General features: G+C 45.2%; 2 protein-coding genes across 2 annotated transcripts; one reads left to right on the forward strand and one right to left on the reverse strand.

The window, feature by feature from the left end:
• Positions 1-89,081: 89,081 nt before the first annotated feature.
• Positions 89,082-225,385, forward strand: CAMK1D (calcium/calmodulin dependent protein kinase ID). Its single transcript, XM_026091118.1, has 11 exons — positions 89,082-89,242; positions 92,974-93,105; positions 131,427-131,501; positions 174,658-174,796; positions 179,557-179,683; positions 188,171-188,246; positions 200,309-200,421; positions 202,601-202,679; positions 213,960-214,047; positions 214,629-214,767; positions 218,481-225,385. Exons 1-11 carry the CDS (start codon positions 89,082-89,084, stop codon positions 218,600-218,602), a joined length of 1,251 nt encoding a protein of 416 aa, XP_025946903.1. The 3' UTR covers positions 218,603-225,385.
• A 19,476-nt stretch (positions 225,386-244,861) lies between these two features.
• CCDC3 (coiled-coil domain containing 3) lies at positions 244,862-283,777 on the reverse strand. Its single transcript, XM_026091275.1, has 2 exons — positions 283,604-283,777; positions 244,862-246,178 (listed from the first exon to the last, which is right to left on the reverse strand). Exons 1-2 carry the CDS (start codon positions 283,775-283,777, stop codon positions 245,903-245,905), a joined length of 450 nt encoding a protein of 149 aa, XP_025947060.1. The 3' UTR covers positions 244,862-245,902.
• Positions 283,778-283,873: the final 96 nt, after the last annotated feature.

A 283,873-nucleotide genomic window follows, 5' to 3' on the forward strand; every position in this document is an offset into this window, starting at 1 on the left:
GGGGGCACCCCCCCCCCCCCGGATAAAATGTCCTAAGATGCTGCTGTAGGACGAGGGGAAAGGCGCTTTTCTTGCCGCCTCGCCTCGCCTCGCGGGCGGGCGGAGAGGGGCAGAAACACCCGCGGGACGCGGTGCCGCCTCGCCCTCGCCGGGGCTCCGCGCTGCTGTTTGTAGGGGCGGCGCGTACCGAGTAGCAAAACGCTAGTTTCTCTCATTTATTTATTTATTTATTTATTTCGGGAGCATCCGAATAAACATGCGCAGATGGCGAGAGGGACCAGGGGTGCAGCCTCGTGCCTTTTATTTTTTTCCTTTTTTTGGCCAAGCTTTGTTTTTGTTAATTTTTTGCTGCCGGGATGCTGCTGGCGGCGAGCGCCCAGGCCGGCCGGCCGGCGTATGGGCCGTGCGTGGGGGCGCGCTCCGAGGCCATCCGCGTCCCCAGCGCTCCTCGGCATCCCGACGYCCGGGCACGTCTCTGGATGGAGCGGTGCTAATCCCCGGTCGCGCGGCTCGTCCGCCGCGTGCCGCTTCCAAAATACGGCCGAGCGGGCTCCAACGATAACACTTCAGTTGCTTGCTGCTTCCAAGGGAGGGCTCTCTATAAACAGAGTATTTCTGGTCCACGAGCTCACTGTTTTTCTTTTTTTTTTTCCCCCTATGAATAAAGCGTGAGTGAACGGGGCCGGTGGCTGAATATGGAGGTGGGTCACGCAGCGCTGCTGCGATGAGCCGAGAGCGTGGATTCGGGAAAACGCTGCGTTAGCCACTCACGTCGACGGCCGTCCAGACCCGCGGGGACGCAGAGCGCGGTGCGAGGGCTAAGCGTCGGAGCGCGTTCCCGTCACCTCGGGCGAGCTTCTGCCGTCAGAGCCTCGTGTCACGAGGGACGCGTCCCTGCTCGCCATCCCGGGCGTGCTGCCCTTCTCCTGGGCTGAAGGGTGTTGGGGGAGCAAAGTTTTAATGCTAAGGGTCGTTAGGCCAGTGGGTCGATTTGCCGTGGTTCCCGTGATGCAGTTATGTGTTATCTTCTTGGCTGTTGTGTGTGACACAGCCTGCGAGGGTTAATCTGTGCCGCTGAAGAGGGCCAGAAACGATTAACGTTGTGGATGTTATCTGTATCCCCCGAAGTTAATGGAGCGGGTGTAGGTCCCGAGGTAAAGTTGGTCAGAGTTTGGAGTTGTGCATATGAGGTCGGCTGTTGATGAAATTCATTAAATGTGGCCATTTAGTAGCTTTTGCTATTAATCATGAGCATAGTTAACATCACTGTTTGGAAGCTGTGCTCAGCAAGGCATTTATGAAGAGGGTGTAAGCTGTGAAGACTTCACAGTCAGTCTGCAAACTTTTGCAAAATTAAAATAATTGGATTACAGACCTGGGTCTATGTAGAGAAAACAGTTTTGTTTGTTTTTTTCCTTTTTTTCCTCCTCTAGGCATGGGCATAGTAATTGTAAACGTGTGTGCATTTAACACCATGTGTGTGCAAATCTAACAAACGTATGTGCATTTAACAGCAGTTTCCTGCTGGTAGTGCGTCCCTTAGTTTCAGAGAGCTGACTGATAATTCAGAGATTTGAATTTGGGTCTGTCCTTGGCCACCCACCTGAGAGGCACCTGCGGTTCCTGCCAGCTTTGGGGTGACTTACCAGGGTGCGGAACTTCTAAAAAAAAAAAAATTAAGCTGTTACTGTGCAAATCATTAAAGTACCTGTTCATTCCCACTGCAGCCTATGAAAGCCGCTGGCTGTTCACTGACTGTAGCAGCAGATACACAGGGTACTGGAGTCCAAATGACAGGACGCAGATCCTTACTTATAGATAGGAAAGTACTTAAATGGGAATTAAGCAAAAGTCTAAATACCTTTAGAGCATTTGGTCCAAATCCTTTCCTCTAGCATGATTTAGGAGCAGAGCTAAAATCTGCTTTGATCCCTCCTGCGCTCTAATGCTGAACCGCGTTGGACGTGTGTCAGTAGATCTCATCATGTAATAGATTTTTTTTTTTCTGTAGTGTGGATGGGGCTCACAACGAAGCCCTTTGAGTCTCAGACAAAATGCACTGGATGAATATAGTACCTATATTTTGCATTTCTCTGCCACCTTCCATTTTAGGATGTCAAAGTGCTAAAAGCACCTTTAACAGAAAAGCAGCCCTTTTTCCTGTATTCTCTGCGGCAGTCTTAACTTGCTGTGATTAAATTAGCTCCAGTAAAAAAATGCACTAAACCTCCAAATCGGGGAAGAAAGCGAAACTTCTAAAACACAATTTATTTAAAGTGCATTGACTTGTAAATGTTAAATCTGCGCGTACGCTCTGTTAATGATTTGTTCTCGGAAAGGAGTCTTTCACTTGAATAAAAGCTTTTCGGCACATCTCTGACATGTGGAGAGCTGAAATTGCTGGAATTATTAAAAAGAGCTTAAGTCGGTTAATCACAATATCATTTGGGTTTCAAGGAACCCTTGAGGATCGCCCAGCTCTCTTTCCCGCAGCAGCACTATAGCAGGGATTAATTATTTAGGAGCCTGTGTAAACTGTGCCCAGCCGTCTCGGTACTGCAGTTGGCACCCTGGACTGGGCATCGCCTCTGTGGGTGGTGAAATATCCTTTTATACCCCAGGGGCTGTTTGCCTCAGCGGCAGAGGTTGCTTTCCGAACGGCAGAGCTGGCATAGCTGGCACCCGAACCCCTGGGGCTGGCAGCAGCGTCGAGCACGACTGTAGCTTAATTTTCCCTCCGGAGCTGGAACAGCAGGGAAGAGGCTTTTTCTCAGTGTTTCTGTGTAAATCTCAACTTCCTCAGTGACTGTGTAAGGGGGAAGAAGAGGCAAAGGAGAAGGATTTAAGAGGGAAGGAGAAATGAGTGAGGGGAGGCCAAGAGAAGCATCGGTAGAGGAGAAAGGGGAAGGAGGCAGAAATGAAGATGTGGGTAGGAGAGCTGAGAAACCGAAGGTGTGAGACTATCTTGTTTTGTATTTAGGCAGTACTAGCGTGTGCGATCTCATTTTGTGGCCGCAAGCTCTGAGGCACCAGAGTATTACCAAAATATTTTGATCAAATTAATCGTGAAAGTACGACAGAAGAAACGCACGGAGAGTGTGCAGATCAAGTGGGGTTCAATTCGGTGGTCTTGGCATAAAATTCCTCTTAACATCAAAAAAATCGGGCCTTTTGCTTTGTGTTTGAAATTCCTGGCCGTGGAAGCCACACATAGGCCTGAGGAAAGACGAGGCTTTGGCTAGCTGCTTATCTTTTGGATTTTTAACAAATTTGCCAGTTGTAGCTCTGGTGAGTTTGCAAGCCTCTGGGAGAGGTGGAGTTTCGTCCCCTGGGCCTCGGGGGACAGAACACTTCACAGGAGCAGTGCGATCTGATACGGATACGAGTGCTCATTGAAATAGCAGTTGTTCTCTGTAGTTAACTAATATTATGTCTAAGGCATTTTAAAACTAAGATTGCGACATTGGCAAGAAATAAGATAAGCAGTGTCATCCTATATCTCCTGTCATTTGGTCTGTCTGATCGGATCAGTCATGTGTTTCTAAGATATCTGTCACTAGGCCTTATTGACATTAGAGTTATGATCAAGCAGTCTTATTTAGGAAAGCTCAAGCTTCGTAATTGTCTGGTGGAAATGCTGGCATTGTCCTTAAAAATGCTGTGGTAGATTCCTTAAAGCTTAGTAACGACAACACAGGGAGTTGCGTGGATATATCCATAACACAGTAAGAGCTGGGCAGGAACACGAATGTACTGCGATGAGGAGCTCAGTATTTTTTTTGAAAATACAGTTTTGAGAAACCTTGAAGGTGGCTCTGTTTTTTCTCAGGGCCTCTGTTGTCACTTCTGGTTCATATGCTCTTTCCCCTGTCTTCTCTGTGCTCCTGCACGGGTCTGATGGGACCCCATGCGCTTGAGTGGTGGTACCACTAGGCGCCTGGTGCCTCYCTCTCTGCTCAAGCATCTTCCCTTCGCATCAAACGAGAGAAGAAAGTTCAGAAGTGCCAAGAGCACTTGTGGCTTATTCAACACAATGAATCATGCCTGCTTAGCCATTTAACTGCAGGCACCATGTGAATTACTCAGTAGTTTTCCCCTTTGGATTTTTGAATGTTCTCAAGACTTAAAGAAAAATGTTGATACCTGGGCTTTCTCTGCCTTCATGCCCCCTGTGAAGACTAGAGAGTCTACTTTTTTCTTCATGTTTCTGCTGACATTACCAATAGTTTCTGTCTCTCTCTTATGAAACTCCAGCAATACAGTAGTGAATGTATTAGATTGCTTCATCTTTTTCTCAGTTCACTATTTTCTTGTTTTTAATTACRTTAAGGAAACATTTCATGGTAAAAAAAAATCTTTGGGGAGACAATACTGGGTCCTGAAGGGCTGAAGTTAAAGCACACACTTTCAGGAGGAAGGTTGATTAACCCCGGGGACAAACTATAAATGCAAGTGGTTCCCATCTGCTCCAGGATGAATTGCTAAAAGAAATCSTTTTATCATCTGAAAGCTCTCAGGCTTCATGCAAGAATCACTGGCAAAGAGTCTCTTGCCCACRTTTATACAGGAAATGTTTCATGGTCCCTTCTGCCTTAAAATCTGTAACTCTGGGAATCACGATACTGTGAAAACGCGTGGATCTAGGGGTAGTCTGTACTCTCAGGTGTGGGGTACATGCAGCACCTCTCTAGCATTTGTGAGAAGAGGAGTGAAAAATGAGGTCCAAACACTAATGTTTAATTAACTTTGTGAAACGAGTAAGATGTTTTGGGGTGTGCTGTCAACATACAGCAACCAGAACCRTGTTGTGAGGACTCCTTTAAGGCGAGGTGCCTGCTTAGGCTAAGGGGTCCTGATTGCTATCGTGGGGCATAACTTACTATCTAGTATTTTTGGAGGCTTAAAAATTATTAGTGGCTACCAATTGCAATGAGTATTCTGGTATCTTGTAACGTAAATTGGGGATCTTCCTCTAACAGTTACAGAACATCGAAGACTTGTGTGTTCAGCTGTGATTGAAATGAGAAATAAAGACAAGCGAGATGGTCAACTGAAGCAGTGTGACCAAGAGGACAGGAAAAAAGTCTGTACCCAGTGGTGAGAAGGAGTTCTTGACACCTCCCGAAGTGTGGTTCCTGGGTGCATTTTGGGCACTGCTCCTTTGGGGCAACGGCATAGTGAATGGAGCATCCGGGTCAATTTTTTCATTGTCTGAGAGTAAGACTGCAAACTACCCGGTAACCAAAGGCTTCCAGGGAGATAATGTCATTCTGGGGATTTCCAGTTGGCTGTGTTGTCAGCTCACAAGTGTGCACATGCTTCCTTCATGAGCTGTGTTTTCTACTGCTTTTGATGCCTAAGCTTTGTTTGTCCTGCTTCGTCTCCTTTCCCATGTTTGCCCTCTTTTAAGTACCTGTATGGGCTGCCTGTCTGTCCCTGTACTGTCTGAGCACCCGCGACTGTGGGATGGATACCCGCTTCCCTGACTTCCCACGCGATCCAGAGGTGTGCTTCATAGGCAAGGTGGCAGTAAGCCATTTGGGTAGGGTCGGGATAGGACGTTTGGGACTTTCTGTTATTTTTTTGCGCGGCGCTTAGCACAAGATGATCCTGGCTTATGCCAAAAGGCACTTGGTAGGACTTCAGGACAACTAATACTGAGGAGTAGTTGGTCCACACCGCAGAGCACCGTTGCCCTGCTGTTTGTGCAGATGTGACCTGAGGGCAAAGCATGTGTAAAAATACTGTTTTTCTTTGTCAGGCACAGAGAAAGCTGGCAGCAGAGGGGCACCCAGTGAGCAAAACCCCGGGAGACTGCAGGCTTGGTGGAGTGGTGGTGCATGCAGCTGAACCCAACTTTTAGGAGTCCTCCAGTAATCCTTTAACCAAAAGTCTATTCTCCTATCACAGTCACAACATGGTGGGTGTGAGAGCCTTCTTCTCTGCAGCTCCTGCCATCTGGAGCAGCCTGTCTGCTTCCTTCACCCTCCATCTGTTTTCACATAGGAGCTGAAATGTCTCTTTATATCTCTTTTCCTTCCTTTTTGCCTCTTTTTCTCTCTACCTCTGTGACTGACCTCAGATATTTTTGTTGCCCCTCACATGCAGTATGGAGATGGCTGCTTACTATATGCAGAATTCTGGCTGGAGTTATTTAATCCTTTTGAGCGTTCAAGGATACAATTAATACTGAATAAAGTTGCATTGTTTTGGTTTACTTGACAATAACAAGCATTTATAATAGGATTCTGAATTTATTGGCAGTAATGGTATTCACTTAACTGGTGAGTCACAGCTAATATTCATGATTACTTAATAGGACCTAATTTTCTAGTCATTTTAGACGGTATGAAAACACTGAACTAAAAAGGTGCTGTTCCTAAACAGGTAATGAGTGAAAGGAGGGATAAAAAAATTCCTTGGGGCAGCGAGGTCTGTCATTTTTGTTAGAATTTAAACCACCTTGTATTTCAGTGGTGTTCTCTAAATAATAATTAACAACAATAACAATAATTTGCAAACATATGTGTGTGATTGGGCTGTTCTTGAATGACAACTAGCTGGGCAATCATAATATTTCTCTTTTATAGAAATCCTACTGTTCCTTAAAATCTTTCCATCAAACCTTAATACTGATATATTTTTGTGTTATCATCTGACTTGGCGGTTCCTGTAATTTTCCTTTGAATGTCGTGTCAATCATTTTTTTAAAAAGAAAACTATAAATAACAGATTGTTAATAAACTTTTCAAGGCCCTTCTCTGGTGTTTTCATGTTGAAAGCTGTGTATTGAGTTTTATGCCAGAATTACTCACCAAACAGATTGTATGAGGTTAAATTAAAATAATACTCTCTAGCAGAATTTTTTTGGCTCAATGAAAAAGCTTGTTTTTTGTTATTGGTGAGTGGGGTTTTTTTGTTTTTACATCTGAGTGTAAAACAGCTGAGCATGGGGCTAGAGATTCTCTATAACAACAGATCACTGATTTTGCTTGCTCTTTTCCTGGGCAATATCGTATGTCACATTTAAAAACATCAACAGTGTTGGACAAGTGGACTACACAACCATGAAGATGGATCTTAAAATACCTTTTTCAARGGTTGAAAGAGGGAGAAGGGAGGGAGAGAATGCACTGGCCTAGTTGTATTGATTTTTTTGGGGGGGGATTTTTCTTTTTTTTTTCTTTTTTTTCATATATTCTAATGATGCAAATGAACACGAGCATTTAACACTAGCAACAGTACGGTCAGGCACCGTGGCACCTCTCGCCCCGGACGCCTTGAACAGCAGTTCGCACTCTTTCTGTGGCTTCTGCTCTTCACCCTACCCCTCTTTAGGGTGAGTCTTTGAAGGTACGTCTTTCACACCCAAGTGCCACAGACCTGGGAGTTCAGTCTGTGCTGCTCCGTGCTCCAGAGGACGCAGGAGTTTCCCCTGTGACTAAGCCGGAAAGTGCCCAGTGACTGCAGAAAGCCTCGGGCTTGTCGGCGCTTGGCCTCCAACCTCCGTGTTTCCCTCGGGAAGGTTTGATGTGGCCGTTCGGACATCACGTGCATGAAGAGTAATACAGACCCGTTCAGCAGCAGCGTGGTGTAGAGGTTTGCTGGTCTTCCTGGGAGTGCCAGGAGAAGGTGGCAGGTATCACCCTTGATACTTCCAGCATCACAGAATCATTCTGTGACGTTGTCATGTTTTAACTGAGTAGTGTGTTTTTTAAAAAGGGTGGTGGGGGTGGATGGCCTGCCTGACGGCATGTGCATTTGAGAAGTGCAGCTGCACTTCTCCCACTAGCTGTGTTACAGATCCAAGAAGTGACTGGGCTTCTGGGGGTAGCACAAGATGAAATAGTGTAGCCCCTCCTGCTTAATTTTAAAGATTTGCAAAGGCTGAAAAGCTCRTGGGTATTTGGGGTTTGGACCCTAGTAAGGAAAATATGAAGGTTCTGAGATACTTGTTATTTTTTTGACTGYGGCTTTTATTGGCCTCAAATGAGATCAGGCTCTGCTGTGCTTGGAGTATTATATGCAAACACCAGTGTAAGAAACTGTTCCTACCCAAAAGAACTTCCAGTCTAAATAAACAAGACAAAAATGCTAACACTGCTTTGTCAAAGATCACAAAGTGTCTCTTGTAAAACTCGGAGCTGAGCCTCAATCTCAGTTCCAGCCTTGTGCAATGGACTGTGCCRCTTCTTTTGATAGCGGGCAGTGTCATCTGCTGCTTCTTCGAAATGTATTTATCTATATGTGCTTCATCCAAGGACATCACAAATAATTAGTTTTTACTAGTTAAGGTTTGTAAAAGACTTTGAGGATGCAAAGCACTGTCTGTTGTTAATGCCACTGGTGCCTTATTGCCGGGTTGTTTCACAGACGCTCAGAGAAATAGAGATCTTCCCAGAGCCAGGAAGAGCTGGAAGAGACTAGGCTGTTCTCTCTGCTGGAACGATCCCCCATTGCCTAATTCCATTTTCCTGTCTCGTCYTAAATAATTCAAGGGACCGGGCTTCCACCTGCACCCTTATCTGACCACTTACCCCTCGGGGATGGTGCCCTGGTACCRGTTTAAAGGTTTTGTTCGTTTTGTTGGAATGAATTAAATTTCTGCTTAAATGCATATATCCGCTTCAGTTCCTTTCCTCTACCCAGTTTTTACTCGGTTCATGYGTAGCAGGTTAAAATCTAAATGTTTCCAGAGCCACCAGCTGTTGCTCTGGGCACACGCAAGGCTCCCGGCATCCCGCTGTGTGCGTGATGGAAGGGTTTCCCTTGTGCTAACCCTTCGAGGAGTGCGTATTTTCCCGTCGTCTGCAAGGGATTGCTTTTTGTTTGCCTCCCCTGCCCTTTGGGTATCAGCTAAGAGTTGAAGAGACTGCTGAAGACATTTTGGCCCATCCCGGGCCAGAAGAGGCAGCGCACTGTGCGGAAATGCTGGGGGTCTCCCCTGGCAGAGATTTCACTTTGCGGGCGAGGGGGACTGGTAACCCCCCTGCTGCCTGTGGGTMCTCTCTGGTGCCCGGTGTGAGCATCTCGCGGCAGCAAGACGGATGGAAAAAGTGCTGAAAAMCCCAAACAACGTGGAACGGAAAAGTGCTGAAAAACCCAAACAACATAGGGGGGACTTTTGGGAGGAAAGAAGAGAACTTGGGGAATTTGCTGCCATACTGGAATAAGCTCTGGGGAGGACACAGGTCTGTGATAATCAAATTCATCCTTAGTTGAGAAATACTTCCAGAACATCCTTGAATAACTTTCCATTATTATTTTGAGTTGGCTTGGAGATTTCCTTTYGCTTGTCCTGCCCTCTGCGACCTCTCAGTTTAAGTAAATCAATGCAGTATGCCTAATCCTGAAGCCTGCAACATTTTGGAGGTTTCAGAAACGGCAGAATGCTTGGGGTGTGCTGTCAGCACCAAGATACTGTGAATGTATTAAACTTGTTTTGGGCTCCCTACCCTACCTTCTTGCAGAATACCTGAGCAAATTCAAAGGCTTGGTCGTTCACTTCAGGACATTTTGTTCCTGGGGCCTGTGATATCTAAAAGACTATCTAAAGCTCTGGGATCATCAGCGCCCTCCCACCTCTGCCATAATGTGTTTTCCTGCTGTAGGGATATAATTAAGTTGTTCAAGAGACAGCATTTTCTGAGGGGAAGACCTGAGACTGTAGAGCTTCTTTCAAGGGCTAATGATCATCATAAAAACACCACCTCCTTCTCTCTGTCCAAGCCACAGTGTTTTGATACACCTTCTCTAGCATAATTACATAGCAACCTCAGTATTACAAAGCAAACAAGCTACCCTTCCCAACATAAAATGCTCACAAACTTAAAAAAACCCCCAAAACTCCAAACCCCTCCTCCTAGAAGTCTGCTGTACATGTGTGCCCTGCTTCAGGGAGAGATGAGGGAAGCGAAGAGTATGTGACACGTTAGCCAAGTTGCTTAATGCACCATGGGAAGATGTTTAGATAAAATTTCTTTTATGGAGGAGAGCAATAGCGTGACTCCTGTTAGCTTAATTCCCCAGGCACTGGAGCACAAAAGGAGTAACTTGGAAAGAAGAGAAATGTCTCATGTCACAGACCTGATGGTTTATGCTTTTTAGGAAACAGGAGGCCATGTATTTAGAAGGAGGGGAAAAAAAGCCACCAAGAAACGAGCTGAAAAAGGGATTCCTCTGACACTAGGATTCCTGAGCGACAGCTGAGGTGGTTTTTACCCAGAAAGCAAACGGACGCACCTCTGGCTCTACTAAAAAAGACTATCAGCAGCAATAAACCGGAGAGCCTGCTAGTTCTGCAGGTGAGAGGAGCCACGCTGGGGCAAAGTCAAAAGAGGGAGGTCTGGGGCAAAGCATAGCAATGGGAGATAGGTGCAGATAAACACCAAGAAGGAGATGTCTAAAATGAGGTGGTCCTCTAACCTAACTGACTGTCAGAGGCAGCCAGGCCCCGCTGGTCACGAGACTTGCAAAACCTCCTGCGACTGCAAAAACGAGATGCAGGTTCTGCRAACAGCCTGGCTCATGTATTGCACCACCTGACGCTCAAATCGTTTTCAGCCAAGGGCCACTGAAATTACCGGCGGCTTTGATGCTAGTGTTTGGAGGTGGTGTGATGTGGTAAATCTTCACTTTGCATCGCCGAGTGGTTACAGTGAGGGTGCTGGAGCCCGGCGCCTGGTTCTGCCCCAGTGCTGTCCTGTCATCTGCAGCCATCGTYGACGGTCTGTGCAGTCCTGTATTAAAAGGGTACGGTGATGATTTTGTGCCTTGCTGCATGTTGTTTGGCTTCACTAATAAATGTGTAGAGAATGATCTGTGCCATTTGGGTAAAAGAAACCGTTTAAGAGCGTGGTGAGATGTTGTTAGTGTATTGTACGGTTTTAGTTTCTCTTTTCATCTGCAGGTGAAGGCAGGAGACTCACGCCTGCTTATGTCACCTGGGTTTCGTTATCCTTAATAAAGGGTCCAACCCAAAATTCAGGATGAAAATATCCGCAGAGGGGAGGAGGTACTTGTCCCTGGATGCAAAMTGGCTTTAGCTGATTTCTGATTGCTTTCTACAACACAGTGACTTCTTGATGCAGTTTTTTGGGATGCCTTTTGCGTTCTTCCATCTACTGAGGGGGAAAAATTATTTTGATGAGATAGATTAAGGTCCAGCCAGTTGCTCTGAGTTTCTGCTCCGGTTTGCAAGCCCGTTGCGTTTGGTGATAAGGGGTATAGTGGCTTTTTCCTATGCTGTCGTCTTTAACACTTCGTCAATGATGAATTTTGTAGAGCTGCTGCAGCTGCTCAAATGCATGGTGTTGGAACGTGTTCAGTTTGTGACCGGAGAAGGTAGGAAGCCCTTGGTGGAGAGAGGTCTCGGCTCGGTGATCCCCCAGGTCCCTCCCAGCCCTCTGCCCTTCCTGAGTAAAAGTAAGGGTTAAGCGGCTGAAATTGGAAGCATGGTCTAAACCCTCCAGAGCCAGAGCGAAGGCAGCGAAAGGCAGATGGAGGAATACTTAAATAGGGCYGATTCCTTGCAGATTCCTCCCTTATTTCCTCTGACTCCATTTTTGAGACGCTTGAATCCTGACCGAGCCACTTATTTGGGTGTGGGTGCTGGARGCACGTCTGTCTTTGGGTGGGCACAGCTGGAAAGCAGCACAGCTGGGAGGCAGCACAGCTGGAGAGCAGCAGAGCTCTCTTTCCTTTGGGTCAGTTAAAGCCCTTATTACTGAGTTTAGACACACAGGGAAATCAAGGAACTGCTTAGTAGCTAGAGTCTGCTGGCGCTTTTGGGAGCCTCTGGGTGCACACCTGACCTCCCCACATGGAAGATAAATAAATCAACGTTGTGCTTGAGGTTAGCAGGCAGGTGGTTGGGCCTGCCTGGCTCAGACGGCCCGCCAGGGATTCCCCCTCTATAGATGGGGTGGCCGGAGCGTGCTCCGCCGGCCAGGTTTAACTCCTGCCTGCGCTGTCGCCTGCAGGGTGATGGCCGTTCCACGTGCCGTCTCATGCAGCGTGCTTGCGGCTTGCAAAGCTGTGTCCGTGAAAATCCCGCCATGCCGATGTCGTTGTGATGGCTGGCGCATCGGTTTCTCTCATCGGTTCCCTTTTTTGCAATTCCTCACAAACCTAAAAGCGGTACCGCTAAGGACATAATAGCAGCTTAGGTATACTAGTTCTTAAATATTAAGGGCAAAAGGTGGGAGAGAGAGACTGGTTGTAAAACCATTATCTAAAAAACATTTTCAGCAGTGGAAAGTGCCTATAAAAAGTCTTCCTAGAGGTCTCCTCCATGTGCGTTGGCTCAGCGCTCCGAAGAGGACTAGATTTTTCTGAAGTCAGAGGGTAGCACGCTAAAGCACACCAGGCCTGTTTCTCTTCTGATTTGCTCTTAAATCATTTGTAGCTGTGCAAAGTGACTGTGAAATTCTGCCTTTGATGTGCTCAGCTTGGAGATTTTCCTTTAGGGTCGGGAAAGGCCTACATTACTCAGCAGCAAGCTGGAACAGCAGCATTTTATGCTGCTTTTGCTCAGGTTTCAAATGGCAATATAAAGTTACAAGACCGTGGAGAAACAGGTTGCAGCTGCAGGATAGGCTGGTCTGCATGGTGTAAGAAAGTCCCGTTCTGTCCCACAGCACGGTTTGCATCTTCCACCAGCCCCACTGTTTGCAGGGATGTGCCGTGAGTGTATTTAATGAAGTGATATAGGTTAAAATTAGTCCTCCAGAAAAGGGGCGGAGGGGGAAGAGAAATACAGAGTACAAGGAAGTTTTGCTTCTTTTCACTCCACAGGACCTATAAATCAGCAGAGAAGTGAGATTTTTTTTTTTCGGTCTTGTGTCATTAAAAAGTCATCAGCCGCTACACAGAAATGGTTTGCAACAGTGACATTGCCAGGAACAGTATCTTACTAAGAACAATAAAAAATTGGTAGATGCCAGGTTGAATTCATGTGTCAGCAGTTACTGAATTCAACTTAAGAGCTGTAAATGGAACCAATCATCATTTCTTAATGAGATAGATGAGAACAAAGAATCACAATGCTTGAATAATCTGTCACAGCTCTATCAATGCTGCTTAAGCAATTATTCAGTTTGTTCAATGGTTTGACAAGGTAAAATGACAAAATCAATTTACAAAGCGGATTAAATATAAATATGCAGCGCTTTTTTCYGCGAATGTCGTTCTCAAAGCCACGTGGTTTTTTTGTCATTATGTTCCCTATCCAGTCATTTGTTTTGGTGGTGCCATTCAGATGAGGCCCTACGTGGCCCATAGTGACATTAATCACCAGATCATTTGTCATTTATCCATCTCTGGTCTAATGAGACTGTAGTCTGGGCCTCAGTACAAATGAGTGATGCATTGCCTCAATATACAGCGTAGGTATGTTTTATTACTTAGYGCTAAGGCTGTATTTTTCCAGGGTCCTTGAGGCAGTCTGGCCCTCAGCCCCTATTAACGCTTAATGTAAATCTTTCTGAATATTTTATTCGTTTGGCAGCAAACGTAGGAGCAACTTGGTATGAGTTCCCTAGGAACTAAATAACAAGCGTTGTACACGGAGGCGATACCGTCATCTATTTTAATATCTATTTTAATACGCTGCTGGCCTCAGCCAGGCCGTCCCATCCCCGTTTGGAGCAATGAGTATGCACAGGAAACCGGCAATATTAACAAGTTACTGTGGTTGATGCTAAATGGCATCTTTGGCAGCAAGATGGGGCGGCTGGTCGCGAAGGGGGGCAGCTCCGAGTGCCGGCTGTCTTCAGGTGTCCCGGCACCTAAAGGCTAGGAGCACRCACCCGTCTGGGCATTTGGGGGGAAAAAAAAGGATGGAGGTTTCTAGGGCCGTCGGCAGAGCGCTTTTATCGGCATTGAAAAGTTTGGGAAGGAGGGAGAAGCACCCTGAGTTCTGTGAAATCTGAATTTTCTGCTGTTAAATGGCAGTTTCATAGCAACCAGCTTCTTTCAGGTCATCTGAGCCTCCAGTATGTAGGTGTTAGCCAGTCTTRTTCTCTCCTTCCATAATTTTCTTCAAAAGCGCCGGGTTAGCATGACGTAACGAAGCTGCCACAGAAGAGACTTTTTTTTCCCCGTGTAAAATATTTGCACCTTTCATCTTCTGCACCAGGAACTCTGGAGATACAAGAGTTTTGTTCTCCGTACAAATCACTGTGGGATTCCCCCTTCTGTCCTTTTGCATTTTATGTTGTCAAAAGATACCATCGACAAAGCTGACTGCRTGTTTCGTTATGCTTTTAACTTTGCACATCATGGGTTCTCGACAGAGATGTCGTAAGCAGCTTTTAGGGGTCTGTAAGCACTTTCCTTTTTATTTCAGGCAAGGTGACAGGGTTCCCAGCAGTCTTTTAAGTATAACATAGGATTGCGTTATGGAGGAAAATAGTGTTTCTTAACTCATCGTTGCCATATGACTCCCATTACTACAATTTCTGAGCAAATTGCAAGCCTTACAAAATCTGTGATACCACAGACTTGTATGTTCTTATTTTTGCATGGCATATGGACTTCCAGTATCTGGTTACTCAGTTTCTGCTTAACATCTTGTATTTTCTGATGACTGTTGGAGAATGTGAACGCGTACAGTATTTCCTTATCTCTTATTGGTGTTCCTGAAGCTTCTTGGTCTTTATCTTGTGGTTTGGTGCCTAACCGTCAGATCTTCATGGCTTCATTAGGAAACAGATGTACAGGTCTACTCGTTGTTTTTGTAGCTGCACTTTTGACATATTGCAAATGTCCTTAATTGATCTCGTTCGGGATAATACCATCTGCTGGCATCTGCTTCTGCTGTGGCTCTCGCTGAATACTTGTGTGTGTCTTGGTCTGCGAGGACAAATTACAGAGTTTCAGCAAGGTATTCYGTCAATTGTTTTCTGAAATAAATGAATGCAGAATTTGAACATATCTACATAATTTATATTATCTACATAATTATAGCTACATAATTTAATATCTAGATTAATACTGTTTATTTCAAAAGGCGTRTTTCAGGTAAGAATTGGGCCCGGGGTCCGTGTCGGTCTCTCTTAATTTATTGTTGGTGTGTCTACAAACATGTCAGAGCTCCCAGAGTGGGGAAAAAAGCAGCCTTTGGGTTTGTATTTGGCTCCTCTTAACCTTAGAGGGATATAGAATAAACTTTTAGATCTGCCTGACGTTTTGACACCAAACTCTTGTTTAATGAGCAGTCAAGATAAGTCATCTTTAAACATGCCCTACTGTATCTGGAAGGTAGATGGACTTTTTGTCAGCTTTTAACACAGACAAGTGTGTTCTGATATGAGGCTTTTGGAGGCAAAAATAATACTGGACAGGAACTGGATGAAAAATCTGCTGAGGAATCAACTGGGAAAATCAGTGCAGTCTCCTGAGAGCCCAAAGCAAAGTCCTCCTTCCCGTGCAGGGCGCTGAGGTGGACTTGCTAGAGTACTGTCATGCTGAGTTTAACTCAGCTCAGTCCTTTTTATTAGGTGGCATCAGTATTTATGATGGATTTTATTACAGCTGCCGTGTCCATATCTGACCTGTGAAACGGAATAGAAATTTCATTTCCCAGCACGCTCTGTCTCTGGTCGTGACAAGTGCAGGTGAGCATCAAAAAGCTTCTAGGGTGGGATTTATCCAGAGTGGCTTAACTTGGCTCCCACGAAAAGCAGTGAGAGTTGGCCCTTAATGTCAGCAGGACAGCGTTAAACCGATTTTAAGAACCTTAGGAAGCCGTTCCCTCTGTCTCTACCGCTTGCGTGAGGCTGATTACAAAAGCACAGGTTCTCCTTTTACTTTGACAGCAAGTCTCTTTGGCCCGGTGTCCTTGCTGCTGCTGTTCTCTCAATATTGGTGCCCCTAGCTGATCAGATCTCGGGAGTCGGGGGTCCCAAAGTCATGAGTTTTGGTGATGGTGTGCACTAAAGCTAGAGGCAGTTTTATGGAACGGAAGAGCACCAGGTAACGATTCAGGGAACCTGGGCTTCATTTTGGAGTGTGCCACTGGCCTGCTTTGCAACCTTGGAAAAGTCGATGCACTCGGTGGCCTGGTTTCCCCATCTATCAACAGCCCCCGACCTACTTTGTAACTCATTTTGAGATCTCCTGATTAAAGCATGCTATGTGAGATATTTAAAGTGTGCCGTATGAGGTGTTTTTGTTATGGTAATATGATAGAAATCTCCCACATATTGTCTTTAAAGTATATCTGCGTGTGTCAGGAGCTCGGCTGCAATGCTGGCGTCCTGCAGAGGATGCTTGCATGGGACTCCCGTCTGCTGCAGCCCAATCCCTTTCCAAAAGGTACCGCTGACTCCAAAGAGAGGTGGACACCCCTCGTCCCCACCCTGAAAACATGAGAAGTAAGGCGAGGAAGCAAAGCCAAGTGAAGTGCATTTCACTTTCTGAAACGKTTGTGATCTTGTTCAGCGTGCTGGGACTCCTGGCAGGCAGAAAGCTCTTCTGGAAGTGTCTCTTAGCTCTCAAATCCCACCGGCCAACGGGTTTTGCTGCAGAGATTTGCTGCTGGTTGGACGTCGGGAGATGCCTGGAACCAGCTGCAGAGCTGCGAGGCGGCTTTCCCCTCCTGGGCGATCTAGGTTAGAAGTGGGAGGGAGCTGACAGAAAAAGAAAATAGCGGTGGTTTTAGCACGGTGCTGCCGACGGAGCGGGAGCTGCAAAGTGGTGTGCGAGGATTCGCGCTGCGTGGAAGAGTCCTTCCATGAGAGGACGGTGTGGTCTTGCCTCGTGCGTGTAGACACTCATATCATGATCGATCTGTTAGCTATCAGTTAGTTAACTGCATTTTTTGAAGTCTTACAATTTTTTGTGCYTCTTGAAAGTCACGTCAGGAATTACAGTCAGTGTGGTGAGCATCGTGGGGACCCTAAAGCTGTCAGCTTTGGGAAACACCTTCACTGAGCAATTAAACCAGCTGGAAGAACGTGTTCATGGTACGGAAGGGAAAGGGACCMGTGAGAGACAGGATGAATATGGTTGTTTCCAGTTGCCTGAAGGGCCACGGTGTTACGGTTTCAAAAAGCCTTTTTGTAGGCAGAATGCATTCGTTTTTTTCTCTGATTCCGGAGAAAGGTGAAGTTAGTGCATAAATTAGAAAGCGCATTTGTGTCTGAGCGGCATGTGTTAGACCTGCTGGCGCAGCCTGCCGCCGCAGAGCGTTCGGCGTTTGCCGGGGAGATCTCCAAGTCTGAACAGTTTGATTATGCGCAGCTATAAACTTGGAAGGCAAAACACGGTGTCTTTTTGCACTTTGAAGTACGATGCCGGCTGATGGATGTCCTGTCAAATCCCTCCGAAGCCCGCAGGGAAGGCGAGTAGCTTCAGGGCTCCCCCCGCCGACTCCTCAGCCGCCGCCGGCTGCAGTAAGGCAGCAGCCCTGGGGAAAAGGCAGCGCAGCCAGGACAGAAAACCGAGGGAAACCGTAGGGAAAAAGAAAAGAGGTAGGAACCCACCGAGGTCTGCGGAAATTAAGGTCCCGATATTTGAATCTTTGCATTGTGCTTTTAGTAGTACAGCTTTGGACTTCTTTCTTACAAAACACCGTCGCTCCTCCGCTAGCGAAGTATACGGTGACTATACTTTTAAATGAGCACTGACATTTTTTGAAGGGGATTTTCATCAGTGATTTAAGGTTACAGTTCACTGAAGCACTTATTAGAGCTTCACTCGGTTTGGTGCATCATTAATTTACTCATGCATACTGCCAGGCATGATTATCCCCAGGCACCGGCTGAAGTCCTGTTAGAGGTGTGAAGTGAAGGGGCTTGAGCAGGAGACAAAATCTAAGCGCTTAACTGCTTTCCCGACGGATGAATGAGGACCGAGAACAGGCTTCCTGAGCGTTCGCGCTCTGTATTTCAGTACGTTTCTCAACAGTCTCCGGGGTCGGGTTTGTGATCCCTCCCCAGAGCTAGTCGCGGCAGCTGCACGAGTTGGCGGTTTTGGGAGGTGACCGCTGCAGCTGGACAGATGATGGGAGCTGTGAATCAGACCTCGGCCGCTGCGCTGGGGCAGCGATGTAAGTGGAAACCGCTCCTGGTTCGCCCTGAGCCACGGGGCCGGCAGATCCTCCGCTCGCCCCGTCTGTCTGCTGGCCGAAGCAGCAACATCTGGCCGGGGTGGGGAGGGGACGTCTGGTCCCGAGCGCCTCGCACCCGCCTGGCAGGAATCAGCAAAGACCGTGAATCTGAGCCCTTTTAGGTCGTTTTGTGAAACATCGCCGCGGAAGTATCTTGGCAGGGTGAAAGGGAAAAAGCGTTTAGCTTAGCGCACTGTAGATGCACCATAAATATCTCAAGTAGCAAATATTTTTCTTAATTCCATAAAACCTGTAATAAGGGAACACCAGCCTTTATGAAATGCCCTTTAAAATGCAGTAAGAAAACTCAATGTGTTAAGAGTTTCCTATTTAACTAAACAGTCCCTTAAGAATAAAATAAACTCTGAGAGCTCAGAAAAATAACTCCCCTGCATCACAGCCAAAGGAAATGTATTGTTTCTTATCTTTGGATGGCTTTAGCTTTTCTGGGAAGAGGACTGGAGGAGAAAGAATAACCCAAGGCAATAAATTTAGCCTTGAACAAAAACAATTTCTTGCATGTAATTTGGGTTTGTTCTCATCTGGGCCTGTGTTTTAGGTGGACTGTAAAATTATTTTCTGTGATCTGCTGATATAGTTGTAAGGCTACCCAAGAAATGATTCCTAAGAGTTGTGCAAGGGACTTGGTGGTCTTTCAAAATCTTCAGGAAATCCAAGAAAAGACAAGTTATTTCTTTGCATTGTGCATTGCAGGATCATTGCAAAAAGTACTGCTCTTTTTTGGACAAATCTACTGGTACTGAGGAATTATTATTATTATTATTATTATTTAAAGACCATAAAGAAGCCGGGGTGGGATTCACCGCTGGAATAGGCGAGAGCGTTTTAAACGGCACTAACGGTACAGCTTCATGCAACTGAACTGCATCCTTGGGCGCTGACGTGCAGGTCCCGAATAGCCCTGGCGCTCAGTTGTGGGTGATTAATTCAWCTGAAATTAGGCCAAAGGTACCTCAAAATGGGCCACCAGAATCAACAGCCAGCCTGAAAATGTAGGTTATGTGATTTGGTTTTGTTCCCTTGTGAGAAAGCTGGTTTTGGTTCGCTTYTCTGAACTTGCACCGCCGTGCTGGAACGGGCGGTGAATTCGTGGCAGCCGCGCTTGGGCAGGACGGGGGCCCTTCCGTGAGCTGGACCCGGCTCTCCTGGGGATCTGGGGGTTAGAGCGGCTTCTCCTTTCTCAGCTGGATCCAGCCCTCTTACTTTGCTTGCTCAGTTCTGTTGCTAGCCTGAAAACTTACTTGAAAGACCACCATAATTTGGCAGGCAGTGAAAATTCCCAGCAGCATAGTCAGGTAGAACAGAAACCACCCAAAGTATCATAAYTAAAAACTCAGCATGTAAAATCTTCCGTTAAATAATGCTGGTAGGAGTCAACATTATTTTATTTGGGCCTAATTTTATTCTTTTCACTTTTTTTCACGTCATTTGCCAGATTTCCAAACATCCCTGGAAACTTGGGCGATCTTTTGCGGTCCTCCAGGGGTGGCGGTAGCACCGTTTTCTCTCCGTGGATTCAGCTGGCGTAAATAAGACATTCCTTTGATGTTGATCATTTCGAAATGAGCTCTTGCAAAGAAAAAGTAAAACCACACACATCCTCACTCGTACCGCTTGGGCTGCTTTCCTGAAAAACCTCCGTTGTGAGAATTTCAGGCTGGGTTTGTTCCCCAGTGGGGAACCGCTGTGGTCAACGTCTTTTCACTGCACGAAAGCAGCATCCGCAGCAATTAAACATTAACTCTGCCTTTGCTTGGAAATAGCTGTCGGCATCACCCCAGGCAGTTGTGAGACTTTTAATGTGCATCCTGCTTATAAGCTTTTAACGCGACCTGCCCGCTCTTTAGCCAGAGTTGGTGTTTACACTGCGAGGCGATCTGGATCCCGTGTTTTCACATCAGTGCGGACAACCTGCTTAAAATTACTTCTGGATCATTATGCAGAAGACCAGGAATTTTTGGTGAAGGTTTAGCAGCTCCTCGAAGGGCCTGTTTTCTGCCTTCCCGTGGTAAAATCGGCATGGGAGGAAACTCGGCCAGATGCTGATTGCTGCTTGGGCTGCAAGTTTCCTTTAGGGATATGGGGCTGTCGGCAGAGGTGGGGCTCGGGCAGGTAGAAAAGGCAATTCCAGCTCCATCGCTGGGGTTTTTCTCCTTGGATGACAGAAAATTGAGAAACGCTGATTGACGCCCCCCCCCCCCCCCCCCGCCAAGCCGCCCCCCCCCCCCCCCCCAAGGGATATGCGAGCCCTGACCATACAGTAACGCGGTTTCCAGTTCGGAGCTGGCCGATCCCCAGCTGGCTTGGAGCGCTGGCCGAAAGGTCTCACATCTGCCTGCAAAACGCTGCCCAAAACGCAGCTCGCGAGCCTGGCGGCTGCGAAGGTCCCCGCTCCCTGCTCGCCTCCTCCTGGGTTCGCTCCCTGGACGTGGGGCTCGGCCGCAGGGACGGTTCGGAAGCACGCGTCTTCTAGGCGGCTGCGGAAACAAAGAAATCAAGGGTTTTTTTTCAAGTTCAGCAGTAATTGCTGAACGTTTTCCGTACCTTCTGCTCCAAGTGGGAAAACCGTCTCAGGTCTAGGAAACTTGCATACYGTGTAAAGCAAATGTCAGTCGTCGTGTCCTGGGAAATTTGTAATGATTAAGTCCGAGGAGCAGGAGCGAAACGGCTGAAGCCTTCTCTAGCCGTAACATTTAGAGAGGCAAAGCTGCGGCGAGGGGCCGTTTCGGCAGRCCTTACGGGGTCCGAGGCGGCCGTGTATTCGGGTTCTGCTGAACCTCGTGAGCCAGGCGGGAGCAGGAGTGGATCGACGGGTATCTTCTGCTCTACTGAATAAACACCCACCCTTGGCAGCCTTTAAGAAATAGCAATCAAGTGACTTTTGACACCCGCCAGGCTTTGCCGCTTCTCCCCCCGGGGCGTTTTGGGGTTGCCAGCTCCGGGGGCCGCGGGCCAGCCGCTCTGCGGGAATTTCGCTGTGCCGACTCAGCAGCGCGGCGTCCCCCCCATCGCGTCCCCTCTCCCGGGGGGACGGCAGCTCTCCGCAGGGCGCTCGTCTTGCTTGGCTGCATGAGAGCCAGAAACATGCTGTTTTCTGAGGTTTTGATTTTTTTAACCTGACCGGCAGCAGTGGGGATCGAATTATGTTCCTAGGGAGCAGCAGGCTCCCCGCGGCAGCCCTAGCGCCGTGAGCAGCTGTGCCTGCGTGACCCTCGGACGGTGCGGCTCTGGTGCCTGTGCTGAGAAGTCAGAGCTGCTTCGTCTGAATCTGTAGGCTCTGTTTGATTAATCTTTTCTTTAAAGCAGATTAAACTGATTGCTTTGCAAAAAAAAWTAAAATAAAATTTCCCCCTTGGAGCTGTTTTTCCATCACCCGCTGGAAAAAGAGAAATTATATGGATTCAGGCGGTTTTCACTTTTTAATCTTTATTCACAAACTCCAGGATATCATCAGATACGAAGTAAGAGGCTGCATCGTGCAGGTTTGGCCCCTCGTCTTTAATGACTCTAACGTGACATGTCCTGCGAAATAGGAAGCAATGGTGGACACAAAAATTAACCTTGCGGTCCAGCAAGTGGAGAGAGGGAGCTACCACTAAGGACACGTCGGTCCTTCCCTGGAAGGTCCTGAACAAATGATGTAGGAGTAGGTGAAGCACTGCTGTTTCCAGCCGGGACGCGTGTGCGTGCGCTGTGCCGCGTGTGCCTCGAGTATCTGCGGCACCTGGGATACGAAGGATTTACTGCGCTTGTCTGCAGCCAGGGTTTTTACGTGCTGGGTGAGATCGTGCAAGTTTATTACACGTGCGTGTGGTCCGTGCGGAGTTYGTATTGCCCACAGCTTCTGAGATTTTGGATGTCCTCAAAGTTTTGCGCAAATTGCCAGTTTTCTAGTTTTTTTCACTTGCACAGAATTTCCAGGCAGAAACGAGGACTCTGKGGGGAAACTCAGAGAGGCAATAACCTAAAATTAGAACCGTGAGGAGAGTGGATTTGGGCAGGGCAGATACCCCAGACTCTCTAAAATGGGATTTTTTTTTTTAGTTTTGGTCCRGGTAAAAAATTGTTTATGAAGTGAAATAGTCCACTTGGCTTGTTCAGCCTTTTTTTTAAAAAAAACCCTTTTTGAATGTTGTTTTGAGAAGTGAGAAAAAAACGAGTTTGAAAAAATGAAGGATTTTTCTTTTTTTCCCCCCCAAACTGAAACTAGTTGGTAGCTAGTTCTGATGGCCTCCAAACTGTTCAGCCTCGTGAATGTAATATTTGTGTTTTTTAACCCTGCAACTGGTTTTCATTTCAGTTTTTCTGTTAACTGAGGATAAAAACCAGATAGTCGCCTTTTCTAAAGGGCTTTGRAATCAGAAAAACTTTGAAACTTGAAAAAAAAAACCCCAGGCAAGCTCTGTGCGTTATTATTCCCTGAAATAAGGGATTGAGCAGGGGGGAGCTGCCTCTGCCTTGCCGCGAGAATTTGACCGTAATTCGCGTTACGTTTCCCTTTACAGGTACCTTGCAAAGGGTTAAGAGGGAGCTCCCAGCCGCATCGCTCCGGCGGCCGGTGCCAGCTGCGCGCAAGCCTCCAGCCGCGTTGCGTGGAGCGATTCCCCGCAGCTCTCCGGGAGCGCGATCGCGCCGGGGCGAGCTTTCCTGGCGGGAGTCAGCGGACGCCTCGCTCCCTGCGCGGTACCTCCCGCCAGCACCTTCCTGCCGCGAGGAGAGCGATCCTGGGAATYGGCCCGGGGCTCGCGGCAGCTAAAGATAAAAGCGTCAAAGTTCGCAGTGGGGAAAAAGGACTTCTTGAATGACGGAGGGGTGTCCGCTGGCAATAGTTTCCTACAAACCGGGTAGATTAATTGGGGCAGAGCTGGAGGAAGAGACTAGAGGGAATGCAGGAACCGGAGCCCCAACTGTGACAGCGTGATATTTTCGTTCCTTGTGTTGCTTAAAGTATGTGGCTGTGTTTATCGAAAAATGTCATTATACTCTATGTAATTCGAGCTCAGCTTCAGGAGTTTAACATAGCTTGGAAGCTAAATATGACGAGCACAATTTATCTGCGTACCGTCAAAAACGTCGGCAGAGGAGCTTTAGGTCAAGGGAATCGTTTGAGTTAATGCAGCTTTCTGGCCGCAAATTTTGGCGGAAAGTCCTTTTCGTCGGCCAGGCAAATATGAGCTAACAGGCTGCACCCTGGCACTTTTAAGTGGTGCATTTGCGTGGCTTCCAAGGAATTTTAATCTCCCGTTTGATTCAGCAAGGATTTTGCGAGCCTAAAAGCCTGTGCAAATTACTCGGTGCAAGGCAGGGGTCCCATATGCTCCCCGTGCTGTAGCACTGCTGCGTTTCAAGTGAAAAAAGGGCCAAAAGCGGGCAAGAATGGCGTATTGTGTTTGCCGTTCTCTTGGAAACACTTCTGAGGAGCCCTGGGAACCGTACGCCACCGGGCTTTTTGCTGCATGCGGTCCAAATCCTGCTCTCTGCTACACAGGCCTAAGTTTGGCTGATTTCCAAAACAAGACTATCTAATCTCACTGTAGCTGATTGACATTAATGGACTTTATTATTATTATTTTTTCGATGGTGTAAGTGAGAGCAGAATTTGGCCATGAGCCACTGTAAGTGCTGCATTGGCAGGGGGAACTAGTGAAATGAAAGCGAGAACATAGATGCAAACCCACGGCAGGGTGGTTTCGAGTTTCGCAGTACCCAAAGCGATAGCCGTCGTTACGGGTGCAGGAGTTTTGTTTTTCGGGACTGGTATACGTGGGGCACCCCCGTTTGGTACGAGCCTCGCCTGCAAGGTCTGGGGCCCTGTGCTCAGGGCCCCTCGTTTTCATGCTACGCCGTTTCGCCATCCCGAGCTGCGCACGTCGCGTTGATAAGATGCACTGTACTGTCAGGTGCTTCTTGACGAGACGCATGCTTATTCCATCCACAACGATAAAGATAAAATGAAAAGTAATAGGTAAAGCTGTCATTTCTGTGCAAGAAAGCAACCTGTGGCCATCGTCTGCATTTTGACTCGGTAGAGGCAGCAGTTTGGGCACTCAGAACAGCAGTTTTCAGCAAGAAAGATTTTCTCTTTAGTGCCAGCCTCCTAAATTTACCCTTGCAACACAGATTAAAGGGATTTAAAGATGGGAAGAAGTAAGAAGCGTTGTATATGTATGCATGAGCAAGTGAGAGAGGAGGGGAAGGTGAGGATCCGGCCATGCACATAATTTCCTAATGGTTTCTGACACTACTTATGCATTACTTTCATTGACGGTGGAGTCTGATTAGCATTCGCCCTCCTCTGCGTGTTCCTGACAGTGGTCTCCACCAAATGCTGTGAAGGGAGGTGGAGGAAGCCTCTAAYAGGCAGATGTGTGGGATATGATTCTTCCCCCTTCCACCTTATTACATATCTTTTTGATTTCTCGTGCTTCAAAGACTGGTTTAAGCGCTGGCTGTGACCTTTAATATGCCTTCAAAAAAATGTTTCATCATCAGCTGTAACTCCGCTTAGTCTTGTTATCTGTATAAATGCCCAGTWGTGTCATACAGTGCTATCAAGTTGGACATATATTTAATTAGCTTATGCTTTATGTTTGATCTGATGGGTTTTAATCCAGCAGAGGCTTTTAGCTGCTCAGTGGTTTTGACTTGTATGCGGTAATTTACTCGTGTTGCAGATACAAATCTGCTCATACTCATTGAACGTGTAACCCGTGCAGATGCAACGCGTACCAAACGGACGTGCTTTTTGGGTGCACGGCGCACGGAGAGCAAGGGAAGGCACCTCTAAGAGTGGGCCGTGCGCGGCTCCTCCCTGGGCGCTCTTTAGCTGGTGGCCATGCGCTTGGAAGCGATTTCCTTTATTTGGCGGTGTCTGCTCTTTCGTACCGCTCCAATTTGTTTTCAACACAGCCTGAACGTAATTGAATGGCCTCTTTTATTTCTACGTTAAAAAAAAGTCTGGTTTACATGCCTCCTGAGGATTAGTCAGTGAATTAAAAGCAAGTGGTTTTAGAGAATCACAAATAATGCTTTAACATCCCTCCCCACTGCAACCGGTGAATGAGTCGCTCTATAAACATATTTGCTCTTGTAGACATTGGGTTGGAACAACCTTGTCTTTTCCCTGCTCCAGGCGGTCGCTGGACCCCAAGGGTGTATGGAAGCGATGTGTGCTTGCAAGCGGCACGGTTCATCCCTCCCGGTGACGGGAGCTGCCGAGCTGCTGGGCGCATGGCTCGCCTGGTCATCTGGGTCGCTTTTATCTCACGGTGCGTAAAGAGTTCAGAGCGAGGCTGTTCCTCCATGGCTCTTTGACTATTTTTAGTTAATCTCTGTGACTTCCCTGCAGCTCTGTTCACCCTAACGCAGCTTATGCTAATGGGCAGAGACAGTCACTGGGGACGTTAATGACTTGTCTGTTGAGGTCTGCCACTTGCTGGCTGCTTATGTAGTCAGGGTGTTGTTTTTTCCCCTAGAGCCCTTCCAGGTCCTTTATCTGAGCCTGGTCTCGATGCGATTGCAGTAGAAATTTTAGTTGTTAGGCACTTTGTAAAACACRAAGTACTCTGCGTGGTATGCTGGAGTGTTTCGTTACCTCCTCACCCATGCTTTCTATAGCCACTTGTTGAGCAGAATTAAAGAAACTTCCTTGCTCCTCTGATATCAAAGGACTCTCTTAGGACAGAACCAGGTGTGCCTTGTATTGGGAAGGTTTAAGTTTGTATGGATTATATGATAGATGACGAAAATATTGTGAAGAGGAGAGGTGCTGACAGTTTGGATGATGCATGTCTTGTAACTCCTGTGTTGCTGCATTTCTCTTAAAAGGTCTGTCAGCAATGCCCGGGATTTTGGATGATTTCCATTCAGTATGGTTTTCCTTCCAGACAGGAATACAACAACCTGCCATTCTGCTGAGCATCTTGGGAGGAGCTGGGCGATGCTCTGCTTCACTCACCCTTAAATATTCTGGATTTTCTGAATAGCTAATCCTGCTTTTTCTTTTTCCTTTTTCTTTTAAGTGAAGAAGTCACAGGGCCCTGTCAGACAGGTATCCTTCATGCTAGGAGGAGCTTGGCAGATGTCACAGAAAATTGTCATGGGTGAGTGCGCCRCTATCCTGTGCCTCTGTTTTGTAAAAGCCGTTTTCCGTTGCTGCGATAACGTCCGGTCCAGCTGCCCACCTTATACTGCTTCATTTGATCGCAAAGTCCGGTCCTCCAAGGAGAGACTTTCAGCTGTACTTATGAATTGAAACTGGGAGAGTGTTGATGAGATCTTTACTTAACTTCCTACCCAGCAAGCAGATACTCAGTCTGCGTTCTATATTTATATTGTATTTTATAACTTTATAAACATATAGCAAAGCCAGGTCTCTGCTCCTTGGCACGATACTCAGATTAGATGGCTCCATTTATGGTTCAACTATTTTGTGTATTCTATTTAGTCTATTCATATTGTAGCTGAATGCCTTCTAGGAGTACAAATCGCGTAGCTCATTTCTGCCACATGAGGCTTATTTTCTCCTCACCTCTTGGAAAGGCGGTAGAAAAAAAAAGAAATGTAGAGTAGGTAAAAAAGGGGTTTATGCCATGTGTGACAGCTGTAGACACCCAGAAAATGTAGAATAATATATCCATTCTGAATTTTCTTCCCCTTTGGATGAATATATTAAGCAACAGTAATGGTTTCAAACCTGCCTGAGCTCTCAGGAAATTTGAATTTGATTCCAGAACTGGCTTTGAATTTGACAGTGTAGCCCTTCTTTTGGCTCTAGAGATGAATCCGCATCTCAGCTTTGGGACTTTAGTCCTCTATCTAACTGTAGTGGTTGCTCAATAGATGAAAGGTTATAATAATAGAATTTAAAAAAGCATGAAAGACCCAGTGTTTTGACTAGTGTTCAGAAGGTCCTGCTGGGGCTCCGCACACACGGGTGCCAGGGAAACTGCCACACCTGAGGAGCGTGTGATGCAGCCACCGACAGCCTCGTTTTGTTCTCTTGGCAGTAGCCGTATCAGATGAGCTTATGGTAGCGGTAGCGAGATAACGGGGGACAGGGTAACCTGTCTTGTTTGTAACTACAGGGCAAGAGAAGTGAAAAGAGGACGTCAGTACCGCTGCTTTGCATTGATGCAGGAGTCCTCTTGTGGGAGAGGGCATCTTCCAGGGTGGGAAGAAGCAGGCAGTGGCAGTGGCAGTGGCAGATTTAGTTTTCAGACATATAGGGAGCTGGGTTGATGACACCTGAGAAGACTGTTGTGGGAACATGCCTGCTGGGCACAGAGGTGGGTATCAGAAGGTGTCTAAATAAGTTGCTTGCAGATGCAGGGGAAGAGCCAGCAGTCTGTGCTGGTTGTAGAGACACAGGGAGGCGCAGGAGTGATGTTCTGCAGAACAAATGCAGGTAGATGTGCCAGAAACTGAGATCCCCAATCTCCATTCTCTGAAATACTGCCAATACCAGAGGTGAGGCTGGAGAGGAAAAGATCTGCAGCCTCAGCACTTGGAAGAGATGGTGCAGAGAGTCAGAGAGRGGTAGGATTTGGGTGTGTAGAGACCGGAGAACGTTTTGGGACTGGAAGCACCTGTAGAGGAATGATGAGCTATGTCTTTGTCATTCCAGATTAGGATTCAGAGCCAGGAACCAGGAGCGAGGGGAGAGCTGGCAGGTGCAGAGAGCTGGCTTGAACTGATGCAGCCGCTGAGCTGCATGTGATTGATGTGCAGTGCGCATTTGGAAAGGCCGGGAGGGGCATAYGCAGCACAACTGCAGTAAATAGGAAAGGCAGATCGGACTCCCTACGACACCACTTGACTGGCATGCACATTATTAGGTGCTGGAGTGAAGGCACAACATACAAGGGCTTCTATTCCCAGGCTAGGAGTCTTAAAAATAGGCTTGGTGAACAAGAATGCTTGGCGTCAGGTGACAACCGTGAAATAGCAGGTACCTCGGGGACCCAGCGGAGGGAAGATAATTAGTGGGATACAGTGTTGCCAAGCTACCAGCTTCATAGGAACGCTGGAGTAGGACGTATAGGAGGAGGAGTGACAATGCGTGTGAAGGATAATGCAAAGTGCAACAGCACAGACGTGTTACGGGGAAAGAGAAGCACTATAGAATCCTTGTGGGTGGAAATCCCAGGCTCTAATAATAAGTGTCATACCAGGATTGTACTACTGCCTGCCCCAGTCAGGAAATCCTGAGGGAGATTAAAGAAGCTGCAAATTTAGGATTGGTATTAATAGCAGGAGATTTCAATTAGCCATACATAGATTGGGTCAGTGCCTCGTCGGGATGAGATGTAGCGAGAAAGTTTTGGATGGAGTAAATGGTTGCTTCCTAGAAGAATTAATCTTAGATCCTGTAAGAAAAGATGCTATTCTGGATTTAGCCTGGAGTGATGCACAGGACTTTGTCCAAGAGGTATTAGTGGGAGAGCTCGCTAGTAGCAAGTGCAATACGATTAGATTGAATATCATAGCAGGAAGAAGCAGGCCAAATAAATCCAGTATGTGGATATTTGATTTCGAAAGAGGGACAACGTGAGTACAAGGCAGACTTTAAAAGGAGCAATTCAAAAAGCAAGAAGCCTACAAGCAGCCCGGAGGCTGTTAATAATACTATATTAGAAGCTAAGATAAAATGTGTGCCACAAGTCAAAAAGACAACAAAGTTTTCCCCCAAATCCTCTGCAGGCTCAGTGGGAAAGTTGGGCAGCTTATCACAGGCAGAAGGTTGGCATCTGAGGAATGGAAAGCTTGCCCAAACGAGGAGAACAGGAAAGTCTATAATATATGGCAGGTCAARTGTAAACAGGAAATTAGGTTTGCAGGTGTTGCTGAGGTCCTCTGGGTAGTCAAATGCCATGTTGGGGTGAAGAACTCCAGAAAGACCTTGTAGAAATGACTGAATGTCAACAAGGTGGCAGATGAGCTTCGGTATAGATAAATGTAAGGTAATCGATCAAGGGAAAATTAACCTGTGCCTTCAAGATGCTGAACTCAGAACTGAGAGTTATAGCTTGGGAGAGGTATCTTGGAGTCACCACTGACAGTTGTGTGCAATCATCCATTCAGGCTGCAGTGACACGCAAAAAAGCAAACAGCACCCAGGGCATGGTCTGGGAGGGTGCTAAGGGAGGGTGTCATCCTGCTAGTGTATGAAACATTGGTGCACCTGCTGCAGGGCAGAGCTGTGTGCAGTTCTGGTCTCTGCATCTGGAGAAGGGCAAGAGTTCAAGCAGGTCCAGAGAAGAGCAGTTAAAAAGACCCGGGGGATGGAGCAGCTGCCTTGCGAGGAGAGACTAAACAAACCGGGACTCTCTGGCTGGGAGAGGGGAGGGCAGGCACGGAATATGCTCAGTACTATGAGTCGTGACGGTGGTGGATTAGGTAAGGGCAGAACCCCACAATACTAGAACTAAGGGGTTCTCATTGAAACTATCGGGGATTGGATTAAAATAGCCGAAATAAAGTATTTTTTGCACTCAGCAGGTAGTGATTGTGATGTGTTGCTCCAGGAGGCCATGAAGCAGCAGGCTCAAAAGGGAATTAGACCTATTCATTGACAACAGGTCTACAGAGATAGCAGGAATACAGGGATATTCTCTGTAGCTGATCCAACAAATGTGGGTCCTGGGAGAGTATGAGAGGAAAGGACTGAAGGCAGATACCAGTCTCTCGTGCTCTCCATGAATAGCATCTCAGCTGGGGCAGTGCAGGGCTCAATGAACCACTGATTTGACCCAGTGTGGCATTTTTTTACATTCATAACTCTAAACCCTCACCTTGATGGCCTTTCAGGGTCTATGTGCCAACTGTTGAAGTGGTATCTGCTTCATTCCAGACCAAGGGCATCTTCTAAGGGTGCAGAAATCTACTGACTGTGAAGGAAAACAATCCAAAGGGGTAAATGGGTAGATCATGGAGCCTCTGTAATCTCTGAACTCGCCAGCGGATGGTCATTATCTGAAAATCAAAGAACTAGATAATGGCAACYGTTGATGCTTTGCAGCATATGCTGTTGTGTAATAAAAGGGCATTAGCTGGTTAGTTAGTAAATTAGGATTTAGGTACCGTGCTGGCTTGGTGCTCTGGAAGCACCTAAACCAAACTCTTCTGCTCTTCTGTCATGAACCCTGCCTGGTGCTGTGGCCATTGTAAATCCACCCACGCCCAAACAAATTTTAATACACATAGGAAAGCAATTTCCTGACAAGAAAGCTCTTAATAGAAAGTGCTAATAGCGAACAGCAAAGAAAGGACTGTGGACTGTGGTGTAGCCTAGCAACTCTGGCTGGATCTGCTTGTACCTGGTGGTGCTCAACTGTGGGGCAAGTGAGCAGTGCAGCCTCAGGCCCTGGGGTAGACCCGACCGCTTGTACGTCAAGTTGGGTGTCAGGAAAAGGAGAAGGCACAGGTGATGAAGGACTCTTGCATAGTGATTGGGGCAGGGACTGGGCTGCAGGACAACCATGACCAAGGTGTGGAGGAAACCCCTTTGCTTTGACTCTGGAGATGGGATAGCCTTGGTGATTGCTTGGCCCTTAGACCGTGAGTGTAGCAGCACCCCGGCCATCCGTGGGGAGATGCTAGGGTCAGCTCTGAGCATTCAGAGGTCCTCGGCCAAAGAYAACAAGAAAGAAAGAAAGAATAGAAGTGGGTATGAGTGTGTTATAACCAGCATTACAATGTTCTGAAATGTCCTGGGCGAGAAGCATCTCATTTCTCACTTGTCTGTCTCTGGGTTCAATCAAAGGGCTTGGAGTCCACGGGGCCAAGCCGCCTGGGATGGAAAGCCTCCAGGAAAGTCAGCGTGTTCCCTTGGCTTCCCCCGTTGTTTTTGTTACTTTCCTCCCCTCAGTTTAACGATYTGTGTTGGCAGCCCTCCCTCCCTGCCAGGGCTGAGCTGCTGAGCGTGGGGGATATCCTCGGAGGCCGCAGGAGTCAGAATTCGGTGCTCCCGGCCCCGCCAGCGAGGGGGCAGGAGGCCGCGTGAGTCCCTCCAGGCTGCGTGGTTTGGCTGGCCCCGAGCGCTGGCTTTGCGGTATCTGGCTGCCTGCAGACCTTCGTCAGCGGTCTGGTTTTCGGTGGAACCCCTCCTGTAAGAATCCGCTCGCTTCTAATAAACCAGTGAGTCATGCGAATGCAGCATTTGCTGCTGTTTTACCTTAGGATCGAGCTGTTGCATAAGCAGGCTCCGCTCCGCAACTTTGACTCGATGAGGCTACATTTTGCTCGGGAATCTCCTCTTCTCCCGTGGGAGCCCCCCTTTTTTTGTGTGCATTTCAGCTCAGGAAACGTGCACACGGAAACGGTGGCTCCCATGGGAGAAGAGGGGGTTCCCCGTCCACCTGCTGGTGGCTCCAGCGTGGCCATTCCTGGCCCCGTCCTCTCTCTGCTGACCATAGGTAGCAGTGCCGCGTTGTGGCTTGCCCACGAGCAGCGAGTGTGGGTCAGCCTTGGCATCGCAGGGAGATGAGCCCCGTGGCAGGCGCTCCTTGTGCTGCGATGGAAGTAACGCCAGGGCTGTCACTGGCTGCTCTGTTTTGGCGAAGAGCAGCACGAAGCAGAGTTTGAGGAGCTCAGCATGAGTTGAATCCAGGGTGCGTGTTYGGCCCCGGTGAGGAAGGGGAGGCCGTTTTGCTTTACAAAGTGGCGATGGGAATCTCTGCTCAGCCCGAGAGCTGTTTCCGTTCAGCCCCCTTGTGAGTCCGAAAGAGGCAGCCCCACCACCCTCCTCCTTTTGGGAGGGTCCGCCAGGAATGCGGGAGATGCTGGTGCCCCACAAGCCCCCAGCCTTTAACCATGGAGAAGGCTTGTCACCCTCCAGAAACAAATGTGGGACAGTATCTATCTATTATATAGAGTCTTTCTATCTATTTATATAGAGTCTTTCACCTTGGATGTTCCTTACTCATCTAACTTAACTTTTGGAGAGGAGGGTTCTTCTGTCGTTACACTTCAGGCCAAGGTTTTGGATGACTTGGAAGTTGGTAATGGCTCGGCCGTAAATTCATTTGGACACTAAGAAAAGGCACCATGGGACTGAAGATTTTACCTGAGCTGGAAGTGCCAACATGAATCCGTAGGATTTATGCTTTGAAATCCTGTGGGAGATGCGGTGGATCTCAGTGTCTTTATTCCTTGGCCCCAAGTCTGTAAAAATAAAATACTACCTTTTTCCTAGGTGCCGTGGGCAGGGATAGAGCAAGGAGGTGGTTTAATCTGCAGTCGTGAAGTCCCTTAAGACTGCAGAGGAACAACCTGGAGTGACACAGGGTTGGAAATACGATCCCGGTGATGCCGTGAGGATCCCAGGTTGAATCGGAGGGCTGCAGCCCTTCCCAGGCGGCCCACGGGAGCCACTTTTTCGGCACTGAAATGCAGCCCATGGTGCTAGGGCTCGGCAGGTGTTTCCTCCTGCCCTGCTTATCCCTAGGTTGTGGCAAGAGGTGAAAAACTTCACCTTCCAGTGGAAGAACGGGGAGAGTTTAAATAGGCAAATTGTTGTTACCCAAATGAGATTTTCCCTGAGGCAGAAGGGCTAAACTCTCAGCTGGTGTCGGCCAGCGCAGCCGCCCAGATTCCCCTGGAGCCCTGCAGATTTGCACTGAGCGAGAAGCTTCAAATATGCCTTCGACAGAGGGGTGTTACGTCGGGTTTCAGGGGAAAAATATCTTCTGTCCTTTTTGGGAAAAGAAATGCAACCCTGCCATTTTCTGCAACGCGAACTGTCCTGTACTGAATTGTGCTTTGACCCACGGGGCTGGGAAGTGGTGGTGCTTCCCAAGCCCTGGGATTTGTGGAGGGAGACAGGCCGGGCGTGGAGAAAGCTCCTGGAGCCGCCTTCGCACGCTGACTCCAAGCCGCAGATCTGGCGGCCCTTCATCTGCACGGTGGTGGATGAGCTCAGCTCTCCAAGGATAGATTTACTTCCTAAATGAAGAGAGCGCGGTCCCTGCGTGGCGGGAGGATCTCCAGGGACACCTTGGCCCATCTGGCCGGGTTTAAATCCCGCCCGGAGCTCGGCCTCAGCCGGCGCGCAGGTTACGCGCTGCTGCGGTTCCTCTGCGGAGCCTACTAAAGGACAGATTGAGATCTCCTGCCAAGGTAATTTAGGAAACAGGGAGGTGAACCGGTGCGTTTTCTCTGGGGAATACTTGTGTTCCTCTCCCAGCGGTCTGGGCAGGGTGTCTGAGGGCAGCCTGTCCCTGCTGACGCTCCTGTCCCCAGGCGGCGCGTGATGGAAGAGTGACTAAGCCCGGCCGGGGCGCAGCTACATTTGCATCGGCCTCGGAGTGGTATGTAAAGCGCAGCGATGAGTCAAAGACGGGATTTTCGGCCCGTGGGTGAGCGCCAGCCCGCGCGGCGAACCGGCCAGAGCTGCGGCGTGCCGGGCGTCCCCTCGCCGCCGCGGGTGCTGCCCCGCCGGGTCTGGCGTCGCGCTCTCGCCGGCTGGGCCGAGAGGCTGGAGCAGGGCGCTTTGGAGGGCGGAGAAGGGCTCTGCTGGGAGGACTCCTCTGTAACGTGAAAAGAAAAGAAAAAAAATAAAGAAAAGCTTTATCCGGGAATTGGTGCATTCTTCATGGCAGTCCTCAATACTCAGAATCACGCCTTCAAAATTACAAAGCTTCGAGTGAGTACCTTTCGGTACTCGGATTAACTTCCAGGATTAGGAACCTTTCATTTCCACACTTGAACGTTTTGCCGATGAAGTTCCTCTGTGGCCACTTTGAACTCTTGCGTGATCCCGGACGCCGGGAGCCAGCGCTGCACCGCGAATTGCTGTCTCAAATCCCCTCGTAATAAACACACCAACTGAAGCCGGATGGGAAGGAGCATTTTTATCGTGTTTACGTGCATTAATGATTTCAGTAAACATTTTTCTCATTTGTATATGTTAGCAGCAGCATTTGCGTGACATTGAAGAAAACCCTCTGAGCTTTTCCCTGGCTTTATTGGTGGCTGCGTTTGGAGGCGAAGTTTGCTTGATCTGCCTCGGTCCTCTCTAATGTTTGTCATGTGTATTAGCTGCAAGACTGCAGCGAGGCAGCGGTTGCTGATCCCTGAGGGGTCTGGTTTTCCCTTGATGTGTCTGCAACTCCTTTTATGCTAATAAGAGTTATTTGTACGTACTGAGGGGATTAGTTAATGACCTGTGGCGCACAGTGCAACGGGGCATGGTGCTCCGGTGCCTGCCGTTATATGATGTGCTGCGGCGATTGCGGAGTGCTTTACAGAGCTTCCTTAGTTAAGTTGCAGTGCATGGTAAAGACCAATATTACTGCCCTTGCTTCGAGATGGGAAAACTGAGATGCTCTCTGGTTTTGGGGTAAATAATGTGGGGTGCTAAAAAAAAAAACAATTTGGCTGCAGCTTTGTGGTAAGCCTGGCCTCGCGCATATGGTCAAGTTACTGTGGTTTAACAAGTCCCCTTTCCTCATCTCTGCTCATAACTGGCCATGAGTATGCTCTTAACCAGTGGCACTTGCTGGAAAATAAGCTTAGCCTGAGAGGAGAGATGAATAAGCTAAATATAAGAAGTTAAGTTTGATAGGTGTATGAAGTATGCACGCATTTACCATGACTTTGCTTATGAGGTTATTTGCAACTTGAGTCTTTCTAAGCCTCCAGTGTCCGATGTGGGAACGGGACTCGCTGCACACTCGCGTCCATGAGATCAGGGATATAATACATGCAAATTTCTATACTTTCCCGTGAACTTTGTCAGAAATGGTGGTAAGTTATCGTAACAAATAGCATGAGTGCTTTGCTAAGCCCTCATTTTATTGAGAGGCGTTGCTGCTTGTAGTACAGTAACTATGCTGATACTTATATATATATATATATACTTACTGTATTCTACGTCCTGGGCTCCCCGCAGCCTAATGGAAAGCCCTCATCCCAGGGGCTTACTCTGAGAGCAGCATATAGCGTGCAGGAATGACTCACACAACCGCTGTATAGCACATCTACTCCTGGCCAGATGTAAAACTAAACACAGAATTTCAGTGTTATCTTGACCTAGACTAATGTTGCTATTTTGGGGGTTTATGTCAGAGGCACAAAAATCCTGGAAATCACTGGTGGAAAAGACCTATGAGATCATCTCTTCTACCCGCAGGTTTGTTCCCTGCAAAATTTTCTCCATTGCTTTGTCCAAAGTAGACAGAATTCACTCAAGTGAGGGGGATCCTAGTGCTTCCCTGGAGGGACCGTTACCTCGTGCAGTCTGACAAAGAGAATCCAATTATCCCCAATCTGTAGTCCAGTGTTAATTTTGTTCCATTTAAACCTCTCTGTCCGAGTTCAAATCCCTGAAATTGTTCCTGCTCTTATTGCTGTTCGTGCCCTGCAAGGGACAGGAACAGTGACCGAAGCAGCATGACGGCACCCTGCAAATTGAGTACCGATGGCTCAGCTCTCTGTACCTGGATGAGATTGGCATCAGACCTGCAAGGGTGGCCAGGGGCTCCCTCCGCTACACTGCTGTCACAAGAACTGCAGTCCTCTGCCCCCACGGGCTGCATCTCCTCCTTCCCTCAGAGGCACCAACCACCCTACAGGCATTTCTTATTTTGTTTCCTGGGTTGAGATGTCTCACTTGGTGCAGCAATGGGTCCTTTGTGGGACATGAACATCCAGATTGGGAGCCCAGTTTGGTTTCCTATCAAAGTAAACAGCAAACTCCCTCCGAACGAGAGCAGGCGGCAGGCAGTAAGCGAGTAATAGCTGCCTGACGGGCCAGAGCTGGATTAGGGCATTTCAGTGTGCCCAGGTGTTCCCTCTCATATCTGTTAGAGGGACTTCAGGAGAAATTTAAAGAATTTAATCCTATGAAAGGCCCATCAGCTTCCACTCCCGTGGCCCGTTGGGATGTTGTAGGAAGAGCCCTTGGTCTCACACAGCCTCCCAAAGCATTTCACAGGCAGGAGCTGGCGAAGGTGAGCAATGTGCCACCTGGTCTCTGAAACCTCCAAAGACCTGCGGCGACAGGGCTTTTCTTTTCAGAGTTATCTGCTGGCTTTAGTGGGGTCTGATGTTAGATACCTACTGGCTTTCGGCTGCTGTGACTGGTGGAGATCTTGTTCTGTGAACAAAATGAGGACCCAGGAGTCCCTGCTGCTTTGAAGGCCACTGTGGCCACCAGGTTGCCTGGACCTCCTTGCTGTTTAGGAGGTAGGCAGTGACTGGGGGCCTTTGCCAGGGAGAAGTACCTCTGAGCAGAAGTGAAGCAACTTGTGAGCAGAAGCAGCCAAGGCTGAATGTGGCACTGGAGCTCTCGTGTGGGGGTTGAGCAGGTGCTGGAGCCCTGAGCTTCCTTTAGGTTTGGGCAAAATTCCTCCAAGAAGTGGTAAGTGCAGCCACCTGACAGGCTCCTGTGCAAGGGTGTGGGGGACACCTAGTCTTCAGGCAAACCTTGTCGTGCCTGCGATGCTGCAAGCTGTTAACAACCTCTGCTAATGAGTACTGTAACATAATTGAGAAGTCTATTTATAATGCAAAATGTAATTGCAAAAAAAAAAAAAAAGTCTCCGTATACCAGATTTTATAGAAATGCTGGAAAAGAAAATCGTCTCTGTCTGCAGGGTGGGGACTTGGTATGCCAGCGTCGTGCTGCAGCCAAACGCTACATCTGTTCGAGCTGCTGCTCCCCCGGGAGGGGGAATGGAAACCTCTGCGCTGAGTCCTGGCAGTACAGCTGGATACCGCTGAAAGTTTCTTGCCAGTACTCAGCAGGAGCCAGTTCTTACTTCACTGTAGCAGGGAAGCAGATCAGTGCAAGAAGCCCGTACAGCCCTCAGCACTTGCTGCGAAGGTATTTTGGGGGCTTTTTATCCAAGGGCTCATTTTCCTCTTGAGGGTCTGAGCGCTCGCGTATGAAACGTGAAATTGCCTGACCCCAAAACGCATCCCTGGGCACGTGAGATCCATAAAGCTTGCAGTGAACAACATTTTTCCTCCTTTGGACGTGGAGAAGAGATGCATCATTTCAGGCTGTGGTTACTCAGCAGCTGGCAGTTTTCAGCTGTCTTTCCTGTGCATTTTCAGTGGGATTTGAACATCCCTGGAGAGAGTAAAGGCAAGATCGCAAAATGAGGCCTCACTCTGTGATATTCCTTGGGCAAACTTTCAGTGGAGGCCACGGCTGCCACCTCTGACGGACGAAAAATGGCCGGAGGGATGCTCTGGGGGCTCCAGGCCGTACACAGCAGACGTGCCAGGTTACCTTTTGTCGTTGCCAGCCTCTGCAGTGCCTGCATCCATTTCTTATCACCCACAAAATCTGCTTTCGGAGTAACCAGGCTGAGTCATTAGTGTCCTTAGCTGCAAATTTTGCTCGTTGAGCTTCGGCTGCTTCTTTGCTTAGCACATTTGTGCCAATTCAGTGAAGCGTGGCTCATTTGTGTTATCGATGCGCCAGCGGGCCAAAGGGCAGAGTGGAAATGCGGCTGGCATTGGAATATCGAACCTCTCGTCTCTTGAATCATTTTGCTGTGACCCGGGTCAATGGGGACAGCGTCTGTTGCAGTCCGATGGCCTTCGTGCACCAGTTTGGAGGTCACAACTGCGCTTGTAGCAGCCAGGTTTCCGTGCGGCAAAAAACTCGCCACTGGAGTTGGTGATGCCGCTAGCGGAGAGCTGCGTGGGTAAGCTTGTACTGCTGCCGGTCGTGCTGTGTCTTTGCAGCAGATAAGCGCAGGACTTTGCTTTTCAAGACTGCTGTCTTTCACCAGGAATAGCATGTATTTGTGGAAAAAGATGGGACTGGTTCTCCCTCCTGTGCCCTGCGGACGGGTTCACTGACAGTCTAATACAGTGCAGATAGTCCTTTGCTATGGCGTTATAAATTCTGGACCAATTACGCTTGCCTTGCTCATGCTAAATTCAGAGAAACTGACTCAGAGTAAAGCCCTTCCTTACTTCCTGCCTTGCATTGCAGTCAAACTAACAGCGGAACCACAAAATCTCTTGAGTTTTATTATAAAATTACTAAACAACCAAGTGGCTGAATCCCTACGTAGAGTGGAAGTCTCAGCGCAACCTCAGCTGCGAAGCTGCTCTGCCACTTTTGTCATTATCCATGTGCCGTAAAAAAGAGAATTTGATGTAAGGGGCTCACAGATACGTTATCGTTAGTTATTGGCAGTGCTGTAGCATCAGCTGATACGTGCTCTGTTGTTGAAGGTGCTCTACAGGAGTGCAAACTGGAGTACTTACAACTTGAACAAAGTCAGCCAGGTGTGTGGGACAACCCTGATGGTCTCCCAAGGTCATTGGTTATTTGTGTATAACAGAGGAAGGAAACAACCGCAAATCTACCGATGTCTGATGACGGGAGCCTGTTCATTATGCCACATCTCTTCACTGGTGTGCATGTAAATGTGGCCTGCTTCTGTTAGGTTTGTATATGTATTTATCCTGGAACTTAACCTATTCCATATATGTTGATCACCTGTGTCTTAATAAGATGCACTGCATGTACTTGAATGCAGGGTGACAGTGTAACTGATATGAATCTACAAATTCTCATGACTATATCAGAAAAAAACCTTAAAAATAGATTTGTTGGCAGTTTCATCAGGTTCCTCTTGGATTTCTTGGGAGCGGAGCGAGGACTGTAGCTCCCTTCTCCCCCTTAGCCCTCGTGGTGCAGTGCGCACTTCTGCTGCGAGGCAGAGGAGATGTGATCTTTCATGCACGGTAAGGTATGGATGGCCCAGGCCCAGGGCTCCCCTGGGTCTGCCTGCGATGGCTGGGGAGACTGTATCCAGTAGCTCTGTCACTCGAGCAAAACAGGTCAGAATTTGGCCTTTAGCCTGAAAGCTGTTAGCCGTTTTTTTGCAGAAGCACTGTTGCTACGGCATTGGGGTAAAGACTAGTTGACACCAGGGATTTGTACTACAAAGATAAAACCGTGCGATTCCATAACGCTTGAGCTAAATGGCCAGTTTCTCCATACAATATTCACATATTCTGTTGTCTGAGCGCAGATGAGGGTCATAAAACATCATCTCAGCAGCGGGTTACTTTACAGTATAATCCTTCCTTGCTGTTTCACAAAACCTTGATCTTTTTTGTACAGATGTTCCAATAGGAACATTTGTTTGCAGAAGCAAGGAAACTACTGTTTCTCTGCCACATACTTTTAGTGGATAGGGGAATAAGAGCTAAAATCTGGTTGTTTAATGGAAAAACAGACTACAGGTATAGTCAGAGCACCGGCAGGAGATAGTCAGCCACAGAGAAAAGGGTGCATTTGCAGCATTATGCTTTATATAAATAAAAAGCACTCCATCTAGTTCCCATGAACCGGCGGCATATATACATGATTAATAATAACATGCCGGTTCTAGTTGGCAAGAAACTCTCTTCAGCATTGGCACATAAGCGCAGAGAGCTGAGCCATCATGAGTTTTGCATAGTGCGCGGGTACAAAACCAAGATGTGGTTCTGCAGCTCCTGCGTGTGAAAGAGGCAGGAGGGTTATCGGAATGAAACCAATCTTCTTCTTCTGGCTGCTTCATTTACGCGGGATAGAGTGACTTAATAAGGTTGAAGGGCTAGATTGAGTGTCAGAAGACATTAGCTTTATTGCTGTTTCTCTCAATGATTCCTAGCATTGCTGTGTCCAAAAAGTATGACTGTTCGTTGCCTCTATTTCTGTGCCAATAAAAGGGGGATCACAACATCACTAATCTCACAGGAGCATTTTAAGCTTGAATGAATTAATATCTCTGAAGTGCTCCGAGAATCTCAGACAGAAGGTGCAAAATCTTTTCATAAAAGCTCACAGTTCCAGCTAAAAAACAATTTTGTGCGATGGCTGCTGAGGCTAGAAAGGTGTGAAGCCAGTTTAGCTTCCAAGCGCTGTGGGCTTGATGCAGCTCCAGATAATCTGCGAGGTCAGGTCCTTGCTACCGAGTGGCTAATCAGGGCCAGATTCTGCCATGATCGTGCAGAAAGCAACAGGACTATGTGCGTAATAATACAAGGCTGAGCAAAATCATGGCAGAAGCAGGTTCTTCCTAAACATCCTGAAAGACAAAAATAGTTCTTTAGGCTTTACGAATAGGATTTTTTTTTTTTTTTGCAGGAGAACCCCTTCTTTGCAGATTGGAAATTTTTTACTCTACAAAAAATAGCAGTCTCCCCAGGAGTTGTGGATATGAAGTTCATCACAGTGTTAGCACTGCAGTGAAAGTTATTTTGCTGTGGAAGAGCTGGAGTTCTTCACAGGGCCCACGTGTTTATGATGACTAATTTCCCACTCTTAGATAAGAGTTACTTAATCTAAGAGTTCCCAGGGGGATAAATGGAGTAGGAATGAGGGCGGTACTTTGCAGCTGTCAAGGTGAAAAGAGAGAAAATACCCACATACAGCACGAGGCGGGCTCTGAAAAAAGTGCACTAGCTTTGCCAGGAAAGATAAAGGTCTCTCCATAGCTCCAAAGTTTCCATGAAACATACTGTAAATGCTGCAGGAGAGGAGGATTGGTCTCYCCGTTAAGATACGAAGCAGAGACCCGGACTCAGGTACCTGCTGTATTTTGGGTTTCTGTGTGACCCTAGCTCACACGGCTACATGTGTTGCAGTACTGAAAACAGCCCAGGGACAGCTCCGTGATGTGGCATGGGATGGCTCATGTCCCTGGGTTAATTCTCTTCCCCTCTGGACCAAGGCGACTGCATCTGGGCTGCTTCTGGGGAATGGTCCCAGCCTGGGGAGTGTGCCCTGGGCTTGTCTGGGTGTTGTTCATTAGCAGTTAATTAGGCAAAGCCGTGCCGGAGACCCTGCTAAGGGGTGAAGACAAAGTGGGGTCCGTGTTCTTCAGCACCAAGGTTATGCGACTGTGGATATTTAGTGGTCTAAGGCAACAAGTGTGTTTCTAGGTATTGCTCTATTTCCCCAAATCTGTTGTAGCCCACTTGGGAAGAGTAGGAAACCACAGYGTAAATGCAGCCTACTCGTATAAATAACTCTGAGTCCTGCTCCATGAGGTGCAAGTCTGCGAAAGAGGATATTACAGCTCCCCAATCGAAGAATTTTAAATCACCTCTGACCCAACTTGGATGGCCTAGGAGCATGCAGAGATTTATGATGAGATTCATCTGACTAAGTGTAGGTAGATGCCTACGTGAGAGCTAGTCCCCTTGGGCCCTCCTTCGAGGAGGTGAGAAGCAGCAGGTGCTTTGTGGGTGTGATTGTCCATCCTACARAGATGCTTAAGGTAGGTGAGATGGAGTGCTTTGCCCTCTTCTGAACAGTGTCAGCTCAGGGGCCAGGTAGGACATAGTTGTGTGCCCTGTAAGAGGGTTGCGCTGAGCTGGGTGTTGTGGCCAGGTCCCAACTGTGCCCAGTGTCTCGCCAGTATCGGGTCCGCATGTTGCAGGTGCTGGGGCACCTTGGTTCCCCATATGAGGTGCGTGATGGTTGTCCTTAAAGCCACTGCTCGACTACTGCCTAATGCCATCGATACTCAAGCTTTTCTGGTGGATATAAATGAATTACCCTAAGTTCTCCTGCCAGCTAATGAGTTGCTGAAAGCCCTTGCTCCAGCTGAAACCTCAGGAGTTCCTTAATTAACTTTTAAATTAAGCAGAGGAATATAGTCTTACACTGTGCTTATCATTGATCAGGTTAGATGCTGTCTTTGTTTCACTCCTGGCTCTTCAAAATGGGTTGGGATTGTCAAACTTGCATGTGTAGAGCTAGGCACTTCAAAACCGGGCTTTTGTGGGGGTATGTAAGTCTGAATGTAGCCTTCTCATTATACAAAGTGGAAAATTTTAGCTCAAGAATCACAGACAGACTGTGGCAGCCTCAAGAATAGAATTTAAATCTGCAAAGAGCCAGCCTTAGCTACAAGACTGCTCTGTGTTCCACTATGTCTCTAGATGTACTTTTATAGAATACCTCACGCTGCAAATTTAATTAATCAGAGAAGGGTTATCACATTACCAGCCTGACTGAATTATTTTTTGGTGAAAAAATGTGTGTTTAAAAGTCTAAATGCTACTGTTACAATGACTAATTATCTCCAGAAAATTGAAAGCACACAAGAAATTACCAAGCAAGAACATTTAGACATCATCTGTCTTTCTAAAAACACTCGTCTGAATGTATTAGGAAGAATATTATTGCAACATTGATGCTGGCCATTTGGAATATATATTTTTCTGTCTTCTCTTTAAATGTATTCTTGCCGCTTTTTTTTTTTTAATACGCTGTCTGGATGGATTAAAGTTTTATCAAATCTTTTAACTGAAACGATTTTCTGGAGGAGACAGATTTCCCTGCTACCTCAGATTCAGTTTAATTTTTGTGTTGCTTATGAAATAATGAGAAGTATACATCAAAGTAATGGGTAAAAGCAGTGGCACGGAGCGCTAGCCGCATTTCAGCATGCGTGGGTCGACAGGGAGTTGTGCATCTCGTATTTATGAACTGTAACGGTATCGCAGAGGCTGCAGAAGCAAGCTGATTGCCAAAACCGTAGCTAGTGGAGTGTAAACACAGCCACCTATAAATCTGTGTACTCTTATTCTCCATTAGCTGAGGGTCAGGGCTTATTAATTATAAAGGACTTGAAGATGCCATATCTTGTAAAAAAAAAAATTATATGTATATACATATATATCAAAACTCTGTAGCTTTACTTTTGGAAAAATGGATAGGGGACTTCTACAACCCAGCGTGGTTTTGGAAAAGTAAAATTTACTCCTGCTCAGAGGGTTGTACAAACTTGGGACTTCCTTAGGTTTTAACTGGGAATTTAGCAGTGGATTAGCCCTGTGCCAGTAATTTACTACAGACTGCAAGTTATAGCAGGGAAATAAACAGCATCTAGTTATTCTTTCTGAGGAAGTGAGCTCAGTATCGTAGTCTGAATTAAATCCATTTATAGTAGCTTTGGAGGAGCTCTGGGCTGGATGGAATGCCTTTAGCAAGGATGTCAGTAACCAGCCCAGTGAAGCCTGTGCAAACAGCCAAAGAAAATAATAGCAAAATGAACACATGAAGGAGCTACTCCTACAGCCTTTGCACATGCAAGCAGCCCCACGCTCAGCCACGCACTGATCCTTGTAGATGGCCTCAAAGTTGAGGAGTGGGGTCATGGGTCTGAGCCTGGCACGATCAAGTGAATTTGGTCTCAGAATGAATATGATCTTTTGCTTTCTAAACACTTCCAGATCTGTAAGGAAAGGACTTTTATTGCCATAGTACACCGTGCTAGCCAGGCGCTCCTCCAGCAGTCCCCGTGCCTGCCACTCAGCGTGGTTACCCATACGTATTTACCAAAACGAGGAGAAGAAAGAGGGAATCGGTGCTTAGAAGTGCTAATGGTAATACACCCAAGAGTAGCTGGCTGTTGTGAATTATTCTAACGTTTTCTTATAATTGTTAAGAAAGACTGCACTAGTGCAAGTAACAAATGAAAAGTGACTGAGCACGTTTTGGAATTACTGTTGAGCTTTTCATCAACGGCAAGGGCCTATCTCTGCTGCTGTAATTACATGTTGCACAGCTCAGTTGTTTCACCCTTCTTTCTCCTTATACAAACAACAACTGCTATGTTTAAAGACTATCACACTTGCTGTAATAAAATAGCTGATATCTCCAAATAATTACTTGGTGCTAATCATGTTCTAAAAAAAAAAACCTCATTCCAAGTATGGCATCCCTTTGTCATTTGTGCTACAAATGAAGATACATGAGTTTCTGTAGAACAACAACATCAGCTTTCATCATGTCCTTCCAATATAGCCGTCCTGACATCGCCTAATACGCTGCGCGAGTTTTCGTTGAAAGCCTAATCAGACTTTAAAGAGATGCTGCAGCTTTTCCAAATTTCACTGGGTAAATAGGCTTCCTATCCGCAGGTTGCTCTCCTCAGACTCTTCCTTTCTGAAGAGTGGTGGTCTTTTATCTGATTGTATTTTTACGGTTGTATTGCACACAGTCACAATTTCTTTTAGCCTTCCCCCTTCTCCACCCTACGCACCACAGCCTATAACCCCAGCGGCTGAGAAGAGGCAGAAAAACAGTTTGCTTCGATAGCTGATGGATTGAAAGTTGCAATAAAGAAAAAGGCTTTTGGGGACATTTTGCCTAGATTTGTCCTGTTTTTAGTGGTCTGGTGCCATATTTGGTTTAGGGCAAAAGAAATGGTCAAGATACTGGTTTGTGGTCAGAAGTGACTGTGTTATGGTAGTTTAGTCACTTACCGTTGTCAGCTGCCTGGTGGTTTTAGGCTTAATCGGACTCGTTTTGGTTCCCACCATGGGAAGCGAAGCGAGTACATGAGGTGGGTTACTGCAGCTCAGCTGTGACCCTCGTGGCCGTAGCTCCCCGCACCGCAGGAACTCCCTCGATTCAGGCTGGACGCCTGGGCCCTGAGGTGGTCATAAGGGAAACGGCAGTTTTGGGCTCCCCGTTAAGAGAAAGACGCTGAACTGAGTCTAGCTGAGGGTCTCCGAGGTGGTGTGGGCTGGAGATGTGGTGTTCAAGGAGGGGCTGGGAGCTGGGTTTGTTCGGCCTGGATGGGACACGGCTTGGGGAGACCTTACTGCTGTCTGCAGCTTCCTAGTGGGATGGAGCCAGACTCTTCTCCAAGGTGTGCGGGACGAGAAGCAAYGGGCGCAACTTGGGCCATGGGAAATTGCAGTTAGGCATAGGAAAAAGCTTTTCACTGTGAGACTGCTCAAACGCTGGAAGAGGTTGCCCTTACGGTTTTAAAACCTCTTTTATTTAAAAATCTCAAAACACAGTGTAGGCACTGAACAGGTAAACCTCAAAAGATTTATTTGGGATCGGAAAGAGATGTAGACTCTGATGTTGTTTACTTGTGATTGATATTGGTAGGAAAAATGGTGGGAAAAAAATTGTTTGGAAATTTCTTGTCCCTTTCTAATGTGCCTGTATTTTTATGCCTCCCACTTTTGGCTCCCAACCTCCCAAACCCAGTCTTACCTTGCTCTCCAGAAGTTACCTATCCTGTTCCTCGCACCTTGCCCTTCATTTGTCATGGCTGGCCGGACTGGCATTGTCATGGCGACRCTCCTGCATGGAAGCTGAGACCACCAAGAGGCCAAGACTGTCCTGACCTTAGAGAGATGTCTTTCTGTTCCCAGGGGGAATGTTTTTGTATTTCCCAAGTTAATCTCTGAGGCCCTCAGGAGGAGCACCTGTCGCTCCTATTGAGAGAAAAAAATCAATATTTAGATTGCTTACTATTAAGCTAATTATTATTTCTGAAAATGATAATCAGCAGAACAGTCCTGCTCGTTGTCTGCGCAAATGCAACCACCTCTGGAGCAGATTGTAGCAGCCATTTAAAATTAGGCGGCAAGACTTTGCAGGCCCTGCGTAGTTAAAAAACACATGTGGTGGTGTCTTTGCAAGTGTCCTATGCTTTCYGGGCTTAACAGCACTCTTGAATTTCATAAATACAGCTCAGAAGATCGGTGGGCTTAGATATGTTTGGGCTAGATGGGGCTGGTTAGCCAAAGGTGGAGGGAGGAGGTCTTTTTTTGATCTAAAATCCCCAGGCGATGCCACTTCATGGTTGGGTGAAGTTTGCCAGTCACTAGGCTCTTGGTTTTCAGCTAACCCTCATTTCTTCAAGATGCTTTGCTGAACTTACTGACCTGCCTCTTTGTCAGACAGCTCAACTGAAAATGCACTAGGTCTCACCAAAATGCAGAAGCCTTTTCTGGGCTTGCGTGTTGGCAGTCAAATATACTTACAAAAATGAAAAGTAAGAGAGGTTATTTGAGCTGTGTAGCACCAAGGGGAGTGGAGGCTGTGAAGGTTATACTCCCCTCGGGGGTAAACCGGGGCTTGTAAAAGCAATCCAATGGGGAGAAGGGGCTGGCTAGCAAAGGTCTGTTAGAAAACCACTCAGTCTTTCTGCTAGGCATTAAAGATGCCCAATTTTACGAACTTTGCTGGAGCCGTGCTAGCAATAAGAAATGAACTTCCTGGCACAATGCAGTAGATTTCAGTGTAACTCCTCCAGCAGGCCTTCGCCCATGGAGGGCAACATCGGAGCCTTAGGCTGGAGCTGGAGACAGCAATTCTTGATGTTGTAAAGGCTCTTTTCCCTATTAAAGGCTGTCGGGAAAAGAAGACAAATGTCAGCTGTACTTCTCTATTGCTATAATAGGAGGATACAGGGAGAAGAGTGAGCCGAAAGCAGAAGGGAGTAGGCAGAAGGTAGATTTGGGTACCATGGTCTGCAGTGTGACTCTGGGTCTGCTTCACTGGCCCAGATCATCCTCCCTTTGGGTACCATGGTCTGCAGTGTGACTCTGGGTCTGCTTCACTGGCCAAGATCGTCCTCCCTTTGGGTACCATGGTCTGCAGTGTGACTCTAGGTCTTCTTCTCTGGCCAGGATTGTTCTCCCACATCTGTCATCTGTGGGACGTATCCTGTATAAGGCTGGCTAGTCCAGCTGGCTCTTGTGCCTGGGCAGGTGCAAAGCTGCTGAAACAGGTTCAGATTTTCACCCTGTGGCATCCGTCAACCTCAGACAGACTCATGGCAAACAGGAAAGTTGAGACACGCAGGGCATAGCTGTGAAGATGGCCAAAGATGCCACTAGCTGTCCATAAATATGCTTTCACTGCACCAGGCTAGGTGCTGGCTGATCACTGTCTTCCCCCCATACCCCATTGGTTTGAACCCATTTCGGGGTGCCAGGGGCTAATTCCTGTGCAGCACGAAGGCAAGTTGGATGTTGCTGTTAAGGAGATTCTGGTGTTTATGGGCTTATTGTTAATATTCCTGGCACTGCAGAAGGCACAGGAAGGTGTGGAGTCTGCCAGTAGTATTTCACATCATTGTGTTTTGAGTAAGGAGGAAAACTACCAGGCACATAATTCATTCCTAATATTACTCTACGAAGCTTTTTGCTGCTTGCTTGGTGGATGTAATTAGTCATGGGATCTCTTTTTTAGATGTAATTACACCATTAACCATACTTTCACTTCAACTGCAAAAATGCATGGTTGGAATGGTAATTACACCACGTAATGACATTACATAATTCTATGGAAGCATATATGAAGCAACCAATGCATGGTTCGTAATCCCTCTGCGTTACCACTGCTTTTATCTGCCAAATCGTAGCTGGGCGTGCAAATTCCACATGCTGCAATGGGGTGGATCTTCACTGAGGAAACAGTTTCACGCCCAGGAGCCCTTCTGCTGAGCGTGATAAAGTCACTGCTGTTCACAGCTGATTGAAGGATCTGGGCCTACATCTAGCTAAGATCTGGTCGAGTTAGTGGAGGTTGTTAATGGTTTGGTGACTCACCGGAGCCCCATTGCTATTGTGGCTGGTGTCCCCAAGGGAGGGAGGACTTCAGGGTCAGTCTGGTCAGGCACCAGAAATACAAACGGACAGTGCAGAGAGGTGGACCAGGACCACAGCCACTCTGCAAGAACCAACCCTTGCTTCGCTGCAGGATCTTTTCCCAAGGACTGGGCTGGCTGCGGTGTCCCTGGTGGTCTCAGCAAGGAAGGAGGGATACGCCTGCTCCCACTCTGCCCTGGGGGCGAGCGGCAGCATCCTTCAAGGTGACGTGGTGGCATAAGGGTGGGAATAGCCCATTCCATGTGGCCTTCACCCAACAAACTGTAAACCTTCAGCTACCTCCCCTGGGATTAAAATCCCATTGCTTACATTTCCAATTTTTAATAATATTGCCACTTGTTTTTCCTATTTGCTTGAAAAAAGAAGGTGAAATTGCATTTACTCTAAAGGTATTTCTTTAGTTGAAAGATTCAAGTGAGGAATCCAACCTTAAAAAATCGGAAGCAAACGACACAAGCTTGGGAGCTGCACAAGTGGTGCACTTCCTCTGTGTTTCTAAATAAGTAAGCGTCCATGAGACATGTCTTTGTTCCTGGTTTTTCTGTATTCAAAAACTCAGAAGCTGTAAGTAAAATCTGTCTCTAAATAGGCATCCCTGGGACATGCAGCTGCCAAAACAAAAATCAGGCAATAAAACTGGGCTTGTGTCTTGCAAACAATTTATCTCGATGGTTTTTCTCTTTCTTTTTAATCTCTTCCATTTCGTTTTCTTGATGCTTTTTTTTAAGCAATGCTGTGCCAGGCAAAGGTTGCACTCTCACTGTTAGGGAGACTGAAGCCTTTTTTGTGCAAGATCAGGGCTTTTTGGCAGTGGCTTTGTGAGCTGCCCCATGCCCTGGCTAGGTAAATAGCCCAGCTCTATGGATAGCTGGAGAACTGAATCTTCATGGCACTGTCAGGCTGGACTGTCAGCTGAGGTGTAAATTAGGATTGTATTTGATGGTGGCTTTCCCAGCTTCTYTCTCACAATGTCCCTGACACCTTTTTTTGGAAACAGTGCAGTTACAAACTGTAATAAAGGGAATATTTGGACTTGTATCACTAAATTGCATATAGTTCAGTGGAACAGCAAAGCAGGAAATAAGACTTTGCAGTGACAGCATCAGCTTATTGCATTTTCATCCTCTCTCTGCATGATTACTAGAAGGACATTTGAGGAACTTCTAAATTTGCACAGCTTCCATCTCCATGAAAAACCACCTGATTCCCTTTTTGAAGTTGCCTTACTCTGCCTAGTGTAGTGATTCCTCAGAAAGATCTGCCTTTCTCAGACATGAACAAAATGAACGTCCACGTTGCATAGGATCACCTTATTTATTCAAAAGAAAACTTTATCCACTGCTAATATTTAAAGGCCTGTTTAATTTGTCTGTAATAGAGTATAGTGGTCTGACAGGCATACGAATGCTCTTTTACAACTTTCAAGAAAATATACTTTGTAAAAATGCTTGGTGTTGAAGTAGGTGTTTTCTGAAGCTTATTATTTTGCCACGGAAAGGGTTATACATCACACGTCTTGGAAACAAGCACAAAGTATTGGGCTTTTTATAGGCTAAGGAGATCCCAGTTCTGAATTTAGGCTCAGTCTAATATTATTCATTATAATGTTTTCTCCGTGTGCKTTTTTATTGCTGCTTTTGTAGCCACTTAGTTCTCTATCTGATTCTCTGCAATTGCGTGCCAAAGAGTAGTTTATTAAAGACCAGAGCTGCAAGTCTGGCAGCAAACAAGGAGTTTGGAGACAGGAACTGATCTCTGACATCAAAGAAGGCACGGAAAAGAAATTACTTGTGTTCAGAGGCGATGCGCAGGGCACGGAGGAGGCCGTTTCCCCAGGYGGGGACCTGCCCCACGTCTGCTGTGGCTCCCTGAGGGCCGCAGAGGGATGAGGCTGGTGGTTCTCCTCCGCTCCCCAGTGGCAGTGCCAAGCTGGAGGGGAGCAGGTCGCAGTGCCATGGCTGTGCACGCGCTTTGGCATGCACCAAACTGGGTGGCAGAGGTACCTTGGTACCGTCTGGTCTAAACTCCAGCTGCAGGTTGGGAGCCGCTGCCAAAATTCACGGCGAGYGGTCATTTAGCAGCTTTAGCACAACCTCGCCACCTGATGCTTGCTGAAAAACGGCTTGTGTGTGCATTGGCAACGCTGACCAGCAGGTTGCCTCCTCAGCCGTGTGAGCCTGTGAATGTTTTGCTTTGTGTCCTCCCTTTGCGCTGGCTCCCTGTTGAATGCACCGTCCAGTGCACTGGTCTGATGCAGAAGATCTGCCCTGCAGAGTGAGGAACATTGGATGTAGGCTGTTCCCAAGACGTGAATCAAAAGCGTGGAATTAGTTGCTGCAAGTTACCAGAATGGCCAAGAATCTCATCCCTTTCCAAATGGAATGAAAATCCTAATGCTTTGGCTTAGCTTCTTTCCAGTAATGTTGTCATGCTCCCATTGACATCTGTACGAAGCTGGACAAAGAAGCGGGGTGGGGGCAATAAACTGAATACGTACCTATGCGTCTGCAAGGGGAGAAGGGTGACTTGCTCGCCAGGGTCTGCAAGGGGAAAAGGGTGACTTGCTCGCCAGGGTGATTGGGAACGAGCAATCAGGGCGTCCAAGCGTGTAAGCAGATAAACGCTGTTGTGTATCTTTGTATGTACCAAAAGTGCATGGATGAGCGTTGTGTTTGAGGGATCTCCAGGCACGCTCTGCTGGCTACATGGCCATAAACGCAGAAGAATAGCACTATACTACAGCACTGGTTATGTTCTGAACGTGTGGCACARTTTTAGGCTTTTTGAACTCTCAACATAGAGAAAATTTTGCAAAAGTAAAAACAGTGATAATACATGTTTCTACAAAACCCAGATTTTCTTCCGTAGTAACATGTATACAGATTCCTATCTAAAACAGCAAAGTCCCTCAGCTGGAACCACCAATTATGTAAAAGAAAACAAAAGGAAACTATGAGCAGGCCTCGGAGCAAAACAGCTTTCTCTTGCAGTTTGTTGCATCCCTTTTGGTTTTTTTTGAGAAATTAGTTCCCTTTTCCAGTGTCCTAAATACCCTCTCTAGATGAGTATGCTGATGTGAACCAAGGGCGTAGAATGTAGCCTGGAAAAATATATATCGTGGTTATTAAATTGACTGTTGATGTTCCAGTAGATGAAAGAGTCTGAAATGAGATCTCTTCTACATGAGCTACCTTTACCTTTTTTCACTCTTTCTTTTTCCCCTCTCTGCTTATAGATGTGTAATTTCCTGAAAGATTTTTTTCCCCCACATTTATTTTTAGGCTTATATTTGTTTACCAGAAGCCGTCTGAAGACCGGCTAGATAGCAGTTCAATATACGCTCATTGATTTCCTAGCTCTCATTAGCTTAAATACTTACTTGAAGCAGAAGGTAAGGAGGTCTTCAGCTTTTATTTTAAGAGCATTTGGTTTTAAGATGGTCTTTGGTGATCTATTGTGTCTGAATCAGTTTAAAAGGGCACCATTTATATTATCATTCCCTTTAATGTTTACATTTTGGCATGAGCATCTGGTTGTTTTTCCTTTATAGTACTTTGAAGCGGAAACTAAGTTAGATACAGAAATTAATGAGCTCACTGATCGTTTGCCAAAGAAAACATGACAGAGAAGATCTATGTAGCAAATTAACCCAAAGATTTCCCTGAGAAATGCCCTTTCCTTTATCAGAAATAAGGAACGTGGAGGAACTTAGTGATTAAGCTTATTATTTTGTTTTCCAGTGGGTCACTGTGCTTCTTGGAAGGCAGGATGATCTAAGGAACAGGGCACCGGCTGAGCTTTAGTAAACCCTGAATGCTGTTCCCAGAATTGATCTTGAATGTCCTGAATTAAGTCACTTCAATTTTCTGTGCCTCTGGTTGCCATCTATTACATGCAAATAACAAAACCTGGCTTTATAAAGTGCTTTGTGACCCATAGGAAAATGCCCTAGAAGAGCCAAGATGAGAACAGTGTTTGCGTCCGTAACGTGATTTGAGCCGTGCTTCAACCTTTTGTTTTTGTCGGTCTATGAACGCGTTCCCTGTACGGACTGTGCAGTGTGTTTTATTCTGGCCGGTTGCCATATCAGGGTCTGGCTTTGCCTACCGTCAAAGCAAGGTTTTAGGGACCAAAAGAGTCAATTAACAATATATTTCTCTACAGCCACAGATGGGTCCCATGTAGGAAGGCCCAAGGGGGATTGGACACTGAAAGTGGAGAAAATGAGTAGCGTTAGAACTGCTTTTTTGTAGTTTGCTGTTATTTAAGGTTGAGATAAAAAGGAGGGAAGCTTTGAAGGAAGGAAATTAGAAAGAGGATATGAAAATGTTGCAGTCACCACTCTATTTAGTTTTTAGCATAAACCTTTCTAATTTTCTTATACTTTGCAATGAGAAAAAGCATTTTTCATGGAGGCACTCCCAGAGAGCAAATGGTTCATGATCTGCTCTGTAACTTCGCTGGGTCTGCTTGAAAGCCCAGTGGCCTGTAGTCATGTTTCATTTCTCAGCTCCTGCCAGCTCTCTAAAAGAAAATGCATTTGGGGGGCATGCAAATAAATTATTACGTATACAATTTTGAAAACTTACTATGAGAGGATGGTTTTAAAACTGCCTTCTCCTCTAGTTTGCTGAAAGACTCAGCGGCATTAGCGAGGACCAGGCAAACAAGCCCGCGTGGTTACCTTCCACGTGCCCACCTAACTGGCTTCTGGTGGTGTAAATGGACTATTTACCTAAGCACTTTATATGAATGCTTTCCAAATTGGACACTTGAGTGCAAATTTGGGGGCGTATACGTATACAATCAGTGTATTTGATCTTCAAACCCCAGCCTGCAAATATCCTTTTTGCTAGAGCCCCTGTGCTCTCCCCAGTCGTATCTGGAGATGACAGGACCTGAGCTGTTCTGCTTCTCACAGCCTGGACAGCGAGTGGCCGGGGTGATACTGAGCCACGTGCAGCCTCCGTGATTGATGGGCCGTAAAGACTATCTTAAACATCCTGCAGGTTGCACCTTTGATGGGTAGCATGAGCACTCCCGAGCTGTTTCTGTGCTAAGCCAGATAGGTGAGCTTACGCGACGCCTTCAAGGGTTTTAGAAACTTGCTCCTCGATATCTTTCCGCTGTCAGTTACTGTCTCCCTGCTGGCGGCAGCGACTGCATCCTGGCACTGCTGCTCCAAAATCCCTGCTCTGAGGCAGGATGTTGTTGCAGGGATCGCAGCATYGACTGGGCTGCAGCTGTGTGGTCATGCGAGTATTAGCCCTAAGGGTTCGTGTGGACGGTCAGGAGACGTGTTTGCACCTGGGTCTGCACTGTAGATAAGTTGTCATTGTTCAGTCCAAACAACCTGTGTTTTTATGAAGAACCGTGAAGGATTGTCCTCGGACGTAACGCTTGGATGGCAACGTCCAAACTGCTAAGTCAGGATACTGGGCAGCTTGTCTAGCAGCTGTCTTTGCTGACATCTGAATGCAGTAAGGTGAGAAGTGAGTGGATTGTGAAGGTACTTATGCAAAAGGAGTATGCATTTTTTATGTATTATGAAAATGACAAAGTTCAGGCTGCAAGTAAGAATAATTTATTACAAAAATTCTGCAGTAAACAGCTAGCTGGAATACATAATATTTCACTGGAGGAAGATTTATTGAAGCAGCATGTTTTTTACTAGGAGAATATAATTGTGAATAAATGCAGTACCCTATAAAATATTAGAAGGGCAGCATGGCATGCGTCCAGTGTTCTGCGCTGAAGTCTGATGAACAAATATTTGAACAGAGAAGGGGGAGGGAAGGGGGAAGTGAAGATCCATAGCATTTGCATGGGCAAATCATTTTCTGCCTGCAGTTATTATGTTTCAGTAGGGAATCAGAAGTGTCAGTTGTTCAGAAAATATTGTCGACCCCGAAATGTGGGACTTCAGGGAGTAAACCCGCATGCTGAGCAGACTCTTATCTTGCCAGCTCGTCTCGTGACGCTGTCAGTCATCAGCAACTGAGCGGAGTCTGGTTCAGGTGACTGCGTGCTTTGTCTTTTTGTTTTTGTATCCTGGAATCCTACTAATTTATCGAGTTTTTTTTCCTTCTTACGCTTCATGGTAAGAGACGGTCCCCATCCCAAAGAGCTTGCAGTCTAAACAGGCGGAAGATGGGAGGAAAGGTGAATGCTAAGTCACACGGTAATTGAATGCTTAAAGCAAACAGGGAAGCCAGGTTCCCCGGTCTCCTGTCCACCATCCTGTATCCCAGGAGTTGCCACGTATGATAATTATTCATTTCTTACTGTAGCACTTGCAGGGTACTTCACAAAGCACATAAGCAGAGACGGCCCCTGGGGTGACAGACCGGTTATTTAGACTCCCAGGCCCACAAGGCTGATTCTCATGTAAATCCTTCTTTCAGAGGAGCTGCTCRTGTGAATGAGAGGTGTTGACGTGAGGAAGGGCCGAGTGGGCCCATAAATAATGAGCCAGGTACAATGCAACAATAGCAGATCTGGCCCCCTGCTCTGTTTATGCATTTTACATTAGATAGTCACTAGGTTAAAACCAAAGCAAACAAAAGGAGATAATCCGCAGATCAGTGCCTGCAACCAGCATTGCTTCCTCCTGACCGAGTCGCCAGTTGGGCTCCCTCTCGGTTGCTCAGCATCCGAGTTTCAGGGAGGAGGAAGAGTGCTGCTGCCATAGCACGACCTTCATGGTGCTCAGGGAGCTCCCTGGAGAGGTCTGGCTGTAAATCCCTCAAGCTGGATATTGCTTTTCCACTGGCGAGTGCTCCGGCAGCATTTGCTCGCCTGCTGTAGACATCTCAGCTAGTTGTCGGATCCTAAGCAGATATTTATGTGGTCAGTGGGGAAAGAGAAGCACTTCCCAGGGTTGATTCCTCTTCCTCGAAATAGGATGGATTGCATCTTGGAGTATCTCTTCACAGCCTTAGACTAGGTACCTGACTTTAGACATCTGCACTTGAGCAAACTGAACCCCAACCTCCACATTAGTATCATGGGAGATCTCAGGTGGGAAGGGACCTCAGGAGGTCTCTTGTCCAACCTCCTGCTCAAAGCAGGGTCAGCCGTCAGGTCAGCCCAGGTTACCCAGGGCTTTATCTGGTCGGGTCTTGAACACCTCCAGCCCCAGAGACTGCCCAGGCTCTCTGGGCAGCCTGCTCCATCTGAACCTGTGCTTCGTCTGAGTGTTTCCCATGGACTGCAGCCTCTCCTAAGACTTACCTAAAGGCTGCCTCTTATATGATTAGGTACAGGACAGGGGACTCAGTTTTGGACAGCCAGGGTGGTGGCTTATCTAGCATGCCCAGTGGCACAACTTAGGTGACAAAGTAGGTTCTGATGGGATTTCAGGTGGTAAAAGAAGTTAAACAGTGTTTCTTGGATCGCTCCACTAGAGTTAGTCACCCCCTGTTCTGTTTGTGTCGTACTTGAAGCACCAAGTGCTATTTTGGATCTCATCCTCTATCTGTAATTTGGGAAGTGCTTTGGGGTGAATGGTGATTTTTAAGTTGACAGCTTCACAGCGTCAACCCTACCTACGTACGTGGCATCCCTGCAAAGCCTTGCAGCCCAAACTGCCTTGAGAGAGTTTGCATTTTTTTCATGCTGATGCTGGAAAAAGAATTGGCTCTTGTCCAGGGGAAAATATGGTCCAGAAGAGAAACTTTTGGGTTGTTTAAAAAAGGGATTTCAATGTGTGGTAAGAATCACCTCTAAATGTCACTTCTGTTGCATATTCTGTGTGTCCCGCCTCATAGTGAAGTGTCAGTGAGAGCAAACTTTGGAGTTCTCCCTTCCTCCTTTAGGGCTCCTTTTTATGGGTGAAAAAAGGGAAAGAAATCATGAATTTTAGGTCAGGAAGAACTCATCAGGAAACTTAAAATCGTGAGTCTGGGCAAGGAAATACTCTTTGGATTCTTTTTGCTCACTGCTTGGTTTCAGAGCTTTTAAGGTTCAGGATTTCAAAGCTTCTACCATATTCAGATGGACTAATAATTGAGATTTTGTGCTTTCTTTCCTTCCTTCCTGAAGCAACAGGACAGAAGGATTGTGTGGAGCAAATCCATCTCCCCTGAGCCTTAATCTAAGGCCCAGTTCTGCTGTTTCCTAATGATGAGACGTTCCTCACAGTCTCATTTCCAGCTGCTGCAGAGGGCAGAGCCTACCCCTGAGTATTAGCAGTTGTAAACTGTCCACTTGGATCTATCTATTCCTTCTGTCTCTCCCAGCAAGATACTGTCATTTAGGAATTATGTGGGAGCCTACGGGCATTTTTCTTGAGACTGACTCCTGCTCCCATGGTGGCATTTTGATCTTGTCGCCCAGGGAAAGCTCCATGGCTGCAGAGATTTATTGCTGTGCCATATCTCTGCTGGATGTAGGGTAATCAGCAACACTCTCATCTTCACCTTTTTTAGGGAGAAGGAGATACAGTTTTTTAATATAGGTATCTACATATCTGCATACGTATATAATGTGTATGTACATATAAATATGTATCTCTATATAAAATCTGATATTAGAAAACATAGGACTACATTAGCTGTTGGTGTGTCTGTCACACCTGATTATATTTCTTTTCTTGCTAATTATGTTTGTATTTCACTTGCCTTGAAATGGGGGAATGCCTGGTCTCTGGGAGCTGGACTGTTCCTGGGTGAGACTGCAGAGACCTGAGCAGAAGCTAGTGATGCTCTCTGCTTTGGTTGCAGAATGGGACTATATTGAAAACGCCCCATATTTCCAGGTGGGTTTGGAGGATGAGGAGGTGTTGGACCAGCTCATAGTAGAGGTGGGACCTGGAAAGAAGTTTGGCTTCAGACCTGAACTGTTAGAAAGCTCAGTTTGCCCGGGTCTACCTACGGAGTCTGCACTTGGCTGACAGTTTTCAGTGGAGTTCATTTTGGTTCAGCTACTGATACACTCTGTGCCAGGTGGAAGACTTTCTGGAGGCCTGATTGCTTTTGGTCTCTTTGGGGGCAGGCTTGCATTGCCTGGGAGGAGGCGGTCAGGTGTGGGGACAGATCTGCGGGACCTGACGACCCGTGCACCGTTCAGTGCAAGCTTGTCTTGCAGGAGCCTTATTCCTGTAGGTGTTTGCGGGCTAACTCTTGAGGCTGGCTACTCGTCAGTCYGTGGGGGGATCACGGCTGGCTCAGGAGTTCCTGAATTGCCTTGGTAGCGGCTTGCTTGGCGTCCCGGTCGTGTAGGTGATGCAGACCAGGTCTTGGCACTGGGTTTGCAAGCCCTCCTGTAACCCTGCTCCTTGCACAGCCCGTAGGTACCCAGCCACTGTGCTGCAGACGTGCCTCTGATTGCAATGAGAGACTCAGCCTAAGACTCAGTTCCACTTTGCCTTGTCTGAGTACCTGTCTGTCTCTGAACAGCTGTCCGTGTGGAGTCCATGGAAAAGTTTCCCATTTTGCCAGCACATCCTTTGCTGGATGAAGCTCTCAAATGTCTCTACATTTTCATTGCATGGCTGAGTGTTACATGAGAGTTTGTTTGGGATTGTATTTTTGGCTCTGGCTGAACTTCCTTCCTCAGGGGAAGGATTGAAGAAACCAGCCCACGCATGGGCCTTTATGTTAGGGTTCTTGTAATTTTGTTTTGGGACTGAAATATTGCAGTGATGGGAAATGATGCCTTTGAAGGCAGCTGACTGGTCGGCGCTAAGTACGCTGCTAAAACCACATGGAGCTCTTCGGCACGGCAAGCAGATGTGTGAGCCCTGTGTGTGAGCATCCTCAACCCTGAGATGTGGCTTTCGAGAAGGAAGCCAAGCACCGTTCTGCCTCAGCCACAGCTTTTTCTTATAAATGGCAGCTAGCAATCTCTGGGACGTTTAAAGAAAACCTCATCTCCCTTACATGGATGTGCCGAGCCTGAAGGTTGCTGAGATTGCTGCAGTTTGAGTGCGTGATGGTAAAGAGCTGCTCTCTGCTCAAGAGCCCTACGCCCTGGCGTTTCTCTGCTTTGGGCCCCTGAGTTTTCTATCCCCCTTGAGCTAACACCTCTGCAGAGGTGGATGTACCAAAGCGGCGTTTTCTGTGAGCAGCAGGAAGCTGCAAACTGGTGTCTAATAACCATAGCTCTGGTGTCAAACCTGCGTGGCCACGTGTGATAAAACASGCTGTCGTGTCGCTCTGCGTGCCGTGAGGTGAGCACGCAGCTTGCGCKTGGGGTCCCATACCCAAGTCCCAGCGTGGCTCCTGGCGGGAAATCTGCTCRTTTGGTCTTGYGCAGGGATAAGAATTGAGCACTGTRCATTTCTGCAGAAGTGGGTTTCTCTTCAGGCACAGGCTGGAGCCTTGTCGTGGCATCGCGGGCATGAGACGGCGGAGGGTGGCTGCTGGGGAGCACGGGACTTGCCGCAGACCGGCGATGCCAGCCGGCACTTCAAGCCATGCGAGGGGAAGAAATGTGGTGGAGAGAGAGAGAAATGGAGCTTGGTGACTGTGTCGGATGAAAGTAGGGCAGGCCCAGAGGTGAGACTGTTCAGCAACCTTCAGGGAAACCAAATCAGATTAAGACTTCTTTGGCAGGCAAGAAGTATTGTAGGAGGATCAAGACAAATTTATTCATGAATCAAGTGATTTTGTTGGGGTTTCACTAAGGGTAATTTTGTCCCAGTGGTGCAAACCCTTTAGGATGGAAAACTCTTTGAACTGCTTGGTAGTGAGAACAATGAATGTTCTCCAAATCTCATTTTTTTGGTGTTTTTTTTGGGGAAATGAAAACTAACATGCATTTTTCCTGGAACAGTTTGTTAAAAGTCCAGTGTGTTTTTCTTATCTTGGTATATTTGAAATGTTTAGAAATTAAAAAAAAGATCAAGAAGTGTCCATTTTTTCACTAAAGAATTTGTGGAACGTATTCCTAAGTTTGGTTTGGTGCTGTTCTGCAATAACCTATCTACTTACTTCAGGAGCTTCAGTGATTAGTGTCATAGTTGCACTCATTTCCCTTCTTGGCTAGCCCTATATTTAATTATTTTTAATAACAGGAATATAAATCATATTATTTAATATCTCACTATTATTCTTCATCTTTCCAGGGACAGCGGAAATAGAGAAATTTGTGCAGGGCATTTTGATGCACACGGTGGAAACCTAGCGGAGAGGAGATATTTAAGAATATCAGCGCTCACATAGGTCTGCGTGTATTGCTTGGTAATTTAACCCAAATTAAAGTAGTGCCTGGAAGGCTGCATGAAATCAAGGGCCTTTGATGTAAATAATTGTGAAAGGAGAATCTGTGTCCCAAAGAGCTTAAGTGCAAGACAAAAGATAAGCTGCTGAGGCCTCCCCAGGAAGCCACCATGGGATTTGGAGTCAGGTTTCTTTATTCAAGTCTTCTAACCACAAGACCATCCTTCACTTCCCAGCCTGGTGATATAAAACTTAGGGCCAGTTTTTCATCATTTCTCAGCATCCACCAGTTCCCAGTGAGAACAATAGGAACTGCATGGAGATTCATTGTTCTAAAGTGGAAAAAAAATTGGTCCTTGCTGAATATAACCTTCTTGGTTATACTGTGATAGTTTCCTGCCTGCTTTCTCAGCTGAAAGTCAGGGAGTATATTGCTGTGTTTCTTGTTGACAAAATGCATCTCTCTATTGTACTTATATCCCCTTAGATGCCACTTTTTCTTCTACAAGCTGGTATCTGATATTGTTCCTTTGGGCTATATCCTGCAGACAGGCTCAGACAGCACTCYCCTTGAAGTCATATCAGATAATGACTTGTGAATGAAAGATATTTCAGCTCAAGGAAAACAGGAGAGTTCAGTGCAGAACATAATAACACAGCTCTTATCCAGTTCTTTTCATTCTCTGATCTCCAAATGGTTTGTAAAGGAAACTGTTCATTTATGCATATTTTGCGGATGGGGAAACACACAGAAGGTCCAAGTTCACTCAGCAAAACGTGAGTGGAATCGGAATTTGGTTGTGAGTCTCCAATCTCCAGGTCAGTCTCTCACCTGTTAGACCATGCAGTTTTCCAAGATTGCTGTTATCTAACAGAAGTTTACATGGTTATTTTTGGTAGGAATTTTTCATGAGTGAACACCGTAGATCTTGATCATTTAATTTTTCCAGCAAAAATTACCAAAGAGATGCACTGGAAGATGGACCTTTTTTTAGCAGGGGCAACTGGACAAATATCTGTCATCGAGAGGCTGGCACTGGTGGAGTGTCAGAGGTGTGGGGAATACTTCACGCTTTGAGACTGAAGTATCAGCATCCCATGCATATTGCGGTTGGAACAGATGTCCCAAGTAAACGAAAGGGGTCAGCCAAACTGATAAGGCCTGACAGTTGGCCAAGAAAGCTATTTCATATTATGGATATTGCATAAGAACACATTGGCTTCTGATTTATTTACAAGAAGAYGTATATAAATCTGGGTCTGAATTCTTTTGTCTGGTTCATGGCTGTTCAAAGGAACTAAACTAAGGATGGGAGAAAGAGGGCTTAAAGTATTCTTTTTTTTTTTCTGTTGCACTCATTTATCTGCAAAAGAGAAGGCATTGCCCCATATGTCCCTTGTATCTTGTTTGCTTGGTATTTCTGGCGACTTGGCTGCATTCACCCGGAATGCTTTGCTAATTCTGACGGCATGCAATCTGGTGAAGATCACGAGGGAAGGAAGCTGGGTGTTCGTGCTTGCACTTGCTTGCTGTGTAGGATTGTAGAAAATAAAAAGGGTCATCAGCTGCCAGTTTAACACTGGATTCTTTTGCCTCTCGATGGCCAAGATGTGCTTGGTGATACCCAGAACCCTTAACCATAGATGCTGTCTTTAAACCAGCTGGTCTTAACTGTTTTCAGGCTCTGGGCCACTCTGAACCTTGCAAACCCTGTCTGGTCCCACAAAAGCTACTGGCTGGTAGGAAAAGAAGGAAAAGGAGACATATTTCTTCTGATTTGTGCTTTTCTTTGTCTGCGTGTGTGAAAGAAAGACCAGGATTAAATCAAGCCCCCGAATTTTCTGAAGAAATTAGCAACACTGGGTGCTTCCTCTTTTGGGCGCCCAAGTCTTTAATGTGGCCTTACTTGGGAGGACGGATGGTCGGGCCTGTGGTAGGACAAGGCTATGTGCGGATCTCGTGTACCAYGTGAGCGTTCAGAGTTCTGCTGTTATCTTTTTCGCTGCTTTTATCTCCCCTCCACCAACGGTCAGAATTGCATGCTTTGAAATAGTTGTTTGATGTAGTCCTGGCATGCCTGATGGCAATGCAGAGAGGAAGGAAGTGAAATTAGTAACAGAATGGGTAAAAGRTTCCTGGTTTTCCTGTTCAACAGGTGAATACATAGGAGTCTTCTSCTTGAAGAGTCTAACACACCTGCTCTGCTAGTCAGAAAGCCATGGTAAAGAGGAAGAAATGCTGTTAGCAACCTTGTGAACATGGGCTAAGGCTTGCAATGGGACTTCAGATTCTCCTTCCAGATTTTTCAGCATATGCAGTGTTTTACCTGTTAACTCAAATTCATTTCAAAAGCAGACTGATGCAAAATCCTATGTGGGAATCGGTGTTATAACAGGATTAGATRGAACTTTATCAGTTTGGTTTGCTTTGTTATTAGTATGCTTACTAATGTTGAGTAAAAAATCAAARTTGGATTTATGCAGACTTGACAGCATCCACCCAGAAACTATAATTGGTTAAATAGCTAAAACAATTTGAGATAGGCCTTTTTGTGAGACCAGGGCATCTTTCCAGTGTAATCAAGCCATGTGTTATGAGAAGTTTGACCCAAGAGAGCTTATTTCACTTCTGTCTTTGGTAGGCTTCCGGGGTGGCGTTATCTGAGCCGGGAGTTCTGCGGAAGTGTCAGAGGGAATGGTAGCTTGTTTCGAAATTAATTACGGTGAGATAAGGGTTGTGAGATAGAGCTGTCCCACTTGCAACTGTCAGCATCTCCCTCATGGCTGCTTGACGGCTCCCCATGGAGACTGCAGAATGACTCCTCCAGTCATCAGACCTGGTTTGTGATCTGTAACGTCTACACGGGGTGTAGCGAAATCTGGATCTACCTGATGGCATTGAGATCTGGTATTTCTGTGCCATACTTCAGACATTTTCTCTATTTGTGCGCTTGCTGGAAATGATTGAGGGCTGATACATCTCAGTATTATTTCTCTGGGACAGGAATGTGAGAAGACCTCATGGTTTGGCAGCTTCCGGAGGATAAATCCAGCTAGGATCTCATAAAACAGCAAAGCAGTCCAGTTTATACTTGTAATTTCATTATCAAAAAACAGTCAACTGATAGGTCTTGCTGAATTAATCTTTCTGAAGAARTGTATTGGAAGAGTTGTTTAACTCAACCAACTCTTAGATTGTGCCCACATAGGCAGTTGGTTTGGAAGTAGTTGCTAAAAGTGATAGGAGGGTGGGAAGAACAATACTTAAATCTGACAGATTTGAAAGTTACATAATTTTAAAGGTTTGAAGAGCCTGTCACCTATTAACAGTTACTGAACAGCTTAAAGAAATAATGTGCTGAGAAAGAGGCTAAAAGGGTGAAAYTGATGTCTATTGCTATTTTTATTGTGCTGCCTCATAGCCTCAGGCATGAACTAGTCTTCCCTTCTGTGTCCTCACGGTGCTCGGCACTATACAAAAAAAATTGAGTTTTCAAGTGTACACTTCTAAAACTTGAGGTCTGTTTTTATGCATGGGAAAAGGAGGGCGAGGGCAACAGAGGGCTGTTACGGGTGTCTAATTTAGGCAGGGTTGGAGCATTTCTCTGTGGAGTGTAAAGCGGGCCTTGGAGAGTCTTGAAGCTTTGGACCATGAGTTTTCAGTCACTTTGCTACTCTCTTAATGCTGTTGTAGCTACAGTAGTTCAGACAGCAGCACTAGGCAGGCTGTCTCCTTTGCCTCTGTGTAGGAAATGTGACTTACTAGGAGTACCCAAGATATTGGGGATATGGGGTAGGTTCCGGCGCTAAGATGGGATGTTTGGTTTGTCTCTCTGTGCCTCTGTTTTCCCATCAGTTAAATGGAATAATATTTGCCTTCTGTGAAGTACGTTGAGATCTAAGGAGGGAAAACATGAGAGAAAATCAAAGTACTATCAATTATGCTTGGTTTATTTAATGTTTTATTGATTTAATGGCATCTTACTGTTAGCTTCAAAGATTCCCAGGGAGAGTTCCTAGAAATTCAGTATCTCCAAGTGGAAGAAAATTAACAGCTAATAAAAAGAAGTCTGTGAGATTGAATCTTAATAAGGGGGGCTATAGAAAAGAGTTGTATACGTCTTTCAAAATGTACATCATACTTAGGGGACACATCTGAAGCTAATGTAATTAGGCATAATATGAGATTAATGTACTTGCTTCAAATGATCTTGTAATCAAACCTATAATGAAAGTAACTAGGACCAAAACCAGATAAATGAGATGAGCAGTGAGAAGGAAAAAGGGTTTGAAGTCAGTGAAAAGTAATAGTAGTCTCCATTTCTAGTTGACTCCAATTAAGACAGTCTTCACTGGGTGTTAGGATCCCATTTTACAGATGGAGGAACTGAGGCAAGGGTGAAAGAAGTTGCTTTCTCCATGTGGATCCATGCTGGTGCTGATATGGGATGAGCATGACTTAGGCTCTTTTCTGGAGTTCAGAAGAGAGGATGTCCTGAAATATGAACCATGCTACCTTCACTCACCCAACTGCTGGTATCAAATACATTGTCAAATGGCTGAAGAGCAGTTTTATTTAATGACACCTTTTAGGTTTATGCTTTTGTGTTTCAGATGTGATTGAGTCTCATTCATTAAAGCAAACATAATTTTGACAAATCTAGAGACAGTCACAATTCATCTGTGAAATAGGAGGCATTACATTTTTCATTGTAACCAAGAAATGAGATGCGAATATGACTGAATTTTGCAAGCTCTAACCTTGCTTTTCCATATGTGCATATGTCTGCATATATGTACACACACATATTAAAAAAAAAAAACTTTGCAAAGTGAAAAACAAAGACTGACTTTTGAAGTTAGACTTCCATGAATTTTAACACAAGACTTTTTTTTTGCTAGGAATATATGTCTCATTGCCCTTTAAAAAAACATTTTTCTCAAAGTGAATGTCCTGTACAAATATTGAGCACATTTCTCTATTCTGCTGATTTGATGAGCCATTATTGCAGTGATCTTCTGAAACCATCTTATTATAATGATGGCTTTAGAGTTTTTCTGGACTTTGAGTAGATAGTTTGATTGTACTGATTCTGCACTCCAGGATAGAAGAGGAGCAGAATCAATTATACTCCAAATCTGGCTGCTTCTGGCTGCTTTTTTTGATTATCAGCTTGTGTAAGACCGTAGATAAAGTTAGAGTGCATAAATTGGTCTTGCACTTGGCTGGGTACTTTGGTACACTGTTTKCCCTTTGCCTTCAACATGTGGCTTTGAAATCTTTTAAATTACTAGTCTCTTTGGTTGTCTTACTGTAGAACATCAATTTGCATTTAGTAGCATTGACTGGAAGAGTCCTCACCATGTCACGTTTGTCTCGTGGCTGATGTTGACTGAATTTATTTCAGAGGATGGGAGTGTCCACGGGGCAAAACTACCATCTCCATGAGGACAAGCCGCCATCTCTGTAGAAGGTCTCAGTAAAGGGATTGACGATTAAGCAGCCAGAGAAACTGATTTTTACAGCTACCAAAAGAGGTTTGGGACTCACTGCTGAGGCAGCAGGAAGCTGTCCCTGCCTCTCACCAGTGCTGTGCYGGGCTTGCAGATCTTGTCGGAGTGCTCAGTCTGGTCCTGAGACCCCATCAGTCTGAGGCAGGGAGGAGTAAAAGTGGGGAGGATGATGTTACCTGTGGCTTTGGTCACTACTGGAATACTGCACCCTGTTCGCAGGGTCTGGGATTCAAGGTGTATGTGCATAAATTGGAAAGGATTCCAATAAAGATTTCCAAAATATGCCGAAAAAGATAACTGAGCTCTTTGTGTGACTAATCAAAGACTATTTTGCGGGGGCCTGATTAGAGTTTTTCAGTGTTTATTCAGGGAATAGGAGGAGCAGATACAGCTCCAAGGCAACTTCTTGTGTTGCTAAAGCTAGACAAATCCACACCAGTAGCAAAATGCAAATTTTAACATGGTCATTCATCAATGGACACAAAATAAATAAATAATGCCCCAGATCAGGCATGCCTTGAAAGCATACATTACTTCAATGTGGCATTAWTTCAAGGAAGAAGTCTGATGTCTGGATGTACAGATCAATCACCCGTTCTTCAGGGCTTTTRTATTCACTGATGAATGTGTGACTTTCCTTTTAGCCCTGCTGAGATGATCCTCCATGTTGGAAGGTGAAATATTTTGTGACTTKTCTCTCTGACTTTCTGGTTTCTAGTCTGTTCATTCACCTAGGTGGTGCTCCCAAGAGTTTCTTCCTTCCTGGCAGCCTGTATACAGGTGAATCCTGGACCTTATGGTGTCTTTCATGTGAGGGATGGGCTTTCAGTTTTCTGGAGAAAGCAACCCACCATCTATGCATTTTGTGGTTTTTTTTTTTAATATATTGGTAAAAGCCAAGTATAGTCATCTCTTCCTGCTGAAATAACTGTGGAATGGGATGCACACAGAACACCAGGGTTGATAATTTTGATTCCTTGTCCWTTCATTTTGGATTTTGCATACATATTGCTTGTTAATTTGGTGGTTACTTTCTACAGTTGGTCTAGTCAGCCTGAGGATTTGACAAGATCATTTTTGAAATCCTGCTCCTATGGCATGTATGCAGGACCATATTGTGGGAGCCTTGTAAATGTGGAGTGTTGCCTCTCCCTCTCCTTCAGCCTGGCACCCACAGTCCCTCTCTTTCTTTCTCATCTGCTCTGTTCTCATATGACGGTGCACTGAATGCCTTCTTGTGTGTGGATATGGCTTCTGGATGGCRTGTGGATCCTGAAATCAGAGCAGATGTGGCCTGCAAAGAACACCTGTAGTTCCTTATTCTGCTCAGATTTCATGTTATTTCTAATTCTGGTTAATTATTTAATCTGTCTATTTGAATCAAGGGAAATGGGTTTAGGAAGCCGTGCTAGCTGCTATAATTTCTCAGAGATGTAAAAGGAAACAGTGGTTTCCATTTGCCAACTGAACAAACTGATGTGATTCTCCTAATCTTTTCACATTTACTGAGAAGTAACTAATTATATCACTCAGTACAAATTAATATTACATCAGCATGTTTATCCATCTGTATTTTAGAGTAATGCATCTTTACAAAAAGAAGGGAATAATTAAGGATAAGCAAGCACGTTGACATGAATTTGCCTTTGGTTGAACACTCCTGGCTGGAGGTTTAATGAAATTTATTTAGCCTGGAAATGGCTTATAAAATTAATTGGGGCCAAATTCAGCTCTCAGCTGTATGGCTRTATGGCTGACAGATCCACCATGCTGGACTTCTGGGCATAGCTGCTGGCACATCGGTTTGTATTTACCAGTRAGCTTTGGATAGAGTCCTGTATAGTAAATGAGATCTCTACGATGTCTCATTAGTTTATGATTTTTTTTGAAACAACTTTTGCAACTCTCCTGATTCATCCAGAGTGGAGCAAATAGGTCTAAACACCCACGAACAAACCCAGTCACAACTCACTTGGAGGAACGTGGAAGAGTGGGGCTGTTGGACGGTTTGGCTCGGAGCTGGTTGTGCTCGTTAGATGAATGATTCCCAGGAGGTTTCCCTCAGCGTGTTCATCTTTCAGATCTGCACCATTAAAGGAAAAGCYGAAGTTTCTCCAGCTGCAAATGGCTGGTAGCCTAGTTAGGGAACCCAAAACTGTTGCTGGATGAGGCATTGTGGCTTCTTATTCAGCATCTTAGGGCTTGCTCTCCTGAGCAGGAGGCCCTTGAGGAGGGGCTGAGCACTCAGATGTGTGGTGAGGAAGAAAGTGGTAGGAGCTAAACAAAGATAATTCTCATTAGCCTAATGACCACGACATGTTTGGGACCTGGTTCTAGTGTACCGCCGGTGTGGCCTTGGTGTACACGTTCACAGAAGGGATTGTTCGTAAGAACTGCTAATGTGAGAAGTGAAACTTCATTTCTGCATTTCAAGMAGGTTCTCTAAGGGGAGAAACCCAAACACCCGAAAAGAAGGAAATGAGGGTCACGCATAAATAAAGCGAAGGGAACCAGCCTCATCTAAATCCTGTGCAGAAGTCCTCCGTGCTGCCAGTGGTTCAGGCAGTGCCTGTTTCGTATTTGTTGCTTTATTGTTATTGCTTTATATATTATATGTACCCCCTATAATTTCTGCTGCCATAGTGCCTAAAAACCATGGTCCTGTTACAACCCTGTATGGACCCGGAGACTTAGCCAAAGGGGTTAGCACAGTTCAACGAGGTCCTGCCTGTCTGCCGAGCYGTGCTCCCTTATTGCTGTTTGCTCATTGCCTGCCACAGCTGCGAAATAAATGCATTAAAGCGGATTTACTCCACAACTGCAGCGAAGTGGGAGCGTGCGCTCAGCCAGCCCCTGTAGCCCAGCTGGCGAGAGAGAGGCAGCCCCACTTCCATCCCGTTGCGACGTGCGCAGACATCAAGGGACAGCCTTTGCTCTGAAAGGGTCACCGTTTGAGATGGATCAGAAAGCATGTAAAAAGTCAGATATATTATCATCTCAGCTTCTAGCCTTTGTGCCCTCTTCCTTTAAAAGAGTTTTCTTGGAATTACAGGCTTTTTTTTTCCTCCTAGTTGTTAACATCAATTATCCCACCAGCTTCAGTTAGCAGCTTTGATTTAGACCTATGAGCCTGTTCTCATAACTAATCAAATCTTTTAATAACACTGACTATAGTGACGCTTTTGTAACTTTGCTAAAAATTATCTAACACCTGCCAAGAGATTTGTTTTATTAACTTGAACAATGACAGGATTTATCCAGTCAGTAGCCAGTCATTCTCCAAAGAATCATTTTATATTGGATGCTTACCCATTTTGCAAATGCTTAATGTTTGTGTGTTTTCCCCTGTCATTGGTGGAGTAACTTTAGTGCCCATTCTGCTCTACAGAAAAATCAAACAGAAAGTCCTTATCATACTGTGCTTGCAATTGAAAAGAGAGAACCAGACATAATGAGAGATGGCAACAGGCTGTGGAGGGGTATGCAGAATGACAGGACGAGGAGAGATGGAAACTCATTCTTGGGAGAGCTTTTTTTTTTTTTTTTTTTTTTTTTTTACAAACCATACAACTGCTGTGCTATGCCCAAGTTTGGATTAGGAGCATGTAATTGTGACCAGTGATGGGTTCAAATGGGCTAGCTACATATTAATATGAATTAAGTACAGTGCATATGAGCTGGTCCTTCAGAATCAATAGATGTTTGTGCCCTGACTTYAGTGCAGTCAATATTTACTCTGTCAGTTTTAAGGAGAAGATGATTTAGTCCATGTTGRTCTAGCCTATGCAGCCCAGGAGGATAGATCCGTATTCTGGGGCTCTTCTGGAAGGCTGCTATGTGCCCTTTTAGAGGGACAAAAAGCTACAAGCCCTGTCACTTTTCAATTGAATTTGAAATTCAAATTTTCAAGAAAATAAGTTCTTCTTTCCTCTAGAGCCCATATTATTCATAGGTAGAACAAGATCTTGAAAGGCTTCTTCCTCTTCTGAATGTCCCATGAAACGTGTGGTGCGTACTGCTGCCAGCAGGGAGCATACCCTCGACCAGTAAGTGCTCCAAAACAGTAGGGTTTTTATTTATTTTCTGTCTGCTGTCACCTTCATAGATGCCACGTACTCCCAATTCACACAGGGACTTGAGGAGACAGTCTGACCCAAGGTTTCTCAAATGGTGGTAGACTGAACCTGGCTGTAGGATTTTTGTTACTGGATGTCTTCATGGGCTCTGCCCGGGACGCACCTTGGAGCTGTTCTRGAACAGTCTTCACTGCGATGTATATTTAATACCATTACCTTTCAGTTTAGTATTGAAAACAATATGTCAAGTTGAACAGCAAATAAAAACCTTTGTGCAAAGATGCCCTGGAGGTAGTTTGAAGTATATATATTTTTTTATTCCCGGTGTCTTGCAAGAAAATTCTTTGTTGGAGAGGTGATACGCTGCTGGATTTTATAACAAGGTTTCAACAGAGACTCTAACACAAAAATCATTGTGCATTATTTTTGGGGGGTTGTTTTAATTCAGCTCAGGTACCATCTTTTAACTGTAGACTTTCTTACCAAGCAAATGCCTGCATAGGGAGTTCTGTATAAAAATCTTGACCAGTTTAAGTTAGTTTTAAGAAATCTCTGTCTGTCGTAAGGCCCAGAGCCTTCCCCTCCCTGGCTTTAGAGCAGCTCGTCTGCACCCACCTTGTGGTGGGCTATGGAAATATATCTTGAGGCGTGGACTATGTTTTGCATTGATGTTTGGATGATAAGGAGCTGCAGTGTAAATGAAAATCAGATGCTAAGTGCAACACTGCTGACAAATCAAGTCTGAGAGTTAAGAAAACCATTAGTCAATTCTCCAAGAATTACAAGAAACAGTGAAATTATGTAAAAAATTACAATTGGGTTTTCTCTTTTGAGCCTTTAGGGTGCAGTTGAGCCATGTGGTCAAACAGTTCCCAGGAGCCATAAAGACTAGCAGATACCAAATTAAAATAAAAAAAAAGAAAGCTGAGCCACAGCATTACTCATGTTTTTACAAGCTCAGACTTTACAAAAAAGCCCACAAATATCCAAAGACTGCGGATAAACTCATGCGACTTGGCAGTATCACTACTGCAAGTGCATGAAAAGCAGAGAGTGAAGTTGTCTAGAAATTGATGATGAACTTAGGTTGTCTGCACTAAAATGTTCAAAAGAAAACCAAAAGCATTATTAATGATAAGAAAATGAGTCTCTTACAAATTCCTTCATTTTTTAACTATACAGTTTAAGGTTCGAACTTAGGGAAAAAAATTATTTTATTTTTGAAGATATATTCCAACTTGACAGTACCCTTTTAAATAATTCAACGAGACCGGTGAACAGAAAAAACCTCCAGTGAGTCAACTTTGCAGCTGAGAGCCCTGTGATGAGTGAGTGGCACTGCAGTCTAAGCACATATAATAAAGGGGAGAAAAAGGAGCAGGGAGGGGAGCCTGGAAATGAAAAAGCTCGGTAGAAAAGTCTGTAGTGACAGACCTATGAAGCAGAGATACGTATTATCTCTCTTTCTCATTTTGCATGAGGAAATTATGCCTTGAAAGTAGTCATAAAACATTTTCACCAAAGATAAAATCTTTATATCTGCCTTTTGGATTTACTTTTGTGTTTTCTTGGGAAAATTTTCCTGTGGGAAACGTAGGCACCAAACTTCATTTGACCCTTGTTTTGCTTGGGTTTCTGTTCTAAAACTATCCTTTTTGCTTTCTTGTTCAGAAAATAAGGAAAGGGGAACGTGACCTTGGTTATTGGTATGAACTGTGATGGGGCAAGCTCTGATACTAAAGCATAAAATTCCTCATTTTCTCCTTTCAGGCACTGGAAAAGCTCACATCTTCCTTCGATTCTTGTATTTTAGGATTATCTCTGATTGGGATGTGCTGGACCGCGAGGCTGTAACTACAGACTCTCCCAGTGTGCTAACGTGATCAAAGGGGAAGGTTTCATCAGCAAATCCGCATCTCCTGGGCCCACCTCTGTTCACCACGTGGAAGGGGGATGAAAAAGTATCAACCTGATACTTTTCTTGCCCAGCCAGATTCAGTGTGGGAACTGGAGCTGGGTTCCACCAGCAGCTGACCAAAGTAGGAACTTTGCCTTGAATCCGTGATACACGGATTATCCTTTGATTTCCTTTTGCATCCCCCTCTGGGGTAGGTTTGGAGCTCTGCTGCCAGGCAGTGGCTCATCTCCCAAGTCCTGCCTCCGCAGAAATACGTTTGATTAATGTTGGATCTCCCAGTTCGAAGTCCTTAATAACTCTCCTGCTGATATTACAGATCAGAGCGCAGGGCTGAAACTGGCTTCGCTGGTTGTAAGGTGGCATAAATGAGAAAGCTACTTCTGTGTGGCCGAGAGCATGTGTTTGCTCTGGTGTAGTTTGTGGTGGAGGCCACGCTTTCCAGGGAGCGTGTTAGCATTGCTTGCGCACAGACAAAACCTGGAAGAACTTGAAACGGTAAATTCAGCCAAGACAATCGTTTGCTGTGCAAATGACGGCAGTGCTGAAATCTGTCTGCTAGTTAGGGATGCCATCAGCATTGCATTTTGAGGAAGTCCCGAGCACACTTCTCATCCGATGCTAATTCCAGGACACAACAGCATGGGCGGGAGGCACAGTAGCTAAAGACGTCTAAAGTAATAAAGTGATGGAACCAGAAATTCCGAGTAATGCCTCCAAATGAGTTCGAGTTTTTCCCTTCACCTCTCACTAGCTTCAGTGTTTTGTTAGAAAGGTTGGCTGGAACAGAGCGTGTTGACACTAACAGAGATGTAAAATGAAGGTAAGTTTTCCTGTGAGTAATCCCAGGTGCTTTCTTTAAAGCAAGATGAAGAAGCACAGTGTCAAGAATGTGTTTGCAGTGTTCTCATGGGGATGAAGGGATACAGCGTGTCCCACCCTATTTCCCCCAGCATAATCCCTGACTTTAGTTAGTGATGAGAGGGAGATGTTAGGGGCTAGCGTGTTTCCATCAAACATATTTGGGAGCAAAAGCCAAGCCAATGAGCAATCCTTTAGCAGGGATTAAAACAACACAAGGGCTTTCAAGGGCTAGAAAGTTTCATCTTGAAGGCAGAAGCCTGTATCTAAGTAATGAGTGTTAGGAAGACCTTTTCTCAGGGTCAAGGTGCCCCATCACAGCCCTGTGGCAATTGTCTTACACATTCCTCTAAGAGAGTGGAAATAAGCCAGTGTCACAGGCATGGTACTGCACTACCTGGACTTGATCCACTTTCTCTGTAGAAGTCTTGTATATTGGGGATGAGAATATTTGTGAAAAGGAAGAGAGAGAGAGAAGAGGGAGATCACCAGCTGGCATAAAGCAGAACAAGCCATTAACATCAATGGCACACAGCTGGCACCAGCTGAGCCACTCTGCCTTATGGCTTTTCTCTGTGGAGCCCCAGCGGATTACTTGGCTGAGAGCTGGCAGCAGATGGAGATAGTCRTTGTCTCACATGGATGAGAAAGTGGCTCACCTGTGTGAGATGGATAGCTCCATCGGTGGGTGTGCGATGGTCCAATGCCAGCCTCTCACTTAGGAAGTCCTTGAATCACTGGTCAGAGAAAGCTGGGAGAGTCAATTAGGTGAAGGATCTCTCCATATTTGCTCTCTTAGGCTTTACACGAGCATTCGCTATTAGCCATGGGATATTTTGCTGCACTGACCTTTGGTCTGCCCAGTATAGTGGCTCTTACATTCTTACACACAGGGGAAGTGTTGAGTGTGTCTGCAGTTTCTGTAATAGGTGGACAAAAGGGAAGAGGCTACAGCTTGCTTAGTTTCTCATGCTCTGCTTGATTTAATTTCTCGGCAGAATGGGTGCAAGCAGTACTGTGTTCCCATCCCAGGGCAAATATGTGTTTGGGGCTGGTCTTCCAGTATGGGAAAGCGAACAAGCCCCTTGCCAAATTACTCATTGTGTATAGCATTTAAAGATAAACTTAAAAGAAAAGAAAGGCTTGAAATTTGTGGAGTGCTTCTTGATGTTTGTGTTTGTCCTGTAAAATTATTAGAAATGCAGGTTCAGATTTTCATAGCTAACAAGTGATGATAGCTCATGGGGCTGGTTCCTTTATTGCTGAGGGATTGTGAGTGCCTGGTCCACCGCATGGAGTCAAGAGCCCTGCGCTGGGCATGGCAGAGCTGGACCTACCAGCATGTTTAGCGTGATGCTATTGAGAAGTAGACAATAGAAAATTTTAAACGTGGGGCTGTATCGTAATGTCCGCTTGGAGTGGAAGCTCTTCTGTTCCTTCCTGATCAGCTTCGAAGCCCGTGTTGAAGATAGGTGCCTTCCAGCTTGCTTGAGTGGTCTTCATGGGCAGGTGTCAGGTGCACTGGCATGACTGGTTGGAAGAGAGAGGATGTCCATGCTGTAATCATATCCATAGTGCCAGTGTCCCAGAGAAGATTTTGGTACCTAAAGCAATCTGCCTTGTGCCTGGCTCTTCTCCTTAGTGTACTTTCTCTTTTTTCCCCATGTTGCTTCTGTGTTGACACAGAAGGAACATTTTCAGTCCAGGAAAAGGCATCTCCTCAGTCTTGCTCCAGCTGCAGCCACTGCTGCGTTTTGTCTCCAGCAGACTGGGAAGGCTAATGGGCAAATCTCACTGATTTGTCTCCATCAGCTGAACTAGGGATGCTCCCTACGGCTTCTCCTTCCCCTTCCCCATATTGATGCTCTGGGCATCTGCCCACTTCTCATGTCTTCTGTCACTGAGGGTCGGCTGTATAAAGCACAAGGTACGCAGTTTGAAACTAGTGGCTTGGGCAATGCAGAGCTCTGTATGAGCTAGTTTTTCCTTTGGATAACAAATACCTGATTTTTCTAGCTCAGAGCTAGCTCCGGTATCTCTTCAGTTGCTTGTGTAGATGATAATTCTGCTGATGGTACACAAGAGGGACAGAATTCAACTCACTCTTGCTTAGTTGGACTGACTATGCAAAGAGAACGGGAGTAAAAATCAACAAATCCTCATTTTTGCCTGGAGATAATATTCAGAATGCAAAAAAATGAGCAGGTCCATGGAATATGAAGGTGCTTTTACAGATGCTTTTTAGAGTAGAGGTACACTTGAAGTATTTTGTTTAGGTTTTTAAATGTCAAGTCAGTTCTACTGGTTAATAGAGATTTAAATATTAAATAGTATCCCAAATAGGCAGAAACTGCAATGTCATGTTTGATATTAAACCTGCCAGTCACCTGCCTGTCCACTTCCATTTCAATGGATCAAATTCAAGCACACATAAAATTTGGAATGCTTGGATTAAAGGGTTGCCTGCATTCCCTCATCCCTTCTCTTTGTTAAGTATTTAATTATTTTTGTTGCCTTCTTACCTGTTCATAAGTGGGAACTGTCCTGAGTCTGATGTGGGTAATTTTTCATTGTATTGTGCTTCTAAATTGACATTTATAAATTAAACAGCAGCGTAAAGTCCCAGAGAGCGCACCGTTGTGTTACAATTAGAAGTGTAATTGCACAGAGTCAGCTGGGAGGCAGCTGGGGTGGGGAAGGCACCGCAGATACTAGAGATGAGGATGACATAAATAACACTAATGTGCACTGCATCGGGGCGGCAGAAAACTTGCCCGGCGGACCCCGGAGGCGTTGCATTTGCCGGTTTGCTCTGGGGAGGAAGGATGGAAAAGGCATTGAAGAACGCCGGTCGCAGGCCCGCTTTGAAATCAGCTGAGATTTTCTCTTTGACTTCGCCCGGAGCAACGTATCGATTCTTAATGTAGAAAGCCGCGATGCCTGCGCTAAGTCCCAATGAAAACAGGAGGCGAGCAATTCATTTTCCCCTTCCTGCACGCTGGGAGCTCTTGCCCGGGCAGTCGCTGCGGGGACAGGTCTGCGGGTCCCTGGAGACCTGCGTGACCACCTCACCGCCGCCCTGGCTGGATCCGCTCCCCGATAACGGCGCCAAGGGCTGAGCTTTCGGGTTCGAACTGAGTCAGATCCGAGCCTGGTGAACTTGGCAGGGGAAACCATGTGCTTTGCAAGCTCACAGGAGTTGTGTTTCCTTGGGCTTTTATCGCACAGATTGGCTCGTAGCCTCCCTTCAGATGTGATTATCGCTCTAATTGGCCCTAATGAGAACTGCACATGCATAGGAAAGGGGATAGATAATGTGTGTTCCTCCCCAGTCTTGTTCTGCCTCCAGATTACAAGTAATAGGAGAAAAAAAAAGATGTTTCTTTATATATATTCTCTGCATCCCAGTCGCTCGCATCATGACCTTTCCCCCTTGAATGTTTTTAACATGGGATTGTTTAGTTTCTTGAGGCCTGTGAGGGTGAAAAAAACGTATTTTTGTGGGGGATTTGGGGGGGGGGTAACTCTGTTTTCCTTTCTGAAGTGCAGTTAAGAGTAAACAGGCAACTCTGGAGGCAAGAAACTTCCTGCTGGCGGCTGCTGCAGATCTTTCCGTCGCGTTGCCGCTGCTCGTCCCCCTGACCTGGGAACGGCAAACCTCCTGGGAYGCGGAGCCGGTCGGGGCGCGCGGTGCCCTGGCAGCGCTGCTGAGGCTGTCAGCGCCGGTGCCAGGCAGGGCTCCTGGTTTCTGCAGCGTGAGCACGTGACGGAGTTGAGTCCATCCAGCTCGTTTCTTGCCGAGTAAACACTGGCACGTGGTAACACGCCAGGGACCGTTGACCCTGGCTGGATTTGAACCGCTGACCTCGTGGAGAAGGGGGCCTTGACGGTTTTATGATTAATATTTTAATAGCAAGCTACCAGTCCACTTTTTTCCCAGGAACAAGTACCCAAAACAACACACATCGTTTTGACTGCTCCTCAGGTCGGAGTTGCAGTTGCACATTCGTTGGGTGCATTGGAGGCCGCCYGGGTTCGGGCGAGGAAGAAGAGGTTACCCGGGAGCCACTGAAGTCCTCCCTTACAGCTGGGAAAGCAAAAACTCGGTTGCACAATTATATATCCCGCATTTTCTGCTTAGCTAGAGAGACGACACRCTGGATCCTTCATTACTTTAGGCTGTTAAGGTTTCCTGGGTGGTACTCAGAGGCATGCCTCCATTTCATTGGGATCGGATCCCATTTTGGGATTGGGATTGACAGTGCCCAGTACGAGCTTTRCTTGAGCTGTCAGGCTCAAGGGTCCCTGGCCCTCCTCACCGCCGCAAGGCTCCGTATGGCTCGTAGTGCTGAGAAGCTTTGAATTGACTCTGTCCTTAGCAGATGTGACTCAGCATGCCRTAAATCAGCACAGCTCCATCAGCACGGTAACTCAGTGAGTACCAGGAAAGGACCTGGCCCAGCGATAATATAGAAATAATATAGAAAGCTGAGGTTGAATAACTTCAGAATATAGATGTAGTCATAGTAGTAATAATAATAATATTTTCCCTAGTGGGAGAAAAATAGACCTTTCATGGCTGTTGTGCCTAGTGTTGTTAAATATGGATGAGGCGGATGAAATGCTGCTTCTCCTATTACACAAAAATGAATAAACAGTAATTCTCAATCACTATATGCATTTCAGGCTTAAAAAAACATAAAAACAAGTTAAATGTGAACACCTGCTAATGTTCCTGTATAAGAAAATGCTACTCTGAAGCTTTTGTCAACAAACTGAAAAGATTTTTCTCCATATGAAATCTCTGATAGCAGTTCAACCAATATGTATTTAGACTGCTAAAGTTAGAAAAATGCATCCACCGTCAAACACAGGGCCCCAGTAAGCAAGTTTGCTTTACACTGTAGCGCTCAGTGGGTTGACATGATGTTGCTGGTTTACTGCAGATTTAGTAGCGTGCAATTTAGAAAGCAAGAAAAATTTTTTTATTTTTTTTTATTAAAATCAAATTAATAAAAGCAAATGAACCTCTAAGAAGAAGGGATAATGATGGCAGTGTTTAGCCTTCATCGCCAGCTACCTTGGAGACCGGTCTCCGACTGTGTCTGTAGTACAATCTGGCAGYGCGTAGAGATGCTCTTCTAGGCCAGTAGTGGCCTAGGACTGGGGAGAGCTGGGTTCATGTCTGCTTTATGCCCTCTCTGCCCTGCTTCTCACTTACTTCATACAYGTGACAGCACTGCCTAATCCCATAAGGATGTGGTAAGGATAAATACATAAGAGGTGTGAGGTTCTTTGCTATTCTAGCTGAAGGGGTGCAGGTCCCTTCTCCAGAAAACATAAAACCTCTCTTTTTTGGGCCTCTCTTCGCAGAACTGCACACCTTGTGCTGAGAAGGTGAGATGCACCTTCATCCGGAGTTGGCGAGCTTGACACAAGAAGTTTCCCTACTTTTTCATAACAGTATGGGAAAGGTGCCAGCTTCATGGAATTGTTTCAAAGAAAACTCAGAGGAATGAAGACCTTTCTGAGGAAAGATCCCAAGTAGTAGCTAGCTGATGTATACTGATGATGCCACTATTTGATTAGTCAAGGAGGGAAAGGAAAATTGTTCCATGCAATTTAAGATGTTATAACAAAGTCTTAGGATGTGAGCTTTAGTTTAATTAGTGGTATCTACCCTAATCCTGCAAGGAAGAGGCCACTATTATCTGCACTGACAGTAGAAGTCCTACAATATGATTCACTTAAAGCCAGATTAAAGGAAGACAGTGGTTATATTTATTCCACAGAGATCATTCCAATAAGATCACAGAGGTTGCTTCCTCCACCAGGTAAGTGATCACCTTTCAAAGTGCCTGGGTATTGGTGTTTTCCCTGGACATCTCATGATAATTCTTGGCTGGTTTAATTCCTCTGAAATCAGAGATTGCGTTTCCTACTAGATATCCTGATTGTGCTGCTTAGGTGAAAATGGTCTCATTGTGTTTGGACAGTATTTTACACGCACTTTTCCTTGCTTCCTGCCATGCATTAACCGTAAGGATGCTCCCATTTGTCTCCGTGATGGGCTTGACTCTGCAGGACTTTGCATGCCCATTTGTTGCGTAGGCTGCTGCCAGCTGCTGCTGGTTGTGTCATGTTAATAGACCATCAGAACAGCTGTCCTGGGTCAGACCAAAGGTCCGGCTCAGCCAGCGCCCCGTCTCCAACAGGAGCCAATACCAGATGTGTGGGGAGGGAAGTATAGGTCAGTATATAACAATAATGTAATTATTATAATACTGTGAGTACTCCCCTAGCATTCAGTGAGATGTGCGCAGGCATTTTCTGAGACACAAATGGTGCCTTTGATAGTCTGTGATGGATTTTAGCCCCAGTATTTTTCCAGTCCTTTTTTGAATCCCTTTTAATATCMACTGTGTCATACGGAAAGAAGTTGGATGAAGTTTGTTTTGAACTGGGTCCTTGCTACTTTCCTTCGCTGGCACCTAATCCTTGTATTGGAAGAGACAGTGATCACCTGCTGCATCGCCTGTCCCCCTCAGTTGTCCTTTTCCAGGCTGAAGGCTGAGTCCCAGTTTATGTGGTTGTTCCTCATACGAAGCTGTTTCATGTCTTTGGTCATCCCTGTTGCCCTCCCTGGTTCTGCCATACCCCCCAGGCAATGAGGAGGCTCACAGCAGCACGCAGTATCCTACATGTGACAAATTGCTTTCTTAGTAATCCCTAGCGCTGGATGCTTCTTTGTGTAAGGAAAGTTTGTTTTTTTCTTATGTATTTTACTTTACCTATATTACCTTCATTTACCTTTTCCTTACCCTTTTAGTCATCATCACAAGGTCCTTCTGCAATTTTTTTACGGTCAGTCCTCATTTTTAGCTCAATGAATAGCTTGGTATTATCAGCAGACTTTGCCATCTGCCTCTTCCAGACCTTTTGGAAATACATTGGACAGCACAGACCGCAGATCCTTGTGAGACTCCACTGGTGACCTCCCTTCAAATATGACCATTTACCATTTATTTCTTCTTGCTGTTTTCTGTCTTTTAACCAGTTTATCTATGCAAGAAGCTTCTCATGTCCTGTAACAGCTYAGCTTCTCAGAGAGCCTGTGTTGACGGACCTGCCTGAAACCTAAGTTAACTACATCAGCTGGATCCCCTTRTCTGCATACAATGACCGCTTTGGAGTACTCCGGTACATTTATGAGTCCTGACTCCCTTTTTCAAAAGCCATATCACCTTTTCCCCAATATAGCACGTCCTTCCAGGTGTTCAATAATTCCATCCTTTATTAGAGGAATGCTTTTCACAGTGGTTTTTGCTGACATGCTCAGTACAAACAGCTTTATTCATCTGTAGTTCCCTGTAATCCCCGATTTGTTCCTTTGAACCCGTTTGGAAAAACTGTGTCACATAAGCTGCCTCCCCATTTTTGGGTACCCATACAGCTTTAAGGGACAGACTTCAGACCGTGGTTAGCGCTTCTGTATTTTCACCTGTTAAGTTCCTTTAGAATGGTTGGGTCAATCCAGCTAGTCCTGATTTTTTTTCATTTTACCTGTTTAGTTCTACCATCATCTTGATTAGAGATAGAACTGCTGGTGCATTACCTGAAAAGAAGGTTTCCAGTATGGGAACCTCCCCAAACCTCTCTGTAGTGAGCACAGACACAAAAAAAATCATTTTTTGCTATGGCCACGTGGGTTTTTTTTTAGTGCTTTTTCTATACCTGATTGCTTCCTGGTCCACTGGCACATTTCCTGCCTCTGATATGTTCAAAAAAAATCTTTATTAATTTTTTGACCTGTTGCAACTTGTTCTTCAAATGCTTTTTCCTACCTTTCAGTGTTTTTATATTTTAGCCACTAGACCTTAAATCCATTCTTGTTACCTCATTGGACACATAACTTCTGCTTCCTGAGAATGCTGTCTTCTCATAGTTTCTCTTGCCCTGCTGCTTAGTCTGAAGACTTCTGTGTTTCTCAAGTTGTTTTTAAATGGGTATGTCTTTGTTCTGAGCTTCAAGCATTGATGATTTTAAACAGTCTTTATGCCTTCTGCACAGTTTTAACTCTCCTGGTTATTGAGAGATAACCTTCTCACTTTGGCCCTCGCATAGACCCTTCTCACTTCTCTTTAACAGGTGCCCTCGTTTTTATAGATTTCCTTCCAGAATTAAACATGACTTTGAGGACTCTGTGTAGTGTAGGATGTTACACATCCTTTCCCAAGAGTTTTSATTTTGTCTCACATATATGCTGCTATAGGTCCTGAGTTTCTTGCCTTGGAGACTGGAGGGGAATCCACTTCTTCAGAACCCCTTTCACTGGTTGTTTCTAGCTGAGCAAAAGCACTACTCTCTAGGCCTGGTTTAAAACTGTTTGGTATATTTGTGATAAAAACCCATTACGTAGCATGGGAGAGCAGTTGGTTATTTAACATCTTTAAGATGTGTTTTAATAATGGGCAATGGAAAGCAATTATTGGGCAGCAAATATAAAATGAACGAAGAGAGAGAACTGCTTTCTCATGTAATTTGTTCTCAAACAGTGGAGCTCAATTCTACAGGAGGTTGTGAAACTCTAAATTCTAAATGTGTTGAAAAAGTTAATTATACAAATTAGTAGAGAAGAGCTAGCTAGTCCATGGTGGGTCGATGCAACTGCCACTTCAATAGAAGTCACTTTTCTAGCCCATTGACTGCTGGAAGCCTGGAGGGTAAACCAGGGGAAGTCTCATGCTGTATGAGCTCTATTTCTTACACTCTTTAAGTGTCTGTTACTAAAGTAAGGACCCCGGTTAGAACAGACACTGCAGCTTTACCCCATTGAGCAGTTTTTTTCTTCTTCATGTCTTCCTTTAATGAGGTAGAAAGGGTGTTTTCCATGACCAAGCCACGTGAAATTGCATTTCAGGATCCTCAAGTTCCCTTTTGCTTGGAATGAGTTCCCATTCACTTAGAAACAGAAATATTTTAACGGGARAAGGGCTTTGTTTCAAAGAGAGAATAAAGTTTATAAACAAATTAGGCTCTTTTTCTTATCCATAGCAGAAAGCAAAGCTGTTTTCCCCAAGGAAGTATCATGCTTTGTCTGGCCGTCTGACAGTTTCACACCCATCCTTTGACCTGCCATGTTTTAAAGGACTCAAAACTTRCTACTTCATAGTGAATCTCCTCGTCTGATCATGGTGGGGGCAGACACTGTCCCATTTTGATCCATTCCTAAAATGACCCCGGGGATCAACTAGTGCACTTGTCAAGATTAATCCGCAATGCTGTGCTGGGAGAGGAATTCCTGCAGTCCTGCCTGCTTCTCGTCACTCTGCCAGTGCTCTCATATGACCTTCTGGGGGATTTAGGTCTTCTGGGGTGTGTGTCACCCTGGGAGAATAATATGCCACTTCCTTTTTATTCATATTTTAAATTATAAGACCGCTTCTGAAGAAACATGGAAATTGTCAGTGCCAGGTTTCCAGAGCCATGTTCCCCTCTGCTCCCACATCCAGCTCGTAGTGTGTGTTACTGCTCAAACACGCCGTCAAGATCYGTGCCAGATTATCTGGAACTGTGTAACTGCTGAGAAGCATGGTGATGGCAACTGCCAACGCATGTGTAGCTTGTCAGCCCAAGATGGGCATGAGCTCTTAGAGTTTCATTTTTAAAAATAGGTTGGGTGCATGGGAGTTATCTCCTAGGAAACTCGCTGTTGTATTATGAAACTATAATGTACTCTGATTACATATCAGATAAAGGGAATAGGAGCTGCTGTCAGATTGTTTCTGCTGAAGTGCTCCAACAAGGAGGGTCACTYGTGCGTAGCAGTTAACTTTGGTTGGCGTTCGTGAACTCCTTGGTGCACTGAGGTGATTCCTCTTGTGCTGGTGCTCTCTGAAGAATGGGAGGCGATAACAAGAAGCCCTACATGCATTTGTTCTGCATGCTGAAGCCGTGGACAGTTGGAGTCTATTACAGCTCCAGCAAGTCACGTGTAGCTTGTAGCTCAGTAGTAGCAGCTTGCATAGGCAGATCCGGAGGTCTTCAGTCTTCATCCCCTTACCAGCAGTGTTGGCAAAGAGATCAGTGATTCTGATTTCTGTGAGGACTAAACTGGATGCTATTAAACTGAGAATCGAAAGCCCTTTGTAGAAGATATGACAGTGATCTCAGTGACCATCCCATTACCGATGGCTTCCATGGTACAGACTGACTCTGAAGTCTTTGGGTGCGGAGGTCTGTTCTTCTTTCAGATGAAATGCTGGAAACACCAGCACCTCTTTTCTGCTGTGATTCTCTAATGGGCTCGGCTGCTTCAGTGGCAGGCCTGCCATGCTGGTGGTTCTCCTTCCCACGTGACTTAGTCATGCTCAAAGCACTAGTCTTCTACCTTCATGTGAGAAAGGCAGCATAAGGCAGGGACAGCTCAGGCAAATTGCTGCATGTGTCACTGGCCTTCCCTGCTGTTAAGAGCATAGGACAAACCCAGAGCAGCTCTATAGCTGGGCCCCACGTGTGCTCTGTTTCTGAGTCCTTGAACTCAGCTGGACCAGKACATGGTTTAGATGGAAGTTGGTACAACTTCCGATTCCTGAGATCTCCTGGGAAATTTCCTTTTGACCAATCCTGGTATAACTCGCTGACATCAAAAATGTTCCTTCGGAACATCATGGAGGCTCCTGACAATAGGTTTATGGGAGGAAAGTTGTGCTGGTGCTGCATCTATTTTGTGAGTAACTCCAGTAGTCTCAACATAGCAACTTAAACTTGGAGCCAGGGAGAAATTCTTCATCAGCTGAAGTTGAAAACTTTTCTGCACTAAGGTTCAACTGAGAACAGAACTGAGCCTTGCATGCACAGAAAGTGTGTGGCAATTTTTTTAGCAGAAGTGCCTGTGAGTTTCAGAAGTGCTCGCTAACCTCTATATACAATTACACTGAAATAATCTTTGCCAAAATGCTTATTTTCAAGCTCGCCGGTTACCAGGCAAACCAGTTTGTTAAGGTTTCTTCATGTACCTCAATTCAGACTTGAAACCACCTGTGGATACATGAGTCAAGAGGCTGGGAGGTAGGAAAGCACACACTCTTGGGTGTTTTATAGAGGTGCCTATTGAAAGTAAAGGTGCAGGTGGAGCTCTAGATGGCTTGTGGTGGCTTTTCCTACCAGAACTCAATCCTGAGCTACAAAACAATTTATATTCTGTAATACCAAATTCTTTCTCTCTCTCTCCTTCTCTTCTCTTTTTTTGTTTTTTGTAACTCTAAGCTGCAATATAGAGTGGGCGAGGATACAAAATACACATCATTTTTAGTCCAAATATTTAAAAGAGATACGCAAGGCTGGATGTATGGGTGCAATGATGAAAACAAGCCAATTAAAGTTTCATAGTGACACAGGAGGGCGGTTACACAATGGGAATTGTTCAGCTGTGCTTGTGACAGCCCTGAACTCCGTGGCCTCCTCTTTCAGTGCCTGCTTGTTATGCTCATAGGAAGCGCTTCTGACTGTGGGCTGTAGATTGGGTCTAAAGGATGAATCTGAAAAAGGCAGATCGTAGGAGCTGTGCCTTGGTTTCATGATCTGATTAACTAATCTAAATCTGTCCTTGAAACAGGCAGGAAATATGCAGAAATCATGGGTCTGCAACACTTGCAAGTCCTAATCCTAGTTTCGACTTGAATATATTGTTATTCTGCACTTCTCAGGCCATGAGCCAGCACCACGTAAGTTGAGGAGGGGGTTCACCTGCCTTAGCTTTCAAGTTAGTTACTCAAGGACAAGCTGACTGCACTGCTATTTTAACTTGTTCTATGTTGTCTATAAAGTGAGCCCAGGGTAAATAGCTCAGGGTCAACACTATCCATATAGATGTGGTCAGAGGAGTTTCATTCCGGGAGGTCAAGCTCTGCTTTCACTTGAAGCGAGAGAGATCCTGAGGATGGAAGTCATCTCACCTAATTGTAGCTGCCTGACAGGCATCTCCTCAAAGCTATTGTCCAGGGGCCCCACATGGTCTCTTCTACCAGCACTGGGGTGCAAATGGAGCAGGTGATTCCTCGATGAAGAAGCTTAAGAATTCCTAAAGGGTCATAGTGTGTTTCCTTCAATATATCTTAGGATGGGATGTAATCATCTGTTGGAGATGCTTCTCTGTTGAGTACAAAAGGAGCATGCACTTCTAGATTATGCTAAGTTTATGGCTTTTAAACAGTTAAAAATATGTAAGAGGAATTTGGCAATATGGTGTCTGATCCTCAGGTCCCTCATCTGTAAAATGGGCAACACAATCCACTGGGGAGCCTGGGTCTGAGAGGCAGAGTCAGCATTTGAAGATCATCGGCCATGTAATGCAATCATTTGCTTGTGATCTCTGCAGAAGATCACCAGAGCTGATRTTTAGGCTTTGTTTTGTAAAGAGAGAGCTGCTGCCTGAAGGCACGAAGTACTGTGCAGGCATATGCATCTTGGCTTTGTGAAGGTCCAGACACCTTTGGGCAAAACTCCTATCTAAATAGAAGTTTCTGATGGTCTAGACCAAACTGCAAAGTTACTTGGTCTTTAGTTAAGATGAAACTAGCAACTGCCTAAAGACCTTCACTTTAGAAGGGATGTAGGAATTATTGCAAGCAAAACTGTAGTGTCTGCACTATCTTTCTTTTGCTTTAAAAGATGCAGTGTCATCTGATTATACCTTAATTGATCCGGTTTCTTTGGAGAGTGCCTTGGCATGCCAGATCATCATCTTAAGTTTCCGTGTGGAGGAAGAGGAAGAAATGTGCTTTTTCAAATGGGTGTAATCTACTTTATGTGACCAGATAAGATCTGCAGAAATCAGCTGTGTTGTAATACGCAGTGCATATATCAGTGCTGTAACTGGGAAATGCTTTGAACAAGTTATGGAGATCACTTACACCTCAAGAAAGGTATGAGGTCATTATTAGAAAAAGAAAGGTTATTTCCCTGTGAGAATACTGCCATCAGATAAGCTGTAAGAGACAGTGAGCTCCTTTTGTCTTATAAGATGAAAGTGGAAAAAAAGGTACTTAAATATTCACTTTGGAAAGAAAGTGATCATCAGTGGAGAAAATAAACTGCTTAACAGCTCATTTGTGAGGAGTGTAATGGGAGGAAGAGCTCAATACAGAAAGCTGTACATTTTGCTTTTATTCTGGATAGCTTTACTGTGATTGCTACAGAGGATGTAATGTAGATGTAATAGGCCCTTGAAGACAACACTTGCCTTTCTAATAGGGGTCATGATTAATCAGAAAGGACCAAACAGTTCAGGAAAGAAGAGGGCTGTAATACAAACATTACTGGGGATCTGTGCGGGGCCAGCTTCCTTTTTTAGCATCCATGCATCACTGTGTCAGAGCAGACTGCATAGCATCCTATTAAATTAGCATACAACAGGCAGCTAAAACAAATTAGCTGATTTCAGAAAGGGAAGAGGTTGTGGGGAAACTTCTTTTTGCCTTAATCTCGGGGTGCTTCATGTGGTTAATTCACCTTTGAGCCTAAGTCTTGGGGCACTGAATCCTGTATGCCTGCTGGCTGCAGAGCCTTGCTCTGATCTGCATGGAATGGCTTTTCTGGCCCAGGAGTCACCTTGGCCGTGTGCTTCAGTGCCTTCACCATGCTGACGTGGGCAGTCCCCTAGGAGCAGGATTGCCCCACGCACTGGAGAATTGCTCATCCACGTGGTTGTGTTCGTGCTGGGGTTGTGGCTGTGAGCCAGGTCCTGCCTGTCGCAGCACACCRGGGTGGCAAGCACACTCGGAGAGGTTCAGCTGGCCTCACGGAGCCACCGGGACTTTCTCCTGGAGGTGGTGGGACTTCATCTGAACAGCTCTACCACTACTCTGGCAACACGTCTTCCCCTCCTGAGCTGTCCTGTTACTCTCCTCTTCCTGGTCATCCTGGAGTCTCTCCAGGAGCTTTTCTTGAGGTCTGCACACTGTAATTCCTTCTCTCCTTCYCCTGAATCATCACCAATTAACAACTTGGATTCTAGGGCTCATCATTTTGGCAATTTCCTGCATTAAAAGGAGGGTGCCTCTGCTTGCTCTGGTAGCAGTTTGCTGAGCATCGGGCCGTGAGGCATGTATCTGAATTGTCAAGTCATTTATTTAATTTCTGTCCAATTGGGTTACATAAACTGGGGATTTCTTTATCTGTGAGCAGCATTGCTGGACCTGCTGCTCAGCGTGATGGCTGGTGGAAACCCTATCTTCCCGCACTGTTTCGAACAATTTTCCCTTGTGTGAAAATGATTGTTGACCACTGATGAGGTGGTTGTGCTCTGTGGGAAGTGGTTCAGGAGTAGAGGTAARGGCATGAAGGAAGCCTTGAGTGTATTACCATCATTTCATGCTTTTTCTTTTATTGCATGCAATCTTGAATTGGTGTTTGCTGGCTTCACAGAAGTCTCTCTCCTCTAAGCAGCTGACATGGCTTTTCAATCTTAATTCTAGTTTAATATTTTGTCTGAGAACATCAAGTATCACGGAGCTAAAAGAAGAAGAAATGATAATCCCCAAACTGGCATTAAAATTCTTCCAGCTGACTCTGGTGACAAAAACTGTCAAAACACTAACTGTTGTCGTAATCGTAGACATAACACAACAAAAATGGAAGTTAAATCCAAACAAATCCCAACGCTTTTGGTGACTGTGCGAGACGAAAGTTTTGCTCTGCTCCTTCTGCTGCAGTGAGTTCTCCATAACCATTAAGTGCCCTGTGATGGTGGGAGAAAACTAGCTTGGTTTTATGAGGAGGAGGAAGAAGCTTTACCTGGAACGTGATACCGATATTGTGTCTCTGTTACGGCGGCAGCTGTGAGTCCCTGCAGAGATCTCCGTAGACAGTGTGATTTTTCCCCCCAAAATCTTTATGATGGTGGGAAGAGCAAGGCGGTACGAGAGGCAACGCCTGCAGCTTGCGGACGCGCTGCCCGTTCCCGTGCTGTCGAGTTGTGTGCGATGTGAATGAGCAACCCGGTCATCGCAAGAGAAATGCATAATCCCAAGACCTTAAAGTACCTTTTCGCTCAGACAAAATGCTGTGGGTGTTGGTGTGGGGCAGTGGCTCGGGGTGCGCAGAGAGAGGTGTTGGTGGTACAGAGAAGAGCTCCTCGCTGCGTGAATGTGCGGTGAAGGAGATTTTTGCCCCTTGCCTGTATTACTCGTGTGTCCATCAGGTGAATGGCAACAGCATTTGAAGCAAGCTTGAAAGTGTCTATCATTATCTGGAAGGTGTAACAAAAACTCGGTGAGGAAAAGTGGGTCTTAATTTGGGCTAGATCTAGGACAGGGCACTGTGGGGGCCAAGCGTTGGTATCGGGCCTGTGGCCTGGCTGTGTTTCATGAATGAGAACAGCTAGAAAAAACATTTATTCTCCAAAGAACTGTAAAATAGACCAAGAAGTGTGTTTCTTTTCCTTTATATTTATATTGCACTCTTGGGAACATGTAGGAATATTTGACTTCTGTGCCATATGTCACAGTCCCTTCTGACAGTCTCCTTCTGTGTTCTTGGGTAAAACACCCTCCCATGCTTCGGTTTTATACCTTTCCATTGGTTTATACCTTTGCATTACTGAGCTATTGAAAATTTTGGATCTGCATTTTTCATTGTAAGTGTGTTTTCACACAGACCTCAGGACGTTCTTGGGCATGACCTTGGAGCTAAAAACTTTATTTCCAGCCTTTAGTCTGGGTTGAAATTTATGTTGGGAAGGGTCTGGAATTTAAGAGAATGAGGACCTGCATAGAAAAATGACAGTAGAAAATGAAATAAAGAAAGTAGAAAATTAGTTTTGTAGAAAAATGACTTGGTAGAAAAATGTTCAGCAGCACCAGACTCTCCCTTGTGTGAGTTGGTTGCACAGAGTCTGAGCTTGTCTCACAGTATGTCCTGTTAAGTCCTTGAGGTCTCCGGGAAAAACTGTAGAAGTGGCAGGAAAGATTCTTCCTCTGCTTGTAGTGTTGTTTTGAACTTACCTTTCTTTGGGAAGTTTTGGAGTATAGTTTGTGTCTGTCAGCTGGTGCCAGGCTATGAAAATGGCCTACTTGGATTTGGTTGGTCTCACATCTCAGGGTGTTCCTCACAATAGATGTGGTATCCTTTTCAGAAAATGAGTGTTTGCTCATTTTTTCCATAATTTGGCCGGGGCAAAGGACATGCAGAATGCCAACTGTATTATAATTAAGATTGTTAGGTATACAGAGCCGAAAGATGTGAAATCTGTTTCCTGACTATGTCTGTTGATTTAGTATGACAGAACACCTGCTAATGCAGTGGAAAACTCTTCAACATGGAGGTCTCTGTAAATGGAAGAATTAAGTTTTACCCTCCCATCAACTCTTTGTCTTCAATTTGTCTCCATTTTTGTGACAGCAAATTTTTTTGATATATGAGAACAGATTTGCTCTGTCACAGTTTATATTGTTCATTGTATTTCAGAAATTAAGTGTTCATATTAAATTATAGTTCAAACAGATGAAGAAAAATATTGTTTATCTTTTATTTTACTTTGATCTGCAGCATAACCTAGCCTTGTAACTTTGTTTTTTAATAGAAAACCCAGTCTGTTTGGACACAAATACAATGTAATCCAATAAAAATCTTGAAATTCTGATTTGTAAATCTAGATTAAATAAAATAACTAGATGAGAAGTAATTCAAACAAATTAAAACTATGAAAGATTAACCTCTTGTTGGATGCTGCATGGACCAGGAGTGTGCAAAGGAGTGAGGAATTAGAACTTCCCAACCATCTTCTAGAGTTTGCCATTATCTCAATGTCAYCAGGCAAGTCATTTAATTCATCTTTTTTCTCTTACACCATTTTATAATTTATATACAAATGGATCTAGATCATAAAATTACTCTGTGACTTAATTAGAAGTTTGAAAAGAACTGATCCTCTAGGGTAAAAGATAACATGGTCACAGCTTTCAAAAATAGGTTCAACTCAATTCTATTTAGGTGTCTAACTAGGTGGTTTAATTTTGCAGAAGTTTCTTGCTTAGGAGTTTCAACTGCTGTCCTAATTTCTCAAAATCATGTTAGTTTTTTTATACATTAACTGTAGGTACCAGGTAGGACCAGCAAAGCTCCTCGAGGAGTTTGAAAGCCCCCTTTCAAAGAGGCAGAGGCTGTTGGGTCACCAGCAAAGGTTGCTGTTAGCTATTTCCTTGCTGAAGAGAATGGGAGATCCCAACCACACAGATTCTTTTAAAAACATGACTTTTAATGGATTCACTTCTCCCTATTTTTAAAAATCTTGGTCCGGAAGTGTTAAAATCATTTTTGGGCTATATTTTTGGGGGGAGGAGAATAAAACTCCCCCAGATATTTTCAGAGAGTGAATACCTTCCTCTTCCTCAGTATTTCACATTATATAAACCATCTCTGTTTGCTAGTATCCTTCATAGAAATTGTGTTCTTCTGTATGTGAAATTTCAGATAAAAATCTCTCCTCTAACTCATGCAGTTCCTTTTGAAGGGTTTGGGGTTTCTTTATCAATTTTGTAAAGCTGATATAATCTCACTGTGCAAACCTTTGGGATTCCCCAGCTCCTCATTGTATACACACTTCAGTATGCATTTGAATAGACATTTCAGTGCATTTTTTCAATGACTTCATTGGTTTCGCTCACATGCAAAAGTTGCACACCTGCATAAATATTAAAAAGACCAGGCTGCAAAAGAACTTTTAGTGTGCCAGGTCCTAACCCAGCAAACCCTTAAGCATGTGGTTGATTTAGGCATGCTGGAATCATATGAATTCCAATGGTATTTGAACACGTAATCAAAGTTGAGCAAATGCTGAAGTGCTTGGGTGAGCACAGATGGATTTAAACACGTCTGTCAGCGGTTTGCTAAAATGGAGCCTCAGTGCACTGAACCAGAACTGGGGAGGAGCTGACCACCACTCTCCCTTCCTTCTCCTGGTCTCTGACAAGTGGGTGGCAATGCGACATCTCACATGGGCTCTCATTTTTCACAGGAATTCATGAACGATGTGGGAAAATCCTCAGGGGAAATGTAGTGCCATAAGGAAAAGACTCACCAAGTGGCTTCTGAATCTCTTTCTGACTCAGGGTTATGGCTATGGAGCTACTGGCATACGGGATAAAACTGGCACGTCTTGGGAGCAATGTGTCATTATAAAGACCGTATGGTACCTGCTAGGAGAGGTGGGCTGTTAATCCAGAGTCCTTCCAGAGTCCAGGTGTATGATGCAGGATATGTCTGACAACCAGAATGGCTGTCAAACATAACCTGTACCATTTTTCTTTCTTTTATCATGTAAAATTGCTGGTTGATGCTTAATAGGAGCTATGACCTTTTGACAAAAAGTCCCGTCATTTTGATAGTGTAGAACACAACGTTTTCTAAAATCAAACAATTTCACAGAGCTTAATACACTGAATTACTGACTTTTAACTCTCAATAAAGAATTTTAGGAAATGCTGAAGACCTTAAAGATAAATTGCTCTGTTTACTAATAACTTGATTTTAAAGGGCATATTAATTCATTGGGGGGAAAAATCTTCTGTAGTAAGACTGCCAGTTCAGTAGTTCTGGGGAACTTTTTTGAGGAAGTGGAGAATTTGCTGTGGGATATATTACTGTTAGCAAGAAAACAAGCARTCTTGCCTTTCTGACTCTCTCTTGGTTATTTATCTGTTCATGAAGAAGTCAAGAGGGCTTTAATGGAGCTGGACTGGATCATTAAGGGCAGACGAATTTAGCTGTGTATGTTTGAAATTAGGATAATGACTTGTCCGTCTATAAACTATTATTTCTGGCCGTCTCCTCACTCCAGCAGCAGTGTCTTTGCTGTCTTTTGGCTCTTTGCTCTCTCTAGTAGCATTTCCTCCTCCTTGTCCCGTACCGTTCTCTCACTCTCTGTGTTTAACTTCTTGATCCCTGTGTGCATCCTTTGCATCTCTTCCCTTCCAGTGCTTCTCTTGTCTTTCTTTCGTCCCTTGCCTCGTTGCTTTTTCTCGTTGCTCGGCGAATACAGGAGCTGTGCAGTGCGATAGCCGCGCTGGCTTAGCATCTGCCTCCTCCCTTCCCAGCAGATGCACCCAGCCCTTCCCGTCACCGTTACCTGTTGCCTGCGGGCGCTTCCCAGCACCAGCGGTTTCGCCATGTGGCCTCCTATAAAACTCAGAGGGGAAACCAGCGCTGTATCAGGGCCCAGGGTTGACATGTGAGCCAGCGCGTTAACTGAGGTTCATCGCGTTTCCTGCTTTGATGAGAAAAGCTGTTAAGGAGATGCCGTATTAATTTTTATGACCAGATCTCCGAGTTCCCTAAAAGCAGGGAACTGTGAAACAAGTCCGTTTCAGGCACGTTAAATTCGCAGAGGCTGATCCCAACCGTTGAGCCCCACGGCTGCCCTAGCGAGTGGAGAACTCAGTGCAGTAAAGTTGTGAAGTCAGCTGAAATAGAGGCATTTCCCACAGCTGGGTTTATTACACAGAAGGATATAAAAGGATTTCTTTTATTTTGTTGTCTTAGAATGGCAATGAAACCCAGATCAGAATGGAAGCCTTCTGTGTTTTTATAGTATCGTAAACATTCAGAGAGCTGTGTGATCAGTAAACGACCAGTGCGATTATGCTGCTTTTCACTGCCTTTAACTAAAGGCAGAAAGATTGTTCAGGACACAGCTGGAGTAAAGTGCAGTGTTGAAAGCTGAAGCAGATGGGACTTAAGGGGTTCATGAAATATAGCTGGAAGCAGTCCTAGGAGTTTCTGAGCACCCTGGCCTGCGACTGAGGCTGGTAAGCCCTGAGGAGTCTTAGGACTTTCCAATAAAAGGATTTTATAGCAATTTCAGACTGGCTATCCCAAGCCTAAGGGTCAGGATGAAAACACCATTTGGAGAATCAAATAACTAGCACTGTGTGATAATAGGAAAGCAAAGAATAGGTCTTTAAAAACACATCGGACCGCTTGATTTTAGTTTTTTACTGCTCAAGCCGTTAGGATCAATTGTATGGACTCTGGGTTGGAGTCCGTGGTGCTCTGACAAGCCGTGGTGGATCGTACACAAAGGGCAGAGCCGAAGCCAGTGAAGCGTCCCTGGTGTAAATGCAGTCAGAGCCTGGATCACTGTCCTTTCTCTGCRAAACCAGGCAAAACATGGACTAACTTCTTGTTCTTTGTTTAAAGGGTAATTTTTGCGTGTAGGCAAACCCTCAAAACACACACAGCAACATTTTGCGACAGCCTCTTTTAATCTGTTCCTAACTTCCTGCCGTCATTTCCCTATCGCTGCTAACTACGAGAGTATTTCTGTGTAAACAGAGGCTATTTCTTTCCCAGGCAGCATCCTCTTCCTTTGCCTGTTTCATTTATCCTTTGGCTTAATGTTTCATTCGGTTGTTTCACAACTCAGGAACCAAGCGTGAGGTCAGAGGCGCCYGCTGCCATCCCAACGGCAGGAATTAGAAAGGAAGAGCCTGGCCGTGCAGGGAAAGAGCTGCTGTTTATCCCCGAGCATCTAGATAACCAGCGGGCACGAGGAATGAAAGGCAGAGAAAGTTCACGGTAGCTTAATGAGGTTGTGATCAAATATTAACATGGGAAGAGCTGGCTGGAGCGTGGTTGCGGTTCGCTCAGCCTGCTCCTGAGCTGTCTTTTCAGGGAGCTATGTAGAAGAGCAGAATAATTTACTAGTGGAAGAAAAAAAAAAGGGAAGGAAAGTGTTCTGGTTCTTTTTATGTTCCGTATAAATAAAATATGACCCTTCGGTTGGTGGACTTTGAGCTGTAAGCTTGTTGGACGAGCTCTGGGCTGGGATGTCTGTTGGACAAAGCCGGTGCTTTGGGAGGTGTTTTTGGTGAAAAGGAGCAGAGCGATTTGCTGCTCTTAATCAGGGCAACGCTCTGTCTTGTCCAGTTCCTCGTTATTAACTCCAGTAATGAGTGGAGGAACAGGAGAGCGGTCCCAGTGCATCAGAGCAAAGGTCCAGGCCAGGAGCTTGGCTGAATGACCAAAAGCAAATGCTGAGAAAAGTGTGTGGGAACAAAAAAGCCTACATGGTGCTGCCAGTAACGTTTTCCTGGCCTCTTCCCAGTCAGGTCCGGGTGCTTCTGAGGAAGATGCGAGTGTGCAAGAAATAATAGACTGTTACGGAATAAGCTAACGAAGGAGAGGCACTGGCCACTCCTGGCAAACAGTGCCTGGCTTCTCTGATGAGGTTTCTATAGCCTTTATTTGTGTTCTCCTCGCTGGGGTAACCGTGGGGAGGCTGCTACGAAGGCAGATGTTTGGACTTGCGTTTTAACCCTATTCTTGGGCTTTCGTGATTACCCGTGGTGGTTTGTTTTGTGGAGTAATTCAGTGTACATAGAAACATTCTGCAACGGCTTCCCTGTCTGAGTCACCAGCGAGCGAGCGGTGAGCGGATGCTCTGGGCTGCCTTTCGGAGAGGACTGCAGTGGAGGCCCTGACCTCTTGTGGTGGCTGAGGAGCTGAGAGTGCTCTTGGCACTAGTTGCGTAATTTAGTCCTGAGAACACCATGGACTTTGTGTGAATTAAGTCTGCAAAAACTCCAGAAAGGGGAAAAGTGCCGTTGATGGAATCATACATCAAATTAGCAGCAGAGCCAAGAACAGGACCTTCTGGTTTTCAACCTATGTTCGTGTCTCTGCTACACTATGGTTCTTTATTAAAATTGTTGTATTTGATAAGACTGTAATATTTTGCGTGAATGTGAATGTCTGCATGTGTTCGTAAGGCAATGAAAGATGCTAAAAGCGCCATTGCTGTCGTTAACAGTAACAGCTATCAAAACCCCCCAGAAGAACTAGACGCAGTGGTAACATTTCAGTTAACAGCTTCCCGCAGATATGACACGACTTAAAACCAGGGTTTTTCTTTTCTTCCTTCAGGGGTGCATTCTCTGAAGTTGTTTTGGCTGAAGAGAGAGCTAGCGGGAAGCTATTTGCAGTCAAGTGCATTCCCAAGAAGGCACTGAAAGGAAAGGAAAGCAGCATAGAGAATGAAATTGCAGTCCTCAGAAAGTAAGTATCAAACCTTCATTTCTTCTTCTTTGCTTTGATTAGATTCCTGCATTTAGGGAACAGGAACCCTGACTGGCAACTGGGACTGACAGGTTGTTCAGCCCATCACAGGCAGACAGATCACCTGAGTTTAACTGATGCTGAAAATGGTTTGAGAAATGCTCCATTTTTCTTTTTTATTAACACAGTCAGATGACCTTATCCATTAATAATACCTGCAGTTGTGTCACTGGCTTTGAGGGGAGCAAAGTCAGGGTTATTATTTCCAGCTGCTCTAAAACAGTCTATACACAACTTGACCTAAAACTAACTAGACATAATACAGACTATTTTACGTGATGGTAGCAGTCTATATCATGCACTCTGTTCCTAGGAGGACTTCTTGCCCCAGCTCTTGGTCATACAGGAGCTGATGGCTGATCATCTGAGCACCATGTGATAAAACTGGTCCTAAACCTTTAAAGCTGACCTGATCCTAAACCTTTAAAGCTGACTAGATATCTCTGCACTAAATGCTCAGACAACCTAAGCCAAAGGAGCAGGTTCGAGAGCAAGCTCAGCTGTCCCAGTAGGCAGAAGGGATTCTTTTCAACAGGGTAGCATGGGCTCCAAAATAGCTACAAGCATCTGTTCCAGGTGCCTTTTCAGGACCTATATCAGGTCAGAATAACCTGAACCCGATAATGAATCTCAAACAAACTTCATTTGGGCAGAAGAGCAGGGTAAAGTTGCATCAGGGAGGAGATCAGTAGAGAAAGAAATACATTTTAAGAAAGGATGTTGCACGCATTTAAGCAGTATATGACTTGCTGTGTAGTGTTACTGAAAACCCGTCGTAAAGCTCAACCATTGCCGAATCCATAACCAGGCAATAGCAGCCAGTAATTGACAGTCTGAAACAGTCTTTGTGTGGAACCATCCCCAGATACTCACATGCTGACATAGGAGTGGCAATTTTGCATGCAGTAAAGATTGCCATGCGTAAACCTTGACCCTAAGATAGGAGAGCAGAGAAATCCTTTAGGTCATTTGTTGCTTCTATATTGTGCAGAATTTCTGTTCTCTGCAAATGATTTACTGAGAAAACAGGAGGCAGCACCCTGGCTGTGCTATTCAAACAGTAAGGGCAAAAGAGTGAGTGGGTGGAAAATTCCTTATTTTTTGTACAATTAGATCTACTTGGTCTCTTGCCTGATGCATGTAAGGACCATAAGAGAGATTTTCCCATTTTTATCTCCTGATGTGTCCTACATAGCTATTGCTAACACAAAGTTCAGATGTCTTTGTATTTTATTCTCAAAAGTCTTTGCTAGCAGTCACAGTATTGAATTTGTATGTTCTGCTAAGGAAACACTTACAAAATAACAAAAAACCTGGATCTGCCCACAGTTGAGGAGAGGAGATATCAACCTGTCTCTCTGTTCAATGAATTTTCTGCTTTAAGAGTTAATAGTAGAAGTAGCTTTGAAAGAGGTGGAGCAGGTCCTGAGCAGCTGTTGCTAAGCTCCAAAGGTATCCAAGTGTGCTGCTTTTGTTTCTGGTAGCTTAATGCTGAGTGGGGACGGCTAGTGTGTGTCTAATGACTGGGCAGGATGCCACAGCCCTGGGCTGACCTGTGTGACTGTGAAGAGCGGTATCTGTAACAAGCCACGCACCGAACCAGCCAATTTTGAAGAGGATGTGTGCAAAGGATGCCTGGTGCTAAGACTTTGTTGCTGTTCCATGAGAGGAGTGCACAGAGCAATAGAGGATGGATGCAACCAGGYGTTGATCCTGGTCTCCTTATTCATTCTTGCATTATACCTTTGGAGGGTGTTTAAACCCATAGGGATAAAAGTCTCCAAAAACACCCTGTCCAGCTGAAATAGAAGCAAACTCCTTGTGTCCTCTTAAGAGAAGGTTCTCGTCTGCTACTGGCCTTTTCCCTCCTACTTTCAATCATGAGATTTTGGTCTTTTTCCTGGTGAGGTGTTTACTTTCTGGCAGATATCTGKTGAGTGCTGTGAAATGCAACAGTTCCTGAGTTCCCTTGGTTGTCTGTCAAACAGGTGTCAGGGAATCATGAATGTACTCACTGCTGCCTTTGCCAGCTCTCTGGTGAGCTGCTTGTCCCCCTGTGTGTGATGAGCAGGTTTTTAGTGGCAGTCAGAGATTGTGCTGACCATGTCCAGAACTGATGCACACAAGTATCACACATGCTTTGCACCCTCAGACTGCTCTAGAGGAGGTTTGTCCCCGTGTCAGTACTGCTAAATCCTCTAGATCTGGCAGAATCAATATAGAGAGGAGTTTGGATGATGCTATGTGTTGAAGTAGTATTTTAAATAACATTTTTAAAATTTATGATTAAGCATCTGTTCATAGAGTACTATAGGAAATAGAACCTGGTGGTGAAAGCATGAATCCAATGACCAGAACTCTTGGATCCCCTCTCACTTCTGCTGTTGACTTCCCTGTGTGACCTAAAATATCCTGTGTCTTAATTTACCCAGTTGTAGTTAGCGCAACTTAATATTTATTGTCTGTGAAACAATGGAGACCTTTAAATAAAAAGTTCTACCTGCAGTTCATTTTGCAGTCCTTTCTCATATCTGCAGACCCAGGAGTCTTCCTTCGCACGAAGGGAAGCTTCTGGGCTGGACTTCTGCTACAAAATCACTAGAGCATCCTGTCAGTCGTCTGTGTGTCTCAGATGTCAACAAAAAGTTACTGGAAGTATTAAACAAATATTCTGTATCGGGGAAGGTCAGCGGCCCCCACGTGAAATACATGGAAGGTAGAAGACTTTATCTTTTGGATTCTTTCTGTCTGTGGGCTGGGGCGCTGTTGCTGCCAAAACAAAATGACACATTTTAGAAGCGATGTTCTGCTAACAGAGGAGCTAGCTGCCAGCCAACTGATCTGCATGTTTGTGTGAGTGCCAGAGTGAATCATGCACACTCGATCATTTTATTTTTCCAGCCATGGCCAACAAATCTGTTCTTAAAAAAGAAAAAAGACGGAAGAGCCGTTAAGTCAATATTTACGCCTAGCAACCTTAACAGGGTTCTTCCAATATGGACTCTTTTGTTTCCAGTGGAAATCCATGGCAACATTCCCCGAAGACTTGGATGGGGTGGGGACAGAGCAGGGAAAGAGCTTACGGCTGAACACAGTACCAGGAGAGAGCAAGTCTGCAGTTAATCTGGGAGCCTCAGCCCAACAAATTCCTTCAGCCCCATCTCAGCAAAGTATTTAAGCATGTGCCTAATTTTAGACTGTAATTCATCCCAGTGAAATCAGTGAGTAGTTTGAACTCACCTTGCTTAACTCAGGCCTGTAAGGATACTGCAGAGAAGGGTGAAAGATGCCGTTAGGCGCCTGTGTTCAGTAGTACACCGGGAGGAGAATTCTCTTGGTCTTCAGTCAGTATCTAGATTATGCCCTGATGCACAAGGATTGTTATTTCTTGCAATTAATTGCATGCTGCTTGCATCTAGCTGGACACAGTGCAAAATGTTGCATTTCATCACAGCATCAGGTGAGAAACTGAGCTGCATCATTGGTAGGCTGCTCAGTGATTTCTCTCTTCTGCAACAGAAAGCATGTGCTGTGTTTTAGAATCAGGTAGAGGAAGAAAACTGGATCTCCTAGGTAGGACTGTCACACATCCCTTAACTGCCTGTGGGGAACTGTAGCACATGCTCACCCTTAGGTTGCACAAACTCTTTCTGACCTGAGATGGAAAGTAAAAGGTGTGGGGACTTTCAGATCCTGCTCAGGAAGCAACTGCTTTCTGTTTTTAAGCAGAAAGGTAAATTCAGTCCCTTCCATTGTTTGCTGTAGAATAGCGGAAATTTCTTCCACGTATGGTAATTGTGCAGGTGTGAACACGCTGAAAGATGAATCGGCTGTTAGACTGGTTCCTAAAGGCAGTAGGTGGTGTGAAAAGTTGGACTGCGGAGAAGCACCAGTTTGAGACTCTAGTTAAATAGAAAATAGCAACCTTGGAAGAGGCAGACAAAGCAAAATGTGCCTGATTTCTTCTGGGCCGCACTGCTAATCACAAGGAACTTTCTAGCTGGTGGTATGCTGCCGGTATAATACCTGCACCATCATACAGATCCGGTGCTGAGTCAAAACAAAGTCAGGGGAGGAAGAGTAAACTGCGTCCAGCTCTGCACCCAGGTGCACTGATAACTTAATAGCAGTGATGTGCACAAGTAGGTGTGCTTGAAACGAATACTCTTTAGCTAACAAATCGTACTCTGCATTAGCTAGTCTCCACTGAACAGGGGTTTTTCAAATCTCTTACAAACTGTTGAGTTATCTGCTCCTCTCACCTCCTCTTCTCCTCTGGGAGAGACACCATTAAATTCTTTATTACAAATCATAGCCATGCCTAATTGCAGACTGAAGCCATTTTTCCTGTGAAGCAACATGATCAAACTGTTTCTAAGCAGGTCAGCTGAAATTCTGCCAGCGCTTTCTGTTCCCTTTTCCTTAGAAGACCTGGGGACCGGTTATTTAGGCAGTGATTCATGCCCAGACGATTGCCATCTCCTCATATGCCCGCACCTATAGCCGGGAGCTGCTGCTGTAATAGGCAGAGGTGGGGAGGCAGCCTCCCGTGAAGTCTGGGAGGCTTCACCAGGACATGCTCATCGCAAAAACAAGTGAAAAACAGCAATGAAAAATCTTCCTAAAATGGATGGAAGTGTGGGCATTCTTGGTCTCCCATAAATCAGATGATGGTCAGAGGGGCTCAGCCCATCGCTCCAACCCAAGGGGTAGCACCATTCCTGATAGACACCATTTAAGGGGACACTCTTGATAGCAAATGTGGAAAAATCACCCCTTCCGTGTATTTTCAAAAGTTGTATTCTTTTGCTCCTTTTTGGTAGCCCATTGACAAGCTCTCCCTAAAACCTCTCTGTCCTGAGTTTCTCTCTGTAGGAGTTTATCTGCCTGATAACCTTCAGGAAGATGAATCCAAAGTTAGTTTTGAAACACGTTGCCTCCTATTAAACTCTTCTGTGTAATTGAACTTGGAATCAAAGGCTACATTAGTTCTGAGTAAAACTGGTCATGCAGAAGTTTAATGTGGCTTAACATAAATTCAGGCATTTAATTAATTCAGATTAACGTTCCTGCGTGACTTTGTGGGGCCAGGTCCTGCTATTCAAGCCACAGCTGACTCTCTGAGCTAAAAATTACCCCCCTTGAAGACCGGGGTAGTCACATATTCACCCAGTTTGGAGGCTCTGTAGGTGCCCACCAACACTCTCCTGCGGTAATTATTTAACCATTAAATGTCACGCTTTTGGAGTACAGGGCCTGTCTAATTGAGCAGAAGCGCTCAGATCCTGTCTTGATAAGCGTTAGCCTAAAAGCGGTGGTAAGTAGATTGTGTAGCTTGGTATACCAAGATGTATGGGATTGGGTTTAAGGGGTTAATAACTAATTTCCTCTTTGCTCCACAGCAGTAAGAGCTCTTTTCCTTTAAAGAAATGGATGGTTAGGCAAAAAAAAATTGGCATCTCTGCCTGTCAGGTAACATTATTTCTCTGAAGCTGTGCTTACCCTATAGACAAAACAAGCTTGCTGGCTTTTTTTTCCCTCCGTGAAGCGAGAAATGAAGAGACAGCTGGTTGTTGTATTAAGTAATCACTTTCAGAGGAAGCTTTTATGTAGATTTACTTGTTAAAACCTGGCTTGCTCATGCGGTTGCTGTTGCGCTGGGTTGACAGCAGGCTGACGCTCGCCCTCCCCGCACCGGCGTGGTTAAAGCACCGCTGAGTGCAAATGCAGGGCATCCCGCCGGCCGGCTCCTCGTCCGCGGACTCCCTCCGAAGGGCCCATGGACGGCGTGGGGGCACCGCGCGYGGGGGGACGGCTGCAGGCGAGCAGCGCGGCTCCGCCGGCACCCGCTGGCTCGGCCGGCAGAGACCTGGGCTGCCAAATGGAGGAAAGCAGGGGCGAGTGCTGGGGGTCGGCATTGGATGTATTCATGTCATTTATTCCTTATTGTATGCATTCCATTTAACTTACATGCTGTTCATTTAACTTATATTCTGTTCATTTATCTACCTGGTGCTAGCACACGCAAACATCAGGCATGCACCAAGAGCTTGTAGCACCTACACTAAATGCATTTTTGCTGTGGTTATAAGTCACTTGTGGTCCCCTTAATGATGTTGATGTTAGTGCTCGAAGAGTAGGGCCCTCCCAAGAACTTATCAGTGGACATCCCCCATGGATGGACTTCAGCGTTTCCCTTGTGCATCTTCTGGTCAGACCTGGGYGCCCCTCCAAGTACCCTGTTAGGAAATATTCCTGCTCACCAGGACTTTTGGGCTTCCCTTGGAGCCAGACTTACTGCTGGGCACCATCTCAGGGATTGCTGCTAGAGAGGCGGGTTAGGGATGGAAAGGAGCCAAATCTGAGAAACGCTGCAGGAGAGGGGGACATCTGGGCATGCCTCAAGGCTGGCATCTGCTTTAGACCACAGTATCATCTCCTGAATCAAGGAGATGCAGACTGGCTGAATTGCCCTTCTTCTGTTTCAGGCAAGAGTGAATCGGACCTTATATATATATATATGGCACAGGGCACAGGACACCTCTGCCTTGGCACTAGCATTTGGCTTCTTGTTAAGCAGCTCCATTTGCTGCAAATATTCATTACAAATATGTGAAACCTGAATCAGTGCTAACTCCATTTTTGATCGCTGACATGCTGGAAACTTTGCAGAGGAAAACATAGCCACCCAGGACTGCCTGGATCATATTTCATGCTAGATTAGATGTAAGCAGATGTAGGGAAGCAGATCAAAGCGTTTTAAAATTCCTAAAATACATTAAACGAGAAAGAAAAATCACGTCCGAAATAGTAAACACAAACAAAATTCCATATATCTGCTCTGGTTTTACAGTTTCATTTACATTCAGTGTGCTCGGTAATAGCTTTAGTGAGAGTGCGTGACATTTCTGGGTTTGAACCTGCCTTAATGCTATGTGTATGTAGACCATTGTGTTCCTTTAAATAGGTTATAGTGTGCTAAGTCATTTCAGCATGCTTGCTGGATGGCAATACAGCTGTCCTTCGTTCTGCGGAGTGATGGTTTATCAAATCTCCCTTACGTAACTGTTCTTCTTCAAGGCCAGCTCATACCCTGAACTCAACTAAGAAATGGCTTATCCTGGGAGGAGGAGGGGGGGTCAGAGGGGAGGAAAGCACATTGTAGCTCAGAGCTCCAGCTTGAAAAATAATCAATGTGTTATGGAAGAAACAGCTGCTTTCTGGAATAGTTGTTCCCAGATGCTTTTAAATCTGTGGAGTGGATTTTTCTGCCTCAGTTACAGTCTTCCTTCTGTGCCTAATGTGTGTTTTATGTGGGCCCAGTCCTGTGGATAGCTGAGGTCCTTTCGAAGGGTCTAGCTAAAGAATAAGAACGTTGCCTTATTTTCCTGTATTTATTACTCAGGAAGATGGTTATAATTGCATTTCAGTGATACTAGTATCCGACTGTATGTGCTGTTGTCTGTTAGCGAAGAGGAAAGAATTATTAAGATGCATAAAGACGTTTTAATAAGATCTGACAGCTTGATTAATGACTCAGCTTTTTATCTGGATGCATAAGGTCTGTCTCTGTTCCGCCCACAGGTTTAAAGCTAAAAGAGCTGTCTTATTTGCAACTGTGTGCCTTCAGCTTGAGATTACGTAGCTCACAGAAGTGAAGGTCAACCAGTCTTTATACGGGAGGACACACATCTGTGAGAAGAGCCCACCCACGGTGGACGTGGGGAGTTACAGGCTGCAACGCTGCTGTCTGAAGCAGCACTGCAACGTAGTGTTTGGAGGATGCAGCTTTTTGGGTAATAGCAGGGAAGGCATTTTTGCCAGTGCTTGAAGCCCAGATCTTCGAGGACGTTTCAGTGCCTAACAGCCACTGAAGGTCTAGGCCAAGGTGGCTTTGTTAGTCAAAATACTTTGTTTTTTTACCAAATTCATCATAGGTGATCTGGAATATTTTGTCCAAAAGGAAGTTTTCTTCCATGAAAGTCATTTCTTTATTTGGGAAAAGTATAAAAGGCTATTTAATGGTCTCATTTGCAAAGTGAAGGGGCCTTGTCAAAACACTTGTCAACATATTGCATTTTATCTGTCTCTTTTAACTTAATCCTGAGATATTGACTGAATGAATTCAATGTTTTATACTAAACGGTTTGGAGACAGTTGGCTTCTAACCACAAAATGACCATATTTTAATGGTGGGTAAATTATTTAGGCACACAGTCCAACCACCTGAATGCTTATTGCTTTATCTCACTTTTATACTATTAAAATCTGTGGCATTAATTCATATGACACTGCAGTGTCTGAGTGGTGAATTAGGCGTATAATTTGCAAAGCCCTGCATGAAGTAAAACAGGGAAACCGAAGGTAGGATTCAACTGGCCAGATGGAAATATCCTCAAGGGAAGCACCTGTGTCTGGTGCAAATCTTGCTTGCTGTGGAAATCATCAATATGCATTTCTCAGGGGATCACAAGGTATGGGAAGAAAATCAAAGTATTCCAGAAATGTCAGTTCAAGAGGGTAGAAACAGAAATCTTGTCAGAAATGACAGTTTCCACGAGCACTCTTTGTCCAAAGCAGTTCTTTGCTCTTAGCAGTGTGCTGAAGGGCTTTATGAATACACGTTGCCATATTTTAGCCCTACATTCTATCAAGTTAGGTCAGTAGCATTATCAGTGGATCAGTTTTTCTGATGTGTGACCCAAGTGTGGATTTAATTAATAAATTAATTATTATTTGGCCAACTATTTTTACAGCTACATATCAATCCAGTCTTATAGTGCTTTCTCATATAAAACTTTGTTTTCAGTAGGAGTATTGAAGAAAAAAACAGTTGGTAAAAAATCTGTGCGTACTGACTGTGTATTTCAACCAAGAAAGAAGTACAGGAGACTCATTTACTTTATGCCCTAGTGCTCAGTTTGACCAAGGAAATGGTGATGACATTTTTGTTATGAATTAAAAATTTAGTATTGATTTTTTTTGATCAAAAATTCAATTTTTTTTTATTGAGCCTTATATTCATTATGCATGGGCTTAACCGGAATAGATCGTTTTACTCTGGACTGAAAGTGGTCGTACGAGGGGGCTGTACATCTACAACTATAGGATTTTAAGCCTGTGAATTAAACCAGTTTTCAAAGTAAAGCCTAATATTTTCCTTAATGGCATCCATGCCTCTGTGTTTCTGGTTATCAGATATATTACCAGTTCTTAAACTTCTGTAAGTGCAGAAATTTATGGGTTTGTTTTAATACTATATTAGTATTAGTACTAATTAGTACTATTAGTACAATATTACTGTATTAGTAACTGGACTGTGAAATCATTTCCCAAAGGAAATGTGGCAGCTAGCTTTTACTTTGCCAGATATTTTATCAAATTAAAATTATGGAGGGACATTAAACAGGAACATTATTGCCTCCTTTACTTCCTCAGGAGCTGCTTTTTTCCAGGAGAGCAGACATGGGTGAATCAAACTTCTCAGAAACAGTCTGTTCCTTTTTGAAGGCATTTAAGAAAATACTCCAGCTGAATTCATTTCTTTTTCTTTAAAGTTCATTGGAAAACTTCAAAAAGGAACATTAGCAAGAAGTGTTAGCAAATAAATCAGGATTTGATAGCTGCCTAGCGAATGAGAAACGACTGATGTACGCCTCACGGCGAAGCGTGCAAGCTATGTGTATGCACACCAGCGCTGCCTCCTCCTGAGTTCAGTCCAAAACTTCTATATATAATCTGTTTGTTTCCCCCAAAACGGAATAACAGCCTGCTTCAGATATCTTCATACCTTTGTGATATCTGCTGTCTTGACTGACGCATCAGGGATTAAACCGCGACCGTTTTGGACTTAAAAATATGCGTCTTTACAGCTTCAGCTGAACAGCCAATCTCTCAGCTGGCAACTTGAGCAGACTCAGACCTTTGCGGACTGGGCACTGGGAGCAATGATTAACTCACGCTGACATAATTGTTTGAAAAATGCACATTAACATGGGATTGTTTTTCAGCCGTTTGAAAATTTTTTTTCCACCCACCAAAGCCAGAAGGGTCCATATGCAGCAGCCGTATTTGGCAGAAAACGTTTTGTCAATAAGTGACTCTCAAGAGCAAAGCAATCTCGTTACTCCCGTGTCTGCTGCAAGCTATGCAATTAGAATGGAAAACGGTGGCTGTTCACAGCTTTTCTCTTAAAAGGAATAATACGGGATGTCTATCTGAAAACACAGAGGAAAGGAGTTTATTTTTTAAATGCTTTATGTGAGTTGCAAATGAGTGACTGTGGCATGATCCGTAGAGGTATATAAATGGCCAATTCTTCCTTTACTAAAGATAAAACATTACTGTATAATAGTGATGTCTGTCTGCTTTCATATCTGCTACAAGTGGATGGTGGGAGGGAAGTTACAAACTGTTGTGAGGTTTTAATCTGTCCCTTCTCTGTTTTTGGGGCACGTGAGAAGATTTCCTTGGAGCAGAGCTGCTATGTCCTTAGCTGTGTTTATGTCTTGAAGGCATTGTCCTTGCCATATACGGTGCACAAAACACATCCAAACCATGTGGCGTTAGCATGGGTAAATGGGTGCTCCCAGTTAACAAACAGAAATGGGTAATATGATCTCATGCTATTCTGGTCAATAGGAAAATTCAGAGTCATTGAACTTGGTTACATGACTCTTCGAGGCTCCCTTGAGACTTTCAGCCCAAACCAAAAGTAGAAAGGAGCCCTAAGCTAGGCTTTCCCATCGGGGTTGCAGGGTTTTACCTTGTGCCGTCATGCAGTGTGCGTGCAGGACTTCACGCTTACCGTACGGCGTGCTTCCGTTTCCAGCGCCTCCAAACTTAAAATAGTAAAAGAGAGGGCCCGAGCCTGTAAAAGCAGATTTACTCTTCCAAAGTTAGTTATTCCACCTTCATGCGAACGTTACGTGGGCACAATGAAGCCAACGCAGACGTACAAAGAAGGCACGATTACGAGCTGGATCCTGCGCTTTCCTGCAGGGATAGTTCTCCCCTGTCTCTGGACGACAGCTGCTTTTCTTGGACTGGAACAGTAGATTTTTATGGTGTTACTGCTGACTTAGGCTGCCCTGGCTGAGCCCAGACTTCACCTGCAGAGGGAGAAGCTGACAGAGGCTGACCATACCCAATTCCTATCTCTGCATAGTCCCAGGGCTGTCAACAGAAATCCAAAAGACGGCTCCTGTGTGGGGATGGGGAATGTGGCCTGCAGCTTACGAAGCGGCATTTCTCCTTCTTGGTCTCACTATCAGCATTAAGTTGTCTGTCCTTCTAGCTCTTGAAAAGACCAGGGCAGAGTTCCCCACCACCCTTCGCAATGAAAAGCTGGGCCTGGCACACAGAGATTTTCTTGGTTCTGATTCACTATTGGGGCCCTGAATTGCTGACTTTGTTTAAAATTCCTTCTCTCATTAGGAGCATGTGTTTCTGATTTTCTTTCTTATGATGACATAGTTTGCACTCTTCCCCAAGAGCTGGGTTCATAATAGAACCAACTATATTTGGAATCACTCTGAATTACTCTTGAAATGGAAGGCTGATGTCAGTATTTCTGGCAGTTTTTCACTGTTTTTTTCCTGCAGTTGAGTATTAAATAACTATTCAAGCTGGGGACACCTATATCAATTTATTGTCATATAATTTGATTGATTGATTGGTTTTATTTTAGTGCTGTCCATGCTTGTAGTGTAGCTGGTATAGGTAAATGTATTAGCAGGCAAATTTGTCAAGGATTTAGTGAATAACAGAAAAGATATGTCCATGAGTGTAGAGTCTTTGCATCACTTTACATACAGGGAAATCTTATATAATTTAGAGACCTGATCGTGTACTGACTTTGTCATGTCCATGTCTCAGGTAGATTTAAGTGGCATTTTTTAAAAGCATTGACACAGGTAGATGGTATCTGAGTCACTGGCTCTCCCTTCATTAGCACTTAGGATCCCTCTCAGCACAGACCAAGACTTTCTATTCAGCTGAAGAAGGTGGGGTAGAAATTAGGCATATTCTAGAGCATCTCAAAATATATGGTTTATAGTCTCTTTAGTATAAGACTGTATTTTTAAACCTTCTGCATAAGGTAGGCTGTGGTATTTCAGCTGCTTATTATAAATAACTCCTGATAACTGGATTTGACTAGTTCCTAGTAGCTAGAAAGGTAGCGGGCTTGATTTGGACTGGTGGGGAGTCTGCTACTGGTCACGGGAACTGTGAAGGTGTTCCCCTATATGCCTTTAGAAAATCACCCTTGCTATTCATGTTTGCCTGGGTTTAACTTCCATTTATTGATTTTTTGTTATGCCTTTCGTAGATGAATTCAAAAATCTTGTGTTCCTTTTGTTTTCTCCCCATAAAGGTACTTGCTGTGTGTGATCAGGTCGTCCGTCTATTTTCAATGAACAGAATTGAATAGGGTTCTTCTTTATAGACACCCTCTGGCACTTGGAGAATATTTTGGTCATTTTTCATGCATACGCTGCTGTTGGAAGTGTTCTCGTGAAACATCATGAATTGTGGGAGATTGATGAGGAAAAAAAACGCATTTACCGAGCTGGCTAATCCAGGAAAGAACACTTGATTTGGCGATAATCCTTTGCTGGATTTTATCTTCGTTTATTAAGTAAGTCAGCTCTTCTGTGAGGTTAAGGTAACTGAGAGGAGATGTTGATTCACAAACTGGGAACTCTCGGTGGAGGGCTTTTGGTGCGGAGATCACATCCTTAACTGCCGTAGGCAATTATTATTATTAGTATTATAATTTTTTAGGAAAAAGAAAGACTGTAAGCCCAAGAGCTTATTCTTGAAATGGCTTTAAAATAGTGCTTTTCAACTGCTTGAATGTGTAGGTAGCTCATTTTTTCCCAGCGGCAGGGCCAGCTCCTGTGCAGGAGTTTGAAGCTCCCTGGCAGCAGAGATGCTTTTTTAGTTACTGTTCACAGGGGCTGCAAAGGAGCCCGCGAGTCCCTGCGGGTCTGCCCGTCACAGGCGGAAAACCTCCTTTCCGAAGCATGGATGAATGAAAAGGAACTTAAAAACGTGGCAGAGAAAGCAGAAGTTAACAGCTACAGGTTAAAATGAATAGAGCTGAGCCCTGTAGGGTCCCTCCAGTAGCAGCTGAAGAGTTAATAACTGGTACGGTTTTCAGGAAATCCCTGTATAGTACTCTCTTTTTCTAGTAAACGCCTGAGTCCACAGCTTTTTTAATCAATCACCCAGGAGCTCCCGTTACTCCTTGCTCTGTTCCTAAATTTTGACTGCTCTCAGAGGCAAAATCCAGGATGAATGGACGCGTGGTGTCACTGCGAGCATCTGGGTTGTCAGTCCTGGCTGTGATTTTCCTAAGAATCACGGTGAAGGACAGCTAGAAAGGGTGGATGAAGCGGTTTGTTCCTCACCAGCCTGGGGGATCGCAGGAGAAAACAGCACTTGTCTGAGCCTACTCCAGACTCAAGTTTTCATTCAAGGGTCCTGGGAGGTCCTTCTCTTCCCCTCCTGAGGCAAAACCATTAACCAATGCTGAGTTACGTAAAAATCAGCACTTGGTGCTGTTATCTAGAGCCAAAGGTATTTGTGGGAGAAAACAGTTAATTAAAAACTGCTTTGCAGTGCCGTGCTTCTCCTTGTATTAAAAATAAAATGGAGCATCTTGACTGGCTGGGTAGATGAGGGGAGAGCAGTGGATGTTGTCTACCTAGACTTCAGCAAGGCTTTTGACACTGTCTCCCATAGCATCCTCATAGACAAGCTCAGGAAGCGTGGGTTAGATGAGTGGACAGTGAGGTGGATTGAGACCTGGCTGAATGGCAGAGCTCAGAGAGTTGTGATCAGTGGCACAGAGTCTAGTTGGAGGCCTGTAGCTAGCGGTGTCCCCCAGGGGTCAGTACTGGGTCCAGTCTTGTTCAACTTCTTCATCAATGACCTGGATGAAGGAACAGAGTGCACCCTCAGCAAGTCTGCTGACGATACCAAACTGGGAGGAGTGGCTGATACGCCAGAGGGCTGTGCTGCCATTCAGAGAGACCTGGACAGGCTGGAGAGGTGGGCGGAGAGGAACCTCATGAAGTTCAACAAAGGCAAGTGCAGAGTCCTGCACCTGGGGAGGAATAACCCCAGGCACCAGTACAGGCTGGGGGTTGACCTGCTGGAAAGCAGCTCTGCGGAGAAGGACCTGGGAGTGCTGGTGGACACCAAGTTAAGCATGAGGCAGCAATGTGCCCTTGTGGCCAAGAAGGCCAATGGTATCCTGGGGTGCATCAGGAAGAGTGTTGCCAGCAGGTGGAGGGAGGTGATCCTCCCCCTCTACTCAGCCCTGGTGAGGCCCCATCTGGAGTACTGTGTCCAGTTCTGGGCTCCCCAGTACAAGAGGGATGTGGCACTACTGGAGCAAGTCCAGCGAAGGGCCACAAAGATGATTAGGGGACTGGAGCATCTCTCTTATGAGGAAAGGCTGAGAGAGCTGGGCCTGTTTAGCTTGGAGAAGAGAAGGCTGAGGGGGGGATCTTATCAACGTGTACAAGTATCTGAAGGGAGGGTGTCGAGAGGATGGGACCAGACTCTTTTCAGTGGTGCCGAGCGACAGGGCACGAGGCAATGGGCACAAACTGAAACACAGACACTTCCATCTGAACATGAGGAAAAACTTTTTCACTGTGAGGGTGACAGAGCACTGGAACAGGTTGCCCCGAGAGGTGGTGGAGTCTCCTTCTCTGGAGATATTCAAAACGCGCCTGGATGCAATCCTGTGCAACGTGCTCTAGGTGACCCTGCTTGAGCAGGGGGGTTGGACTAGATGATCTCCAGAGGTCCCTTCCAACCTCAGCGATTCTGTGATTCTGTGAACAGTTGGCCGTGCTGTTTTGTCAACAGTTTTCCTTGCACTTTCTTCTCTTTAATTTTGATAATGTTGAGGAGCTGTGCTGCTTATGAAGGACCTGCCCAGGGTCAGGTATGGTGGGACCAGAAGCTTTTCTGTAGCTCTGCCAGCAGGAACTGATTCCTTTATCCTGCAATGCAGCTAAAACGCTCCTCACTTGGGATCATTACACTTGTAGTATCCCGCCTTTCCCTAGCAGGCGTAACACACACATGTCTCTAAATAGCAAATATACTTAAGTATGACACATGGTCACTGGGATATTTTTATGATTGGTTAATCTAGGAGGAAAGGGGAGCAGAGGAGGTACGGGAACAAGAAGTCAGTCCAGATTCAAGAAAAACATTTCACCACTTGACACCTGGATATTGAAAGATGGCCCCAAACAGTTAATTCCTGCTGCATTTTTTTGTTCTCCTCACTTAGAATAGAAAAAAAAAACTCCTGCAAGAAGTGTTGTCAAATGCTAGGAACGTGAACTAGGACTGTGAACCCCCTTTCAGACTTGCAGTATGTTTGGATTTGCCTTTAGTGTTTTACAGGTGGTGGAATTTTACAGGTAGCCTCTAAAAGCTATAAGAAGCCAAGTGAAATTATGTACCAGATCATACTTGCACTTGAGGAAGCAGTTTCCAACTGTCATAGCAGGTACGTCACTGTGTTTGAGACACCAGGCTGGATTGTGGTCTTAGGCATGCCCGGAAAATCAATTGAAAATCCCCACGTTGACAAAAGCTTGAACCTCCAGCAGTGTTTGTTGCTCAAGTCGAACAAAATGAAACAGGAAAGTGCTGTTCACATGACAAAATCAAATCAGCAAGTGCTTAGGGTTGCAGAGGAATGGAGGAGTCAGGCACTCGTCCCGTAAATCAGCTGAGAGCACGGATGAAACCAGGTTAATTTTGCATGACGTGCCCCCTGTGGACAGGACGATCTGCTGCTCGAACCAGCCTTTCCCGTCGCACATTGCTTTGCCATGAGATGCCCACGAGGATCTGTGTCAACTTAAGGAAGCTTGATTTTTGTGTAAGTTGTCTCGTATGGAGCACACTGTGCACTGTGTATTACAAAATAGATTTGTCTGTAAACGGCGCTGACCTTTACTGGTGGTGCGGCCGGCTTGCAGAGAACACCCCGAGGAGACGTATTCCACGGGGCAGACAACACTGTGATTTCTGTAATTTGTACGTGGCATTTCTGACTTATGAAAGGCTAAGCCATTTCAGCACTGTTGCCTCCCACCGGATATCTTAACACCTTCATGCCCAGGCTTTGACAGGTAACGCTGCTAGAAACCAAGCTATTTCAGCAGGAACAGGTGTGTAGATGTAGTTCTCACATGAAGATCTCCAGTATTTTTGCTAGATCTTCCTTTCCTCTGGTTGATGTTAATGGACTTATTCTCACTAGTAACCTGTCTGCTACAAGCAGAAAGGCCATGGTGAAGACCAGTTGCTGCAATCTGTATTGTGGTATCGACCATATTATAAAACCATTTGTGTGTTAGGAGAGTGTTAGGAGTCATCTCTTTATGGTGGCCATTGGAGAACAGAGCATTTGCACAGAGCCACAGCCCCCAAGGGACACCCTTTTTCCATCATGGTTTATAGCTGCCTCTCGCCGTGGTCTTTTGGTGCCATAGTTGCACCAAAGTAGAAATAAGTCTGCATCGTCTCTGCCTTTGAGGCGGTGGCAGGGTTTTCTTTAGGGTCTGTGGGAAAAGCTTGTCTGAAGAAACAGGTCTTTCAGTTCGATGGTGGCAAGGACATGGGTATTTGCAGAAATTGTCGTTTGGATTGTGGTGGGGCATGAAGGCCCCTGTTCTGGACTAAAATTCTGCAGTAGCAATTGCTGTCGAAAAGTGAAACATAGCTTCACAAAGACACGTAATGTCTAATTAGTCCCTTCCTTTAGGGCGTTCCTTTAGGAAGCTCTTCCAGAGCGTTGGGTCAGCCGCTGACATGTTTTTTCTCCCTTATCCTTAGATCTATTAAATCTCTAGTGTCTGACAGCTTTTGCTGACATAGCTGAGTCCTGCAGAAAGGTGGATGCTCCCTGGGGTAGCATAAGCTTAACTTGACATAAGAGCTTTTTAGATCAGTACCAGAAGCTACGTTTGGATCTCTTCCAGCGGGGGGTACCAGCGCAGGCTGTAATATGCTGGTGTGGTACAGTACACGAATGTTTGATCGGCCCATGGTGAGAACGAAACCAAGCAGCGAGCTTTGTTTCTTCGTGAGCTCTTCAGTCAGAGATAGGCAAGGCCAGTTATGATCACCTGGACATAAGGAGGTCATCAGGTCTTTTTGTTTCCTTTCTGGGATTTGGAAAAGGTGTTTTTAATGACTGTTGCTGTTTGAATGCCCCAGCCCACCCAAGGTCCTGCTTTGCTCCAAGGCATTCGTGCAGTAGGATGCATCTCCTCAAAGAGTTAAGTGCTGCTGCCCGTCAGTTCTCTGAAACATTTCCCTCTCCTGGGGAATATGTTAAGCTCCCAATGATTCATGAACCCCATTGAAGGGAGGTGTTACATGCTGTGTTAAACTGTAAACAGTCTATTTATTTTTCCCTGGTGATTTTATTCAGGTACCCAGGTGTGGTTCCACACTAACTTGACGTGTACGGCGGGCCCTGAAGCAAAGCAGTCGTTTGCGTACATCTAAACAAACACATCCTCTAATTACTGTTTTAAAGGTGATCTCACATAGAAAGATGCAATAGCAAATAATTGTAAAGGGTGGGACACACGTCAAGCTGGCGTTGGAGTGAAAGGGAATGTCTTGAAGTTGTAACAACTTGTCTCTATACTTGGCATGCTGCTTCGCTTGCCCCAGTTTTATTAAGATCTTGGGTGTGATACTTCCTAGGAAAAAAGTGTTATCTTAGGAATCAGTGTCTGTCCAAACTGCAAGAAGGTCTTTTTCTTGTCTGTTCGTCTCTGCTTTATATTCCTGCTTTTATTATTTGCTTTCTTTCATGCATTTATTAATGGGTGAGCACTTGTAACGGCTGCTGGGGATTGAACAGAGCTCTCTTGTGGTAAAGACAGAAGATGCTGTAGCTTAAGTTAAAAGAATCGGTTTCTGCAGGAGTGGTTGTAATAGGCTCTTAACAACCGTAAGTAGCATACAGAGGGGGATCCAGAAAAGGCAGTCATCAGTGAGTTATGTCTCGAGGAATATGTAGGCATGAAAGGCAAAAGTCTCTTAGTAATTAAGACTGCAGTCGACTTTCATTATGAAGCCCAGCTTGTGATCCTCTCTTCTCCCCCTGGTCATGGCTTGCAAAATTTAATTGGCCTTGAAGATGACATATTTATTTTGAAATAGTCTGCTTTGATTTCTGTGGGCTGAAAAGGAGATTAATCCAATTCAGTTTTACTGATAGATCACTAGACAATTTATCCTTTGTTTAATGCTTCTGCATGATCTTCTAAAGTTGTCATTCCCTGCCTTTACTATCACTGACAATGATGCTGAGCAAGTTACAGGCCTTGGGCAACATCGTTTTCTGCTCTCCTGTATGCTGGATAACAATGGCAGCAGCTTTATTTTGTTTTATTTTATTTTATTTTATTGTTCCTTGTGTTGACTTGCAGCCATTAGAAGATCTCCCATACAATGTGTTGGAGGTGACGGCTATATAAATATTCAGTACTATTTATGAAACCTTGCTAAGAACTCCCCAAATGCTCTTTATGCTTTGACTTAAAAAAACCCTGAAATAATTTAAACAAAAATCAGCTACCTTATTAAATGAGATTGTCTTATCCCCTAGTTATTTGACTGGAGGTTTTTGCCCTATCATTTGTATTAAGTTTTCTGTCATTTCTGTTACACATATCAGGTAGAGCTCATGTAGACCCGCCTTTCTTCCACGATAGGAGGAAAGCAATGTGCCTGAAAAAAGCTACCCATTAGAAAATATCCCAACACACAGGATCTCTGCAGCCCATAGCTTGTTACATAGAGAGAATAAAGATTTGGTCAAGAGTCCCTGTCATCCATTCATTGCTCCATGTTTCAACAAGACATGTGTAACATTGCCATTGACTACAGCCCAAACATGTCATAACAATGTGTCTGCGAACGGGGCACATCTAGCCACCACTTGAGATAATACTCAGACAAGTACGCAGCAAAGAATACAGATAAATAAAGAGCAGAGAAAGGGGAAAAGGGCATTTGTAGCTGTGCTGCACTGTATGAATCAGTGCGGCTCACCACCAAAAACCTATTTAAATTTCAGAAAACAAACACTCGTTCAAACAATTTCCTCCCATTAGGATTCAGGCAGAGGCTTCTTCTTTCAGATTCTTCTGACATGGTTATTTATTCTTCATCTAAAAATATTTTGGTTTCATCAAAGTGAACTGTAGCATACTTCAGCTAGCAATAACTTGAAGTTACACAATGAAACATTGCAGCCTCTGTTTTGGCTATAAACAGTGACTTTAATGTATGCTCCCTTTTCTAAGTGGGATTGCTAGTGATATGTCAAGAATTGTATGCAGGCTGAGGGACATTGTTTATATGAATATCATGCACAGCTGAGTTTACATATTTGATACGATCCTGTCTGACTCCAAGGAGAAAAATGAATTTAAATTCTTAAAAGGAAAGTAATCAGGCCATGAAACAATGTCAGAGATAAGGTACTATTGGAGAATATGGTCTTGAATAAATGGGGGTGGAAGGAACTCATAGTGGAGAAATAGAGCCTTCCTTTGCTCTACATAGATTAGCAAAGTTTAGACTTCTCAAAACGAAACTGGGAACCAAAGGGGATCTACAGCTACAGATCTGAAGATCCTGGCTTTGGGAGGAGGAGAGACAGGCTGGATGAGTAGCAGAGCTTGTAAAGAAATCTCTATCAGAGACAGATGCTGGGAGCAAGGACTGCAGTGTAGCTTGGCTCCAGGAATGATGACCTTCTGGCTTGCTGCAGACCTTTCAGGAACTACATAATGAATTGGTTTAAAGAAGTTGTTTCCTATTATCAGTGGCCACAGGAAAAAGGTTGAGAGGTGCCCACCATGTGGACCTGCTGTGTTAAGGTGCCTGGAAAACAAGGAGCCTGCAAATTAGAGGCTTGGGGCAAGAGGGTTTGGCCAACACTGTTCCACCCAGAGAGATGGGAGAGGTGAAAGAAACACTTGGCAGAGTGCATAAGCTGGTGATGTGAATTTATTTCTTCTGAAATTGAGCAAGTTCCCACCCCTGAAATCTGCCTTTCAAGTAAATGAGACACCAGACTTTTTATTATTATGCCTGACCTTTAGTTAAACAAAAAATAAATGCTACTACAAGGAAATACTGGCTCACATTTAATTTATCTAATAGCACAACTTGCTTGTTTGGAGAATCAGGCTCTAAATCTGTTCCTAGTTACATTAGTTTTGCATTTGTTTAATTTCTTTGACTTCATCAAGGTTGTTTCTGAATTAAAATCTAACTGGATGTAATCAGCTATTAGCATGAGCAGCTTGCAGACAGTGCCTGTGGGATGTTGAAAGTTTTTTTTGCTGGTTGTCCAGAGCTTCTGGAAACTCAGTTGTAAGAAGCAATGGCGTATTCTCTGTTCAGAAGCCAGAAAATAGCTGTTGAACCATCTTATCAGGTTCACATGAGCCCTGGATCCCTAAAGTAATGGATATTGCTTACCATTAGCTGAGAGATGACACCTGGGAGGAATGGGAAGAATGGGAGCATGGGAGGAATCCTCTTTAGCAAGGAGTATATTGAATCATACTGAATGCTTTAAAGTTATTAATTAAAAAAAAAGTCTTACCCTTAAAAAATTATTTGATTTTCTAAAATGCTTAATGGTCCCTGTTTCAAGTATGGTCATCTGGAAATCACAGGTCTCTCTCTGCCTTAGAATTCTTGAATCATGACTAAAAATCAAGCTGTAGGTCACATTTCTCAGGACAGGGAGGTAGGAACTTCTGTGTCAATCCTGGCACATGATTTGAAGCTCAGTAAAAAAAAAATGGCCTGTTGATTTCATCTGGTGGCCTCACTCCCTGCTGTGGACAGACACTTCGTCCGTGACCTCAGTCAGCCTCTTTATAAAATGAGAAAAAGTAAATCCTGTTTAAAATGGTAATATGAGGATTAACATAGTCAAGGTGTCAGAGTGACCAGAGACAGTGTACACACATCTGTCCATTCTCTGGTTTTATACTGCAAACCGTCACCAACATGTTGGAGTAGCTAACACATCAGGTAGATTGGGAATTACTAGGTCTCTGCTAATCATAATGGAGACCTTGCTTTTGGGGTTATAAAATACAGCTCATACACTTATTTGCTTAATGTTTGGTACCTAATTTTAGACTTAAATGTTTGAAGGTTCTTTTTAATATTTTTGTGGGGTGAGCTGAGTAGATGAGAAAGTTGGGAGATGTTTTAGGATTGGAAAGGGTTAACAGTACTTCCCTGAGAGAGTCGTGGTCTGGATTTTTCTAACCACCTTTAGAAATGCTTCTCATAGCAGACATCCTCAGCAAAAATGTACACAAAAAAGCTCTGGAACCAGGGAAGCATCTCACGCAGCGGGTGGATTCGTCCTAGGAGACAGTTGACGGAGTTATTTTCAGCAGGCAAACTCCTTCCGTGGGGTTTCTGCCAGGGAGAGGAAGCTCTCAGAAGGAGCTATACTCAGCCTGCCGAGTCAGCATATCCTCAGCCTGCTCTGCTTATGCTGAGTTCCCAGCTGGCATATCCTGCTCGATGGGTGCTAAGAGAGAGATTTCAGCTCATTTGTAGGCCTGTAGTTCCCTCCCTTGGTGAGTTTTTCCACTTTCAAGGGCCATTTCTACTTAAAGCAACTGAAAGTTTAGTTCCTTTGGATCATTAGACATCTGTGTTCTTCCTCCCAAGGTGAATCTTTGGCCAAAAAGAGATGGAGGTTGTATATCTGCAGAGATCTCTGGCCAAATCTAACTTTCAAACTGTAGCACCATTATTTGGAAGGGAAAGGAAACACTGATGGCAATGGTATGGTGCAGATTCCAGAGAAGAGCAGGATGCTGCAATAACTGACACGTGTTTGGAACTCTTCCCTTCCCTTCATCTTAGCACACGTTCCTGCTGCATATTAAGTGATGTATCCAACATCTGTCACATCTGGCCTGTGCAAAAGAGGATTTTGATGGTAAGATTTTGTATGCTGTAGAAGGGACCATATGATTATGCTGGAAAGAGCAGGTTAAGGAAATGCATTTTGCAGGTGAGGTAGAAGGTCTCTGGTTGGCCTTAGTTCCTGTGCAAGTCCATCCAGAGATGGTCCCACAAGGAGTGGGGGCACTGAGCGTGGCCCTTTGCCCAGAGCCTTCCAGATGGCTGCGGCCATTAAATGCCTGCAGGAAAAAGAACTATTTAAATTTGAAATTTAAACTTGATACTGGTGTGAAGGGCAGGTTTGCTGTAAATTCTGTTTACAGTAGTCCTTTAAAAGTGACTAGTCCAGGGAGAAGCCCTGATTGCTCTTCTGAGCAGGTTCTCGCAACAGCACAAGTGGAAGCCCAAAGCATTTGAAACAGTACATGACGTGCCGTAATTACATGGCCAGACTAGAACAAGTAACAGCGTCGGAGCTCCCCTGCATGCGCTGGAGAGCCTAGCACAGGCCGGGAAAGAGCTTTCCACCTTGGGGTGCACGGGACTTCTAACACAGGTGAACCTGATGGGGAGGAGACAGCTGAAACCAGAGGAGAAAATAAGCGGTAAACCAAAACCAAGGCGAACAAAAGAGGAAGCACTTAGTAACAATTAGACTAATGCAAGATTAATTTTATAGTGTTTTATCCATTCATGCTGAGTGATTAAATGCTGTGAGATTTGAAGACTCTGATTATCTGCTCAGAAGTATATTTATGCCTGTCAAAAGCGATATGACATCTTGGAAACAGATCCTCACCTTCCCCATCTGTATCTGGTATGGAGATTGTAAATCATAATTCAACAGTCTGTATTAATCAGAACGATAACAGTGAATTGTGTCTGAATTAAGTGCATGCATGATTGATGCAACATTAATTGCTCAACAGATTTTGTACAGGGACTTATGACTATGTGTCTTTACCAATATTACAGACTTGGTTCCAGGTCCCTGAAACCTGTTGTACGCCTTGGGGAGTCTGCTTCTCCCTTGCCTCGCGCATTATCCCGTCCCTGGGACCAGCACTGGAGGGGCAATGTTCTCCTCAGGTGTGAGTGAGGACACAGAGTTTGGGCATCCTGTCATCTAACTTTTGATATCTGCAAGAGTAGAGGTTTGTATCTGAGCTAGCCCTCCTATATAGTCGGTGGGGAAAAACGGAAAACCTTTTAGGAAATGATTCCAGGTACCCTGAAAGCTCGTGCCAAGCAGCAAAGACTGAAGTAAGAAAAAGTGTGCATCCTTGGAGTAAAAATTGGTGTTCTTCCTGCCTGTCCCACTGGTCCCGCTTGGTTATATCTCTCAGAAATATATATAGACAGAAATATATACATTTCTTAGTCTCTGGGATATCTTCTAGGCTGGTTTCTCGACTACTGTTTGTGCCTCTTGACAGGCCTGTTGGTTAGAGTAAAGTTGCACATTTAAGCCCAAAGAGGACATATTCTGGTAACATGGATATATGAATTTTCTTTAATATCTCCAAAGTGTTTTTATAATGTTTGCTGATAGCAAGCCTGAGTATGTTTCCATGCTAACTCTAGCTCCCTTTGAAATGCTCCTAACTTCTGGAACAAATTCCATGAGCTTTGCAAGTTTTCATTTTTGGCCCTAGCTCAGAGGTGAATTTTTTTAAAGTGTGAGAACAGTTTTTCCAGTCGCAGTAGAGTTATGTGACTGGGCAGAAATGTACTTTTTTCCATATGCTTGGTGTGAAGGTCATCATTTCATAATGAAAAGGGGTAGAAGCTGGGAGGTTGCTGGAAAGTCAGAATGCGAGCATTTACTCAGCAGGTAGCTTCCTGCCTGTTACAGCCCTGCTGGGGAGGGCTCAGGACTGAAGGAAATATTTATTTGCATCAAACATGTTGTTATTTTAAAAATCTCATCACAACACAGAATAACATGGTAATGGAGTAATATACAAGTTAAAATATAATTTATGTGGATTTGGCAAAAAGAGACAAAAAGGATGTTTTAAACAGAAACAGATGTATCAGGATTTACAATAAGTTCTAGAATCCAAGTAATTCAGGGTTAAGCTTGAAGAGGCATTTCTCAGGACAGTGTGAAACATTCTGACAAAACGCATAATTGATACTGACCTGTGCAATTGTAGGCTTGAAGCTTAGGCACAAATTAGGAATTGTATAGGAACATCTTGTATTGCTTGTATTTCTGTTGCATCTGAATTGGGATGTTCTGTAAATTTTATTCCAAGTCTGGCTCTTGAGAGATCACCAGATCGTGGATGATAAGACCCAAGAGAATGTGTACATTCATCTAGAAATGAACTTCTAACCTCTTCAGTTTATTTGATGCTAATCACATCCCGAATTACTTTCCCAGCAGTTTTTAGTTATTGTGCTCTATGAAGCGCTAATATCCTTGCGATTCGTGGCAAGACATCTAATTTATTAAAGCCACATAAAGCTGAGGTAACGATTAAAAAAAAAGAGGCGGTTTTGGTGACTGTTTCGTGATGTGCAGTAAATTAATACATTGTCCCAATTAAGCAGGCAGTAGGCAGGAGTGAATGCTATAAGATCAGAGCCCTCCCTTGCAGCTCTTTATTCCTTGTCGGAGACACCAAGCATGGACTAATCTCGGCGCTGGCAAACGCCTTCCTCCCCAAATGTGCCTCCACCCAGCTCACGACTGCTGCACCCCTTGTGAAGCAAGACTGCTCATTTTGGGGGGTCCTCTAATGTTATTATCCTAGCAAGTACTGGTGGATGCACTGTGGAGAGAACCCAGTTTAGATGTATTAACTCAGTATTAGTTAGGGTGTACAACAGAGCTTTTGGCATAGCAGAGAGGGCGATGTCAGCCAAATACCTCATGTCCGTCAGCTCTAAGGCTGCATTTAGTACCGTTTATTTTAGCCTTCATCTAATACCTACCTTTCATTCCAAATACCTTGAATTAATTAGATGTATTGCTTAGGAAAAAATGAGTCACTGTTTGTGACTTGTATGTGTGACTTGGCTGCATAAAATATTAGAAATCTATAGCACCGTGGTTTATAACTCAGCTGGTTAGAAAACATTCTCTTGAATGCCAGGAAACAACTCATTTTTTTATAGCGATTTCTTCTTAGTCGAGTGAACAAAAGCAAGGAACTGACAAAGGTAGATGTGCTGTCATTATCCTTTGAAATACATTTGTGATGCCTTATTTTCAAACTATTTTCACTCCCATTTCTGCTTCATCATGACATGGAAAGAGTCAATGAGCAGTCATAAAACTTATAATTATGGAAAAATAACCCACATTTCATCACAATGCTGTTCTTTAGCCCTGCTGTCCATACAGTTAGACTTGCATTTATTTTACGTGAAGAATTTGTTGTCTCTTAACATTAATTACCATTTATGACATTAATAATCTGCTTGCTACTGTCCAAAGCGTTGCCATTGTTAACCTCCATGCTCTGGAGCAGAACAGAGCTGCAATGACATATTAAAAAAAAACATAAATTCCATTTGCAGTGACTATTTAGAGTTTAAAACCATGGAAATATTTCTGTCCTTAGTGCCTGTATCACCTTTAGCAATCATTCGCAGATGTATTTTTTATCTATATAAAGGTACCCAGAAGAATGTTTGAAAATGCTTTGATGCTTATTTACTGTGGGAAGTTAGTGTAGGTAGTTATCATAAGATACCTAATAATCTTTAAAAGTCTGGTTCTTGACTACTAAGTGGGTGTTCTTGAAAATTTTACTTCCATGCCATGGGCAAGAGAGGGAACTGCAGTTTGGCGAGCTCTTTATTGGACAGGTGGCTGCAGGGGTAGATGTGGCTCATGTTTTAAACTCCTCTGTTACCTCTGCAAAGGCACTTTGGGGACATTTGAATCCAGGTTTCTGTCTCCTAAAAATAGAAACCTATACACAGGGTCCCCGTACACCACACTAATACAAGTAGCAAGCCTAAATGAGCTTCAACACTATTTAATTTTTAATTAGAACCCCTTTTTCATATCCTGTGTAAAACTGAGGAGATTAACTTTTTTAGACCTATTCTCACCTGGTTAAAAACCAATTAGCTGTTATACACAAGCCAAATGCATCCTTATTAGCGGGAATTTATGCTAATTATACTGTTCTGGTGAAGTGACTTTTCCGCCACTTGCTGTGTCAGGTTCAGGTCTCTCTTGTGTGGACACTATGGTGATGTTGCCAAGATTTGAATCTGGCCAAGTGGGACTTCCAGCAGGTTTGCCTGATTAAAGATTTCAAGATTTGGCCCTGCTGAATCATACCAGGGTTAATTCGGTACTCAGTGGTCACCCTGGATTCACGCTGGTGCAGTGAGAAGAGACTCTGACCTGGAGTTTGGCTCTCCACCGTAAGTGAGGACAGTAGCTCCTAAGGATCACACAGCAGCGCAATGGTCCTCCGAGAGCAATCCCCCGCTCTGAAGAGCTTTCCCACTTACGCCGTTATGGTACAGTGTACATATGACTCACGCGAGGGCTATTGGCACTTCCCACGGGCAACTGGGGGAGCAGCCTTCTGTGTAGGAGTGTCCTAATGCAGCAATGATGAAATGTGGAAACTTGCCTAGTCCTGCAATTATCGGTCTGTCTTTCTCAATAAATAAAATGAATTGGCTTCCCAGTAACTTTAGGGGAAGGAGGGAGTTTTCTGGCAGGTAGCTGCTGCTGAGTTTGTCATGCGGCTTGTTGCTGTGGACCGAGCGTTTGAGTCAGATCACTGCACAGATGCCAGCTGGGAATTACATGGAAGTCCAGAGAAAGCTTTATTCTCCCACGTCCGAGACGTCTGGGCTTCGCCGCTCTCTGGGCCCACAGCTGTCAGGATGGAAAGGAGGGCAGGGTGCAAGTAAGTACAGCTGAAGCACAGTGGTCATCATGCACACGGATACGGATGATCAAGACTATTATTATTCCCCCTGCACCCATCTAGACTCCTACCACTTTCCTGAGAACGTTTGCAGTTCCCCACTGTAGGAGACAACCACAGCCGGGAAAACCTGAGAGTGTTGCCCTGTAGCCTGGCACCAGGTTACTGGGATGGGCTTTAATTATCACACACACACTCAAGCTGACAGGACTCAATAAAGACTTGTGATTTTCCAGGCTGCCCAGGAACACTACGTGATAGCCTGGTCTGCAAAGCCAAGTGTGCAAGGAACTCATTGAGTTCATGAGGAGGCAACAAGTTTATGCCCTGAATTTCGTTTGTGCTTGGTTCCCTGTTTGTTTTTCAGCTATGGTTGTGGAAAAAATGCAGTTTTAAGGCGTAAACCTCTTTGGATATGACTACAGAGCACAGCCGTTCTTCATGCTATGAGTCAAAGTGTCGTTTTGGTTGCGTCACTGTCTTCTGAGTACATAAATGATCCCCTTCATGTATCATCACTTGCAGTGGGAGGCAAAATAACACACATCTCCCACTAGGTCCAAAAGGAGCATGTCCCATCAAAATTTCAGAAGAGTTGATCTGGTTCTCCCTTACAGACTGCTCTATCCTGATACTTGTGTCCTGCTGTGACCCTTTCAAACTGGCAGCCCTCCAGCTGAGCTGTCCTCTCCCGGCCAGCCTCTGCTTCCCAGCCCAGGGATGGAGCCTCCCTCTCCTCCCATTTCCATGTTCTGCCAAGCACAGCGGTCAGCCCAGCAGCCTATGGGCACCGCTTTGGGTGAGAGCCGTGCTGCTGCCTGTTGCTCTGTGAGCACAGGACTTCACAGCAGGGCTTCATCCTTTCCCGTGTCACTTTGCATGGACAAGTGGTGGGTGGCTGAGAGGTGCCGTGGTGTCATTGTCCAGTGTCAGTATGGGTCTTCCTGACCCATATGCACTAGCTCTTAGGGTAACCCAATAACTAAAGATCCTGTACAACCCACAGCTTGGAGTCTCAATTCTGCCACATCTACTGGGTGATAGCAGGGCACATCAGTGTGTGTGTGCATCTTGTGAGAAGGAAGCAGATACTGTGCTCCTTTATAAGGTGCTTTGAGGACTTTGTGAAAGGAGTTGTGTATAATAGCTACATCTTATTTATTTCCCACATGGTGGAATGAACTGCTTAGTTTAATTATATCTTTCGTTCCCATGCTTGTCCAAATAGCTAGTTTTCCATGGTTTTGTGTAACTTCTCGATACAGGTGTGTGGGTGGTGTAACATTCACCCTTCATTAGTAAGCCTTCAAACCAGCGAAGGACATAACAGTAGACAGCAACATCCTTGTGTCTGTGTCAAATGGATGTTTCACGGATGGCAGAGCTTTCTTTTCAGAAGTGTAGTATCTGTTGTCAGGCTTCAGATGTAACTGAATATATGTGTACGTGCTACAGCCATCTAGGAGAAAGGGAGGCTAGGAAAGAATGTTATACCAGATATTCAGCTCTTCATCCACTGTAAATAATAAGAGTTTCTCATCTGGTGATCCAAGGTACCGGAATGGTTGCTCTGTTGACAGTCAGACACTCCACAGATTACTCTTGCAAAAGTGATAATCATACCGTTTAAGGTAATGTTTTTAAAGGTTTTTGCAAATTAAGCCTCCTTTTTTGTTCATCTGTCATTGTATGAAACCCCTTCAGTGCAGCCCACCTCAGCCCAGGAGTTGCTCACCACCTTTAATTGCCTGTAGCTGCTCAAGTCTTCCAGGCAAGAGAGTGGGAATTGGCTATAATTATTGGCTGCACATGTAAATCCACACTCCTCCACACTGGAAAAACAGAGCTGCTGCCAACAACTAAAGATGGTTCACTGGTTTTGGCTGAGATAAAACCACTACTTTTATCTTTTTTACCTTTAATGATTAATTCATCATTAATATTTGTTTTGATGTGTTTCAAATTAAACAATCTGGAGGTTTTGCTCAACCTTTACAAGCCTTTTTGAACCCTGCCAATTGTGAACTGCTGCTTGGAAAACATCTTTCTAATGGCTTGATCTACTTGTCATGAAAATCAGGGATATTTCTCACAGGGATGTTGTTCAAAATGGGGATATTTTTGTTGGCTTAAAGGGACTGCAGATCATATTCTAGGAATCCAAGCATTTTAGGTGGTTATTTGGTCCTAGTCTTCCTGTTAAGGCTGCTAGTTTTTGTAGTACAAGATGCAGAACCTCAGGCTCTTTGTCTTTAAAGACTACTGAGCAGCCTTTACATGAAAATGCTTGAGACAAGTGCTTATTTTCGTACCTAAAATAAGCAGTTGGACACAATGTTGGGACCTAGGTCCAGGTGTGCAATGTAGGAATCCCTTATTCTTATTATGGAGGTGCCTACATTCATTTGGTACCTTTTCTGGGGGATTATAATGTTACACCAGTGCCTAAGTGAATACCCGTGCATCTGCAGGTGATGTTTTGCCTTTGAGCTCTGTTGTGATCCAGATATGAGGCAGAACAGGACATAACCTTAGCCTGTGTCCCAGCGAGGCAAAGAGCCCATGGGCTTGCTCATAGCATGCTTAGTACACACAGCATGAAGTCTGTCACGACGGCTGGAGTCAGCTATTGTTTCAAAAACAGTCCTGGTCCTGCCATCAGCCTCCCTTTTGCACCAGACTTGATGGTTAGAGAGTGCCTCCAGCAGCAAAATGCACTGGCTTTGGGCCTCCTCATCCTGAGGAGGTTCAAATAGCTCTCTCTCAATTTCCAGGAGGGAACCAAGCCGTGTTTTAAGATGAGTAAGCAGGACCCCTTCCCAGGCTCCAGGCTGGGCTGCTGTGCACAGTGGGTCAAGAAGACATGGCACCATGTAGAGTACTGGTAAGGAAATCCCCCGGGTAGTCAAGAAGCCAGGCCAGTCTCTGCTCACGGGATCCTGTGAAACTAGAAATGAAGACAAGGATTACACTGTTAGGGAGTGTATCACATGGCAGGGCACAGATCAGGAATCGTGAGGTGTATGTGGATAGGTTTTGTCACAGCCAGAAAGCGTTACAGCTATTTAACTACACAGCTCAGGTTTCCAGTTGTGAAATGTCTCCAGCTTGACATTATCATGGTGATATCTCCTGGGAATACTTTAAGAACATGGTACATAAGGCTGGCATTTGAGATAGATGACATACCGTGCAGGGGAAGAAAGGCTATTGGAATTGTTTGGGCCTTGAAAAATTTCTGGATATTCACCCTTGAGAGCTTAGAATGACAGTATGTTGCAGAGATGATGGGTAGGCTCTGAAAGACGAGATGGAGAGAGGACAAGTGCTACAAGTATGCGCCAAGGGCTCCTGCCACCTCCTCATCCCTTCTACTCCTTGTGAGAAGTTTCCCAAAAGTTTTCCAAAGCAGCCAGGACTGTATGATCATGTTTCCTATATGTTCCAGTTAATCACACAGAGGAATGGAGATCTTAAAGATATTAATTTCCTGCAACTGTTGTGAGCAATCTGTGGTTTGGAGACCATGTGCGACCCCAAAGTTCAACTCTGTGGCCTTGCAGCCACAGAGACAACATACTTGATTTAGCTAATTGGACAAGCGGTTCAGCGTCTGAGCACTGAGGGTGAGGCAGCAGTCATCTGCCTTTGGATGAGAATTTGCTCCCCCAGTCGATAGGCCAAATAAAGCGAGATAGGTGAAGTAGGGGCAATAAAAGGTATTGCAGTGGAAGGAAATCAGGAGAAAGTCAATAATGCCGTTCGACCAGCCACATTTCAGTTGTTGCAGTGCAGCTGCAGTTTCATAAATATGAGTTCTCTTCCATTCTTAATGCAAAGGAATATTCAGTACTGAATCTAGTAAACCTCCTCCAGGTCTGTCTAATAAGAAAATTAAATATATAGCTTAAAAAAGAGCCATGTAAGTGCAGGTGACATCTGTCTGGTTTTGTTCACATTTCTCCTCTGTCTGTAGCTGACGTTTCTCTATGTTTCACATTATTTGCAGTTGTGTTTGTGAGTGAGAGAAAGGGGGACTGCTGAACTGAAAATGCTGGAGGGCAAAGTCCTCGCAGTATCGATACCACCTATCACCATTGCAATACCAAATACATGGTGGCTTAAGTGGGGACCGATGTGTTGGGTATGGAGTAACAGAAATTAATCTCAGTGGCTATTCAGTCTTCTGGCTTTCTTCTAAAGCTGCCTCTGAAGCTGTCCATTTCAAGCAGGGGTGGTTGATTTGGAGACATGAATCTGATAGCCTTTTATCTGCCCAGGGCTGCTGAACCCTCAGAGGATGCTAATCCAAGGGTACTCTCCCCAAGTGCAAAAACAAACAAAAATCTTTGTTTTCCTCTGAAACTGTACTGCAAGCAGCCCATCTCTGTGCAAATCCTGGCATTTTCTTCGGAAATGCTTGGGGCTACCTCTCATGGCTGCTTGAAATCATTACGTACAATGCCATCAGTTGGTGGACTATTTTCAGACTAAACAGTGGCGATATAAAATGCATTCCTGTTGGGAAGACTAAAATCATTAAGGAGAGGAAAGGACTTAATTTGGGATATAAAATCCCAGACAGTAGTCTGACGGGGTCTTTAAGTTCTGGTGGGGAATGAAACAAGCAGGTGTTTTCTACCATATGCCCTGTGGGAACAACACTTATGTGGCCGCTCACTGCATGTGCTTTTCCCTCATAACTCCTGCAGCTGGTTGATGATATCAACCAGATAGATACATCAGAGAGGGGGAATTCTGCATGATATTTAGTTCCTACAAAAAAATAGCCAATGAAATAGAGGAGAGAGACCTGTTTGAGGAGGGAACGGGTGCTATGAATTCACCTTTCCTACAGTACCAGAGAATCCACACATGAGAACCTGAAAAATATCTTCAACTGTGCAAAAAGCTTGGGTTGGAGCTTACATTTCTTCTTTTCACACCAGAAAGTCTGCACGGGAGGGAAACCTGGATGACGGGTTCATGCTGAACTCTGATCATGCAGATATCAGTGAGGTTATATGGGGAGCATCCATCTGCAAAACAGCCGCCCTGGAAGATGTTTGGGGACCACGGGATAAAAAAGGGAGGGGGCAAAGTCAGATATATGGTGCCTCCCATCATCCACATTAAGGTGGTTTTCAAAGGTCCAACTTATAAAGGTTGGAATGGCGATTAAAACGCTTCCCTTGGCCGATGGCTGTGTTCCTCAAACCGAGTAGCCCACATGCTGCTGGCAAAATACTCTGCAGAAGATTATGGGTGTATGTGGCAATAGCTGTACATTCGGTTGCACAGGCATTTGGTTGCACAAAGGATACAAATCTTTACTGACTCAGGTTTTGTTAGTTCTGGCTTTCGCAAAATTGCATGTGCTTTCTTGTGGCATTTGATCCGTGATGTGTGCTGTTCATGGAGGTGCAGCGTTAAATGTCATGCCTTGAAAATGTACCGCTCTGGCTGGAAAAGAGCTGTTATGTCAGGAACCTGCCCTACTTAAACGGCTCTCTTGTTTGCCCAAGGTTTTTTGTATAGTGTTCTTCTAAATGATCCTAGTTTTCAGTGCAGAAGCGTGTTAAATGTGATAGATGTTAATATAAGTGATTCAATCATAGTTTATACTATGCCTTTGCAGCTAGGATTCTTAGCGTGTTTTCCTGGCAGCCCGGCAGCCAAAGCAACAGCAGAAGCTAGGTCCTCTGCTTTCATCCATCCGGAGTGCTGCCCCTCTAATTAATGATCTGGAGCAATATGCAACCAGTTTTCTTTCAGCTGCTTGGCCTCTGGGACGGTCTGGAGCTGGCAGAGATGTACGGGATGCTCAGTCATTACAGGATTTAGTTTCCCTTCTTGTACATCAACTTCCATATTCTAATCCTTGCTTCTCAATAGCAACCTCCAGCCAGAGCCCACGGAGCACTTATTGATTTTGTTGCAGACGCTGAAGTGAGTTTCGTCCATTAGGGCTAGTTCTGATCCTGTGGGACTTCTGCCCTTCTGGTGTCAGGTCAGTAACCTGTGGTGGCTCTGTGCCAGGCGGTGGCAAGGGTGGATTTTAGCGTCATTAAAGCACCATGCCATGCGCTTATCTCTGCTCATCGTTCCTCAGCACACCCAGTCCTGTGTCTGTCACGCAGTGCCAAGGGCCACTCCTGTTCAAGCCGGGTCTTGTTTCAGGGGCAGGTTTCAGCTTCTTTCAAGGAACAAGTCCTGCTTTTCTGTGTTTTGGCAGCACTGAATGCTTTAGCGTTCGGGGAGATCTGACAACTCATTAATGATGCTTTTGTGAACTGACCCTACAGCAAGCAAAGGGAACTGGTTTGTGCTTAGTGCACTGTAGCACGTTTCGGAGCAGATCAAAACCTCTCCCGGCAGCCCTTGTTTGCACAGCTGCCACGCTCAGGAAAGTTAACGCAGAGTCTTTGGTTGCCTGGTTCAATTTGCCCCTCTACATCTTGGCTGGCAATTTGATCATTAACTTATATATGTTAAAGTATTGCTCAAGTGCAACGTTTTCTCCACGCACTTGTTTTGCTGATACCTCTGCAAAAGCACATGAGCAGAATCATGGACCTGACAGGCCAGAAGGAAAGTCCTGCAATTTTGCCTGGTTACCTCTGCACTGAGCCTTGCTGCAGGATTAATCACTCCTCATGTTTTATTTCTCCTGAAATTTCCCTGATTCCTGCTTCCAGATGTGTTTCCCTCTCCTTTGTCCCTGGATTCCAGCATCTTGTGGACCTTGCTGGGGAAGAGTCCTGAGTTAATTTGTTAAAGTATGAGTCTCTCTTTTATTTCTAGATGTCTTCTTTCTATCTAATGGCCTCAGAATAACCCTGAAAAAGAACTTTGCAGCAATTGTCAGAGAAGGCACCTTCCCATCATTTCACAGACAGGGGATTTGTGGGAACACGGTGGCGTACAGGAAAATCGCAGGATTTGTCAGTGAGGAGAGAGGGCATCTGGGCAAACGGCAAGCGTGAGAAAGGGCAGGTTAAAAGGATCCTAAAGCACGTTTCCTTAGCTGGATGTTTCCTTGTTGGCAACAATCTATGTAATCTAATTTGCTTTAACCAAGCCTGGTTCTTGACGTTTGGATTTGGGGCATTTTTTCCTTTTTTTCCTTTTCGGTAACAATTCATGCTGAGAATTTGAGTCCTTCTAATCTAAGATGTTGCCACCACCATCACTATGTGCGGTGCCATCCCTCTCTGCGGTACGGTATAATGTGGCACCATCACACAGTGCAAAAACAACGATAAGTCGCTTTGCTCAGAGTTAATCCCGGGCTGGTTTGTTATCTCTAGCAGCCGACGGGATGCGGAGCAGATGTGTGATGGCCTGGGACTGCCGCAGATTGCAGCGGTGGGGAGTGAGACATGCCGGGAGGAGAATTGTTCGGAGAGGGAGGACCGCGGGAAGAAAAAGGCTACGGAGAAGTGGGATTAAGATGCCCTCACCCTGGGGAGAAGGAGAGGGATGGGAACAACACAGCTTGTGGATTAGAGTAATACCGCGGGGCTTGGGAGCGCTGGCGTCTAGGCCTCCTCTTCTCATGTGGTCACAGAAAAACCTTTTAGCTTCCCCGCGCGCCGGTTCCCCCTCTGTAAAAGGAGAGCGGCACCTTAAAAAAAAATTAAATCCCAGCGGGTCTTGAGGAGACGAGAGAGGCTGGCGTTTCTGCGAGCAGAGATCAGCAGTGGGTACGCACACGTGTTTTGAAGTTTAGCAGCCTGAATCCCCTGAACCTTTGAGAGTCGCCCTGTGCGGAGCTAATTAAGCTGTTTCCAAATCCCGGCTGATCCGTGGCCATCAAGGACCTGCGACTGCGCAGGGCTTTGCTCAGCGCTTGATTTGCTGTGATGCCCACTCGCGCGAATGCCATCAAGGAGGCACAACGCGCGTTGGCCCGTTCCTCGCGCGGCCGGAGAGCCGGCCATTCGCTGCCTCCCGTTGAACTTCTTCTCGACACCAGCCCCGGTGTCCGTGACACACCACATCGCCTAAACCCTGGGGTATTTTTCTGATCAGCGTTGTTCAGCCATAGGAGGGTTCAATGGTTTCTGTAGCGGAGCTTTGGGCAATTGCTCTTGCAGGTTTTAAAGTAAAGAAAAGCGTGCGTGGATTTCTGCAAATTGAGGAGAATTGCAGGGGAATAACCGGCGGTGATTGCTGCTGACTGCAGTGACCTCTGCTGGACAGCACAGGCCTGATTTATTTAAGCTTTATCGACAAAACCTGCAACTTGATCTAAACCGTAGGTTTCCACCCAAGCTGTTTCCATTGATCTTTTTTTTTTAATTTTGAATTGCTTTTTCCTTTAAATAGCTTATCATTCGAGATTCCACGTGAGCAATACGGAAACGCTGTGCGGGCCAAAAGGCTTGACTTCCAGAAATGAGATGTGCATTTGGGCAGGGCTRATAACCGTGGGGCAATGCCAAGGTGAAAGCCCTTCTCATCTTCAGGAGCCTGGAGCAAAGCAGAAAAAACGTCCCCTGCCCACAGCAGCGAGCGTGGTGCTCCCCGGCGGCTGGGCTGGCCAGGGCGACTGCCGGGTCTCTGCTGCGCRCAGGCAGCTCCTCCAAAGGGGACCCTCCATCCCTGGTGGAGGTTGGCTCCCTTTATACTTGGGGGTTTTAAATGCAAACAAGGCATGCTTCCAGCGTGACAGCGAGGGTGAGATGAGGCTGGTCACTCATGTGATGAGTTACTGCCTCCTCCGTCGTTTCGCTGGGAGAAGGGAGGCTCGGGGGTGCTCCTGCTCTGTTATAATCCTGTGAGTCTGGGAGCGAGACGGGGCTTTTCATTTAGTCTCCAAATCTCACTTTAAAAACGTGAAAAAAACATCAAGGATAAAGCAAAAAGGAGATATTTAGGAATCTGTTCCTCTTCTTGCCTGCCGTAATTTACTTTTTCCTTCCTTTTGCCTTGCTGTGCGTGTGCAATTCAAACTCTTTGGCTGTCTTCTTGCCCTGTTGCAATTTATTCTCCCTGTCTTCACCCGTCTGCCTYTCCTTCTTCATTTTGAACTCTTTTTTCCCCTCTTTCTGTGTCTTTCCCTGCTGAATCCCCTGTGAGCACCTTCTGCTGCTGATTTCCAGGAGTGGCAGATCAGCAGCAACAGAGAGGACCCAAGAGGGGTCGAACTAACCCCTTACTCCCTCTTTCAGTTAAAAGCAGAGTGAGTTTATCTGCTTGCAGAGCGCACGGCAGCACGGTGTCCATTAGGTTTGCAAAGCTGTGAGCGGCTGAGAAACACAAGAGCTGAGATGTGGTTTGAACAGCTGGCTTGTTGTGCCTGTTAATTAACGGCCAAAGAAGTAGTGTGTTTTTAACCACCTCCTAAAATGTTTGAGGAGCACCGAGATTGTCTAATTGAATGTCTCTGTAAATTGAAGTAACCCAAAATGCATCACAACAGGTAGGAAAACCGTGTGTTGGTGTTATAGGAGTCTATGGCCTGTTGACGGTTTTTGGCCACGACACCAGGGACTTCCTTGTTAGTGCAATTCCTCATTTTAAAACACCAACCCCTCCTCTGTTATGGTCACTGACACCTTCCTTCCAGCTCTGCTGACTCTTTCATTCGGCAGGTGGCTCTCGGAGACACTAGAAGAGGGCACAGATTCATCAGCTCCATGTCTGGTGGTGGCAATCAGAAAGGGGAGAGGTCTTGTGGCAACTCTCAATGTGCAACACTGCATGTCTCGTATGCTCTTTTCTAGCCTTTGCTCCCATGGCTGTTTGTGGGTGACCCACCAGTTGCCCCCATGTACAACAGTGAGGTCTTGTTAGTGGCTGTCTCAGAAGGTAATGTGTTAGGTTGCTTTGGAGAACCAGTGAGGTTCTCAAAAATATGAATGCAAAGCATTAATATGCACATGATAAAAAAGTACTGTAGACTAGGTTGGAGGCTTTAAACAGGTATTACTATGGCAGATGTAAAAAGATTGTTTTTGTTAAAACTACCTTCTTGTCATGATGGTATGAGATACATGAATGATAGTGTGTATGTTTGTGTATGTAAAGGGGTATGGAGAAATACATCTAATAATTTCCATTAGAAAGTGAGTATTTTCTTGAAATGGCATTTGGGATACTAAAGTAACTCCAGTTAACTAAATCAAGACAAAACTGTCCGTGCCCTAACTATGACCCTTAAGGGACCAGACACTGGAAGTACATGACAGAACTACAGCTTCCAAACCTAGTGCTATATAAAGACAAGTGGGTGGTCTATTCCTATTGTCAGTGTTAAGAACTTGATTTGTGATGCAGTCTACCCGGAAATTTTACTAAAATACCATGGAATTTTCCAGATATTTATGAGCGCTAAGAGCCTGCTCGTGTGCGTTGCTCTGACTTCCTGTAGCCTATTATATTCCAGGTCACTTACTGTTGATGTTAAATTTCCTGTGTGTTAAGGTCCTTATACAAATGCAGCTTTCGATGAGTGATTAAGGGCCTAAATTCAGGTCAGTCGTAATCTTTCCACTGAATTCAGAGGGAATCAGGTTAGCCTGCATTCTTACAGGAAAGATGCTGCCGGGYGCAGAGGACCTTCCACTTTCCATATCTTCACAGGGAGGTTAGGGTCCTTACAACTGCCAACTATGAGGTCCTCACGTGCAATTAAACATCTTAATTAGCTTGAACCTTGAAACTTGTAGAGAGTTTGGCATTTGCTGATAAATGCACTGTGTTTTCTTTCTGAACGGGTCCATATGTTCTTTAATCAGCAGTCTCTACTTGGTGTCTCCTGCATCTTTCTTGCTCTTGAAACAATTGGCTATAATTGGTGTAATTCATCCTCTGCCCCTTGGAGTGGTACTGGTCGTCCCTATAAGGTTTGCACAAGTTAAATGTGTGCTTCAGAAATGGCTCGTAACTGTTTAAGCAGCAAATCTGGAGAGGCATTGCTCTGAGTAGGTAATAGGATGCATGTTTATACAGATGGTTCTTCTCTTAAAAATCATCTTCTCTCTACCACCGTGCTSTGCATCCATCACACCCTTACACCCTGTTTTGCTCCTGCCCTAGAACTCAAACATCTTCATCTGTCTGACACAGGACCTGTAGACTGCTAATGCCCCAAATATGTAATCATTAAACATTTTGGCCTCAGAGCAGGTTGAAGGAATTTTTTTTGCTAGCAATCACAGTGTTCTGGATTACTCATGACTGCTTACTTCAGTCAAGATAGTATTTTATGGTGTTGAATAAAAGCACTGACAAGTAGTGTCTAACCAAAAAAAAGCTTTCTGTTTTGCAGCCACTTGAAAAAAATCACCATTTCATCTTTTACTTACCTTGCTTGTTCTTTTTCAGGATCAAGCATGAAAACATAGTTGCCCTGGAAGACATATATGAGAGTCCGAACCATTTATATCTGGTCATGCAATTGTAAGTACTGAAGCTAATTAAGCTTTATTGTCAAAATTGTCAACTGTTCTTGTTCTGGTTTTGTTCTTTAACCAAAAAGATAGGCTGCATGAGAGGTATTTGTCCTCTTTGCTGCAGTCTGCAAAATCCCTGGCRGGTGGGTAGGATGAGGCTTCCAGTGTGGTGGGCCAGATTGCCATATGCTTTGTGAAATTTGGGACTGATGTGTTGTGTGAATAGTCTCAAAAATTTAATCAGAGTTAAAGAGATTTATGTAAAGGGATCAAAACTGGCCCTATCTGTATGGAAGTGCCACAGCTCACTTTTCTGTGATGCAACAAATGTTAGATTTTTTTCTCCCTCTCTCTTTCACTCTCCTTTTTCAATCTGTCTGACATAAAAGACAGAAAATCCACCCATAAAGTGAAATCTGGCAAATATCTGGTCTGTACTAAGAGGGAGATGATCCAAGGTGGTATGTGCAGTGGTGGTGAATTGACAAGAAAGTTTCGTGCGCAAGGCTGGCAGCAGAGTCAAATAGARTTTAACCTTTTATCCTTTTATGAGTATCCCTTTTGCACAACCACAGCCYTTCTTCCCCCTTTCTCCCCTCCGAGCCCGCCAGGGAAGAGCGGGGTGCTGTCACATGTGGGATGCGGGATGTGCTCTGGGTGACCTGACACTCTCATCGCATCGCTGAAAGGTCACCTAGCAGGACGGATGGAAGTGCCAGGCGAGTGCTCATCCTGCTTTTCTTCCTTTTTGAAATCAATTAGCAAACGTGAGTTGAAGATAACATTTCCTCTTACCTTCTCTGTTCTCTCCCTCTTTCAATGACGAGATCACCTGGACCAAGAGCAGAGCAGATAGGCAGGGCAGAGGGATCAAACACAGCTGTGAAAAGCAGAGGTGCCATAGGGCAGCCTCGAGCATCTGTTACAGGCAACTCTGAATTAAAATCCCGCAGGAAGCCCGAACTCTTGGGTGACTGCACAAGTCCCTGGTTTGCTGGTAGCATCCAGGCATAGAAGTGGCATTAGTAGCTGTCCTGCTGGGAGTCTGGGAAGAACAGTGCCCTGCACATCTTTCATCTGTTTTTGTAGTCCTAAATTTCTGCCCGAAGTGCTGCAAAAGAACTTAAACAGGAGTGTCAGGGTTGTACAAATTCAAAAAAAACCAGGTGAATTGTATGAAGTATCAATTTCGTGACCAACTGATTTACAAATACCTACTTTTGTTTAACCTCTTCAGAAAAAAAAAATCAAGATTATTCCTATTTATTATTAGCTTGTTTAATGTGGAATAATCTTAGCTTTCTAAATTTCTCATGTCCAGCTCACTGGATTATCTGATATGTGGGTCTGCCATCATAGATGCTGCTGAATATTTATCAGTATAAATTTCTACTTGCTCACAATTCAACACTTTCTAGCAAATTATCCTTTCTGTTATAGTTGTTTTTGTACACCCAGCCAGTTGATTTTTTAAGAATCAAGCATTTAGCTGTTATAAATGGACGCAGCTTCACTGAAGCCCACAGTGGTGAGAAGCCCCAGCAAAGGCAGTTGCTGTGAACCCGTGTGCAGGTGGGGATGCAGCTCTGAGTGCTTATGGGGCAGACCAAGATGTCATGCTTACCCGTGCATTGAACTGAACCTGCTGCTGAGCAGGATCGATCCTTTTTATCATTCCCATTAAAAGAGACAGGAAAATTCCTCAGAAGGTATGGGGTCATTTTATTAGACCACGGGCGCACAAATGCGATGAGGCTGCAGAACTGTAACGAATTACCGCCCACCCAGGGAGTTGGCATGACAAACTCGATGTGTGTGCACACTCTTAATCTGCCTCAGCTACGGTGCAAAACACATGAGCTTAAGCTTATTTTCTTAAAGTAATTTGATGGCTTGCCAAGCCCACCTCATTGCTGCAAATCAGACAAGGCCACGTGGTCCTTTGCGTAGGGTGTGCCAGGGAATAATCTTTCCCCTGCGATCTCTTGGAAGAGCATCAAATTATCCCAAGGAAGGGAGGAGACGGCCAGGTGCTCACCCTGGTGACCATGAACTTTGCACCAAGGGTGGTGCAACCTCTGCACTGCCTTTGCCTTCTGAGTTTGCATCAACGGTTTGGAGTCGGGTCTGCAACTCTGCAAAGTTGAGAAGACTCAAAATTGATTCGGCACATCTCGTTGTTTCCATCTGTGAGAATAAGCTCTAGTTTCCTAGGTAACGTCAACTTGTTGCTACAATAGCTCACGAGCGCTGCGCGGTGTGAGGTATCTTATTTGTTTACATCGCTGCCCTATTTATTATTAGATTCCTTGTGGGTTTTTAGCTTCTGATTTTTGTGTGTTCTCTCTCTTCTCAAGAGTAACCTGCATTTAAAAGTGGGATTTGATATGAATTAGAAGTGCTTATGATCAAGCATGGTCCAGGAAATAGCATTTAGATAAAAAGAACAAGAGGTAATATTTGGGCCCTTCGTGAAAATAAAGATTGGCATCATGGGCACAGCAAATCTCAGATTTGTTTGCCATTCTCCTTTGACTCATCGCTTGCTAAATGGGTATTAACTAATGTTTGCCAAAGGACATCTTTTGTTGCATGGGCAGCATTTTCACTGTCAGCTGTTAGAACACTCCTTGCAATTTCGTTGAAAATCTGTGTTGTAATCCCTGGGCATCTCACAGCTCAGTGTGCGTAAGGCTTTTGGAAGTACCCCAACCCTCCCTGTGTTGCCCTTGGGTACATCTGCTTTTGCTTTTGCATGCTTATTAGCAGGCCAACTTAAAGGATAAATATTGCATCTTAGTTTGGTCTGTCAAAGATATGGGCAAGCACAGGTGACAGTGTCTATCTAGGAGTTTTAGGAGGGGAAGCTGAGGAGGTGGTTGTTCATATCTACTTGACAATTTTTTCCTGCAAGTCCCTCTGGGAGCTCTTCCCAGGGTTATGAAGCTGCTGGTGAAACCTGGCATGTTCATGTGCAAATGTGACCTCTTGCTTTGGTTTTAGCCCCTTATTTTTATGTACATTTTATGAGTGATCATAAAACTGTTCAAACTAGCACAATCCTCTTGATTGAAGATAGAATCACAGAATCACAGAATCACAGAATSGYTGAGGTTGGAAGGGACCTCTGGAGATCATCTAGTCCAACCTCCCTGCTCAAGCAGGGTCACCTAGAGCACGTTGCACAGGATCGTGTCCAGGTGGCTTTTGAATATCTCCAGAGAAGGAGACTCCACAACCTCTCTGGGCAACCTGTTCAGTGCTCTGTCACCCTCACAGTGAAGAAGTTTTTCCTCATGTTCAGATGGAAGTGTCTGTGTTTCAGTTTGTGCCCGTTGCCTCTTGTCCTGTCACTGGGCACCACTGAGAAGAGTCTGGTCCCATCCTCTCGACACCCTCCCTTCAGATACTTGTACACATTGATAAGATCTCCTCTCAGCCTTCTCTTCTCCAGGCTAAACAGGCCAAGCTCTCTCAGCCTTTCCTCATAAGAGAGATGTTCCAGTCCCCTAATCATCCTTGTAGCCCTTCGCTGGACTTGCTCCAGTAGTGCCACATCCCTCTTGTACTGGGGAGCCCAGAACTAGACGCAGTACTCCAGATGTGACCTCACCAGGGCTGAGAAGAGGGAGTAGAGTATAGACCAAAAGTCCAGTTTGGAGATCTCYAAATTTGACAATTCAGAATTGCATGTGCTGTCTCAAAGCATCARCCCGTTTCTTAGAAATGCTGGGCCATTTTATCTTCATTTATTTTTTCCAAAATATAGGCTATGTCAACACAGTGATTTTAAGTTTGGCAAGGTTATGCACAACTCCAAGCAGCCAAGCTTTCATACGAGGTGGAGTTACCAGCTCAGCTGCAAAGCAAAATATGGATGTAGGATAGTTACTGCCTCTCCTAGGGTGATTCAGCTAAAATTTTACAGACGCTGTAGAAAAGCACCGTAGAGCACTTAGGTTGAATTTTATCATATTTCCATTATGATGTTGTGCTTTCAAGCCAAGAAACCCACTGCTCCGTTCCTAATGTTGATTTCATGCCGTAACATTAAGATCTGCACAGCCAGTTACCTGCTGAGAATGAAGACAAACATTAAAATACTCAGAAGGTTTCATTCCTTTTGGATGCTGAGTGAGATTTCCCCAGAGGAAGGCAGGGGAAAATAAAGTACTTTCAGAAATGAAAGTTTTATTGAGCTATGTCTTGGTATAATAGTAGACTTTGCTAGTAAATAGAGAATTTTTGGTTGCTGATGTTCTGTGCAGCAGCTTGGGGCCACATTAGTAGGATTCACCATACCCTCCCTCTCTTCCAAGCTATCTGCGTTACTTCATTTTGTCGGTATGGGGAAATACCCTGATAACCTGCTGTGGTTAGTATTGCCGGATACTAATATTTCACTGGTATAAGCTGTATCTTTGGATACTGATGACTCTTCTTCTGCATGCTGGAAAATCATTCTTAAAAATGGATTTTCATAAGCATGTATTTTCTAAGTAGTACAGGACCATTTAGAAATGCTGTTTCCGCATATGCTGGCTGTACAGGGCAGAACGGATTCTCAAAGTTAGACTCTTACTTCACCCATATTGTTCACCTGCATCGAAGCATGAAGCGGCAAAGTCTGATCTCCTGTAGATTTGTGCCTAAATGGTGTTAGTCCCAGACCCATGCATACATTCCCCTACACTCCTCCATGCATCTGCTGAGACGCGTTGCTCACTCACTGCTTTGGAGCTGTGTGCTTTGCCTCTCAGAGCGGATATGGGGCCAAGTAAAAAATCAGTGAAAGCATTAATTGCATTGTTCTCCTTTATTCAGCCACTAGGTTTTGTTAAACATGTAGGAACTTTATATCCTTGATATCACTACTCTTCTGTCAGCTTTGGTTGAAGTTAGCCCGAGGTGTCAGAAGTTACTTGGGACTGACAAACAGGGATGGACAGTCAGTGTGACCATGTGTGCCTCACTTCCTTTGGAAAACAGGCTAAAAATAGGTCTAAAAGACACCTCCAAAGATTATGGGATTCATCTGCCTGTCCCAGGGCAGGATGTGCTGCCTGTCTCACCCCATCAGCCATAGCAGATGTCTTTCCAACCTGTTCCTAAAAATCTCCAGCGACTGAGATTTCATACGCTCCCCAGCAGGCCACACCAGTGCTTCATGTCCTTGTTGGTAGACAGCACTTCCTAATAACTAAACCTTCCAGGCTGCAATTTAAACCTGCTGTCTTGGAAGTCTTCTCATTTCTCTAATTCCTCCTGAAGGTAACGAATCTGTTCAAAGAGATAAAGGTTACCAGCTCAGGCCCGGTAAAGCACGTGCCTAGGTAAGTAATGATCTGACTTAAACACCCTCCTCCAAGTTTCTCTGCGCATTTTTTTTCTGTTGGAAATAGCGCCATGTCCAGTGAAATACCCTCTTTGATTAACATCAGGGGCTTTAAGAGCGTGGTCCGGTGAAGAGCTGCAGGGTTGCAGCCAAGTTTTGACACCATTCAAAAGTGTGCAGGGGTGTTCAGTAGGACTGGAGCCTTTGAGCTGTGAAGAAAGGAAGGTGTATGAGCCAGGGCCTGGTCCTGAGATCTTCAGCATCTGCTCAAAAGAGAGTGAAAGACCTCACACCGATCTAGTATAGATTTCCAGCTCTTTGGGGGGCTCTGCTGCCAAGAGCGGATCTGATCCTCTCTGTAGGAGAGCTGTTTTACCCAGATCCTGTCAGTTTGTGTTTCTCATTCTCCAAGGAAACTGGAGTTTCTCCCCTGGATGAGGTCATTTGAGGCTTCGACATCTCTGCTCAGAGCAAGCACCCTTTCTTTGAGGGTTAGCCGACCTTGAAATGGTTCTCTCTACCTTTCCAAGAAAAACAGACGTATGTGCCCTTCCCCAGAGAAAACATGGCAGGGATCTGGAACAGCAAAACTGAGCCTAATACCCTGACCTTTGGGGGTTTTCCAGTTTGGCATCTTAACTATACTTAATTATTGGGATTTACATCACAGCAAAGCCGAGATGACGGGGGCTCCTTCCTGTTGGGTGTACGACTCACGCACAAAGAGGAGATCCCTGCCCATAAAACTTACAGGCTCTGATTTTTCACTGCCATGTTAATATAATGTTATAAGGGCTTGGGCGAGCAACTGAAACAGGCACGTACCTGCCTGCAGTAAAATCTACGGAAGTTTTTGTTGTTATTGGAAGCTCTACCAACTGCCATTCTGCCTTTCACCTGTATATTCTGAATATAGGTGAACAAGAGGTACAAAGCAAAGCACTAAGCAGTGATTAAGTGCTGAATTCCTTCTGTTTTCTGAACGCCCGGTGCATGAGTGCGCTCCAAGAGCAGCGGAGCGTGGACTGCATTTGAAAGTGACATTTAAATTAAAATATTCAGCCTCCAAGAAAAACAACAAACAATTGAGGGAAGTGCCTCGTTTGCCAGTTTCCTTAAGAAGTCTAGCAAGGACACACTATGTTATGAAACAGCAACACGCCCGCCAAGCAGCTATCACATCAGGCTGCTAATTAAAGCAAAACACAGATCTGCTGCAGCACATTTCTTATACGAGATGTATTCATATACTTGTTTTCCATGCCTGTGAAGCGTTATGCAAAACACAGAAGGAAATATCCCACCATTCACAACAGGATTTATGTGAACAATTAAAGCAAGTTGAATTCTTTTAACAGCAGAAAATACTTATTTCCACGCATCCAAGAGAAGCTCATCGACATGGCCTTTTTCTGTGAATGGCATGTATATTTTCATTATTACTAATAGTATTAATGGTAACAGAAAGAACAACACTAAGTATGGGCAACATGGAAGCTGATGACTCCAAGCCGGGGCATTTGGTAGTCGGTTCATCCACAGTACAGGACAGGTCAGCTGCACCTCAGTAGGCTCTGCTCTTTATTTCAAACACTCCTGACTCTGACAAGGCATCTCAAGAGGGCCAAGCAGAATTAGTGCCTGGCACCCATCGAAAGTACATTGAGTCTTCGTTGAGAGCCTTGGATCCCATGCTTCCAGCACCTCAGCATGCTGCGTGGAAAAAAGATGTGTGATAGATTTACACAGCAGTCTGTGCTCTTCAGGTTTGTTGGCAAGGGCACTTCGCCACAAGGACAGGGGAAGGCCTGCTTCCAATTTCTGGTCAAGCAAATATTCATGAATTTCGTGTTAATCAGTCACTGGATAAATTGTGCACTTTTTTTCAGAGCAGGTGCAGTCTTAACATTTCAGGCAAAATGAAGCAGCTTTAAGTTAAGCATCCTTGACACCCTTTCTCTCATCACAGCTCATTGCAAAGACCCCAGTGCTTGCTAGGAAGACTGGTGTATCTCAGTCTCTCCCGGGCAGAGGAAGGAAATTGAATGCTTTTCTCTTACTTCCTAGCTGAGGGAGCTAGGCAACCTGCTACCATTTCTTAGAGGCCAAGTCTGTTAAGTGTGCTCTGAAATAGCATATGTAAAGGACAGGCAAGGATCCTTGCTGGGCTTCCAACCAAACTGCTCATCACCAGGAAGGCTGATGCACCTCTAAACATGCCAAGAAAGGGACTACCAGGGGCCAAGGGACCTTTGCTTGGACATGGGCTCCAGCTGAGCAGAGACGTAGAGGATCTGGTTAGGCAAGACTTCATTTCCTCCCAGCTCGTGCAAATGGAGCATCAGTGAATTGTGAAAAGCAACCTTTGGAAGTCTGCAGTGAAATGAGAAATGGCTCTAGCTATGTCCCATGGTTGAAAGAAGGCTTTTGCTGCTTCTAGAGACAAGAGTAGGTTTGGAGTTTTTTGAACTGGGGGGAGGTTGCTATACAAGGCACAGCTCTCCAGGGACGGATCCAGCTGGTGAATGTGGAAAATGAAGTGGGACAGCAGCAACAAGGATGAGAATGTGTAGCACGACTAGGAGCATCAGACACTGATGTGGGAGAAGTGCTCAGAAAAATGACTCCTGGGTGTGTCATAGCCTTTGATGTGGACATATTGCAGAAGTGGGCCCAAACTGCAAAGCTGGGATGTTAGACCTTGAAATCTCCCTCATCGTTTGGGCATGCAAGCAATACAGGTTTGGGTTTCAACCTGTATCAACCCGTATTAATGCAGTTGGAGTATGGTCTATCAGTATAGCTTAAAAAATGGGTATTGTTAAAAAACCTTTGCCTTATCAAAGTCTTTAAAGGCATATTGATTGAGCAACACAGCTGAAATCCCATCTTGAGGTAGCCCTCTTAATGGGCTAAGGGAGTTAATCTCACTGTAGCTTGGTATTTCCCTCTAGAGCTTTGTCAGCCACTGACGAGATAATAAACTGATCCCTGGCATCACGCCCCTGGGAAACAGGGAGTAGTTATTAATCCAGGATCAGTTTCATGTGCTTTTGTTTTGGCAAGAAAAATTATTTCATCATTTAAATTATGCTGGTAAGTGCTCAATATGAAGGGGTGTCTCTCCTTTTCCTTGCCACTGGTTGAGGGCTTTTAAGCAGACTAGGAGAGATTAAAGTCAGGGCAGGAATCAGGGCATGGGCAGATATTTTGGTAACAGTTTAATAGACCACAGAGTGATCTCCAAGATGACTTTTAGACACCTATCATTGTGTGGATTGTGTATGATCCCAAATGTGTGGTATGTACTCATCAGATAGCCCCAGCTGCTTTTAGCTCTTTGGTCTTGCTTGCATCTAGCTCTGCCAGGACCGCTCTGAGGGCAGGAGCGCCAAACTCCTTTTGCCCCCAATAGCTGTCAGGCAAGTTGCCTGGAGGAGCCTCTTCAGCGGGAGCAGTTTAAGTTGAGAAGGTCCGAGGTGATGCTCCCAAGTGCCTATCCAGCTGAAATGACATATAGGGCCAAATTCATCCATGGACTGTAGCAGACATTGCTGTATTATGGAGCTCTCTCAGGCTCTCTCCCCCATGTTGCTCATCATTGTGGGTCTCAGTCCTTGTGTGACCCTAAGGACTTGTCTTCAGTGTCATATCTTAACCCTGAGCACCAGCATGTGCTGCTTTGAACCTTAACAGTGTCAGTGCTGCACTTTTTGTAGCTCCTACTCCCCGTGTCCCCTCCAAACACAGCACCTTCTCCTGGAAAAGGCACTGAACAATGGCCGAATTGCTTTCTTCTCCTGTTTAGTGTCTAAGGACTTCAGCCCTTGCTAGGAGCAGGCCATTTTAGAGTCCAGGTACATCAGTCCAGCCTTTCTACAGGGATACAAGAATTGTGAGGGTCTTCCTCATCTTGGGGCATATAAAGGACTTTCTCATGATGGTTTACAAAACTAGGCAGTCACCTTCAAGAGGCATGGACAAATGTCAACATCTGTGCTGCTAAGCCTGCACTCATTATCATCAGCTTAGTCTGAAGTGTCCCATATGGACTATGACATAGTATCAAGGCAACACTGTGAAATTTTGGATTTTGAGTCAAGGAGCTATGCTAGATCTGATGGGGATTGATCTTCTTCTCTGTAGCCTTGAAAAATAAAGAGATAATGGAGAAACATTTCCACATTTTCATTGAACAGACAGTATTATAATGATGTTTGCTTTTACAGAAATGTTAACAGTTTAGATGAAAATGGATTTTTTCTTTCGGGTATCTACTGTTGCAAAGCTGCTGTTGTCAATAAGGAAAACAAGAGGTTTGACCAAAACTCCAAATAAACCTTGTTCTAACATATTATTCATAAAAATTAAAGAAGGATTTGGAGGGCTCATAAATCAGATAAACATAGGTGATTATTTTACTGTACTGATAGGAATGAAACCTGCATCCAGAGAACAGCCAAACAGGGGCACCTCAAACCTTCATTGAGATAATATCCAGCCTCCATCAAGGGCCAGTACCAAATYTGTAATGCAAGAGAATGTGATTTGATTTTTATTTTTACTGCAATACCAACATTTTGACAGAATCGCCTTGAATTTCTCTCTCTAGCCCACCAGTAGTTCCCGTGCCAAGCTCCCAATTAGAGCTCCCTGTCGTAGCTGGTACGGGGGTGTATGTGCTGGTATTGTACAGCTTGGTCACTGCTTGGAAGCAGGAGTGTGATTCATGGGGCAGCAATATATATCTGCCAGCAATCCTATATAATATCACAGCTTCCCTAAGAGCAGGAATGAGACCTTCCTCCTCGAACAGCAGGCACCTGGCTATTTAGAGCCCTAGCAATTTTCGCTCCGTTTTGTTGGCTTTGGCTAATCATCTCATTCCTTTTCATGCCTTGCCCACAAGTTACATTGCTGGTTACTCAATGTTCATGTAGGAGCTGAATTAGTCTTCTGCATTTAGTTCTGCTTCTCTCTGTACCTGGCAATTTGCACGGTGGTACACTTACTGCCTGCACTAAAATCAATTAAATAGCTAGCATTCGCTTCAGGAGGAAGTGGCTTTGCAGCAAGATGGATAATAAATGTTAAATCCATATATGCCACAGTGTGAGAATTCATTATGATATGGTAGGATCCCTCTGGGGCTCTACATAGAAGCATTTTGATTAAGTAGTTACACTCATTTAAGCAGAAAAGGACTTTCAAAACAACCTGGAAGGCTTTAAAGTGAAATAATGTGGCACTGAAGCAAAATACAAAATTAAAGTTGGTATTCACAAGTCCATTCTTTTACATGGTGACACCTTTATTAAAAGTTGTTTTTCCCTCTGAGTTTCCTTCTGGCGGAAGGTTGTAAAGCCAGTGACTAAGAGGACAGTAGCAGGCTCACAAGCATTACTTGTTGGGATGTACCAGAAGACATCTACATGGTTTTGTGGCAAAAAAATATGCTCCATTTTCCAAGCATACTCATATCTCAGTTCCAATCTCTGTTCTGGTTATTACTGTCAGGTATGTTGTTCTGTTAAAGAGTCTGCAAGTGAGTTCAGAATTGTGTTACGCTAACTTGCAGTTATATTTTTATTATATTATCAAGAGGCTCTGCGTAAAACTTCAGAAAAAGAAGCCATTAAGCAAGATGATGATGAAGCATGGCCCTACTATACAAAAGCATCTTATATTCATGTTGAAAGAAAAGATTCCTTGCTTTACATTTTGTCTAGAACCTGTCCCAAAGGCTCTACATAGGGCAGAATATTTCTAAAGCCAGGGAGATTCATCTACTTTTCTGTGGCGGGTTTTGGGCCAGGTTTATGTAAAACCTAGAATTTTTAATGGAAATACAGGTTCCTGTTTAAAATTCTGTTTTGATTTCCTTTTGTAGTGCTGTGGTTACCTCTTCTTACAGAAGCTATTTTTATAGAACTGCAGAAGTTTTTGTCATAGTTTTCTGCTTTAAACATTGTCCCTGGAAAATTACACCATGGAAAAAAAATCCAGATTTTTCTTTTCTAAAACAGTGGTTAGGTCTGCTTTGGCCAAACTTTTACTTCTTTAAGTCTTTTATAATAAAAGAAAATATTGCTGATGATAAAGGCTTTCTTTGATGCATTTATAGAACGTGCTCATTTGTTCTGATTCATGCCACATGGTTATATTTTGCCCTGTAAAGGCTATTCTTTCTAAACTGGAGGAAAAGTGTGTTCAGAGATGCAAATCCTTATGCCCTTTTTTCCCTCTTCACTGAGACAAAATTCTCATTTGTGGCTGTATGGCTTAGCTGTAAAAACATTTCTGTATCAGAGGACTGAAAATACGGCAGAGGAGTTTGGTGTTTATTTGGTCTGATTATTCTGTTAGTTAGTAGCATTTAACCACCCTGTAATTCTAATTTTTTTTTTGCCCCTGATTGATGATACTCTAAGGAACACTGACATTCTTGGACGAGAGGCAGCAGAGTCTTTGAATGTCCATTTGTCCCTGTGGAAAGAAGATAGCTTTTCCAAGGATTAAATACCTATGTAAGCGTAGAGAGAGGCAGTGTTCCTAAAAACTGCTGTTTGAGTTCTTACAGTAAGAACCAGTTAGCAAATTAAAATTAATTCAGCTCTTCATCGCTGGCTTGGGGTTTTTGCCATTAAAGCTCTGCCATGAGTCTCGGGCAGCTCAAGGCAAAGGGTTCTTCCTTTGGCGGGCGGTGGAGCTAAGCACCAGTCCTGGCACCAGTCCTGCCATATTGCAAAATGTTAACTGGTGATACTGCACAGCAGAAGTGGAAATATGATTAAGGGAATGCTTATTGCATCGCAGACCAGGGGCTTTTCCATCAATTAATGCTTGTTTTCCTGTAAGCATTGGACAGAACTGCTCTGACAAAGTGCTTTGGACATTTTGCCTCTTGGGTTAGGACACTCTCTGCCAGAAACTTCTAAATCTGTTTTTTTTCTCGGGGAGTTTCACAGCTAGATTTGCTATTTAAAGGGTTCGCTTCATGTTCATGCTTTCTTGCCTAGTTTTAAGGGTAGCTAGGGAGATGCAGGTAAGACTTCTGTCACTCAAGACTGGACAATCCTTTAGACTACGCCAGGTGAAATGAAATATACTTCTAAAAGCAAGTTTGATGAGGAGAGACATTTTATCATGCATATTTATAGCACCCATTTCTCCCAGGAGCTTAGCAAGGTATTAGCTGGCACCTTTCTCATTGCTGTTGAAATGTGGCCGCTTTCGGGAGACCCACAGCAGCTCTTAGAGGCAGCATCTGGGAACGTTTTGGGGAGAAAACATTGCTGTGCTGTGTTGGAGCATTTTATAATGGAGCTGGAGAGAGGAGTGCCACCTGCTGCCTGCAACAGCCAGGGATACGGGCTCAGGGCAGCAGCGCTGGTGGCTGAGCTGATAGAGGTGCTTCGGAGCAGTCGCTCCTTTAATCCTGGACCCACCTGAGCTGAATTAACTCAAGAAATTTGCTGATGTATTCTTGAGTGTGTATGTTCAAAAGTGTAACGGAAAAGGCAATTGTTGGCACAACAGCACAGGCAGGAAAGGAAGGAGGGAAAGAAAAAATGAGTAGAACTGATGTAGCCATTCCCTGTGGATATAGCTGAAGGTCCCAGCATCAGAGCTGCTATCCTGCCTGAATTTCCTTTTCCTTGGAGCACGCTGTTACATGGCATTAAGTGATGATAATTTTATAAGCTACCACCCAGGTCTCCTGTACCGTGTGTGCTCTCAGCCTGCTCTGTTTGAAGTTATCGTCACGCAAGCACTTCTTGTACAAGATGTTTTTCTCCAGGTTTCCCTTAGTCACGCAGATGGTCTTACTGGTCTCCAAAGCTGCAGCAGCATCGCATGCCAGAGACATCCTGGGAGAGGAATATCTTGCAGTGATGCTCGTTCCATATTCTGCTGCAGGTCACATAAAGCTGGTCTGTACATTATAATCTGTTGGAGGCCCACGGTGGAGGAACATTTTACTGTTTGATTCCCTTTCCTTTTGCTTGACACCCTCTGACATTTTTGGCATGGGTTTTCTGTAATTTTGCAACACTTAGCAAGGCAAGCGGCATAATGGTGTGCCACTAACATCATGAAGGACTGGTGCAAACACCCTTGCACGGTCAGGGAGTCAGGAAGGACTGGCTGGCTCTGAATTTCAGGCTGCCGTGCCATGCCCTGTCACTGCAGCCCGCAGCCCTGCGTGCGCGCACGGCCACAGTGCGAGTGACAGAAGAAACAGCTCCCATCTCAAAAGATGAGGAGGCAAAAGCAGACACCAAACCATATGGTACAAAGAGTAGAAGTAGACACAGTATCTCAGCGGTAGGTGCTCATTAGACTGTCTCCGATGTGCTGGGAAGGCTGAGTGTATCCTGCTGCAGGAATTACAGTGTTCTGCTGTAGGCTAGAAAATACAGCAGTGGCGAGTGGGCAAGGGACAGGTTTCTTTACGAAAAAATATTCTGGCCTGTTAACCAGCTATGTGTAACGAGAACTAGAGGCTGCTCGTCTCCAGAGGCTTGCAAGCATGTTTTTGTGGTTGGGGCACACAGGTCCGAAAATCGCGATATCTGGCTTCTTTACTCTGTCACTGATTTACGCCGTGGTCTCAGATCATTTTCTCCTATCATTTCCCTTCCTCCAGAAAGAGAATACTTTCCTAATTAATTCTGGTTAAGATTAACTGGTTTGTTTCTCAAGTCAGGGCTACTCTTTGTGGAGTACGTTATTAAAAGAAATACGAGTATTGGACTCTGGCCTCCGGTGTTGATCTGCCAGGGGAGTGCTGTAGTCGAACTGAGAATGAGTAAAAGTGAATGCGCTTGTTTGCCGTGACTATTTTGAAAAAGATATTCAGCTATGTATCGATTCCCTCTGTTCCTTCCCTAGGTACCCCTGTGTAGTAGCTTTATCCCTCCGTCCCATCAGTGTCTGTTGGGCAATCTTCATCCAATATAATACAAGCTACCCCCTGTGGCTCACAGTATAATGTTGTGGCCACCATCATAGCACAGATTTATTTATCCATGTAGCATAGATATATGGAAATATCAAACAGCAGAGTTATGGCATCCAAAGTTAAGTATCCACTTAAATGAAGTGAGGATTTCACCTCCTGTGTGCAGTATAGAGACGGATGCAGCCAGATGCATCAAATCAGCGGCTGAAGGTAACAAAAACAGGCATCAATTCTTATTCGGTAAGCGAGGGCTGAAACACAGGCTGGATAAAACCTGAACAGCAGTCTCCAGAATTTGAATATCCATTTCTTTATGCTGTGGATAGGTGGGGTGAGTGACTTGGGAATTCTCAGTGTTCCCAGGTCCCCTGCAGGGCGAAAAGCAAGGGAAGAGGTGCAGGTGCCCCTTTCTCTTGTTCACATGCAAAGAACTGTGTTCAGTGAGCTCAAAGTCTACAACTTTTTTAAGTTCTTATTTACATAGTGCCCAAAGGGCACTGCCTGCAGTGACAGTGCCCCAGGACGCATAAGAATAACAAGTAAGATAACTAGTACTCAGCTCTGTGTCTCTTGTACTTAATGGCCTTAATAGACAATGAACAGGCAAAGAGGCCGTCAGATGCTTAATGGACTTAACAGGCAATAAACACACCAAGAGGCTTGCAGAAGAGCATCCCGGGGGCATGAGAGCCTTTGACTTGATATACAAACCGTCAGACCCCGCTGACCCTGCGGGGGAAGTTGCCTGAGGTCAGGCTGGCTAGGTGTGTTTGGGCATCTTATTCCCACTCATTGAGGGTGAATACGAAAGACCTTCTTGACCACATCTATACTAGTAAATAAAAAAGTCTGTATCGTGTGCTATTCACTGAATTGGGTGCAGGCACCAGCTAGGAGGAGCGTAGCTGGCTCAGGCCGAAACTGTGCTGAGGAGCGTGCTTGCAATGTAAGTGCGGGCAACTGCGGGAAGTGCCCTGGTCCTCTTTAGTTTACGATATAGCCATAACCTCAGGGCCTCTGCTCCCCGTTTGTGAAATGAAAATAAAGGTCCTTTCTGCCACGTATGGGGTCTGCGAGGATGAGCCTATTAAACACTGATTTTTTGAGCTAGCTGTATCTGTTTAGGTATAAATTGCCTCAGACATATAGAATAGTGTGCTAGCGCCGAGGAGTTGAAAGTACAAGTATTGGCAAAAGGAGACTGCTTAAAGGCTCGTTTGGTTTGATTTCAAAGGATTTTTCAAAATAACTATTCTGCCCCCTCACTGCAAAAAAAAGCGAAGTGTCATGAAACAGCCATTCAAAAAAGAAAAGCAATGCAGTTAAAAGAGCTGGTTACCCCTGCTTTGGCTTTTCAGATTTCAGAGAGGGGCACATCAGTTCATCCATTAAGCGTTGCTGGTCTGGCGTTTGTGCTACTACCCTGCAGCAAAAACAACTGCAGCAAGAGCTTCTTTTTGACACCCTTTTTCTCAGAGCTTTCTGGCTCTGACACAGTTCAAACTTCAGGCTGCCCACAATCCGACCATTGACGTGAACATCGGGTTTTTAGAAGTAGCTGCAGTAGAAGAGTTATATTCTGCTACCTAATTCCCATCTAGGGATGTCCATCGTTCCTTAGCAGGAGACATCTGCATGGTGCTGAGGTCTCCTCCAACTGCAGGCCAAGGAGAGCAAGAAATGGGAGAGGGAATGGGAACTAATGGCAGGAGAACGGACCCTCTGTATTCAAGCCACTCTCCATGTACTCTCAGTCATGCATGCGCCACACGGCTGTTAGCGCAAAATTTATTTTCTTGCTGAACGTTAATGTTTTTTGCCTGCACCCTCTTGGTAGTAAATTATATTCATGGCCTCCGGGTCCTAGTGCTATTGAATAGTTATTTGCAAGTCAAAAGAAACCTACTGTTTTTATTCTGGCTGAACTTTGAATACATAAAATAGTCTCTCTTCAGACTGAACATGCAAGTGCCCTTTAGAATGTGAATATTAACATTCTTTTCAGAAAACATATTTTATTTCCAACCAGTTCTTCTTATGTGACAGCCCACCTTAGAGAATTAAGCATTATTTACATTTCTCAGAGAAATTCCTAAAATAAAAAGTGTCCTACTTTGCTTCTTATTGAATTCTCACTGGGTAGGTAGCATCAGATTGCAGTGCAGTTCTGTCTTGTACAATTAACCTTTGAAGAAAAAAATCCCCAAACATTTGCTTTGTAAAACTCATTGGACCGGAAAGATGGAAAGCAGAAACAATTGCTTGTAAGGTTTTACTTCTGCAGTATGTTCAGATTTTTATTTGAAAATCATAAACAGTTGTCATTTTCTGATAAACATGGATAATAAAATGTATAATAGAAATGTCCTATTTTAGACACAAAGAAGCAACCTTTACCCAGCACCAGCAGCTAAATTTGACATAATGAGTCTTGTCCAAAGTACATTCATCTGTTACTTCCCTTATTGTAATCAAGCATTTGGACTCCGGCTGTGCCACAGTATCTACCTGTTCTTTGACGTATATGACATTTACCAGATTTTCCTGGTGAGCCCACTCTCCTAATTGCTCGTCCATGTGTCTTGGTGCACTTTGTCATAGCTCCACCAGGCAGAATGGGCACACTAAGGGGGAATGGTGTCAGTCCGCTCGGGGAGCTCCTGTTTTCTGCACATAAAGCTCAAAAGGAGTGTTTTTTGAAGATTGAGTTCTTGCATTTGATTCACTCTTCTTCATGAGCTGAAAATAGTGTGTATTGTTCTCATAATCCCTTAGCAACTTGAAAACTGCTGTACATTGAATGCTTTTTAATCTTTACCTACAGCAAGAAAAATAGGCTAGCTCAGTTCTTCCTGCAGTTACTTAGCTAATGCTGATCAACCAAGATTTTGATGGCTTTGTTTTTTTGGCACTTTTCTAAATATTTCATTTCTCATTTCAGTGAGTCCTTTACAAATCTAAGCCATGGTGAATAGCTTTGCTTCTGCTGGGCGCATAATTGAATCAGAGCAACATATGTAAAAATATAACTGTCCAGGAAAAAAAGACCAACTCCCACAATCTTACTAATCATAGTTTATCAAGATTCATAGTACCCTGGATATGTTTTTTGCAGAGAAGTTGTTAATAGCCATGTCATGGGACAGAAGTAAATGAAGAATGGCCATGTTGACAGGTAATGGGGCAACTGTAACTCAAATGTATTGGCATAGTTGTGGAATAGATGCAAGACAGAAACCACAGAGTCACCAGACTTAACAGCTGTACCCTAAGCATATTTGGAGGACTATGAATCCCAGTTTTGGCTGTTCTGAGGACTAAAACTCATGCGTTTTAAGCTGTGCTTGCTTTGTTTCCTCTGAAATCTGCTCCTTCTCAATTGGGTAACAAGCAATTTGGTAAATGGCTTTTTGTTTAAGTGTGGTTGGAAAGAATGGCTGAAAGCCCTGGGTAGATAGCTTCAGTCTGAGACTGATCGCTTTGCTATTTCCTCTGTGGTTTGAAGGCTGTAGTACGTCATGAAAGATCGTCTCCCAAATGGCCAGCACAAGTGACCACACACGCTGTGCGATTCAGAGGGAGCACCATGTATACGCCTGTATAATGGCAGATTTTGCTCTCAAAAACTAGAGAATGCTTGTTCTGTGCGGCTGTGCTGTAGCTATGGTAATGTAGTGCTTGATACCAGTTTGGTGGGAGGGAGTTACAGTTGTATCCTGACCCCCGATAGTCCCAGTGATTTCTGGTCCAATCTCACTCCTGAGCTCAATTGCATTGACCAAAAGCTTATGTCTCCCATCAAAACTGAGCTAAGCAATGGATTGATGAAAATTAACAACCATCTAATCAGTTGGGAGCATTAGGTAATCTCATTCCACCTTCAGTAATGAATGTCCGCTTCCTCCTTTTTCTGTACAAACCAAATATCTTGAACAGGTCTTCAGGGACTGTGGAGGGACTTGAAGCAAGACAGAGGAGAAACAGGACTGCTGCTCTGCTGCTGATTGAGTGCTGAGTTTCCAGAAACACTAGTGGGATGAATATGTGGGCAAACAGCATAGATTTGCTTATTATGCCCAGCCAAGGATTAGGTATCAGCTCTGATACTCCCTATGAGTTTCCCCAGCCCTGTTCTTCTACCCAGTGGTGTGCAGAGACCGAGCATGTCCATGCTTACTTCTGGGGGCACAATGCGCTGTCGCTGACGTCAGCCAGAATTTTTCTGCTGACTTTGATAGGATCAGTGCCGTAGGCAACAGATAAGGGTTTGCCTCTGCATAGAGTTATAATAACCAAAACAATTCCAGCATTGCATGGGACATAAAGTGATTGTGATAGGCGAGGGAAGTCAAACAAATTTTGGCAAACATAATCCTCAGATAAAATACCTAGATAAAATCCGTACAGGGCAGGAGTGTCTTGACCTATGCAGGCCAAGACTGATATTCACAGCAAAGGGTTCTTCGCAGCCCTTCTGGCTACATCTGTTTTGCTAAAAAAAGAGGGTAAGGGGCTAGTTAATGGCCACTGGGCCAAGTGATTAGGACAGGCTTGCATCTACCCTGCTTGTGACTAGCCTGCTCTGCATCTTGGCTACAGCCACATGACTTAGCACTTGGCCCTTGATCTCCTCTAGGCCCCGAATGGTGCCATGATGCTATCATTATTTTGTATGGTTTTTCTCAGTTCAGAGTGTCTCAAAGGGTGTAGAGGACTGTGTTGCCGTCCACCAAAATGACTCTTTTATAGCTTGAAACTGAGGGGGGGTGTTGCATGATGTGGGGACTAGCATGGGAAGATGGGAGGTTTTTGAGGATGTGAAGCCTGCTGGAAGAGTGTCAAAGCCCTGTGCAGGGTGGAGAGAGCCAGACGTCAGTCTGGGAGAGGTTGCTGGGGTGAGCTGTCCCCAGACTGCTTCAGGACTTTGTTCTGCAGAGATCTGGTTGCAGCAGTCCAAAACAGAGCCAGGCTGGCAGCTAATGGTGGACCTCAGGCTTAAGTGAGTGTTTAACCTCATTCTCTGGCCTTCGTTTAGTTGGCATTGTAGACACGTCCTATGTCTTCCTCCCTAACTACTGTCCAGCACAACGAGAATCCCAGATCCTGAAATTGGATCTCCACGATCAGATCCTCAAGCGACTCCACGACCTCTCCGAAACGTCCAGCTCTTTGGCAGTATACGTGTTTCCCATCCCAGCCAATTTCAGGATCGGGGTCTTAGGACTGCCTTCGGGTGTCTCCGAGCTGGGACTGGGATGGTTGCTACCCCGCGCGGCGCGGAGAGGCCCTTGCCGATCCCAAGTTAACTGCAGCAGCTGGTGGGTGGGAGGGAGCGCTGAGGCAGCATCCTGTGCTTCCCCTGGAGCACGAAGAGCCACGCCGCGGGGAGCGAGGCGAGCAGGGACGCCTCGGGAGCGAGCTGCCATGGAGCTGCCTCTCATCGCTGCTCACAGGCCTACACAGGGCTGAGTCAGAGCTGGCGGGAAAGGCGAGACACGCAAGTAGGTCTCTGGGGAAAGTCCACGCCAGAACTGGCTGTGGAACGGTTTGCAGGGAAAACAGAGCCAGCAGGACCCCTGCCCGGTGTGAGGGCTGTAATCCCAAAGGGCTGCGCCCGCGGCGGAGGCAGCGGCGGTGTCACAGGGCGGGCGAGCGTGAGGAAGACTATCCTTTGCTCTCCGCTCCCTGGGTGACTACGGGGGCTGGCCACGTGTGAGGCCGTTGTCCCGCCTTGGTGGCGGCCTTGTGTGGGGCCCCATCCTGCCCACCCCAAACTCTGAGGCCTCTGGGGAACAGGAACTACTTGGAAATGGGCAAGAAGGTCTGCTTTTCAGTTCAGCGCGAGCAGGCTGTGTACGCCCTCCTGGGTTGCTTTCCGCCCTCATGGTGGGTAGCGCTCGCTGCCCGTGCTGGCGCAAGGCCTTCGAGGATGGGTGCATGGCAGGCTGTCTCCCGCCCCTGGGAACCGGGCTCTCCTAGGTGGGCTTGGCTGTTGTGAGGCTCAGCCTTCGGCTTGGGCTGAGCCACCACGTTTGAGCTACTGAGGGCAAACAAGCAAGACTGGCAGAGCTCCTTTTACCTGAAGCGCTAGGCGTTTCGGCTTGGCTTGGGGTGAGGCTGCAAGCCCCAGGAGAGCATCTGAGATCCAAGAGACCTCACCTAAGAAACCTCTACAGGTGGATGGCCAAGTGAGGGTCCTCTGATAAATCTTTGCTTATGAAGGACTGAGGGGACCACCTCGTTCTTCAGAAACAAGACGATTGCTGTGGGAGCTTCTGCTTACCAAAGAGGAGTTGCTGTGCAGTTACCCCATGTTTCTGGAAAGGAGAAACCGTGGCTGAGATGAGGCTGAAACCCCACCGCTCTGGTGGACAAGTCTCCCCTCCTCTGTCCCACCATCACCKCCCACCCTCGTGGCGTGGGCACAGCGGCACTCACACTGCTGTTTCAGCACACACCAACACACAAACTCTGTTCTCAGAAATAACGCTTACGAAATGTTCTCCAGGAGCTACTTAATACATTTTGTATTGTTCTTGGTTTGGATGTGCAAAAGCTAAGCAGGGTGAGCTTTGTAATCAAGCTCATGTTCGGCAGTAATCCAGCGAAGAATTAGCAAAGGCTTCAAAGTTAAATTAGTCGAGATAACAAGTCAAGCCATGAATTTTAGTTCAGCAGCATGCCAAAATATCTCAAAATGTCTCTTATGATTTATTTCATTGTTTCTTATAATTTGAGTAGTAGGAAAATGATTAAAAATATGACTGCACCCTCCTGTTTCTCTTTGGTTCACTGTCTAAAAATTCAAGTTGTTTAAAAAGGTATTTATATTCATACGTTTAGGCTTCTGCAGACATTTATTTTACTATACAGTTTGAAAGTGCTTCAGTTGAGCAATTAAGGGCTAAAATAAATCTTCACACAAAAAAGGAATATTTGCATATGTTACTTAAGGCATCCATTTTGAGCTGATTTCCAAGAGTGAAATGCGGGTCTTTCTGTTCCTTCCCCACATCTTTCCTAATAATTTTTGAAACATTGACTGATTTGAGGTGTGTTTGATGGAGGAGTAGGGTTCTCGGAGATAAGTAGGTCCCTGTGCGTTTTGTTAAAATACCTCCCTGATAGAGAGAGCGCCTATAAGTGCCTTCAACAGAAGGAAATGCATATTCTTCTGAATTTTAAGAACAGTAGCATGTGCTCCATAAACAGCTCAGCATTTCCCGGTGGCTGAAATACAGAGGTAGGTGTTTCCTTTTCTATGTCTAGGATGGTTATTTTGAGGGCTTGACAGGGGAATGTGGAGTTTCATGCATCACCCACGATGTTTGAAGAAGCATTAGGATATTGAGACTCTCTGTGACAAGAACTACAGGAATGATCTAAGAGACTGGCAGAAATACCTGGGAAGAGCTTAAAAGAACTAAAGAGGTTAGTTTGACCAAGTGATGATTAATAAGRAATATGTTATGCACAGTGGTGTCTGATGGGTGCAAACTATAAGGAGAGAAAAATTGGCTGGTGTTGGAAAAGTGTGACAGGCCTTTTCTGATTGCTCGCTCTGAGAGCAGGCATGAAAAAAAGGCCAAAGATCGGTTCCTGTAGCCTGTCACAGCAAGTACAGCTCTTCAAACCTTTCTCCTTCTGGAGAAGGACGTCAGCAGGCACCAAGGCTAGGATAAACTATGGTCTGGAAGGACATTTAGGTTAATAGCTTATGTGCGCATTTGGGACTTTACTCAAAAGCGCTGAAGTCACTGTGAGTTTTTCCATATGCTCAGTGAGCTGTGATTCAGGCTCTTGCTAAGGTGGGGAGAAGCATGCATCCGTTTTTCAGGGAAAAGCAAATACCGTCTGCAAAAGCTTCTGTTCAGCAAGAAATTCCAAAGAAAACTTTGGAGAAAATCTCTTCTGTGACATTAAGTTATGGTAATTTTAACATATTCCTTTGAATTTTAAAATAGAGTTACCATGTGCTCTGTAAACAGCTCAGCGTTTCCCAGCGACAAAGAGAGAGAGGTGTTTGTGATTTTGGTACTAGCGATGGGGTTTCCATACACCCTCGGAGCGAAGGAGGAGAAGGAGATCCTGACATGGTTTGTGTTGCAGCAGCAGCAGTAATGCAAGCGGCAGCTCACTAAGGAAGAGCAGGAGAATTTCTGCAGGGTCCTTCTTAGCACAAGACCCTAGGAGACAGCCACCCACCAGAGGGGAGATGAAGCAGAGGTTTCTGTTATTTTACTGATTTTGAGACATCTTTAATGCTAGCCTCCATGAGGGCAGCAACGGTATGAAAGAACAAAAAAATGAGAGAAAAGGAAAATTTTCTGAAGAGTATCAGGATGCATTTTCCTAATACTGCTATCTCCTGGCTGGTGAAATTATCCTCTGAATGAAATATGAACAGATCTATCACTCAAAGCTGAACAGGGCATAGAAGTAGGGAGCAATCCTGCAACGTTATAGGAAACAGGGAAGAGACTGATGGACTAAACACAGTATTTTTTTTCCCTGCTTCTGGCTTCTACAATTTCAAATTGCATGTAACGCAAAATCAGAACAAAAACTACCCAACATGGTAGATGCAGCAAGTATGGTCACATGTGGTCAGTAAAGGGCCATATAATGAACTTCCTCCTGAGATTTTGTAGAGAAGATTTTATATTTTAGTGGTTGAAGACTGGGCTCAGATTGATTCTTCTCTGAAAAGAGTGAGAATTTCTGGGTAATATTTATCTTCAGGTTTTACCGCATTTCATGAATGGCTTTGTTTTGTTTTCTTTTTCTAAATAGAAACATTTGTGTTGTAAAAGAAAATTATTTTGACATCTAGTCTGAATAAATAAATTGCCTTTGTGCAAATATGAATATTAACTTAAGAAAAAAGACATTAAAAAGCCTCTTGAAGTTATTATATCAATCTTAAACTTAATAAGCTGTAAGAGAATGCATTCTAGATTTTATATTAACTTCTTTCATCCTTGAAAGCCTGAGAGCCATTTTTCCTTGCACTTCGGTTTCCGTCTCATTGCTTTATTAATAATTAAACAACTGAAAAATAAAAGATCTGTTATTTCTCATGTAACGTTAATCCATAGATTTCTAATTAACCAGCCTGCAAGTGTGGAGAAGCAGTTCCTCCAGCAACTGTTGCTCCTCGCAGCAGATCTTACTCACAGGAATAAAGTTAAATTAGTCTTTTGTGTCAGAGCAGAGATGGGAGACTGGCTGAGATTCTGCTTAGTGCAGAAGCTGGGTCTAAACCCGTGGCATTGGAGCATCTCCTGGCTTCCCAGGTCCCAGTGCACACCCTGGATGCAGCCTGGCTCCCAGGAGATGTGTCCTGTCCTGCGCTGTTGGAAAAGCTGAGCGCGTGCAGGAGGAAGGATCCAGCCATGCTCCCAGTCTGGCTGTGGGGGCCGGGATCTGGGCTGCTCTGTGGGGCACTGGGACAGGAGGTCGGGAATAGCATGGATGTGGGGCTCTGGCCTTGGAGGGCTCCCAAGCCTTGGAGCTCTGTAGACGAGACAAACAGCAGAGGACATGGAAGCATTTGGAGGGGGAAAAAATACTTCAGGTCACAGAAGGGGCCCGTGGTGGCGTCAAAAATGGAACGCACAGGTTTTGGAAACCTAGTTGTGCCTGTTTCCAGGACTGGGCTGTCTTAGCAACTATTTTCTAACACTTCAGAAATCTCCTGTGATTTGTGGGCAGAGAAGTTGTTGGAGGTGTATTTCGTCTCATGATCTTGCAAACGCTTGTTGGTGTAACCTTACCCACACAAAGAATCCCCTCTGCAGGGATTTGAGGATCAGGTTCTCAAATTATAGCTCCAGATGCTCCAAGTGCTTCTGACTCAAATGATCCTAGTTCATGGAAAATAACCCTAGAAACTCTTTCCAGATTGATAAATATGCTCTTTCAGAGTCATTTTTTTAATATTTTCTGGCAAATAACTGAAAAGACAGCTGTGTATGTAGGGTAAAGCTACAAACGGTCTTCAAAGATCTTGAACTCTGTCGGCTAGAGTGATCCTGAGGCTCCTCCTGTGGGGATTGCGGAGAAATACAAATGATTAAAATACTGGAAGCAAGTTGAAAGAATGGCTGAGAAGCAGGAGGAGGAATACTGGTTAAGGATTAAAGCCTTGGGAATGAATCACATAATGTCAGTGCCAAAAGTATAAAATAAAAACAGTATCTGCGCTTCCCTAGCTACAAAACTTCAGAAGTTGCTGCTCTGTTTCAGGGTAACTTCCCTCCTCCGTGTTGTTCATCGCAGCATCTCTAGGGCCTGTTGGCAGCGGTGGCATCTCTAGGGGCTAATGGGCAGCTTCCAGGATGAAAGTGTGATCCTGAGTGGGTTTTTATTAGGCAAGCAAGCCACAGCAGGCCAATGTTGCCTTCCAAAAAGCCACACACAGTCTCTCTGCTGAGGTTCAAGTGTAATTCCTGTCACCTTCTCCGGGAACGACACGCGCTCTGTCTTCCCGACAAGAACATACTGTGTTGTCACCAGCTTTCCCAGCTCTTAGTTAGCACTTCCCCCTGGTCCAAGGGCAGCTTTGCACAGTTCTCAGTGAGACCTGCACAATCAAGCTCTGCAAAATTGGCTTTTCTCCCCAGAAACTCCATATTGCATGTTTGCTCTGCAGCCGCCATATATTTTTAATGCGGAAGAATTGGTTTGATGGGGAGCAAGAAATAGGTGTTATTTTTAAAAGCGACACTGGGTTAGGAGCCATTTTCTCACCAGGGCTCCCCAAGTGCCGATGGGAAGGGAAGTAGCTCTGCACAGACAAAAAACCCAAGCACATTGATTTGTCTGTTGGATAAAGCCCATAATGACAGTGATACCCTGTTCCACCTGTGGATTGCTACAATGGGTTTTCTCATGAGAGTGCAATTAAAACCTGCTGTAGCCTAGCAAAATGTCTCAGGAGCTTTTTTGCTTCATGGACTCACACAGCCAGTGTAAGCCCTGCTGGGGATCAAGCTGTGATGGTAGAGATGGGATTGAACAAGTACATCACATCTGAACCTGCCTGTACTTCTGTTGGGAAAGTTCAGATCCAGGAATAAAAATGTGCAAAAGCCCATCTGCACAGAGATGCAGGTAAGGACCAAATGCAAAGAGGGACTTGAATATCTACAGTTAGACTTATCTGGAATATAAGCATCAAAATCCAAAGCTGCTATTGTGAAGACTTTCCCTTGGCTGCCACAAACTCTGAGGGTCTTAAGAGCTTCACAAGTTGCCTGTCATTATTTGTTCCGTTCTCTATACGGTAATGAGCAACTCAGCACTAGCCAAATTATCAAGTCCTTCCTCTGCTAAGCCCCYGAGGAGCTGGGCTTGGCAGACGGTCTCAGGGCACATGCAGCCAGCTTGATCAGGTTCAACAGCAAACGGAGCTGCAGCTTCTGCTCTTTGTAAAACTCTGCATCAGGAGACAGTGCCAGGACTGTTACCTCCATCCTTTTCCATAGGAAAAGGAGTTGGGGCCTTGCTTCCCTCCTGAAAAAAATGTCAGGAGAGTGCCCTAACCAGCAGTGAGGGGAGATGACGTTGCCTTCTCCTCTGAACCTGCACTGCTCTGCAGAAAACGCTGCCGCGAGCATGAGGTTGGCTGTAAGCTTTGGAAAATGATATGAGCGTGTGACTTCCTGGGACTCACCTGAGGGGACAGGAGCTGGATTTGGCCCCTGCTGCTCCGACTGTTCACGCCTTCTGTGTGAAACTGTTGTTGGATAAAACACAGAAAGAGTCCCAAAAAGAGTCCCATGGTCCAACCCCCTTGGAAAGAAGGTGCCCTAATGTCCAGATTCTGCATGTTTCCTTTCCATCTCCGCTTTTTTCTTTTTTTCTTTTGTGTTCTGAATTTCCAAAGCCATGGATGTAATTCTCTTTCAAAATGTATAAAGTCATGGGGAAAAATAGTGAAATGGCTTGCGAAGCAAAGCAAATCAATTCCATAGAAATGCGACACACATTTCCGTATTACTTTATTTTTTCCATCGAAAAGAGGATTTTTGTGAAAGGTTTTTGTTTTGTGGCAATACCTTTATTCCACTTCATTGGTAAATGCTCTAAAAATACATATACAGCGGTTCAAAAAATCCGAGAGTAAATGCCTCATTCATGCTTTTTGGACAATTCATATTTACAAAGTAATGGCAAAAAGCTCCAAAATTCTGAAATACCTACATTTTGTTTTCACGCAGCATATGGTGCTTCAATCCTTTGCATTTATTCTCTGGGCTGGCCAATTTAGTTCAGCATGAGTACTGGCAGCGGAAGTCAAGAACCCAAGAGACGAATTTTAATTAGAAGGCAATCAAACCACCAGATGGCTCCCTGATGTTTTAAATAACCACTTGGGTGAAATAAATTGACTTTTCTTGAAAACATTACCAGAGTAAATTTTAAACAGTGCCCCAAAGCTGAAACATAAAGTAGTTTTGCATAGTTGTGAGAATAATTTGTAGACTCTGAGGTATACATGGGAGTGTTTTATTTGTTTAATAAAAGGCATTAACGACTGAAACATTGGTTCCTTTCGCAGTGTGCCTCATGAGCTGTTCTCAGTAGGGCTTTTGTTTAAAAATATTTTTAATGCTTGGGTTTAGTTGCACTGAAGTAAAAAACAAGCAAGAAATGAATTAATTCTTCCTGATTTTCAGTTTCAGTGTTGTGAGAGTATTTGGTATTCAGACGCATAGCACAGTACAGAAGAGGGGACGTAAGATAAACTCTGAGCATCGTCAGTGCCCTAAATCAGGGGAGCTGGGAAGGAGCACAGCGAGGCCTTGGTGATCCCTGAAAGGGAGGCAGCATGTCAGAGAGGAGGCTCAGGAGCTCTGCAGACGTCCAACTTACAGAAATCTATTGTTTGTATTTTTTCTGGATTGATTCAATCCTCTTTTACCTGCAGCTTGAGTTCTTTGCAAATTATCTGTGTGATTGCATCCTCCTCCCATGTCCCATCTGCTACTTGAGGGCCAGATTCAAAGCCCATTTGTAGTCCAGGGAGAAGATGCCTGTGGACTGCAATGACTCAGACTGTAGTAGCTCACAGCTCTTTTCAGTAACAATACAGTATCAAAATCTACTTTTTTGCCTTGGGTAGATGGTTCCTGGGCCACTGTAGACCACRTGCTGGGAGAGCTTCATCCTCCAACCCAAGGACTGTTGCCCGCAGGGGTTGGACCTGGTATTAAGGGAGGGACTATCCAAAAGCACAAGTGACTGTTGGACAGTGGGTTCAGCTGCCATACGTCCCTCTGCATTTTTAAATGGTTTCTGTGCCTATAAATAATGACAATGGCAAAAATCGTGAGTATTGTTGAGCAATCTGTCTCCAGATAATGAGCCCGTCCTCATGCTCTAAACCACTCCACCAGGACGCCGGCATCATCAGTGCAGTACACGCACGCACGTGTTACTTCTGCTGGGTAACCACTGTCCTGCAAGGAAGCTGAGCCTTGGAAATTGTAATAGTGCAGCCTGGTTGCCCCTCAGAAGAGGTCTTCAGCCAGCCCTGGAGGTCCCATCCCTGGGGTGAGCTTGGGGCAGTTCAAGCCTCAGCGTTCAGAGGGCGATGTTGGACGCGGGAGCTTGAGGCAGCATGTTGCAGCACATTACAGCACAACAGCAACAGCTAGAAAAAAACTAGACCATAAAAATATYGTCTCCATTTTCCCAATAAATAGTTTATTTTAATCGAGTATTATACAAAGGTGCTTTTAACATACTGAAATGGACAGACACAAAAAGCACTTTAACAAGGGGGTTTCAGCCTGGTGTTTAACAGTTACAAGGGGGGAAAAACATTTGGCATTTCTGTTTTTCTAACCTCCTGAGAACACACCAGAAAGATTCCTCTTAATTGAACCCTTAAACTTTTAATGCAGTCCCTGGACTGATATGCATTTGCCATATGTTTTACTTAGCCGTTAAATGGTTGACTAAGGCCTTTACTTGGCCTGTTAAACTGAATTGATGACATTTTAATATTGCACAGGGAATACCACAGCCAAATAGAAAACAGACATCTGTGGTGCTGCAGTGCTGAGATCGATCGATCCTGGCACTGGGCTGAGGAGCAGGACCAGGGAGCTGAGCTGTAGCAACTAAAGCAGCATAAATAACGTGGCAAGAGCAGAGGAGCATTTTCATCAGTGGCTTTGAGTGTTCCTACCTAGTTATAACTCGTTATTTAAATGCTGTCTAAAAGCACTTTATAAGTCATCTGTCTGAAATGTGTTTTCCATACTGTTCTTTAACAAATGGCTAAAGTGAATAGCTTCTTCCATCGCATAAATACACCTGGTTTGCCTGCTGCAGAGACAGACTTGCTTTCTCTTTGCAAGACCTAACTTGGCTTGGGAATTTTTCAGTTAGTTATGGAAGATATGGAATAAGAGAACCATCTACTAAAAGCATGGCAGTATTAACATATTTCTTAAAGGGAGGTGTTTGGGTTCCTACAAAGGTTAAGGGAACAATTGACATCGGTTTTAAGGGACCCTTTATTGCTCTATGACGTTCTCATCAATAAAGCAGTAACAGAGCTCCCCTTCCCTGAGTGAATCTTGAGTTACGTTCTGAGAAGTGGAACATTTTCAGAAGGAGGTATGGAAAACACTGTGTGGTTTAGGACATTTTCCAAGAGTTGAAGATACTGGCTTGGAGCCCTTCTTCCAGCTGGAGCAGGGAGTTGAATTTGTGCCCCCCATCCTGGGAGCTTTGCTGTTCCCTGCACTGCTAGCAGAGCAGCAAGTTCGGCAACGTTGACCTGTTGGCAGTGGAGGTACCTGGGTTATCCGAACTGCAGATTAGATCGTAGGTGCCTAATTCCCTCTCGAGGCACCCAAGTCCCTTTTTAGATTCATCCTTTGATGACTTGCCCAAGATATGTGGCAGAGCAAAGGTTAAACCCTGGTCTCCTGAGTTGAGGCTTTTGCCTTGCCCGTGCTTTCATGTGTGCCGGGGAGTGCGATGGTCCTACACTTCTCGCACCTCCCTGCCCACAGTCACGATATGACTTAAGAAGAAAAATTGTGGGGGTTGTACAGTGGCACTTGCTTTGTGAGTATCAGATGTAATCACTGCAGCAATAATATTTGTTTCTTTGCCAGCTCTAGTGCTAGCGAGACCTCRTTTGGAGTGTGTGCTTTTGTTAACAGGCAGTTGGACAATCAGCTGAGCAGTCAGACCAGCTGGCTGTGGATATTTAACCTCTTAGCACTTTTTTTTGGTCCCTAGTAACAGTTTACTGACTTGAATGCAGTGGCTTAGAGAGACTCCATGCCTCCCTCACAGTGCAATGGACTGAGTGCACTTATTTTCAATAGTTTGCTCTTTTTTCAACCTCAGAATTGCTCTTCTGCAGATAACGAGTTGCACAGACATTTACGCTTTAACATTCACGCATCAGTATGCAGGCTCCAAGGTGCCGGGCTGCAACCGCTTGGCAGAAGCTCAGATCCTGCAAAAGCTCTCTTGCGTTGTATGCAGATACAAGGCACAGACTCTTTAAAAACAAAAATAGCAGCATTCTTTTTCTAAGTACAGTGGGCTTCTGGTCCCATGATGGTCAGATCTTGCCTGTGCTGGAGAGTGACTAGAGTAGCTGCTATAGATAAGTTCCCTGTAGATATGCTCTGTGCCAGAACAGAAGTCACTTTACTGCAGACCAGTTGCTCTGCTTTAGGCGTTGCCCTGCTCCGTTGCTGTGTCCTGGTTCAGAGCCTTAGGGTCATTCCTGGTCGCACTGGCTGCAGCCTCGATTCCTTGTCAGGTCCAACATTAACTCCAGTTGAGTGAAATCCTTTGCTGCTAGAAGTCAGTTTAACACCACTGACATGCATGGACCTGCCCCACTCAGGATTTGTCCCATGACTGGTCAGATGCTCATGCCAAATGCGTGATGCTCCATCTTTGTGCAGGGCTTGCGAGCTCTGCAATCGAAGTCTCTCTTTTCGTTTTTGCCTGCAAGTTTTGCAGTGTGCTCTGAGTGTCATATTAGCAAAAAGAAGTGAGTATCTGGCCATTTCCTCAACTCCCCAGCATTCATAGTGCATGTAAACCACGCAGCCCAGGAGCACAGTGAGACTTATGTTTGCTAGATTATTGTTTGACTTTGATCTTATCATTAGTTTTGGTTTGGCACCAGTTGGTAGGAGGAGCTTTCGATTTTAATTTTCACAAAACCGTATTTMTAATACATGCAAAAGAGGCTGAGGAGCCAGGATGGATGCTTAAAAGCATTTGCTGTGGAATGTAAAAGGAAGATAAAAACTTTATTCTTTTAAGTCACAGCTGAATCCCTGCGTTTTATGAAACGATGAGTCTGTATGATCATACCAGCAGGAATGCCAAGGGTCCTGTGAGATCCTGCGCTGCCCGAATTAAGTACGCTGCAAATGAAGGGCAGCTCCCAGAGTTGCCTATGAAATGTACTGCGCTGTTGCAGGGGGAGTTCAGGCCAGCTGGGTAGCAGCAGTTCCCTTACCCGCGTCCTTGCCCRACTGCATTCCCAAGGTGACCTCGCGGAGGTGGGATGACGTCCCAGACCCTGTTTGCTGGCTCGCGCCTCTTCCACRGCCAGCCTGCCTGGCCGAGCGCTCCTGGGCTCGCCTCCTCCTTGGGCCTTCTCCTAACGCAGCGAGGCTGAGCGCGGAGGGGCAGTTCGACGGCTGCAGTCGGAAGCCGGCGGCRTTTTACAGCTTGTATTTTTGTTACTGCTCAGGGCTCGCTCATGAATGGGATTTTATAGGGCAGCTTAAGTATGAAATATGAAACGCAGGGGGATTGTGTCCTTCATGGYACCCAAGGGGAGGAAGGATTGTGCACAGGGCAGAGATGCACATCGCCCCAGCAAATCGGGGGAGGCAGCAAGTTTTCTTTGAGGCTCCAGGACAGGCTGATGCTTTGGGGAGCGTAAGTTTAATTAGTTGTTGTGTGTAAGTTTAATTAGTTGTTGTATCAGTTATGGCTTTGCTTTTTCCAACATCAGCATTTAGAGTCTGTTACTAGCTCACCTTTTGAAAGGTATTAGGGAAAGACACAGTGACGGTAACACAAACTCCTAAAACTTTGAACATGAACTCTGTGTATCCTGGAAGGCATTGATTTGCTCTCCTGTCTTGAAAATAAAATTATTGTGGACCTACTTGTGTTGATTAACAAGACTTAACTTGTTGTGTTGACAACAAAGATTTAACTGGAGATTTTTGTTTTTCGTGGAAGACAGCTGTGTAATGTGTTAGAATGGATGACAGCGTTGGAGCGATAATATATGAACAGATATTTAAAATCACTCCCAAGGCCATGGGACAGTCCCAGTAAAAACTAGCATGTCTGGCAGGTGGCCAACCTGGATTCTTGAGACACAGGAGCAAATAGCTACCTTTCTTTAAAAATAACACACACAGAAAATCTTCCCTCTTAGCTGGAGCCCTCATTATTAGYGTGAACATGTGTCTGTTTTCGTCTGCGTGATTAGATTCTTGGAAAATCGCCTCCATGATGAATTGATGATTTCCATTACAAACATCTCAATGGCCTGCACTAAATCAGCCACCAGTAAGGCTGTAATTGAAGAATTACTAAAATAAGCCTGGGGGCACATTTGGTGTATGTAGGACGTTGTGGAACCTCTCTCTTTTGTGCACAATGCTCCTGCTTTATCTTTCAACAAATAGTTTCCCTCCAGGAGGGGAATTTTATTCTTTCAAAAGGCAGTGAATTCTGCTGTTGCACAGAATAAAAACAGTAAATCTGTTGATCAAACATGTGGCTGTGGTTTACAGACCTGGTTTAGGTCTGTAGTGCCAGGCAGCCAACACAGGCTATTGGCAGCGCCGTCCTTTCTGCCCTTTTCGTGCCCAGCTGGTTTCACTCTGTTGTTTCCCAACATTTTTGGAGGTTGTCCTTTCCACTGGCCAGTTTTGCCTTGTGCTTTGTTGGCTACTGGCAACACCTTGTTCCTCATCATGCGGGGACGCCGTGGTCAAAGACTCATCTAGAAAGTCTTCCCAGGGTAGTTAACTAAGAGCAGAAATCMCAGCAGCTTGGTCTTGGTGGGTCATACACCCGACCTGGTTTTATTTGGAGAATGTCAAGAATTAGGACCAGATGCTTCTTTCTTTTCTTTCTTTTTTTTTTTTTTTTTTGAGAAAATGTCTCTTCTGTGCATTATAAATGTTCCCTTGGGGCCGTGGGAGAATATCTGTGCTGCCCACCYTCCAGCCAAACAAAAATAAACCTGCTGGTCCTCCTGGCCCCTGCCGTGCCTTATCTGTRCAAAGAGCACAGCTTGGGAATTAGCTGTTGCTAATGGGAGCGGGCAGCTGGTGTTTCCCAGGATGGCAGCCAGGTCCTACCTAAGCCTGAAGTGTTACTGGTGAGCRCCGTTGCTAGCCTGTCAGCAGCACGCAAGCAATATCATGAATCACATCCGCGGGGTGCGGCAGGAGGTGCTGGCAGAGGAGTGCCCGAGGGCAGCCGTTGTCCTGGTCCTGGGGGATGTAACCTGGATGATAAGAAGCAAGAAGAGCCTGGGAAGGGATGCAAGCAGCACAGCRTCTCCGGAGGGTGGTGAATTGCCAGCTGGTAGGGGAGAAARTGACACAAGCTAAATGACGGGGCAGGACACRCTGACAGCATAGGATAGCCATAGGRCAGAGCAGGACCTATAGACCTTTCAGCCTTGCTACTCTATCAGCCAGTTCCTAATGCTCATCCCAGCTCCTAGACCTYGTCCCTGGTGGTTGAGAAGGATCCYTGCAGAGACTTTCCTCACTGAGCACCTTACAGAGAAAAAAAAAGCAATCAGTATCTACAAAGATGGTCCCCTGCACAGAACTGAAGAAAAATGGATGATTTGAAAGATAAAATTGATAGGATAGGTGAGAAGAAAGTCCGCAGATGAGACACTTTGAGGTGTTCTAGGCATCATGGATTGCAGTGGGGTCAGAGCAGTGAGATTTAGACCAGCGTGTTTGCCRCAAACTGCTTTTAAAAGCTTTGATGTGCTTGTGTATGCAGCTTGTCCTTGCTCAATGTGACCTGTGTCCACTATCCCCTGTTTGGTGACAACTGGGCAAGAGATTAATCAACAGGCATATGATCCTGAGGTTTCCGGATTCAATTCCTGTTTCTCCTGGTTCTTTCAATGACATTGCAAATGAGCTTGCAGCTCCAGCAGAAACTGAATTTACTGGCTAAAGATATAGTATTGCTCTGAACAGTCACATAAATTTTATTTAGCTGAGGCTGTATCTGAGCTATAAGAATTCAGTTTGGTGTCTCTCTGCACCGCTCAAAATGGGAGAGATTCATTTTCCACTGTGAGAAATGGGGATGTTTTGACTGAACAGTGGTGATATTAATATCATGGAAAGATCATGAGATCTAATAAGAAGGAGGACTGAATGAATGGTGTTCAGAAGAGACAGCGGGAATTGGAGACTCTGTATTCTATTAGATTATATCTGATTCAATATTGAAATACAGATACTTGGTAATGGTCCATATCCTGTCCAGGAATGGCCAAATCATTATTGGTGCATATGTAGTGACGATACTTATGTGGTAATTTAAATTTCCAAATGGAGGACCAGAAATGTGCCTCTGTACATATGCACTCAGCTTCTAGGAGGCACTTCACAGAGGCTATGAAAGTTGCTGTTGAGTGTCATTTTTTGGAGAAAGACATCAGACAGAAACGGGAAGAATGGTGTTACCCCAAATCTAAACAGAGTAATGTTGCCTTAATGTGGCTAAAGAGTCTGCAGTCAGTGTTGAAAGGGATCCCATGACAGGACACTGAAAATTATCATTGGAAGGAAAGTCAGTGTAATTAGTTGGTGCATGTTAATTAACCACTGGACAAAACAGAGCAAGGGATTACTGAAATCTTCAAAGTCAAGGTTGGATACTCTGATAAATGATAGTCTTTTGTTCGGCCAGGAAGCATGGATCTGAGGCAGAAATTGTATGGTCTTTGCTCTGTCTGAGGTCAGATTAGATTATCATAATTGCTTTAAAATCTATGAGTCTGTCATATTTGATTTTAAGTGAGTGAATCAAAAGACTCCTTAATGTAGATATGCACATTCAGGGTAGAGTTGAGTGAATAATTCAATAATTAATTTGATGAGCAGAAACATAAGAACACGAGCACTGTTTCTTTGGGTCAGACCAGAGTCATCTATCCCAGGATTGCACCTCAGGTGGTAAAATCTAAATCTGTTTCCTGCTAATTATATTAGACCCCCCATGTTTGGTGTGAAATAGATCCTTATCTTTCCTTTTTACATCATCCAAACCTTCCATGATTTTGTAGAGCTCTATCGTATCTCCTCTCATCCCTTTTTTCAAGCTGATGAGACCTTGTAAATTTAATCTCTCTTTTCATAGAGATGCTCTCTGCTCCAGCTTGTTTTCCTTCCCTGCACTTTCCCAAGTTTGACTACACTTTTTCGTGATGGGGTGACCAAAAAATCTTCAGGGCTTTTTTTCCATAAATGTCATATAGGTGGGATTTGTCAAAACAAACACCTAGRTGGACATTTCTGTCCCTCACATCCTGGACTGTGCCCTCAGCAGCATCGCACCCCAGAAATGCCTCCTGCCATGTGTGTTGGCTGAAGGAGCCAAGGGCGATAGCTCACACAGAGGTGCTTGTACTGTAGAGTTGCAAGATTGGATGAGATGAACTGTGTCAAAACGTTGAAGGCATTGGTGTGTCATGGGTTTTTATAGCAGCAAATGATTTTGTCCTTTGCATTCAGTTTTCTTCCAGACATCCTTCTTGCTTTCTCGTGGCCACAGAGAATTTGGGGGAACCTTTCTTGATAGCTCCAAGATTTCTGTCCTGATTGTAATAGATACTATACTTCTTAAAATTGTGTATGTGCRGTAGAATAGTTTTCTTACTATTATTTTAGTTACTTGCAGATTTCTTAAGAAATGCTTCATTATAAGGAACTAAAATGTTGTGGTTTTTTTATCAATTCTCTGTGCCAGTTTCTTCACACTTCTTTTTCAAAAGTTGCAGAACACATTTAGTGAAGTTTTATATATATATATTGTTGTAACAACTTGATAAAACAAGATACCTTCGTCATTTAGTTGTGCTTGTCAGTTTGGTTTTGATACTTAGTTTCCTATTATTTCTGCCCACTGCTTGAACAACTTAATTTTTGTAACAACATATCTTGACCAGTTAACACCATTTCTTTCTTTGCTTCAAAATAAATTTTCCCCTATTGGTTTAGTCCAGAACAGAGAAACTACTCAAAGTCTGTAGAAACGCTAAAAAGAAAAAGATATGTGAGATACAAGTGATACAAGGGCTTCAGAGCTCTTCCTGCACTGAGGTGTCACTTAATATTATCTTAATTTTGGCTGGTTTTACAAAGACTTCTGCCTGCAAACTTACTCATGAGAAAACACKTGGAAATCCAACTCAGAAAAAAGAATAAACATGCAAAGGCAAATTTCTATTATTGTTGTTCAAGTAAAAGCTGGGTTGTTTAAGCTCCAGCTGAGGGTGACTTTACTATATTTTTCTCTGTTCCTTTTTGATATCAGGACAATTCTTATTACTGTCTTCATTTTATATTTCATAATTGTTTACCATACATTGGGTAATTTACAGCATCCTTTTTCAGTTACATCAGTTTCCATTATTTTTAGTTCTGTTCTTCCTAGTTAATGTTGGCAGGACATTGAGGTTGGTTTCCACTGGAAAACAAGTCAAAAGGAAAACAGAACCCAACCTATTCCTGCTGAAATCTGACCTACTTTTAAACTGCTGTCAGGTGAGGAATCTCCTCCAGATTTTAACTATCCATTTATTTTATGGAGAGCTTGAAGAATATGACAGCAGTTAGGAAATACGTTGTTCCAGCCCTGAGACGCTGGAAAACATATTTTGTATGGTGGTTTGTCTACAGAGCTCTGGTCTTCTGTTTTGCAGAAGCAAAGTGAGAAAGAGTGAGACAACAAAGTCACACACACACACACACACACACACACATATACATATATATATACCTATATGTATTTATGCAATTAGAAAGAGTGATTGTGCTTGGACTGACTTACTGACATTCCGCCTTAGAAAATGAATAAAGCAGAAAGTAATCGCTTCTTTAAAACTAAACTTTTGAATGATTTAATACATCCTGTGCATATTCCAATGAAATTTAAAAAAAATACTGTTTTTTTCACAGTGAAACCCATGGTGAATCCACTGTGATGTAAGGATTCACATGTGGTAGACTGATGACAACAAACCGTTGACCGACACATAGGGCACGGGTTAAAGCCACCATCGCTGAGCTTCGGTTTTTGCCTTTTCGTTTCAGGCGAAACATGGTGTGCACTAGAGGTGTGGAGGTTTGCTGCAGGACCAGGTTGCACTGGAGGTTTATCAGTGCAGAGATCTGCCTCCTAAATAACGATAGCAGCCCTGCCCAGAGTTTTATTATCACTGTTAGGTCCCAGGTCTCCTCCAGGCACTGCTGCCAGTGGGGGAACCAGAGTAGATGTAGACGAGTGTCCTGCTGGTATCTGAAGGACTGTCAGAAGCTGTCAGTCAGTAAGGTTTAGTCACAAGAGATGTAGGGACGGAAATCCTTTGTCATTTGGTTGTTACTGATGCTGTCATGCTTTCTCCTGCTGCTGGAACTGGGGGAAATTTGGAATACAACTCTGCATATTTGAATATTGCATAAAATTTTGAATAAGACTAGATAGCATAGACCTCAAAAAATCATAAACCTCAAAAGAGCTCTGCAGTAGGGATTCTGTGAAGAAAAATGTTGTCTCCAAAGATTTTAACTGCCAAACTGCATCACATCCCAACAGAGCAAGTGTGAACCAAGGTTTCCAGAGACCTACGGTCTTGTCCCAGTGGAAACATAAGTCTGTTCTCCAAAGCCCAACCTCACTACAGCTGCTCGGCAAATGTCATATAAACCTTTTCATGCAGGGAAAAAACTGTTTTGTTTTGCTCAGTTTGGTTCTGAGAGATGACCAGATCATTTTTGCCCAAAGTTTCCAAAAAAAAAAAAAATCTCAGGGTGGGGGCAGCCCTCTGCCACTGCCCTCTACCATCATTTCCAAATGAATGCTGATGGCACCACTGGAAACGACAAGACACTGGGTCTTACACAAAAAAGTGCAGGGAAAATTTACTGGTAAGTGTTGCTACAGGCAAGTATGGCTGTGCGGTTGGTACGGCCACTGTCACAGTGGTGGTGAAAGGCCGAGGGACCATCAGCCCCCGGAATAAATCACGGAGCAAGTGTTGCTTTGAGCAGTGCTATCAAAGGAGAAGGCGCTAACAGTCCTCTCTCTCTACCACATACACACACCTATATTTTAGAAAAATGAGCCCAAAGTAATCCTGCACCCTTCCTTTGGTGGCCTAGGAGCACGTATTTATGATTTTAAGGTTAGTGATTTAAGGCTACCATAACAAGGAAAGTCCATGCCTCATTCAAGCTGAATATTTTATGATGTGCTGGAAATGAGAAGGCCAGTGCAATTTTCTGAGATGTATACTGAATAAGGCAGGTCTCTGTAGTATTTTTACAGTAATATATGGCCCTCCCCGATTAACATCTTAAATTATTGGCACAAGGAGAATTTTAATCACCTACTTATATTTGGAGGAGGTCAGGCTGAATGATCATAATGTTCCTTTTTGGGTCTAAAATCCATTAATCTGTTTACTCATTTTCTTCTTGTGTGTTATGTAGTTTGAACAATGAGATGAGGGTAGCCAATTTCTCTTTCCTTTCAAATCGTGAACTGGTCGGGTTCATTTTCTAGTTCTCATGCATTTTCACAATGCAGAGGAAGTTTAAAGCCAAACAGAAACCCCCTCCATTAAAAACAAAATAAATGTAAAAAATGGAAATATTTGTATTAATAAGAATTCCTTCATTAGAGAAAATGAATACGCAAAGCCTGAACTTCCAAGGAACAGTCCCTTCGGTCTTTCTTATCTCACCTCACACTTCCAGCTTCGTGCCCCGGGGGGCTGCGGTACGTGCTTCGGCTGGTGTATCAGACCCGTTCAGTACATCAGTTCGTCCTAGTTGAGATACACGGACTTGACCCCGTGTCCATTGAAATCAGTGTGTTTGTTTCTCATCAACTTAGAAGATTCAGCGTTTCACATTATAGTGAAAGGGAACATAGAGATTTAATATTTTAGGGATGGCTCCATTAGCTGAGCTCCTTMAGCGCTGGGGGAACCTCCATCCTTGTGCTGTTGATTTAGTTGGTTTTTTGGGGCTGCCCTCGTCCTGGGTTTTGGGTGCCTCTTGGGTAACATTGCCTCATCCCTTCTAGCAGGGTTGGGCCACTGTATTCGTCATGACATTGCCCCCCGCTGGACAACAGTCTCAGTTCTAGAGCCTCCACCTTGACACTAGTTGAAAAACATGCACATCTCTACATGCCACAAGCACGTCAGCAAACCATTGGCAGAGGTTGTTTCCAGGGTTTAGCTACCAGTAGGACAGGCACTTCCACAGCTCRTTTACTTGACCAGCCTTTTAAACCACAGTGAACTGTGACTGCAGATAGCTAATGCCAGTGTTGCTCTTGCCATCGGCAGAGCTAAAARCCTTCTAAAACGGAGGCTCAGGGCAATGGGATATGGGAGGAAACGGCAAACATTTCACTTCTGATCAGTAAGCTGCTCACAGCTATTGAGTAATACTCATATTTTACCTGTTTCCTATATTGACCTGGGATCCCACCTGCTCCAGATTTCTGAAATCAGCCCACTTTCCTTTAGGCATCCCTAATCTGCAGGTTTAAACAGTGCTAACAAGTGCCTAGGGACATCACCACTTTTCTGCATGGCTTCTTTTAACACACCCTGATGATGCTTTGATGACTTGTCCCTCTGTTGGGTCACGGCTTGGAATTGCAGTCAAGCATCAGGCAAACTTCTCAGCCTGGGCAGTTTCCTACAGTTGTGGAGGGAACTGCTTGTAAACTGAATAGCTTTGCATAAATCCACCGCTGATGAGTTCATCAGCAAGACTTTTGATAAAAAGCAATTAAACTGTCAAGTGGTAAACAATCCAGAGCAGTCCTGGCCTGCACTCCAAAAGATACAGAAAGGAAAAAATCAACATGTTGCCAAATGGCAAAGAAGTCAAAAGCGGTATGTCAAAGCATGTTATTTTTCAAGCTCCTAAAAAAAGCTCTTTTTTGCTTCATGCGGAAAGGTTCCTACTCTTAATAGCAATGGGGGATGCATGGGAGAATGAATGAGAGGATTTATCTGTACACCCAGATGGTACCAACAACAGAGGGGAAGGGAAGGAATACACTGCTTGAGAAACAAGTTCGTTTCACTTCATTTTTCTTTATCTCTAACAGGAGTTGTTTTTCTTTTTGTTGGTCAGTTTGGCTTTTTCCCAGTGAACTTGATGGTGAGATGAGTTAACCTAAAGTGAAGRTCTAATACTAAAGCAGAAATATCTCATCTGTCCCTAACTTATATCTGTAAATTAGGAATTACAGAAATCTAGAAATTCTGTAGTGACAAGCCCTGAAACTAGCCCTTGAATAGAACCTGTCTGTGGACTGCAAGGAGGCCGTAATTGTCCTGTAATTCAGYGGTTCCACCTCAGTCTGCCCTCCTGGGGTTTGTGTTTCCTTTTAAGTAAAAAAGGGGTTCCCCGAGCCGCAGCACTCACCCTCCTCCCTCCCCGTGCACTGAGCTGGCTCTTCTGGCTCCAATGCTGCRGTCGAGACCAGCTTTAGACAAACGGGCAACATCTCTGCTGTGAGTTAAGAGCTCAAATACTCTCCTGCAGCTGGGCATGGTGACAGCTTGCTCCTGGTACAACACTGCCTCATGCCAGCTGGCACTGTCCTTGGGCACTATATGGGGAGAGCATTCCCAATGACAGTATGGTTGAGTTGACCCTATTTGGGAAGGGAAGAGCCAGGTGGACACAAGCTTCTCTGTCCTGGCGCAAATCATTACCAAAGTAGATATCGCTCAGATGCTGTGTTGCAGAACATCCTCAGGAGCTGAACCCCAGCTGTGAAACTTGCCTGCAGAAGTGGGACCTTATAGGTGAGCTAGTGCGAACATTTAATGTAAATCCCATATACCATAACATATATACAATAACATACACAATAAAGTGGGTCCCTCAGCTCTCTGCGTCTCCCGCACTCTGAATCAGCAAGTGGCTGCAGACTAGCAGCTGCTCCTCCTGACTCCTTGGATTAAGCAGCTGGTTTGCAATGCATCATGCAAAAGGCTGAAAATATATTGTGTGTGCTGAAAGAAAATTGTAAACAGATTTAGTCTGGGTACGGTAGATACACAGGAGTAAATTTGACTAAAAAAAGCTTGTGGTTAAGGACTGAGGTATAGGGGGAGGGGGAGGGAGTTGGGAGGGAAGGAAAGTTTGTCATTTTAATAAAAAAACATGTATGGAGTTATACTCTCTGGGAACGTGGAAGGAGAGAGTCCTTGTGCAGGAAAGCACATGATGTAAATCAGTACCTACTAAAGCATCTCTTGAATATAACCAGAGGAACTATGTGAAATTGTAGAACAGCACGCACTAAGATTTCATGGGGAAATGTGCTGTATTCAGTCATGCTAATTACTACGTGGGCTCAATTTTCAGTGCAATCAATCCACGGGAAACAAAAGGGCCACAGGGGAAATAGGAAAAGACAGATCTGGCTAATACAAGCCAGATTCAATAAAACTGTATCTACCTTCTGCAAGCCACGAAATGGATTCTCTGCTCTTCCTTGGTGAGGCCCATGGAGTGGCACTGAATATTGTAGCAATCATAGATCTAAGAGGGACTTGCAACAACGCTCGCTGCTATGCTTCCCTGCCCAGTCTGCACCGCCACTGTGTATATCTAATGCATAATAATATATATCTATGTGACTAGGTTTTCTGCATAGCTTTACGAGTGTCATCTTAGAGCAGGCTTCAGTGTGATGGAGCTCCTGCAAAGGCAGCCTTGGCCTCTTCCCATCGGAGCAGAGTCCCGGGCTCTCCGCTTCACTGGGACATGAGGAGCTTTTCCTCAACCTACCAGCACAACTACGTGGACAAGTCTTACTGGGTGCTGCCAACAGTGGGCGTCAAGCCCGGAGCCACTGGTGTGGCCAGGGGTGTTGAGCTTTGCTCAGAGCTGATGTAAGCTTGGGTCACCCAGCTGAACCTCACAGAAGGTTTAACTTGAGTCCCACTGGAAATGGTGAGATGTTTTATATTCAACTACTGTGACATTTGGATTGGGCCGTGGGTGAACTTCACCTTCACTGCATAATTTCAGTTTAACGCCAGTATTTTAGCAGACCATTCAGCTTGTTTGCCTAGCACTTTATGGGTGGATTATCCAGTTTAGTTTTTTTCTTCCCAGATTTCTTCGCAGTTTCTAAGTTGAATGTGTTCATTTTTGGTGGCAGCCTTCTCTTCCATGCAGGCTCCAAACTTTCCTAGGAAGTGACTTCATGGCATTATTCAAGCTGATTATTGCTTGCAGTGACTGCAACTGAATTACCTAGTGTTCGTAGAATGGCAAGCTCCAAGTCCATATGTATTTAATGACTGTAATCATTTATTATTTTCCCTTTATTGGGTTTGTTTTTAAAAAAAGTTTTACTGTGCTATTTATGATATGCTAAGTGGTGGAACTTGCTGAAAAAACATATCGCATTCATTTTATTTTTTAATAGGTTTTGCTTGTTAAAATGGAAATCTTTTATTTACCCTAGTAGGGCAGTTTTTTGCTGACAGTTTTATTATTTCAGTTACTCAGAAATTTCTTTCCTCTTTTGTTTCCCCAAATAGCCCTACAGGGATTTTTAATGTGTCCATTTTTTATTTAAGATTGGGTTCAGAACATGTTACTTCTAGCAGGGCAGAGGAAAAGCATAATATAGCAGACATTAAATAGTGGGATGTCAAGGTTTTATTTTCCTCTATGAGTTGTGGAATCCTTTCCCTATCTGTGTCATCTGGTAGTTAATTGAGCTCATAATCTGTGCTCCCTCATTAATAACTGTCTTCTCTCAGTGTGAGTCAGAGCYCGTGCTCAAGTAAGGACTCATATGAGTTTGTGGCTGTTAGCATATGAACATATATGCCAGGGTAATGTGGGGGAACTCTGGACATATTTAAAACTGCCCTTCCCCAACGTGAGATGCCAAGTCCTTCAAAGAACTAGTAGCAGCAATTACCGTCTGCATTTCACGCACAGATGGGGAAAGGGGAAGGAGACCATTCCTACAGGACAAATCCCAAGCCTTGGTCAGCTCAGCAAAGCCTGACCCCAAAGTGCTGACAGTAGTAGGGGACCTTAGAAACCCCAGTGGGCCAGCTGCCAGCGGGCAATGACAGACCTAATTTGCCTGTACAAGTAGGGTGGAAGAGCATGTAAACCGGTGTCTGCTCCGCCTGGCTCTTACTGGTGTAGAGAGCTGTGGTTTCTGCTGGTTCTAGTGAGTCTTTGACCACTGATGTGGAATGGATTTTTTTGTTTTTCCAATATAGAGCAAACATCTCTGGTTTTGTCTTCTTACTTCTTTACTTTCCTCCTTGCTACTCTTCTGGTCTCTGAGGTAGACACAGCCTTTCTCCCCCCACCCAATTCTGACTGGTCCTGGGACTATGAGAAAACTCAAGTTCAAATGCCTGTTGAGGCAGCCAGAGAGCCCCTGGGGCTCTCGGTGGACATATGCTCAGACTGCATGGGGCTAGTAAATGTCCATGTCCATCCTGTGGAGAGCTATAAAGCAAGTCTTCACACTTGTGTGTCCYGTCGTGTTTTCCAGGGTGTCCGGGGGAGAGCTTTTTGACCGCATAGTTGAGAAGGGTTTCTACACTGAGAAGGACGCGAGCACCCTGATACGCCAGGTCCTGGACGCCGTGTACTACCTGCACAGGATGGGCATCGTGCACAGGGATCTCAAGGTACGACCGCTGCTTCCCTTGCTCCTCCACGCGGTGACAGTGGGGGTGCCTAGTTATGGGAATCTGAATCCTGTAGATCCGGCCTTCCTTGGGACTAGCTGTTTCAGCAAGGATTTATCACAAGAAGGATGTTTTGAAGGCACTTTCCTTTGTGATTTATTTTACTGAGGACTTTTGCAAGCAACACTGTTATGATTGGGGGAATTTAGCAAATACGATGCAAGGAAAAAGGTCCCACCTGAAGACATGAAACATTACATTATGACAAGCAACTTTTCTCAGCCAGGATATAAGTTTTTATTGCTGTAAAGTGTCTTGCAGATTTGCAGTGCTATATTTACTTTTACTTAATAGTAATTACTTAATAATAATAAATCGTGTGGGAAGGTTGAATCATTTCCTATTTTGCCATTTGGTCCAGTGCATTTTTGGACACTTTCTACAGCAAGGATTCTTTTAACAAACGTTGTGTGCTAGTGTGATTTTTAGATAACTGTTCTTTTAGCTGTACTGAGTTATCACGTCAACAGTTTTCCACTTTTCTGGGGAAAAAAACCCTGCATTGTTTCCTCCTTGTATCTTAAACTGTCATTAAGATAAGCAGACAGGCCTGAATTTCATAATATACACAACTAAACCTCCCCGTCTTTAGGTATCTTAAATAATAAATTAGCAGAAAGCATTAGAAAAAAGTACAAATGTCAAAAGAAAAGTGTGAGTTCAGTTCCTGAACTCATTAATCCTACCAAAAGTTAGTGACAGAAATTAAGAATTCAGTGAATAAAATGACACCTTTGGTTTTGGTTTGGAGGGATGCTCCAAACAAGAGTTGCCTTGAATTGTCCTCAAGTAACAGTTTGTTGTGAGAGTCACAAGCCACAAGTAAATTTGCTTTTTTGCCTTTAAAAGTAATTTTGTATAAAATGCATTTTTAATTATTTGTATTTTTAATGCGGTCTAGTATTGAACTGCATGTTTGCATTTTTTGGCAAATTCTTTTAGCAATGGTTGTGGTGACTGGAATGTGACCTCACTGTTTTGTCTTAACTTTGATGAAAAATTGGAGTGATGAGAGATACTATTTATTTTCTTTTTATCTCCTCCAAAATTAGTGCTGATATAAAATCCTTGTTGGAGGAAAGCAATAAATTACAGGGTTGTTCCAATATGTGAAACAAAACTGAGCCCATTACAAGTGTAACCGTCAGCTCTACAATTTTTTAAGATGGAGCAATGCCTATTAGCGACCCTTTGGGGCAAGCAGACATGGCTTCGTTTTGCTAAAGCCTCAATGCAGTCGTTTCCTTCTGCCATTCTTCGAGTCCAAATCTGAATTTTTTTGCTGTACGGGGACGTTTTCCACGGGATTGTGCCCTTTTTCCACACCTGACTGCTGTAAGCGACTTGCCTCAATCCTGGACCCCTCTAAAAATGACTACAGTTGGGTGATCTTTGCTTGGAAAGAAGCCCAAGTAGACTAGTAGAAAGTAGAAATACAAAAAAAAGTATGGGTTAGGCACATTTTTAGGGCAAAACTTTGAATCTGCTGAAGGGCAGGATACGCTGATGTCTGTAAATCACTATTTCTCCTCAGCATTTCACAGTTTAGTTCTAAAAGTCCCAAATAATGGGTTTTCTGTAAGGAGACACTGATTAGTCTTCTGTCTCCTGCAGTCTTCACATGCAGCCTGCATTTCCCATTCCTTTCCTGCTCTTATTCTGCCTTATATAAAAATATTGTCTTATTTCCTATAATTCCACACCACTTCAGTGTGGAAGGAGTTGTCTAGTATTTTAACTTGACCAGCTTTCTCCCATATGCAATTTGTAGGAAATAAATTTAGGCTTTTTTTCTGCCACAGTAGATCTAGGAAGGCAGTCCAAGGCACTACATTGTCTGAACTATCTTTATGCTTTAAAGGAATGCTGTAGCTCTCATTTTAAAACTATTTAATCTTACTAAAATTTCCCACAATAAAATCTGAAATCTGGCGATTGGGAGGTGGATTAATCTGCCAAATACTTTAAGAGTTTATTTAAGGACATGCTGAATTTAGATCAAACAAGCCTCCTTCTCCAGCAGGGTTCTGGGGGACAGACTAGCTCTTCTTCTCTTTCTTTCTTTTTGTCTGAAAGTGTGTGTCAGTATTATATCTGTTGTTAAAAYGACTCATAAATTACGGAGCTTGAGACTCTCCTGCTGTGAGTTTCTGTTAGCACAAACATACCACGATGGCAAAAATAAGGGGATGATAAGGCTCTTTATGATCTCAAAACATCAGGATAAGTGCAAGATTTGAACTGTAACTCCCCAAAATGAAACTAGGGGARAGAATCCACTCTATAAATATACAACCTTTGAAATATCTTTAACAATTAATGATTGTAATTATGTATTCTTCAGACACCACATTAATACTTGCTGCAGTTAGGAAAAGCAGATTCCTATTCCAGGACTGTGGTCTGAGTAACACAGCAGAAGACAACGACAGACAGCAGCAGATAAAGCCCAGTGAAGTCCAGTGTTTACAAAATTATTGAGCGGCTTGAGCAACGCTACTTGATACAGAGACGTCTAGTTAATGCTTTTGAATTAACCAGATCACTTAATAAAATGTGGCGTTGTTCTTATTTTAGTCTAGTTTAAACGGGTGAGTTTCTTGGCACTGCTAAACGTGAGTAAATGCGGGACGTGAGATGAGTCAGTAGAAATCATTAGGAAAGCTTGTCTTTCCCGTAACACTGACTCTACCAAAGCGGATCAATACCAGAGGTAGTGCAGCACGAGGAGTTTCTCCTTAGCTCTGTAATCTTGAAATGCTGCCAGAGTTTTGAAGCTGGTAGAGTTTCAATCTGTTGTAGGCAGCGGGGAGGGAGAGAAGAGAGAAATCTGCAGTGCAAGGCTCAGGGGATGGCAGGAGCTAGGAAGAGGGCTGTGGCCGGCCAGTAAGGAGTGGGGAAGGGRTGGGAAATTGTGTAAGAGTGTTAGTGGAAGTTCATTCCTGTTTTGTTATAATTAATCCAAAGCAGTGCTAGTGTGCAGGGCTAAGAATGATCTTAACCAGGGCAAAATGGGAGGGTGAGAAAACGTATGGAGTCATTTCGGGGGAAAATTGGAATGAAGCCATCAAGTGAAATTTAGGACCTAGCTGTAAATCACGAGGCATAATGTATATGTGTCCTGATGTACATTAGTGAAAATCAGGGGTACCTCCACCAAAGGGAGTCAGTGGCATAAAACTGATTCATGTGGTGCCTGAAACAGTGTCAGCATTATAAAGACCACTTAAAGCACTGGACTTATGAGGTGTTGTGAGAAGATACATAAGTAGTACAACTCTGTAAAGTGTTTTAGCTACAACTCCAGGTGGAAAGGGAACCTCCGAGTAGCATGGAGAGGAGGTCGCTCCCCTGTTGCTTCTTCACCCCAGTGCAGAAGGTTATCGTGAGGGCCCCCGTGGTGTGCTACGAGTGGTGGCCTTGGGACCTCACAGCTCTCGTGTCAAATGTGCCTCTCCAACTTGTTTCCTCCCCCCAAAACCCCAGGCCTCTGCAAACACTGAAATCCAGGCCCTAGCCCACCCAACAGCAATGGCTGTGTGTTGCTCTGCTTGGGTCTTGGGCTCACCATGAGCAGGGTGGAAATACCTGATGGAAAAATGCATAAACAGCTGAAGGAAACCTAAAAATGAGTCCAGTGTCCTCAGCTGTGCTACAAGGGAAGGTGCCAGCTCTGGTGTTAGCCAGTACCCCTGACTGCAGTAGGATTGCTCCTCCTTCATAATCCAAGCCTGGATTTGACCCAAGGAATTTAATGATGTTGCAAAACCCCAGCTGTCTCATATCATTTCTTGGAAACCCACGGCTGGAACACATAATAGATTGGTAGACAAATTGTGCTGAATTTGGGTAGACATTTCTACCAGCTTCTGGGCAAAAAGTCTCTTCGAGGGTTATGTTGAAATGTTGGTTATCCATCACTTTTACATGCAAAGAGCCCAAGGTCTGGGTTGTGCCATGGTGCAAACAGAGCTGCCCCGATTTCTGCGGGGCTCTCAGGGGCAGGAGATGCTGAAGCCTTCGCAAGCTGAGATGTTAAGCAGGGGAACAGCCCTACGAAGTGTGCTCTCGCAGCATCTAGCAAGAGTTTTACCATATAGCGGTAGCATATTCGAAATATATGTATTGAGAATTAGCAARTAATTTAGCAGATTGATATCCGGAGGTTGATTGGGCTCTCAAAACAGGCTGACATCAGTGTAAATTCACAGGGCTTTGTGGTGTGACTCTTGTTTTTGCTCAGCATAAACAAGTCACTGTTGTCAGTACTGCAGCATTTTTTCCTAATCAGCTCTAGCTAAAGCATCCTTGCTGTGACTCTGTTGACTTTAAAGGCATTTCCTCTCTCGTAATATTTATTTCCAATGGAGAAGATATAAAAATTCTCTAACACCTACTAGTTCTCTTTTTCTTTTTTTTTTAACTACTGCTTAACCCCAAATGCAGCTTTATAAAAAGTTTTGAGTACACTACCTGGATTTGCCATATTTCCTTGCCTTCTAATGAATCAGTCTGTCTTATTGCTATGAAGTGATGGTATGTTGGACACTCCTCAGGAATAAGGGACAAGCTTTAGTTAGGGGAATGGAATGATATTAATGTGTGACATATCTGAGGATTATATTAAACACAAAGCATCAGCCAACAAATGTTACTGCACTTCCATACTCAAAACCCATTATGCTTTTTCTTCCTTCTAGCCTGAGAACCTGCTTTACTACAGCCAGGATGAAGAATCAAAAATCATGATCAGTGATTTTGGATTGTCAAAGATGGAGGGTAAAGGAGACGTCATGTCCACAGCCTGTGGGACTCCTGGATATGTTGGTAAGCAGTTTGGTTATACTAGCCATCTGCTGTTCCCTGCTGCAGCATAAAAGCAGAGTGAAAACAAAGGCAGTAAAAGGAATGATACTTGTTTTCTAGTGTCTCTACATAGTACACATAAGATTTTACAGATGTTAGTTAGAACTAGGGGTTTGAGGAGTTTATGATGTTGTCTTGTGTGCTTCTCCTTTAGGTCCCAATCCTGCAATTCCTGCCCTTCGCTGGAACTTTGCCAGCTCAGGGATTGTGGGATTAAGCTTGATGATTTTATTYCTTTGCAAAATGAATTTTCTCAAAGACTGTGCCTACGGTTAAATTAGAAGCATGGGAAGAATATGCAAATGCATCTATTCTGCAAGTATCTATAAAACCAAGATGTTTTACCTAATGTAGGATATTATTTTAATCATAAAGGACAGTATTTCTGAGATTCCCCTGACAGAAGACAGTAAAATGAAAGAGCTACATTCATTCTCCAGCAATCCTCTGTTAGAACCACATTAAGTTACTGACTCCTAGAATATAATTATGTAAAGGCTCTTTAGATCCTCAAGTCCTCCATGCCAGTAGCAAATTGCTTCCTGCCACATATTGCCTGATATTTTGCCTGTCTCAGTAGTGATTGTGCAAGGATGCTGATTTGCACAGCATTTGTCAGCATCCTTTTAAAAAAAATAAACCAACTGAATGCAAGAAGTGTATGGAAGATGATTACAAGGTCTGTTTGAGCAAACACTATTTAGAAGGCTCACTTCATATTTCATGAGACATCCAGCAAGCCTGTGCCTGTTCTGATACCTAGATAGCCAGGTTAGAGAGTAAAATTAATTTCTGGGGTATCTGCGATTAAATCCATAAAACCGAAATGACAGTGGCTGCTCCAGGGATACATTTGTCTCAGATCTTGCTRCGAGGAAGGAGCCAATGTTTTCTAGTGGTCAGAGAAAGGATACTGCTCGTGCCTTACTTAGGGTGCCACTTGAGATGAGGCTTTCCGCAGAAAGTTACACTGACAACAAATGTGTTTTATCTCCATCTTCATTTCCTTTTCTTCTCCCTCCCCTTGGTCAGATATTCTTGGATTAATTGTGGAGAGGCTGATGGCAAGGATGGAGAAAACTTGTTATAGAAATGCATGTGGGCAATTTAATGACCGTGGGCACAGCTCTTTCTGCTTTGCAGCTGCCAAGTCGCCCGTGTTTTCACGCCTCTGTTGTTATCAGGGTATAAGAACATGAACAGATGATGCAATTATGACACAGAGATCCAGATTCATCCCAGGAATACCTTTTTCAGTGCATTATCTTCACACTGCACAGACACACTTTGTCCTGATAACCTTAGAGAAAGGCACAGATTTCTTTGGTTTCCCATCATGAAGCCATCGTAGCCTATTATTTTAAGAAATATGAGTCAGGCTGCACTCCGTACAGCCTGAATAGCTGTTTTGTGTCATCAAACCAGACTGGAAATCTTCTTCCAAAGCCCTAGCAGGAGTGGAGCTTAGCCAGCAATTTTCATAATTTTTACTGTCATTAGCTCTTCTTTCCTCAATTAACATGTTTTTTTCAGTTCTTAAATGTCCACTGACCAAAATAAGTCTGCAAGATGTATGGAAGTGAAGATTATGTTTACTGAACTGCTGATGAAAATGAGGGAGTGTGACTCTGCTTTGGCACAGAGTGATCTCATATGGCTGCTCAGTGTTGCTATTTACACAAGAAAACTCAGTATTTTGGAAAGGAAGCTCTCTGAGCATGTGACAAAAGCTGTAGTACTTGGAGAGATATCTTGAGAGTTCTCATCACTCAGGGTGATGTTGATAGTGAAGACACAAGTTCCTCCAGTCCCTTCATTACCTTACTGAATACAGGATTTTCTCATTACAGTTCAGGAGGTCATGGCAGCTTTTTTGTGAATTGCTGACTGGAGTTTTTCCCCTCTCTCAGAAAGAAAACTTCTTTAGATATTCGTTTTATTTCTTTTCCTTTTCATGGGAGACGGCTCCTCTTCAGTACTGCTTTTTTACATAATTGGTTGCCCAGACAACATTCTCCAAGCAAGAACATTTTTGTTGTCTCTCGTGATGATCATGCCCACAAATAGGCCTCCGTTAGTGTTATACCTGATTGCACATCTTCTGCATACATGGGCTGCAATTTGTCCACAACAAAAAGCTTTCGTGCCTTGCAGCGTCACTAGAATTTTCAGCGCTTGCCTAATGCCCCCAAATAAATGTAGCAGTCCTTCCCCCTAATGGCACAAAATGGGTATGTATCCTAGTCTGAGTCCAGGGAGACGTGCCACAGTGCTGGCCTGTGAAGTTCCCTTTCTACCCCTCTTTTTGATTGTTTTTTCCAGCTGTTTTCCTAGCGTCGAAGTAACGTTCAAGGACCTGTAACTTGCAACATAGTTTCTGGCACTTTTCTTTAAAGGTACATGGAACATCCCATTTTCTAAGATTTAATGAGAAATTAATTATTTTTGTCAGCTTTGTTTGGAAATTCCTGAAAAAGTCTTAAGCCCATATCACAAGCCAAAGGCACCAGGGCTTGGTTAAGAAGCCATTAACATCTACTACTATTCATACATCATTATCTCCAGAAACCAAACAAGCAGGATCCCATTTTGCAAAGTGCTATACAAACTTGTGACTTTGTACCAGATCTGTGACTTTAACTCAGGTCTGCTACCCTTAGTATTTTCAAACATGCTAGGCACCGTGCCATTTCGATCTCATTTCCCCGATTAGGAACTGTCCTTCTTACTTGCTTACTACTCTTATCTATCTCTGTTTCTTATGGAGGAGTCTAGATGATGAGCTGGGACTAGGTGGCCAGCTTTTAGATGGCATCTAAGATAGGTGAGATGAACCAGTTTGTATGGTTCATCTAATTGGAAATTGGATGTGTGAATTAGCTTGCATAGAGCCCACCCTAACTTCTAGACTAGAGAAGTGATGTTTTCAAAAGCCCCTGAGTGATCTGTGTGATTATGGGTAAGATCTGTATAAGGCATTAGTGATTTGCCATTTTAAACATCACAACTTTGGGCTGCTGGGCTTCAGACCATTTATAGGAGCTTGATTTTGGTGGAGGAAGTGTTCAGAACTGCCTGAAAATGAGTCTTCCCTGAGGTGTGTCAAGTTGGGCACTAAGCAGGATTGCAGTCACTCGGCATGTTTCTCCAAAGTGATTTTGGCTGCTTGAGAATTAGGTCTCGCCTGCTGACTTTCCATGAGAGTTGGTCCCTCAAGAACTTTGCTTACTTCTGCAGGTGGAACTTAGACTAACAAGATGCTTAGGAGCTTTGGAAACTTTGGAAAAAATGTTAAAAGTCTTTCTCAGGCAATCTGATTCTTTTTGCGGAAATGCTGAATTATGAACTGTGTTTGTGGCTTGTAATTCACTTAATCCTCTGAGATTTTAAATTCTTGCTCTGAGGCCCAACTCAACTTTAAGAAATTTTTTTGTTACATTTTCCTGTAGTAAGGATTGGGTTGTACCCTGGATGTGTGGTTGATCCCTCTACAGACTACCTCGCTTATCATTTTTATTCTCTGTAATGCCTTTATAAAAGGTCATTTCACACCTTTCATCTCTGCCAGAAATCCAGTAGAAATTCCAGATTATATCAAAACCATGCAGTTTTCTTAGCCCTGCGCAGGACCAAAGCATTAAAATAAACAATAGATTTCCATGTTTACTTTTGACTTACTTGGTATCCTTTGAGTCAAAGGTTTGAAACTACTCAGTAATCTTTTGGAATATCCTTATTAGCAAAAAGCAACCCCAGGAGTTGTTTAGGCAGTAACATGAGTAATGAAGTAAAAATAAAGCATGGGAATTGCGCTTGTCRGGGTTTGCTCAGGCACAGGCTGGTTACAGTGCAATGGTTCCACGCTCAGCTTCATTGCTGTGCAGCGAAACACGATTTGCCTGCGCGTGGTTGTAACTGCTTGTGTCCCACGCTGGCTTCTTAACACTGACTCAGTAACAAGAAAAAGGAAACCAGCAGGGCTACACTGAAATCCTACTTTCCTTCCTAAACAGCACCAAGCAGCAAATTCTTGGCCAAGCAGGGCAAGCTGAATGCTGGAGGACTGTGTGAGGGAGGGAAGAAGTGGTTTCTATGCCACAAGGAGCTCTGGTCTTGTGTAGAAGTCACCTTACATGCGTCTTAGCCTGCTTTTACCATAAGGAAGATGCTTCGTATGGAGGCAGGGGATCTCACGCTGCTCTTGCACTGTCTCTGGCTTCAGGAGCAGGTGCTAGCTTTGCCCTTCATGCATCCCACCCRTCGGCTCCGTGGTGCATCTGTCCATCCTCTAGAGCTTCTGCCTTCAAGAATCCTAAGCAATGGGGCTGACGACATCTCTCTTTTGTGCAGAGACTTGCAAACTCTGCCTTTTAGCCACCTTCCCTCTGGCAATTCATGGTTTCCTGGTAGCTGCACAGCCCCTTTCATGTTTGACCTTATTTCCTTGCAGGACCTACCTGCACCATGGAAATGGCACTAAAATAATTCCAGTTGAACTCCTAGGCCTGGCCTGTGCCAGTCCTGTTTGCTGGGCCAGTTGAGCTATGTCCCTGCCCAGAGTAAGCAGGTACCTAGTTATTTTAACTCTATTTAGATCTTTTCATTCTTTCCACATTTAAGGCATCCTCCTGATTTCTCTCTCCTCTGGGGATCCTCAAAACCGTCACCCTTTGTTCAAAGGCTGTGTTCCTCCTGGCATGCAGTTCATGGGAAATCATGTAAACCATAAAAAATAGCATTATACTGAGTTCCTGTGAGACAGCAACATCTGCCAGCAGTAGTACCAGCATGGGAGTGAAGGAGAATCGCTTTCAAGTATGAGGCTAGTACAAAGGACAAGCACCCTCAACACTTTGTACAGCTTGTTCAACAGGCTTAAAATATCAGAGCAATCCCCATAACTTAAGCTCTTTGCAAGAACATGGATTGCAGTTTTTGGCATCCAGCAACTTCATTTTTAGGGAGCTTATTAACGTTGCTGTTCCCACTGGGAGTAATGGCCTAGTGCTCTGAAATGTGTCCAAACTTTCCTGTTCTGAACCTTTTCTTAAAACATCCCTTTAAAACAAGCCTTTTAAGTTCTYTTAGTTAAAAAAACAAAACAAAACAAAAGTAAAACATCAAAATGTCTGTCCTGGAAGTGAGTGTCCTCATTATCCAAAAAAAGATATAACACACTCAGGGCAATTCTTCCTGTCTTTCCAATTGCTTTGGCTACTCAGGAAAGAAAGTCTGATCACCGTCTTCTTTCTGCTGCCTCCTTTCCCTGGAAATATCCAGCTGCAGTCTCAAGGAGCACCACTTCCAGAACTGCTAGCCAGGAAAAACACGTTCACGTCTTGCAGATGAGCTTGATCCTGCGGTGTGCTTCCCTGCTTCCCTGCTGCCTTCCATGGCAGCAATTGCCTGATACCGATATACATCACTCCCTTAATACAGAGAGACGTGCTGTAACATGGACCCTGCTAGGACCCTCCAGACTCTGATATCCCACTGAAACTAACCCTGCTGCCATCCCCTAACCTCCACCATACCCCATGAAATGGGGAGGAGAACACATGCCAGTTTTAGAAGGTGGTCACACCTATTTGAAGATGTTGGATGACAGGAAATTCTGCACAAGAAATGTGCCACTGTGACATGATCCCTAAAATGTTCATGTTTAAGAGGGAGAGACTCTTTATTTAGTTCACGTTCCCTCATCTCAAATTTGTTTTCGGTTATGTTAATACGGCATATCTGTATAATGTCAGGAGCTGACTAGTATCTGTTCAGAAATCGTTTGCATAATAATTCCTTTGGGGAATATAGGACGTATAATATTCACCACCGTCTTGAAAACAGTGCAAACAGGAACAGCCACTCAAAGCAGAAGAGAGGTGCTGATTAAATATTGGAAATCTGGAAAGACTAGAGAGATGGAAGAAATCTAACCACCTAAGGACAGGGGAATACAGACTCCCTTCTTTAGCATATTTTATCACAAAACCCAGTCACAACAGATAGGAAAAAAAAAGAGGAAACTGAGTCTCAGAAACCATATTTGATATACATTTTGAAAAAATATTCTTGCTAGAGGAAAACTTGGAGGCAAGTTTGGATGAGTCAGAAAAGAAAGAGTGAGGCTAAGAAACACAAGGATTGTCTGGGAAAGTTGTCCTGAGCARCTCTGAGGAACAACTATTTTAAATAAGGAACAAGAAAAATGTAAATTTGCAAGACTCTCCAAGGCAAACGAGCCCTGCATTGTGAAGGAGAAAAAGGAAAGCTATCTTGGGCATCCAGGATCTTCATTTTAAAGGAGGAACGGGAGAAATGTGAGTTCACATAACTCCAGGGCAATCCATCCCTGCACCACAGGGGTGAATGCCAGCTTTGTGGGTTATCTGGGAAAAAGTGTTGAGCAGAGCAGAATGGTTCTCCACTACTTTAATCTAGTATTCAGATTCACCCTCCACCTGACTGACCAGCACCAACCTGACATACGAACGCTGACCCAGTTGTTGGGAATGGAGTTAGTTCTGGGTAGTGGCTGAAGATGCCTTTTATATTTTCAGAGCACTGTTCTCTATTGGGGTAAAAACGTTTTAACCTGTATCTTGATAGACTACACCAGTGTGCCTGTCTTCTGTAAGGAGTTAGGTGCTTCTCAGGACTTGGGTGGAGGTTTCTGCCAAGCAGCTAAGGCCTGGTTAGGAGCTCTTTGGATTGGCTGGTGCAGCAGTGGAGAGAAGTCTCCTTCAGCAAGCAGTGAATAGGCATGAAGAATATTCACACATTACAACAGTATAGAAGTGTATTAGGATTAACCATATTTGAACAGAAATGTCATTTTAATTTCTTGTGCATGCGTTGGTCCAAGTTTGCCAGGTGACTCAAAGACTGGAGTAACATTTACCCTGGACTGCAGAGCAGCATTTCCCAACCTTCAAGAGCCATCCTAATCTGACTGCCAGCAATATCTTTACCCTCATTTTCCCTGGACTTCCTTCCAGCCTTTTTACAGTCTTTCTCCCCAGCGTAGCTTGACCCTTTCTATCACTCTGCTCCTTATGGAAATAGAGCCTCGGTGCCCTTATTGCCTTGTGCATTGTCTTCCCTTCCATCCCTTTTATAAAATCCCACTCCCAAGTACCAGAATGTCTTTTCTGTTTCTCATTATTGCTTTCTGTTCCCTTCCTTGCCAGCAATTCTGACCTTAGGTTTGTTGACTAGTCCAACTTAGAAAGATGGCTCTTTGAAGAATCCTTATCAGTGCACCGTATGCATGTAGAGCAACTAAAAGTTAGGCTCAAGTTTTAATGCATTTAACTGCTTCACAACATTTCTCTCTGTTCTTCAAGTAACTGCTTTGACCTAGGTGAGATTCCTAACAGAGTAATGTCTAACTCCAAAGAAATATTTGTGTTGGGACTTGCCCCTCTGTGATTTTCACAGAGCATTTGAACTCCTAAGTACTCAGAGGAAATACTGCACCTTTTGAAACCCGGTGTGGCAAGTCTGCTTTTGGAATGTCGTGAGCAGTGACTTTCGCATTACTGTGGACACTTTGCCTTGAAAATGCAAAAGCTTCTTTTCATGAAAAAGATGAGAGTCMCGCGGTTTAAAATTTAGGTTTAAGCATTTACAACTGAAAAGTCCCAACAGGGAAAACATTATTCTCTAAACTCCCAAACAAAAAATACACCTTTTTAACCATCAGTGATTTAAAAAAGGAAAAACTCCCAAAGCATTTGAATAGATGTCCAGTCTTTCTGTTCTAGCAAAGTTCAGGATATAGTGTCTGAAAGCTTTAGAGGCCGAGAAGGCTCAATTCCTTTGTGCACATGTCTAATTTCTGTTGCTTTCTGTCTCTCCCCGTGAGTCTGTCTTTGCTCTCAGAGGCAGAAGGACAAATGGCTCCCTCGGACTTTGACATCCAGGTGGCTTCATTAGTGAGGTAGTAGGAAGTATGGCAACAGCTCATGTTCYTCTCCTGGAGACTTAGTTTATCTGCTCTGTCACATGCTGCGCTTTCTGCGTTGCCTCTTGAAATCTCCCCTTTGGCAGCATGATGCCGGGAAGCGATGAAGCTGTCAGGATGAATGTGTGTCTCAGCAATGTGCCACGCTCTAGCTCGCTTTTCTTCAAGTCTCCTAAAGTTCTCCTGACAGGGAGCTGATGACCCTTCTGCCCTCAGCCTCTTCTGTATTTTTATGTGCTTGTTTTTATTTTCCGTCCTTCTTATCAGAAAATGGGGAGCTTGCTCGGCTTCAGGAGTCACCCTTCTCCTTGAAGATAGGAGCTTCAAAAACTTCAGGTTATTTTTACAGGTTTTAGGGTTGAATGTGGGAGGCAACAAGGGTCTCAGGGAACTTTAAGTTTCAGAAACAACTATCAATCCTACCTCTTAGCAACATTCAAATATTCAGTCATATAACATGTGCTTGTTTGGCTTTTTATTTTCAGCTCCTGAAGTACTGGCCCAGAAACCCTACAGCAAAGCCGTGGACTGCTGGTCCATCGGGGTTATTGCATATATCCTGTAAGTATCTGTTGATTTTGAATTCATAGGCAGCTTTGGGACCTGCAACACCCTCTCTCACCATTTGGCTACCTGTTTCCTCTGATCCAAGAAAGTTGCTCTGTGACACTTGTGACTCAGGATAAAGTGTATCCTGGACACCTCCCAGGCATGTCCAGGCTGAAATCTGGGCAGAAGCAGCAGGGAATGAACCAGGACCCTTCAAAACAACGTGAAACCCTTCTCCTGACTGCACTACATGGCATACAATAGTGTGGGCTTGTTCAGGTTGTGATGTTAGTGAAGCTATTACCTCCCCTGCTCAAGTTAGTTGTGATCAGAAGCAAGTTTGGCCATCTCCACACAGCACGGTGTCATGCCTGCAGATGTAAAAGTGTGTTGTAAAGTGCCACGTCTCTGGAGGAGAAGTAAYGCCCTGCACTAGTGAGCTATGATAACGGATTTTCAGAGATTATGGTTTTTATGATGTGCTCAGCCAAGACTGCACACTGTTGTGGTTAATGGGAAATGTTACTTACTGTTACTCCACTATTACTTATCACTATTACTTATTATTACTTACTGTTTTCATCCTGTGTGTATGTATGTGAGAATGCTTTTGTTCTAGGAATAGATTTACTAGTCCTTCGGCCACTCTTCTCCGCTCGCAGAAACATCACAAGTAGGCTCAGGTTTTATTTTTATCCGGTTCCCCTGTTACAGGTGCTACATCTGCTTCTGGCCATTCCTGATAGCAAAGGGAAAGGAAGAGATGAAAAAGGAACCCTCTGGTTATGTCGGCCTTTGTCAATGCATTTGGCACATATGAACACTTATCTCTTAGAGGTGATTAAGTATTTCCATCTACACTTGTTTTTTTCCCCAAAGCAAATAATTTTAAACTAAATGGAAATTTTTGTGTTGCTGAAATCAGATTTAAAACCCCTCCAGATGAAATATTTTCAGGTTTTGATGATTTTTAAAAGCCAAAAAAGGGAGAGTTTTTTGTGAGCAGTGAATGATCTACTAAAACATAATACAAAATATTGAAATTTTTACAAAAAATGAGGAGTCATTTTCTTAAACACTTCCAACCATCAGGTCCTGTAGGAAAGGGTGAGCTGATTTCTACACTCAGTTCTGTTGCTTTACCATTAAGCCATTATTTGTGGCTGAGAGTTGCTCCTCTGAAAGGGCTAATTGCTGCTCAAGGGAGTGGGGATTAGTTACTTGAGAAAGGCTACAGGACCAGGATCTTTTTGCGTTTTCCAAAGTGGTGGATAGATCTCAGAATCCATAAATACAGTTGTTTATGGAGATTTAGCACCTGTTGTCATTCAATACTTACCACACTCTTCTTCATAAGACCTTGATAGGCTCATGGAATAATTCAGGTTAAGAGGGGACCTCAGGAGGTCTCTAGTCCAGTCTTCTGTTCAAAGCAGGGTCAGAAGTGAGACCAGACCAGGTTGTTCAGGACTTTATCCAGTTGAGTCTTGAAAATCTCAAGGACCCTGCCCAGCCTCTGTGGACAGCCTGTTCCACTGCTTGGTTGGCCTCAAGGGAAAGCTTTCTCCTTTTAGCCATACTGAAACTCTCTTGTTCCACCTTATGCCCACTTGTGCTCGTCCTCCCGCCATGCACTGCTGCAAAGAGCCTGCTTCTGTCTTCTCAGTAACCTCCTCGTGGGTATAGGGGGGCTGCTTTTAGCTCCCCCCCCAGACCATCCCTTCTCCAGGCTGAACAAGCCATGTTCCCCCAGGGTGCTAACATCGGACTCTAGGTGTGAATATCTTGGGTATGAAATGGTTCATCTAAATCTAACTTGTCTCCATGAAATGGGGCGGCAAGTATTTTAGATCTGGGCACACCTTCAGTGGTTGAGCCATGGCAGTAGATGAGCCATCTCCTGTCCCAGTGACAACACTTGGACGGACTGGAGACGTGTCCTGAGCAATGTGGTCATAGAGATGAGCCCCGTTACGGGGGTTCATTATTGCTGTCCAGACGAGAGTACTTGTAACATTTTGGGGCACCATCAACTCAATCCAGCTCTGTGTGCATGAGGGTATGAGATCACTGCTAATGTTTGCGTTGAGAGGGAAATGCAGAGCTTGTTACATGTGAACCTGTAGGAAAACTCCCTCCAGCTTAGGGTCCTATCCTCATGGGATGGTACGTGGTCAGGGCTCAGGTCCCTGAGCACATGCATGTCATTCAAATAGTAATTGCATAGGTGGCATCTGCACAGTGTAAGGGACTATCCCTACCTCCTATGGGTCTTTGAAATGAGGTCAGGCTGTCACCATAGGCTGGCTCAGTGTGACCACACAGAGCACAACAAGCATCTTCTTTCTGTGCAGGAGAGCAGAGAGCGGCTGTATAGCTGTTAACTGCCGCAGAAACGAATGTCTTTTCATGCCAACACTACCAGTGCTTTCCTTTTTTCCCCCCCTTTTATACAACTGTCAGAGTTATACAAGACTGCAGGAAAAAGCAACTCCAGCGAGCCACAGCATTAAAGCATTCCTACACTCTTGCTTTTCTCCTTGTGCAAACATTTCACGGCTTGTCAGCATGAATAATTTTTGACAGTGTAGTAGAACTGTTTTTGCCAGGACACATCTAACTGCTGTATTATCCACTCTGTGCAATGTTCATTCTCTAAGTTTTCATTTAGTCTTGAGCATAAATTTTATGGCTTGTTTTTTCTACTGCTACCCAAAATAACTTTTTTATATTAAAATAGTATGGGAAGGCTCTATTTATTTGCATGTATGTTTGTTTGTTTAAAACAAAGCCCTGCCTAAAAACTGAGCTTTATGACTGACTTTCCCATTCTGTGTGAATATTTGAAAACTTCTTGAGTAAAAAAACTTAGCAGGGGGATGGATTTATCTCGAAGCAATCATCAACAGCAGGATGTAAAAAACTTTTACATAACAAAGCAAAAATCAACAGTGCTGATACTGGCTTTGTGTCAAATCCCAGCGGGACATGCTAAAGCAGCGAGGAGGAGAGCAGACATGCCGAAATACCTCGGAGGCTGCTTTACCCATCGCTCCCTAATAGTCTTTTACATGGGGATGGTGTGCGCTGACCCAAACTTGCCATCTTACACAAGCAAACCTGAGTGCAGAAGGCCCATGCATTTTCTTGATGTTTTTGGTCTTATATTTGCCAGCCATGGAAGGATGGTCAGGTAGAGTGTTTTCTGTTGCTTCCTTAGTGCTTTGCTGAGCAGGGCATTAACTGGAGTACTTTAGTCCAGCTCGGTGTCACCAGCAGCTTCAGAGAGCGAGATGGAAGAGAATCCAGGTGCAAGATAGCAGTATGCTGCGTTGCCTCCAGTTTCAGTTTATTTTCCTATATTCATCATGAAAATGTACGCGTGTCCACCTGGCTGCCCAAAGGAGGGGCAAACTGCTTCCTGCTTCCCCAGAGATAAACTTGGCTCTCCTTTCCTCCAAGTTTTCAGTCCTATTCAACTTGTGCACCAAAGGCCTTTTTTTGCTGGCAGACCTGTTATTATTTCATTTGTTGCTTTTATGTGTCTTGCTGAGAAATACAGGGGAGTTCTTATTAACAGTGAGACAGTGCTAAGCAATGTGCCCTTTGTCACCTGGTTAATGAATACATCTTTGAAAGGTGGAAGGTCTCGATCTCGTCTGTAATTCCTTTCCTCTTCCCGAGAGTGAGGCTACTCTTTCTGTCAGGTTCAGTTCAGTGGTTTCCTGCTCTGTTTTCCAAATCAGCTTGTTCTGGGCTTGTCAAGGAAGAGGTACACACACTCGTCAAATCTCAATTCTCCATTTGCTGTATGGGGAATTCCCAGCCCTGAGGGCTTAAATCAGTTTAATAAGAATGAGTTCCTACACTTTCTTGCTCACAGGACAAGGAAACCTTTTTAGGGTTTCTGTACTTCATGTAACAAGGACCTGATTTGTATTATGTACAATCAAAATGAATGGTAATAATGCTCTGCCGTAGGAGCGTGATAATGTGTTTGCCAGACTGTTATCCAGGCYGCTTGGGTGGGATTCGGTTTGAGATCAAACCACCTACTTGAACATTTCTATATGTGAGCCACGTGTTTCAGCTCCTGTTACAGTTGGTGACAATCCAGGACTCACTTCGGTTAGTGATACGTCGGTGCTTAGTGCTGTTTTAGTCACCCTGCAGTGTCCCACGGGTCTCAATCTGCTGCTCCAAGACCGCACAGTCCTTGCACAGCCCCATGGCATACCTGCCAGCTGGTCTGGGTATCTCATGTGCTCTAGAGCTTCTGAAATGTCACTGGACTCTATGTGAGGGCAACTGAATCCAGCCCTGAGTCAACACAGGCAGTGGTGTCTAGAGGGTTATTCACGTCACCAGGATGTGCAGTTCAGTTGCCTAAACATGCACATTTAGTACCACACCAGGGTGTCCAGGACATCCACATGGAGCTGGCAAGTATAACAGAAGACCTGCAGAGACCTTCCTTCTGGAGTGGCAGATGGAGGCCAAGCAGGATACTTTGAACCATGTCAAATAGCACTAGATGCCTGTGCTAAGGCAACTGGATCATACTCTGATCCGTATTCAGACCTGTACCTTTATGGCACAATTTAGTCTGCTTGAGGGGCATTGCATCACTCTCTAGTCTCTGTTGACTGTGCTGATTACATCTCTGGTGACTGAAATGGGAGCTTAGAAACTCAGCTCACCTGCAGATACCTTAAGTGTCCTAATCTTGAACTGAATCTCACCCTTGCTCCCCGGAGTAGCCAGAAACTCGTAGTAAAGTGGATGTCAGGGGTGTAGTAACRATAGAGAGGAAAAAAGGGTCCTTTCCTAAGCCAGAAAAAAATAGCCCTGCTGGGGTTTCTGAGACCACTGTGATGGGTACAATGTTAATGTCTAGATTAGCGTCTCTCCAATGCAGCATCATTAGAGGCGTCAGAGCTGGTACATCCACCTGGCACCGAGATACAAGTAGCACGAGCAGCATAGCCCCATAGTGCAGGTTGGGTACTTAAGCCTGCCTTGAGCACAAGTTATTAATTAACTCCAATACATCATTATGCTGCTCTGAATATATCTCTTCCAGCTTCATGCTTGGCGCTACTTGCCAGAACCAGATTGAGAGATATTGGTGTTTAGGGCAATCTGAGCACATCATCCTGCCTTACCTCCCCGGCGGTTCCTTACAGCCGCTCTTAACAGACCATTGCTGTTGCATTTAAGAAGATGGAAACTCAGGGGAATCCGACACAGAAGCCAGGCATAAATTAAAGATATTTTGAGCTATTATTGTCATAAGTGGCTTAAGTGCCTCCAGACAAGCTCAATCTCACATGAGAGTCTTCAGTTTACGACACTGAAAGAACAAACTGTTCCTGGGGCACTGACACTCTTGACAAATATTTGTCTCTGTAATATGCAAGGTGAAGATGTCTCCGAGAAGAATACCTTTGTTTCGGTGCCAGTCTCTAATACTTCTTGTTAATGACATCCAGATTGCGGAGGCTGCACAAATGTAGTTTTTATCAAAAACTCATTTTGCATGAAAAGTCATTATTCACAAGAACTAATTTTAGCAGCTTGAAATTTCCTGTTATTCCAGTTGCACCATTTCTCAATTTGAAACAGCATCATTGTTGAGCTCAGCTTTCTACTGATGATGAGGTAGTTTTGATATGTGTTCAGCTTAAAAGCATATAAAACATAAAAAGAGCAAGGGACCTCTCTGGATTCCCAGCAGATGGATTTTGGAGCTGCCTGGGTCACATGAGGGGTTACTAATGCCTGGGGAACTAAAATTCTGATCCCATGCATACCTGATATAGAGAAGATTAAGTTAATAGATGAAAAAAATAGAAAATCACGTTCCAGTGCTGGAAAAGAGCCTGGGGCCAGAGCATGCTCTGCTTCAGCCCCCGATTATTTATGTTCAACACATCCTGCCTCTTCTGTATTAGCCTGAACACATTTTGCATTGAGTTTTCTTCTGGTTCTTTCATTGATAGAACAGAATTATTGGTTTATTATTATTATTTGTAAACATTGAGTATCTGAAGATAAATCTTGGATCATACTCTTTCCTGGCGCTCTTTGCTGCTGAGTTGCTGTTTAATTTCAAGTATATGTGCATGAAATCATTTATATGATGTTTGCATGGAAGAATTAAACAAGGACAGTACAAAGCATGCTAATCCAGAAGAAGTTTCCACCATCATCCTGGAGTCACGCACTGGGAAAAGCTTGGCAGGTATCTAGGCCCTCTCAGCGTGACRCAGGAGTTTAAGAGAGAAAGTGAGAAATAACTTACCTGTTTGGAACTGAAAGGAGAATTAGTGGAGGCAAAATGTAAGTGTTGGGATTGCTCAGGATGTCAGAGTTAAACACTGGGAAAACAAGCCCTAAATTAGCCCTTCACATTGCTTGCTTCTTAATCTATTCTTTATTCCCCATGATAATGTGCCCCTGAGGGCTCTGCAGTTTTGTGAGGGCACCAGTGTCAGACAGTATGGAGGTCTGTTTCCAAAATGAGAAAAAACACATATGTTCACCCATATAAATAGCACTTGGATGACTTCCCAAACCATGCATCTCTTCCCAGTCTGATCTGACTGCTCAGGTCTTTGAGTACTTACTGATCTTTTTGCTCTAATCTCACTATAAAATTGTTTGTAAAACTTCCTCCAAGATTTCCTGTACTGCAGGTTGTACACTGACCACATGGAGGGGTTATTTAGTCTTTAGCGTCACCTCCCGAAATGTAATGGGCCTTACATGGCTTTGCTTTCTCTGCTTGGTGAGGAAAAGGAGTTCCTTGCGTTCCCATTGTGCCTTTCTGATGGCTTCTAGAAATGACTTCTGGCAATATCTTTCTTCTGTACCTCCACCTGTGTTCTCCTTATCTGCATCCCATTCCTTTTCAAGGGAAGACTGGGGATAGGAGGTTAAGGGCAAATCTATTGCTGATGTGAAAAGGTAGCTAAATAATTCTGGAAAGCTTTTATTTGGTGACACTGCAAGAAATTGATGACAACTAATAGCTGACTGAAGCTCCCCCAGGACAACGGAGGATTTTTTCACATTGAAGACAGAGAGTTTATTTTTGTATTTTTGCATATCTAAAGARAATCAGCAGAACCTCTGATAGTGAGGTCATTTTCTTCACACAGAAATCTCCCAGCAGATGGAAATGAAGTCAGTGGGATTTTGATTCTCTAAGAATTAAATAAAAGCTTAATATGGACTTTGGAAGTTGGCCGAGTCATTGGAAGTCCAGCAGAATTTCCTCCAACCATAAATTGCACGTCGGGCTAAATTGCTGGGGCTTTCCCATCCTTTACTGCAAAGCCAGTACAGGCTCTAAGTAATGTTAAAACTTYTGTGTCTTCCCAAACTTATTTTAAACTAATGGACAGCAGATAGTCTACCTTTTGGCTCGCACCCTTTCCCCACGCCAGAATGCCCTGGTGGTTCCCTTTACACATGCCACCTCTCACATATTTTTCCTGCAGATCCTCAGTGATTTGCCTCCTGGAGTCCTCTTGCAGCAGGTTTGTCCATGCTGCCTGGGAAGGATTCATGCTGGGCCCCGGCAAGCGCCACCAGTCCTTCTCGACATTTAGCCCTTGCTCACCTCAATTCACAGGCCTGTTTGTGTGAGATGGAAAGATGCCTCTGGTGCGTGTTCCTGCCCAAGATCGTTAGTAGGGACTAATCACTTCTTAAGCGCTCCAGTTTGTCACTCAGGCTGCAGAGAAAGCAGCCTGGGCATGAAATCCAGGGGTGATGATGTCAGGGGCTCCACTCATGAAAGAAAGGATTCGTTTTGCCATTGCTAATGGGCTCAGCGCCTTCTAGAAGAAAGCTCCTGAATGCTGGATTTGACGGCTCACCAGTTCCCAGTTACTTTGCACCAGCAAGGGAAGAGCAGTGCCGAAAGAGCCTGTTTTCTTTGTTGTGCCCAGCTCCCACCAGCCCTGGGTGTCCTCGTGCATGGATAGCCCYGGCACCGGGCTCAGCGAAGTGTGTGAACCTGTCAGCTCCCATTCATTGACTTCAAGATCTCCATCAGCTTCCGCCTTGTGCTTCCTCACCACAGATCTACCCATGACGCAGGTTCGCTGCGTGTCCTGTCTGCCAGGTGCAGTTCAGGAGCCGATTTGTGGGTTTGGGAGAGAGGAGGGCTGCCACATTGCAGCAAGAAGATGTGCTGGCTGGGTGGAGCTGGGGGCTGCCGCCTCTCTCCGCCGTCCACAGCCCTGTCCACCTCCCTGCCCTGGGCAGGACATTGCTCGAGAGGGTGAAGGACCATTTGTGGAGAGGAATATAGCAGTGGGAAGTAGAAATACAGGTGTAGCTAACAAGCCATGCAGAGGAGACATGGAAGATCTGGCTGGATGTAGGGAAGGCAGCGAGGGCTCTGGGAGGACTGGGACTCCGGCTGGAGTACGTGTCCCTGTGCTGCCCCATTGCAGGGTTACAGCAGAGGTGAGCTGTCGCCCTCCAGCTCTGTGCTGCTCAGCGGCTTGCCTCTACGTTTTGCTGCCACGAGCATTTATAAATCATAGCAGCCCTAACTTGCGCTCTTGTACCTTTGCCAAGGTAATTAGTACACTGCACATTTTAAGAGAGTTATTTCTCTCTCCAGAGCTGCCTGACAGGGCCTCTGCATGCACAGTGCTGTCTGGTCACTGAGCGGGGCAGGAACATGCTTAACAAGAAGTGCTTTATCCGAGCATTTTGGTTTTCTTTAAGGAAAGTGCTGAGGAAGGCAAGAAATCAATGAAGGGCTGTCAGGCTTCTCATGTTGAGCCCACCAAGCCCCCCAGGGAAGAACGGCAGAAGCGATTGCTCAGCATGTCTTGGGAAGATGCCTCTAGCCTGAACCACCACTGCCGTTGTGACAGTTGCACCTCTGGGGCTGTCAGCTCCAGGCACTCCAAAACCACCAGTGAGGTGCCCAAAATCTTGAGCGTTATGAAAAAGGAGGAAGAAGGTGAAATTTTGTGTGTGTTCGCCCAAGGCTGTGGGACCTAAGCTCTGGTATTTATCACATGAAGGCATGTAATGCAAATGTTCTTCACAGATATCTGCAGAACTAGATCCAGGGTCTAGATCCAGTTTCTGTATTCAATTATCAACATTTTTTCCTGCATCATCCAGGTGGATAGTGACATTTAAGGGTTTGGTTAGATGCACAAAATTTTAATGGCCCTTCTCATTCTCTACTTTCACCTCTGGGTTTCACCTAGGAATTCTTGCATCAAGTCCCGTAAGTTGACAGCACAAGAGCACACCTGTTAAGTAGGTATGCAGTCTTGCTTTGGATGTAAACGCGTGTCTGGCATGACATTATCTGCCTTGCTTTTGATAAGGGCAGCCGTACAGTGGGGCTGGCTGCAACAGAGCTCATCCACTTTGAAAGACAGATGGATTTCTGATTCAGTCAAAGTGCAGCAGTTTCTTTATAATGCTGCAAATTTCAGTARAGTTCTTGCAGGTCAGTATTGATCTGACAGAGATCAGTATCTCACTCAGGATTTGAATTATTTATCAAACACATTGACTCTTCAGAGCTAACAAAACATTGCTCCTTTTACCCTCAAGTGTTGAGTTGGTTCAAATAACCTCCAGGGCAGCAGGCTGGCTTTGGGTTATAAATAACTTGAGTATTTAATTTCTTACAGGTTTTTTTTTTTTTTCCTCTATTGGTGCTGCAGTATAATGCTTCAGCTAAATCATCAGTCAGTTTGTAATGGCTTGCTCTTTCCAATTAAATACTTTATTGAAGTTGATTGACTCAGGGTTTAAGAGAACTGTAGAAAAAAGATCATTTCAATATCAGGGAAGTATGTGAAAGAACAATTTTCACCACAGACTAGAGATAAGGGACAAAAATTGGGATATCTCTGTATAGAAATAATAGAGATAAAAAGGCCTGTTTAACCTTGAGTGGGATGGGTTTGTTCAAAAACTTGGACCAGCCTCAGAGGTAAATCGGACATTTTGCAGCAATGGTATTAAAACCTGTAGAAGGAAAGTCTTTTCAGGCAAGTATGCGCAGAGAGGCACAGACGATTGCACACAGCATCAGCTGGACTTGAGGGGTCTCTGGTACACACGTTTTGTAGCTGCATTCGTTTAATACCATGCTGGGTATAGTTTCCCTTGCCAAGAGCCTGCAGGGCTGGAGGTACCCTGCACCTGCATGCCAGCAGAGCAAATGTCTTGCTGTTGGCAGCACTAGAAGGGTGCACCCTGAATGTTTTAGTTAAAAAGCAGATGTTCCTCAGCTCTACCTATGCAAATGATGTTTGATGGGGTTGTGCTGGGGCTAGGTTCTCTGAGAAGTCGGTTTATAAATACTTAGAACCAGGGCAGGACTGTTGTTAGCCTTAGGCAAGGTAGGCAATTTGACGGGAGCCACAAAATCACTTCTAGAAGTAAGAGAGAAAGATCCCACACAGCAGCGGTAGGTCTGTGTGCCACCTGTGCACCCTCTGCAGCAGAGATGGAGGGACTCTTCCAGACATCCTCCTCRTGGGGCCTCGGGATGCAGAGACCAGCATGATCTATAGACATGTCCTGCTGTCTGAGTGATAACTCTGCTTGGCTCTTTGCCCTGCTTTGCACCAGCCTCTTCCTCCACAACCCTCATGCTGGAGAAGAGGTCCATGCAGATGGCAGGTCACATCTATAGCRAGGATAGCAACAGCTGGAGCGTGTCCTCTCCCTAGGCAGTGACATGGTTGGAGTATGGCTGGAGCTGGCACGAAGGGGGCAGCAGGCTGGGAAACCACACTYTTCCTTTGCATACACTGTTGAGAAGCTTAGAGCTGGGCCTCGGCCTGGGAGTTTGCCCTTAGTCAGGGTTGAGCAAGAGTTTCAGGACTAAGTCTTTTGGCATCACAAATACAAAACATTGGTCATCAAATTATCCTTCGTTTTTGTCTGGTGTAACCATTTAGCCCTTAGAAGCTGTGACAATTGCTGCTCCATAAAGGTGAGAGGTGCCACGCTGGGCACATTGGTTACCACTCACATAAAAACTGGCTGTGGACAGAGAGAAGGTTGATAGGCCATAGCTGGAGTAGATTGCTGTGATCCTATAGAAGTGTATACATTTGCTTATATTTTGAGTATGTCTTCCCCTACCTACTCCAGCACTGCTCTTCGGGACAAGAGGTCTTTTCTGTGTGTGTGCTTTGCTTCATGTGCTGTGGATGCGTCCAGAGTCCCAAAAGCACTGCTAGATAAAGGCAGCTGTTCTTCAACAGCGGGTCAGAAACTTTCTTTCCTACAACCCAAAAGACCATTTGTCTCACTAGGTGTGAGACAATGAACCTTCCTGTACAGCTGGGGCTCTTGCACAATATAGAGACCACTGGTTGTGCTCAAAGCCTGTCATGATGCTGTGTATGTGGCTAAGTGACATCCATCTCTGATGTGTCCCTGGTTCCAGGGGCATYGTGGTGCCTGCTTGTCTGTGGAGCTGCTGCATTGACTCTCCACCATCTGGGAGAGAGAAAAGCCAATCTAAGTGGCTTGTGTAAGGTGCCAGGTCAGAATGGTCAAGAAGGACAACTGGAGCAGCTAAGCCAGTATGAAGAAGACTCGCAGATGTGAAAAGACTGTGCTTGAAGGAATGAAGGGGATTGACTCTCTGTGGATGTGGAGTGTAGCCCGTGAAAGCACCTTTTACCACATGTGTAGGAAAAGATGCAAGGGCTCATGGCTATATGATAAAATTATTCAACTGCCTAAACACCTGCGGCAAGACTCTCAGAAGCATGCAGAGGAAAGTCAAGATATCCATGTGAGTCTGAGTATAGGACCAGCTTCACTAGGGTTTCCATGTCAAATTCCTCTGGAGAGGCCAATTTGTCCAGGATGGTGCTGATCTTACAGAAGTGGGTTTACATATTCCTGAACAAACATCTCTTACGGTGGCATTTGCCTGCTTGGAAATGTTAATGGGCCAAATCTTAAACATGAGTTTCTCCTTCTCCTCCCTCCCCCTTTCTCACCTTCTCACTGGAGACAGGTCAGTGTCACATGTCTCTTTTTGTGTTCTTGATTAGGCTCTGTGGATATCCTCCCTTCTACGATGAAAATGACTCCAAACTCTTTGAGCAGATCCTTAAGGCGGAGTATGAGTTTGACTCTCCATATTGGGATGACATCTCTGAGTCTGGTAAGAAGCTGCTGCTAATTTAATTACAACAGCTGTACATGCATTCATACCTGTTATAGATATCCTCTGTCATGCATGAAAATGGGCTGCCCATTGTATGTGGAACTCCCTTTAACTGAAGATCATTGGGAATGTGCATTTCTCTTAGCTCAAATAGTTATGGGAGGTTGTTTCTGCAGGAGAGCAAATTAAGTGCCATTTCCTCCAATCATGTACAAAGCATTAAAATGTAGCTGGAACAGAAGATTAAGATAGCAGAATTAGCCTTCAGCCCCAAGAAGACAAAGCAGTTTAATTTTTCCTTCACATCCAAATAAAATGCAGATGTTTTATGTGTCACTAATAATAGAACACAAACTAGTTCAGCTCTATTACCAAAACTGTGCTGCTGGTCTGAAGTGAGCCTGCAATGGATACGGGAAAGACAAACCCAAGAAATTAATGGCTTCCAAATGAGGGGGAAAGGTTAAACAGCAGGGGGAAAATACTATCAAGTCTCTGAGAAAGGAAGGAATTTTGTCCTGTTGTTGGAGCACAGATGCTGATTTAGTAACTGCGAGCGCTGCTTGCATGGTCTCATCCCGATAGCTGCTCATGTGTTCACCCAGTTCCTCCCCAGTCCAGAGCCATTTAACCYGTTAGCACCTGGCTTTGCCCATTCTAGTAACTCTAGCAGAGAGACAGACACACTGCCAGGCTGCGTTGTACATGCACATGGGCCTAAAGGCATGGGGATCCAACGTGGGTCAGGGTCTGCCAGCTTGAACCATGAGCCTCAGTGTCTGTATGCGACTGCAGAGGCATGTTTGATATTCCACCTTGAATGTGCCACTGACTTGCTCTGTAGCCTTCAACAGGTCACAAAAGTGCTCTATCCAAAAATGGGGAAATGTCTGCCATTTCACATAGGAGAAGAAATGAATTCTAGGGAAATTTTCTGATGTGAAAATGTCCCTAGAAGTACAGTTTTCAGATTTGTTAGTACTACTAATTAAGGCAGGAGAGATGTAAAAAGAACTGCTTTATTTTAAAGTTGACCATATCCAGTAATTTCCTAATGGAACAACATTTCATGCTGCTTACATCTGCGATCCAGATATGCCTGTGATGGACTTCTTWAAAATATGTGTGGTGAGAGGTTTTTTTTAAGCCTATCAGGATTTTGAGAGAAAATATGAAGGTCTGCTGGCAGACCCCTTTGCATTTTTTGGGGAATGTCCATCACCTAAAGCAGCATGAAGAATTTCAGGCCATATTTGGCTTTGCTGTGGCCCCTTCAGCTACTCTCTCCTGAAATTATTGGATGCATGCCATGCTGTGATCTCTCTCCCCTTTGTTCTAACATTGACCAAAACCACACTACCTCATGCCCAAGAGAGTCCATTTTCCTCTGYAACTTGATTTTTTAAATATGCAACATATTCTCGCAGCTACCCATATGTGCAGTTGCTTGAAATGAACAATGAGAGGCTCCTATTGCAGGCTTTCTCCAAGCCTTTCCCACTAATTGTATCAACATCTCCAGCAGAGACAATCTGTGGGCCRTATTCAGACAAGGTCAGAGGCACCTGGCTGAGCCGGAGCTGGGATCTGGCAGTCCTGAACTCTACTGACTCTGAATTATTCACCCCACTCCTAAATGTAGCTGCTGGAGTAGAGGTCTTAGACTATTGGCTGCCATACGAAATAGCTTGGACTTGGGTTACATCCATAGTAATAAACGACAAATACCCTAGCACCATTTTCTGGCAGTGTGGCTGAGTGACACTGAACGGCCTGGGTCCATACTGTTAAACCTCACTTTGCCTCCAGAAAAGGGAGATACATGCCTCTTGCTTATGGGAAATGAGCTGTGCTAATTCCCCAAACGTGCCAGGGAACTGTGTGGGAAAGAGCTACTTGGTCTTGATGAGAATTGTAGCTGTACCACAATGTTGATGTACTCAACATCAAAATAGGTGATGGCTTTCCAGCACGCAGGTCCCTGGCCCTGCTTAGTTTACTAGAACAGATGTAGTTTTTGCATTATCTGAGCAACCTGCAGGGAGTTCTGTCAGTAATTATGTTGCTGTATGATATAGCTGGGAAACTTAAGTGTTTGTCTGACCATCCTGCAGCAGAGCTGGGCATCAACCCTATTGCTTTGAATTATTTTGTCTTTTTTTTTTTTTTTTTACAGCTAAAGACTTTATTCGGAATTTGATGGAGAAGGACCCTAATAAAAGATATACCTGTGAGCAAGCAGCGCGGCACCCTTGGTAAGCAACCGTCACTGCTGTGTGAAACCCTCACAACGGAGAGCATCATTTACATTCATGGGTGGAAATAGGTTTTCTGCTACGTAGTACGCTAGTCTSTACTAAATAGCTCTGTGTTCTTATTCTTACAACCCCTATATTTGTCCACCAGACATTCCTGGAAAGACATGATAGTCTTAAATCTCATGTACAAACCTGTTGAGTATCTGYATAAAGATCCAGTGAAATGCTGCACTGTGTTGACTGTAGTGCTGCAGTGGGATACACAAAAATTATTGAATGCAGAATTTGGATTTTTGGGCAAAAGCTCAGGAAGGAGTCAGCAGATGTGTGAAAAGTTGGGTATCTACTTGCTCCTAAAGGTCTTCGCCAAGGTAGTATCAGAGCACTTAAGAGCACCCTTGTGAAGTACCCTTGTTTGTGTTTCACACATGATGATGGTCCACTTCACTTCAGGCCCTTCAGGAACTTAACTGATGCTTGCCATGAGGACCTCATCCTGTTTTCCCTCTCTTGTCCAATGGAAGAGATAAGACCCTCTAGAGAGGGATATGCTGATCTAGGGTCTGAATTGGCTGTGGCAATGCTCTCTCTCTGCRGTGAGAATTTAGATCTCTGTTCAGTGCTTTAAATTAGATGATGCTTTGCAAATGGATGTCTTGACTAACATTACCCAAGGATTATGTAGCTGAAACAGGAGAATGACTCAKGTACTCTTGACCAGTCCTGAGTAACTGAACATCACTCCACAGTGCTAGCTGCACCCCAAAATGGGCTTTGGATATAAGTTTTTTAGGGCATGGCCCATTAGGTACAAAGCAAGTTATTATTTTTGGACCTTGTGGTTATAATAGTTGCAAAAGAAAGGGGTCAATAACACGATATTTTCAACCAAGGCATGCATTAGACTGTGTTTTTGAGCTATCACAATTACCACAAATATCATTCCTTTTTGCAGTTTCTGGAGGGCTGGCTGAATAAGAGCATTAGTCTGTGCATTTCCCAGGGAAGTTAAATTCTTCCTGAGTGTACTTAGCCACTCGTAAAAGCCACTGAGCTAGTGTCATAACTAGTTCAATAGCTTGATGGACTGCAAAGYTGTCCTGGTGATGGAATTTGACTCTAGTGATTAGTTCTGAGTAGTATAATTGAGCGTAAAATGCATGCCTGTAAAAGCACAGGCATAAAAGTTATTAGTGGGTTTTAAGACAGCACTACTTTCTCCTGGTAGCTGAAGACATGGACTCAGGAGATAGAGGCTACATCCCTCTGAGGCTGGGCAGCTTTTCCAGCTGGGGCTCTGCTCATTGCTGCTGCCCCAGCCGATGTGGGGTTTGGACACGGTCCTCTACCTTTCCAGCACTAACAGGGCAGACCTGGGATAGCAACCCTGGTACTCAGCTTAAAATCATGTTAAATTTCAATGTAGAGTAAAACTTACAACTGGTAGCTCTGGAGCAAATATTTCAGTTTGTCTTCAAGTTTATGACCCTCTCTCTGACACTCGCTGGTTTGTCTCATCTCGCTGCTGCTTTCGGTCCTAGGACAGAATGGAAAGTAAATCCTTTCAAAGTTTTTTACAGAGGAAAAATACCATTCTGGCTTACTTGCTGATAACATTTTACCAATATGCAGGCTGATGAATTACCCCTGTCATTAATTAACAATTTGGCACTCCTGAAGCAATTCAATAAGTTGTAACCACAAAAGTTATAGAAATACAGTGAAATGGCACTGATTTCTTCCTATTGGGAATGATGTACCAATGCCTGACTGCAGACTGTCAGAGAAGCTGTGAGTACAAATTAGATTGAGGATAAGATTGAGGCTCAGCTTTTACAATTAAAAAAGTTTTAGGAAAGGCTTGAGATGTAGAAGACAACACAAATCATCAAGAAAAGCAAGATTCTTGCTTTTTGTCCTTCATGTAATGACAATGAGAAACGTTTTACAGATGGTTATTAGCTAGATCAGTGGCTGGCATCAATACAAGTGAGAGATGGGGAGAAGTCAAGACCTAGGTCTACCCTTTCTCCAGTGTCCCATCAATAAGTGTGTTTCCCGTCGATAACTCTGTTGTCTATGTGACAAAAGGAAATTTGGGAAATGAAAGCCAGCTTTTGTGAGAGGAAAAAAATGCATTTTTTAAATGATACCAACCTGAGCCTCAGGAAATTAAACAAGTTACAAAAGTCAATATTAGAAATACAGAATAAACAACAGGAATGCAACTCCCAGCAGAGAATGAGGTGACCATTTGTATAACTGAAAGACAGATTTTCCAAAGCCTTACATCCAAGATACACAAAGTGTACGCATCCAGCTCTTGGCCCAGCTACATCTGTGTTGGTTGCTGGAGTGCAACAAAGAAACGTGGCACTTGTAGCGCACACAGCTTCTGGGCCCTCCTAAAGGAATAAAATGATAAAAAGTGTTTTCATTTCTTTTTTTTTTTCTTTGTTGCATGTCATGGCCAGAGGCCAATGGAAACTCATGGGCTGTTCCACATTTTTTGATACTTTCTACAGAATCCTATCTTCTGTTTAAAAAACAACCCCCAAAACAGGGTTTCCACCCATTTCTGTGGCAGGAGTCTTTCTGCCAGGCCGATTTACCAGGCATCGTTCATTCGCAATGCCACCTCCCTGCTATGTAAAGCATGGCCTGGGAACAGCCTTAGAGATGTCCGACATGCAGATGGCACCACAGCAGGGAGGCTTCAAATCTTCGCCGTGTTTCCACCTCTCTGTGACATTAGCTGCAGGCTGCAGCTGGCAGCACAGGCAGTGCGTGCTGGTAAAATAAAGGCTGGAAGGGCAATTGTACAGTGAAAGCTAAGCATGGAGGTGTCAGAAGATCTGTTTTCAGATCCGGCTCCATCCTCACCAGTGTGCTCATGCGTAAATGACTTGATATCTCATTCCCCCTTCCTCTGAAAAACTTCCTGTAACATAAATGTTTCAGTTATGGACCTCTCCAGAGAGTGGTGCAGGGATTTTTCTGAGGGTTTGGATCATATGGTGATAAATGCTAGTAAAATGCCTTTTCAGATAAGCATCAAGGCTACTCACCCAGACATTATCTCTTATTTCAGACTTAATGCTAAGATCTCTTTTTGCCAAGCCACTATTCAAGAAGCATTTTCCTTCCAGATTGCTCATGCCAGGAAATAATGAGGTTTTTACTGCTTTTTTTCTCATTCTAGCCATTATATCTATTGTAGTGGCTTCCTTACCTTTCTTTTGAACAAGGGGAAGAAGGCTTTTTCCGTGGATGAGGAGGAGACCTCTGTGCTCCCTATCAATGGCCAGCTCAGTTCTTTACCTCAGCCTGGCTATATTTAAGCTTCCAGCAAGTCCAGGCTTGAGCTCCTCCATCTCGTGGTTGCATTCAGTGTTGCAGCAGTCCAAGATAATGGTGCAAGTGTTTAGCCAGAGGAGAGAGGCTACCAAGACTTTTATAATGGGGACATCCCCTATCGCCTTTTATATGAGCACTCATCTCCCAGCATGCATCCCCACTGCAAATCCCACCTTCCAGTCTGTCTCCAAAGTGCTGCCTTCTCCATATGTGATGAAAAGTGATGAGGTGCATAACCCTCCCGGCTTGGCACAAGGAGATGGTCAGAGCAGGCTTCCAGTGGTCACACAAATGATATGTTCTTGGAGAGCATTTATACTTGAAGTGGCCTTTAATGGCATCTCATAAAAGGTATCTTTTGTCTGCAAGACTGGTAGAAGAACATAAAGGGAGAAGCATCTTTAAGACRTATAGTTCACATGAAGTGAAGTCCTGATTCCACTGAGGTTGATGGGAATTCTGYCACTGACTCCTTTGGGAGCTGGAGTTTGGTTCCTTATCTCCAAAGCTGAACACAGAGCATCTACTCAAGTAACTGCTGCTGTACAAGTGATAGATAATTAGTATAAAAGATGAGGTGGCTCCATATAGTGACATTTTCCAGCTTTCCTCCTCCTGTGAAATCTTTTCCTGAAGTGATAGATCTTTGCGATCAGCCACGAACGATTAGGAAGAAATYTATCAAAGCAAGAATATTTACAAATACATTATAATTGGACTGTGATAAAAATATTTAGCTATGCAAGAGATGGCTGGCTGGCCATGAGGTTTTGTTGTTTCACTGTAACATTTGCAAATATCAAAGTGATTCCAAAATATACCTCTGATTTTAATTATYAGGTTTTTATTAAAAATTTCTAAACAAGTAAATTGGTAAGACTTGCAAGAACTGGATCTTGCAAGATGTCACATTTTTGCCTTTGAGGTTAAAAATCTCTTTGAATTTCGGGAAACTACTCAAGAATATCCAGCTATTCACATGACTAAATGTTTGTACAGGATCAGACCCTAAAAAAAGTAAATGCTTCTTTCCAGTGGCCCATTTTTCTGTGCTGTATCTGCTCCCCACATGCCTGCATTTACGTGATGTTTTTCTATTTATAATCAAATGGCCTTGGCAGGGGGACGGTATGTTAAAATTGGAGTTGGCAGAAAAGGAGGCTAATAATTGCAGTGAAGTATGGTAGCAGAAACAGTACAATATGTAAGACCTGTTGGTATAGTGATTACGCCCCAGCCTGTTCAATCTGTACATTTACACAGATTTCTCCAGTTTAACTTACAGGTGATTTATGCTTTCCATCGGAAATGTTATTTATTTTCTAGCATATCTTTCATTTAAGCTTGCAGTGTTTATGATGTGTTGCAAAGGTGTAATGTTCTGTTTGGTTGTTCCATTGTGACTTTTCAAAAATGGCATGGAAAACGAGGGTAACAAAAGAGTGGTATAATTTTGCTGCAGCTTAATACATTGTAATGTTTCCCGAGCTCATATTAATGACAGCAATTAAGTTTATTAAATATATGGCCATGTCAGAATCCACATCCTGTTCTAAGCCAGTAGCTTGGTCTGCAGTGATTAAGAGCAAGCAATAGAAAATCGAGAACCTGTTTTTTCCAGCTGTAGGATAACACTGAACTCCCTGTGAGGTCAAGCTGAGTCCTGCAGCCCCAAGACCGCCCCCAAATTCAGCCTCCAGCCTTGGGTCAGAGGGAAAGAAAACCATCCTCAAAGGGAGCAGAGAAGGTCTGACAGTTAAGAGGGTAGTATGGGACTTGGAAGATGTGCCATGAATTTATGTGCTGTGTCACACATTTCCCAGGTGACCATAAACGGGATTTAGAACTGTGCGCTGAAGCCTGTTATGTCTCCAAAGACAACCTGGGACATCTATCCACATCTCAGAGCACTGTAAACTGAGGGGTGGTTTGTATCATCACCCCGTATGGACACAAAGACTGTATAGGAGAGAAGGAGGCTGCGGCACCTAAATTAGACCCCTGTGTCAGGAGGTACGACCATGGTCCTCACCCTTCTCCACTGCTGGTAGAGAGAGAGGGTGGATACGTCAGACGTGTCGATGTCCATCCTAGGTCCTGGAGAAGGCCGTTCTCAATACATCCCTGGATCTCAGCTCTCATCCGAAAAGTGGGGGAAGTCCATCCCTGCTTTTCAGAGATGTAGAGAGGGCACATCTGGGGAAGGCTGTGAGTTACTCGCACGTCCGTGTGTATCTCAGAGAGACTTGCAGGACACGGAGGGGTCATTCGTGGCTTAACTTTCCCTCCCCGCCTACGCCTAAGAATCGCAAGGCTCTGATAAGGGTTGAGCCTCTGCAAATTGTGACCATGACCCTGAGTGTTTATTATGTGTGAGAGTGCACTAACCAGATAATAATTTCCACCCAGGGAAAGGACATGGTTTATAAAGAGCTCAGTTCTCAGACAATGTTGTTTGAAGTGTGAAAAGGGCTCCCTGAAGAGGACTGCTGATGTTTACAACATTAAATCAAACTCTTATCTAGTACATCCCTGCACTCTATTTATTTTGGAGCGTTACTGATACCKTATGTGTGTGTGTATTTATACACATGCATATGTGTGTGTGTGTATATTTATTTTATCAGAAGAGTTACGATCCTTCAGTATTATCCATTAGAGCTAACTCTGTGTTTCCTGTCATCATACTCAAGAGTATTTCCAAATCCTGTTTGGCCAGCAAAACGTTTGAGTTGGCTGCCTTCAGTAAGTATGAAGGTTCAGAAAATAATACCAGATGAAAGACCCCGCCTGCCATTGCGGGCAGGGAGAAACATGTGCCTGCAGTATGTTAACACAGAATCATCCACAAGGAAACTTATTGTTTTTGTCTTTGTTGGAGGTTCCTTTTAAAGCTTAGAAGTGCTATGGCTAGATAAATTGCTGTGATAGCTTTGAACCCAGATAGAGAGCTAGAATAAATTAGATTATATGAAATAATATTTGATTGTTAGATTAGATTCCTCTCATATGCAGAGCTAGTTTTGTTACAGTTATCCAAGAGAAGTATCCCCGTTAGCTTCAGTGGAAGTATTTGCAAAGGCGAGTAATCAAATTGTGGCTCTTGTTATCCAGTTCTGCATGTTCCTGGGCCTCCTTAGCTCCTTTCACTGGCTCAGCCCCTTGAAGGCTTCACCTATTAATTTCTGAGAAGTTCGTTAGACTCAGTCCATTTCCTAAACTTCATAAAGTCTTGTTGGTAGCTACAAAATAAATTTCTACAGAGCCACTTGCTCTGAGACCTCTAATGAAACCCAGTCTTTAGGGTTCCTCTAGCTCTTAACTTTTGCACTGAGACCATTTTTGCAAGATGCAATTGAGTGTCCCATGTGATATAGATACTTACATATTTGCAACTGGATGAAATACCAGCTTCAACATAAAGTTCCCCAAACAGCTGCGAGGATGTAGCTGCTTTCAAGCCCTGCAAAAACAGTGACCCAGAGGTAAAAGCCTAGTTCCAGTTACGGTAGTCAATCCTTGCTCAGTTCTGGGTGAGGCTCAGCATCATAATAGATCATACACTATTCTAATTTAATTTTCTTTGTGTGTGCGTGTGAGTGTGTGGTAGGTAAAAGTAGTATCTTTTACTCGGCTAAGTGGTACAGTTGGAAAAAACAAGCAAGATTTCAGAAAACAATCTTCAGTCCTGACACAGTTAGCTTCAAAGTTAAATTCAAACTTAAGAACTATTGCTTAGAGTTTAACTAGATACACACAGGTTTGACCACTTCTAAAAGAGAAGATGGCTGTCTCTCAAAGCAAGTGTGGCTGACTCCTGTAGAAGGGTATGTTGTGCAAGTGCAAGGGAGGGAGGAAAAAGGAAAGTTAAGGTATTTCTCTCCTAAAAGAAAAAAGCAACATGGTTTATAGCCTGTGGACTTGGAGAGTTAGTGAATGGTGGGAGGGAGATTATGATGTGCTGTAAAACTAGTATTTCTATTAAATCTCATACATCATCTTCTCAGCATGGGAACTAAAGTTCATGATTAAATACATTCAGAATAGATGAGATGATGCTCAGGAAACCCACCTCAGGTGAGTTTATGTGCCCAGAAGCTTGATCTAATTTTTCAAGCTCTACCGGTTGATCTAATAAAAGATATGATTTGTACCTGCTAACCTCTACCTCTCTTGCCTGTGTCCTTAAACCACCACASCTTCAGCAGAACACCACTAGAGAATGGGCAATAACAATCTTTTGGTGTTTTCTTAGGTATTTTATAAAAGTTTGAAGATCCTCCATGTGCAAAATACAGTATAAATACACAGTCCTCTTGTTACAGCACTGTTGTACTGTTAATAGGATCATTCTTCAGACACTGTTTGGAAGAGCGTTTGGTGGCCTGGGCTGCATTTTGGGCCACACTGTTGAGCATCCCAGCACGTGTTCTAACATACTCCGCTTTACTTGATTAGCCCTAGAGTTGCTGTTATTTTGCTTTGATTAAAAACTGTCATCTAAAAGATTATTGCTTATGTTTCTGAAGAGGCCTTAGATCTAGTATGATCCCCATCACTGTAATGTTCCAGGGCTTCACAGGGTGTCTGTCCATCCCCTTGTGAAGTAAACACGTACTATTCTCCCTGTTTGAGAAGCACCTAAAGAACGAGACTATTTTTCCAGCATTACCAGAATTACATTGCAAACAAAGTTAGTGATAGTAGAAACAGTTCGTAAGCTATTGGAAATCTTATTGAAACCAGCAGACCAAACCTCACCATCATTTCAGAAAATGATCCCTAAAGTCAAAAAAATTTATAGCTTGTATATAAGATGCATGCCTGATGAAAAGTTTCATATGGCAAAAATGCATTTTTGAATCCTTATGGAGACTGACAGGAAAGATCTTCTGGGAGAGTTGGCAGAGGTATCATATCCCAAGAACTTGTTCTGCCTGTGTTTCCAAAATAAAATTTGACAAGTGAGAAATACGATCTGTTCTCATGCAGCTTGTTAACACACTTGTTCATAAAGCAAAATGCTTCATTAGCCTCGGAGGAAAAAAAATGTTCCTTGCAAATGTAAATTTCTCTTTACAGCTTGATCTTTATGATCGGTTATTGGACTGATACTCTGGCTTGTATTTGTCTGCCTATTAAGTGCTTGGCTACATGATTTAGGTTTCTTCCACAGACCTGTAGTGACAGTCAGGGCTCCCAGCTCGTACCCTGTTGAGGGCAGGGGCCTTCACCAAGGAGGTGTCCTTGGGTGGAGCAGAGTGCTTATGACATTTTTGTGACTCTGTAAGTCTGAGTGACTCTGATTGATTAGCAGTTTGCAGTCCCGCTAGGAAGCTGTTAGAGCCCATCTGCACCAAAAGGCTGAGCCATGTGCGAGGGTAGGTGCGTGAGTCTGTGCACTTCTGCACGTACRCTAGCTAGCCGTGCAGGACAGGCAATATAACTACACTCTCCTCAGGATCCTGGCTTATCTCTGAGCAGGGTACAGCATTCCCTGATGACACTAGGAGTGACCTGGAGTYGGTCAGGGACACCCTGTATTGTGCCACTTGGGTCATGCAGACGTGGCTGTAATAAAGCTGTAGAAACTACCTCACATGATGGTTTCATGCTAGAGAAGTATAAAAAGTGCATTAACTGGTGGGTGCAGGGCCAGCTGCTGTGCTRTAGGTGCCAAGGGTTCCTTGTCCATCTAGGAGTATATATTGGGTGGGATCCACAGCAGTCTGGCAGTGTTCCCTATTTTTAGTGAAGGGCAGATGATGGAAAAGGGAATATGATGCTTAACCTAGATGCTGCCTCACCAAAATTTTAGCTGCCTGGCCCCAGTTGGAAATCCAGACCGACTTCCCTCAAGTCAGAGGGAGAGGTGTTCAGAAGGCAACCTCTTCAAAGGAAGATCTGAAGATCTTCCAGTTCTCCTCAGTCAAACACCTCCCCTTCTCCATCAACAGGATAGGTAACCAAGAGACAGTGTCAGATTCCTTTAGCCATTTAGGAGCCATGTTTTGCTCATGGTACCAGTTCTTCTATCTGCTCAAGATCAAGGTTATGTGATGGTGGTGGTCAGCCAAGTGCCCTCCCCAACTGAAGGTAGTTTACTCTGAATGAGAACCCTAAGGTTACTCTGAATGAGAACCCTACTCCTTCTTGTGTGCTTTCCTTCTGGCTCCAGTACTGTTGAATAACTGCATGTAGATTAGCTCGGTTGTAAAAGGATGGGATTGGTGGCTGTCCATTCTCGAGAGATGTGGGATTAGTCCCTCGCCTTCCTCCCAAGAGTAAGCAGTGCCTCTCATCTCTTTCATTTTTGGGGTGAGTGATAACAGCAGAAAGGAGGGGAGCAATGTGGAGCAGACTGGATCCCAGCCAGCACTTAGTAGCTGTGCAGTTGACACCAAGGTGGAAAAAGCTCCTTGTCCTTTGAAAACAGAGCTACAGTTCGGAATGATCTGGGCAAAATGAAAGAAATGTCTCCAATTAATGGGACACATAAAAAGGAAAGAGCAGATTGGGATATGTAAGCAGAGTTTGATCTTTAAGAAACACAAAGTAATGCTGCCATTCTGCTGCCTTAGTGGGAAAACAGTGAATAGTTTGTGTATTGCATTTAAGGAATGCGTGGACTAGTTGGAGAAAGTCCAGAGAAGCTCACTAGATCAGAGGATTAGAAAATATGAGTTATGAAGAAACAGTGAGAGAATCGGTTTGTTTAGTCTAGAAAAGAGAAGATGGAGAGAAGACATGATAACAGTCTTCAAATATGTAAAAGGATGCTTCAAAGACACAGGGAATAAACTACTTTCCATGTCTTCTGGGTGACAGTGAGGCACTGGAATAGATTGCCTCAGCAGTCTCCATCTTTGGAGGTCTTTAAGAACTGGTTAGCCAAATATCTGTCAACAATTATTTTGACAGAGCTGGGGTGGAGGGGTGGTCTAGATGACCTCTGAGTCTCCTAGACCCTCTGATTCTGTTACTAGAGGTCCCTGGACTGTGATGGCTCTGGGCCTAACAAATGTCCTGCTTCTGCAATTTCTTACCAATTTCTATCGCTAATAAACTTGGGGTTTCTATACTGTGGCTAAAGAATTGATTTCTGAAAATGTCACGTCACATATAACATAGGAGGCAATCTTTGCTTTCTTTGCTTCACCTACCTTAGATAGCAGTGCAGGATTTACCCAGCGCGTGGCCCAACATCACTTCACTACAGCGCCTACTCTTCCAGTAGGTCTCATGTCTCGACAAGTTAAATGAATCAGTACAATTCTCTTGAAAAAAATTGTATTTACCGGAGATTTGAATATGTCCTTATCTGTTCAAGAAGCTGTCTGTGCAACATCAGTCAAGTTTTTAGGTCGTGTGTTGCTCAGCTTAAGCTATTTGTACAGCCTGTGCTTCTTTAGTAAGAGAGTCCATGTATCTGCTCTACTGTAAATCTGCATTAATCATGACAAATAGCTATGTACATTGCAGGGTGGCAGGAAAATCTCTAGTGCAAACAGAAATCAGACAGGTTGGAGTGGCTCTGGAAACTGCTGCATGGCTGAGGCTAAAAGTAGTCTCAACATGTTGATGTTAAATCTTTAGATGTAAAGGAAAAAAAAGGAGAATGTTTTCATCTAGGGCTGTAATGGTGATAGAAAGCAGTCGCGCACCAACAAAATAAGGTCGTACCTTTTTGTAGCTGCCAGGCCTACAAGCCTTATCTGTGCTTGATTTTATTGCCCCGGATTTTCCACCATTGCTGCCAGCAGCGACAACAGGGGGAAGTTTGAGGCCTYGTGTAAGTGAAATCATCATCACCATAGGAGCAATCACACTTTGAACCAGCTCTCTGATGAGAAGAGGACAAGAAGAGCATTAAAGGAGAGCTAAAGATCTATTAAAACCTGTCTTGTTTCTCTGTTTCAGGATCGCTGGTGATACAGCACTCAGTAAAAACATCCACGAATCTGTCAGCGCTCAGATCCGAAAGAACTTTGCAAAAAGCAAATGGAGAGTAAGTGACCCATCTGCAGGGGCTACGTTGTAGAGTTTTGAGATACAATTCTGCTGAAGTGGCAGCCGTATAGCTGCCATTTCAGTGTATTAGCGCCTTTAATGCAAAACTGCTTTTTTGGCTCTGAATTTCAGACGAAATTGTTGGTTTAGTCTTAGACAGGTTGCATGGCCCCTCAGGCCTTTCATGTAGGATACTATTGATTGAGTGTATAAACGTAATGACTTTGCGAGATCAAACTGGTTCCATTCATATCTAAAAGCACGAGCTGTTATATGTGAAGCTGGAGTCAACACTGTGATAGGGACATGAAAATTTGGTCGCCCTCTGTGCTGGTGCAGGGAAGGACCTATGATCAAACACGTCCTTCTCTGTGGGCTGCCCCATCCCAAATTATGGTTAGAAAGAGCAACGGGGTGCAGCACTGGGAAGGAATTGCATATGAGCTGATATTGGTGTTTCTAGCTTAAGAAACCAGCAGAAGTTTGGAGGGTGAGGGATGAGTCCAGTTTGGGCCACAACCAGGGGAAAATCAGAAGTAACTCTTGCTCCTCCTGCTCTCTGGCTTTCTCTCCCTCCAGCAAGCGTTCAACGCCACGGCGGTCGTGAGACACATGAGACGGTTGCACCTCGGCAGCAGCCTGGACAGCGCGAGCGCCGGCGTGTCGAGCACCCTCAGCCTCGCCACGCCGCTTCCCGACGGAGCGACCCGCAAAGATTGTGAGTACACGGCGGCGAGGGCCGTCACCCTCCGTCGGTCCCCCGCGTAGATGGGCAAGCTGCTGGTGGGGCGTCAGCCCGAGCTGACACCGCTTGGTGTTCGTCCCGCCAGCTTTGCGGCAGCCGAAAAGTCCAGGGGAACCGTATTTTTCTCTTTGACGCCCCAGCTGCAGACCTTGCCGCCAGTAATTTCTGCTTCRCATGAGCAGTTGTTTGAAATAAAGACTGAAAACGGACTGCGGCCTTCATTTTTAGCTGGTCAAAAAAAAAAAAAGATTCAGGGGAAAGAGTTTATGCAGTAAGAAACTGCGTTTTCAGCTCAGTGCGTTTTGGGGAGGAAGAGACTGCTTCTTGTAGAGAATATGAGCTTTTGGGGGGGGGAAAAAAGCGAGACCCCCCACRGCAAAACATGTTGTTTTTGGTTGAAAGCTAAAAAAGTTTACTCAAAGTGTTTATGTTTGAGTTTTGTGATTAAAAGTTTTCTGTAAAACTGGCCTACTTTCCATTTACATTTTCCATGGGGGAGACTGATACTGCCAGGCTGACCCAGCTTTGTTCGTACTGGGCCAGATTAAGATCCTGTACTAAGAAGCTCATTTGTTTTAGCAAAGCTCGGAGTCTGTGTGCCACAATGAGTCTTGGCCCACTGCCTTGTTTGCTRTAAGCTATAATTGAGATTTTCAAGCTGCCTGATGGAGTTGGATGCTTGGGATATATATTTTTTCTGAATGCCAGGAGAGGAGACATGGCAGCGGAGGGTTCAKTTGGAAGACAGAAATGCTTCCTTTGCAATGAAGCTTATTTAATCCGTGGTTTTGAGCACTTATTTACCATTCCCATCTGTCCACTTTTAGAGACTTTTGCATCCTGAAATGGAGGAATATAAACTTTACAGTTAGCTGAGGTTATTTTATATTTGGATTTAAGGTGCAGCACTTGGAAAGGAATGCTAATAGCTTGCGCTCTTGCAATACCTCAGCCTAGCCCAGGGCCAAGCGCTGCAGCCGCGGACGAGACGGCATCGCTGTGCTCCCCGGCGGTCTGCCTGGATCACCCTGAGCGATGCAGCGCTAGCCGCCGGCAAACGTCGTCTGCGGGGCCGGATGGCTCTAGCTGTGCTGGGGCAATGCAGCGATCACAGGAGAGAAGCAAGCCTTTGCTTTGGTTCCTACCGCAGTGTGGTCGAGCCGGACCTCAGTTAGGTTCAGAGCATCTGACGGCATGTTTTGCTGTTAAATGTAACTAGTGGATAATTAGTCTCCATGCATCCAATTAATGGACAGTTAATCTCAAATGGTGTTAATAAATATTGCTGAGTAGTACGAACAGTCACGGAAAAATATCTGTGTGCAAGAAAGGTGGGAAGAGAACAAAATCCATTTAACCACTACTGAATTCAGCAGGTCCCTGTACAGCATCAGGCCAAGGAATATTTTAAAGTGATGGAGAAGACAGCCAGAACGTAAAGGGTAAAACCAGATGTGCTGAGATAGGTGAACTTTTTTTATGCCAAAAATATGAGGCAAAAAAATATCAAAAGATTTCCAAGCATCCCAAATTAAATCCAGCAAAGAAGCTTGCCAAAGAATACAGAAGATCTTTCCTTTCCCAGAGAAATTAGTTAAAGAGAGMAGCTCAGAGATGCTGGCACCCCAAAGAACCAGTGAGTAGATCCTGTACCCCCCTGGACGCGATCCTGTACCATGTGCTCTAGGTGACCCTGCATGAGCAGGGGGGTTGGACTAGATGATCTCCTGAGGTCCCTTCCAACCTCAACCGTTCTGTGATTCTGTGATTCTGTGATCCAAAAGCAAATGCAAGGAATGTCATTAGGAGAAAGCTGACCTGTCAGATAGAGTCCACTAATTATCTCCTACTGGGAAAAAAGCAGCCTCTGAGGCCTAATTCCTGCATCTTTCTTTCTCAGTAGTTTTATCTGGGGACAGATTTCTTGCACAACGAAGATCCCATGCAGCAAGTTACATGAAACAGCTGTGCCACCGTTACAAAATGTAATACTGCGTGGTATTATTAATGGCGCTTTTAATGAGCTCTCCAAGTAGGTTCAAACCCAGCAATTTCACATCAACGAAGAGAAGGTTATGTCAAGCTGCGTCCTAGTTCTGCTCCCTGTATTAGGCCAGAGCAGAGATGATGTGTTAGGCTGTGTTATGCTACCTGCCAGCCAGGGAGCTCAGGTCTAAATGAATCAGTTGGGATCTCTCAAGTGTATTGGCCGGATTCTCAGTCCTCTGTACCTTTTATTCATTCATTCATCTATTTATTTATTTTTTCATTTGGGACATCACTGAGTTGTCTAGATTACTTACAGGATCTAGATCTGTGTATTTTAAAGGGAATATATAAATTGCACGTGAAGCCAGAGTAACAGATGTTGATACTGCTGTGAAATGGGATGTGGCTGAGTGTAGTTACAGCATGGTCATCCCTGGCATTGAAATGCCACCTTGAAGCTTGGAAAACTACGTAAAAGTTGTAACAAGCATCAGAAAGATCCCGAGTATACATAGGGCCGTAGACTGAGAATACGTTCATATAGTTTTTACCCATCCTTTACTCACCAGGCTGAAAAAAATAGCTGTATTTCTAATCACTCTCCTCTTAGGAGAGCGCAGGAACCCTGCTGGGGCGCAGGCCAGCAGCTTTCCTTGCACCCCGGTGCCTGCCGGGCTGCTGACCTGCACGGGGAGCTACGCAACACGGGAAGATCGGAGGAGCAACCCTGCGGGGTCTTGGCAGCCGCTGGGAGGGGGTAGTTCATCCGCGGGAAATTTTGGCAAGGATATATTGTAGTTCTCTCTGTTAATATTTTCCATGGAAAATGCTGAGATTGTGTTGGAATAGCGGAATCTAGAATCTTTCATACAAAACCTAGCGCGCTTTGGGTTTTCAGGAGTTACGTTGTGGAGGGTTGTGTTTTTCAAAGCTGTGGTAGAGGTTTTCCTGAAAGTGGACACTTTTTATAGCCTTTTTCATTTAGCTAAAAACCCAGTTTTTCACTAAAAGAATCTTGTCAGAGGTTTTTGATTAGTTCAAAAGCAGCTGCCTGGGTAAGATTTGGGTCCGGATAGTTTTTCAGCCTGTGTCTCTCAGCTGGCAGTCCTGGAGACATACCAGCAAAACCTGCAGTGACATAAGGTGTCACTAGAATGATCTCCAAATCACACAAATTTACTTTTCCTCAAGATTTATTGGAACTCACCAATGAATTTGACCTGCTGTAATTTCTTATCACCAGCTTTGCAGGATGCCTGGGGAAATTTTTTAGTCCAGGTGTGCAGTCTGTTCGTTTAGCTAGGTCGCAGTGATGAGAAAAGTTTAATCACCTRTAACATGCCCACGAGGAGAATTCTTCCGAGCAAGTACTGCTCCAGCAGGATGTTTTATTTGCAGGGCTCTTTCTAGCAGCAGATGAAATCAAGGTCTTCAGCCACAGAGCTGGGGAATCGGTCTAGATGAGCAGATACCAAAATGGGATGTTTTTCATCGCGCCGCACATACACAACCGCCTGGGGTGTCAGTGGGCGAATCGCCACTTGGCAGGGAAGGCAGGAGACACCGGGAGCCCCTGGTTAACCCATCACGGTGGGAAGCGCCTGCTGCTCCCCTCAAGCATGCCATGAAGGCAACCGCAGCTTTGCCCAATCCCCAAAAAATCACATTTCTAACTGCGTTTCTGCCTTTCCTTTTAGGTATGTCTCCATCCACTCTGTGTAGTTTCGTTTCATCCGCTTCTTCAGGCGTTTCTGCAGTAGGAGGCGACCGGAGACCCAGACCCACCACAGTGACAACAGTGCACACAGGGAGCAAGTGACGGGAGCAACGGCCCAGGCATCCGCGCCGGCGGCTTTTCTCGGCGCGATCCCACCCTGCATTGCGCGCTCAGCGAAGGACTAGAAGAAAGAAGATTTTTTTATGGCCATATTTTATACTGCAATTCTGAAATGTTTCATTTATCACAAACTGCAATGACTCCGGGGGAATGGATCTAACAGTCTCTGGTGCTGTACATATATATATACATATATATAAATATATATATATATATGTGAGTCTAGCAATGTTCTAACTAATGAACACTCATTCTTTTCCCCAGTGATTTACTCTTTTCTCAGTGTAGGTAACAGTATATGTTGTATTTTTTTTCCATTAACTACGAACATCTCAACTGGATTATTTAAATAGAGATACTTTTCTGAGCATTATATATTTTTTTCTTTTAAAAAGTACTTCCAGTAATGTTCCTCCTTCCAGTTTGCTGGGGGATAGGTTATTTCTGTAGGTAGGAATTTACATTAACTTTGCAACACAGGAGGATTGCAATGGCATGCCATTTTTAACTCCTCARATTGGACTGCAAATCTGTCTGGCTTTAGCAGAGCTGTTACTGCTCAGATTAAGAAAAACTGCTGCTTTCCCTCCCCTCCTCCTCCTTGAAAGCCATGGCGAGAGTTGAATTGCCACCAGCTGGAAGTTAGCTCAAATCTGGCCGAATTTCCGTAGCGCCGGGGRTCCGCAGCACCCCTGCGTGTCAGAGGAGAGGCAGGTACCCAGCGCCTTTCGGGAGCTCACCAGAGCTCAGCCAGCGAAACGGTAGAGGAGAGTCTCATTTTGCAGCTCTTACCCCCTCYGTAGTCCCTTCGGGCAAAAGGAAAGGACGGTGCGGGGCCCTGAGCCCTAGTTTTATTCTGCCCCATCTCACTGTGTGACCTTGGCAAGACATTTAGCTCAGCAGCCTCCAGGCCTGGCCTGGGACTTGGAGCGTGTCCGGGGCAGGTGCTCAGCACCTGCGGCTCCGCTTGGCTTCGGCCGCGGTTGCCGGTGCTCAGCACCTCTCGGAGTCACCTCTGGGGCAGCCGGTGCTGAAGCCACTAAAATAGCGGAAACCAAATAGAGAAGTTTGGACCTTAATTTCTAYGTGCCTCGGTTTCGCCTCCTGGGAGAGGGGTGGTGCTTGCACGCCTCCRTAAAGCACTTCCAGGGTCTCAGGTGCCAAGCGCAGGATCCAGGCGTATCATTGCTTCATCACTGTTAGCACCAGCCGGGGCGAAGGGCTGGAGAGGAGCTGGGAAAAGCAGGGCCTCTCCGAAAGGCAGATGGATGTGCAGGGGCCGCAGTGGCACTGCCTCCCTTCCTCTTCCTCCCCAGGAGTTCATATACAAAAGCTAACTCAATTGCCCTGGGTTTTTTTGTTGCTGAAATACATGCACTTCCCAGGCTACGTGTGCTGGGGTGTCATTTAGGAACAGCCACTGTTACTGTTGTGCAGCAAGTGCATTAAACTGCTCGGACTAGAAAGGAGGCCTGTTCACTGTCTGACCTCATTTGCTGAATGTCTCCAGGTTGCTTTTGTGTCGTTCACAGCTTTGGTTTTCTTTCCAGGAGGAGGAGAGGGAGGCAGGCAGGAGGAGCGGGCRCCCTCGCCCTGCCACTGTGAGCCGCTCGTACTCCAGACCGCTCCGTCCCCGCAGAGAGGCGCAAGCCATCTCCCCCGAATGGGCTCTGTTGCCGCATTCGTGTCATTTATCCTGCACAAGAAATTGCGAAAGCCAGTCACAGACACAGCTGAATGTATAAGGCAATAGTGACCGCGCTGCAAAAAGCCATAAGATACTTTTCATTGAGACTTCAAAACGCTGCCTCAGTTGTTTGGCTTTTGCCCGGCAGAGCCGGGATTTCATCCATCGTGCTTTGAGCGCTAAAGGCTGCAAAAGCAGGTGCCAAGGAGCGCTGACTCTGCTCGAGGAGGTCACTACTTTGGTGGCACTTAAAGCTGTTGCACACAGTAGATCTCTAGTTTCCTCAGTATTAACCTGTTCCCAGTTTCCGGAGAGGACAGAGTCCAAGTCCCCTAGGAATTCCCATCTCCAGCACGCCCAGGTAGCTGCTTGTGAAACCTCACGGCTAAGGCCACAGCAGAGTGACAGGTCTCCAACTTGCAGGAATTGCTGAACTCTAGCAAAGTCCACTGGGTTGCTGCAGTTTTGGGCATCCGTAGATCTGGCCCAGTGTGTGTTAGCGATGTGTGTGACCAGTGGTGGACCTACTCAGGTTATGGTTGCCATAGCGAAGTCGGAAAGCTGCAGTATTCTTAGTTTAGGAAAGATGCCAGATACGAGGTCTCTCTGAGGTTGGTAGCAAAGCTCCATGTAATCTCCCTGGTGAGGACTTCTGTCTGAGATCTGGGCAGACAGATGGGCAGGGGATCTCCTCGCTGCAAGGCTCACTCCTCTCCCCTTCCCCTCCACATACATAAGCTCAGCTGGCCATGGTCTGCTCCAGTGCTTGTATGTAAATAGGCAATATCCCAGTTCGGAGTCACTGGCGTTCTCCACATTTACACTCGTGCAACCAAGAGTGGGACCTGGTTAGGGARTATGTTTGTCTTTGTACAATTGTGTGTCAGGCCGGGGGTCAAGCATCCCCTCTTTGCGTTCTCTTCTGAAATCTGAGGTTGGAGTTGAACTTTGTTTAGTTGCTGAGGGCACGAATGAAAGTATAGCCTCTGAACATATCTTGCAGAAAAGAGAAAAGTAAGTGGATTTTCATCTGCGAAGCAAAGAGCAGTGATGCAAGCGAAGGCAGATGTGCGCTTCTGCAGTCGGGGGGGCCCCCTCGGTCCCGCACGCTGGCTGGCCTCCGTGCTGGATGCTTTCTGTATTTTGTATTCGCAGGGGTATTCTGCTGTCCTTCCAAACTTGGAGCTAGGGTGTTTTTCCTTCCTATAAGTAATATTCTGCTATAGTTGTGTAATTTATTGTCATTCTCTTTGGCTTGTTATCAACTGCCGGGATCTTAAGATGAGAAACAGAAGCACTTAAAAGCAAAATTGTTTCTTTTTGCTGCAGTTTTGGGTGATGGGAAACTGGGTTTTTTGTACCAGTAAAACAGGGCTGGAGATCTAACAGGTGTTCGTGACCTGCGAAGGGTAAAGATCTTTATTGTCATTGAGTCACAAAGCATCTATCTCTTGGTTAAAAGCTTCTTGAATCTGTGCAAAGCTGTTAACCGGGGTGACTCAGCAGGAGCCAGACCAGYGAGGTCTTTATGGGGCCAGGTTTGTGGATGCGGCTAGAGATGTTTGCCCCTTGGCAGCACAAACACCAACATCRTTTGCCAGAGAGGCTGCAGTGCCACTGCGTATCCTTCCCTTCGCCAGCCCACTGCGTACCTCTGCTCAGCGAGTCCCATGCCCAAATGCAAAAGCCAAGAGCAAATAACGTGCACGTGGGGACAGGGCTCCTAGCCGAAAAGCAGAAGATCCAAACCAAACCCACAACAAGCCTTGCCATGAAGGAACAGGTAGAAAAACCACTCTGGGCTCTTCCCAAGTGGAGCCGTCTTACTAAACCATGTGCGATCCACTCCTCCCATGAGGACTTCAGCCTGGACTCCCGTTTGTTACCCTTTTCTGCTTTACTTTACTGGCACCAATGTGCTGTTGATGTGTGACTTGTTTTTCTCGGTTCCTTCCCCTTCGTTCTTTCTCTCTGCTTGCAGCTTTGCTTGTTGCTTTTTACCTGCAGAGCCCCAGAGGCCACCTCTGATGTCCACAGCAGTGTTACTCGGGGAAGAAGCCTCCAGCAAACCTCGGGCTGGCCCCTTAGCCTGCAGAAGTGTGAGAACAGGCCGCCTGTGAGAATGAAAGTCAGTATTGCAGTGCCAGGGGCTGATCTTTGCATGTGACTGTTGCCGGTGCCTCCTAACTCTCTACGGGATCACACCCTGTGGGGTGCGAAGCGGATGCTGCCCCTGCAGCACAGCTGGTGGGGAAGTCCGAGCAGGGGGGGATACTGGCAGGGATGCTTTCCTGAGACTGCGTTACCCTGCCGGTAACGGCTCTTCGGTCCTGGTGGTCCTGGTTGCAGAAGCATCTGCCTTTCGGCACGTGGGAAGTCCCTTTTAACGGGATTGCTTGCCCTCTTGCTCCCGTGTGTGCTTACCCGGCCAAACTGGGGCCTCAATGCATCCCGGCGGGTGTTCATGGGAAGGGAGTTTTGCCTCCGTTAGTGTGGTTATTCACCCCCAAAACCTGAGGCTAAGGATTACACTCACTCGAGCAAAGAATGGAAACACACCCGGAGACTACTGCACCCAGGGAAAACAGCGTCGAGCTCAGGAGCGGCAGCAGGCTTGCTCGCACGCMGGATTAGCTGGCAAATCGTTCCCGGTGAGGGTCGAATGAGGGATGGCAACTTGTTCCCAAACATTTTGTGAGCAGAGTTTCTCCTGGGAAGTTAGTCACTGCAGATTGCTTGCCCGGCAGGAGTTTTACACAATCCCGTTAATTTATCCCTGGTTCCCTGTAGCCGTGTCCTGCCTTTAGATCTGGTGTGCCGGGCAGGCTGCTGCCCGTGGCACGCGTGTGCGTGCGTGTGTGCGTTTTATGGCCCCAGGGATCTCAGCTCCCACCRCTGGTTGAAAATCAGGAGTCGGTTCAGGGGTTTTTTTTGGTTTGACTTTGCTGAGTTGGGTCAAAGCTGTGTAAATAGTGTTTGTGATCAAGAATAAGGCTCTTTATCCCAGACTCTGGTTTTCAAGACCCCTTTCCCATCACTAACAGTGCCACTGATCTGTCCAGTTAGCGATTTTTTTTTCCCTCCTCTCCATAAACGGCAAGTTCAGAGGAGCAGTTCTTACATTTTTCCACGCTCAAGAGTGGACCCAGGGCATGTACGCTTGTAAGCGTTGTGAAAAAAAACACTGCTGAACTAATGATGACATCAAAATGTCCAATAAATGCATGATACTGCACTGCATGTATTAAACTGCTGTTCACTGTTTCTGTATTGCCCAAGCCTTTTCTTTCGGCACATTCAAGCCAACCTTTTCTTCTAGGGATTTCTTCTGGGTTTTGCTCTTAAATGACTCGGTGTATCTGTAACTCAAAATCCATTGTTAAGTCTGAGTAAATGCAAAAGCTGGTGTTTTGTAAACAAGATGCTGCAAAGCCTGATGATGTATTTTGTCTTTCTGTTGGATGCTCTGCAGCTTGCACAGGAGGGTTCACCGTCCGGAGATGCTTAAAACTGCGCAGCGGTCACATACACGTCTAGGTACAGGGAGTCAGGCTGGGGGAGCCCCTCTTTGAATAAGATGTTAAAAAATTCAATCTGCATTGAAAAAGCCTTCCCTGGGTTACTAACACTCAGGACTGCCAAGAAGCTCGTTGGTGTGTCTCTTTGGGGCTTTTTTTTTTTTTTTTTTTCCTGATCTGGTTTTCCTAGGCAGAACTTAGGCAGGTTCGCTCAATTCTTAGTATTTTCCTCTTCCTGTGAGACATTTTGTTCTCACCCGTTGCAGAATGAACTGCATTTTGGGGACTAAGATGCTGTGATTTTTTGCCTGTGCAAAATAGTTTCAAGAACTGAGCTATTTATCCCGTCCTTTCCAAAGCACCAGCTACCAAAGCACCTTCCCCCCCACCCCCCACCCCCAAATACTTGCAGTTAATCCTTGAAGCTCCATGTGCTAGTACCACCATTTACCTGCCCAAGAGCTTGGCCTGGCACTTTTCCTTCTTCCACCTGGAAGTCATTCCCTTGCCTTCTCTTCTGCTAATCGAATCATTTTCACTTGTGCTGGGCTTTCTGAGGCAGGGCAGGGTACAGCAGGCCACATTGTTAGTGCTGTTTCGGTGCTGATTAATATCACGTTAGCGTGAAAGCATCTCCTSTTGCCGAAGCCAGGAGCGGAGCTGGGAGGGCTGGGACCGGCACCGCGGTAGGACACTTGCGCGGCTCCGGGCGACAGCGTGCCATGCAGCGGGGCTGCAGCAAAGCGTGCCGGTGGTGTAGGGAGTGAGCATCAATATTGCAGCCCTCCCCACCGAGGGCCTGGCCAGGATTTTGCCCCTGTGGCCGTAAATCCCACAGAAAGCCCAGGCTTGGCTGGACCACCGCGGTTCATGGCTCACGGCAGTGCTCAGGTGAGCTCCAGGCTTTTCCATGCTTCATCTGCGTCCCACCAGCCCAGCCCGGCATCGCGTACGTCAATACCTAGCGTCACCCCCAACCATCCCCGTGTGAAGAGCGTGGGAGGTCATTAGCTCAATGAGAGTCGCGTTTCTGGTTGATGCAACTGCCAGCGTCCTGTTGGCACTGTCCTCTYGTAGAGAAACAGCATTTTGGTCAGCTTGGGGCTTTTTATATATAAATATATTTGATTTGTGACAGCAAACAAACAAACAAACGAAAGGCCCAGTCTGCCCAGAGTACTGACTCCCCACATATCCCCAACTGAGAAACATCCCTCCGTTTACTTTTAATGAAAATGCAAGCATGTTTTCTACAAAGGCTTAAATCTTAATCAAGGAATGTCCGTGTGCCTAATCTTGCAGGTCTTGTGATTGATACAAGTTCATAACAGCATCCATGTCCAAAAAGAAGGGAGAATGTGTATTTACTCCATGCATGTATTAAGGCATTGCAAAAGTTTTATCTGCGTAAATGAGTTTGCAGTATTGCAAATTGTTAATGGGGCTACATTGCAAGTGGTTCTCTGCCTTGACAATCATGTATACATATCGAGATTTCTATCATAATGACAATTTAAAGGGACARCTAATTGTTTTCCTCCAATAAATCCAATTAAATCACCAGAATGTGAAGCGTGGTGTTGTTTTCAAGTGCACGATGAGTYCCCACTTGTGCGCAAGAAACAGAGTAAATCACTTATATGGCTTCTCCACTGTTTTGTGCAGTGGTTCCCAAAGGAGGACAGTGGGATTTGGTTTTTTTGAATTCCACAGTTCTCTCAAGAGGGAAATGGGAGAAAGGCAAAAGGAGGTGATTATTTGTTTTTCAGCTTACCAGACGTCATCAGTAGCGGAGAGGGGGATTTGCCCCCTGCGGTCTGGGGCCAGGTCTGGCTGTGCTTTGCACTCGCACTGCCTCGCATACAGTGATTACCTAAGAGCTGCTGTTTTGTAACAGGAAAGACTCCCGGATTCATAGCCAAGTCCTTACCTCAGTGGAAATTCATCCCTTCATTTATTCATAAGCACCTCTTTATAAATTCAAATTATAAAAGCACTGCTGGCACTCAGGAGCAAAACAACTCCACCATGATGAGCGAGAAGCCCTCAGCCCGGACTCGGCACCAGTGTTGTGGGTTCACCCACACGTTGTGGGGGGAATTTCTTGCCATTGCCTTCACACACCAGCTGGAGGGTTGTGTTTATTCACGTCACTGTGAGATTTGCCCTTCGGATRTTTCCTGAAGCTGCCATTCAACGTGATGCTGCCTGGCAGCGCGTGGAGGCAGGGTTATCTCCTGGGGGTTGTGGATACCTGCGCTGCAGAGAGGRGATGCAGTTGGTGGAGACCCCTGTGCCTTAGAGCGGATCCTGGCAATTTACAAAATCTGTGGTGGGAATCCTGAAAGGAGATGACATCTACGCTAATGTTTCCTAACACTAACGTGAGGTGGGCTTGTGCTTGAGGTTGAAGCCAGCTGGTTTTAGACATCTGGTTCCATAATGGAGCTTAAATGAACAGCAGTGATAATGGCCAAYCCATAACAGTACAAAGAAAAAGTTAAATTACTCAAATAGCTTTTATATTGCCAAGGAGRAAACAAACACCAGAACCAATTTGATTACTATTTCAAAGCTGTGGTATGCAATCGTGGCCACAAAATGAGGGTTAGATGCCAGAGCTCCCCGGAGGAGGTTAGACAGCTGCCATATGTGCTTTAGAAAAGCACATCCATGGAAAGGTGTATCTTTGGAAAAGTACATCCTTCTCAGACCAGGAAAATGCAGGACCAGAGTCGCCCAGAGGTTTGGGGTTTGGAAGGTGTGGGGTGAGCAACTCGAAGTAAACTCTACGTATCAGAGGTGATGGAAAGGTGAGCTGATTCCAGGCCAAGGCAAGTGGGCTAAGGATGTGCTGAAGCAAATATCATGTTAGCCCACACTATCCTCTCTTGTGAGTGAGCAGAAAAGGTGGCAGGTAGTGAGAAAGCTGCAGAGAGTGACACTGAGGTACGGACACAAGATCCACCGATGTGAAGGAGCAGCAAATCCTGCAGAAAAGACTCCAAAGTCAAATGGGAGAAATGTAAACCTAGGCATCAGACAAAACTGGCCACTGATGACCACTGGTAGCAAAGTGACTTTTAGCAGATGGTACAAATGAGGACCTTCTTCCCGTATGTGTGACTCTCAAGCCTGAACTCTGGTCATTCTTTCATATTTAGGGTCACATCTCCATCTGTGTAAGTTAGCTCTCATGATTTTGTTCAAATTCTTCGGATTAAAGCTAGCTCAAGGTCTGTCTCAAATTTTGCAACGAAATGGAAATCTTGGCCATGGAAATCTTCTCATGTCTTGGCTTCAAAATCGCCGGTTCCTCTGTAAACTCACCAATCAGCTAGCATGTGCTAAGCTTTCCCTAGTTCCCAGTGAAATGGGGCAGAAGACCACCACAGAACAACTGAAATGCTGATGCTACAAGATAGGACTCCTCATGTCATGTCAGTATTTACTTGACCTTTGTGCATTTTCTTCACTGTTACGGGTTCAGCAACACATTCTTGGCTGTTTGAAATAAATGAGATAAAATGTCAGTACAGAGAAGCCAATGGGTCAAGACAGAGATGGGGCTATAGAAAATATTGTGCTTGCAATCTTGCCAAGATCCACAGCCATCTTCACACCAAAAGGAAGGGGACCCATCTTATTTTGAAAGCTTTTTGATTGTTGGTATGCACTGAGGTTCTGGCTCAGGCAATGCTCGTTCATGTGCCAATATATCATTAGCCATCCTTCATGCCTATATGGAGCCTCTTTCTTAGCTCTTTTGCTCTTCAGTGCTATCCCAAGGCCTCAGAAAAACTAGGGCTCTGGTAGGTTGGGTATTGCTAGGCCATGGGCAGTCAAAAGGAGTTTTGCAAGAGTGATGTTTGTTCAAGTTGGGCATGTGCAGGAGCCCAACTTCCAGGACCTAGGAAATGTCCAGACTGAATAGGAATGGGCTCCCTGCAGTTCAGGTACCTCCATGGCTGGGAGATGCTAAGGAGGAGACATTTTGCACAGGGTGTTCAGCCACAGGCACTCGCTTTGTTGCAGTGTAGATGGTCCTACCCTTTGCCTGGTTATGCCTACACTGAATTTCAGCCTTAAGGCCAAACTTATCCCCTAGCTTGTTTGCGCATCCACTAAACCCATGTTTTCAGACATGGGTTTTTGAGGACCCCTTTGTGGACTCCATGAGAAGGAAACATAGGCCTACATTACCTCAGAGCAATCCCAAGGACACCGTAACCTGCCATAGGGACTAGGGGACATGCTGTTCCCATCACATTATGCTTCCTCCCAGCTGTCTTAAAATTCCTTGGGGAATTCCTCCATCTTTGTCACTGTGGGTACACTTTGCCCAGTGTACCCAAGTCCTTGTTGTGGTGGAGCATGTCAACAGTGCTGAAATACTGTAATGAATAATAACCATTTCTAATAACTGCGGGGGCAGAGAAGAAGGACTGTCCAGATCAGCACTCTGAGTATTCAACTGAGTATTTCCAGATTGTTTGGCATCAGGGCTTTCTGAATTACATTAGGATAAATTCCTGACTTCCAAACTCTGTTTATTTAGACTGAATTCCAAACTTCCCTTTTTTTTTCCATCTTTGGGATTTTTTTTTCTTTTTATAACTACAACATTCTGATACAGTTATGGTCAGTTAATGGCTCATTTACCTYCTTCACAAAGTGTTTTGTTTAGGGAAATTAATAATAATAATAGAGCTGAGAGGCAGTTTGTCATTCCCATCCAACTCATGAGCTTTGTGCTTTCTTTGGCACCACATCGGCTCTTGTATCTTTTTTATTTTCTTTCTTGGGGGGCAGAAGGAGCAAGAACTGTGGTGACATCCTTGCCTTAACTTACAGTCTAGCAGTGACAAGAGAAGCTTAATAAATCTTGAAAAAATGCTTCCTTTGGTTAGAGGCCAGCTGGGCAGGTACTCTCAGTACTGAAGCAGCGAATATCAGGGTTACACCACAGCTACTTAAAGTTTGCATTTGCTCAAAGTAGCATTCGAAATGTAGCTGTTGTCTCCTGATCCGCCACAGAGTGAATACTGTGCCGCCGAAGTTACAGTCACAGAGCGAGACTAGCCCATCGGTTATTAATGTCCCTAAGCCTCATCTATATCTCGTAGAAAGCGGCAAAACAGACGTGTCTATTCTGCAGACATCACACACACTCCCCTGCGGATTACAGGGACACAGCACGCAGGGCTCCCTGGACTCTGCACTGCTGGGAGGAAAATGAGGTTCCTGTTTCTGGCAATCAGGGCAGAAATGAAACAAATGCAGGATAGGAAAAGGAGAGGGTACAGACAGAGGAAACGTGAGGAAGCTCCCTCCTGTGGACCAGTCCATTCGTAGCCCAGCAGTCAGCTGACAAAAGGCAGGTGATAAGGAGAAGAGCTCAGCAAGGCTATTCCAAAGATGCAACTGTAAAGGCCTTTTGGGCCATTCTCACCTCTCTCAGAAGCTTCCCTGGACTCCTGAATATCTCAGGGACACAGAGAGCTACATCATGGGCTCTACCCCAACCACGTGGGAGCACGACTTCTCAGAGACCCTTACTGACCCTGGTGGCTGGAGGGAAAGAGGAGTGAGATGAAGAAAAGTCAAAGAGCAGGAGGGGCCAGATCTAAGCACAGGGACAGCATGGAGTAAACTGAAGGTTTGGGGGTTGGCCTACAGAGAGAAGTATGGCTTTTCAAGTACTCAGATGGTAGGAATTTGTCATGTATTTCATGTGAGAAAAAAAGGAAGAGGGCAAGCTTTCAGGATCTAGAGCGGGAATTGAGGTATGATCAGGCCAAAGCTGAAAGTTCCTAATGTCTGTTTAGGGTAGGAGAAGTCGAAGCATCATTTGTTCAGGAAACGTCATCTTAATGGCTTCCCACTGTTGCCTGTGAGGTCCTGAAAGGCTTGTCATCCTGAGCACAACCCAGCTTCTCCAACTGTCTTTCTCCAGAATGAGGTCTCCTGGTACAAGCAAACAGTGACATGCGGTTCTGCCTTGGTCTAGCATAGAAAACCACTTCTCCCTCCCAGCCCCAGTTACTTCTTTTCCAAAGTATTTCCCTATTTATGCCTCTGAGCTTGCCTGTAGGACAAGAAGAGCTTACTAATATAGCATCATTTCAATATAGCATCAGTAGCAATGAAAATTTCCTGTAAATACCTGAACCATGGAAAAACTTTGMATTTTTCTGCATTTGTATGTGGAATATACCAGCTTGTGCTAAGATCTGTAGTTCCTTACATGTACAACGTGAAGTTTGAGCTGTTTGGCTCACCTTGCCAACACATTGTCTACGTGCATCTTTGAGGCTCCTCAGGCATCTTGTGGAAACATGTGGTTGAAAGCACCAATTCAAAGCCTGGGAAACACAGTTTGCTTCCAATCATTTACAAATGTGCACCTCAATGACCCACTGCAGTCGCTGCCAGTAGTCTCAGGCAAGTAGGATGCAAATCTGATAATGTACTACTCCCATTCCCACATGATCGGAGGAAGGAGAGAAACCCATTTCTCAAACCTTTGCTCACCAAATAACCCCTCCACCCCAGTTCTGGCAATGCAGCTGACACCTCCGTGGTTGTGTCAGCACCTGGCCAGCAAAGTATGGAGGCCTCTGCACAAGCCGCAGCTGATGGGAGAGTGCAGGAAAGCCCAAAATGAGACAGCAATGCTGCGCTAGGACAGCCCTAGGTTAGCTTTTCTCCAGAGTGTGTGGATACGAAGGGGCAGGGAGGAGGCGCATGCAGCACAGCTGAGCCAGCTCACTAAAGCGGTCTCTTTTCCAACAGCCATGGAAGACACCATGCCCAGGGCTAGATACAGCCACTGCATGGTTTTCAAGGGCTGTATGGCCGTGCAACTGCTCCTCCGGTGCAAYGCCCAGCACGATGCTCCAACAGGTGGATGGCCCTGCACTGGCCTTGCCCACCACTGAGCTGGTTGTGATATGGTGAGCAGGGCCAGGACTGGAAAATATTTGGTTCTTTAAATTCTCTCAAGGCAAGTTTAAGACAGCAATCCTGTTTATCACCAGCCTCATTACTTGATTTGGTCATCTGTGCTCTTCTGGTGGTGATTTAAACCTACTGATTTATTGATTTGGTCCTAATTGGGTCCTGAACTGGGTCACTGCATTGTTCCATCTTTAATTGCTTTGGCGAAAGTCTAGTAAATTAGCCTAGTAATAAGCTTGCTTACCAGGATTTTTGCCTCTTCATCCTTAATAAAATCCATAAAAGTGAATTTAAAAAAAAGAACAAACTTATCCTACTGAATTGCTACTTGTATCATGGAGTCTGAATGAAACTCAGATAATCAATCTATCTGCTGTGTCCTTGACTCTTCCTCCAACTATAAGTCCTCAGGAAAAGAAAACTTAGCACTTCAGCAAATAACCCCACAGCAAAGGAACAGATGGGAAAAAAATGGTAAAACACGAATCTAAAACCTGGGTTCCAGTACTTGCTTTGCCAGGCTTCCTGTGACACTGCAGGCAAGTCACTTAGGAGAAGACCTAAAACACCACTTAGATCCCCAAAGAGGGATGTAGCCCAGTGGCTACAGCATATCCTGAGACTCCCTCTTTCCTCTGTTTTTTTTTTCATTCCCTTTCTATTTTCTGCCAGCTTGGTGCCCAGACTAACATTTTGGGTAGAGGCCTCACCAGCACCTGTGAGAAGGACTATCACCTTCCTGTAGTGTGTCCTGATATCTACGTGAAACAGTCTTGGCCTTCATGGCTGCCCTTGGCCTCCCACATCTCGTTCGCCTCCATCACCACCGGGTGCTGTCTGTTGACTGCACGGGTTTTGTACAATCTCTTCCCTGCTGTATTTCCTGCACAGCTGCTGGGGCTGCAATGTGATTTTCTGCCCATGAAGCTAATCAGGTCTCTTGCAAAAGCTTCTTGTAGCTCCCTGCAGCTTAATACCCCCCTTTCATGGCTGGTAATGAGCTGCTTCCTCCCACCCCTTGATCATCAGTGAAGGTCGTGCATAGTCAGACACCGGTTCCTGCTGCAGAGAAAATATCATTACTTATCACCACTGGGAAGCCACCCCACCAGCCCCTCTCAAACACCCTGAAGCCTATTTCTGCAAAGAATACAAAGATGCTGCTCCAAAGATAGAGTTGTGAAACCAAAGCAAATCTGCAGTTAATTAAAAATGAAGAGAATTAAACACACAGCCAAAGAGGAATATGAAGTTCAGATCAGCTTGATCCCCAGCATGACAAGACAGTTTATTATCCCTTTAGCAGAATAGGGATTTTTGTCTCCACATGGGCTGTAATGATGTGGCTGGAAAGCTTCCATTATCTTTAATTAAAATAGCATGATTACATTTTCCTTTCTCCAACCTATTTAAGCCTTGAGTCAGTGCACAGAATTAGGTACTTATGATAGGTGATTTGACTACAGCACTAATCTCTTTCACTGGCTGGGGCCAGGACTTGGAGTTGTGGATAGTCTATCCCTCAATTACCCACTGCTCTCTTCAGCTTCAGCGCTGTACCACCTTCCTGGGTCCATTTTAGGACAGTTGCAGCTGGGGCAAAAAAGCCTCATGCCTTGTCAGACCCACCAAATATGCAGGGCACACATGTATGGTACTTGCAAAGCCAAGRCAGCGCGTGGTGGTTCAGAGCGCTCGAGAGAGAAGCAGTTTTGCTTCTAAGATGAAGGGAACAGAGCTTGTGACCACTACGGGACRACTTCATATTTGCTGCCTTTTTTGTGTGGATTCTTATGACTTAATGAACATGGTTCAGTAGCTATGTAAGCAAGTGGGAAGAGCATGGACTTAATTCTGCTTCATGAATGTGACAGCTGGTAGCTGAGACAATACGCTGGCATCTCAAAGCAAGCATCAACCACCTCAGCTGTGTTTGGGGAGTGTTCTGGAAGACATGTGGGTTGTATGGAGCTGCAAGACTGGACTTACATCCTTGCATTCCCAAAGATGTGGCCAGACCATAGATCATTACAGTAATGACACTGACCCAGATGACATATTCTTATTGTCCGGGTGAGAACAGCCTTTTTTGGCTTTAACCTGGGCTGAACCATCCTCTTGTACTCTGCTGGCTGCACTAGACCACAGAATTTATCTGCTTATGTCAAGTTTTTTGTGTTCTCGGGTCTGAGCAACTTTGGTTYCTCAGGCAGCCTCGGCACCTAGGACTGAGCTCTTCCACGGTGCACTGAACTGAATTCATCCACCTGCCTGTCACCTGCCACCCTGGGGTGAAAAAGGGGCTGGTCATGCAGCAAAGGTGTTTTGTAGCTGGGGTTTTGCCCACACTCCAAGGAGCCCTGCAAGATGACCCCCTCCAGCCCAAGGCATAGGTCGTGCTGGGATGCTGCTTCACAGGGCAGAAAAGTCCAGTTGCACGGACACTTCACAGGCAGCGTTGGCTCTGCCACTGGAGAGGCTTTGCTGGAGCCATACAAGTCCGTAGCCTGTGCAAGCATGAAGCAGGCTTGTTCAGTGCAAGGGAATGTGGCAGCTTGGCATGGCTTCACCAGTGTAATCGGTGGATGGTAGCTGAGGCATCAGGCTGGTCTCTCCAAAGGAAATATTGGCTCTACACTACATCRTCCAGGATCATATGTACAGCTTTTGTACTTTTATTGCTGATCTCATCCTGTTCTGCTATACCCTCTGCAGACATGCAGCGAGGCCTGAGGGACGTCTGGGAGTGCTAAGAGGGCAGTCCAGGCCAGCGGAGATGCTCTCACCCTTTTCAGCTGTGCCAGCATGTTGCACATCTCATCCCTGGAGCTGAACATTGCTTCTCCTCCCAGATACTCAGCTCTTACTCTTCTTTTTAAAGGTTTCTTTCCTGGCATTAACCCAGACAAAGGCTGCAGTGGTTGATCACTTTTGTTCCAGTGAAGGTCATGTTGTTGCCGGTGTCTGACCCATCCTCCCCCAGATGCATCTGCTGGARTGACCACACTGAACGGTCTGGCCTAGTGATCTCCCAGGGCTTACTGCACCTGGGCTCACTGTGCCTGCYGGCCTTGGCTGGAGAAATAGAGGAAGACTGAACAGATGCTGAGGCTTTGTGAACATTTCCCTGGAGCTCTTGCGCTAAGCTGGGTTTTATGCCTTCACTGGAAGGAGAGGAGAAACAGGAGGCACAAGAAGCTTCCAAGCAGCACCCGCGCAAGAGCGAAGAGTCCTGCCAGGGAGCTCTGGCTCATCCTCGCAACAAGGCCTGTGCAATGCCACCACCTTCTCGGAGATGACAGCTGCTATAGCAGGGCTGCAGCACTGAATGCTCCCTACCTGAGTGCAAACCCCGTTTCCACTCCCCATGCAAGTGTCTTTCCCTCTTCCCTGTTGACCCTGGTCCTTGGATGACCTGCTGGACTGGAAGGAGAGCAGCCACTGCACCCAGCATTTCAGGCTCAACAAGTTGGCATTGGGTCACTATCTATTATCTTTTCCTTATGCTCATCTGTGTAATTGTGCAGAGGCTGTGAATGCTGCTGGCATCTGTCAAACACCTCATTAGTGGTGCTGAAGTCTTCTGCCTCAGGCTGTAGCTCAACAAGTTTTTTTTTTGTCTCTGCTTGGCCAAGATACGCTGAATATAGAGACCTGTTTAAGCATTCATGCATGTTGCAGCGCATCAGTGTATACTGACCTCCGAGTCTGGCAGCTTGAGGATTTCCATCTGAATATGTGCACTCACCTGGAAGCTACAAGTCCTGGGGCCTGATCCCTGCTCATTCCTTGTACATCAAATTGCTTTTGGATAAAAACACAAGACAAGTATGCAATGCCGTGCAATGCTGTGCAGTGCTGGCCAAAGGTGAGGAGGGCAGCGAGCTGCTTGGGAGCAATTGTGTGCCATGCCTTTGCAGCTGGGCAGGATCAGGCCTAGCTGGARACCCAAGGAACAAGCAGGGAATGGGTTGGGCTGCTGCAGGATGCCCATGCTGCTGATTCCAAGAGCTGAAAYATTTTTCTTTGCATTTCATTGATTTGTTCTGCCTCTTTGTGTAGGTACCCAGTTGGCTCCCACCACGGCTCTGCTGAAAGGCAGCAGCAGTGATGCAGCGGGGTTTAGCCCACCTCGGTCTGTCTCTGCAGGGGCTTGCCTGAGGTAGGGGCCCCAATTGCCTRCACCCTGGGTGAATCTCTGATTTGGGAAAGCACCATCCTGACAGCGATCCTGCTGCCAGCATTGAGGCTGTGACCCTTTGATGTCCACCGGTCACTGTTCGTCCCCTCAAACTCTTCATCAGAGTCCCCATACCTTTTCCACCGAGGTTTGCAGTCTGCTCCCATCAGTCAGCCCGCAGTGTCCACTCAGCGTGAAATCCTTGTTTCRTCTCTCAGTGCGTTCACCAGCTCAATGTGTGCCGGTCACAGCCACCAGCAGGCATATGCTATTGCAACGGGCCTGCAGAGGCAGATTTGTTGCTGTTGCTTTGCAGAGGTGAGGTGCTGGAAAGGATGTATGTAATTCTGGGTTTTGAACAGATGTGGTGCGCTCACAATGTCTGACTGACGCTCGGCACCACTGGCCTCCCTGCTGACCTGCCTCACGTGTGTCTTTACAGCAGTGCTCAGAGCGGGAGAACCGCTGTGTCCATTTAGATATATGTTGCCCATAAGACAGGCCAGTTCTCCCTGTGCCTTGCTGATAAGACTGATCTGAGTGCTTTATTGGAGACATCTGTCACAGGGGATTTAGAAAAGATTCTCCAAAAGCTGCTGTTACCAGTTTGTCTGTCTTGTTGATACCACCTTTAGCTGTCCTCCTGCCACCTCATCCGCCAAATCCATCTTCACTGGATGGGATGGATGATGTTATTTCATCCCAGCAACTCTCCATCTTGTATCCTTTTTTTGTGACGAGCCTTTTATGAGGATAGTGTGCAGTGTGGCTGAAGCGCTGGATATGCAGTGACAGGAAATGGCTTCTCATGGGAGCATCTCCAACAGCCAGGATACAAGCAAAAAGCAGGTGGTGCCTCCACACTGTTCTACGCCTCAAGGCCAAGAGACGGTGGGGAGGAGGCTTTCTGAGCGAGGGTAGCTTTGCCGGTGCTGCAGCTCCCRGCAAGGGAAAACAGCCTCATTCCTCTGTCTGCCTTGAAAATTTGCCCCTCACCTGGCAGAAGAAGTAGGAAGAAAGTGGTTGCCTGAGATGGAGGGCATGCAAAGGGAGCACTCAAGTCCTACCTTGAGGACCAAGGTCTGCTGTGGCCAAACTCCCTGGGATTTCGATGGAAATGGTGACAAGCAGCTGCTGTTTGACTGGATTATCGATCTCAGAGCAATCCAGCCTGATGATGGCTTTTCTCTCCTACCACRTGTGGGGTCCCAGGCAGGGCTTCCCTGGTAGAGGAGGACTGTGACATGAGTTTACACTAAAAATCTCCTCTAGACAGTGCCTTCTAGATATTTTTAGCAAGTGGCACCTTATTACCCAGCCATGGTACAATGCCAGGGAACCCACCAGCTGGTCCATAGGAAGGGGCCGGAGAGGCTGGTAAAGAGGGAGTCTTGGTTGAGTGTCTTCAGCTGGAGAGCTCTTAACCATTTATTAGAACCTGCCTGAATTTGGATGTTTTTTTCCACAGAAATAATTGACTTGATATAAAAATGTCCTCATCAAACTCCAGCTCCTTGCTCTGAAAATGGTGATGGAAAAGAGCTTAAAAAAAAAMCAGCAAAAATATTTAGATAAAGATTAAATGTTTTGCAATTGCAGACTTAGCCTCAGAGATGGTTGATGGTTTGTAAACTATTTTTTCAATGCAGTCCAGCAGAGAGCAACACCACCATGGAAACTTTCAGCCTCAGCAGTGTAAGTATGGCTACTGAAAGCGTCACTGTAAAGTCAGAGCTGTCCCTCTCTCTTAGCAAGCAGTGCTGGTTCCAGCCCTGACTGCATGATCTGCTGACTTTTTGTAAGCTTTTGGAGGTAGGGAGTAACTCTTCATCATGTGCTTATGGGTAGCAAAATGGAACATGTGGAGCTATATTTATTGGTACGTATTGCGATTTATAACATATCTGAAATAAATGATTTGAAGAGAGCATAACAAATAGTCTGCTTTTGTCCAGCAAGAGCTACTTTTCCTGGCATCGAGAAATGGGAAAAAATAATTTATTGACAGCAATCTGTGACATTTCCTTTTCCTTATCTCTTGAGGCCAAGTCTCCAACTAGGAGGGCATTATAGAAATAACGATAAAAGAAATATTAAAAAGAAGAAACCAAAACAGTTGCCCCGTTGCCATGGAAATGTATGAGAACWGTTCAAGCAAACACCCCTCCGCGATGTGGTCGTGTGTTTGTCCTCAGCCAGCGAGTGGAGATCYGGCATTTCAGCCTCTCCTTTGTTTGCCTTCATTTTCCTGGCACGGATGTGCTGTGGGGGCATTGCTGAGATCAAATCCCTTCTGCCTTGCAGGGTCCCTCCTTTTCCCAGTGGGCAGTGGAAGAGAAATGCCATCTGAGACTGATAAATGTAGCTGGGGCAACCTGCTCTCTGCACCTTCCTCCTCCACTCTGGTTGCTTGGTCATGCCCTGCCCGYGCATCACCTCTGCCTGCTCCTCAGGCCACAAGTGGCCCTGCAGGAGCTACAGCCCCCAACCCCACACTTCTTCCCATCTGACCCACTCTTACCTCCTGGGAAAGAAAGAGATGAAAGAAATGGTCCTTGAAGGCTAAATAACCTGAAAGGCTTTTTGCTRAGGCTCACCCCCTCCTCCACCAATTTGTGAGAGAACCCCCAAACTCCCTCATTGGTCTTTGGGAAGCTAATGAAATACATCTGATGCCACTTTTCCTGCCAAAGGCCTTGTACCCATGGAGCAGATGTTGCTTTATTGAGCAATAAGCAGTTTAAAGATCTGCTTCCAGCTGCCGGGTCCAGAGCTGTCATGGAGGCTCTGGACAGAAAGGAAACTTGTGATTGTGTGGRCTCCAGCACACTGACTCATCTGAGCATGAAAGCCCTGGCAAAACCCAACGTTTCCTTCGGAGCCTGTGGGATATATGCACGGGCTGGGGGAATGGAGCATATGACAGAGCAGATACTTACAAAACCTCAGAGAGAGGATTTCATTGAGTCCTGTAAAAATTAAGGTTAGGATAATGACCTATCTTCTGGAATAAACAGAACAGAATAGAAAAAAAAGTGCCCAAACTCCTCTGTGCTCTCCAAAGAGTGTCTAGCCTGCAAGGAAATGCCAAGGAAAAGCAGCTGGTGTCCAGCCTCTGTTGGTGTGAAGAGCCCTGGGAAAGCCACTGGGGGAGGCACTACAGGTGGTGGCCTACCTGCCCCAGTGTTTGTGGAGCAGGAGAGACCTCCCCAGGCTTGGCTTCTGCCCAGAGTACGTCTGTCATGTCCCCTGCTCCGTTTCAGGTAGGGGTGCCCATGTATGAATAAACGATCCAAATTTTGGCACATGACACAGGCTGCTCTGGTCTGCCCTCTCTAAGGAGCTATGTCCCTTCGCTCATGTGCTGCAATCTTCCCTCTTTGCCCCATTCGGGCAGGAAACAATTTTAGAAACTGGAGCAAGGGTCTAAGGTCTGGGATTCCCRAGTTTTCTTATGCAGATCTGCTACTGAACTGCTGTCTGAATTTATGTACGTCTTAGCATCTTTGTTTGACTTTGAGTGGAAGGGGATCATGTAAAGCCTCAATTAAAGGCCACCAAGCATTTTAAGGGCTCCAGATGGAAGATTTAGTGGAAAGGTGAAGTATTTTGTTGCAGTTGTTCCCAGACTGTGATCTATGGGCTGCAGTTTGGCATCTGGCGGCCCTGCAAAGCCATGTAGTTATTTCTTGTTTTTTTGACTGCCTTCCTTATAGAAAAGATCCCAGGAGTCTGTAAGAACAATTAGAGGCTCAGAAAAGGAGCCAGGCCTCTTCGTGTGCCCTGGATACTCRCAGGGCTGGGCTGAGCTCACCACTGCTCCTCACTGTGCTACCAGGTTGCCACCAGACAGCAAAGCCTCCAGGTCAGCAGCAAGCTTGCCCAGATCGCCCCACCATTGCCGGTGGTCAGTCTCTACCTGTGCTACTCATGGCTGTGTGATAGTGCTCTGGAGCAGAAGTGACCACTCGTTCATTGCTGCCTGCATCTGTGCTTTACCTGGAGCTGGAATTGGATCTATGCAGCTCCTGTTTGCATAGAAAATTAGTTTCTTTGAAGACCTCTAATCAGTGACAATTTGCCTGTGTGATGCTGAAGCCCATAGCTCAGGCGAGAGAGGCCACCAAGCGACATGCTGACATGGATCCGCTTGAAGCCAGCACTGGGCTTTTGCACAGAGAGCAACATAAGGAGAGATGKTGCCCATGCATGGTGGGGTTTTACTGCCTTCCCAAGCCAGAGCACATGGAGGGGCTGATGTTACCAGGGTGGATCCCAATGAGGAGAAGGGTGGCAGCAGGGTGCCATGGGGGAAATGGCAGCAGCTTGGACAAGATTGCATTTGTGAGCTGCTGCAACTCAGCTTCTGGCTGCAGAAACCTTGGAAAACTTCTTTGGTGGAGAGGAGGACGGACATATTTGAAATAGACCCCCCTTTTCCCACCAATGCTGACCTTGGACACTTTCCTCCTCCTGCTTGCAGGACTTGTCTACCATACTGTATGTGATGGGGCACTTGTGACCACAAAAATATGCTCTGTTCAGCTCATTGAGGCAGCCAGTTTCTGGACTACTTGCTCTATCGTGTAATCGAAGGGCAGGATGCTGAGTAAATCTGACTTTGAGAGGACATAGACAGCAATTACCTCTCTGACATTAGAAAGATTCTTCCTTGGTAGGAAACTTTCCACCCAGTTTCCACTTAGTCTCAGATTTAGATAACTGAAAGYTGAACAGGAACTCCTACACCCTTCATTTCCAAACAAAACATGGCAAAACAAAACCCACTCTGGAGCCTGGCAACAAAAGATTTAGGGGAATTCAAATGACATGTCAACACGGATGGTTGGAGACAAACCTGACAGATCTCACTGCCTTCGAGGGGGTCAAAAGCCACATACCTACATGTCTGAGCTAATATATGGCTTTCTGATAGTGTTTGTTGGCTGAGAGCACAGCACTATGCTAATGCCACCAAGTGGTGAGGTCCATGGAGACCTGCCCAAAGGGCTCTGGGGAGACACTTCTGAGATGAAGTGAAATATGTGCATGTGGATGTACAAGTGCCCTGGAGAGTGGAGTGGTTTTAACTGAGCCCAGCGCTTTACCCAGCTCTTAGTGAGAGGATTTTTCCTTGAGCTCAAGTAGATTTGTGCTGCTAACAGGGTATCTTGGTTCTGTTCTCATTAAAGCTACAGATTTTCTTGGGCAATTTAACACTAAGCTTTGAAATTGTGCTATAGTCATGCCTGGTGTCTGGACACTTTTCCGGAGAAGCAAGAGGTGTCAGTGACCCAGGTGAAGCGCTGCTTGACTTGGGCACTCTTGGAGGGAGCCAGCTGAAAGCGCTGGCTGTTGCTCGACCCCTGCCCTGCTCTACTGGTGGCACCCCATGCCTTGTGCATGTTCCCCAGGCCCACGACCAGGCAGTCCTCTGTGTGTTTGAATTTTAAGCCTTTGGGTCTCCTTTACACCAGGCCCTGATGGATACTGCATGGCAAATTGCTCTCCCTTCTTTTGGAGCCTCATCCAGGTTCATGGTGGCCATCTCCATAAGACCTATCCTGGTACTCTGTGTGCTCCAGCTTCCACTCTCTTTCCTGTAGTAGTCCTCATCTCCTTCTTTAGTTTGTCCCAGCACCTTTGTCCTCATGGCATTCTCAGGCATTGGCCTCCCCCAGCATATTCCCCAGCCCTAGGCCACCGTGGAGGAGTCCCCGAGCTGTAGATACAATAAAGACCCAGCTTCATCCCTCCGGGCTGGTGATGCTGCCTTCTTTGCATAGCATCTGGATCATCAGATCGGGATGGAGACACAAGAGAGGCTCAAGAAAGCTCAGTGAGGGCAGATGCTCTGGGGTTTTAGCCATGAAGCACTGCTACGGCTTTGCAGAGTGTATGYGCATTGGAAAAAAATATTTCAAAGGCTTCCTGCTGATTTTAGTTTGGGGTGGGAGGGTCATAAGGATGTGAAGGGACTTTGCCAAATTTTGTCACGACTCTAAAGCATGGGAGTTTGCCAAAGAAAATGTCACTTTACTGATGATATTTTAACATTGTAAAACAATTATCCTCCCTTCCCCCCCCTCCACCTTGTTCTGAGAAATGGCCCCTTGTTTGTGGAAAATTTCGGTTAAAAAAAAAAACATCTTCATGAGACAGACAACCAGAGGGAGAAATGTCATTGCAAACAATTTTAACCCAAGCAACAAGCAGTTACAAAGACAGTCTCATAAGAAGAAACCATCAAGCAGCTCCAATAGTTATATGATGCTACCAAGTCCATGTTATGAAAAAACAACCAAGTTAACTGAATTTCTACCCACCAAAAGGCAATTTCTTGGAAAGGAAGCATTGCTCCTGCCTGAGCTACACTTGCCTCCGTGTAGGGACTTCACTTTGCTCCTGCCTCCTCTAACATCAGCCTCCAACACGACCTGCAAAATTCCTATTGTGGTCACTTGGCCTTGATCCCCAGCGTAGCCGAGGAGACCAGAGCAAATGACCACTCCTAGCGCAGTGCCACGTACGCTGGAACATGCCGTTCCGCTCTCTGTGTTTGTTTTATGGGATTAGGAACATGCTTAAACCCAAGCTCATGTTGGAACCGATGTCTAACACGCAAAGCAGTCTGGTTTGGAGAGAAAYAGCAATGTTACTGTGATTAAATGAAAATAATTGGGGTTAAATGGGGAGGAAAATGAAATTTCCTTGCAATTACTTAGATTTATTATAAGAACGAGTGACATAACTTGTTGGTTTTATCTGCTCTCCATGGTTTTTCCTTTGCATTTTATCCCTCCTTCTTTTAGAACTGAATTCTCGCTCCTTTGCCTCCTTAATGAGAGATTACCTAGCTTGGCGGCAATTTTTGTGTATAAGAAATGGACTTTACTGATACAGTTCTGAAACACTGGTGTGCTTTTCCATTCCAGAAACTCCTGCTAAAACCCAAACAGTGCTAAAACCAAACACAGTGAGCATGGCTATCTCCCTAAATTATTGTTCAAACATATGGAAATCATTCTCTTCTCAATGGTTTTGGTGTAGGAAAGCASAGAAAGCTGCTAACGCTGTCAGCTTTCCATAAATCCTCCTCCTTTACYATATGGTTCTCCCAGAGCTACCCATGTAGGGTTGTTAAATCAGGACAGTGCTTGTGATTTATGAGAAAATAACGCAGCTTATTTGGTGCACTCTGCTCTGTAAATATCCATGCTCAAAAAAACGCAGAGATCATCCTATTGTAAAGCCTAAGGACAGAAGGTGCTTTTCGGGTGCAGATCAGCGTTAGAAGTGTCCACTTCAAATCCAGTGAGACATACAAGCCTTGCAAAAGTTTAACTGGTGACTGAAAAAACAAGAGGCAATTGGGGTTGCCTGTCTTATCTTGTCATAACACAAATATATTGTAATCTTTAAGGCTTATGCTCATTGCACCATGAGGATCAAATTRATAGGACAACAGAGACTCGTGAAACAAGGTAGGGTGGTGGTGATGAAGAGGGGAATAYTTGATGAAGGAAAAGTTGGGAGAACCATGGGAGGAAAATCCCATGATTTCCTCTCTTCTGTTGCTCTCCATCATTTTCCTCTCTCAGTTCATCACTGTACATTTCCTCGTAGTCGCTTTTTGGGGGCTTTTTGTGTTTAATGTTTAATTTTAATTTTTAAAGCATCTTTGAACTCCTTGTGGGGGGGCTGCCTCATTTGGTATTGCTTCTAATCAGTAACTTTCCTCATTTGGACACAACTTCTCCTTTTTTTTTTTTTCTTTTTGCACATCCCATCTAGCTATGCCAGCCTCTTCTGCACGTTYCCCAGTCTCATGTGATGTACAGCATGCATTTGCCCAAGACACCAGCATGATCATCTTGAGCAGTTCCTGTGCCTCCTCTGACTTTGAAGCCTTTTAGCTGCACTTTTGATTTCTTTCCTAATCCACTTCTCTTTTCTTCAGTGCTCCCCTTGGAAATCGAGCCTAACAAAGGTGYAAATTTAGCTTTTTTTCTTCCTGCGAGGAGGCTGAACTTCGGTGCATTATGGTCACTGCTACAAGGCAGCTCCGTAACAGTAATATAGTCATGTCTTTTGCATTAATTTGGCCAAAGAAACGAGTTTTGGTCCTTGTTGTGGGTTTCCAGATTAGCTGTTCCATGCAATAGTTACGGAGAGGATCTAAAAACTTAGGGTCTGTGTCAGGCCATAAGAACATGTACCGACCTACATGGAAGGAGCTGAAATCTCCCATTTCACTTGTGTCTCCTGCCCTGGCAGCCTCTCTGCTCACCCTCTGGATACTGTCACCATTGGGGTCAGGCAATCAATGGGATCACTTTAACAGCATTTTTATTTGGGGTTGGTGTCCCAGAGGCCTGTGTTACTCATTGACAGGATTACCTTGTGATTTGATTTGACTGCTAGTCCTTATCTCTGGAATTGATCCAAAACCAAGTAGGAGTGAAAGAAACAATTCCCAAGGAAAAAACTTTTGGTTTTGTACCTGGAGGAGACTGCATTTGGGGCTTTGATTTTCCTTTCTTATAAAGTAACAAAATTCTCACAAAACTGACGAGGAGAGCAAAATGGTTTACTTTCTTTTAAGCTAGAGGAAAAATAGGTTGAAAATTCCAATCTTTTCATCAAGAAACAAAAATATCAGCCAAAAGAGAAAGCTTTTCAACATGGTGCTTGGAAAATTTGTGAAAAAAGCAAAGGTATAGCTATATTAACTGTATTTTCTCAGCTTTATAAAAACATTTATGAAACATAACTGAATAATAGAGGGAATATTTTTATTAACAAAAATTAAAACACAAAATTTTAATACCTATACCAGGAAAAACAGTTCATTTTATTTAAACAGCAGTTTAGAAACCAGAAACAAACCAAAAAAATTAGTTACTTTCCTATGGATTTAAGCTTTTGGGTAAAAGGCTATTGATGGCACCTAAGGAAGCCTTARGTCTGTAGTAGTTCTCAGGAAATCACATTGCTGACTACAGCACAAAATGACTCAAATTGTGCTGAATCGGTAGGCAGAACCTTTGAAACCGGGGAGGCTTGTGGAGGAGTTAGAATCCTAAGAAATGCCAATATTATTTCAGGAAGGGGGAAAAAAAATCTTTTTCCAAAGGGAGCAAAACTGGAAGGCAATTAAAACTCAGCAGCATCCTAAAAGCCAACGCAATCCTTAACTTTTGAGTTCAGCTAGAATTGACGATCTTGGTTGAAAACTGATATGGGCTTTTCCTAACGCAAGGTTAGTTAAAGCATGGTCCAGCAGGGCTGTAGCCTGGATAATTCTCTATTTTTAAGTGCCAAGACACAGCATGGAGCCCACATACACTAGCATGCAGTGATCCAGTAAAGCATGGAGTTAGGATCAGTGGTRGTTTGCCCGCTGCTGTTTCTGAGGACCGCAACTCTATCTTAAAGATCRTCTGGATTGGTCCATCTTGTGCAGATCAGGTTTAGCCCTGGCAGGTTGTCACTGTTGCTCTGGGCTGGGCAAAGTCCAGCTGCCCCTTTCAAAAGGCCTGAAGCATATCTGCCCTTGGTTCTCATGCTTGGAGTAAGAAAAACTATTTTGAAAAGGGAAGAAAAACACAAAAACTCTTCTTCTGCCTTTCTCCCCTATCATTACGGTGCACTGGAATGAAGGAAGGTGGTTTGACTACCAAGACCCGAGATATGATTAACACAGCTGGAAACTGTATCAGACACAGATACTGATGCCTTGACCTATACTGCTTTAGCCACAGTTCAGAAGTCATGTTGTAAACGTCTAAAAAAGAACATGGTGGACTTTTTTTAATGAGATAACCAAGAAATGGGATTTACTTCATATTTTAAGAAATTAGACTATATCAAATGTGTAATAAAAATATTTTCTATAGGATTTTAAAATATATACATATATAAACTACCTTAATTTTTTAATGCCCTGTTAATATTGATGTGAACTCTACAGTATCTAAGCATAACTAAGCGAGGTTTCCCAGCAACCTCTATTATATCTCAAACAGTGATTATAAAACATAAAACCTTGTCTACAATGTAAATTAAACCCGCTTGAAAACCGGATCTGAAATGGTCTGCCAAGGCTTGATCCATCACCCATTCTAAGTCAATGCTAAGTCCCCTCCTGACTGCGGGAGCTGGATTAGATACTAGACACAGTCCCAAAATGATGTGGTTTCAAACTCTGTTGGCTGGGCAACACTGAAAGCATCTGAGGGAGTTACTGTGACCCTTGGAGTACTTCCTGGTAAAACAAAAAAGGTGATATTTAGAAACAGTCTTAAGACAATTTGGGCATATCCACACTTCATTTTGAAGAGGAGCCCAAGTCCAAGCTGACCACGTGTCCAAACTATCCAGACATAGCCTCTGCTCAGGCACTGGATATAGACTTTCATTAAGCTTAATAGGGGACAAGAGTTTGGGGGTGATGATGGAGTGAAGAACATTTATGTCTGCCCTTCCAACGGCATCCATCTCCATATATCCCCTCTGCTTTGCTTGCACAGCTCACTTTGAGCGGGCACGTTGACACCAGACCCTTCCTAGAAGATCTCCTATGTCAAGTGCCTGCAGTGGCTGATGGGATGGGACAGGCTGAGCTGGCACTTTCATCCCACCCACCGCACCACCGCACCACCGCACCACAGCCAATGCCGGAACTGGCCTGGGAAGCACTGTGAACCGGCCCTACATCCACACAGGGCAGCATGGACTTAACTTTGGGCTGTGTCTCCAACACATAACCAAATCTGGTTCGCCATCTCCTTTCCTCTAGCACTGTGCCTAAAGCAAGTTCAGATTTGTTTTCTGTGCAGGGTTTGAAGCACAGTGTAGACAAGGTGTGAGGGCCAGATCCTGTTCTAATGCAGGCAAAATTCGCCAGTATCATTGGCCTGAACACTTCCCTTGCATTATACTTTAAGGTAGGAAGCATGGGAGTTCTCTTGCTTTAAAGAGTTAATATATGGGATTTGGCYGCCTGCAGAGGAAAGTTTCTCACTGAGCTTTCGGTTCATCTGCTCCATGTGCCTGGTGTTTTTTCTGGCTTGCCGGAGAGACCTCTTGACTTTCTTTACCCGATCTCGTAGCTGTTTATTGCGCTTCTCCAGCGTTGCCACCTTCTGCTGCAGCTTCTTCACTCTGTCCTCTTCCTCGAACAGGGCTTTCTGGACAGAGGAGCACATGAGCTGAGGAGACAGCRGAAAAGAAATAGGAACAGGTGAGCTTTACATAGAAATTTATTAAAGAAAGGATTAATTCAGGTGTTCCTACCATCAGCTTACACTTCTGCTAAAAGCTTCTCTTTCACTTCTGTATTCAGATAAGACTCAAAATGTAGATCTTCATGATATTAATTATTCACAAGGACTTTTATGAGCTGTTTTGAGAGGCCTATCCAGTCCACTGAGGTTGCATTGAATTCATGGAGGAAGAATGTYCCATTTCCAGTATGAAACTGGAGTTCAACCCAGGGGGGTGTCACGACCGGAAAACTAGATTTGATTCAATCAGATCAGAAACTYCAGATTTTGACATGAGTCCTTTGTTCTTTATGTAAACATGTGAAATGTGGATAGCACCCATGCAAAACACTGAACAGGTTGTTTCTGCCTTTTCAAGACTTGAGTCGTCTGAGGCATCTTATTATGTGTGCTTCTTTCAGATGAAACTCAAAAGGATAAGATCCCAGCAACCCCTAGGAGCATTCAAAATCCCATAACTTTAACAGAACTGATTTATTTCTTGGGTCATCAGCTGAGTTTGTGCTCCTGGTGCACTAAGTTACTTAGGATGAGATTCAGCTGCCTTCTCTTAGGCAGCTAAAGGTGAGAGATCAAGTCTGGGCTCCCCTTGTAATGTCTGCAGGGAGACAGACCATTCCAGAGTAAGATCTTCATTTCTTAGGGCAGTGGGAGGAATCACCCTCTGGMGACAACTCTCTCTTTTCACTGGCTACAAAAGCACCAAGTTCCACTTTTTCTTTCCGGACAACATTTTCCAAGCAGAAAAAGAGGATGMGCCTGGGGATCAAGGACAGCCCCACCATAAAGATGCTGATCTAGAGGAGCCACCACAGAAACTTATTTCTTTCCAGAGTGATGTGCCTCCTCTCTTTTTTGCTACAAAAAAACATGCTTAGATATTTAATAGGGCAAGTGGGACTTTCAGCTGATTGCTGCAGTGGTGTGATGTGAAGAAAGGCAGTATCTTCTGTTGAATTTATCTCCTATACACTTCTATATTTTTTGTGTGTTTCAAGCACTCCTGGAGCCTGGATGGGCTTTCTCTGGCAGAACATTTGGAACAGACAGGGAATCTAAATAAACAAGTAAATCCTCGCTGTGATGATGAAGGATTACATGTTTCTTTCCATCTTGCTTTGTAGTATTTTCGACAACTGAAGATGGGGGAAGGAGGGGGACTTGAGCCCACTTTGATGGATAACATTTCATTTGCTTTGGAAACTCCCTGCAGCTGAAAGCCACGGCCAGTCAACATGGCAACTGCTTCCTATAGCCATCAGCTCTTGATTCTTTCCCAAGGGCACTGCAGGACTTTACAGAGGGACATGTTTGCCCTGACTTTCCTCTCACTTGGCTCCTTCATAAATGCAAGCTCCGGAGACTGGGAACTCGCAGATAAAGGCCAGATATTGTACAGAAGAGAAGGGAATTTGGTTTTGATCAAAGCTAATTCCAAGAGCTATTTGAAAACAGCCAGCACCTCTTGGCTTTTGTGTTTGCCAAACCCTTGCAAAGCCTCAAGTGGAACACTTTTTGAATTTAAATCCCTGCAAAAGAGAGCACTGAGTTAGGAAAAGTTGTTTATTAGGAAGGCATGGGGTGATGACTTTCCTTGCTGAGGAATTTCTTGCATTTTCTGTTGATGTACTGATAGGCGTAGGGCATTACAGAGACCAAAACAGAATAACACACAAAGCATGAGCTGAAGTGTGAGGTTGTGTGAACCCAGCTGTGTCTCATCTACCTGGGCTGGCTGCTGGGGGAATGGGAACTTCTGATGGCTGACATCAGGGATGACATTAGCTTCRGTATGGAGGCACTTCCAAACCTTTGAGGTCAGTCCTCTGTCAGCAGAGGTATCCAATTGTATAGAGGCACTCAGAAACTTCTCAAATGCCATCAAAGCTTGCCAGCTCGTTTGCTCATGTTGCACCTCATTCAGATCCTCACTCTCCAGTCTGAAACCCATCTTCTAGTTTTCAGTCTGTTTCTCCCAYGGCAAAACCCTGCCTGTTCCTGTGCTAACATTGCCTGTTATCTAAATGGCCTTGAGTATCTGGCGGCAACAATCACGTTCCCTCTCAGCCCTTGTTTGTGATGTTCTTCAACCCCTCTCTGTTCTTGCAAGACGTTACTCCCATCTGAGTAAGATTAACTTTTGCTGGGCTTACAGAAGCAGCACAGCAAAGACTGGGAGCCAAATTTTAGCACTCCCTGTGCCGCACCCACAGATTTGCTTAAATTCCCTGGAGATTTCCAGAGAGATCACTGGAACAACACAGTTATAAAAAGCTGAGTTAGTGTCGGTCCTGCACAGCTTTCCTTACTGACAGGGCAAGCCACTGGAAGGACCCAGCTTGATAATCAGATGGCTGCCTGCAATTGCAGGACTACCACCTGAAAAATAACCTCCTTTGCTCCTTTGGCATGTGGAAAAAGAACAAGAGGGGGCCCTCACATCCTTGCCGGCTAGTTACAAACAGCTTATAGCACAGAGATCTGCAATAAAGATGGTGTTTAAATCTGAGTGCCGTCCTGCCCCTGCCATTACTGCTGTGCCTATGGTTCACATGCATGCACCCAAGTTATTTTTAAACTATTAGATCTGATGTTGAGAACTGTGCAACTGTGACAGCTCGGAGCTCAGCAGAGCCTGTATAACTAACCCTGCAGGTGAATAAATAGGTGAGAAGTTAACCAGACCTCAGTCCATGTTGCTACTCGTGTACCTCTTCCTTTACAGCCATTTGAAGTATGCCTACGTTGTGCAGTAGTTCCTATGGAGCGTATTACAGACAGGGATTTCACACCCTGTTTTGTCTGTTTCATGCATCCATAAACATGCACAGTTTGCACTGATGATCATCAAGATCAAACCTTAGTCCAAACATATTGGTAAAAGCTACAGGGAACTGGATTTTGGTTCTAGGAGTGTCCTATGGTCCCACTACCGACCACAGACTGCCACTTTCAAGTACAGTAGAGAGGGKTTTTTTCTCTCTCTTTTTTTTTTTTGATGAAATTATTCTTTAAATGGGATAATGAAATCTCCATCCAGCAAGGTAAGTCACTGAAGAGTTCCCCTCTTTCCTCCCCCAGTCCCACTACAACAGGAGAGTTTCTGAGACCCACAAGGATGAAGGCTGCACACGTGCCAGAACGGAGGAATGAGTCTGCAGCTTTCACACTGCTTGGCCATTCCCAGACTTTGGCAGATACACTTCAATGCAGATACTTGAGTGGGCACTAAATTCCCCTGTCCTCCTTCCAACCACAGAGGGAGGCCATTGAGAATCCCCGCTAGCCAGGACGAAGGCACTGTCTGCCCTGAGACGTGGTAGATGGGTCACCTCCATGGATGAACGGGGGGAGGGAGCGCTGGGACACCATAGTAATAGCAGACAGATGAGCAACAGCTTTGAAATGCTACACTCAGCACGGCATGCACACTAATAGGCCTGAGAAATGGAGTGAAGGACCAGGAGACAGGGCTCTTCAAACAAATTTATGAATTATTGTTCTAGGTTTCTTTCAAAAGTTACATTCTCTACAGACCCACATGTCAGAGGAGTAGCCTCTTCTGGAGATCTCTGGTTGGATGGTCTGTTTGTTCCACAATTTTGTTAGCGAGCCATCCTCAACAGTGGTTAAAGTCAAATCCACAGTTGTACTAGAAGATGTAACAWGAAAGGTAGCACAGCTGATTTATATATGTTTCCATCTGACACACTAGGCTGCCTTCTGCAGCTGAATTGCCAATAAGCTGCATTAGATTGAGACAGYGAACAGGAAATGCTCCGTGGATAAAGGCAAGATGGTAGTGTTTATCCAGCACAAATTGTACATAAATGGTTGCAGTTAGCATCACAGAACCCAGGTCACTCAAAGCCCAGCAGTGGCACCCAGGTCCGGCCCTTCATCTACCAAAGGGAGAGAAATTGAGTTCTAGCTAGCTCCTGATGCATGGTCGCTGCCGAGAGCACTGCTAAAAAGCAGGGGAACATCATTACCTGAAAGTCTTTCCCCTCAGAGCTGAAAGTGCCTTTCACATCAGCCAGAATTTTTGGACACTGTTAAATACAGGGTCAGACAAGATGACTGCAGAAATTCCTTTAAAAATGTGACAGTAAGCCCTGATCTCCTCTGCATGGACATGACATGGTTTTGGAAGAATTAAGCAAAAGTCACTTTGGTTTTTTGTCCTCAGATCTTCCTCCTGACCTGCACTGTCACCCGGAGCAGTGTCTAGCCATGCTTGTGCTGCTCCGGGATACTCCCATGGCGTGCGTTCTTCTAAACGGAGAGAAAGTAAAGCTCCCAGGCCTGGGTACTCCTTCTTTGAAAAGGCGGCTACCTTCTCCTTTGGAGCTGGCACCCCCTGTCCCYCCCAGCAGTTCCGGGACTGCTCCCTCCGCTGGCCTCCCTGCTGCCCAAGGCAGCCCTCAGCAGCAGACATTTCGTCTCTCCCTTGAGCGTGGTACACTGTCCAGGAGAAAAATGCCAAGAGCGGATTCCAAACCCAGGATCGCCCYGACAAAGCCTCCTTACCAGCAGCACTTGGGAGTGTCCGGTGGAAGAAATGAGAGCTGCTCGCTCTGGAAACGCAGCCCAACCGCTGTGGGTTGGGAACCACAGCTCCTCCTCTGCTGCCGAACAGCGGAGGCTGCTGTGCCTGTGGTGAGCTCATCACAGCCCGCAGCTCTCTCCTCTTGCCCTTCCCTGCTATAAATCTGCTCCCCAGAGAAGGCAAAAAGCTTTCTGCGCTTGCTGCACATTGCCTCGCCGCTCTGTGCTCTGTGCGCTGTTGAAGTTACACAAAACATCCAAAACCGAAGCCTTACGCAGCACGAAGCACGTACCTCCAGCTCTTTATTTGTTTCAACACAGCTCTCTCAAAAGGGGCTCGGGAGCCAAACATAGCCTTTATTGTTCTTCAGCTCCACCAGGACTCGTTTCCCAAAGCCCTTCTGTCCGCCCAGCAAGCAGGGCTGCGTGCCCCAAGGAAGCCGACACGGATAGAGCACGGCTCACGCAGACAAATCTCGCCTCTCCTGGCTGGGACGGTCCCCTTTGAGCCCTTTCTCTCCAGACTTCAGACCCCGAGCACCACTCTCTCCTTACGTTCAGGCTCCTGGGCAGGCTAAGCCTGAGCGAGCGTGCGGGCTGGCRGGGTAGCAGCCCGCTCACCGGTGGTGCGGCGAAGGATAGCAGGGGGGGTCTGGCAGCAGAGGGGACTGAGTCTGTGATGGAGCGACTTAACCTCCAGTTATTGGAGCTTTTCAGCCAAGACTAACACTCCTGCCGAAGTGTGGAAAAGCCCCTGTCAGCACTGCTAAACCATCGTGTTGGGTGAACTGCCGGTGGCACAGCAGTGCTTGGTTAAACAGTCTCCCGTCACTGCAAGGCTTTACCCTGACCTTTCAGAGGTACCAAATCAGGGTCCCGAGGCTACACCGGTCTCGCTGGCTTTAATGGGGACAAGCTGGAATTTCAGTCACTTTATATCAACCACCAAGATACACGAGACCTGGCTGAAGAAAGAAATGGTGGTGATTATTCTCATGATAACGGCTACCTCTTCCTGAATCTGGGGTCGGCACGCATTTGCCATGGTGAGGTGCAAGATCTGGGGCAGAAATCCCTAGTTAATTYAAAATATTAGAGATGGGGTCTTCGCAGGGGTAACGAAGCACTGYGTCTGCCCTAGCCCGCAGGGAGCCTCTGCAAGGCCACCACTGCTCTGAGGTGCCTCAGCACTGCAGATGGTGCCATTCTTCTCCTTTCACCGCTCACTAAAAGCCGATCTTAAATTTGAATGCCTAAGAGGCATCTAACCTAGGCAAGTCATCTAGGTTTCCCCAGCTGTCAATGGAGAGGAACAGATACGTCCGAAGGGAGCCTTCTTACCTACCACAGACACCTACCTCGGGTTACTCACTCTTCGGGACCTCTGTCCATTCCCCGATAACCAGCTCAGGCTGAGCTAACACTGCCCAAGACGAATCCCACCTCGAGTCCCATGAAATGGCACCTCGCTTGACTGACTGGCCTGAGGGGGGCTGCAAGAGTGGCACCAAGGATCATTTTCAGAGGGCTGGAGAACCTTGCCCTGGGAACGGGATCCAAATCCAAGGTCCATGGACAATCAGGAGTCTTTAAAACAGCCCCATTAGTTCCTATCTGCATCAAACTGCTGTTTGTACTGTGGAAAACCACCTGAAGAAAAGTTTGAGGGCCTGTCAGAGGCAGCTCTTGGCTGATACCTTGGCAAGTATCTCGGCTGATATTTGGCCCTGACTCTTCCGTTACTGAGAATGGCCCATCTCCCTGGAAAATGTGAGCTCTGTTTACAAGCTGTGACGTAAGGCCAGAGTGCCAGCAGCTCCACCAAGACATAGACTCAGCACAAAGGATGTTTTTTTTACAGGGAAGAATATTTTTCGAAAGGAAAATCACCCACAGCCTATTTTTTTCTTCTCCTTTTTTTTAAAAACAATGACCTTAAGCTGAACAACTAAGTTTTTCAGAAACACTTCCCCATGATTAAGTACTTCGAAAAAACAGACCTTCCTTTCTGGCAAGGTATCTGACCACTGATTCACTACCAGTGACCTGCTGGTGGCTTTCGGCTGCAGTGAGCATTGCAGGCACCCATTTTAAACCCCTTCTCTTTGCCTTCGAACTCACAGCGCTTGCATCCCTACTCCTCGCCTGGGGGTGGCTTTGGAGGACATAGTGGGATTAGGGGGCACTGAGGGCTGGTGAAAAGGCTCTCAACCCTGAAAATACCTGGAGAGACATCCCTAGCTCCAAAACCACGCAGGGAGCATGGCCAGGGCACTGCCTTCTCTGGAGACTTTGGACCCTGCAGCCAGAGATGCTTCTAAGGGGGGAAGCTACCAGGCTACAGTCAGACCCAGTCCCCTCTGCTGAGATTGTGGACAGAGGTGGGAACGCATCTCCACCATACTCGGTTTGGTCACTGTCAGCACCCAGAAAGGGACCGACCTCCTAAGTCACCATTTTTTTAATAGAAAAAAGGCAATGATTTAAAGAAGAGCAACCACACCAATTAATAAGACAGGAATGGGGAAAAAAAGGTGTTGGGTACAAGCTGGGCTGCCTACCGCCGGCACCTGACTCGTGCCAAGTGAGCAGGTAAGTCATTCCCGGCAGTAATCCCTAAATCTGCTGCACGGCGAATGGGAATAGAAAGCCTCTGGGAAGAGAAACTCAAGGCAGGACCCATCCTGGGGCTCTCCAAGGGCCGCTCCTCTCCTCACCTCCGGCATGCCCGCACGAGGCGTGCGCCCCGCTCTYGGGGCCGGCGGCATGCCGAGAGCCAGCGGCTGTGTTTTCCCGTGGCTCTGAGGCCGAAGCGCTCCGCTCTCGTGTTTCCTTTGAAAACCTGCCTCCGACCGACTCGCCCGAGATGCCACAGGAATGCAGTGGGGAAGCGGGGAGGGGACCGCCGAGGGCTAAGTGGTTTAACAGCGTCGGTGGAGCAGCCGAACGGCGATGGTCTGAGCTCGCCGGCTATCAGCCTCAGCGCCTTAGAGCATTGGCCGCGCCGTCCGTTTTGGGGATGTTCAGAGCTAATTGCAAAGGCAGCCTAGCTCGCAGGCTTTGCAACACAGCTCCTTGCGGAGGAGGCTAATTGCGAAGACGGTCCAAAGGCAATGTGACCTGCTGCTCCGGTTGCCTTCCTGGCACCAGGCACGGATGGTGGATATTCCTGCTGTTCCTCCGTCCTGCTCCCAGGGAGTACAAAGTGCACGCATTCATGAAGTGGCTTACTCAYAGGCAAACTGCGCTTAAAAAGTAAACTACATTACCCAGCTAAGYTGTGCTGTACTTAAAGGAAAAGGACATTTAAAGTCAAGATTAAATCACATTTTGAGTAAGGGAAAAAAAATTTTCTCTGCTGTTAGAAGCAATTTAGGTGATGAGAACGAAAGGGTTTTTGAGTCCACCTCGCAAGACATGCTGCTTTGTGATTTTCTGCAGTTCACTCTGCCCGAATTCTGAAAATGACTTTGTTTCTGCTCTTTTTTTTTTAATTCCAGCTAAGGCTGCAATTTCAGCTGGGCTTCAAAACTATATATAATAGGCTTTTCCTCTAAAACTTGAACAGAATTTCCACGTCCACAAACTTTCCAAAACCCTCCATCCATCCTAATTTCCAGCTCAGCTTTTTCCCACATAGGATTGTTATTATTGCAATAAAACTAAGTAGGCCTGATATGCCCCAAACCACTTTGCCAACACACCTTAGCTCRTGTGTATTGTTCTCAAATTGAAAGCTACTGTGGGATCTATCTCCATCTAAATTTGTTTTACTTGGCTTGTATTTCAATAAGATTAGGTCACCATTCTCCCCCCAAACACACACATATAAACAGCAAATTAATTAAATACCAAGGAAGGGCTAAAACCAGAAAGACCCAGAAACAAAGTGTATTGTGTCCTTCCATCTCATCGATGGGAACACAGGGAAACTAGAAGGGTATCTTATGCATTTCTTCTACTTATTGAAATGTCAGCTTTGATTTTTGAATTAGCTGCCCTCTGCCTTACAGCCAGCCTTGCATTACAACAGCTCCTAGAAACATCATTTATTTAATGGGCCTGTTAGACAGACAGTATGCATTTCCATAGCAGGATAACAGCGTGGGAAGTACAACATATTCAAATGCRCCATCCCCAGATGCGGCTGAAGCTGAGAACCGGCAACTTGTGAGGAAACAGATTTATCTTTATCACTATTCATTTGCATGAGAATGACATTAGTTTAGGTGAGGGTTATACCTAATTTGGGATTTTTACTTTTTATGAACATTTCTTGTACACAGTAAGGGGCTTGGCCAGGTAGTCCTCGGCTTGCCATGGCTGYTTCAGAAACCTCCAGGTGGTGGAGGCTGAGCTTCCCAAGGTCCCCAAGTGAAGGTAAAAGGGAAGATCTTTGCCCTGAGTTAAAATACTCCCACCCCCAAATCCTCTATTCCCCCAGCCCTGGCACTTACTGCTTCCAGCCATAAACCTCTGATTTTCCATCACCTCTAAGTCCAAATTGGGAAAAAGAGGAGCAGAGCGAATCCCAGAAGGCTGCATTTATTTGTGTAGTTGCAAACAGCCAAAATGTGAGTGCAGAGCATTAAACASTGCCTCTCAAAAAAATATAGAAACAGCAACATTTACTGCAAGTGGAGTCCATGTCCTTTCCCCATCAAACATATTATATGCAGGGCAAGTTGCCCCATATCCTAGCAAATGAAATGGGCAAGCGGCGTGGCTCAAGCAGACACGGCTAAACTCACTTCTGCCCAAAACTCAATGATCTTCTCCAGCCTGCCTGCTGGGAAGAGTCCCTGGCCCCTACGGTCCCTGGCGCACCACGCAGGACAGCACCAGCTGGCGCGAATCAAAATTTAAGGGGACTGTTTATTACAGAATAATACAAAGCTGATAGTAAAAGAGCTGCTCTACTGAAGTGGAGAGCAAATAAGACACGAGACCCATGCTGAAGAAGGCATATATTTAAAGTTAACACAACATCCATAAAAGTCACATTGCCCTATAAATCCCTCTGCTCTGGACGCCTTGGCTTCACACTTCACATAAGCTGCCGTAGCTCGGCTGCCTTTACAAACAGATGCAATTTCCTTGACTGTGAGCTCAGCTGGGAAGCCTGCAYGTGTGCTGCTACTGCTCAGAGCTTCTGGCTTTGGAAGAGCAAATGCACGTGCCCCAGGACACCCCACCAGTCATCTGCTGCTGCTGGAAAATGCTCCTGAGCATCGCTAGGAGTTGCCTGAGCCATTTGATTTATTTGTCAAATCCACTTGGGAATAGGGAAGCTGGCAGAGTGAAAAGGGCATTCTCAGACATGCATGCAACCAGCCTTGGCAGGTCCCTATGGAAGGTCTTTATACCACCCTGCTTAACATACGTAACCTGGTGGAAAACATCGTTTTTCTGGGGTACTTTCTACAGTAAAGTGCAAAAGCCTCGGTGAGGTTGAGGAAGCAAAGGCAAAGACACAGAAAAACAAATATCTACAACTTTCAGGCTCTTTCTGGCTAACGTCAGCATGCTGGGAAAGAAACAGAGGAGGCAAAATGCCCCAGAGACTAATTGACAGCTCTGAGTAACAAACTTTAAATCTAGAAAGGCCACCATACCACCCCGGATGCGATAAATGTGCAGGAGGCTACTCCGAGAATGGGAGGGTTTGTGAAATAATCGGTCTTCAAGGTGCAGGAACAGGGTATTTGGAGGATCCCCCTCCTGTTCGTCGGTSTTTGAATGGCCCAGAGCATCCATGGCATTAGTGGCCCAGGCCTCTGGAAGCCAAAGGGAGCTGGCTGCTGCTGTCACGGCTAGCACAGTCCGTCAGAGAGGGCCCCGTTCCTGAACTGCTGTTTGGTTTCCCACTAAAATTGGGACAAGAGGTCCTTGTCTTTGGCAACAGTAATTTGAGAAGACCAAAATCACAGTTATTTTGAGCTGCATTATCTGAGCAGCTTGTTCTCATTAAACAACACGCACACTTCCACACCTAATCAAAGAGGGCAGATAAAATGCATGTCCTCCTCGGAGAAAAGGAACGGGATGTCAGGAACAGGAAAGGGCAATAACCAGTTAGGAAAGAAGCGATTCTAATGAGAACCAGTTTCTCTACACTTCAGTTCTCCATCTGTAAAATGGGTACAACAGGATATCTGTGGCTTACAGAGTTTTCTCACATCCAACCAGCTGGAGAGATCCCTTTCCGCATGCCTCCCAATGCAGCGGGCAAAGGATGCTCACCAGCAGGCTTCACTTCAGAGATCCTTCCCAGCAGGTACCTGAGGCCTCTCTCCACCCACCTGATGTGATTTAGGGTTAATGCATGTAAACTGCAGCACAGCCTCAGCTGGAAAGTCTGGGTTTAACCAGATTCCAATCCAGACAGGTGTCTCAGTTCTGCCTGGGTCGGTTTAATCCTGTTAACAAGTACGTTATTGTGCTGATGCAGCACCTACACTTGTAGCAGCCAGTGTTACGGAAAGACAAGCAAATTGGTGATCTGCACCACTCCCTCCATATACTGGTGAGCTATTTCAAGTGGAGAAGCACAAAAAAAATCACCCCAAATTGGATCATTTCAAGCATTCTTCCTTCCATCCACTCCCCACCCTGCAGATCCTGCCACTATTTACACTTATTTATTTAATCCCTTCTTAAAATAACCTTTTTCCATTGAGAAATTTGCAAGTGTTTGGGAGGGGGAGGAGTTGTTTGCTGTTTTGGTGGAAGGAGAGAAGCTAAATTCTTTCCTGGCTGAGATATATCTGGCAAGTTTTAGCTTGCAAACAGACTTTTTTAGCCAAGTTATAAAATCTGAAGATAATTCCCACTCTCCTCTGCAGTGACTTCTATGAAGTAATTCCTGATATATGCAGAAATAAAAGGAGAATCTGTGCTGCGGAGGTATTCAGTGGAACTGCTGAGAGCTATATCTGCACAAGGGGAAAGGGCAGGAACATGCATCAATCTAGGCAGAGCTGTCACCAGAAGACGAAACTCAACCCCAGCTTACTAAAAGCTGGTGAACATGCTGATGAACCTGCATCTCTTAAATGTTTTGGATGCAAACTGAGAGCAAGACAGAGGTAGTACACACAGTTTGCACTCGACAGTGGATAAAAGGAAGCTGAGTTAGCTTGAGGCATCAAGCTTCTTGGAAATTTAAGAGCAAACACCTTGATGCGAAACCTTAAAAATGTCCTGACCTGYTGAGGCTATTCAGTTCAAGGCTGGTCACATAGAAGGCGCTACAACCAAGTCTTCCAGCAAAAGGATGCAGAAATCCTTCACTAAGCCAGGGACAATATTGTACTCCTTCCCTCTGTCACTTTTGCCATGCCAGACCAGTGCAGTCACCATGGTCTGGCCCGCTGCTGGGTAGGACAGTACCCAGGACAGTATGGTGGCTGTAGACTGACTCAGAGGGAAAGAGCAAAGAGGCAGAGGAGATACATCCACTTGGATGCTAGTTTTCCCAGGTGAGACACACTGTGGAAAGGTTGGGGCTATTGGCTACACCTGCATTAGGAAGTTGGAAAAGTAGGTGCATATCTGCAGCTTGAAGCTCTGTCTACAGAACGTGTGTCGGGGGGGGGGGCATATATAGAGGGAAAGGGGATTGGAAGCTGTATGGAGGACCAGCCGTTGGTTCAGACCTTTGTGTTGCCATCAGGAGTTGACACAGCAGATGACACCTCAAGCAGCCTGGCAGTGTTTCTTCTGGAAAAATCTATTTGGTGTGCACCAAAACCGCCCTGTGAGCAGAACCAACAGTTGCTAAGCCAAACTGCACATCTCCTATTCCCCAGGCCTGTTCCCTGTCAGGAGGAAGATCACATTGATTTCACATGACTTCTTGACAAACCTCTGTTGGCTGCTATCCCCCAGGTGTTTTCCCTGAGCTGCCTGTTACACTGGGTAGCTTGATGTTTTCAAGAAATAAAGCTCTCCTTGTAAAATCCTGTAGGGGTAAATTCATTTTCCCTGTGTGACCTTTACAGGTTCTTCGATCAGACTGATGCCCTTCAGACTTACTCTGCTAAGCCACTGTGAACTGTTGTGTTTCAGAGGAGAGAATAAGACTTTGGTGATTACGTGGAAGGTGTGTATGATGTCTACACATAGTCTTGAAATCCCACCGTGCCAGTGAACTCAAAGGACACTTGGCATCTAACTCTGAGGATCCAAAAGGCTCTGATGAAGCTAGACAGCTCAACAGTGGTGGCTCAGAGTGGCATGGTGTGCTCTGAATCCATGCACCGGTATTCTGCCTTTCCCACACTTCCCACTCGATCCRCAGGACAGACTCTTCCTGGATCAGCAGATCCCTGGTGAGAGGGTGTTTCCAGGAAGTCTCAGGAGAGAAAAGATCATGCCAAGATGATCCATTGCTTGTCCTGATATGTGAGCAGACTGTGAGCATTGTTTTGTGGAGGTCCACACTGGGAAATGGCTAGGAGACACAGATTGCAAAGGGCTCCAGAAAACTTCAGAAAATAATAGTCATCACAACCACACGGTCCTTACCAGGTTTGCACTACCTGCAGTGCCACCAGTTTTGAGCTTGCCTCCTGCCCTTCCCTCTCCCCCAGCTTTCCTTGCGGGGCAGAGGATGCTGTGGCCTCCCGAGGTCTCCAGCACTCGGTTGGCTCAATGCCTCGCTCAGCTCTGCTCAAAAGGCTGCAGACAGAAGGTGGTGATGAATGTGCAATCGCTCCAACCCACGCGGCTCCAGGATTGTGTAATCCACTTGTAAAACATAAATAGCAGCTGGCTGCTCCCCAAAGAGCCATCTACTACCAAAGCTCTCTAAGTTTCTCTCCCCAAAGTTCCACTTGAAAGCTTGCGCAAAGACGATGGCTGGCTTGGCTCTCAAAAAATGGCCTGTTTCCCTCTACTCCACACATTGCAGATTCCTACCAGTGCTGACATGCACTCTCTTCTCAACTCCCACATTTTTTAACAGTTGAACCAACAAGTGCTGGGAGAATGCAGAGCCCATGAAGCCACCTTGGCTACGATTTGCTGCTTTCTGGAAAGATACTAATGCAAGACAGACTTTCCTGATATGTTTGCACTTGTAACTAACCATTGGCTACACTTGTGCTTGGCTTTAACAAGCTCTCCCCAAAATCCCACACATGAATTACATTCAAAGAGACAGGGATATTGGTTTCAGAGTTACGTGTGAAGGAAGAAGGATGTCTAGAAGCAAGAAATGAGTAGGTACAAGGATTCCTGTATTGCCTCCCAAGCTCTGCTAATGATTGTCTCAGCTGTAAAGCTAGCTACAAATTGTTTTGAAGCTCCACTTCTGAAGTGAGCCCTTTAGACAYGCCTAGACCATGATTTTCAGGTATACCATGAGCATAGAGTTAGACTGACTTCAATAAAAGCCATAGATGCTCAGACCTGCTAAAAAATATCAAAAAATGGAGTTTTCCCTGACCTTCTGCTTTGTGTGAGGAACTGGGGAATGACAGATCAGAGGGGATGCTTTGCTATAGGGTCAGGGCCATGAGTCCAAGAMTTGCTAAAATGACTAGGTAGTAATTTGGATAAAGCGACAAAAAGGAGATCAAAAGTAATGTGATAGCGGCTAAAGAGACTGCCCTCAGTCCAGTGGCCACATGTGAGTTTACATGTGCCTTTTGAAGCCAATCGTACCACTGATGGGCAGGTGTAAACTCATGTCTTAGGTTGCTAATTTGGATACACGAGTTTTCCAAAGACTGTTGAAAATGCAGGCACAGGACATCCCTGCCTATGCCTTTGATGGCTGAGCAAATGTTTCTCAGGTATCTCAAAGTTAAGTTCTTTAAAGCTCTTTTCAGATACTTATCATAAAACTGATGTATCTGTAAAGATAATCAGCAACAAAATTATAGGGATAATCCAACATGAGCACAAGTCAATTCAATTACTGWGCTGAAGCCAGAAGTCCAGGCTCTTCCTCTGGCTTGCAGACAGCCTTTTGCCCCTTTGCTGGGCTAAACTCAAACCCAAGTCTACTCCAGACAGCAGTGAAAGAAGAGATTGCACCACAATGGTCCATCTTTACTGCTTTATCTTATCAGAGTAGAGCAATATCCTAGGTTGACAAAGTCACTTTTATCCAAACAATTCTGAAAGTGGCTTCAGATTTCAAACTCCTTTATTACTTTATTTTTATATGCATAACTTATAGTTCAGAAAGTCTACACAAAACCAGATATAGCAGAAAAGGAAGGGATCCCAGAGTAAATTCTACACCACCTGAAAAGATATATAACTCACATTGATTCTAAATTGCAAGAAGCGGCTATATGCAGGTATATGTAAATGACAATGCATCAATTCTGAGTTGTATTTTGGACAGTTACACATTGAATGCAGATGTGGGTTGCCTGGACTTTGAAGATCCCAATTAAGAAACAAGGAAGTTACTGTAATGGACACAATTAAGCATATCTGTAGTACCCACAGATGGGGACTTCTCAATCTTTATCCTGCATGTACATTATGTATTAAAACACTATATGCACTATAGTGCAGAAATAATTCACACACAACATCTGCTAGGGTTGCAGAAGTTCAGAGGAAAAGGACGCAGATGGAAGAAAACCACTGCTCAGCCCTGACAAATTACACTCAATTCACTGTCACACAATTTCCATATCTTGGAGGCAACCTGGTGTTATGGGGTAGTTTCTCTCCTTTTAGCTGACAGTGTCGAAAGCTTCCTGAAGGCTACCTCAAAACTCCCCATCCCTATTTCCATCATTAGCCTAAAAAAATGCAACAGACATGAACAGGTGTTATTTAAAACCTGACTTTCAACAGCTGCTGAGCGTCTTTGACTTCCGGCTGCGCAAGGCAGGAGCAGCGTGATGCAGAGCCGCATCCTCGGTCCATGGCAGGTCAGCAGCAATCTGGAGACATCCCTCTCTTTCATGCTCCTTTTTTAACTTCACAGTGTCAGCTGAGTTGAACCAGTTTTCTGGATGCTTTCCCATTTCCTTCATACTTCTACAAACAGTATTAAGAGTGCAAAGGGCTCAGCGTACATTTTTAAAGGAACTCGGGTCTGACAGACACTACTTGGCTGTCACTGCTGTGACAGAGATGTATTGGCCTTTGCTTTTTCCCTGTTTTTAAAGCTGCTCTACAGAGTGTTTTATTGCATTTGATGAGGAACTAAAAGGCTCCTGTTCTGAAGTGATTTTATAAGACAGTCTCCATATGGCAATGCTTTTTCCTATCCTGACTCTTCAGATGCAGAAAAGCTTGGTAAAATGGTGCCTTGGACAACCTCTGGCCTTGCTTTGAGAACTATTGCTTGTTCATTCCCATGGCTGGTATTTCCTTCTGAGAGATCGTGGCTGTAAGATGTTTCCCGCGGTCCTCAGGGAGCTAAATCACTAACGACAGCCTATGGGACAAGTGCATTGAATTCTCCGTTATGAGGTGCGTGGCCCCAAACACCACATTTGATGTTAACCAAGCTAGAGACCTACCTAAAGAATAGCACACTGAAAGCTCAGGTCCAGTATGGGGCCATGAGGGCAGCAAAAATCAGTCGTGTTTAAAGCACGGATCAGATCAGATTAGGTGAATTCCAGATTATAAAGCCGATCTTCCGACCTGACTTCCTGCATGAAATTGGTCAAAGACCTCCCTTAAGCTTGCTGTATCGCCTCAAGAAGTGTGAATCTTTTCTAGAAAAAGATTCAGACCCCTTTTCAGTGGCGGAGAGTCCATCATGACCCATGACAAACTAAAGGAATGATTAATTACCTACTTTGGTTAAAAAATGCCTTATTTAAGTTTGGTTATTTCCACCTATATTACCACCAATTTCCACTCACAGTTTAAAAAAAAAAAAAAAAATCTAAAGCTGAACTCCCTTGGTTTGGTTTCCGTGTCAGGAAATCATCACTTTAATTGAAGTCTCCCAAGTAAATAAAGCTTCCCCTCCTGTTCTCCCCGCCCACGCTATATGCAGGTGTTTGAGGTGGTGCTATTTTCCTCCCTAGAGAGATGTGGTGGCCTCTAGCAATTGCTAATTAGCACTCTACTGATCCACAAAGCGCTGTAGAGCGGTTGCTTCTGCATTGCTGCTCACTCAGTAATGGACAACTTCACTTTTGACAGGATGCCAGGGACCTTGCGCACACCTGCCCGCTGCCTGCATGGTTGTTACAAACGGGTTTCTAATAATTAATTGTAACCTTCCARTCACAAGTCTTCCCACCAGCTGCCAGTAACGGTATGTAAGCCCAACCATGGGCATGTCTGATTTCCCCTGCTTGTTAACCAGCTTCACAGCATTAGAATAAAGTCAGGTAAGACCTTCTCCTGCTTGCACCCTTTGAAGTTTCAATTAATTTTTTTTCCCTGACATGGAAATTTTCTAGGTGAGGAATCATGCTTGTTTTGTCTTCTGCTTTCCCTGGTTATTTCTTCACCCCTTCCTGACTAGTCTAGACAGCCCTACCACTTAGGATTTGCCTGCAATGGAAACTTTCCAAGCTGCACAGCCCTCCTCCCAYAGAAAGTGGGCCAAGCTTCTCAAAACCAAAGATCTTTCTACAGCTCAACTTCTTTCTACRGCTTAACCTCTTTCTACAGCTCCATGGCTAACCGTTGGCTTCCAGCACTGAAGAGGTGGGAAGTATCTCGGAGACGGCCACATGAGATGTTCATCGCCTCCACAACCCTGCACAATTTCCAAAGGTATCTAATATCCAGGCAGCACCCTGCCAAGTTGCATCAGTCATGATGGTATTTCGCCATCCCTCCTCAGTCCAGGGTCACCCTTGGAGGCCTCCCAAGCTGCTAACGCTGATGAGCCCAGCTTGGGTGTCCCTGTTGCAGTGCTCTTCTGGCTGGTCTTGACGCTGCCCTTCTTCTGGAGAGCAAAAAGCCCTGTTCAAATTTTCCTTCTCCATGATACGCTGCTAATCTGTTTTGCATTTTATTCTTTTTTTTCCCCCCCACCATGTTCTGTTTTTACATCCTTCTCAGTTTTCACTTTCTCTTGCAGGTTGCTGGCACTATTGACAGCCATCTGCACTTAATCTTTTTGGGGTTAAGTCTTACACACAAATATTTGCTTTCCTTGTTGGCACTTTCATCAGTCTAGGCAAAACTTTGAAATTTCCCTGTGGCAATAGCAGTGGGAGGTCCCAGACAGTAGGGAAGGGGCTTCACTCCCTCCTTCTTCAGGGACTAGCCTCTCATACCATTTGTGGTAGCTGATTTCCATCCAGGATAGGACAGAAACAACCTCCTTTGAGGCTCAGCCATCAAGTGCAGTTTGTAGCCTTGGATYCTGTGATATGAGAGCATATGTGATAGAGATCTACGCAATCACGAGAGCTGATGAGGGGGTAAATAGAGGCTAACAGCATCTTCCAGCAGAAAAATGGGGAGCATCAGATGGTGTAGTAGGAACCAGATTCAAAGCAAACAAAAAGTGGTGATTCCTTGCACAACGGGTGCTGCGGATGTGTGGAAGTCCCTACCTTAGGATGTTACAGACTCTAAAAGTCTGCATGTGTTCAAGATGAGACTGGCTAGCTTCATGGGAGAAAAATCCACTGGAGGTTACTAAATATATAGAAACAATTGAATATATAGAAACAGCTTCACTAGAGTGTCCTTGAGCTGAAAACACTGGAGGTTGGGAGACCGTCAGGAGGAAATATCACATATCCTTGCCCTATTCTTACACTCTTCTCTAGATATCTGCTTTTTGTGTGTTTTTTTTTTTGGGGGGGGGGGTTGGCAGTCTTTTTCTGTATGGGGAAAAAAATCCGTTGCAATTGGTTCATTTAAGCTCTCTTACAGCAAGCAGGTGGCAAGGCCTGTTTCAGCTCTGAACCTCACCTTTGCCTGATAACCAGAGGTAGTGACCAGGGTAGTGACGCCTATAACCCCTGGGTCACCACAGACAGGGAGCAGGTATCAGGTGTAGGCTACCTGAATTTCACATTGTGTTTGTTCCTCCTGGTCAACAGACTCTTCACCCTTCTTCTTGCCTCTTTCTTCTTTGCCGCCATGGGAAACAGTTAATTGCCGATTTTACGAGGCATGGGTGCAGGAGACAGGTCACAGGGTTAGAGGGACCTTCTCATTTTCGTACTAGTTAGGTGGGACAACTGTAATATGCCCAGAGTCCCCTTCTTTAACCAAGTGGGATTCTGCAGGGGTACAAGACTTTGTCAGTGCAAATGATGTGAAAAGACAGGCGGTGAAATCTTGGTGGTGTCCCCAGAGAGAGACCTCGGACACTTGGTGAGTGCAGGGAGTGGGGAGGGCAGGGACAGTCCTCTGCTCCCTTGCAACCAAGCCTGAGTTATTGGCTAGGTTAGTGTTAACTGAATGCTAACCATTAGCTGTTAGCTGTTAATCTCCTACAAACTTCCTTTTGACAGTAGAGTTTGAAGATTCTAAGAAAGTTTATTTCCTGTTTTTAAAATCTGCTCACAAGCATTGCCTCACGTAATTGCAAGAGCAGCATGGCAAAGACAGGTTGCACTGGGAGAAGTTTTGTCCTGTGAGGCCACAGTAGCACCAAGCAGTCTGCCCTCCTAAAACCCCAGGCACAAATCCATCCTTCGACGCCAAGACCCCACAGCAGATACACGCACAATGCGGGTTTCATGCTTATCCTTCAACTTCTCCTGCCTGAGCAATCACCTCTTATCTTTCAGCTGCTTTCTCTGCTGCTAAGCCAAAGAGAAATGGCAGCTTTTTCTTCAGGAGCGGTAAAATCCCTCCATAAATCCCTTACAACTCACTGAAGTTGTCTTCATTAGCAAAAGACAACCCTCCACCTTCCTAACAAACTCATCCCATGGACTGCTCAGAAGCTGGCTTTGCTTGGCTCATGGATGTTAACTGAAGAAACTCCTGCATGTTTTACCTTGGTGGAAGTTTTTGAGAAGATTTTAAGAAAATTGATTTCCTATTCTTATTTTCTGTTATTTAAGTCATCTCAATTTATTGATGGCAAGGCAGTTTGCTGCTTGTCACTGTGTCTGAACAGGTTATCCTGACAAATCTAAGTATAGCACTAAACGAGGCCCAGAATGGAGTCTTTCATGGCCAGAATGGGCCACTTGTTTCAATATGGGAATGAGGCACATGGAGGAGGAGTGGGCATGAAGAAATGGTCACCAAAAGCTGCTTAGCTCAGCTACAGCTCCAAACTACTCTAGCTCTCATTATTATTTTTCTCTTGCAGCCACTATTGGCAATATATTTTTTTTTAATCAGTAAAATATATCACTGTGGCCATGTCAAATGACAGCATGGCCATACAAACAGATGATTTGGTTTCCAGTGCAAGAGAGGGGAAAACTCCAGTCCCAGAGGTGGGGTGAGCACCCATTAAAAAGACAGGTAAATTGATGAACCTCGGCTGATTTCTCAGCCCTTAATCACTCAGGCATTTGACCCTGCTCACTGGGGTCCGTCTGTCCACTCTTGTGGGAAGGCATGTCACCTCTCCACTTCAATCTGCTCATGTTAGCAATGGTTAAATATTTACCGAAACTCATGGGAATTACTGAAGACTGGTACCTTGCTGGGAGGGCGTCTTGGCAGCACTTAAACCCACACAAAACTAAAAATCTTAAGAGAAAAAAAAGAAAGAATAAAGATGTAGCTTCCCCAACCTGGTCTTTGCTGAGACCCTTCTCATTCACACATTTGTCTTTGTACTGTTATCTTTGCATGATTATTTTCATTCATCAAACCAAATCCATTTAAAACCTTTTGGAGACAAGGAAGAATTGTCCCACTTAGTCCAACTTTGCCCCACTTCAAGTACTCCAGAGTAGGATTCAGCTCTAGGTCAGATACCTGGCCGTAAGTAGCAGATTCAATTACCCAAATGGAGGTATCCACCATCATTTCAGGTAGCATGTGGTATCCTTCCTACCCTCCATCTGCCGCTCCAGACAGCTAAGCATCTTCCACAAATCCTGCGTCATATCTGCCAGTCCTGCACAAATGTCTTGGCCAGGCTAGGACATGTCAAATGGCATCAGGAGCCTATGTTTAGGCAACTGAATCCTGCTCTAGGTGCCTACAGTAAAGGTATCCACGTATGAGCAAGGTTGTCTAAGTTATTGTCAAAGGARCCTGCCTATTCAGAAAACATGTATCTGGCAGTTTGTATGGCTCCTATAAGGCCATCGTTTGGCTCTGCAGCAGACCGACTTGGTCAGGGGTTTAGGCGCAGAAGGGATCATAAAGACAGGCCAGCAGCCAAGGTGAAATCCCTTATTCAACATGCCCTGACTTCTGCAGCATCATCCTTCCCGGCAACCAAACACACTGAGGACTAACCTGAGGAGCCTGCAGCTGATTTTCTATTTCCAAGTTCGGTTCTCCCCAAAAATGTGGTCATGAAAGGAATGACAAATTCTAAATAATGCTTTGAAGCAATATAAACTGATACGGTGYTTTAGTACCTGACAAAAGCATATCTTCCAAGGACTTTGGTGTCCTTCAGGGACCACACTTCTGCTTCAAGGTGGCGGGAGACAATCCCATGTCCTGCCTTTTCCTCTCTCAGAAACGGAGTGTTTTACATGAAAGCACCTCTCCTGTGTCTCGTATGGGGCAATACTCTATTCAACCCTCTGACCAGAAGCCATTTGTGGCTTTGTGGTTGGGTTGACTGACTACTTCTGCATGGCCTCTTTAGTTCCCTCCAGCCCAAAAGAGCCCAAAGTGCCTCAAATCAACTTCTCCCATCATAGCCAAGCAGATTTGCAGGATTACGCACTTCTCAAATTACAGGCACAGACTCAAGAGGAGTCTGTAAAGCTAAGTCTAAAAGCTAACTGTATTCCTTACCATGTGATTCCACATCCTTTCAAGTCAGCAGGAGTTTAAATGGAAATGGGACCAGGCTCCAACTTGCTTCCACTAATCATAAGGTAGAACGCACAGCAGATTTTGCTATTTTGTGGACCACTTCCCTTGAATAAAATTTTATTTTCATTTCAAACTCTTAAAAACAAAACCATGCATATCTCACACTTCTTTTGTAGCCCCAGCTGGTATTCTCCATTTTTCCTCTAAAGACCACTATTTTGCACTAACTCCGGGCTCCTGATATTGGAGCACCTGCTGAAATAACTCCTATAGTCCATTCTGCTGTTGGCTGCAGTGCTTTAGAGCCTGTATGCAATGAAATTCAGACTTTCCACACATTTGGGGAGCAATGCTGAAGAAGACAAACTCTCTAACTCCTTCTAACTACTCCTCCAAAAAAATCCAAACACGAAGCCAATCCCAAACCAGAATATTTATGCATGAAATGCATGGAAAAATATGTTCAAAGTTGCATCTAGAGTATATACTTGGAGATCTAATAAAAAAAGCCCTAAAACCAATGGCTGAGTAATTCAAAGAGTCTCATGAAAAAGGTTTTCTTACATGACAATTCCAACAATGTTGCCTGGATTAGAAAGTTTATTCTTGTCGTTACTGCAAGCTTTAGAGTACAAGGCTTTGTATGGTTAGAGAGACTGTTCCTATTTGATAAAGTATTGCTAACATATGTGTCCTCTTTTCTCTTTTCATACCACCATTTTGAAAAATGCTTTTAATTGTATTTATGCATTTTCCACCATTTCCTAAAGCATCCTGTAATTGACTGCAAGCATTTCAGAAAGGGGGCAAGGGGCTTTTGGATTTCAAAACACACGGAATTACTTTAAAGCAATTTAGAAGATTGGATTTAAATCCACAAAATAAAACCCAACATTTTACAAGCATTCAGCTATTCTTATCCAAAAGGCTTTATAAGCTAGAAGATAAAGACTCCAACAGGCATTATAAGCTCTAGGCAAATTCAAGCCACCTGCTCTGCACGGGAACATATACAGAAAGAGGACCCCAGGCAGGGTGCAGTTCTTGTGCCAAGCTCTGGACTTTTCCAGAACACACTAAATCTAAGCCCAGAACTGCTGTAGCCAAGAAAAATGTATGCTGAGAAAGAGACATAGTCAGAGTCGGTATAAATGCTCCAGGACCATGTCAGTCCCCTTTAGTCCCTAATAAATCCAGATGGGGCCAAGGCTAGGCCAGAATGTGAGCTCACATGAGCTCTGTTTCTGCAGAATTAATATATCATCTTCACCCCAAAGGTGAAACTGGTTATTTGCAGGGTTACACTCATTGCTGGGATGCAACATATGAGCTCTTTCAACTCATATACTGTGCTGGGCATGGATTTCAAAATCCATGTGCAGAATACCAAACAGTTGAAACTGCAAGCACAGCTTGGGTCACGGGAAGAACTATTCCATTTGAAGGTGGTCTTGATACTAGAACTGATCCCCTTAGACCTGCAAAAATCATCAGATATTCATAAATAATCAAGACTTTGGTTTTTGAAGTTGTGAGAAAGGCTGTTGTTCAGTGGCCCAGGATGATGGCTATGAGTACAAGTGCTGAATTGCTTTTATCRTTTCAACTCAAGCACTGAGTGCTAAAGGATTCAGAAGGACTCTAGCACTCAAAAGACTTCAGCACTCAAACATCTACCTTCTCACCATACTCAGATATGACAGATGTAGACCTTACATCTACACAGGAAAGTCTTGTAGCTCTGGCACTGAACAGCTGGAGCTCAGCATCAGAGACAGCTTTTACCTCTGTAAAAAGGCAACCAACTGCTTCTTACACAGGTTTTCAGTGGAGTCTTTTCACTTAGGACTCATAAGAACTCATGCCATGTTCTATGTGCCCCAAGATGCACATTCATTAACTTGTCACATTCATTAACTTGTCACTTCAATATCAGTTTATGGGTAGAGAAAGCACCAGTGCTGCAATACAGAGGACACAATGCTGGTATCACATAGTTCTGTTTCCTCAAGCATTTTTATATGCAGCATTTCTGTTGCCAATCTTCATGACTAAAAGGCTAAACAAAACGTGGGGCAGATTTCAGCTCAAAGGCTAAGACACTTAGATGTTAACACGTAGTTGTCTTCACAGAAGATCGGTGTCTAAGTTCTCATAATAGTCAATGGAGATCTAGAGCCTAAGCAAGATGTCTAGTTCCTTCTTGGACACCCTAGTGTGCCCAGGACATCTGCAGTGGACCTTGGATGACTGCTCAGCTTGTCCTAAAACAAACAACTCTATTTGGTCAGCCAAACTGCTCTCCTTTGGTTGCGCTGCCTCGAAGCTTGATTCAGCTGCCCACCTTGAGGCACCAAGTGCCATCTGAGATGCCCATGTGGTCTCCAGCTGCCATTCTAGAAAGCCGTGGGTCTCCTGCAGCTCCTGTGCCTTGCATCCTCTATCTCAGATACCCTAGGGCATCTCAGATGGCAACAGGCACCTACTTCAAGCAACTGAATTGCTCCCATAAAGGTAGGTGTCTTAGTCTGGTCGCTGATTCCTACTCAGAGGTGGAACTGACGGTGACACCCAGCTGGCCCCATCCCTTAACTTTCTGGGCTTGAGGGTAGAAAAAAAATTTTTTTTTATTCTTTTAATGATTTCCATTATTTTTTTTAAAAAGGCATGTTACACTAACTGGAACCACATTTCTAAGCAGTTAAATAGAAGAATACCACACTTGAACAATGGCTTGGTGCTGGTGATCTCCCAGGGCAGACAGAAATGAACTTCTCCCTGAAAGCACAGGACAAGTCCACCATGACCCCTAGTCTGCTCTTGAGTCCTGAACTGCTCTGAATCCTCTTCTAGCTAGATTGCCAGCCTGCATCCTCCCCTTCCACCCATCGTCTGCCTGTGCTGCTGCCCGCATAGACTGCCTGCCTATTTCCAAGCATATTGCCAACCACAGGATAAAAGAAATTCCCCAGAATCTGTAGACGAAGAGCCAAGATACTGCCCCTGATGCATATGGAGAGCAAATATACCACTGTAATATCCACATAACCAGCTAGTTACCGGTGATGCCCATACCAACCCTGGACACTGCCAATGTGCATGTTAATGTTTAAAGTTACATATGGGTGTAGGAGCAGGTTAGGGTACACAATTAGCTCCGGGCAAGCCTGAGATATCTCCATTTCAAAACATAGGAAATGCTGTAAATACCGCGCAAATGTAATTAGCACAGCGTGATAAACACTGTCCGGCAAGTGGCCACCACTAGAGGTTTCTCCTGTTTTCTGACAAAGAGCAGAAACCAAAACAAAGGTCGATTCCAAAGTCCGGACAGAGAACAGGCCAGCAAATGCCTCAGGAATGCCTCTGCTTTGCGATTTTTGTTTTTATCCCTCCTCTATCTTGACACCGTGATGGAAGGAGCCTGCTCCTTCACATCTTCAACATCTGCAAAATGTTTTTGAAGCAACAGCCATGCAAAAGGGGCGGGATGCATTCCAGTGGCTACACAAGGCCACTAACTTGAAAGTGCCAGGACATTTCAAGTCAGTGTTTCAGCTGCTGCTAGACGTGGGTTAAATATAGGAGGGGGTTGTCGCTGAATGTATTTTGGAACCATTCATTTCAAACCAGGAAAGATTTGAGCATAAAATACTATTTCCTGGATACATTTAATCTACAGTTCCGCACCTTTGGGAAAAGAACCAAGAATCACATTTGCCCACCTGCCCTTTGAAATTCAGACTTGAAAAAACATAGACCCAATTAAGATTTCAAGGAACAAATCATGAAACGCTCACCGCACTCAGACAAAATGTGCCTGCCGACGACTGAGCGCAAAACATGTAAAAGGGCTGAAACACAATCACCGACAGCAATAACAACCCCTCCCTGGAGTCATCTTTAAAACTCTTCAGCTCCGATTCACAGCCTTTTCTGAACGTTGGCATTCATGTCCTGCAAGACCGTAGCTGTCTGCAGGACTCAGGTGACTTGCGAGGGATTTTTAGAAAAATTTGCCTGCAGGCTGTTTTCTCAACTGGTGGTGGGGTGTGAATGCTATCTGCTAGCTCCTGGGGCTGATGAGCCACAGCATGGGGGAGCTAGACCCTCTCTGGAGGGGACAAGTCACAGCTGTCACCACGGCCATCCAGCTCTAGAAATGAGAAGCACACAGGGACAGAGCACTCTCTGAAACCTTATATGGTCCCTCCAGGACCCACATTATGACCCACGCAACAGGTCTTCCTCCTGGAGACAGGTGGTGAAAGGAGAGCATCTTCTGACCAAATAACCCACTGCAACCCTCCAAGGAGGACCAAGGCCTTGTGAGTGCCAGAGGTTTCACCACATCAGTTGGTTACACATTTCAGTGGACTATTTCCTCCTGACTGCAGGGTAATGTGGTTTTTAATTTTCTTTCATTTACATCTGTTGTTTTTTAATTTGCCTGATGACAGATACCTCCCCAGTAGAGGTGCTTACAGACCAAGAATAAGCTGCCTGCTTCCTTTACACAGAAAGACCATGTACATGCAAATTATCACCTTAAGGCATGTTTTATAGTCCATGAATAAACTTTCAGCAACTGTTCTCCACCCTTCTGAGACTTCAGGGCCCTTTTAAAGCATAGGCTGGGTCCAGTAGAGCTCTCCTACTGCCGCACGCAGCTAAGCCCCTGCCTCATGTCTCTCCCCTCCCATATCCCAAAATGATGGTTTTAGGTGGAAAAGAGCTTGCCTGCTCTGTAGCAAAAGAGAAGATTTCAAGTGTATGTGGCTGTTCTGTTCACTCTTCAGAGAATCTGAAATAGGACTTCTTCCCCCATTTAGTGAAAACGGGGACTTACAGCAGGTGAGTTTCTGTTCCTTTCCTCAGCCAACCTCAGTAAAGCTGTGCCTCCATTTTGACTTTCCTTCTCTGAATCTTTCTTAGACTACCGCCCAGTTATGCAACCAACTGAATTTTTTCCACAATAAAAACATAATCAAAAACATTCAGGAGAATGTAATTGTGTTCAGACCCTGCATAAAGGCTCTGTAAAGACAAAAAGGAAGCCAAGCAAATGAACGTGATCTGAAACAGATTCACAGTGAGGACGAATGAAGATGTTAAAGCCATTGCATTTTGAGGCAACGAAGAGGAAGCACGTCACTGTCAACCTGAAGAAGGAAGCGAGGCTTCGTACCCACAACATTCTTTCATTTGGTCTTTCAAATGACCAAACCCAAAATACTGGCATTGCCAGTGCAACAGAGTTGGCATATAAGGCCACAAGGGGAAGGACACAGGATCATGAAGACTTGGTTTAGAACCAGAACAACTATTTACACTACTTCTGGGTCCTGGCCGTGCTGGGGACAAATCCTGGTTCAATGAGATCAAAGAGAATTTGCTATTGTCCTCACTGGGATATGATATAGAGCTTAACACGCCTGCCTTGCTTTCCCCATCTGCGGAAGAGGAATAGTTCTTCCTCTATCCCTACGTGGCAATGAAGACAAGTTGGTTTGAAGATGGAGGTAAGAAAGTATGAGGCTGCTCTCGTGTCCTGCATCTTGGCTCAACAAGAAACACGGCAATGATATTTCCCCTCACAGTAGCTGGGACTTCTGCTGGTTCCAAACTGATCCAGGAAATGTAGAAATACCAGGAAAAAAAAATCCATTAAATGCTTTCAAATCTCAGGAAATACTTGTTTTTTTGCTTGGTCTGAAGTTTCTTGGGCAGAAATTCAGCCCTGGCTTTCCATACATATTATTTTGTCTTCACATTATAGAGTGTCATGGAAACTTGCTTCTCCCTCAGTTTGTTTTTTCCTACTGTCATTCATTTCACAGATGACTGGACTACAGCTGAAGTCATAATCTTCAAAAAAAAACCCAAACTGGGACAAGCAGGGGCAGCGAAAGGAGGTACTCATTGCACCGGATGTCAACGGCTCTTGAAGTGATTTGAGTGGAAACCGACTGCAATTGGTCACAGGGAAGCTGGACTCAGGGTTCCCAGAAAACTGCTGCTCTGGGCTGTCGTTTCGCATTAGTCGCTGCTGCCCGTGACGGGCTGCGCACTTCCCGGGGCAGGCGGAGCAGCGAAGCCGCTGAGATGGTGTGACGGAGCGCAGCGGGCAGAGGAAACCACTCTGGGGGAATTTGGAAACCTGGTTGGCTCTCGAAGGCCGGCCAGGCTTTAAAAGTCTCCGTCTGCAGCTTCCATTAGGGAGCTGAACTGCTGTTTCCTCAGAGGCAACTTGGCTTGCTGTTTGTGAAAATAAACATCAAATTGCATAGGCTGGGATAAAATATGTCTCAAATTGAAAGATCTCATCTCCCTTCAAGCCACAGCAGCTGATCCGGTTACAGGCAACATTACAGGTGTCCCGCTTGCCAGCTGCCATCTGGATTTCGGTTGTTGTTGTTTTTAATAAACATGCTGCTCCATTTTTTTGTATCTCACAGGTGGCTCAGGAGAGAGAGTAGCTGCAAGAAAAGACTTTCCCTGGATTCAAGGTTTACTGTAGCCAGCAACTAAATGAAAGGCTGGCTCTGGCTGGAGCACAGCAGGAGCAGTGTGCGCACCATGAACGGATCCTGGCCCAGGAACGCTGGTCTTGGACCACAGGAATCACCCTTCCCAGCTGTTTGACAATACAAAGCATGTATTTGCATACATGAAAGCACCTAACACATTTACAGACTTGCAGAATTACAGAGGGGCTTGGCAGCGCTCATAATTGGGCTGAAAACACAGAATTTGGGGACCTCCATCATTCATTTTGGCTGTTCTTGGCCCAGAAGCATGAGCACCACTCTGCATGTATTTCCCTAAAGAACCGGCCCAGACTAAGGTCCAGGAGAATCCAGGCGGGTGAAGAACCAGGTGCACCCAGCTCAAATGTTTCTCACTTCCTTCATTTGCTTCTTCCTCCAGGTCCCAACCCTACCAGAAGCACTGGAATATTTCCAGTAAATTATTGACAATGGGGTGCCAAGAGACATTTCTGAGCATCTTCCAGTAGTTCTCAGGCTAACTCAATACTTTTCAACCCTAAGGTTGATAAATCAAGAGACAAGTATGAATAATAAGCACGACTGGCTCAAAAAAACCCAAAACCCATTAGCTACTTCTTTAGATTGCATGTTCTGTTTTGCCTTGGTTTAGTAAGATAATATGTCCATGCTATAACAACATGGGCCTAGATCCTCCTCCTTGGAGACCAGGTCCCCGATACCCCAGGCAAGCACTTTGCCTAGGAGAGCCTGTGTTGGGGAAGGTGATTTGGACCTGGACGTGAGCCTTCAAGCATGTGCTGCTCCCACACCTCTTCCATTTCCAGCTCCAGTAACTGCTCAGGTCCCCATCAGCTCCCCCACCGATGTCTACCAGTGCTTCTGTGCCTTCATCCTTCCCCAGCCTATGTGCAGTGAGATGTCCTTTTTCACCTTCCCAAGTTGGGGATACTGTGAGCAGTAGGGCAGAAAAACAGAGGAAMCACCAAATTCCTCACACACAGGGAAGGAGCCAAGGGTCCAAAYTGGCCTCCTAGTGTCTTTTTGCTGCTTCCTCTTCCAGGAGGACAGTGTCGTCTCCAGAGGGCATGGGACAGAGAGAGGTCCACCTTTCTGCTACCTTTATACGGGAGATGGGGGAATATAAAAGGTTCTCTCCAAGTAGGGCAGGAATTTGCACGAGGATTGGTGCTTTCTGCATCATTGCAAGAGCAGTTCCAAACTGGGTTGAAATTCACAGAAAAATCATGGCGCTTCTGCTAACACCTGCCTGGTGTCTCTTCCCTCCTTCTCTGCTCAGGGAGCAAAGCACGTGCAGCAGATACTTTTCCCTACGCAATTCTTAACAGGATATTCAGCCACATATGACTATAGTAAAGCACATGACACCTTTACACAATGTTCCTGCCTCATCTGCAAACGCAGGCAGTGCTGAAGGCCCCGGAGGAAACAGATTCTCTCTGAACTGCCAGCCCACCTTTACACGTGGATGCTTATGGGGGTAGCTTCAAACCTGGCGCTTTCCTTCAGTGGGAGCAATCTCTCTACYGCGTATGAAAAATTCATGCCCTGAGACAACAGCAGATGGGAGAAGTTAACAACCTGCTCTTCATACAGCACAAACCCACCAGGGCATGAATCACACCAAGGACCCTTCATTGGGAAGCACAAAGCAAGAGATGGATGTGCCAGAACGAGTCTGAAATTTGGAGCAAGAACTGCCGAAATGTTTTAAAACTAAGCACATCCTTCTGTGTCCAACAGACTATTTTCCATTTCYCTCTCCAGAGGGAGGTATCTCTCACCCCAGTCTCTCCCAAACATTGTGCTAACACAGAGGGGCCATGACTGGCTCATTGAAAGTCCTGTGTCTCCTACATGACCTGAGACAAGGGTGGAGACATYCTACTTGTGCTGCACAGTATGGCGTTAGCCCCATGCAGGTAGTTGCATTTTTCCAGCACTACTGGGAAACAYAGTGCTTTGGCCCTTGGCTGAGAGTCAGTGGCCAGGGACGAGGCCTTGTCCAGCTGAGCAAACACTGCGGCAGGATTTGTGCTTAGCTGTAGGTCTTCCAGCCGCCTGTGGGCTGGAAACCCCAGGGATACAGCACGCCTTCCGGCAGCCTGGGCTCTGAACGCGAGAGGGACCAAGTGGGTTCCTCAATGCGCGTCGCAGTGTGCAGAGCCCGGCGTGCRGCCGCTGGTGGTTTCCCACCCCATGGCTGTGGCTGGAGGAGGCAGACTGAGAGCTCACTGCGGAGGTTGCACACAGCAGCAGAGAGCCTCATGCYGCATGATCCTGAATGATTGAATGCATTTGACAGGACTTCTTTAAAATGCGGCTCCAGATAATTAAAAGCAGCCTGGAGCCATGTGGGTCCTCATTCAGCGCTAGTTCCTGGAAGGATTGCCATCTCGCCCTTCGGAGCCGGGAGCTGTGTGCGTACATGCACATACGCATGGACGTCTAGGCATTTCCTTGCCTGGCAGGCTGGAAACAGGATATTTTTAARGATATCATGAACTTTAATGTATCTGTGACATAGGCTGACTCCCAAAGAGACCTGTGGTCTGGAGTACTCTGCACCAGTTGGGAGGGAACAAGTTGGTCCAAACTCCTTCATCAGGAGCTGGGACCCCGATTTGGGACTTCCCTCACCTTGTCTTGCACCTGCTTTGATAGCAAGGCAGCCARCTCGCCTCCTGATAGAGAAATAAGATATTGGGACATCTCTGTTAGGCACCCTAAAAATCCTACCCAATAGAGAAATTTATCCATTTCCCTCCTGCGAAGCATTCAGAACACTTTCTGGGTGCTATAAATACAAGGAATACCATAAGCAATGGAAAAGTCYCATGGCTAAGACTGTTTTATATTCCTCCATGACTCTTTATTCTGTGTTTTAGCAGCCTGTGTGCATGTGGGAGGACAGAAAACGGATCGGGGGATGCCAATCAGCCCTCTATGAATCCTTTACCACAAGCTGGGTGGAAAGATTTGGAAATGAGTCAACGCCATTTCCACGCCAAAAGACTCTCGGGATGTCACCCAAACGTATCAACTGTCTCGTCGTCTCCCCTCRTCCCAGACGCTTGTCAGCAGTTCTCCATTTCATCTAATACTGCTTACATTTATTCAAATTAAACACAGATCGTAGGAAGAGGGCACACTGTCCCTGGGTGCATTACTGTGGGGAAAACAGAAGCACTGCAAATCACTGTTAAAATGCCAGAAATGATGAGAACTTTATGTCATGCTATTAGGCTAACGAAGCGACAATCCTTCTAACAAATGGCAGGGAAGGGAACCTAATATTAAAAAAGAATCTCAAACCTCTAGTTAGAGGGCTCTGTTTTCATTTATTTTAAGGTCGTTTTGCCCTGCTCTGGCCACGTAGAAGTGTTTTAAACTGAGAATATTTTCTATTTCTCTAGTCCCATACGGAGGATCCTTTATGTGGCTCATGCCACAGGCAAATAGGCAAAAGGCAAGTGTATGGGAATTAAAAAAAGACTGTTTTATCCAAGCCTGGCAGGGCAGGTTCAACATGCTCCATGATGTGCACAAAGGCATGTCAAGCCAGGTTTGTGTGCTCTTTCCCAGACCAGTCCTTCGCCTAAAACTGCTGGGTCTGGACTCGGAGACCTGTGCTTTCCAGTCCTCCCAGCACTCAGAGCAGAGGAGGGAAGAAACTCCTCAAGAACAGAAATGCTCAGCTTTTAAAAGAAAAAAAAACTAAACAGCCTTTTTCATTTTATCTCAGTGGATATTGTAGATGCTTTTAGCTTGAAATCCCTTAGTAATGAGCTAGTTTTTCTAGGATTTGGTACAATTCATGTAGAGGAGTCATTTTCAGCACTATAGATGTCGGTCTCGTCTCCATCACAGCGGGAAGAGCTGCAGTCCCTGCACCCGAGACAGCGCCGGTTCCACCAGGATGACGGGTTGGCTGATCTTCCCTGACCCCACTTCCCGGCAGCCGGCTCCGACACCTGCCACGCTGCCATTCGAAACGCTCCAGGCGTGCTGCGATGCTCAGGACCAGCCAGCTTTCTTCTTCCTCTCCAGCAGAGCTGGAGCGTCCCAGGCATGTCTCCAGTAGGTACCTAGGCACACCTTCTAGCTACGATAGTATTTAATCACTCTTTAGACTCAGARAGGTCAGAAAAATTACAGAGCCGCCTCTCAAATTTCCCTCTTCTTTTCCCCTCTGCCAGGGCAGAAGCAGCCACACTCCAAGCGGATGGGGCTGTGCGGCACGGTCGCCGCCACGTGGTGTGATGCACGGGTGCACAGCCGTCATGGGACACGGGAGCGCGTCTGATCCTTGGAGTTGTTTCGGGAAGATGAGGAAGGCCTCCCCGTCGGCTTGGGCAAGGCAAGTCTAGACTCAAAGCCTGGACTTCCCCTGCTTAAAACAAAAGCCAGTTCCTACAAGCTGATTTACTGAAGGAGCTTAGAAAGGCTTCAGCTTTGATTCCAGCTGAGAAACAGCTGATTCTGTTTAAAGAGCTGTAGGAAGCAGAAGGCACCACGTGCATCTGCTCGCAATGGGAAGATGGACCAAAACAGCTCCCTGTGGCAAATATTATGCAAGTTCTCCTCCAGGAGCATGAACAGCTTTTGCTGAAGAYGCTCTTTCTCTACGATTCAGGCCCTTGCGGTCTCATGAAGTGTCACTGCCGTCCACCCGGCCGAGGTTGCCAGGGCAGAAACAGGAGGCYGGGTCTACGCTGAGCATGTCCACAGCTTCAGAGAGACTGACTCAGGGAGCGACCCGACTTGGTGGCTCTGCACGTGTGCACACCACACCGCCTTTGCTCCAACAAATAGCTCAGAAACTACTAGCGCGTAGAGGAAGAATGACACTTAATTTAATTTCCGCTTTGCATAACAATAGGAAGCACAACTAYGCAATTGCATCGCTTTTCTTATCTGGTTGGCTTTTTAGCTGCTCCAAAGCCTCGCAGGTGTTGTAATCAGATGAGACATGTTACAGCAGTTGAAGCATCACTGGAGAGGAGACCCGAAGATGTTAAGCAGATACTTGTAGACTTAACTGCCTTGCTAACATGCTAATTGCCTGACTTTTTATCTGGGACACTAATTACTCACAGAAAGGCTTTATTATTACCAAAATAAATCTCTGCAGGTCTCTCTGAAGACAAGGCTGTTTCTGTGAAGGGGGCGATCAATCTAAGTCAGTTGTGGCCCCGAGGCTCGAGAGGAGGAGAGGCAATGCGTGGAGGGAGCCCTAATAAGAGACGCTATCTCTCCCGCTAATCTCACTGGGCTAATTGAAGTTATCGGACTCCTGAACTTCAGGGCGCTTTATCACAGCACTAATGCTCTAACAGCTGCTCAGGGTGAATTTAACACATTAGCGTTAATGCCCCTGTTATGATGCACACGGGATCATTTTGCAAATCTCCGGTGTGGAGAAAAGACGGGAGAAAGGTGCCCTGTAAAGAAAGCATTGCACGGCCTCAGGCCAGGAGCCTTTCTGCAGCCTTGCCCAGGAAGCTCAGAAAAAGCTTAAACAGAAGCTAAAAGACCCAGTTACCCTATCAGCTTGTTGATAAAACCAGGAGTTAAATCTCCTCTGAATAATGAATAACCACAAGCACTATTTGACACCTTCTACCTTATTACCACCAGACCTTGAGTCACTTTGTGGTCCTAATCCCTAGTCTGCAGACAAGGAGACCAGGACTTACTTAAGGGGTTGCACATAACCCCACAGAAGGCCAAGCCGGGGAGGAGAAATGAGAGCGGCGGGATTGGCACCCGCAAGGCAAACCCGCGCGCGTGACGCGGAGGCCTGCAAGGGTTTGCGAGCGATTTTAAAGGTGCTTGGGGAAGCAGAGGGGGCAGCGGAGAAGGGGCAGCTCGCGGCGCCGGAGGCGACCTGGGGGCTGTGCTTCGGGCAAGGCGGGCGCAGCGCGGTACGCACGTTCATGAGGCCGTCAAACGGCATTAACCACTTCGTACCTCTGCGGGTTTTCCCTCAGGGGGTCCACATGAGGCTTGGGTAAAAATACAGAGCTTTTAAGAATTTTAATTAGGTTTTCATTACCTTTTAATTGTTCCTTTTTTTTAATAGAAGCGCCTTATTAAAAGAAACTGCTGCAGCTGCAAGATTCCTTTTATAGGTCAATGCTACATTTTTCCGAGGGGTGGGGGGAAAAATCGATATGATTCTAACTCCAAAGGGAAAAAAAGGAGATTTTCCATGTTATCATCTCCCCCAGTATCAGCCCCGGCTTTCAACCAGGCCTGGAGCCCAGGTACGCTGCAAGCGGGGGCCCCTCGCTCCGCTTTAGACGATCCCGCGGCAGCGCGGAGCAAAGCTACAGCGACGCGTTACAAACCCAGCTTCAGCCCCAAGCCAAAAGCTCAGACGGGAACTAGGGGCTTTAGCAACCACCCTGGGGAAACCAATGTGACGGCAAACCTGAGTGGAGCAGAAGGTCTGCAAACATCACTAAGAAGTGAGCCGAGAAAAGTCAGGACAAAGCCCAATTACCAATTTTCTGTGCCTACAGAAAAGACGTCCTGAGCTACTGTCGCTCTCCGGCGTGGCCAGAACACGCACCTGAATTTATGAGGCTGCGGGGTCACTGCAAAGCGGCGCCTGGCCCTCGGCCCAGGCTGCACGGGGCTTAAAATCGCAGCTGGAGCTCGCGCTGAATGACGGTAGCAGGCCCTGGATGAGGAGTGTATTATCCCCAGCGAGATGTGTCTTGGGTCTGGCCTCCGATTACCACGTGCCCAGGGGCTTCCCGAAAATAAAGGGTGCTCATGTGATGGAAAAGGCAAAGCCGTGCATCCATGTACTGTGTCACCCCATCGGGAATTTCCTACGTGTCTACTTGCTCTCTTTGACATCTTCCCCCCAACTTTATTTCTCCCCTCGTGCATGTGAAAAGTGACCAGCAGGTTTGTCCTCCTCCTTCCACCGACGCTGCAGAACCAGCAGCCTCCTTCGCCCTCAGGGGAACAGTGGGACCCTCCCGGGGTACCTCCAAGCTCAACCTCACAGAGACACTTACTTTTATTAGAACGGCTGGAGGAAAACATGCAAAAGGAGGGCCTTCTAGCTAGAAATGCCAAAGCGATGGCGTTTGCATGCAGGGAGCGATGCAGYGCCTCTGCCCCAGTGCCCCTGGGAGCGGGCAGGGGGTGGCAGCGGCGTTCCCAAATCACGCTGGCGCCTCGGCCCCGCGGCCGGCTCGGACGCACTCAGCAGAAGGTGTCTCTCAGGGCACTGGGAGCRACGTGACGTTAGGCAAAAGACATCTGCTTATCCCAGCGCTCACTTACCTCCTGGCTGAGGAGCCCCAAGGTACAAACGTGAATTATTCATCGTGACCGTACGTGCTTCCAGCACTGACTTCTCCCTCAAAACGCCTCCCCCAGAAATATAGCAAAAGTAGGGCACAGGGCGACGAGCAAATACAGGGATTCAAAAAGTCTTTTGGAGTACGAACGGCTGAAGCAAGCAGCCACGAAGGCAACTGGGAAAGCCGACGTTGTTGCTTAAACTTGCAAAGTAACAGACAAAACGCTGAGCATTTGGAACTGCACCGAGGGCRCGGGCACGTTGGAAAGGGCTGGGACGCCCCTTCACCACAGGGAAAAAGTCCCAAACACCCAGTGCTGGGGATGGCTGGGGCACGCGGCTGCAGAAACCCCGATGCACGAGAGGAGTGGGAGCACGGTCAGCCCCAGCTGCTTTTAACTGCAGAGGAAGCTTTTACTTTTCATTGCACAGGGAGGCAGGGGGGGGACAAAGCGTCCGTCGGCTGCGCCCAATTTATCCCCCCGATGTGTGCGTGCCGAAGTATTTAAAAGCCTCGGCCGGGGCCCGTGCGACAAGCAGCTGTAACTCCACTCTAATCCGCTCACAGCTGCGCAGGGCCAAAGAGCGCAACAGCTGAAACGCGCTTTTGCTACACATGCTTCAGGTTGCCCAAATTTACCCTGGGGGGTTCTGCCTTGTGATTTCCATTACAGTCGGCAGGCGAGATTCACTGCTGGCATAAGCGAACACCGATCCATCAAGATCCCCTATATTTAGCTCAACACGGCTAAATAAACAGTGCAGAGACATCGCGAAGAGAGCCTGGGAGTTGGACTCTGCAGTCCCTGGATGCCACTTTGCTCCCCGGGAGCAAAAGCTGCGGCACTGGCTCCCTTCCTTGCCAAATACACAGCTCCAGGGTGCTGGGAAACCTGCGGGCTGGCCGGGGAGGAGGCAGGGGCTGGAGCCCGGGGTTCTCCACCAGCAAACCGGCAGCTCCAACTTCGCATGCTGGCCGTCAGCCAGCTTGCAAAGAGAAAGTCCTCAGCTAGCTCCCGAGCCTCCCCATCTATCTCCCAAAGAAGCCACCAGAGCTCCTGCCACTGCACAGAAATATTGCTGCCTTGCAGGCCTTGCATGAATCAACAGGAGAGGAGATGCAAGTGATGACGTACGTCCCATCATTCCCGACCTAGAGAGATGCTTAAAATGTTCTCGGCTGCTAGTGGGAACTGCCAGCTTCATAAAACAGGGCATGAAAATGAAGAACTTACTTACACAGTTCCACTTCCACTAATGTATACGCACACACAGCACACGTATACGCACGCACACTGCCCATCGCTCCCCACAGCCAGGAAAGTATTTATTAAAAGTCTGCATTTGTTTCATTTGCTACGTCCCCATAAAGCTCAGAAGCCACCGGAAACATGCGCACTAGTGGACTTTCCATACGAAAAATGTCCTTTCTTAAGGTGGAATTGCCTACAGGGTGAACTACTCCTTGGGGTCTCCCTTGAGAGGAGAAAGAGGCACTTCATTTGGCTTACCCTGAAGGAGGTGCCTACACCTGCTTGCATGAACCGTGCCCTCAAGAGCCTGTTTTTCCCCAGCAGCTATAGAGAGAGCTTAGGGCAATTAGTTTGGAAGTAGATGTTAATGCTGAAGTTTGGCAAGAGCAAGCCCTTACAGCCTGCCACGGTCCAGACAAGGCCACAACTTTCAGTACAAACAGGCATGAGATGAACACAGAAGTAAGAAAGCAAAGCTCCCCTCCTGAACATTTCAGGTGAGGTCAAAGTATGGGGTCTGCAAATAGCAAAGGCCAGCAATGACCTGGTTAGATTAGAACAGCAATGCCGGTTTGCAAATACAGCTCATGAGCAGGTTGCGTACAGGACCTTGCTCAGGTTGGTGGGAAGTTAAAGAGTTAATGCAGAGATCAGCTTTGAAAACAAGAGTTTAACATCTCCCCAACAGTGCTGCTGCCAAAGGATCAGGAAAATCAGGAACCCGCTGATCTGTGACCATACATATCTGCGTTCGCAAACAATGCGGATAGGTCCGCATCCGCCGAGAAAGCTAGCGCGGGATCATGAATGAAACCCTTACCCGGTTGTCCTCCTGGATCTCCCAGTCGCTGGCGAAGCTCAGGGCGTGCTGCGCCTGCGAGCAGTTAGCGAACTGGAACAGGCTGGAAAACGCCCTTCTGTTCTCCTGCGTGTCGGGGAATATCGCTTCCTGGAAGTTCACCCCGTGAGGGAGGAGGATGTAGTTCTCGTCCATCCTGAAACACAGGAGAGGCCGGCGGGCTCCGTGAGCGCGGGCTCCGGGCGCCGCCGGCGGGACGGGACGGGACGGGGACGGGGACGGGGACGGGGA

The sequence above is a fragment of the Apteryx rowi genome, unplaced genomic scaffold, assembly GCF_003343035.1.
Source record: "Apteryx rowi isolate R43461 unplaced genomic scaffold, aptRow1 scaffold_9, whole genome shotgun sequence".
NCBI lineage: Eukaryota > Metazoa > Chordata > Aves > Apterygiformes > Apterygidae > Apteryx > Apteryx rowi.

Coding starts and splice junctions, on each gene's coding strand:
- CAMK1D (XM_026091118.1), top strand. CDS start 89,082: ATGTGGGAAAATCCTCAGGGGAAATGTAGTGCCATAAGGAAAAGACTC. Junction 131,502..174,657: donor TTATATCTGGTCATGCAATT/GTAAGTACTGAA, acceptor CGTGTTTTCCAG/GGTGTCCGGGGGAGAGCTTT. Junction 214,048..214,628: donor TTGCAAAAAGCAAATGGAGA/GTAAGTGACCCA, acceptor CTCTCCCTCCAG/CAAGCGTTCAACGCCACGGC.